The sequence below is a fragment of the Natrix helvetica genome, assembly GCF_964273705.1.
Source record: "Natrix helvetica genome assembly, chromosome: 1".
NCBI classification, from domain to species: domain Eukaryota; kingdom Metazoa; phylum Chordata; class Lepidosauria; order Squamata; family Natricidae; genus Natrix; species Natrix helvetica.
This window is the reverse complement of record NC_138548.1, coordinates 137249916-137538273: the sequence shown is the minus strand read 5'-3', so window position 1 is coordinate 137538273 and position 288358 is coordinate 137249916. Positions and strand designations below refer to the sequence as shown.

Below are 288358 nucleotides of genomic sequence, written 5' to 3'. Positions count from 1 at the left end.
TTCGTGTGACCAGACCCCATGCCCCATAGGACTTTATAAGTAAGAAGCAATACCTTGAATTGTACCTAGAAGCAAACAGCAGCCAGCATAGATCACAAAGCAGAGATATCATGTGGGCATAACTGCATTCTGGTCAGTGGTGGGTTTCAATTTATTTTACTACCGGTTCGCTCGTGCGTGCACACGACACTTCTGCACATGCGCAGAAGCATCCGGGCGGGTGGGCAGAGACTTCCACCACCGCCACTACCAGTTCGCCTGATCCGGGGCCAACCAGCAGAAACCTGATTCTGGTCCAGTTGAAGCTTCCGGGGGTTTTCCCCATGTAATTGCATACATATACCCACTGAAGAACTCTTCCAAACTGGGTTCCTGATCGTTCAGAGAATTGCAAGTGCTGCACCTTTTATATATTTCACTTCAATCCAGCTCAACTTTAGTAGCAATTCTATCGTAAAAATAGCCTATTATGGACAAAGACCCTCTAGGTTTTTGTTGTTGCTGCTGTTGTTCAAATTCAAGAAAAAGGTTAACCTGACTGAATCTTTCCTTCAGAAGTTTTTCTTAGTCTGCTGATTGTAAATATGCTACCATTTTCTACCCATAAGAAATTTAGTGCCATGCTCTCGGCATGGAGCATATCCATATGTTCGCATCTACTTGCTCCCAGACAAAAGATGGATAACCCGAAGAAGAACTACTGTGAAAAAAAGGACACTGAATCCTCGGTACGATGAGAAGTAAGTAAACGCTGTAATGACATTGCTTCCTGCTGAGGCCTAGATGTTGCACCTGATGTCTCCATAATGCTAGTCAAAAACATGCAATACTCATTAGGTGATGTAATTAGAGCTCAATTTAAGTGTTACTTTATTGTTAGGGTCACGGCTTTTCTCTGCTGCGGTTTTCAAAACATCCAGTCCTAGGTGCAACTTGAAGCAATCTGAGTTTTTTTTTTCATATCGCCCGTGATTCTTAGATGCCAAAAAGGATTTGGAGTGACCTACTGCCTTTCTGCTTGAGAAAGAAAGGTCACTATCTAGAGATTGTGCAGTAATTAAGTAAATGAAAATATGACCTGTGTAATTCTACCTTCTATAACAGTGATGGCGAACCTTTTTTGGCTCGCGTGCCACAAGTGGGGGGAGCGCAGGGGGGTCGAGTGCGGGCGTGCCGCACCCATAATGCAATGCGTGACCCCCACAGTGCGCATGCGTGCACAACGCGCGACCTCCCCCCATTTTTACATTTTTTTTGCCCTTCCCAGGCTCCAGGGGCTTTATAGGAGCCTGGGGAGGGCGAAAAGAGCCTCCCCCGACCCCCGGGAGGCCCTCCGGAGGCTTCAGGGACTGTCCGGAGGCTTCCCTGAAGCCTTCGGAGCACTTAAAACCACCCTCCGAGCAAACCGGAAGTGATTTCCGGGTTGCTCGGAGGGTCGTTTTAAGCGCTCCGAAGGCATCAGGGAAGCCTCAGACGGTCCCTGAAGCCTCCGGGGGGGCGGGGGAGGCTCTTTTCGCCCTCCCCAGGCTCCTATAAAGTCTCTGGAGCCTGGGGAAGGCGAAAAATAGCTTTTAAAAAGGTGAACTCAGCTGGGCAGCGCGAGCATGTGCGCTGGCCAGCTGACAGGGCAGCGCCTCGCGTGCCCTGACAAATGGCTCCGCGTGCCACTTGTGGCACGCGTGCCATAGGTTCACCATCACGGTTCTATAATCTCAAATTTTGAATCTGAGAAATCATAAAAGCCAGCTAGGTGACTTTGGGCCAGTTAGTCTGTCTCAGTCCAACACACACCACAGGGCTGTTGTGGGGGGGAAATAGGAGGAGGTGGGAGTATTATATTTGTTCACCGCCTTGAATTATGTATAAAAATAAAGGTAGAATATAAATAAACAGAAATATATTGTATAAAAAACCAGAACTTTTAAGAGCAAGCAGCAAGCAGGTGTGCATGGGCACGCAAAGCTCTATTTGTATGCACTTGCCATTCAGATGGAACCACCCCCTCTCCATCCTTCCAGCCCCCCAAGCCAGAAAGCTTGGGGAATGGCTGCATTAGAGGATTGCTATTTATATAGTATGTTTCCCCCCATACATTTAGATTTGAATTTAATGACACCTTGGAAGACATTAAGAAACGAGCTTTAGATGTTGCTGTGAAAAACAGAAAGTCACTTATTTCACATGAAAGGAAAGAACTTGGAAAGGTAAGATCCTCTTTAAAAGATGCAATTCACATCTTCCTGTGGATTTTCTTACACCACCCTTATACACTTGAAGAAAGAACTTGCTATACAAATTATTTGGACAATAGCTATGGATTGCTCTATAACTTCAAAATGTTGCTACTCTCTAGAGCAGGGGTCCTCAAACTTTTTAAACAGGGGGCCAATTCACGGTCCCTCAGACTGTTGGGGGGCCGGACCAGCTGGATGGGCATGGCTAGGTGGTCATGTGACTGGATGAACGTGGTCAATTTAGCAGTCCAAACAATACACACAAATTAAACTTTGTTTTGCGCTCTGGAGGCAAAAATCAGACCCGTTTTGGCCTCCCGAGGACTCCAAACATCCCATTTTTGCCCTTCCTCACCTCCCGTACCTCTGTGCTGTCCAAAAATGGGCCCATTGTTTGGCTTCCAGAGACCTCTGCATGTCCTGTTTTTGGTCTCCCCGGCCTCCAGAAGGCAGGTAGATTAATGGCTTCGGCAGGCCTTATCAAGCCCATGGGCTATAGTTTGATGAACCCTGCTCTAGACGAAATATTTAAAAAAAATACAAAGAGGCATACAGTAAATAGCAGTACTGTGTTATGAACTGGCTGGGCAGTTTATATGTGGAAATATACTTATTTATTTTTTAAAACCCTGTACTTGTAACTCTAATATTTAATTAAGCAGCTTAACAGTTCTGACTTTTATTTTTAAAGGTGCTGATTGACTTATCAAAGGAAGATTTAGTCAAGGGATTCTCCCAATGGTATGTTTGGATGGTCAGCATATAAAAAGGTAGCAATGCAACCTATCAAGTTGGGCTAGATGCAATGAAAGGATTAACTGTTAGAGCTGGATAGTGCAGAATGGACCAAGCAGAAGAAATAATAATTGCTTGTTTCAAATATGAGTTCCTCTCCTTCCTAAAAGAGGCAGTGGAAAATCTACAGAGGATTTCACTTCATATGTTTAGGCTGTGCTTTACAATATTCCACCCCTTTGCTTTCTGTAGAATTCAACTATCACTCAAATTGCAATCTTGCTATCTGTTTAATTTTGCTATTGAGAGGAATGTTAAGATCTCTGTGATAACTGGCCAGTGAGTATTCGTCCAAACAAGTTTTAATACCAACACATGAGAAATTGGGTAGCTGTGTGGTTTAGTAATGGTCTTCTGGATAAACCAAGAAATGATGGCTTGAGTACTAGTTAAATATGGACTTGGTCCCGCAGCTACGCTGCTATCACCATGGTCAGTTTTAAAAACTTTATTTCATAAAATAGGGAGGAAACAAAGTAACACCGAAAAATATGAAAAGGCCAGATATTTTTTCAGTCACTCCAAATGTTTTGCTTTCAAACAGCCTAAGAATGGTGATGCAACATTTTGAATATCTTAGGTTAAGTGATTCTAGCAGAAGGTCCTGGAACTACCGTGTTTCCCCAAAAATAAGACAGGGTCTTATTTTCTTTTGACCCTTCAAAATATGGCTTGGGCCTTATTATCAGGGGAGGGTTTATTGTTTTGGGGTTGCTGGGCGGCTGCTCCCTTGCAAGCGGGCTCCCGAAGAGCCGGGCACAGCCTCAGGGGTGAAGCAGCCATGAGGTGACCACGCTCATGAGCAGCCGCCTGGCAAACCCCCTCTCCAGCTGGGCAGAGCACCATTCACTGACCTAGGCGGTATCCCTAAGACGCCAAGCCACGTGGCGCTCTGCCTGCCTCCCCAGCTCGCGGTTTGGCACATTCGGGATACCCCCTAGGTCAGTGCATGGAGCTCTGCCCGGCTGGAGAGGGTGGTTGCGCGAGCGCCTGTTCTGCCCCCAGCTCGCATGCCTCACAGCCTCACCATGCCCTGGCCCAGCTCTCCCTGCAGGGCCAGGGCACCGCCGCTGCTTTCGTTGCCGCCACCGCGCTTTGAGCATAACTTCTTCTCCAGCTTCCAAACTCCGGAACTCGGCTTCCGATTCTTCCAGCAACGGACGCTCTAGGAGTGCCCTCTATGTTTGTGGGCCCTATGACAGCCGGCCCACAACCTTAAAGCTTGAGAGGGGGTTTGCCGGGCGGCTGCTCGTGAGTGTGGTCACCTCATGACTGCTTCACCCCTGAGGGTGTGCCCGGCTCTTCGGGAGCCCGCTCGCAAGGGAGCAGCTGCCCGGCAATTCCCCCTTCTGGCCAGGCACAATGCCACTCCCCAACCTAGTGGTATCCCGAAGGCAGCAAGCAACGTGAGCGCCTTTCTCCCGCCCCCGCGGCTTGTCGCCTTGGGGATACCGCTAGGTTGGTGAGCAATGATCTGCCTAGCTGGAGGGGGGGTTGTCCAGGGGGCTTATTTTCAGGGGGGGCTTATATTTTTGCCCACACGAAAAATGTGGCAAGGCTTAATTTCAGGACAGGTTGTATTTTCGGGGAAACACAGTAGGAAGGGGTATCTAGAAGGCTGTTTTTAAGATAACTAGACCAATTTAATTGTGCTTTATTCAGCTGATAATTTCACTCTCACACTGCCAGATAATGCAATCACATCCAGGGCAGACAAGATGAATTCCATTGGGATAGCTAGCTAGTTAGTGGAGGAGTATCTGTCTTAACTCATCATACCACTTTTTTTTTAATAGGTATCAGTTGACAGTAAATGGACAGCCCCAGAGTTGATTCCATCACATCTGATCAACAGCACTTCATGTACATTTGGAACTTTGAAGGCCGCTATAAGCTTTTGTAAATGTTTATACTTCAATAATGCTTAATTTATTTAACACGTTACTATCAATTTTTTAAAATCCTGACTTTTTCAAGGGATGAATTTGGCATCATCCTGCATTTAACTTTTAACAGCAAAGTTTGTAATAGTAAATGCGTACTTGAGGAGTTCTCCAATTGATTGACCAAAGATAGGTGGCATCCTGAGGCAGACGGTTCCACTTTCCATATTCTCAGGCTTTACTCTTCGTTGCTGCCTAGGTTTTCCTCCCAGCTCTATCCCATCACACAAAGTGCCACAAGTAAACGAGGGTCCACATCATTTTGAAATCACATTGACGGGTATGCTAGTTTTGCTTACAGAACATACTTTTCTTTTAGCCTGGATTGAACCCTCTTTTTTAAGGAGGTGAGGAGACCAAAAAAAATCCTTCATCCCTGCAACTAGAGTCCTTCAAGCAACATTTCCTCACATTTCATTGAATCCTGTTCTAAGGGATGTTCTGATTCTTTTTGAATGATCCAAAGGGTTAAGGAAAGGGGATGGCTGACAAAGAGGCCAATGCTCTAGTATCTAATCATTGCCTTAAATTTTGTACATAAAACAGACCATGTTTTGCATTATTTATGCCAAAGAATCTACGTAATTCAGAAGCTGTTTGTCTAAATTACAGATGTAATATGCTTTTAAAGAATAAACTAAGTTATGATATAGTAGCTGCTTATGAATTATTAACTACCAATACTCTATTCATTAATACTCCACATTAATCAGCTTTGAAAACTTGGCTCCTATGATACTGAAAGCAAATAACAAATGTTTGATTCCGTTCAGACATTTTTAATAAAAAATATTCAAAAATACATAAGAGGTAGTCAATATGTTAAAAGATTTACATTTAGTTTACATTATTGGACCATCCATTTCAGCTTCTGTACAGCAGGTAATATTTCTGCGAGACTTCTGACTTCTGAAACAAAAGCAATTTTGCAAACATTATTTTGCCTTTTCAATTCAATAGTCACCTATTTTTAGAAATCTAATGGAGTACTTAAAAGTTATGGCTCTATATTTATACTTTCTTTGCAAAATATGTAAAATTTCCATTACATTTCAGAAGTAAACTATAAACAAACCAGGCTATAATCAATTAGTTAGTTAATCAAAACTCCAGTGTGCATAAAAGAAAACCCTACACTCAAAATGACCAGGGTTGAATATACATTCTAAGGATTTCTTAAATTACGTTTATCAGCTTCTGAAACAGGAAGTTTCTTTGGTTGCAATATTGGTACAATTCATAAAAACATGTCGACATAAAGGTTGAACATGGCTATTTCAGGGTTTTTTCCAAGGTCATCTCGCCTACATTCACAGTGGACTCCTCCAATGAAAATGGCAGTAAAAACAAGGAATCCTCAGTGGCAATCGAAAGGGAAGTGCTTTGGGGTCCTGGGAAGACCTTCAAATGCTTTCAAAGCAAATGCACCGAGCCTCTCAAAAGATGCAGTCACAGCATACCAGTCGCAGCAACATCATGACTGAATTGTCCTGCTGAATGGTTGGCAACAGTGGTTTGGACTGGTTCGGCCGAACCAGTAGTAGCTTGGGGGCCTGGGTCACTGGAACCGGCAGCACCCTCGAACCAGTTTTCTTGTTTTTTGCTGGTGCGTGCGCGGTGTGTCCCTGAGAAAACCGGCCGTAGTCTCTGCCAGAACCCACCCCTCGTTGGCAATCCCCAATAAAATAAGCAGCCAATATAAAACAGCATGTGTACAATCTTTATATAATTACCATGAATTTTGCTGAATGATCCTAAGATCACTTTCTACTTGATTCTGACAGAGTATATAGCAGTGATGGTGAACCTATGGCACGCGTGCCACAGGCAGCACACGGAGCCATTTGTCAGGGCACGCAAGGCGCTACCCTGTCAGCTGGCCAGCGCGCGCATGTGCGCTGGCCAGCTGAGTTCACCCTTTTTTAAAGCCATTTTTTGCCCTCCCCAGGCTCCAGAGGCTTTGTAGGAGCCTGGGGACGGCGAAAACAGCCTCCCCCGCCCCCCCCGGAGGCCCTCCGGAGGCTTCATGAGCTTCCCTGACGCCTTTGGAGGACTCAAAATGACCCTCCGAGCAAACTTTCCAGTTTGCTCAGAGGACCATTTTGAGTGCTCCGAAGGCTTCAGGGACTGTCTGGAGGCCTCCCTGACGCCTCCGGAGGGCGTCGGGAGGGGCAGGGGAGGCTGTTTTCGCCATCCCCAGGCTTCTATAAAGCCTCTGGAGCCTGGGGAGGGTGAAAAAAGCATGTAAAAATGGGGGGGTCACACCTGTAGTGCGTGCATGCGCACTGGGGGTCGCGCATTGCATTATGGACACGCCCACACACGCCCCCCCTGCACTCCTCCCGCTTATGGCACGCGAGCCGAAAAAGGTTCACCATTGCTGGTATATAGCATGTAGATATATATTCCAAAAAACAAAAGGATACAAAGAGGGAAAAACTATTTTACCATTTTAATTTATTTATAATACTACTTTCTAGATATGTATTAAAATTACAATTGAGCAATAACTTTGGGTAGCCTTTGATCATATTTTTTTGACGTGGGATATACAACATTGATTTACCAGGACAATCCCACATGGTTATACATTTCTTTTGAAATATGGTTCAAAAGTTAAATGTTGCCCTTAAATTCTGGTGAAAACAAAATCCATTTGGAATAATGTACTGACAGCCTTGGCCACTCTTATTATCATTAATTTACAGAAAGTGCTTACCTAGAACACGAAGCAAGTTGTTAATAAGATCATGAAATGCTGGGAAAAAGTCATCATGTTCTTCTAACTTATAGATAATGCTGAAAAATATCAATTTGACAAACATTCATTCTCTCATTTTGTCATTTAAACAACATTCCCTAATCTTATCACGGTGATCAACTGATCATAGTTGACTGCAAATTGAGTATAGAATAGAATAGAATTCTTTATTGGCCAAGTGTGATTGGACACACAAAGAATTTATCTTTGATGCATATGCTCTCAGTGTACATAAAAAGTCAAGATACATTCATCAAGAATCATAAGGTACAACATTTAATGATAGTCATAGGGTAAAAATAAGCAATCAGGAAACAATATCAATGTAAATTGTAATGACACAAGCAACAAAGTTACAGTCCTGCAGTCATTAGTGGGAGGAGATGGATGATAGTATGAGATAGCAGTGCAATGTGGCTGCAAAAAAGACAAATGTAATTTTAAACTCTCAGCAAAAATTACAGGTAATTTTCATTCAGCTATCACTCATTCAGTGACCGTTTGAAGTTATGATGGCTTTGAATGAGGGGATTTGTAGTTGCAGGATTGAGGATGAGGGGATTTGTCACAGGATCCATACATTCACATGACTGTGATTCGGGCACTCAGCAACTGGCTGGTAATTAAGAGGATCACAATATTCACAGTCATGTCATCACCATTTGTGACCTTCATGGCCAGTTTCCAACAGGCAAAATCAATGGAGAAACCAGTAGGAAGTTGCAAATGGTGGCCACATGATCGCAGGACATTGTGTGGCATTCACCTACTAATGGCAACTGGAACTGCTTCAACTGCAATCATAAATTAGTGTGGCCATGTGACGTCATGCTTTATGACAGTGGTTCTCAACCTTCCTAATGCCGCCACCCTTTAATACAGTTCCTCATGTTGTGGTGACCTCCAACCATAAAAACATTTTTCGTTGCTACTCTTTAACTGTACTTTTGCTACTGTTATGAATCGTAATCTAGATACTGATATTGGAAGACTGCTATCCTATCACCCTTAAGTCCTTCTTTTCATTCAACCAGACATACCCAGTTCCTGCAACTGTTCTTCATATGTTTGAGCTTCCAGTCCCCTAATCCTCTTGGTTGCTCTTCTCTGCACTCTTTCTAGACTAGAGTCTCCACATCTTTTTATAGAGGCAGCCAACATCTTGTCTGCTCCTAAATTTTGGGTCTGAAAAGAATCACAGCCTGGAGGCTGGACAACTTCGGCTGGTACACAATCATACACACACATACACAGAGACACACAGTTGCTTTATTCCCACAGCCTCCTTAATGGGGTCGCGACCCACAGGTTGGGAACCGCTGCTTTATGACCTTATCTTTAGGGACAGAGTTGCCCTTCCCAATTAGTATCAAGTGAAGACTAACTGTGATTTCACAGGAATACTTAAGCACAAGAATGAAGCATTCCCTTCTCTTCTCCTATGATCAGACATAGCTTAAAGTGTCCATGTTGACCTTTGGACGCCCTACTTTTAAGAAGCACTGTGAGAAAATGGAACATGTTCAGAGAAAGGCAAAGAGGATCAGGCCACTAGAAATTAAGCCCAATAAAAACTGGAAAAGCTTTCTAAGATTTGCCTTGAATAAAATGACTGTGATGGCCGTGACAGTGTTCTTCAAATACCTCACACCATTCTCCATTGTGCACTTAGAATGTAGGGCTAAAGGTGTCCTTGTAAAGCTACTATTAGTTAACTATGAAGAGCTGCATACCTTTCGATGTCTTGTGTGCCCAGCAGTTGTTCCACCTGCCAGGCCACATTCTCATTAAACAAATTGCATAGCCTTCCAACAGTGTTCACCAGGACACTAGGTGGTGCTGAGCAATCTATGAAGAAACATCATATCAGTTTCTGTGCAACATTTCACAACAGATAAAAGTGGGAGCAAATGAAACAGCAAACTCCTTGAAATGGTTGCCAACTCAAACATCCAAACTAAGCCACACGAGAAAAGGTTGTGCAAGACAGGCACGCCACAGTTTTTAATGGGAAGGTGAAACCAATAACCCATTAAAACGATTGTGGTGCTGATCGTGGAAGGATAACACCGACAGGATTAACAGAGCAATCCTGTCATTTTGGAGGCCCTAATATTTCACAAGGCTGGCTTGGTTCATGCCAACAGGATGGGATGGTAGAAGGTTCCTTCCTGTCATTTCTTTACAGGAAGAAAACCTTCTTTTATAGGCAATGAGGAAAAAATGCATTTAGAACAGCTCTAGGATTATCAGAAACAGAATTTAGGACTGTGTGTGGAGATTGGATGGATTTACTCGAGTAATTTATTGATTGATTAAACTTGTATGGCACTCATCTTGTCTAGAGGTGATTCTGGGTGCCTTACAAAAATTAAAAGCCAGTAAATAATAAAACTGTAAATAATAATAATATATAATTAAAAGAAGGGAAGGAACCCAACAAGATGCACATGAGGAATATATGACAATTTTAACCTGCTTCCCATTTATCCTTCCACATCTCAAAAGATGATGGGCTTTTCTGTAGGGATATAGCAAAGGAGATATAAGATCTCTTCCAATATATATTTCCAGTCTTTCTTGTGCCCATGTAATAGAGTCCTGGGAGCTGCAGAATTATTGCTTTGCATGGGTTTTAAAAATCCATAAATCCCAAAGAGTCCATGGTAAATCCGGCACTGCATTTAATGGTCTTTTGCAACATGCTTTTGTTGGGCTTGCGTGTGACCAAACTTTGAATTTTAAAATGAAACCAAACGAAATATGTAGAATTCAATATGACTTGATGCTGTGTTCTGTATTTTATTATTCCATTCTCAACTTTTATTTCAATTCAAGTACATTTGCAATTAAGTTTAAGATGCAGGAAAAGCATTTCTCCAAGCTAAAAATTTTATGGCAGCCGTTTTCTTCCTGCAAAACCTATGGTAAATTATCATGTCCTTTCAATATACAGACACACACACACACCAGAGGTGGGTTCCTACCAGTTTGGACTGGTTCAGCCGAGTAGGTAGTAACTCGGCCTCCCATACCCCCGAACCGGTTCTCTCCATGGCGCCATAGGCAACACATTCTTGTTTTTTGCTTCTGCGCATGCGCAGAAGCATGTTTTTTTTACTACTGTGCATGCGCATGTGCGGCGCGTCCCTGATCAAACTGGAAGTAGCAGCAGCCAGAGCCCACCCCTGACACACACACACCCTCAAAGAACACTGCTGAGTTTTTCCTTATCCCCACATTACCACGGTCTGACTCTGAGCAAGCTAGATAAGGGGCAACAGATTCTTACCTAGTTCTAAGAGGTCACAGAGGTTCCTCATAGCATTGATCATTTCACCAAGTTTTGTATACACCTCATTCATTCGAGGGTAAACACCATTTAGAGTCTTCACATCAAACAGTTTTTGAAAATGACAGACAATGGCATACAAGGTTTGTTGTGAAGGGATCAGACTTTTCTGTAGGATATGAATAAAAGCAAAAGGAGCCCAATGATCATTTCAATCCTGGTTAAACATAATAGAAGCCTGGGGATGCATTCTATCTAAAATCTAGGATTCTCCCAGATATAATAACTGGAAAAGAACTAGGGTGTTGTTTTCTAAATAGATAGGCAAATTAAAATCATTATAAATCTGCATTACATACATACGAATGCATATGCACTTAAAGGACCAAAATGACATGCTATTATTATCAAATTCCCACATAGGTAAGGAAACACATTAGACTGAGAACGAACAATCAGAATTTTTGAATTACCTTTTCTTCATTGCCTACTTCTTCAGAGATTTCCTCCACTATTTGCTGAAGATCCTCAACTCTAATATATTCATTAGTGTCCTGCATAGCTTTGGAATCCCCAGGGACTAACCGCAGAAATAGCTTTTTCAGGGAGTAGTGCAAGATCTTGAAAGAACAAAAGAAAGATGTTGATGTGTTACTCTTATTCTTTTGGGCTTTCAATGTAAGAATTTAAAACGATACTATGGGAAGACCAGGTTCCCTGCATCCTTGTTTAAAATCAAATCATTTCAAATCAGGTGAGAGAAAGACTTCTCAGGATAAAGTGTAAAAAATTATTTGCTGCGAAATACATTTGCTTATTATTTAATTACTTGCATGTTGAAATTACAATTACATTACATTGAAAATGGGTACAAAGATATGTGGAAAACACAAAGGATGTACATTGGAAGAACCAGGGACAAGGGTAGGTCCCTAGGCCGAAGAGAGCAGTCAAAGATTACCAGTACCTTCAGGGCCATTAGCTGGTCTGCCCAGGTTTCAATCACAGCCGGGAGATGCTCAAATCCACTTTCCCCCTCAGCCCAGCTTCTCCCAAGGCCCTTTTTTTGCATAAGTGTTATTAGAGGAGCTCTTCTTGGGCTTCTGATGATCGAGTCGATGCTGGATAATACCTTTAAGAGTTAAAATATTAGAAAGAATCATTATTATTATTCACTAATCTTTATATAATGTTCCAGAGAGCCACTTGGCTGGAGTAACATTGATTATATCTGAGGAATGCTGAGCATAATCCAGTCCTAGTTAAAATTCCAGGTTTAAATGGACAGCTAGGAAAACGTTCAACTCTTTCATTGAAATAATAAGCTCTCAGAGAGTTACACTTCTGTTGGGTTTTGATTCAACAGAGATTAGGATGGACTTTCTATTGCGAAGTATCTGATAATCAGGCTTCTTCCTATTCACCAACTCCCAAACGTATTAATCTTTCACTATGTCCCTGTGTTTCTATATTTAGCAAAGAAACTACATTTTTAACACAGAATATATTATTTAACTAAACATGCATGGTACTATTCAATGAAGTTGGCTTTCTAGTTATATTATATTTATTAAGTACAGTGTTTTGACCAATATAGTTGGTCAGTTCAGGCACAACAGCAAACCATAATTTAGCACTGCATGAACAAGCCTGCTCCATTTTTTCCTTATATGCTTTCAGTTTGTCTGGGAAGTAACATTAAATTATTGTTTAGTTTGCAAGCTTCTTTTGGAGGTAATTTCTAAGCAAATTCTAGTTTGCACAAATAATAAAAATGGGTTAAAACTGTAAGACAGACTGGTAGTCATGGAAGTCGCAATGAAAAAAGCCACAAGCATGATTTCATTTACACCTGACTAGAGTTGATGTGTGGCAGTTTTCTTCTCCCTGAAATGCAAATGATAAGAAAATAGGTATTCCATACTGCATATGTAACATTTACTAAGCAGCAACATAAAGTACATTACACTGTAAGAAATACAGCATTCCCAGATAGAAGCTATGGTCTTAGCAGTTATCAGAGCGGTACGATTCTGCAATCTGAAAATAGATGCTGTCAGTTGGTAACCCAGTGGGATTATTCTCAATACAATCAAGAAGCATGATGGATGATCCAGGAAAGGCTTCGGTTCTATTGTTGCCAGATGGCATTTTTAGAGAAAAAGGGAGTTAAGTGAACAGAAGCTTTTAATAAAGGCATATTTTTACATACTTAACTGGGAAAAAATGGCTTCCTGCCATAGGATGCATCTCATTGCCTTTTCCTTCTCTTTCTCGTTTAAATAAGATGTCGCATCAATTCAAGGAATTATAATTTGTCAAAATTCAAGTTAAGGAACAAATCAGGAGCTGGAGCGCTGATTTGCTCCTAAGTTTTTCTTTTCCCGAAAATCCAAAACAAACCACAGTTCCCTGCGTTAAGTAGGGTAGGTTAAATTGAAAGCATCAGACTTCTCATAACTAATCACAATATCCTTGTAGCCATAAAATAGGAGAATAGTAACCAACAGTAAACCTGAGAAAACTTTTCTTCATTTTATATTGGGGGGGGGGGGGGGAGGGTTGCAGAATTTCTGCAACAGAAATCCACTCACCCGTAAATATCTTCTGCAAACCTCCTGCAGCTGACTCCCTCCCAAATCTTTTTTAAGTTCTTTGTTTTCTTTCAAGTTTTCTTCTTCGCTGCTCTCGAGTGATCTAACAAGCAACCCAAGAAAGGAAAAGAAGACACACTTTAAAAAATTGCTCTGAAATCCATGCCTTATAGACCAAACACAGAATCACAAAATCCAAAGTAAACTATATGGTCAGCATCTACATAAATAAGAAAAAAAATAATTAGAATCCAATCTTTCACAAGTTTTATACAAATCATAGCTTTCAAAACACAGAAAAAACTACAAATTATAATAACCACAAATGGGTTCACTGGCTCAGGTTATACTCCTTGTTTTTTCCTTTGGCTTCCTCTCTTTTAAAGTGTCTAACCCCAGATTTCAGATCAATAATCACTACACCGTCCCTATTTTTATCCCTCTGCAAAACAGGTTAATGATTAAGGCTTATTCAAAATGCATTACTTGATGTTCTTCAATATTTTCTCCAGCTTCTTCACTTGGTGTTTATACAATTTTAATTCTTGCACAGTTGGCCTGAAGGGAAGAAAACAGTTGTGTCAAGTTTCACAATGAAAAGATTGTTCCTGTGGATTTATTGCTGTTTGTTGCTTTTACAAGGCCGGTAACACCCCTGCCAAACATTAACCAGAACATGCTTCTGTTGCTCTCAGTAAGTTTATTAAATGGTCCTCTGTTATTATGACAGCATGAATTAGATATTTGAAAAATGGCTTGTAGAGATTGTTCGATGTTCAGTAGGGAATGTTTTCACACAGAATTTAAGATCCAGGATTTAAATCAAATCCATGCATGCATGCTGTGCTGAAATTGTTTTGCCCACTCACCTAATTTCCATCTCTTTCTTGAGATTAATATTTTCATGCACAAGTTGTTCATTTCGAGCTTTTGTTTCAATTATCTGTGTCTGGAAAGACTTGGAAATATTTATTACAAATATTACACTCATCCATATGCATGCAAACAAAGCATCTTCTCATTTGTCTTAAACAATTAAGTAGATAATTAATGAACAGGATATACACTAATAAATGCTGATAAATAATGGCTTACTTAAAGTTTGACTGAAGAAATCCACAGTTTATAGGGTTTCTTTAAATTAAAAACTCCTTCCAATGATTTAAATCCATGTATTTAACTACTTGGAAATATCTGAAGATATAAAAGATAGCCTGCAATGCTTTATCTTTCAAATTGAATTGGTAAATGATAGCAGGGAGATGAATTTCTGTTCATCAGAATGTTTATTTAAAAAACGGGGAAATGGAGGGAAAAATTAGGAAGATTCCAATGGAAAGATAGCAGACTGTATGAGGTATGCTGCAAAAAAATGAATACTTGCTGAAAAAAGCAAAATGGGTTTTTGATATACATAGGATTCACAAACTATGATGATAGAGGGTATAGGGTTATGGGCTTGTTTTTCAATTGTAGACATTAGCAGGATACCTTTGAAGATTATCAACCAATGACTTCAGCATAAACCTAAAGTGAATTACACTATAATTTACCAACTGGGAAAGTTATAATTTTACACCTAGAGGTTGTTCAAATTCCAGATGTACCTCTAGGACAGTGATGGCTAACTTTTTTGTTGTTGTGTGCCAAAAGCGCGTGTGCGCCCCCGCACCCATAATACAATACGTGTGACACACACATGCGCGCATGCATGTGCGACTCCGTGTGCACCCCACCTCCATGTATGCACATGTGATGTCCGCACCCATAATGCAATACGTGTGACACACACACACACATGCATGTGCGACTCCCAGTGTGCGCCCCACCTCCATGCATGCACATGTGATGTCCACATGACCCCCACACATACTCCCCCATCCCCTGCGCATGCGCTCCCCCATCCCCTGTGTATGCGCTTCCCTCCCCATCCATTTTTGGCTTCCAGATTGGTGCAGGAGGCCTTCCAGGCCCAAAACAGGGCATGGGAGACACCCAAAGACCAGCTGGCCGGCGGGAGGCATGCGCACATACACGGTGGAGCTGGGCTGAGGTGACAGCTGGCGTGCCCACAGAGGATGTTCTGCATGCCTTCTGTGACATGTGTGCCATAGGTTAGCTATCACGGCTCTAGTATTATACAGTACTTCCTTACCATAAGCAGAGCTTTGTAATTAGCAGTAGCATCTATATTCTTCAAGAATTCGTCCTCATTTTTTCCTTCGTCCTGTAAATGATTGATCTCTTTCTTATATTTCCTATGAAATACAAAACAAATGTTTACATTTAACAGCATGAATTTGTTCAGCTGAAAAGATGCTTTTTCTTCCATCTTCCTTTCCTTCCCCCATTGCAGGTTTGCTCCAAAGAGTTTGAACACATGCAAAAGCAGCGAAGTATATTCAGAAAATGTTGGATGTGATGTAAGGTTGTTATGTCAGCTGGTTGATCCTATGACTTTTAAATAAAACTTTATATATATATATATATATATATATATATATATATATGTATGTATGTATGTATGTATGTATGTATGTATGTATGTATGTATGCATGTATGTGTATATATATATATATATATGTATGTATGTATGTATGTATATATATATGTATGTATGTATGTATGTGTATATATATATATATATTTGGACATACCAGGGGTTGTAACACAAATACATACACACACACACACACACATATTATATATATATATATATATATATATATATATATATATATATATATATATATATATATATATATATATATATATATATATATATATATATATATATATATATATATATATATATATATATATATATAATGTTGTATTTGTGCTGATAAATAAATAAAGGGAGACTAGTATAGATCTATTTCAAGCTATTTAGCTCTCATCAGCTAGCCATACCCTTACTGGGATTTGAACCTGATGAGAGCTAAATAGCTTGAAATAGATCTATACTAGTCTCCCTTTATTTATTTATCAGCACAAATACAACACAAATATAAAAAGGCAACATTAAAAATAAAAATATGGTTTTCTGCCTGGATGGTCTTCTGTAATGAGCCGAAGGACAGAAAGGGGGAGTAGTGAGCTCCCTCCCATATTTGGGCATACCAAGGGTTGTAACATAAATACATATATACACTTTTGTCATCTAAAGTATACCTTGCAGCTGTAAGATAAGTCCACAAATTGTATAAGACCAACCATTTTACCCACCTTAGTTCTTTTCTGACATGGCTGATCTGAGATTCATAATAATCAATTAGACAACAGATCCTGAAAAAGAAGAATACACCAATTTAGCCAATATATATCAGCAAACGTTAAACATGGGTATCTCACTCTGGCCTAAGAATAACTTTGATAAGAAAAAATGTGAACTAGTAGACAAAGTTTAGTTCACTGTAGCATCTTTCCTTAATAGTTTATTGTGTTTTTCTACTAGAAGCTCAACTATCAAGATAGCCATTACATACAAAGGTAACAATTTGCGAGTTATACAGTATTTTTCGGAGAATAAGACGCACCTTTTTTCCTCAAAGAAGAGGCTGAAAATCTGGGTGTGTCTTATACACCGAATACAGCATTTTTTGCCTCCCAAAGCCCCGCCCCTTCACCAAAAAGGCTGTGCATAACCTTCTGGAGGCTTTCAGGGAGCTCCTGGGGGATGGGGAGGGCAGGAATGAGCAAAAAATGGGCCATTTTCTGCCCCCCCCCAGCCCTCAGCAGCACTCTATAAGCTTCCATAAGGCTATGCATGCAATTCTTTTGACAAAAAATGGGCCCGTTTTCGTGAAAAACGGGCTGTTTTTGCTTGTTTTTGCCCCCACCCCACCCCCAGGAGCACTTTGCAAGAACCCCCAAAGGCTATTCATGCCTTTTTTTGAAGAAAAAAAAAGGGCCCGTTTTCGTGAAAAACGGGCGGTTTTGGGGAGGTTTGCAGAGTGCAAAAACTTTTTTTTCCCTTTTGGGAAGCTCTTTAATTGATTGATGAGAATTACATTGATCAAGTGCTGTGTCAGCAGAAACACTTACCTATCTACTGTATTTCTCTCCCTCTCTATTTCTCTCTCTATATATATACCTTTATCTACCTATCTACCTACTCTCTCTCTCCCTATCTATCTACTGTATTTCTCTATCTTTATTTCTCTCTCTCTATCCCTCTACCTACCAACCTATCTACTCGCTCTCCCTCCCTCCCTATCTACTGTATTTCTCTCTATCTCTTTCTATTTCTCTCTCACTATCCCTCTACCTACAACAACACTCTCTCTCTATTTCTCTCACTCTCTATCCCTTTATCTACTTACCTAACTACTCTCTCTCTCCCTACCTATTATATTTCTCTCTCTTTCTCTCCCTGTCTATCCCTCTATCTACCTATCTACTTTTTTTTTAATTTGCCTCTTCAAAAGCTTGGTGCATCTTATACTCCGGTGGGTCTTATACTCTGAAAAATACGGTATGTATGCCATTGAGAAAGATTAGGTTTTGCCGAAAGTATTATATTATGATATATCATTAAAAATATTCACATTCATAAATCCATTGAGTCAAGAAAATAATAATATTGAATGAGCACAACATAAATTAAAAGAGCAAATAAAATAATTACAATAATTCTCAATTAAAAAATTAAAATAAAAACGTTTTTTTCCCTAATATCTACACCTAAGCAGTACATACATAAGGAACTTAAGCTTCCCTAGGAGGGGTTCACTTTTTTGTGGAAATTAAATTAAATCGAAACAATTGCTGGATGAATATGGGAAGCTAGAGACTCTGTAAATTTCATCCTGTTATTGCTGCTTGTGGCTGATGAGCATTATGGGCCAAAACATCTGGAAGAGAAAGTAGAGCCTGGTTTTTAAAATATGAAATCTAAAATGGTATTTTCAAAATGGAGTCACCCATCGTATTTCATACTTTACTGATTAACAATCCTATTTGAATTTTGGAATTCCGCACAATACTTTTCCATCAATGTGTTATGTAAATAACATAAATAAACCCAAGCCATATGGATGCAAGTTTTATATTTCCCTAAAGAAAGGAAGTACAATTTAAAATGGTAGCAAGCACGTTGCAGATTTGTAATTAGGCTCAGGTGCATTAGCATTATCTAAAACCATATAAATGTTGATGTATATAGATATGTGCTTTGGATGATTTTAAGTCTACAATACTTTTTTAAGAAACAAAGCGTATGATTGAGACAGATATTAGTTGTTGCTAGAATTCTGGAATTAAAAAATTGGAATGATCCATATCAATAAATCAAAGGTTAAGATTTTTAAAACACAGATATAAATCTCTTTCTGGTTATGTTTTGTATGATCGTAGAATTAAACTAATACAACAAAGGACTACATTTCAAACTGACAACTGATAAATGTTAAAAAAAAAACTGGTGTGAACCTTGTTACCTGGAAGTGTGAAATGGGTGAAGGGACATTTCGATGATATAGATGTGTCCCACTATCACCTAGTGCTGATTTCATATTCATAAATTTGTCAATAAGGTATTAAAAGAGCAGCAATGGTTTAGTATGAATTTATTAGAACTATATATCAAACGTTTGGAGGTTGTTATCTCTTTGAGGGAGATAGGTGATTTAGAAATATGAAATATAAGTAAATAATACAAGTACAGTTCAGCAAAAAAAGTTCTTAAGATATTTATTTGAAAGATAATGTCAGACCCGAAGGATTCAATCTAGGCTCACTTACATATATTCACTTTTAATCTCTAAAGTAGTTTGCCAAGGCTGATCAATATTTCTCCGTGAATGGTAATGTGAAGGGTAAAATGATGAATTGGGCTAAGTGACTTTTTCCTTTATGTATATTTTACCGGGGTTGTAGGAGGCTTGCACTGTTTGATTTTTACTTTTTTTTCTTTATTTGCACATCAAAGCATAAGCTTAAATATTTTTTTTAAAAAAAATTATGCATAAGCATCAGTAATGGTTTCCTCTTATCTTCGCTACCGGTTCAGAACCTAGAGCGCACATGTGCACAGGTGTGTTTCGCTCACGCAGGCGCTTCTGCATGAGCAGAGCGTCCGTGGTGACGTCTGGGCGGGTGGGTGGAGCGTCCCGCCGCCGCTACTGCTTCACCCAAACTGGGGCAAACGGGCAGAATGCCACCTCTGATAAACATAAATATTTTTAAAAAGAAAAAGTACAGTGTGTAATGCAGAGAAGACCTACATAACATGAATTCCTATGTAAAATCACATTTAATATGTGACACACACACACACTTAGTTTAAAAAGCATGCAGAGTTTCTTACTGCCGATCTACGTGAGTTCTTGGAGCCTGCTTACAAAACTGACGGAATACTTTATTCTGAGTGGCGATACGCTGCTGTTCTTCCAGACCCAACTTGGAAAGCTCCTTTTGTAAATGGCCAATCGTCCCTTCTTGCTCCTCCAACTGCTTCGCTTGGTGCCGGTATACTTCCTGGATTGAGAAAACCAGAAAATTGCAAAAGACCCCCCCCCCCAAAAAAAATTACTAGCTGGCCTACTATCAATTTTCAAGAAAACATCTGCGTTCTATAGCCAGAGATAACACTTTTCACCTTTTTTTCTTGCATAATCATTTAAAGCAGGAGCTTCCAACCTTGGCAACTTAAGACAGCATGGCTCACTGGGGAATTTTAAAGTTGCCAAGGTTGGACACCTATGGATTAAAGTATAGTAACAACCTGCTGCTCCTGACATAATGCAATTTAGAATCAGTTCTGTAGCTGCTGTAATACTTAAAAAGCCTCTTGTCTATAATAAACAAACTGAACCGGGAATTTCAAACTCCGAACAGTATTGAAGTACCTGTGAAATTTCATGATCTTTTTGAAGATCTCTGATTTGGTTATGTTGCTGAGAAGCATTGGTTATTGACTCGTCTTCTAGTTGACGTATTTTATGTTTGACATTTTCCACAATAACGTCCAAATCATTCGCTCGTTGTTCCTGTCGGGAAGCCCGACTTCTCTCCAAGCGTAATTCATCTCTAATTAAAAAACAAACCAAACAAAAATAAACTCTAGTGAAACAATAGGCTATCCTCAAATATAGGTAGTCCTCAACTTGCAACCACAATTGAGCTCAAAATTTATGTTGTTTAGTGACAATTGGTTACGTGGGTTTTGCCTCATTTTACGACATTTCTTGCCACAGTTGTTAAGTGAATCACTGCAGTTGATAAATTAGTAACCTGGTTGTTAAATGAATCTGTTTTCCCAATTGACATTGTTTGTCAGAAGGTTGCAAAAAGCAATCACATGACCCCAGGACGCTGCAATGGTCATAAGTATGAACCAGTTGCCAAGCATCTGAATTCTGACCACATGACCATGGGGATGCTGCAAAGGTTGTAACTGGGAAAAAGGGTCATAAGTCACTTTTTTCAATGCTGTTGTAACTTTGAATGGTCACTAAATGAATGTTCACTAAATGTTGTAAGTCTAGGACTACCTATAACCGGGATGGCGAAGCTATGGCACATGTACCACAGGTGGCACGTGGAGCCATTTGTCAGGGCACGTGAGGCATTGCCCTGTCAGTTGGCCAGCGTGCATACGCGCGCTGGCCAGCTGACTTTAGCCTTTTTTTTGAGGCCATTTTTCACCCTCTACAGGTTCCAGAGGCTTTATAGGAGCCTGGAGAGGGCGAAAACAGCCTCCCCCACCCACCCCCGGAGGCCCTCCGGAGGCTTCAGAAGTTTCCCTGAAGCCTCCAGAGCACAAAAAACTGGCCCTAAGGGCAAACTGAAGGTTTGGGAACAGACTTCCAGTTTGCTCGTAGGACCGGTTTAAGCCCTCTGGAACCTTCAGGGGCCTTCCGGAGGCTTCCCTGAAGGCTCCGGAGGACTAAAAATAACCCAACAGACAAACGGGGACTTCCAGTTTGCTCATAGGGTCGTTTTTCATCCTCCAGAGCCTTCAGGGAAGCCTCCTGAAGCTCCTGAAGCCTCTAGAGAGCCTCCGGGGGGGAGAGGCTCTTTCCTCCCTCCCCAGGCTCCTATAAAGCCTCTGGAGCCTGGGGAGGACAAAAAAAGCATGTAAAAAAAATGGGGGGAGCACCTGTCATGCGTGCATGCATGCTGGAGGTCGCGCATTGCATTATAGGTGTGGCATGCCCGTGCACGACCCCCCTGCGCTCCCCCCGCTTTTGGCACGCAAGTGATAAAAGGTTCGTCATTGCTGACCTAGAAGTTCAAATCAAAAGTAACATAAGAGTGTTCATCTAAAAGACTGTATCACACAATTTGCTAATTCACATTTGTTTAATAATGGTTTTTGAACAAGCTATAATGATTTGGTTCAGAGGTTATAAGGCATGGATTACAAAGGAAAAAGGCTGGATTTATTTATGGGGTGGGAGTAGGGATAATTTGTGGCCCACGCTTGTTATTTAATTCTATAATAGCCAGTATAGTTTAACAAAATCGGAGATTCATAGGTGGATCAACCCTGCAATAACCCAAGCTAAAGAAACCACCTTAGAGCTTGGTTCATAGTATTACATGGTATTATCCTGGGTAATACATTAAAACCTAAATAACCAAAGATCATGGGTACCCAATCTTTTGGCTTGCCTGGGCTGCACTGAGTGAAGATGAATTGTCTTGGTATGTGTATAAAATATATAATATAGTGAATGTATATAAATTATGTAATAATGTTAAACGTTTATGAACTTGTGGAGCCACATTACTAGCTGTCCAGGGTTGCATGTAATCCATGGGCCATAGATTGGCCTATGGATTACACTCCTGGTCTAAGTCATAGATTGGCCCATGGATAGACACTCCTGGTCTAAGTCATAGATTGGCCCATGGATTACACTCCTGGTCTAAGTCATAGATTGGCCCATGGATTACACTCCTGGTCTAAGTCATAGATTGGCCCATGGATAGACACTCCTGGTCTAAGTCATAGATTGGCCCATGGATTACACTCCTGGTCTAAGTCATAGATTGGCCCATGGATAGACACTCCTGGTCTAAGTCATAGATTGGCCCATGGATTACACTCCTGGTCTAAGTCATAGATTGGCCCATGGATAGACACTCCTGGTCTAAGTCATAGATTGGCCCATGGATTACACTCCTGGTCTAAGTCATAGATTGGCCCATGGATAGACACTCCTGGTCTAAGTCATGCCTGCTGAAATGCACAACCCAAAAGAAAGCATCAACCTGGACTTTCTGTAATAAAGGAAGCCCGTTATGCTGCAAAGTAGCTGCATTGTCATTCCTTGCCCAGTAAGAACTCAAGGAAACAAATCTACACTAAAAGCATGGAATTCTGACTGAATGTTAGCTTTTCACAGACTCTCTATTAAATGGAAAATTTTGAAATGATGAGGAAAGCACGCAGGGAGTTTCCAAAATGCCACAGCAGAATGGAAAAGCCAGGAAACCTTTAAACCAAACAGAGCGACCAGAAGACAGGGCTAAGTGAAAATTGGGAAGTGAGACAACAAGTGGATGGATCAATGGATGAATGAGAGAGAGAGAGAGAGCAAGAGAACTCTTGTGTATTTCATCTAGAGAATGACATCCAATTGAATTCTAAGAAAATATCTTACCTAAGCTGGTGATTGTCTTCTATCAAGCCACGAATAATTTTCCGTTGACGCTCTGTCTCTTCCAGTAATGTTTTCAGTGCATGCTGTATTGCTTCGGAAGACTGTTTGTCCATAACAATTTTCTCTGCGTCTGGTATTTTAAAAAATAAATGCCTTTTAAACACATTATTTTAAAGCATCTCCCAAATCAACTAGAATGCTAAAAGTGTAAAACTATCTAAATTCAATATAATTAAAGTTCTTCATAGACTGAAAGAATTCAGATTTTAAGGATACTAAGAAAACAGTAACTCTTTAATTCCTAACTGCCTGGTTCCTTATCATCATAATTCCTTATCATTGGAGCTTCTTAGAGTTAACATTAAATGGCATATATGTTTTAATAAATAACCAATAAAGAATCACAAATGGACCCCATTTGCACCAAATGTTAGACACCTCCTCAAAGGCTGAATATAGAACAGTATTAATAAGAGCTGAAGTCCAAGATTAGGGATAGATCCTCAAGGAGACAATTTATCTACGTGGTCGCTAAGAGTTAACAGATTGATGGCATGTCAATCACCATTATTACCTGGCTTATTAATAGTAACATACTTCAGTGTATAAAACAAAGATGATTAAGAGCTGGCAGCCCAATCCCAACCTGACATATGAACTACACCATACTCATCAAAATAAATGCTCCAACCTCAACAATTTGCATACATCAACTTTTTAACGTTTTCAGCAATGGCTAAGCTATCTGGGGAATTCTTGGAGTTTTGCATGTTGAATCTAACTGATAGTACTTGTATTGGCAAAGGGGAAGCCATTTAATTGTTGGAGACCTGGAGGGAGCACTGTTTGGGCCTTGTGGAGGATTCTTAATTAGGGAGAAAGAAGTTTGGATGTGGTGTTCTTAAGGCCTCAACAATGTACAGTGTTATCGTTCCTTGCTTGAAGGAAAACTGTAAGCATAATTCAATTTCAATTCAATTCAGTATTCACAACTTAGTACTTGTATCTTTTTCAAGCTATAACTATATTTTGTTTTCATGTAATTATATCCTAGCCATTTCATATTGAGGAATGCCCTGCATAGTTCTATATGCTAAGGGATCACATTGCATCCTATGGGATAGGACCATTTGAGGTTGCCCTTACCTAGTGAAAAATCACTTTACACCTGTCCTAAATGTCTTTCTTACATTGATGGGTTACCAATGTTTCTCTTGTACCACATACAGCTCAGAACTATTTGGAGTGGATATGCATAGAAATGTCAGTAATAAATAATATTTTATAAATGTATGAGTACTTAAGTATCTAAATCTTCAAACAGTAACAGAAGTGCAAGATTCTACTGATAGTGAGTTTAATTTATTTAGTAAAGAGTAGGATTACCTGGCACATTTTCGAAGGTTCCAGGCATATCAAGGCACACAGGTCTTAAGCCATGTTGTCTTAATAACTTGTTTAAGTTTTCCCATTCTTGCTCTTGCTACAGTGGAAAAAAATAGAACATTTCTCATATTACAATTACAAAGCATTGCCAGATCGTTCTCTAATGCAACCCTCTGAAATTCCTCCTAACTGGTCACCTAATATTGTTACTTTATGGTAAAATTCTGAATAGACACGGTAGCAAACATACCAGGGGAAAGAGAGAGCTACATATCACAAGCCGCCTCATGTTTAAGTCCTTTGCTTTTTTCATCCTAACAGTGAAAGAAGAGCCTTACTACTTCCTCAGTTTTACATATGACATAAACGTTGAGAGCTCATAAACAAATTTTATATAGTTTCTATTTTACTGATTTTAATATAGACCTATGAGCCAGTAACATCATTTATCTTATTTTTCCAGTTTGTTCCACAAGCTCCGTTTTTCTAACATCCTGCTTTTGAACTTTCATTGCAATATTGTATCTCCAATTAAACACGTCAGCTCTATCTATGGGATAGATATGCATTTAACTACCCTCAGATCCATTCAAAATGACGTACACAGAAGAAAAAGAAAATAAACCAAAAGAAAAGTGGGAGAGACAGAAAAAGGGGAAACCAAAATCATTAGATGGTTTCCACAATTCTCTCCAATGTTTTCCCCCCCTACACTTTCAACCCACTCTTTCAAGTATTTAAAAACAGTATAATACAAAGTCTTTATTATTGTAGCATATCATTCCAGCTAAGGGATATTTTGGGTATTAAATTTCACCATCACAGGGCCTCTATTGTCCTCTTTGGGCAGTCTGTAACTTTAGATACTTTGAAAAGCATGTCCACAAAATTATTTATCACTAAGGCTTCATTTGTAACCAATGAACTACAGATAAGAATTTCATCTCAATAAAGACTCATTAAGTCACGCCCATAAACCGAAGGAAGGCTTACAAATTTAACAACTATCCCTTTCCTCACAGCTCTTTTTGCACTTTGTTCCAAAGGACTGAAACTCTGAAACACTAATGAAGATTTTAGAGAGGAAATTAATGCAGATTGCCTCCTTTCCTTTTCATAGGATTCTCTATGACTGATTCTCTGTATCAGTCTATGGACAGAATCAAGAAGCAGAATCCCCATTTGAAAATCTAGGATTCATACTATGTTCAAAGCACAATCCAGGATTCATACTATTATATGACAATTCTTCTCATCCGATTAAGCAATGAAATCCTACTGAGTTTATTTCTAGGAAACCAGGCTTAGAACTGTAGTCTTACATTTCACATAATACATGAACAACGTTATACAGAAGCAGATTTTACCTAACAGCTGCAAAGCGTATACTGAGATATGATAATTCATAATAGAAATTGATAAGGTGCTTTTAGGGTCTTAATCTTTATTAAAATTCTGGGATGGCTTAATACACAATTGACAAGTATTACTGATCTCAGACTGTCATCAGACCTTAATACTGGCATACTGGCTACAGAAGTAAGAGTTTGAACCTAACATTACACACTGAGTTGTAGACATTCTATTTACAGGTACCTATTGCTCTTTAATAATTTATTATTTCTACTATAATATTATTCTAATATAAAAACAATGCAGCAAAACATTTTGAACAATATAATTAAAATTTGAACTATGTAAAATATGAAATAACACATTTTGAACAATTGAACTTTTGCTGAAGGTAATTCAATTCTATGTGACCTTAACATATGCTATTATTTATGCATGGTTCAACAAAGACATACCTCTGTCATTGTAATTTTGAACTCTTGACTTTATTTGACCTGTGGATAGGATACCAATTTTTTTCTGAAATCTGCAAATGGAAGATGACATAGGAAAAGTAAAAAAATAGAATAGCATTGCAGCATGAGAAAATTAATCAAAGTTATGCTATGCACTTGTTTTATGGCTTAAATGGCTCAAATATACAGTACAAATATTAAAAAGCACAAAACAATTAATCTGCCAGAAGAAGCCTTCAAAGACAAATCAATCCCTCCCAGATTTTGAAATGAGATTCACTTAATATAAGACCCTTCACACTACTGAGTTGAAGCTAACTGTATTCCCATGAAAACTGTGTTGTCCCCATTGTCCAGCTCTACTGTATCTCTATTTTTACCTACAGCAGCTCCCTGATTTCACCCCATAATAATGGGTGATATAGCTATGCAGCATTTATATTCAGTCTTCAAAATATCCTTTGAAACATGTGGGAACCTTTGGTAGCGACTGCATATTTCTGGGAAGAATTAAGAGCTGCTTCAAGGTGTTCCAAGCAGGTGCCATGCTTACACATTGACGCAACCTCTGGGAGAGCCGACCCAAAGTACTGCACAGTCCTAACAAGTTTCAAAGCCTAATTCAGTACCCACCTCAGGATGCCCTTGGATGGTGTCACTTGGATGGGGGAATACTTTTTTAATACTAAGACAGCAAGCTTTCTTGCTGTCTTACTCCTGGCTGACAGATAAAGACATAACATGGGGATATAGCAAAAAAAAGGACATTGACAGGATATGCTTTCATTGTTGTTCAAGAAAAATATGAAATAATACTTAGCATCTCCAAAACTAAACTAGGACTGCTCATTTTTCTTTATAAAAAGAAACAAAACTGTTACGTGTGTCTTTCTAAGAGCATATTCAACAGCCTCCAGTGGCTATTATTGGTCTACAAGTTAAATAATCAATCAGGATTGTCCCCAAGATATCAAACAATTTCCAAGCTGGTGAGAAAACCTCATTCAAGCAAGAAAATCATTTACAGGTAGTCCTCGGCTTACAACCACAATTGAGTCCAACATTTATGTTACTAAGCGAAACATTTGTTAAGTGAATTTTGCCCCATTTTTCAACCTTTCCTGCTGCAGTCGTTAAGTGAATCACTACAACTCATTAAGTTAGTAATATGGATGTTAAGTGCATCTGGCTCCCCCATTGACTTTGCTTCTCAGAAGGTTGCAAAAGGTGACCATAGGACCCCGGGAACTGGTTGCCAACCGCCTGAATGTAGATCACATGACCATGAGGATTGCTGTACCAGTCGTAAATGTGAAAAACGGTCCTAAGTCACTTTTTCATTGCCATTGTAACTTTGAATGATCACGAGATGAATGGTCGTAAGTCAAGGACTACCTGTACTGTACATTCGTTTTCTACTGGATGACCTGAGATACCAGAATAGGGATAGGTTGCCATGGAAAAACTCTATGTGGTTGCTAGGAGTAAATAACGCAACCTGATGGATCATAATCAATCAATCTGTACTTGCTGACTCCAACTAAGTACACTCTTAGGTGTTCCCTTCCACTGGATCACATGCATCCCAAATATTTTGAGATGTGAAACTCAAATCCATTCTTAGGATGATAATCAAAGTACAGCCAATCTTGGATCACATCCTCACTGTCAGCTCTGAAAGTGAGGCTTACTAACAAGCAGCTACCTCTACATCTGGTGAAAATATTGGACATCTCTCCCCTTAATTAGCTCTGCCTAATACATGACTGGGACGCGTTACGTTAAGGATGCAAACTGGATCGGGTAACGCTGGCGAGGCAGGCATCTAATGAAGTTGTCACCCAAAATAGGAAGTTGTCTGGGACTCTCAACAGAGAGCAGAAAAAGCTGAGTTTATACAATCTTGATTATTCTTACGGTTCGGTTTGCAAGTCTGCTTACGTTCGATCGTAACGTTATAAAATCCGTAGTCCCGATCTAATCTGTTATTAAACCAAAACAAACCGATGCTCCGTTCTCTACAACGAGCAAAAAAGAAACAAAAGCTTTACTAGCGACGCCAAGAGGCCTCTCTCATCAAGACTTCAACCCATAAGAAGCTTAAGGTTCACCGAAGAGGCTGCTTTAAATGGACTCGAGGGCTCCCCGTCTTAGCCCACCAGGCCTTCGGGCTCCAGACTGGTCGAGGCTTCTCTCACGCCGTCTCCTCCGCTCCGCTTGCCCGCAAGAAGATCGCAGAGGCAAGCGCCTTGTCTCCCGCTGCCTCTTTCTGCTCGGCGAAAAGGCAAAGGCGAGGGAGCTTCCGCGGCCGTTAAAGGCGGGCTCACCAGCTGAAGTAGAGCCGCCCCTGGGCTTGGCTTCCAGTCTCCACCTCTTGGCTCTTCTCAAGCGGCTGGGATGGAGGGGGGGGAGAGAGAGAAACACTCGCTTGCAAGCGTCCGTACACAAACCAACCGATTTCGCTAGGTTACACGCAAAGCTCAGCTGAAGCCCTTAGCTGATCCTCCGGGTAAATTTCAGAGCCCTAGAAGTACGTGCATGTTAGGCACGTTTCAGATTCAGTCTCTGGCAGCAGCGATGTTACTTTTTTTTGGCTGCTGAGGTTCTTAGGTTTTAATCAACGAGGCTGCCTCCAACCTCTCGTCTGGTCCAAAGAGAGGACTTGCCTGTGGAGTTATCTAGCAGGAAAATTTATTCGAAGGAAAATAAGGGATGCTGTCTGCAACGATTGCCTTCCTACTTAAAAGAAATCAAAGCTCTGGAGAGGGAGCTCCAGAAAAAAGAGATCTCACCTCTTAGTATCAATATCTTCTGTAGTTGTTCACCGATCAGTAGGAAAGGGGGAAGCTTATTTCCATTTTAACACTCCGTACCTTCTTGTGGTATCAATAAAATAAAATCAATAAAATGCCACAAAAGAGGTTATCAGGATGGGGGGGGGACACAATTTTGAATTGAAAACGGGACATAGGCAATCTTTTCTTAGAAGAGCACCTCCAAACCAGAGTGCTATTTTTAAAGGGGGGTTGCTCCAGTGAGCAACCCTTGTACTTCATCTGTTGGAGACATACAGAGGTCCACATTAATTTCATTAGATTTTTTTTTAATCCAGCTTTCATTAACAAGTTTATAACCGTTGATCCAAAAGGCTAAGTTTAAAATATGTCTGGCTAGTTTGCTTCTCAACATGATAAAGGCAGTCAGCTAGCTTATACTTTGATATTTTGTGCAAAGTCGCTAAATTAGTTGGACTGAGTGCTAATTACAGATTAGCATGTTAGAACCATAGAATGTAAAGAGGTCTAAAGAGTAAAGATCATTCTAGTCCAACTCCATTTGGTGTAAGAACCCGTTACTGCAGCATTCTTAAAAGATACCCATTCAGACTGTTTAACAACAGTTTAACAGACTGTTTAAGAATCCATCCAACACCTCTCAAAGTAATCTGTTTTGTTTTTTAATTGGCTCTCAAAGTGAAGATTATTTTTTCCTGATGTCCAACAGAATCTATTTCCTTGCAATTTAAACCAAGGAATCGTCGCTTGTTCTACCTACATAGAAGCGAAGCCGAAAGAGATCCTTGCGAGGCTCTGCAGGCTTCCTCGGAGTAAGGAAGGCAACAGCTCCCCTCACCCCCCAGAAAGCAGCGGGATGAAAAAGGCAGCCCTGATGCCGAGGAGAACCTTGCAAGGAGGCGGAAAGGAAAAGCCCGAAAAGGCACCCAAAGAAGCGGGGGGAAGCTTCTCCCGCCTGGTGGGCAGCCATCGAGGCGTTTTCAAAGGCGGCGCCTGGGAGAGATGAGGCGGCGCTCCGGCGGGCGGCGGAGGCGGCTCCGGGACGCGTCTTTCAGCCGGGCCCCGCGCGTGTGCGCGCCTGTTGCCAGGGTAGGAGAGATGCGCCGACTGCGCTTTCCAAGCCACGCTTTCCCGGGTTTCTTCTCCTGGGCCGCACCGCCATATTGAGACTCTCGTAGGCTCTCCGGGAGGCGCAGCGGTTTGCTGGGGGAAAGGGGCGAAGCCGCTCCCCTCGGCTTGCCCCCGGCCCTTTCTCTTCCTCGGGCTGACAGACGCGCTATCCTCGCCCGAAGCCGGCGGGGCCCACTTCCCACACTCGGACGACGCCTCGCTTTCGACCCGCGGCCCGGAGCCTCTGTTCCCTGAGGCAGGTAGAGCCGGTCCTTTTAAACTCCGTCGCTCTTATTTCGGACTCCGGGACCGAAGTCGCCTCGCGTTGTTAAAACCGGATTCAGAACGGCCTTAAAATGGGTCTTGGTTAATGATTGGTGATGGGGGAAGTGGGCTGAATGGTCGTTTCCTTCAAAGATGCATAATTTTGTATTTATTTATTTATTTTGTCATGTTTATGTAGTGTATATTGGAGGTGCGTGACCCATTGAGCGCTGTAGGCAACAAAAATTCATTTTCATGTATTCCAATAGTGTACATTCAAAGTGACAGTTAGTCTAAGTCTAAAAAACGACATGGAAGGGTTTCCCCCCCCCCCAATCCAGAAAGACTTAATCTGAGTATTTGTTGATGTCCCCCTAGAAACAGGAGTACAGGTAATCCTCAATTTACAACAGTTTGCTTAGTGACCATTCAAAGTTACAACAGGCACTGTAAAAAGTGACTTAGGGCTGTTTTTCATCACAGTTGCAGCATCCCCATAGTGATGTGATCACAATTCATACACCAGGCAACTGACTCGTATTTATGATGGTTGCACAGTGTTCTGGGGACTTGTGATCGCCATTTGGGACCTTCTGACAAGCAAAATCAAGGGGGAAGCCAGATTCACTTAACAACGGTGTTACTAACTCAATGACTACAATGATTCCTTTAACAGATGTGGCGAGAGAGATTATAAATTGGGACAAAGTTAACTTAACAAATGTCTCGCGTATTGACATAAATTTTTGGCTCAATTGTGGTGGTAAGTTGAGGACTATCTGTATATAAACCTCAAATCCTACTCCTGCATAGAAATTATTAGAAAGGGAAATAAGGTGGAGTGGTATGATTCCTTTAGCCGGCTGTAATTTTTCTCTACACGGAAATATCTTTTTCCGTATGGAACAGTGGTGGGTTCCTACCGTTTCGGACTGTTTCGGCCAAACTGGTAGTGGATGGTGGCCTGGGTCGCTGGAACCTGCAGTAACCCAGGCCTGCCACACCCCCGAACCGGTTCCCCAGTCTCTTCTGCCATTGCCGGCATGTTTCTGCGCAGGCGCAAAATAGTTTTCAGTCAACTGCGTATGCGTAGCAACATGCGGCAGGCGCACGTGTGAGTGAAAATGCCCTCTCAATGAACTGGTAGTAAACTGGTTAGGAACCCACCACTGGTATGGTAGCATGATTGTACTCACAAAAGTATTTGTGGCCAGCCTCATTATTTCAGATGAATCAGGAATAAAAAAGAATCACTTTGAAAAATTACCTGTACTTGATCTTCCCTTACCTAAGTCACCCAAAGCACATCTAAATAGGGAGACCTAATAACCCCTTTTCTGTTTTTGTTTTTTTTTTAGAATTCAGAAATGTGGGTTGAATGAAATTAAAATTGACATACTTACAGTAGCTGGTTCATACAACACTGCAAGCATTAATATTTTTTCAAAAAACACGCCTATTGTGTGAAGTTAGTTTTTGTGACTTTCTTTCTTGAATTCTTGCAAATTCAACTGATTATGGTTTATTGAATAGATCTTAGCATATGGGAAAACTAGGTGAAATCTGTGATATAATCACACTTCTGTTTCTTTTTTAATTCAGAGTTGATGCCTAGAATTGAATTGAATTTGTTGCTGTAGTTTTCATCAAATGAAACTTGGAGAACTCAGCAAAGAATACTGTTTAAATTTAAGCATTATATCAACACAAAGAAATCTAGTAACCTGCATAGCACAGAACTGGTTCTTGTTTTAGTTCATAGTAGAGAAGTATTTATACAGATTACTCTTGTCAGATATGTAAAAAGTGCCAAAGTCAGAAAAAAGCAGGTTAAAGTAGCTGCTGTGGAAAATGTTTTCCATCATGAAACATCATTAATAAGTCATCTCCACTTTCACTAATTTGTCATTCTGTATTACCCATTTGTCTTTTTTATGTAGTTTGGATCTTCCAAATACTGGAAGTATCGGATCTTCCAAATATTGGAATTCTGCCATCCCACCTTTTATTTTTTAGGGATGCCTATGGAATCCTTCTTCCACTTTAATGAAAAACATGGAATACATATAATAACTGGGCTTAATTGTGGATTTTTTTATTGCATGCCTGTTTTCTGCTTATTTGTTTATAATAAAAGTCAGGGAGGAAAATATGTGGGTGCTGCTGTAACATCTGCTTTTTTGAATCTTATATCTTTTTTTTAATGTACTGCTTTGTGTTCCAAAAGTGTCAAGAATGAAAAAGTTAAAGTAGAAATCAGAAGGAAGAAATTGCTGACCATTAACATTAGCTTTGATATATTGGAGCAAGCAGCTTAGAAATTTCTTATTTTTGTTAAATAACTGAGTGATTGTAACATCTTGTTGCATTCCTTAACAAGATCTTTTGAGCTAGGTCCAAAGGCCGTAAATGCTACTGGGACACTTGCAAATATTTGAGGAACAAGTTCAACCTGCTTTTTAGTGAATGATTATAAGTAATCATAAGTGAACTGCATGGATAACATTTGTGTATCCAAATTAATTTCAAGTCACTGACAAATTGGCAAAATCAAGAAGAAAAATTAGAATGCTTTTTTCCTGTTATCGTAGAGACAGCAGCCAGACTGGGTATGCTCCGTCCATTAACCAATCAGACTGAATCTACACTTATGATGTCATTGGGCCCTTGTGGCTCCTCCCCAGTTTCAGACTCATCCAACCTGGACTGGCTGTGAGAATTGATCTCTCCTCCAAATTATTTAATTATATCTTTAATTGGTGAATTTTTCCAAAAAAATTTGTTGTTCCTTTAAATTGGTTCCTTAAATAATCCTTTATTCTACAAATTGGAGGGAAATTCGAAACTGATCTCTGGCTGCCTCTCCTCAGCCGTCTGATTGCCTGCGGCCACGAGTTCGCTCAAGAAGCCTGCCTTGCAATCAGATCGGCCAGCTCACGAGATACGGCTCCACAGCTATTTCCCCGCGGCGCTCCTTGATTCTGGGCACTCAGACGGACACGCAACCGGCCGTTTCGCCCGCAGCAGCTCCAGGCGAGTCCGGTGGCCATTCTGCAGATTGCCTGGCCACACTTAGTATCGGCAGCCATTTTGTGGGTCGGAAAAGCCCGCGAAGATAGCGGTGGCCATTTTGAGGCTCGGAAAAGCCTCAGAGAAAAAAAATCAGCCATTTTGGATGCTTTAAAAAAGGCGTGAACTCTACAACAGCCATTTGGAGTGCCCAGCAACGCAGGATCACCCCAGATGGACCGGATCAGTAGCGCCTGGCCAGCAAACGGGTGAGACCGTGGCCTAACTTATTGGGGTGTTGATTTATGTTTGGGGAAATGGCTGATCCAGCTATGGATACGAATGCAGGATTAGAGGAGGCAGGGCCATCAGGGGCAAAGAGTAGCAGAAAGAGGCAAGCCAAAGAGGCCCCTTCCTCAGGAGTAAACCCCGAGGTCTCTAAAGCGACTACCAGGACAGAAGCGCACAGGCAGAAGGCCCTTGAGAAATAATTTCAGAGGAAAACAACAACATATTCTAACTGCTCAGCCCTCCCTCCCTCCCTCCGGAGATCACCAAGTGGCATACCCAGCTCCACCTGTCTTGCCTCCAATGGGCCCCGACCCCCCCCCCATCTATTCAGAAGGGGAAATGTCTTTTTCAGAGTCCTCGTCTTCGATGGAACCTGACAACAGAGGCAATTTCTTTGATGTCCCTCTCAATAGGGAACACACCTTTGAACAGGCTTCCCTCCCAGTTACACATGGCCCTGGGGGCCCCCACACCATGTACACCTCTCCTGCTGATATGGCAACCACCATTGCTGAAACCATCAAACAGGTCATGGCTGCTGGCCTACAACAGCAACCCCAATCTGCTCCATCACATGGCTATAAGCATAAATCTTCTGCTGTAGCTCAACAACCTGATTCCTCTGCCTCTACTTCTCAGGCCTCAATTGGTGGGGAGCAAGATAACCTGTGGGACTCAGACCTATCTGATGACGAGGTAGTCACCCCAGATACCCCTGCCTTTACCAGATTATTCAAAACTGATCATTTCAAGTCCCTTCTACTTAAGGCCATTAAAGCTGCTAACTTACCATCTTCTGCTTCAGCTTCTACTTCATAGGATAAACCGACAGAACCGGCTTCAACTGAGGGTCCCAGTACCCCATTCACTGAACCCACAGTGGAAAAAGAGGTGATCCCTGTTCCCAAGATATTCCTGAACGTCATCCAGAACAGTGGAAGTCTCCAGGCACGGGCCCACAACCGACCAACCTTGACAAACGTCTCTACAACATTGCACCAGACCTCACCAAGTTCTTCGAGACTCCCCCAGTTGACGCACCAGTTGCAACTCTGTCTTCACCTACTGTGGTCTCTGGAGTCCCTGAGGAGGTTCTCAAGCCTGAGGAGAAAAGGTCATATCAAACCTTAATCAAAAACTATCAGGCTGGGGCCTGGGCTGTTAGGGCCTCTACGGCCACTTCCTTTTTCTCCAGGGCGGCCTTGGTTTGGATTGAACAGCTTCAGGAGCGCAACACTCATACTGACACTAGATCACATAGAGATCTCAATAACATCAGGGCAGCAGTTGAATTTGTGGCTGATTCTTCCCTTAATGCTGCTAGATTCACTTCTAAAGCCATGGCCTCTTCGGTCATGGCCAGGCGTCTGCTTTGGCTCAAGCCATGGCAGGCGGATGTCCGTACCAAGTGGCACCTAGCAGCCTCCCCATTCAGTGGCACCCAATTATTTGGTAAACTCTTAGATCTGTACCTCATGGAATCTAAAGACAAGCGCAAGGTCCTTTCATCATACAAGAAACAGGACAGTCAGCCCATTCCCTTCTATAGGAGGTCGCCCTTTCGACCGGCGGATGGGGGACCTTCCTTCCCCCGTCCACAACACCAATCCTACACTCCCAGACAGGGATCTCACCAGGACAGGTCCAGTAGAAACACACATTTCCCCTCCAAGAAATCTTACCGTGGGGGAGGCAACCGCCATTTTTCACATAGGAAATGACTATCTGGACTCTCTTCCAATCGGAGGCCGCCTGGCGTTCTTTGCTCACCGCTGGGAGGAGACCACAACAGACAATTGGGTACTCAAAACTGTCAAATTTGGTCCCATGCTAGAATTCCTCTCCATCCCCCAGGAACACTTCGTGCCATACCCGGTCTCTTGGTGTCCTTGCAAGAGGGCACTGATGTAACAGGCCATTCAGCACCTGTTGGAGATCCGGGCCATCCAACAGTTCCTCCCCATCAGGAAGGGCAGGGTTTTTATTCCCGCCTGTTTGTGGTACTGAAGAATTCCGGGGGATGGAGAGCAATTTTAGATCTAAAAACATTGAACCGCCACATTGTCCATCAGCGGTTCAAAATGCATTCTCTGCACATCATCCTCCAGGCGGTCAGGAAAGGCGACTTCCTCACATCGGTAGACTTGACCGAAGCTTACCTTCATATCCCCATCTTCATAGACCACCGAAAATATCTCCACTTCTCCTATGGGAGAGGCACTTCCGTTTGGTCTATCCTCTGCCTCTGGGATATTCACAAAGGTACTGGCAGCACTAGCCACCCACATCAGGTCATCCCCAGTTCGGATTCTCTGTTACCTGGATGACATCCTCTTGTTGTCCAAGTCTCCGGTTCAGGCAGAAAGAGATCTCGCCCTCACCATTCACACCTTGTGGAATCACGGGTTCGGGGTGAATCTCAAAAAGAGTCACCTCATTCCCAGCATTCACCTTCTCCACCTCAGGGTCTTCATAGACACCATGGCGGAGAGGGTGTTCCTATCCAACAACCGCATTCTCAGTCTGAGGGAACTTGTCAGGAAGGTGCTACATCTACGCAGGGCATCCCTCCTTCTTCTCTCCCACGTCCTGGGCAAGATGGTATCCTGCTTCAGGATTGTCCCGTTGGCCAGGTTTCACAGCAGGAGCCTTCAATGGTTCATGCTTCCACATCAAAAGGCCAACAGGAGCAGCTCTCCTCTCAGGGTCCCCCTTCCCAGACAGGTATTATAGTCTCTCAAATGGTGACAGTCCCCGGCGATTTTGCAAGGGACCTTGTTCAAAGAGCCATGCCATCTCACACTTACGATGGACGCAAGTCAGTGGGCAGAATCTCACCTGTCATCTCTCAGGGCAGAACACATCTCAGGGGTCTCCAACGTCCAAGCAGACTGGCTGAGCCGGATAACAATAGATCAGGCGGAGTGGACCATCCATCCGAGCCTCTTCCATCGACTGACACTATGGTTCAGCCTTCCAGTCCTAGACCTGTCATGACGGCAGACAACAACCAGGTACCCAGGTATTACTCGAGGTTCATGGACCCCATGGCAGAAGGAGTAGACGCTCTCAGATGCCAGTGGCCCAGGGGTCTCCTGTACGCATTTCCTCCCCTTCCCCTCATTCAGAGGGTAATTCAAAAAATGCTGGAGCAGGAGGCAGAACTGTTGCTGCTAGCGCCGAATTGGCCACGCCAGCCTTGGTATGCCGACCTAGTGACTGTCAATCTCCACCCCACAGCACATCCCACAGTCTCTCCTGTCTCTACACCAAGGGTCAGTTTGTCATCCCGACCCCCAGTGGCTGCAGTTAACCACATGGCGATTGAGCGGCAAGACTTAACAGCCAATAACATCTCCCTCGACATCATTGCTACCATTCAGGCATTACACAGAAGCTCTACTAACAGCATTTATGATGCCATGTGGTGGACTTTTGCTCTGTGGCGTTCCAACCAGACTGTTGACCCACTTAGGCATCCATTCCACAGATATTGGACTTCCTGCAGAGGGGCTTGATCAGGGACTTACCCCTAACACGCTACGCCAACAGGTGGCCGCTCTGGCCTCTGTTCTGGATGGCCTGGCATCCGAGCATCTGTCTTCTCACCCCTTGATCCGGAGATTTCTCCATGGAGCATCCAACCTGCGTCCCCCTGCTGTACATAGATATCCGACTTGGGACTTACCTCGTGTCCTAGAGGCTTTGACTTCCGCGCCCTTTGAACCTATGAGATCCGCTTCTTTGAAACTGTTGTCCTTTAAAACACTGTTTTTGGTGGATGTAACCTCAGCCAGACGTATTTCTGATTTGGCTGCAAAGACAGTCAGGCATGACTTGTGCGTGTTCCATCCAGACCAAGTTGTCTTAAGACTGGACCCGACATTCATACCGAAGGTCAATAGCTGTTTCCACCGAGGTCAGGAGTTGACCTTACCTGATTTTTGTCTGTCTCCACATCACAAGAGGGAGCGCAAGTGGCACACTCTTGACGTACGTCGTGCCCTCAAGATCTACATCGACCGCACCGCCTCGTTCCGCTACTCGGAAGCTCTCTTCATCGCCTTTCGTCAGCCTCCTTGAGTACCAAGGCTTCATCGTCTAGTCTGGGGCGCTGGATAAGAGCCTGTATTAAACTGTCTTATGAACTTCAATCCATACAGGTCCCTGCAAACATTACAGCTCACTCTACACGCAGCGCTGCGACATCTGCGGCTTGGTCCACTCAAGCTACCTTAGAAGAAGTCTGCCGGGCGGCCACCTGGGCATCTTCCACAGTCTTCATACGTCATTACAAGTTGGACAAGTATGTGTCGGCTGACGCTGCTTTTGGGTGCAGGGTGCTACAAGTGCTTGTGCCCTAACGTACCTTTCTTTACAATTTCCCACCCTAGTGGACAGCCCAGTCTTTGGTACGTCCCAGTCTGGCTGCTATCTCTACGATAACAGGAAAATGGGCGTTGGTTCTTACCTGATATGCTCATTTTCTGGTAGAGTAGAGACAGCAGCCAACCCCGTCCTGGTATGGGTCACGCGAGGGAATTCCTTGTGCGGAGGAGAGAGATACAGTGACTATGGACTTTCACTTTTTGCTCTCAATTCTCACTTCAGTCTATAGTTTTCCTTCATCTGAAACTGGGGAGGGGCCACAAGGGCCCGATGACATCATAAGTGTAGACTCAGTCCGATTGGTTAATGGACGGAGCATACCCAGTCTGGCTGCTGTCTCTACTCTACCAGAAAATGAGCGTATCAGGTAAGAACCAACGCCCATTCTCAGCATTTTCCCCCAGTTCAGGCCAAAAGATTTGAAATAGCAGTGATTTGTCATGAACACAATTATTCTAAACATCTGTAATTTAGTTTTTACTTTTTGCTGCTACTTCTTTCTGCTTTGTTTCTTTTTTTTTCTTTTTTTGCTGCTAATTGGATTAAAAGCCATTTTGTATGCTATGGCAACTTGGATGGAGACTGATAACAATGAAGATGTAAGGTAAAATATACCCCATAGGGTAAGATATATAGAAAGTTATTTTTGAAACAAATCTTAGCCAAATATGAATTTATATACTGCTATAGTCAACAGAGGTTCCCAATGGTGAATATCAATAAACACACCAAATAAAATTCAATAAATGCAGTGCTCATATATGTGGTTCTTTAATTTCTCTGCTAGATTTAATACAATTTTCTTATCAAGGTATTCTATGGTGCTTATCAGAGATTACTTTTATCTGTTACTGACAGCATTTGGATTTAACTGGCTAGGATTGAACACATTGTTAACCAGTGGTATATTAAGTTAAATAATTATTTTGTAAATTTTACGTTTGGCAAATTATCAGGTTACTCAATCAAATAATATATTTTCTTTAGAGTTTAAATGAAATTTGTAAAAATTGGAGTTTTATTTGTTTAAATTATTTTAAATACTGATATTTGGGAATAAATAGTCCATGGAATCTTTCAGGCTTGGAACAATTAAATATGTTCACTTTGTGTCTATTAACTGATTTTGTATCAGTACAATGAAATGACTGTATGATCGGGATTTAACAAGGTGTTTAAAAATAAAAATAGGGCTGAGTAATTTTTGCTATATATAATGTAATACCTCGCTTTTTTCTTATTAGGTGTAATAAAAATATAAGTATGTATACAGATAATATGCATATGCCTGAGTGACCAAAACGTTTAGTAAAAACTAAGCTCATAATTTAAACAGCTGCATAGCTGTAAATATAATTAAGTTTCCAAAAAGAGAGCCTGGCTAAGTTAGATCCACTTTAGAAGTGTATTTTACTTTTGAATAATGCTGCTTGAAATAGATCAAGTGTACATATTTACTTGTTTTGTTCTTCTATGTCTCATTACAGTTACATAGACAGAATGGCAGACCTGGTGGCTGTCTGGGAAGTAGGCCTGAGTGATGGTGTTCACAAAATTGAATTTGAACATGGGACCACATCAGGAAAGCGTGTTGTGTATGTAGATGGAAAGGTAGGACACTTGCATAAAATGCACTCAGTTCTTTGGAAAACAACAAGTTAACAATTTGTGTATGTAAAACATGGTTCACTGAAAGAATGCTTCCCAAGAAAGCTTTTCTAATTGGTGTTGAGCAGGGCTGGGCAGTTAATTTTCCCAAGGGGCCACATGAGAAACAGGGACTGTTGTGGAGGACCACTGACATTGCCTCAATGCTATTGATGCTACGGGCAGGACTGGGACCACCTGCCAGCCAGATGCAGCCTACAGGCTATAAAATGCCCATAGGCTTTTCTGGCCACGCTTCCAGTTTATTTTCTTATTTCTTTATTGTTGACAATTTCCCTTAAATCTTTTCCTTTCTATTCTTTTCCCTCCTGTCGATCTCCTGTTGAACCATGGAGTCAATCCTGTTTTCATTACCATAAATAGACTTCAGTGTGTGAGAAATGTGGCCCGTAACATCAAAAAGTCCCTCAGTTGTCTTCTCCTGTACCAGACAATTGCTTTTGAGTAGAATAACCTTTTACTCTGAGAGAGTTTTGAGGCCAAAAGTGAGAGCTGTTTTATGAGACTTTTCATTCCTCCAGATCCTTACTGTCATTATTACAATGAGAAAGAGGTTGGTTGCACCATTATTTGATAGATTCAGGTTCAAGCATTTTAACCCATCGATTTCAGGGATAAGTATGAAGGGTCCTTGATTAGTATAAGGGATAGGTATTGATAAATTTAAGGTTCCCTTAAATAACTATCACTTGAAATACTATCTTTATATACACTGCCTTTTACACATGCTGAAATGAGACTTTTCAATAGTTTTTAGTTACCCAAATTTTATTTGGAATCAAAATTATAGAAGGAGGTTTAGGCTAAGTAAGTATTTCATTCTTTTTGAAATTATATTTTAAGAGAAACAGTATACAAATATATTGAATAAATAATAATGTTGAAGTAAAGTTTTGAACATTTGCTATTAAAGATAGTGCATTTTTATGAAATATTTTTCTTCTGAACAGATATTGAGTTCAGCTTTTGGCTATTAGAAGAATATTTATTCACAACTTTAAACTGATAAATTAGTTTTCTTTGCTAATATAGGCAAAAATATACAATAACCAATTTGGAATTTCAGTATTTTCTTGAAAACACACATCACTTGAATGCATAGTGCAAAGAATGAATGCCTCATGGTACTAGAATCTTGTTGTCAGTCTTGCTGCAGATGTTATATAGAAAATTATTATTTAAGATATACACATGTATATTAGGAAATTGAGAAATATTGCAGTCATAATAGATATGAATGAGCAACTGGTTAATTGGAAGGATGGCTTAATTATTAGATTGCTTTTTAGGCATAATTTTTCCTTACCTAATTCCTTTCATTCCATTTTTTATCATTCCCCACTATACTATCTTTTTTTTTCCAAGTAGAAGGATAAAGAAAGGGGCATGCTGACAGTATGATGAAATTATATTTCTGGCTTTTGGGAACTGAACTCCAGCTCCTGCCAGTGTATTTGAATGATCCCAATAATCCTGGGTAGGTTTTCTTTCTCTATGAAAGCAAAAAAGCAGATGAGGTAGAAGATGGAAGAGGAGAGTAGATCTATTTCATCCAAATGACCAACACAGTATGCAAATGCTTCTATCCCAAATTGAGGGAATAAGTATGTGAGTAGAATCTGAGTAGGTAGCACATCTTCTTCCAGCTTCCTATCACATTTGTCCAAATAAAAAGTCAGGGTCAGCTACATTGTTTCCTTTGGTGAGTGCATATTGTTGTCGCATATACTTTTTAAAATATGATTTGAAGTGGCTGCAGGCCTGACAAGCAGTTTCTAGAATCTTGGCATATAGCCTGAATCTTATTCTTGTAGCTTTAATTCATACAGCCCTGTTAGGTGATAGTTATTTGTATGACAATCCCTGAGATATTTGAAGTCTGCCATCATGTCTCCCCTCAGTTATCTAAACCTATTTACAGGTCATTTATCTTTCCAGATAGAGTTTACTTTCTGGACCCTGCTTGTGTGGGGAAATGCTAGGAATTTTAAAAATAATTATACTACTAATAATACTGTGAGAGTATTTTAACACCATCAAACAACACCTATTCATCCTATATCCTTAGAAGGACTCGATAGGTAGATAAAATGCCAAATCCAGTCTAAACATATCACTGACTACAACAAACCATTATAATTCACCATGTTAGTAAACATCCTCTGAACTTGCTTTTCAGTTTGTTTTTCTTTTTGAAGTGTAAAGTGTCTCAGAAATGGGATACAATCAGCGTAGAATAACATTTAATAATTACTTCCTGTGATTTGGATTCTATGTTCTTGTTAAGGAAATATTACCATACAATAGGATGACAGGATAATAGATCTTTTGATTACATCTGATTTGATCATTTTTTGTAATAATAAAACAAAAAAGTTGATTTGTATTATGGCAATCAAGTTTTCAGAACTGAAGCAAAAATATGTTTGTATTAAATGTCTTTTTTCATCCTTAGGAAATAATAAGAAAAGAATGGATGTTTAAATTAGTGGGAAAAGAGACATTTACAGTTGGAGCAGCTAACACAAAGGCTACTATTAATATTGATGCAGTCAGTGGATTTGCATATGAATATACTCTGGAAATAGATGGAAAAAGTCTCAAGAAATATCTGGAGAATCGGTCAAAAACAACAAACACTTGGGTATTACACCTAGATGGTACAGATTTTAGAGTTGTTTTAGGTATGTTGTCCCTTGTTCATGTACTATTTTAGTTATACTTTGGTACTTTCCAATATAAATGCTACAACCCATTTATTTGAAATAAAGACTAAGGGAATCTTTATAGAAAATCAATATGTGTGGTGGCTTAGAGTTGACAATGCCTTCATGGCACATAATCAGGTTAGTTATATACATTTATCTTGGAGATATTCTGTGATTACTACAAGATCTCTTGGATCCGAAAAGGATTTGTTAAATTAGTGTTAAGTTTTAATAACTAAGTAGTGTGTAATTTACTAGCATCGGTTTACATTTAGTGTTGAATTTTAACTCTGTATTGTTGACAATGTGATTATTGTATAACAAAATAGAAAATAGCATTACTATAAATCCAGAAAACATCATGTTGGACATATACGTGGCTATGGGCATAACTATGAGAATTAAGGATACTAGCTAACACGCTGGTTTTAAGATAATAGCAGCATTTTGTAAATAAATCTGTGTCTACTGTCAACCTGTATCTGCTACCATAATAACCTATTTTTTTAAAAAAAGTCACATGCAGCATTCTCTAACCCTTTGCAAATGGTAGAAGCCTTTCTAATTTCAGAAAGGCTACCAGAATCAAAGTCCTTCTGTCAAACTGGCATCAGCTATAGATTTGATAACAATGTACACACCCAATTTCAGTAGCCACCCCAATTTTCAAAAGGTCAAACCTTTTAGGCAGTTTTGAGTTTTTCAGAAATACAATTTTTAAAGTATTTTTTTAAATTGACTAGTTACAAATTGACAAGCTACATTCAAAAGGCATCTTTTACATAGGATTGTCCTTTTTCAGATTGAATCTATTTTCTATTAAATTGATATACATTTAACATTCTTGCAGTTATAGAATAAGCAGGACTTGTCGTTGTTACAGTTTAGTGCATTTCTCTTAAGGATACCATTCATTCTATTCTTCATTCCATTGGATTCTTTTCCATCAGCATTCTGTGGCCGCTTGACATTCTATAGGTTTGCTGTTAACTTTTTATTTTCTGAAAAAGCACTATATTGTAACTATATGAACAACTATCATGCATATAATGAGATTTCATCTGGACCAGAATGCAATTAGAAATGCATTTATAGCATTTTGTAGAACTAAATCAAAATAAAACCATGTAAACTGCAAAAGAGCTTTGGTTTGGGTAAAACTTTTATACATAAGATGTTGAAATTGTATATAATAATTTATGTAGCAATTCTTTTGTGATTTTTTTCTAGAAAAAGATACAATGGATGTATGGTGTAATGGTAAAAAAGTGGAGACAGCGGTATGTAACATCAAAAACATAATTTAAGTAGGTTATTTTAGTTGAAAATAATTAAGTCATAAATTAGAGAGGCTATTTCATAGCATCTTTCTCTCTCCCACAAGAAATTGACAATTAAGACAAAATAATTGAGATAGCTGAATAGCTTAACAAGCAATCATGAGCTATAGAGGGTTAGGAAACCTGTGGCCTTCCAAATGCTGCTGAAAATCTACTCTTTCAACAACTCTGCCAATTGTCCTACTGGCTGCGGATGGTGGAAGTTATAGTTCTGCAGCATTACCAATATAAAATAAGACATAAATTAACAATCATGATGGTGTCACAGGTTCATTTTTAGATGATAACAGACACAACAGAGAAGGTAAGCAGAGTTGTATTTTTTCATGCAGGAGTTAATGCTGTTCAGCAAATAGAAAAGTGCAACTTTATCTTTATGAGGCTTCTTTTTTTGTTTCCATATCTCAGCTTTCAGTCTGGGAACAAAATAAGCTATGATTCAAGCTGTTGCTCCAAATTGATAACTATCACTTAAGTGATGCTGAGTTCACCTCAGCCACTATGAAATTTCACTTTCATTTCCCTTTCTCTTGCCAACCCTTTGTCATCTGGTTACTGCTTTCCTTGTAGTGTAGTTTGAACAATACATCTCTGTTGAATGAGTTGAGTCATTTGGAAGCGACCCTTGGCTCTTCCAAATGGTTGTATCTCTCTTTGTTTCACTGCGGTATGGTAAATAAATAAATCTTTGTTTCACTATTGAAAGCAAGATTGACTTATTCATTAGGCATAATGGGCAAAGGGCTCACAAAAATATTTTAATGTGGTTTTTTTTTAAATCAGAAAAAAGTGAAGTAGAGCTTACTTATTTTGGTGCCTTTTTTAAAAAAAATATTTCACCACCTTTTAATAAAAACAAGCAAGACACTCACAAAATGTGAACAACAAATCTTGTTTGTAGCTATGTGTGACAGACATAACTAACTGGCCACAACTTATTATTATTACAGAACAATATTTATTATTTACTCCCTGTTTCTTTGTAAACAAGCAAACAAACCAGAAAATATTGAAATTCCTATGGAATGTAATTTTTAATATTATTGTTTTTATGGAAGAAGGGGGCCTCACCAAAACAAAAATGTATGGGGCTTACAAAAGTCCTCATGCTGCCCTGCCCTGAAAACTGTTTTTCCTTTAACTAGGCTCCTACTCCTCCTTCTCTTCCTCTTAGTCTTTCAAAACTCCAACTCATCTTTGCTGACTCACAACAAGGCACTTTTTCAAGAGGCAACTGAACTTTCTCGTTTTTCTTTGAAGACCTTTAGCTTCTCATCCAAGAAACTTCTTCAGAGCTGAGCGAAATGTCTTCGAAGAAAAAACAGAAAGTCCAGTTGCCTCTTGAAAAAGCCCCTTTGGGACAACCATGACCTGGATAACTGAGAACCGCCATGACATGTCTCACAAGTTCTTTCCCTAAGTTGAGTTTTCTTCATTCCTTCAGCAGAAAATCAAAATCATACGTTAGTATTGAAAAGCTCCCACTACCTTTGCTGCTGCCGGAGCTCCTTTTATCACTTAGTTTAATAGCTGGGAGGTGGAAAAAATACAAAAATCCATGCATGTTCTAGAATGCTTATGCCTCTTACAAAAAGGAAAGAACTACCCTTTTCCAAAAGCTTGGCATCGGCTTCCAGATCAAAACAACTCACAAGAGCAATAGGTGGTTTGCTCTTTCCCAACCTTTTGCACAGCTAAACTCTACTACAAGACAAATGGAACATTTCTTTGATAAATTTCATACAGTACATAAAAAGATAAAATATTTGCATGCTTTCAGTTCAAATGGCATTGGCATCTTTTCTGAAATTCCTGAAGTCACGGAAAAGTTAAAGGCAGAGCTTGCTGTCCTATTTGTATGCTGTAATGTTTCATGCTTTGTTGAAAGTAAAATAATTTGATAGCTAGTAAAAGTCTGAAACATTTGTGAATCATTAAATGGCTTTTTTATTTTTTTTGCCAGGGTGAATTTGTAGAAGATGGGACAGAAACACATTTCAGTATTGGAAAGCACAACTGTTATATCAAAGCTATCAGCAGTGGAAAGAGAAGGGAAGGAATTCTTCACATGCTCATTGTGGATGATGGAGAAATTCCAGAGGTTTTGGAATAGCTTTCAGAGACTAATGCAGATAAAAATATCAGGGATTTTCAATTACTGCGGTACAATTGACAACTTTAATGTGTACTTGTTCATTGAGTCTGTGATGGATTTTTTAAGTTAAGAGCATAGAAAATTCACTAGAGGGCCAAATAAATATGTAAAGTTATGTATAATCTATTATTTTGTTATATAGGGACACTGAAGGGGAAATCAACTAATGTAGAAATTGTTTACATGGGACATTTTAATAAAATAGTGCAGAATAAAAGAGTCCGTTTGTTCATTTACATATCGGAATGTTTTTTAATCCCTTTAAATTAAGCTTATTTTTTTTAAAAAAAAACTTGGTGTGTACTGCACTGAAAGACTAAACATATCTTGTTTAGATTTATGATCAGTGAAACTGATACTGGACATCTGCATGCCTATGAAGTCAACTTTCAGCTCTATATACTAGGATTGATATAAGAGCCCCATAATCTTCCCTATGTAACCCTTTCATTCTATGGGCCTAAGCAGAACTATCTAATGAGTTTCCAATGGTTTTCTTATATGCAGTTATCAGGAAGGTTTAAAGTGGATAAAATGTCTTTGAATAATGTAGGACTGAGTTTGAAATAGAATTATGCACAAATGATGTGCATGTAATTGCCAAAATGTATACACTTTTGTGGAAATATGAGTTAGAAGAACAAGAAAGAATGTAAGATAAAATGGGCTAAGACTTTTCATCTCAACATACAAATGGATTGATCGGAAAATAGATGGTTGAAAGGACTACATTATATAGTATTTACAGGGGTGGGCTGCTGCCTGGTTGGACCGGCTTGCCCATATTAGTAATTATGACCACCGGCTGGGCCTACCCACCTGCCCCGGTGCTATCCCATCCTATATATCTCACACTCTGGCTTGCTCACCCCGCCCACACAGCCCAGCTGATTTCCACACCTCACCCGCCGTGCGCATGAAATCGCTATGTTTGAAGCCGCGCGCAAGCACATTTTCGGTTCTGCACTAGGTGAACCAGTTGTTAAATATTGTGAAGCCCACCTCTGAGTATTTACATTATATTTTAGCCTTAAAGAGAATTTCAAATATTTATTGGAAATGTGAACAACATAAAGGGATAGTTTATTATATATGGTGGATATGTAAAGACACAAAATTTTGGATACAAATAAATATATTAATTCAGAAGATAAATATGAATTTATAATTGAAACCAGAAACTTATCTTTTGGGATTAATGGGCAAAGAAACAAGGGAAAAAGCCATAGAACTTCGTTTTTACATATGATTACTGCAGAGAAATTATATGTTCAAAAGTGGAAACATTCAGTGCTACCCACAACAGAGGAATGGTTGGTAAAGATGATGGAACTTGCAGAGATGATTGATTTCCTTCCTTGATTAGAGAAAAGGCAGTATCTAGATATGGCTGGCTGCAAAACCCTTATACCAGTATACTTTTTGCATGAAACAGAAAAGAAAATGCACTTAAGATTTGGGAACCTTTGATGATTAGGAAAAAAATAGATAATAGAAAAAAAGTGAGCTTTTTGTAATTACAGAGTAAACAATAATTTCGTAATCATTTATATTTACTGCAAAGGAAATTGGAAGCCTTTTTGCTTTTGTTTTCTTTATCCTGATGAGGTTTTTTTAGTTTTTAATGTTCCCCTTAAAACTTTTTGTAAAGTTTATTTTTAATAAAAGAATGTAAACAAAACTATAATAATGACTGTACCAGAAACTATTATTATCATTAATATAGAAATCTAAAGGAATAAGACAATGTTTATGTTTAGTGTTACAGAATGGTCTATATATATATATATATAAATATTGATGTAAACAAATATAACACATGAATTTAACAGCCTTGTGGAGTTCTAACTCATTGTTGGACTGTGAGTAGCATTTAAAATTAACTCTTCTTGATATTTGGTTTGTACCTTCACAGACTCTTTAAAAAAAACAATACTGGTTTAAGAAATACTAAGCTAAATAGCATTTTTTAAAAAAAAAACTTTATAGCATTGCAGTTGGAAGCTGTTCTTATAGTCTGTTTCAAATTTCAAATCTTGTTTCTGAATGTTCAATATCTTATTGAGCAATCGAACTCCACATATACTATGTAATATATTAGTTCTTAAGTATTTATATTTTATATGCTGTGGCACCTCAGTTCTCATTGTTAATTGGTTCCAGGTGGCATGATAAGTACCAAACAATTTTTCCCATAAGGAACAATAATAGTGAGTCACAAGGCACTGACATTGACAAGTTCTAGCTTGTACCAAACAAACGATGACTACTGGGACAGTTTTTCCCCTCAAAATGTGTTGCGTACAAAATTCAATGAGTTTCAAAGAGTTGAATACCAAGGTAACACTGTATAAAATACTCAATTCATATTTCTTGTTAGCTAGTTTCTAAATATTTTTGATAACTTGCGATATCCAATAGTAGATCTGTTTTAAAAGTAAACATGAAATAATTCAATTTTAAGAAATATTGAAAGAAAAAAACTTTCTTATATATCACAATCTCTGAAAATAAAGCAAAATAATGGCATTTTTTATTGTACCAAAAACATCACAATTTACTTTTCAATATTGTTTAATGTGATTAGATAAGCCATATGATACATATAATTCACTGTATTTCTACACTGTTCTAATCACGTGCAACAGAATTGGAATTTGGAAAAAAAAAGATACTGTAAGTTAATATCTAAAAACTTGGCTCTCAAATAGTTGTACTCTTGGATAAAAAATAGAGGCAGTTTTGAGGAAAAAACCTTGTGTATTTTAATTATGCTGCAATCTTAAATATTTGTGCTATATACATATATGTAAGTGTAATTGGAGGTGCAAAATGTATGCTGCACACTTATCCTATATGAATTGAATGGATGAATGAATGATCTAGTTCTATGATGGCAAACTTAGGGCACGTGTGCCAGAGGTGGCAGGGAGAGCCTTCTCTGCTGGCATGTGCGCCATCACCCCAGATAATATCTCCGTGGCATTTCTTTCATCAGCTTCTGTTTCCCTGTAAACAACAGAACAAGCTCACAGAAGAAAAATATCTCACCTTTTGCAGTGTTGCTGGAGTTGGGATGCCCCACCTCCCACCGGCCATCTGGTCTTCAGGTCTCTGCTGTGCATGCATGCTTGTGCACATTTGTGCACACACTTCTTTTAGTTTGGGCGTGCACAGTTTGGCCGCTCTGTCTAAAAGGTTCGCCATCACTGATCTAGTTTATAATGTTAAGCTCCCTAGGCGTTGTAAAATGTAACCTCCATTTATTGGCATTTAATGCAATAAGCTACCTAAAAAACACAGAGTTGAGTCCTTTTTATTCCTAACTGACTAGCATTCATTAACTGAATGTTTCACTCTTCTCCACAAATATGCTCTAAAAAGTTAAAACCTCCCGAAAACATGGGAATGCTGAGAAGCCGCCAAGCTTAGCCTCAAAGAGTTTAGTGTCTCACGGGGGCTGGGCTGGAATGACGAAAGAGACTAGAATATGGCAAGCTGTATTTCTGTACTGGTTGGAACTGACACGTTTTTCTATGGATTTAGTTTTACTGACATTAGAAGACATATCTCAAAGTGGGCGGAAGCAAGCAGTTTATAACACTTTATCTTAGGATTTCCCCTTACTATCTTTGGACTATGAGCAAGCAAGGGTCAAACTTAAATAACATCTGCTTAATATAGATTGTCAAAAGGAGGCTTGTAATATCACTCAGCTTCCTAAGAAAGCAGGAGATGAACTCTTGACACCAGCTTCTTAACACTGTGAGGGAAATCAGTTTTTAAATGAGTACAATTGTTTAATAGACAAGTTGAGACATCAGGCATGTGGCCTTGCAACTTAGTATATGCCAAGTTTTATCCGAACAGTCCAAAACAACCCCTGAATCTTAAGATGCAAATGTTTCTTCTAAGACCACTGTCCTCTGTAGATAACAAAAGAGTAGAAAGTAACCTGAGATGATCTAGGTACCGTATTTTTTGGGAGTATAAAACGCACATTTTCCCCCCCAAAAAGAGGGTGAAAATCTGAGTGCGTCTTATACACTGAATACAGCATTTTTGGCCTCCCGAAACCCTGCCGCCTTTGCAAAAATGGCTGTGCGTAGCCTTTAGGAGGCTTCCAGAGTACTCCTGGGGGCTGGGGAGGGCAAAAATGAGTGAAAGATAGACCGTTTTTTGCTCGTTTTTGCCCCCCACCCCCCGCCCTCAGGAGCACTCTACAAGCCTCCTAAAGGCTATGCATGCTCTTTTTTGACAAACAACAGGCCCATTTTCACGAAAAACCCCTCCCTCCCCCCCTGTTCAGATGGCTTAAAATTAATACTTTAATACAAGGACTTGTGGCTGCAGCAGTTCTGCTTTAAATAAAACCAAGGCATGGTTTTAACTACCTTTTGTTGAAATAACATTAAAGAATAAGGAGACTTCAAGAATGTAATGTTGCAGGGATTTCTTTTTTCATTGCATTACAGAACTGCCATATGTTTATTACCTAATCTAACACAGAACTACAATAGTGTCTGTGTTTTAATTAACATTAAGGCTTCAGATATTCTAGGATGATGGTTCCAAATTTGCCTTCTGATCAGGGCTCCAAAGCAGAGAACAAGTCAATAAGTACAGTGGTAGAGCTTGTTCCTTATTAAAAATGACAAAAATTTCAGGGTTATGAATATCATCAACCACACTATCGTAGAGTTTCATACTGCTTGCGTTAATTAATGGTGGAGCTACATAACTCCGATTGCCCCTTGTGTACGACCCTGTTACAACTTCTGCTTCAAACACACAGATCAAATGGTCCATTTCACATTTTTCTCTGGTATCTGCTATAAGTTTCCGGGGGTTCTTTTTAAAATATATGCCAGTTCCATATTTCTGATCTGAAAAACAATACAAAATGCAGGCTGTTTTACTATATTTTTTTATTATTCTAGCAATATAAACGAGTAGCTGACTGCAGTATCTTTCGTCTTTCAACCATATACTAGGTAGAATCATAACGACTAATTTGACTGCAGTAAACAACTTATGAACCATGCTGAAAATAACCACTAAAATAATCATACACAACAATTACAAATAGAGTAATTAAAGCTGCAAGGGGACGCAGTGGCTCAGTGGCTAAGGTGCTGAGCTTGTCAGTCAGAAAGGTCAGCAGTTCAGTGGTTCGAATCCCTAGTGCCGCGTAACGGAGTGAGCTCCCGTTACTTGTCCCAGCTTCTGCCAATCTAGCAGTTCGAAAGCATGTAAAAATACAAGTAGAAAAATAGGAACCACCTTTGGTAACAGAATTTTGTGCACCTTCGGCATTTAGTCATGCCGGCCACATGACCATGGAGCCTTCGGACAGCGCTGGCTCTTCGGCTTTGAAACGGAGATGAGCACCGTCCCCTAGAGTTGAGAGTGACTACCACATATGTTTGAGGGGAACCTTTACCTTTACCATAATTAAAGCTGAGGTTGGAGAGGTGGGCCCCATTAATTCTCAGGCTAGGAGGGGAGGTATTATGTAATTTTATTTTGGTTTACCACAGCCAACAAAGCTAATCTGTTAATTCAAATGGGCAAGAGGTAGAAGCCTAGAGTTTATATACTCTGGAAGATAGATATGGGGTCTGCAGTGGGGAATCAGCTACTATGTTTGAGGCTGATTTCTTGGTTCCCCTCTAGTTTCTAATCTTTCTGGGAACCTTCTACACTAGAATTCCTGAGAAGTGTATTAGTTTGGGTTCCTTACACTTAAGAATTAAAAACCCAGTCTTGTTTCCCACCAGTATAGAAATTAAAATTTAAATACCAGTTGTAAAATACTAACTTTTAAGACTTGTTGTTTCAAAGATATTCAATTTGTACATGAATAGGGCATTTAACATGTTGAAAAATATTCTAGGTTTCCTACAGCATTACTGTAACGTATGTGGTTTACCTTGTGATGAGGAGTAAGTTTTCTGAAATCCAGTTTTGCATACAAGGCTACAATACTGAGCTGGGACATGATGGTACAATCTATGACATACAGGCATTCCAGTATTTCTTCCTTCTATTTTCCTTTTTACCCTTTGGAAAGCAGATTCTAAAAGAGGGTTATGTATTTTCTCTATCTGTAATAAACAGTAAGGATGTGCCCTGTTTATTACCAGTAGCATAATTACTATGAGTGTAATTCACCTGCCAACCAGCAGAAACTGCCTATTCCAGCAAAACTTTCCTCCCACATACTGCCTGGTATGTGTCTCCAGGATTCTGGAGTAAATCCAGGTATTTGAATCAAAGAAACATCTCATTCTGTTTTCTGTACAAATGAATCAATGTTCAATCAACATTTTGTTCTAGAATATGGATTTGTTTTGTGTAAAATGTTAAGCCTATCTATTTTCCATTCACAATAGGAATTAGGTCATTGTTTGTTAGTTGTTATCCCTTTCCAGGTTTGTCATAACTATTAGGTTTATTTAGATGCATATTTTGGAATTCTGTAGCCTCTTCTGAAAACTAGCTTGAGCTCATAATTTATAGGAGATTGACATCATCTTATGATTTGCTCTGAGTGATACATTTTCTATTTCTCCCAAGACTGGTGTTTGATTAAACACAAACACACACACACTACAGTTGTATCAGGTTTACAATTAGTTTCCACGTTTCCATGAGCAGGGAATCCTCGGTTTATAGGATGCTCCTGATAATGAAAGGGGGGGGGGGGGAAAGCAAGTTATGCTAACTCCTACAGACCAATATGAGTCCATAAAAGCTCTGGGATCCCTCCAGAGCTGTATGGAAGATCAGGTTTGGAGCTGCAAGATGGGAAATCAATAAGCCAGATGAATTACATAACTTTAAATTCCTCGGATGGATTAAATAATCTTTTTTTTTTCCTTCGTGGAAGGCTAACCCGAGATCCAAAGCTGACATTGTTAGCATTGAACAGTCAGCTGCTTCAAAGAAAGGGAGAAGTGGCAACCAGTTGATGTCCAGTTTAACTTGCAGTTTGGGTTATCCAGAGAATTTGTATCTATGAAACCCTGTCAATCATTAGATTGATTTCAATCTTGTTTATGTTGGTTAATTTGATACATCTATAATGCAACACAATCTTCTCCTAGCATCAGAGGTGGTATTCAGCAGGTTCTGACCAGTTCTGGAGTATCAGTAGTGGAAATTTTGAGTAGTTCGGAGAACCGGTAAATACCACCTCTGACTAGACACCCCCCCCCCCCAATCTATTCTCTGCCTCCTGAGTCCCAGCTGATTGGGAGGAAATGGGGATTTTGCAGTAACCTTCCCCTGGAGTGGGGAGGGAATGGAGATTTTACAGTATCCTTCCCCTGCCATGCCCACCAAGCCACGCCACACCCACAAGCCACACCCACAGAACCGGTAGTAAAAAAAATTGAATCCCACCATTGCCTAGCATTATTTTGTCATTCACCTTTAGAACCTGGAGGCCGGCTTTTTCAAGCTGTTTTTCTTTGTCCTTAAATTCTTGAAGGTAAGACTCTATTGGAATGATTTGATATAAGCATCTGTTTGCCATCTCCAGATCTCCTTCCTGATGAAGATGGCTCTCCAAAGATCCTGAATGCAAATAATACACTGCTTAATAAAAATGTAACCAAGATTTAAACCAAAATAAAAATTTAACCGAGATTTAAACCAGACTGAAAATAAACTGAAAACTTAAAAGGAATGGGATGATTAATTCCATTTGTTCTATAAAAGGGGAAAAATTAGAATAATACTCTGCTATAATGTGCTCTAATTTTTTTGTGCTAACATAAAAAGATAATAAAAATACATTTTAAAAAAATAAATAAACCAAACCTAACACCAACAGCAACTGTAGGAATTAAGAAAATAAAAATTGAGAGTATATGTACATCCCCGACCCCATATGCACATTCAAACAAGAAAAACATTCTAAACACTTCTATTTGGCATTTCTGACTAGGGATATTTCTAAGATGAAATAAGGAAAAAACAGTTAATTTAGCCAACACATGACTAAAATATTTTTTTTTGTTTACTATATGTTGTTTCAAAGCTCCCCTGTGAATTCCAGTGATAGAATAGAAGATGTATCAATTTCATTAGAATTGCAATATGAAACCTGGTAGCTGACAACAAAGTTTAAATAATATTTTAACACTGCACTGGTTTATATGATTTAACAAAATAGGAACAGGAAGCCATCCTCTGGCTTTCTGAAAAAGATGGTTGGGTGATTTTCCCAGAGCAGAACATGTTCAGACTATCATTGTAGAATGCTGCTATTTTAATTTATCTGACATGGATTTCTATTACTTTCTACATTATAAGAATAAAGTCATGATATACATATTTAAAGCTGCAACTTATGTCTGCCAAATTTTGTCCACTGTTTGCTCTTTTTAGCAAGCATTAGGCAATTCAGAGTGAGATGCTAAAACAAAACTCCTTTTAAGTTCAATGAATAGTACATACATTTCTAAAACTGCTGTTTCTAAAGACTGGAAGCCTGCCTTTAAAAAGTTAATGAAACCAAGATTTTCAATGAATTATTCAATCAATTGTTAAAGGTTAGATTAATATTGGTTATCAATGGAGTATTCTTATACAACTCTACGTACCGTCCATCTTAAGAGGTTCTTGCTTGGCTGTAGACTGCAGCATGAATTCAATTGCAAAGACTGCATCAATCACAGCTCGGGGAGACCCTTCAATTTCTAAGGCTGTCCCTGCTCCACTTACACTCTCCAGGATGGTAATGCCAAAATGCTGCTGGAGATGAGACAGTTCAAGAGGCTGGACACTGCTCAGGTTTAAAATGTTATGGTTTCTTATAACAATCCGTCCAGTTTCCTCAACCAATATGATATCTCTGAGCCACTGTCCTGCTTTCTCCAAAATATCATGGCTGCGTCCTATCAGTTCCACAAAAGGCCCATTTCTTTCAAAACCTGAATTGGCTTGGACATCAGTTTGCAGCTCTGCTTAAAAGAAAGAAAGAAAGATTTGCACTGCTGAATGATTGTATCCAAATGGATGCAATCCAGGGGGGAAATTATGCTGGTAGGTGACATGAAAGGATGGTTAGGAATAAGACTAGAGTGTCCCAAAAAAGTGATGACCATTCTAGAGGATCAAAAAGGAATCAGAATGATCAGAACATTGAGATAATTTGGTCATAAAGAGAGAATGATTAAGGATCAGATGTAGGGAGGAAAAAAGAGGAAAATGAAACTTTAGAATAGATAAAATAGATGAAATTCTCAAAAACAAGTAAAAGGTTTAAAGAACAGGCAGTGTATGAAGTGGTGTGTCATTATAATTTTGAGATGTTTAATATGGTTCTGGAGAACTGGTAGCAGACATTTTGAGTAGTTCAGAAAACCGATAAATACCACCTCTGACTGGTCCCTATCTATTCTCTGCCTCCCAAGTCCCAGCTGATCAGGAGAGAAAAGAGATTTTACAGTATCCTTCCCATGCCATGCCCACCAAGCCACGCCCACAGAATCAGTAGTTAAAAAAAAAATTATCCCACCACTGGTTTATACAAATATTGTACAATTTCTGCAATTTTTAAAGACACAATTACCCAGGAGCTTTTTCTGAAAAAAAATCTTGCTTTTAGACAAGATTATGAAAGATTAAGAATTGAGAGTTTTTAAGGTTTTCCAGCTTTTAAAATCTAGAGGAAATCCCCCCTCTCTGAAATGCTTCCTCCACCTATCTTGACTAATTTCCCCTGGCCCTACTTTTATCTCACGCACCTTTCAGTTTATCCTTCTATTGCTGGGTTCTCACAGCACACCAATCCACAACTTAAAACCATATTAAACCAAAACCCAGTGTTTACAAATACAGGATCACCACCATAGTCCAAAACAATGACATTGATGATGAGTAAATGGGATATACTAAACCATGAATCACTGTCAATAAAATTGTTCAGTTCAAAGTTTTTGGGCTCCCCGCTTTTAATGTTTCAATCATTGGACAGGGTCTTGACAAAGAATCTATTTCAGGTCATTGAACTTAATTAAACCAAGAATTCCCATAAATTTTAAGCCTCCAATTTATTTTTACCCATTCTGTCAATATTGCTGCAATCCATCTTTTCTTCTAGTTTGTTCTTCACTGACATAAGCTTGGCACAGAAAGCCTTTAAAAAGGGGGAAATAATGATTAATAAGCATAATATGATTACTAGTTTGGATTTCTTTTTCTTTCTTTCTTTTTTGCTCATATAACATTATGGACATTACAGCAAATGGCAATTAGAATAATAATCAGTTTAAGTAGGATGTTTCTCCCCAATATCGAATGCTTGGAATAGATTGGAAATTCAGTTGCTGAAGTCATCTTTACGGACATAAACATAAAGAATAAGAAGATACAACAGATGTTAACTGTTTAGCTGATATTTAGAATAGAAGACTGATTTAAGGTCCCAGAAGGTATGTGATATGTCATTCATACTAACTAGTAAATGAAATAGTTATTCCCAGCAGACTTTTACCACTGTTTCCTTGTCTGAGATTTTTGGATAACCCAACAATTCAACTAGTAGGGAAAGGTCTAGAACTCATGACAAATTCAAAGGATTATGGCAGACTGTGTGGTCCCAACAAGATATATTGCAAGATGATTCTCAGACGATTGTGGATTCTGTTAAAGTGTTAAGGAAATATGGAAACAGTATAAAGAATAAAATAAATTTTGATATAGAACTTCTCAAAAAGTCTATACTTTTTAGTGCTTTCTTCATATTTGAGCTACAAATTTATGACCTTTGAAGAGAAAGAAAACAAAGATCCTCCATTCAAAATCAGAAAATAGTTATTACACCATAACCTAATTATCTTTTCTTTAAGCTTCAAGGTTTCCTCATAGATTTGACCTCTGAAACATTAATCTTCTTTATTAACCTACCTTAATATAGTTAATCTTTTCCTAATCTGTCTGAAAATGGTGCATATGGCTAAAGAGTAGAGACAGGATAATCAGTTGGGTTGCTAGACAAGCATAAATTTCAAGGCTTCCAGACAAACATTGGGCTGCCCTTTGTCTGGGATTATATGAGGATTCCTATCCTGACTAGGGAGCTGGACATCCAAGGTATTTTCCAAGCTTCTATGATATTCATAGGATTTAAGTGTCTTTTAAAAAATTCCTACAAAGGACAAGATATTAGCAGATATCAATATTTGCACCACCTCAGCTCTTTGATATATATCAAAGAACCAAGGTGGCAAAGTGTTTAGAGTGCAGTGCTGCAGGCTACTTCAGCTGATTGCTAGCTGCAGTTCGGCAGTTCAAATCTCACCAGCTCAAGGTTGACTCAGCCTGCCTTCTTCTGAGATGGGTAAAAAGAGGACCCAGATTGTTGGGGGCAATATGCTGACTCTGTACCACTTAGAGAGGGCTGTAAAAGCACTATGAAGCGGTATATAAGTCTAAGTGCTATTGCTATTGCTATTTTCAAAGGCTATGCAAATAGCAGTAGCGCTTAGACATATATTCAGAGTGCTTTACAGACTCTCTAAGCAATTTACAGAGTCAGCCTATTGGCGCCAACAATCTGGGTCCTCAATTTACCAACCCAAGAAGGATGGAAGGCTGAGTCAAACTGACGGTGTGAATCGAACTGCCAGCAGCCGGCAGTCAGTAGAAGTAGTCTGCAGTACTGCATTCTAACCACTACGCCACCATGACTCATTAAATAATCATCAAATAATGCCAATAACTACATTTTCTAGAGCATTGAAAAGCAACTCTCCATCTCATAATAGTTTCACTCATAATAGTGCAAGGAGAGTAACTTGAGTCTCACGGGTAATACTGACTGCATAATACCATATGCTTTCCTTAGGCCCCTGTAATCTACTTGCAAGGAATATTCAATAGCTTACTTCATAAACATCACTGTTGTCCAATGATATCACAATGTAGACATCCAGCTTCTTCCCAGTTTGTTCCACTGCAAAGTGCATGATTTCTTCCACCATAATTTTGGCCACCTCATTACTTGGTAAATGTAAATCTTTAATTCCAAGAGGAGGAAAAGCAATGGATGACAACTGCTGTTCCTCAGTCTTGGAAAGCCCTTTAGAAATGGCTGTTTTTAATACCTGCCAGGAAGAAATTCAATTATATATAAGCTGATTTTCTCCAAAATTCATACGAACGAAACACTGTAAAGCGAATAGGAAATAACATCACCTCTTGCCTGCTGCCTTCAATGCAAGATGGCCAGACCACATGGAGCACATGTTCACAATCGAGATTGAATCCTTTCGTGTATATGAAATTGGGTCCCTCCGATGGAAGTTTCTGTAACTCAGAGAGAAATTGTTCCTGCATAGCTGGACCTGCCTTTTCCAAAATTGCACTTGAAACCAGTCCTTGAAAAAGACCATCTTGCACAGTCACAGAATTAATAATTATAGCAGCCTGGAAGAGAGCAATGTAAAATGTGAAACTTTTCATATCATGTTTATGCAGACAAGAAATTCTATACCAGCGATGGCGAACCTTTTTTGGCTCGCGTACCATAAATGGGGGGAGCACAGGGGGGTCATGTGCGGGCGTGCCACACCCATAATGCAATGCGTGACCCCCAGTGCACATGCGTGCACTACAGGCGCTTCCCCCATTTTTACATCCTTTTTTCGCGCTCCCCAGGCTCCAGAGATTTTATAGGAGCCTGGGGGTGTGGTGTGTGAAAACAGCCTCCCCCGCCCTCCCGGATGCCCTCCGGAGGCATCAGGGAAGCCTCCGGACAGTCCCTGAAGCCTTCGGAGTGCTTAAAATGACCCTCCAAGTCACTTCTGGTTTGCTCGGAGGGTCGTTTTAAGCGTTCTGAAGGCTTCAGGGAAGCCTCCGGACGGTCCCTGAAGCCTTTGGAGCACTCAAAACGACCCTCCGAGCACTTCCGGTTTACTTGGAGGGTCGTTTTGAGCGCTCCGAAGGCTTCAGGGACTGTCCGGAGGCTTCCCTGATGCTTCCGGAGGGCATCCGGGGGGGCAGGGGAGGCTGTTTCGCCCTCCCCAGGCTCCTATAAAGCCTCTGGAGCCTGGGGAGAGCGAAAAATGGCTTTTAAAAAGGGTGAACTCAGCTGGCCAGCGTGCCTCGCGTGCCCTGACAAATGGCTCCACGTGCCACAGGTTCGCCATCACTGTTCTATACTATTCCATTAGCGGCAAGGAATCTTAATAATCTCCCTGTTTTCATAAGGACAGGACGTATATGTACAAGAAAGGTTCTGAAAGGTTCAGGGACATCTAGCAATAATTTGAGGCATGCACAGAGGGAATCTCAGGATATATTTGTTAGGGATGTAACCCTAGGCTTGGTTTGGCAATGTATATAAGCTATGATTACTTTACTGTTACTTTAAATGCTTATGAGATGTAATTGGTTTGTTACCTCAAGCAGCCATAAGAGGGAGCCAGAATGACTGTTAGCTCTCTATTTGTTAGACGCTGGTCAGTGTATTGTGAGGTACTGTGGTTTGTTACTGTTAGCTATATTTTGTGTGCTAGACTGACTATTTTGATAACTGAATTACTGAACCGTGTATGACTTGGACTGTTAACTGGACTCTGAATACTTCTATATTTCTACATAGTAAACTACTATATTTTTATACTATTCAGTGTCTCTGTATGCTGGTTTGTGCATGTTATTCCATATCACTCTCATTACGCTTCTCTGCATACTCGCTCTCCTAACGGGGAGTTTAATTACTTAACAATATTCAAACAGAATATGCTGTTGAATAAATAGCAACAAATTTAACATTGGATGTGGCCCACGTATCTTCCACGTCATATAATTTTCATAGAGTTACAACATATCAAGTAGTTTTCTGCATTGGAATTAAAAAAAGATTCTTGGCATCCTAGTACATCTACTAGAAACATTATAATGCACAATATTTACTTGCTGTGCTTCTATATCCCCTTTTTTGATCTGCAGGCAGAGTTCATTGACTGTGATAGAATTGGTAATATTCGACTGAGGCACAATATCATTAATCCCGATCAGATCTTCGCAAGCCTTTTTCATGACATCAGCTGTGGTCTCATCAATGTTTACAAGGTGGATTTCTTGCAAGTAGCCAAATAATGGAGCAAGTTGAACAAAGTTCCTGATTGTCTGTACGATCACTTGAGCGCACCAATCCTGAGGAAAATTGAAGATCCCTGAACTCAGGGCAGGAATGGCCACAGACTTGATATTGTTTTCTGGAGCATTCACATATTTCAGGACATTTATTATGGCAGCTTCTAACTTAAGGCAACATTCCTCCTTCTGATCTTCTGACCACCTTGGACCCACCGCATGGATAACCTGCTTACAGGGCAGTCTTCCTCCGCTGGTGACCACAATCTGGCCAGCGCTGAGTGGACCATTCTTTTCAATAAAAAGTTTGCACTGCTCTTCAATTTCTGGCCCACCGGCTTTCAGGAGAGCAAATGCCAGACCTCCAAAATGGTGCAGGTATTCATTGGCTGCATTCACCAAAGCATCGGCCTCGTGTCTGGTGAGATCATCTACCCAAACGGAAACCTCCACTCCTTCCTTCAGGCTTTTCCTATATACTTCCATGGGATTCCTTATGCTCTTAAGGACACAGATACAGCCAAACTTCTTCTGAAGCAGGCTGCACAAGTAATTTTCCCTCCTCTTGAGAACTGCATAAATGCTGTTGCTGATGGGAATCGATATCATTTCCTCATCCATCGGGATCCTAATTTCTAGGGAGATAAATGGAAATTAAGCTTTGGCGGGTTGTGCAAATATGTACATAAGATTCCCACTGTTCATTTTTGAAGAGTTTCCTCCCTTCTGGGCCCAGGAAAGAAAACTACTTGCCAGTATATCATTTCTGCAGAATGCAATCTTTCCCTAACATAAATTACGTAATGATCTTGTGACATTAAGCATTCCCATTTGTTTACTATTGATACAAAGGAAGTCAGCTGAATGCCAGCAATGGAATTCGCACCTAGAATGAGAAGGGATGTTTGCAATGCCAAAAGCAGATGGATACTCTGTTCATATCTCATAAAGAGGGGGCTGCTTATCCCTCAAGTCAATAGAGAGTCAAAAAGAGGATCAAAAATATCAAGGAGAATCAACTTTAATGTACTTGCCGATAAAATGGGGAGCCAGGTACAGATATTTTGGATTGCAAATATTCTATAACCTATTCCCTTTTTCCTCACAACACTATTGTTGTGCCTATTGACATTTTCTGACATCCTAGCTTTCTTGATTACAGAGATTGAGACACCCTAACAAAATGGTACAAAACTGCTTAACAGCTATATTAGCCTTACATCACATGTAAATTAGAAATCTAGAAGAAAAGCAATTATGGATACATTTGGGGCTCTGCTTATATTTGGCAGTACATGCATGATGTTGTACATACAACTTGATGATGCAGGACGGACATTTTTAGTATGAGAATCTTTAGTACATAAACCCTGAGAGAAATGATAGGGAACCTGAGTGGAAATTTATGACTAAAGGAAACAAAGACTACTATGTTTACCTGCATTGGCTTTTTTAGTAGTCTCAGAACTGGAAGTCTGTGAAAATAATAGCAGAGCAATCAGAATAGACTTTCCTAATGTCTAAACTACAGCCATTGACATTAATGTTTATGAATGTGATCCTTATTTGCAAATCCTCAGTTTAATAATTTCTGTTCTGAAACAATACACTAAAAGGAGACAAAGATTTTAATCCATTATGCTGTACAAACCATAAGCTACATTAACATATTTATTTATAAGTAACCCTGACTGAAATTAATGATTTATTTTCTTAATGTACACAGGGTGATTATCTCTCTCTCTCTTCTTTCTTCTTTCTTTCTTTCTTTCTCTCTTTCTTTTTCTTTCTTTCTTTCCCACCTAGGGTTACTTTGTTGAGATGGATGACCACATAAGCTTGATAAAGTAAGTTAACAATGTATTTTATATCTATCTATCTATCATCTTCATTTCTATCATATACCAGTATAAAATACAATCAGAAAAAAATTACACTCATTTCAATAAGGTGGGAGAGAGGGAGAGAGAGACAGAGAATGAGAATATCTTTTGAAAGAGGATTACATGTTTCTTTAAGCAATTTGTCAACACTGTGAAAAGCATCCTCCATCTTTGCTCCCAGTGGCTATAGTCCTGAAGAGGTAATTGAGCCTGAAGAGGTTATTACAACTCAGTCATGGAGAAGCAATACGAAGAAGAAAATTCTTCAAATTGCTTCTCTATGACTGAGTTTTCATAACCTCTTCAGGACTTAGAAACTCCTCCATCCATCCACATGTATCAGCTTATAGTTTTACCACCAGATCTTTCAGAGATAACACTAATATTTATGCTAGTTACTATAGGTAGCTGGATATGCCAGTGATCACAAATGCCAATAAACCTCCATTTTTCTGGTTGGCTATTTAATTCTAATGTGAATGTATAATTGGGCCTTCTTAGTGGGGAAAAATTATTTTGCAACACCTTAACACGGTTTGGTCCTTTCACACCAATTTTGCTTAAGCTTCCCCTGCCTTTTCCCAAGTCTACTGTATGTCCACTGGCTCTTCTTCCATCATGGGCTGGGAAAGCTCTGTTCTTTCTATTCACTTACTAGTAATTTCATCATGTTCCCCATTTTGATCCTGTTCTTCCTGGTGGCCTCTTAGTTGTCCTTATTTTCTTCTTCCATTTCCCCAAGTTGAGAGCTAGGAACTGCCTTCAACTCACCAGCCACCTCCCTTAGAATCTTTCGGCCCAGTTACCATGGAGATCCCTGCCGGAAACTCCATGCCATTGTCAAGTTGCTTCTTAGCACTAATTCAGGGGTGAAGAAATGCTGGGCCAGTGTCCACCAGGTCATTGGTCAAAGATAAGAGAGATTGCAATCCAACAAATTCTGGACAATTGAAGATCTCCAATCTGGCAGAAAAAATATTAGGAATATTAGTCTGTCAGTTCTCTTAATCTCTATATACAGGCAGTCCTTAACTTACAAGAGTTCATTTAGTGACCGTTCGGAGTTACAATGACACGGAAAATAACGACATGACCATTTTTCACACTTATGACCGTTGCAGCATCCCCATGTTTATGTGATTTGAATTCAGATGCTTCGCAACTGGTTCACAGTTATGAAAGTTGCAGTGTCCCCGGGTTATGTGATCAAATTTTGCCATCTTCTGACAAGCAAGGTCAATGGGGAAGTCCGATTCACAGAACAACTGTATGAGTAATTTAACAACTGCAGTGATTCACTTAACAAATGTGGCAAGAAAAGTCGTAAAATGGGGCAAAACTCACTAAACAAATTTCTCACTTAGCAACATATATTCTTGCCTCAATTGTGGTCATAAGTTGAGGACTACCTGTATTTTAATTAATACATTCTAGCCTTGCCTTAACTATGAAAGCCAGCTCAGTGACCTTGGACAATTCATTGCAAGAGAACTCCTCAGCAAGTCCCAGTTTCTAACCTGATGCTTTAACCACTACACTAAAGTGGCTGTAAGGCCAAGATTATTGCACCCTCATATTGTGTTTTGCTCATCTGATGCAAAAGAACAGGTAGTCCTCAACTTACACAATTGAGCCCCAAATTTGTTGCTAAGTGAGAAATCTGTTAAGTGAGCTTTGCTCCATTTTATGATTTTTCTTGCCACGTTTGTTAAGTGAATCACTGCAGTTGTTAAATTACCACAAAGTTGTTCTGTGAATCTGGTTTCCCCATTGACTTTGCTCATCAGAAGGTTGCAAAAGGTGATCACATGACCCTGGGACACTGCAACCGGTCATAAATGTGAATCAGTTGTCAAACATCCAAATGTAAATCGCATAACCAGGGTGATGCTGCAATGGACCTAAGTGTGAAAAACAGTCATAAGTCATTTTTTTCAGTGCTGTTGTATCTTTGAACAGTCACTAAGCGAACTGTTGCAAGTTAAGGACTACCTGTATAGTAGTATCTATCCAAAATGGGCAAGATGAGAAGTATAGGATTAACCAGGGGTGGGATTCTACCGATTGGGGACGGATCGGGTGAACTGGTTGCTCTGAAGATCAGCTGTGAGCAAACCTGTTTGCTCCAACCTTCAGGTGGGCCCACCCGCCTGCCCCCAGGCCAGTGGTGGGTTCCGGATCCTATTGCAACTGGTACGGTGCAACAGGGCCCAGCGTCCACCACATGAACGCACACAGCGCGTGCATACACATGCGCAGCCTGTGCATGTGCCCTACCTCTTGAGACGCCTCTGTGAGCCTCTGACGCTCCAGCTGCTCAGCGGAGTGTTGCGCAGATGCCGTGCGCTCCATTCGCATGCGTGGAAGCACCGAAAAGCTCAAATACAGGTAAGGAACTCGGGTGGGCAGGTGGGCCCTCCGGAGCACCATACCGGAACGGTACCTGGTGCTCCGGGCAGGCACCGGTACGACCATGGTCGTACCGCCTGCAACCCATCACTGTCCCGAGGCTATACTCACCTATATTTCCTTGTTTTTTAGCCTAACTGGTAATTGCCGCAGAGTGGATTGCTGTGCCTCAGCTGTTATCCTGTGGACTGTGCACGCACGCACTCAGCGAAACAGTTGTTAAACCAGTAGGATCCCACCCTTGGAAGTAATCATCCTTAGATAGGACACCCCACTTAAAAAGCCACAGAGTGTTGGAAAGAAAATCCATCTAGTTCAATTCCAAGCTGGGAGAAAGATGCTGGAAATAGCATGGAGACTGGTTGGAAAGAATGATTCTGTTTATTGATGAACCGAACCCACAACAGGCAGTTCTGGGACAGCTGACCAAATGGTTGAATGAGTGGATCGATCTTTATCTTAAGTTTGAACTGTTCTGGGGATTGTGCAATGAAGGGGCATCTTTTGCTAAATGGTGGTGGGTTAACCCTATTATATCCTAAAAGGTCATGATTCATCTCCTGTCCTTCTTAACTCCCATCACCCTGGAGCTGAAGATGTTTTGCTGGTTGACAGATTGGGCGGGATTTCTTAATGGGCCCCAAATCTCCATTTCTTAAAGATTTCTGCTGGAAGCTATTTCAGTATGCAAGAAACTGGGGTTGGAGGATGTTTCTTCATTTCTCCTTTGGGGAAATATAATATTCCGCCTCAAAATATTTCATTCTTCGGGGGGGGGGAGGCTTTTTTAGGCACAGAGAGCTTAAAAAAAAAGGAGCGCGTGTCACTCTTCGTGGAGGAGCGGAGCGATCTGAAAGAGAACTGAAGCGAAGGAGCAAAGTTCGCTCGCTCCCGGCTTCTTTGCAGCCCTCTTTTGAGAAACCTTCCGCGGAAAAACCCCAATTGGAAGCAGCGCTCTTTTGCCCCAGCTGCCTGCTGCTCTCTTGCTCTGACAGGCAGCGGGCGGCGCAGAAGGCCGGAGCCGCAGCCCGACGCTGGATTACGTCGCGCCGTGCAAAGGAGGGAGGAGTTCTGGCTTTCTGTCGCTCTCTGCCTCGGATCGCTTGCGAAAGAAACGAAAGCGAAAGCTTCCTTTAAGCGGGTGGGGAGGGGGGGAGATGGCCGTGGCGAGCTCCGTAACTGCGCTGTTTGTCCAGGTTTTCCCTCCCAACATCTTCGCAGACAAACTGGAGGCCAAGTTGGAGATTTATTTCCAGTCCTCGAGGAAATCGGGCGGCGGCGAATGCAACGTGAAAGTGCGAGACCTCGAACGGGGCATCTATTCGGTGCGGTTCTGGTCGGAAGAAGGTATCCTGCGGAGCGAGAAAGGAGCGACCCGGAGGGATTCATGGGGTTCAGTGGGGGGGGGGGGATTTTTGACCTATTGTAGCTATGGCGATAAATTTCACGGTAGTTTGGGAAGGATAAGCTCCATTAGGACTTAATTACAATAATTATAATATAATAATAGTTTAATTATAATATAATAAATAACAAACCAATAATGACGATACTCCGGGAAAAGCTGGTTTTCCCTATGCACACATGATCGTCAGAAGTCTAATAAATAACTTTGCTGCTGGGATATTAGATCACATTCCTTGCTAGATTGTTTCGAGTCTGTTAAAAAGCCCTGGAATGTTTTCAACTTTTCGGGAAGGATATGGGCAAAGAGTTGAGTTTACCCCGAAAACTAACTTTCCTTCTTTCTTTCTTTCTTTCTTTCTTTCTTTCTTTCTTTCTTTCTTTCTTTCTTTCTTTCTTTCTTTCTTTCTTTCTTTCTTTCTTTCTTTCTTTTTCTTTCTTAAGAGTAGTTTTTATTTTCCTTTAATGTGAATCGGCAACCAGCTGTGTGGGAAATGGGCTGGGGGAGAGAGGGAGGGACATTTTTTTCATATTGGAAACTGATCGCCGGGTACAAATTATGCCCGTTTTTTGAAATTCGATAGAGAGGCTTCGCAGACTCCCAGCTCTGGATTTTATAATGAAGCATTTTAGGGGAACGACATTTTCTCCCTACCCTGGGAGGAAGGGGGGGGGGGAGAAAGACAGCTGATACAAGTCACTGATATTTGCCCGGTATTGATTGTGGTGACACACCTTAATTTGTGATTGAAATAATCCACCCTACCGGCTAGCCAGAACATACTGAGATATAAGTTTCTAGTTAAATCATGATGTAGAAGTGTGCTGCGCATTCAGAGCCGAAATATCAAAAGCATTCGAACGCATAGAAAGAGCAAGCCAGGTTTTAAATCGTGTGATTGTCTCCAGTACAAAACAGAGCCAGGATACTTGGCTTACATTGGAGTTGGGGTTAGGGCAGGGGTGAAATTCAGCAGGTTCTGTAGAACCTGTAGTGGAAATTTTGAGTAGTTCAGAGAACCTGCAAATACCACCTCTGGCTGGCCCCAGAGAGGGGTGGGAATGCAGATTTTGCAATATTCTTCCTCTGGGGTGGGAAGGGAATGGAGATTTTGCAGTATCCTCCCCCTGCCATGCTCACAGAACCGGTAGTAAAAAAATTGAATTTCACCATTGGGTTAGGATTAGAGATTGCAGCTCCCCGAATTCCCATGAAAAAAACTTTGTCAAGGAGGTAGTGATTTGCTTTTTGTATTAAAAGGGGAGATGGATGATTTTAATCAGCTGCTTTCTGATACGGTAAGACTATCATTTGAGAAAGTGTTTTTACACTTTACAAAGTGTTTTTTTGGGAGAGAAACATTCCTTGGAGCTTTAACACAGTGACATCCTCTGAAATAGAACACAGCTGCTTCAAAGACTTTCTCCAGGAATTTGTACAGGTGTATTCATGCATTGTGTCTCACTTAATGGCAGCCCCAGCTGAAACGTGCTCCTGAATACCTAGATGCAGACAGCATGGATGACCTTCAAAGCAAATGCATTAACTTTGAAAGTGCTAGGAGGAGGAATTAGTTGCGTGAGCCAGTGTGTTTTGCAAAGTCACACTTTCATATGTTTTCCAGAGGTTACAGACTTAAGGAACTTCTTTCTTAGAAGAAATTGCTGAATAAGAAATCACTGAACTAGCCATATTTCTCAACTGTGGCAACTTCCAAAGATTTGGATGTCAACTCCCATACTTCTCAAAACTGGCCCTGCTGCCTGAGGAACTTTGGGCAGCGACTCTGGAAGCTGCTAAATTGAGCTAGGTCCCAAACAAATTTAAAAAAAAAACATTTGAAGGAGATTGTAGAAGCTGATCACCAATCAAGCTTAAACTATCTTATTTTTCCCTCCCCCCAATAATGCAAATGGAAACAAATTCCATTATTATAATTACATAATTATATTGTGTATAATTATAATTGTATTAAGAATTTCTAAGATTCTTGGGTTAGATTGAGACTTACAACATGGTAGGAATCACAAAAACTTTTATGTGATGTTGCCTTATGATTGCTGCAAATTTCAACATACATTTATTCAGGGAGAAAGTTGCTTGCATTTTCATGCTAGTCATGGAGAATGAGAAAACTATGGAAAGCAACTAATTTCCCAATGACTAGTATTAAGCCCCATCATCCAAGTTCATTTATGGTGGAGAAGTTGGAATAATCAGCCAAGCTCCTCTCCAAATGCATGGACTTCTCAAATTCAGCCAGGATGGTTACTGCTGAAAATTCTGGGTCTTGAAGTGGAGAATCATCAGCTCAGGGACGGTTGTAGTGGACTATTTATCTTCTGCCTCCATAACCATTTCCTGTAGTGTCATAGAGGCCAGGACTTATTCCATGGGGGCCCTGAAATCAAGAAGTGCATCAGGAAGGAGACAACAATCTTCTCCGCTTTTATTGCAAAATTTCAAAAATGGGTGCTTGGCCAAATTGTTATATACATGATTCCATTACCAAGATAAGTTGAGTTTCACCTTATATAGGTTTCTAAACCTATCCACAATATGAATCATGTAGGTAGGACATCATTTCAGCATTTCTGGAGCCTGAGGAGCAGTATGCTTTAGACGTGCAAGTTAGATTTCTATAATTTCTATATTTCTATAACATTTCTATAAATTGTATCTCTGTGATTGAGTTGATACAATATGCTAATACCAAGGGAACATTTTATTATTGTTTGTTTAGATTTCTAAGCTGCCCATCTCCCTCAAAGAGGGGCTTTGGGTGATGTGTGCATCCTATTAGGGTGTAATAACTAAACATATAAGCAAGACAAATATGTATTTTAATCATTCTATTTATTTTTCTTAAAGTGAAGAAGCGTGTGAAGGCCCAGCGTCGACATACTTTAGAAGTTGGGGGAAAAACTTTGGAGATAAGAATTTTGTCCGATTCGGAGTTGCCGATTGTTGATGCTACAGAAACAATGTTTACAAAAAATGCAATGGGCTCACTTTCAACTTCACTTTCTTCAAACTTTTTGCCCCTTCAGAATGATTTTAAAAACAAGCATGAGGGAAGCTATGCGGCTGGTCATGAAAGTGGTAGAAAAAAGGTAAGTTTCTACTTAGAATCCTTATGCTAGCTCCCAACTGTCTCCACATTGCATGTGACCATAGAAAATTCTGGATCTTCAATGTTGTGAGACCATTTTATGTTCTATAAATTAATTTTACATAATAATGACACTTCCATCCTACCAATTAGCAAAATCAAGCTCCAGAGTTGTTATTTGTTAGATATTATTATTTGGTACAAGTGTGTGCATACATGTGCACATCTATATGTTTATACATGTTCATAGAAGATCATACAGATGAACAAAAAGGTTTTAAGAAATTCAAAATACCAAAAAAGTTTTTAAGCTTTTTAAAAAATAGTTTTAATAAAAACTGTTACGTTTCTGGCTTCCTCCTTTTTTATATATCTGCTAATTTGCAATATTTACAAACATCTAGGCCTCCTTAAAAGCCAAACTGTAAGAGAGTATATTTGCCATGCTTGAAAACCTTGTTTATTAGAAGGAATAGACTGATACCAGAAAATGAGTAACGTAGAAAGGCGCTATCTCATTGTGAAATTCTTCACTGTAGAAAATGAACCATTATGTTAAATCTGGTGTATCACTTTTATTGTACTGCTCACATTTCTTGTGTACTCTTCCTCTATTTTTAGATATTTCTTGAGGTTTCTGCCACTTTGAATACTGACTTGCTCACTAAAGAGCAGAGAAATCAGGTGATCACTATATATCCCACCTTAAACATAGACAGAATGTCAAGTCGTCTTGGTATTGAAAAGGTGGTGGGATCCTATGAGGATATTGAAAAGTTACACTGTCATTTTGAGAATCTCCTTAGAGATCATCGTGACAGCGAATTTTTGCAACCTAAAAAGCAGGAGAACTGTGTTGAAGGAAAGGAAGATCACAACAGAAGATACAGGAGTGATTTGGAAGATCTGGCCAAGATGGAAGTTCCTTCAGCTACCTTTGAATATTTTAGAGAAGCCTACAAGGAAGAAATTAAAAAAACTGAGGAGGTGTTCAATGTAAAATTAGTCACAGGCAACACTGAGAATGGAATTACTTCTGTCTGGTTTTCTTCAATGGGGGTACCAAACTTTACTAAGAAAGCTCAGGACGAGTTTATCCTGCTTTTCCAGAAAGTAGCAGGAGATCTAAAACAGGAAACAGTGCCTTTCATTGAGAGCCATGCATGTGAGATGATAAAAAGCAAATGCAAACACGTCATTATAAAATTCAAGGACAAAGCTGTTCTTCAAGGCCCCACAAAGGAAGTTTCAGATGCAAAGGCATTGTTGGACGAAATGACAGCAAAGAACCAGAATAAAAAAAAGGATCCCCACGTACAGCCACCTGGCTTTGAAGTTGATGCTGCTGTATTTGCATTTCTCAGACCAACCTTAAATCAGAAAATTGAATTAATAAACAACCAGTATTGTACTAAAATGGAGGAGAATCATTGCGACAATGATCACTTAACACGCATCATTTTTATGCCCCAGACGTACGCACCTTTTGATCAATCTTCACAAGCTTCTGAGGCTTTTCAGTATGAGTACCTGATGTATTTAGAAAGTCCACAAATCAAAGAAATCCCTTTGAAGCCTCTCGAAGATTGGAAAAGAAAACGCAAGGAATTATTTATGTATTTCCAACAGAAACATCCCAAAGTAGACCTATTTCTAAAGGAAAACTACCTGTACATTCACGGTCTTCCCGAACACATATTGGTTGCTGAGAAGGACATCATGGAGTCTCTGAATAGTGAAGAATTTGTAAATAGTGAAGCAACGGCCATTCCTGATTCCAGTGTTGGGGCTGTCACAGGAGCCTCCTTTGGGCCACCAAGACATCACAAAATGCAGCAGGTTCCTTCTCAGGAGCAGCCAGCAGGGAAGGCGACGGAAGTCCAACAAGATGAATCATGTCCCATATGCCTGCAAACAATCCACCAGAAAGAAGTGCTACCCAAATGCAAGCATTCATTTTGTGCAACATGCATACAAAAGGCAATGACTTACAGAAGGGTCTGCCCTTTGTGCAATGTTGTCTATGGGAATATAAAAGGAAATCATCCCACAGAGGAAACACAGGTGGTCATGAAGTCCCTGAATAGTAAGGAATTTGTAGCTGCAAATAGTAAAGCAGCAGCAATTCCTGATTCCAGTCTTGGGGCTGCCACAGGCACCACCTTTAAGTCACAGAGACCTCACAAAATGCAGCAGGTTCCTTCTCAGGAGCAGCCAGCAGGGAAGGCAACGGAAGTCCAGCCAGAGGAGTGCTGTCCCATCTGCCTGAATACAATCCACCAGAAAGAAGTGCTACCCAAATGCAAGCATGCGTTCTGTGCAGCCTGCTTGGGAACAGCAATGAATTACAAACCGGTCTGCCCTGTGTGCAATGTTGTCTATGGGAATATAAAAGGAAATCAGCCCCCAGGGAAAATAGATATCTTTAAAAGTAGAAGTTTCCTGCCTGGTCATGAGGATTCCGGAACCATCGTTATTACTTACCAAATATTTGACGGCGTTCAGACAGTAAGTTGGAAGAACAGTATGATGTTTCTGTGCCATAATTAGTCGCCCTCTTGTGTTTCAGTTTTTTTTTAAAAGATACTTAATTCCAAGGAAATAATGTAATACCAATTCAGTTGGGACTGTAAAAGCAAGAGATCTAGAAATCTGTTAGGAATCTTCTAAACATCCACGCAGAGGCTAGAATGGAGTGCATACAGACCTGCCATTATGTCCCCTCAAGAGTTGAAGATGCACCAGTAGTGATGGTGCATCCGTGGCCAAATATTCTGAACCATGATTCTCATAGGAAAGTGGTAAATGGTGCGAATGGTGGGTGGGGCTTAATTTCTCTTCCTGTGTTCGTTTCCCAATTCAGATTGCCCACCTCTTCCCCTTATCCATTCACCCCACTTCTCCTAATAGCCTGCCTTTTGTACCAAAGATCTTTCTTTTTTTATGGGAAGGATGTCTTCAGACTTGGATAGGAGTGAAAGACTGGTTGCAACCACGCCCCATATTTGCTTAAAATGGCAAAGTCTATGTGGGGCCCAGGTACTTTATCGGGTTCTGCTAGAGCAGGGGTGTCCAAACTTGGGAACTTTAAGACTTGTGGACTTCAACTCCCAGAATTCCCCAGCCAGTTCTGCTGGCTGGGGAATTCTGGGAGTTGAAGTCCACAAGTCTTAAAGTTCCCAAGTTTGGACACCCCTGTGCTAGAGGCTGGGTTTTCTATTTTTTGGCAGGTGAGCTTCTTTCTTATTTTGAATTAAAATAAATGTTACAGAAGGAAAGCCAGGAGCCTGGTGAGAATATTAAGCGATACTTTGCTGGCACTAGTGTCCTGGGTGCCCTGTTGGGGACACAGGTTTATTTGTAGAAAACGTCAGTGCATGGTGGCGCAGTGGTTAGAATGCAATTTTGCTCGTTAACTTTACCCACAGCCTGGAGTTAGATCCTGACCGGCTCAAGGTTGACTCAGCCTTCCATCATTCCAAATTCGGTAAAATGAGCCAGATTGATGGAGGCAATATGCTGACATTTGTAAACCGCCCAAAGAGTGCTGTAAAGCACTGTGGGCAGTATATAAGTCTAAGTGCTATTGCTGTTTTCATAAGAAATCTTTGGAAGATTTGTAGAAATCTTCAGTGAATTAGAACCCAGATCTTTTTCTATGTCATGTTGAGAAGTTATCTTTGTGGGTCTCCAGGGATGGTCACAAGAGCTGCTATAGAAATTGGTAAATAAAACAAAGAGCTTAACGTAGGTGGGATTGAATAGACAGTAAGTTGGAAGAACAGTATGATGTTTCTGTTCTTTATGTTCTTTTTTTCATATCATCAATTCCTCAATGGAAGGTTCCTGACCATCCAGAAAGTTCTTAGCATGATCAGTTGGTACAAAAAGAAAACAGACCGGGCCCCCGGGGGGGGGCGGGGTAGAAATGGAATACCTACAATGGAATGAAAGGAAGGAAGTGGATTTTTACCTCTGCAGTAGAAGGAGAATCTGCTTGAGATTGAAGCTAAGAAAGAGTGATCTGTCAGTTTATGTCATAAATGAGGGACCTTCCCAGAAACACGTAGCTGGCCATTGTTGGGCGTTGGATGCTGAATAAGTGGACTATAGCTGAGAATGCCCTGTTTTGTAATTTGGCAAGTATGGTTGTATAGCTGGATCTGAAACAGAGAAGATGCTTTGGAAGGGTTGTGGTGGTAGCATGTTGCACATCTTCCTTGAGGCAGCTGTCTTTTCCTAAACCAATGATGTGAACTATTTGAGCTCAGAGTGTCAAAACTTTGGAAAATGCCAAACTTGATTCTGTTGGTATGACACCTCCTCCCCTCCTCCCCCCTCCCCGGAACAAAAGAGGGTAGTCTAAATGGTCACTGAACAGCAGCACATGGGAAAAGCACTGAGGGTGTGTCTGAAAAGAGGCCTGGACTTCAACTTCAGTCCTAGTGACACCTAGTGTCAAAAAATTCACTTCACACTGTTCTCTAAAGTCTTGGGGAATGATGCAGTTCCCCTGTGGTCTCCAGGATCTGCCATGCACTATTCAGGCAATTTTCTGTTGAGAGAACCCTATGAACTACCTGAGGCTGCTCTGGGTCACACAACACCCTTAAAGTGGCTTCAGAGAATGCTCTTCCATGGCCTCTACAACTCAGTGGAAGCTTGGTTTCTTCTCGTGTAATTTTGGGAGGCTCTGAGGCCACACAACAGCATGGCCCTCATGCTTGACTTCTGCAAGTGCTGAGAACACACCCCTTTCTCACACGGCCTGCATAGCCTTCAAGAATCACATGAGAACAAGGCACGACTTTGAGAATTAACTATGAGTACCAAGGTACAGTGGTACAATACTCCGTTAATTGGTTCCAGAAGGCACAATGAGTATCAAAAATGATGGGTACCAAACGGATTTTTCCCATAAGGAATAATGTAGTGAGTCACAAGACAGGTGACATTGATAAGTTCGAGCTTGTGCATTGAGTACCAAACAAATGAGTACCAGGATGAAATTTTCACATCAAAACGCGTTGAGTGCCAAATTTGATGAGTTTCAAAGCAGTTGAGTAGCAAGGTACCACTACCTTGTCAGGAGCTAGTGAATGTTGACATGTTCCCCCGAGACGTCATGGCATGTTACCTTTGACATGCATTTCATAGATTCAATATTACTGTCCTAGGTTCACCAAAAGCTTTCAGCTCTACTAAGATATGTGTTCAATTCAAGAAGAGGATGACGGCATGCACCAAGATTATGGTGCCTTGCTGCTGCCTCCTTACTTACTATTTATGTAACTCAAGCACAGGGGTTCCCAGGGTTGCAGTTCTACCCTTTCATTGGCAGGGAGAGCTATTGCTTTTTTAAGAGTGTGGTAACAGTGCAACAGATATACCCCTGTCCCTTCTGCTGCAGCTTTTCAACTTCAGATCAGAATAGCCTCTTGCAATGAAACCTGAAGCAAGCTGAGTATGTTAATATTTCTGACTCTTTCCAAACCAGGAAAGGCATCCTCACCCAGGGAAACGTTTTCATGGAACGGTGCGCACAGCATACTTACCTGACAACAAAGAAGGAAGAGAAATTCTGAAATTGCTGCAACGGGCCTTTGACCAAGGTTTGATTTTCACAGTGGGCCAGTCGCGAACAACTGGTGCGGATGACGTGGTTACTTGGAATGACATTCATCACAAAACTAGTACTCACGGAGGCGAAAAATAGTAAGTTCAATTTTTTTTTTCAGATAAAGAATAATAGATTTTCCCTGATACAATTTTGCATGCAATTTTGATTATTCTGGAACTCGTCAAGTGTTGATAAAATCCATGTCACCACCAAGCCGAGTGAAGCAAACGTACCTTGGTTTTCATCACAAAAGAGATATTTTCCTGTCAGCGAAATAATATAAAACGATAGTTTCCAATTGGGTGCCTTTTAGGTATATGGGATTACAATGCCCATGTTCTGGAAACATAAGATTTTCAATCCAGCGTATGCTAGGAATGGTTCAGTGGTGGGATTCAAACTTTTTTACTACCGGCTCTGTGGGCATGGCTGAGTGGGTGTGGCGTGGCTGGGTGGGCGTGGCAGGGGAAGGATACTGTAAAACCTCCATTCCCTCCCCACTCCAGGGGAAGGTTACTGCAAAATCCCCATTTCCTTCCAATCAGCTGTGACACGGGAGGCAGAGAATAGATGGGGACGGGGACAGTCAGAGGTGGTATTTACCGGTTCTCTGAACTACTCAAAATTTCTACTACCGGTTCTCCAGAACTGATCAGAACCTGCTGAATACCACCTCTGGAATGGTTGATCTAAAACAGGGGTCTCCAAATTTGGCGACTTTGTAAGACTTGTGGGCTTCAACTCCCAGAATTTCTCAGCCTGTCCTAAGGAGACTGATCTAATAACTTGTGGCAATCAGTCTTCCCATTCAGTCTTAGCAGGAATATCCTTTAATTACTCATTGGTTTTCTCCCCTCTCCCTTTAAAATATTCCAAATATGTTTTGAATGGACTGGGGTAGGTTTTGATGAAGAGCAGGGAATTCTCTTCCTCAGAACAAATCCTCTTTTCATATCCCACATTGTCTGAAGGGCAGTGGGGGGAATCTGGGAATGAGAAGTGCATGTAGGCAAAAGGCCTGGAAGAAGATGGGGGTACTTTCCTTCCATGGATTTTCTTAACCTTCCTTAAAATCCAAGCTCCCTATGGGTGCTTCAGCCAATATTGGGCTGGGCTAGAGGAAGAAAATATGCTGCATTGAAAATGTGATATCGCAGAGGGTAGGAGTCCTGGATTTTACAAAAGAGGATCCCAGAATCCAAGCTTCTCTCTTGAAAGCTACCTTCATTGGGATGGAATCTGTTTTAAATTATAGATTAAAAACAATCTTAAAGCAATAATTGAAGTCCACCAGGTACACTTTATAAGGTGAGTTTCTTAAGGAGTTATAATGGTAAATTATTTTCAGTAGAAACTGAATATCACGAAGATATTTGTGTTGTCGGGCCCTTGATGCTCTCTGAACTTGGTTGTTTTCTTGCAAACAGCTGCAAGAAAACAACTAAACATCTGCAAGAAAATAACTAAACTCAGCATCAAGAACCCCACAATTCAACCCTGAGCTACCAATTTTCTCTTCTATTAGATCTTTGCATCAGCATTATTACGTAAATTCCTTACTCCTACATCAGTGAGATTATTTTTTTCTCAAGTATAATTTAAACTCTTAAATTAGTTTATGTATTTGCAAACCAGTTTTAAAATAGTTCAATTCTGCAATGGATAATATTATTAAACATTTGTATTTAGTGCTTCCTTGATTTAAACAAATCTCTTTCTTATCTCCTTTCTAGTTTTGGTTACCCTGATCCTAATTATCTGAAACGTGTTAGAGAAGAGCTGAAGGCAAAAGGAATTGAATGAGTATTTTAGTTTCCGTGAGCAGTCCAGAATTTCTAGCTTGTCTACATATATATCATTTTAATTTAGTAGAGGAGGATTAGTTTAAAAAAAATAGTTTTGGCAGTATTTTTGCCTTCTAGAATTTCAGAACAATTGCTAAATTAATGGTGTTGTATTTAGAATTATAGCTGTAAGTTGAAAGAATTGTTGCTTTTGATCAAAACTGCAATCCAAAAATATTACATAGAAACAAACTCCATTAATGCCTTCATTGCAATTGTGTTAATGTCAAGCCTAGATATGACTATATGCGTGAATTAGCCTCTATGATTACATTTGATATCATTTTGAATTTCAGCTTGTAATTTCCTTTTCTAAGTCTGCTGTCAGGTCTCTTACCATGTTGTGAATCTTCAAAATTAAGAGAGCTGTTGTGTAGTCTTACATTTTAGCAGACTGGATTACGATAGAGTACCTATAATATGGTAAAATATTAAAACAGGATGGTGGCTGAAGAGCTTGGCATTATTAGTGCCCTGCCTCTTCTCCCCCCCCCCCCCCCCACTTAAGGAAGAGTACAGTCAGGGCAGGTGAAAATCTTGCTCAATGCCTTGCTTCCCTACTTTGTCAATTTAAACTGCAGCTGCAACCAATTTTGGAGATCCCTCTCCTCCCTCCCTCCCTCCCTCCCTCCCTCCCTCTCTCTCTCTCTCTCTCTCACACACACACACACACACACACACACACACACACGAGAGAGAAAATAAATATTTGAATCAGAAATCATTAAAATCAATTTCATGCAAAATTACTACAGTATTTTCTAAAACTGTATTTACTCAACGTTCTCACACATGAGCCCTTTTTTAGAGACATTAATTAATTCAATTTCCCCCCCCCCTCATTTAAAGCTCTCTATTTGGAAGAAAATACTATTACTACTTTTTGGGGGGGGGGGGGGTTATGTTAGGCAGGCTTTTCTTTTCAGCAAATAATTACTCGAAAGCATAATCGTTGATTTCCAATTTTCAGGCAATGATGTGGTATATGGCTCAATTGGTTTCAACCAGTATGTAGGTTTCATGGCCTATTGTGAAATATAACCAAGGAACAATAAAAATCTTAATTCTGGTTGTGTGTGGACTGATTTGTTCTAGTTCAAGAGAGACTGTTAGGTACAAATCGGAATCGCAACCCTTCTTTTCTCCGTGAGCAAAATATGACTTTTATTCTTACAACCATCACCCTGTGGAGAGGCTTGGATTAAGGGATATCCAGCATCTTCGTTTTCCACTCCTGAGCTTCAGAGATAAGAGCTTCATTTGAATTTTGCGCCTGGCAGACGATAGGCTAGCAGCTTGTGCCACAGGCTATCCCAGCGGTTCTCAAATAGTGGGGCTCCGTAAAGGGGGGCGCGAAGGCTCCCTTTCCATCTGGGTGCAACGGCGGCGGCGTGGGCGAGGCATAATATATCCCGGCTTGAAGTGGAAGCGCTGGGGACTGCTCAGAGACTCATCAGAGCCGCGGGCTGGATCTGTGCAAGAAGCCTGCTCGGGCGGGGGTGGGAGGGAGGGAAGCATGGCTGTCCCAGGCTTCCCTCCCTCCCCCCCCCCCAGCCCAAGCAGACTTTTTGCACAGCTCCAGCCCGCGGCTCTGATGAGTCTCTGAGCAGTCCCCAGCGCTGCCACTTCAAGCCGGGATATATTCTGCCATGCCCTCGGCGGCGTCTTTATGCAGGTAGCTCGCCTCCCCGCCAGCAGCTCCACCGCCAACATTCCGTCTGGAAGCGGAAGCGCAACAGCCGCTGTTGGGGAAGGGACAAAGGGGCGGCGGTCGCCCGATCTTGCCACCCCCACCCCTTCGCCCCTGGTAACGGCGACTGTTGTGCTGCTGCTTCCAGCTGGGATGCTGGAGGAGCTGCTGGCAGGGAGGGAGGGAAGAAAGGGAGGAGGGAGTAAGGATAGACAAGCAAGAGGGAAAGAGGAAAGAAGGCAAGCAGGCAGGAAGGAGGCAGAAGGAAGGAGGGAAGAATGGAACTGGAAGGGAGGCAGGGAAGGAGGGAGGGAGAAAGGAAGGATAGGAGGATAGGGAAAGAGGAAAGAAGGCAGGCAGGCAGGGGGAAAGAGGAAGGAGGGAACTGGAAGGGAGGCAGGAAGGAAGGGAAGGAGGAAGGGAGGGTGGAAGGAAGGATAGACAAGCAAGAGGGAAAGAGGAAAGAAGGCAAGCAGGCAGGAAGGAGGCAGAAGGAAGGAGGGAAGAATGGAACTGGAAGGGAGGCAGGGAAGGAGGGAGGGAGAAAGGAAGGATAGGAGGATAGGGAAAGAGGAAAGAAGGCAGGCAGGCAGGGGGAAAGAGGAAGGAGGGAACTGGAAGGGAGGCAGGAAGGAAGGGAAGGAGGAAGGGAGGGTGGAAGGAAGGATAGACAAGCAAGAGGGAAAGAGGAAAGAAGGCAAGCAGGCAGGAAGGAGGCAGAAGGAAGGAGGGAAGAATGGAACTGGAAGGGAGGCAGGGAAGGAGGGAGGGAGAAAGGAAGGATAGGAGGATAGGGAAAGAGGAAAGAAGGCAGGCAGGCAGGGGGAAAGAGGAAGGAGGGAACTGGAAGGGAGGCAGGAAGGAAGGGAAGGAGGAAGGGAGGGTGGAAGGAAGGATAGACAAGTAAGAGGGAAAGAGGAAAGAAAGCATGTGACTACGGTGGGAGTCGAGGAAAGACCGGTGTGCTATGTTATGCAGAGGTGTACTTATAACAATTTTATAGACAAATTAGACTATTTACAGTCGCGCGGGGGGGGGCGCGAAATGTTTTCTTCTTCCTAGGGGGGGCATGACAGAAAATAATTGAGAAGCACTGGGCTATCCTGAGCCAAGAAAATTGCTGACCTCTTAGACGGAGAGGGGATCCTTCCGTCCAGCCAAGGTAGACAAAGGGGTCGGTGGACAGGAGTGGTGGAAGGTGAGCTAGCTGACTGAGGAGTTTGGCAACAGGCGTGGAAGGCACTGTAACCTTTGCGATTAGCTCCGTGGCTTTGCGAGGTGGGCTATGGTGGATCCTGGGCCTTCCACCAGCCGGCGGAAAAGGGCAGGAGAAGGGAGTGGGCTCCAGGCTGTCTCCCAAGGACTGGGACAGAGAACTCATAGCCAGAGGGCAGTAGCAAGAGGAGCCGCTGAGAAAAGCCACAGGAAGAAGGCTTCTAGCAATAGGGAGTCCAGGGCAGCTCAGAAGGATGCTGAAAGGCACCAACAAGCCTTGGGAAAAAAGCTAGGAAGAGCCACGAGGGCTGGAAGTGCCCAGACCCCGGGAGAGATTCCTGTGGGAGGGGCAGAAGCCTCCAATCCACCTGTTAATCAACTTGGTTCTCCATTGTATCCCTGCATCTCTCAGCCTGGTTGCAGTTCTTGGTCACCAGATAGCTCCAGAGAGAGACTTTCCACTATACAAGTGGAGCCTAGGGATGTTTTTCTGCAAATCTAATGGATACAGCCCCTGGGAGCCAGTCCCTCTCCCCCAGGCCAGTTCCAGAAGCTACCATTACCCCAACTGCAGCTGGAGTACGCCCTGTGAATGAGGTGGATACTTCACAGTTACCAGACCATCTTCAGTCCCTGGTTGCTAGAGTCATTTCAAGGGAGTAGCTTCTGGTCTTCAACAGTTGGGTTTTTCTGCCAGGGATCTTCCCCCTTTGCGAGGTCAGGATACATGGCTAGACACACACACACACCCAGGTTGCCTGAGCAGGCTGTATCTGTGAGGAGTGAGACCTCCATGGAGAGAGGGAATTCACAGCACTCTCAAGAGGATATCTCCTCTGACCCTTCTTCATTTACTGGACTGTTTCAGCCTGACTCTTTCAGATCACTATTACATAAGGCCAAGGGGGTGACTGAGCTGGGTCGTCCCCCCCCCCCAGTTCTTGACACAACTCAGGGCGCAGATGGTTCAGGTCATGGCCTATTTTCAGAGCTGGCCATCCTTAATGAGGCTGTTCCAGCACCCAAGCTCTTCCTGGATGTGGTGCAGAGGCAATGGTCCAAGCCTGGGGTGGACCCCATCTAGTGTTGAGGAAAGGTTCTATAACTTGGATTCAGATCTTCAGAGATTCTAGAAATAGCTTCTGTAGATGTTCCGGGGGCAGCCTTGACTTCAGCATCCATCCTTCCTGTGGATGCCATAGATGGCCTTAAGACTGACGACAAGAGGGCAGAGCTGGCTTTCCGCAAGGCCCACCAAGTGACGGCATGGGCGGTGAAGGCAGCCACCTCAGCTTCCTTTTTTACCAGGGTCTCCCTGCTCTGGCTTCATCAGCTGAAGGCTAGGATTCCATCAGAAGGGGTCAGGTTGCACCAAGATCCTAGCAAATTGGTGATGGTGGGGGAATATTCTGCTGGTGCCTCTCTGAATGCTGCCAAGTTTTCCTCTAGGTCTATGACCTCTTTGGTGACTCCCCGCCGTCTACTGTGGCTTTGCCATTGGCAGGCAGATAACAAGAACAAGTGGAGGTTGGTGTCAGCGCTGTTCAAAGGCAAGAAGCTGTTTGGGGAGGCTTTGGACCCTATCCTGGTGGACACCAAAGGTAGGGGCAAGATCATGCCTGCCTTGTTTAGGCTCAGGGATAGACGACCATCTCCTTATTTTCACAGTCAGCCATTTCAGATGCCAGACTCGGGCATCGACTACTAGCAGGCCCATTGACCATTCTCAGGCAGGCAGGACAGACAGCCTGACAGATTGGACTTCAGGAGTTGTCAGCAATTTTAGGGCAAGCACCCCTTTCGAGGGAAGGAAGTCAGCCCTTTCATTGCTCAAAGTGACTGCAGAGCTGCCCCTCCCATCGGAGGACAGCTCAGCCTCTATTTCCACCAATGGGAAGCTACAACATCGGACAGGTGGGTCCTCAATATGGTAGAATTTGATCTAACATTTCGCTCCAAGCCTCTAGAGTTCTTTCTCAGCTGCCCTGTCTCCAAGGACACAAAAAAGAAAGGCCTGATTGACATGGCTATCCCACATCTGCTGGAGATCCATGCCATTCAACCGGTCCTTCGGGATCAACGTGGGCTGGGGTTTTACTCCATCCTTTTCGTAATCCCAAAGAACTCAGGATGGTGGGGGTGGAGAGCAATTCTGGATCTAAGATGTCTCAACGAACGCATCATTTAAAAGTGATTCAAAATGCAGTCACTTCACACTATTCTAGAGAGCATTTGGCAGGGCGACTTCCTCACCTCAATAGACCTCCCAGAGGCCTATTTATATATCCCAATCCTCCCAGCTCACAGTCAGTACCTTCGGTTTGCCTGCATGGACAATCACTACCAATATAGGGTCCTTCCATTTGGGCTGTCATCAGCTCCATGGGCATTCACAAAACTGTTGGCAGCAATAGTGGCCCACCTGCAGTCCTTCCCTGTCAGACTTCAATGTTACTTAGACAACATCCTGATCCAGTCATCATCGCAGGCGCAGGCAGAGGTGGACCTTGGGACTATTCAGGTTCTCAAGGATCATGGCTTTTCCATCAACACCAAGAAAAGTCATTTCACTTCACACTTCACAGGAGAGTAGGCATAGCCTGCTGTCATTGATCCAACGCATTCAGACGGACGTCACAGTGACACTGACACTCTTGTCTAGGCTCCTGGGCAAGATGGTTTCATGCATCTCCATAGTTCCTTGGGTGCATCTCCATGCCAGGGTCCTGTAATTGTTTCTCCTGCCCTATCAGAGGACAGGCAGGAGCAACTCGCCGGTCAAAGTTAGCATCCCTCAGAGAGTTCTGCAGTCCTTTCGGTGGTGAATATCTCAGGCCCTGCTCAAGGGGAGCCTATTCAGGGAGCCCAGCAGACTTACCTTAATGACAGATGCCAGTCTCTTTGATTAGGGAGCCCATCTGCAGTCTCTGATGGCCCAGGGACAGTGGGAGCAGCATCAACAGGCTGGAATTCAGAGCGGTACACCTGATGCTCAAGAGCTTCAAGGAACATGTAGCGGGGAGTCATGTTCTGGTTTTAACAGACAACGTAACTACAAAGGCCCACACAAACCAGCAAGGGGGGGTGCATTCTCGGTCCCTCATTGAAGAGGCAGGACTTCTAGATCTTGGGCAGAGAGGAACCTTTTGTCCCTCAGGGCAGAGCACATAGCAGGGGTGCAGAATGTACAAACAGATTTCCTCAGCAGGTCAGCAGTAGATCAGTCAGAATGGCGTCTTCACCCCTCCATATTCCAGGAACTGTCAGAGTGTTTTGGCACTCCAGTCCTGGACCTGTTTGCATCTCCAGGCAATGCGCAACTGCCAAGGTTCTTCGGCAGGTTTGCATCCATGGGAGCAGAGGGGATAAATGCCCTTCGCACCCTGTGGCCCAGGGGTCTTCTGTACGTCTTTCCTCCTCTACTGCTCTTACCAGTGGTAGTCAGGAAGGTGATACGGGAATGGGCAGAGATTCTGTTAGTGGTCCAGTATTGGCCCAGGAGGCCATAGTTTGTAAATCTGATGGATCTGTTGGTGGTCCGCCTGTGGAGAACACCTCAGGGATAAATATCCCTCTGTCAGGGGACCCTGGTCCACCCAGAGCCTCAGTGACTCCAGTTGGCCATGTGGCGTTTGAAAGGAGGGCCATGATCCAGGGTAACCTCTCTGCTAGTCATCAGGACCATTCAGTCTTCCAAGAGGCAGTCCATGGTTCGGTTGTATGACCACACCTAGGTGACCTTTTGTGACTGGTGCGCCAGGTCACAGATTAATCCATCCTTGGCATCAGTGGCACAGATCTTAGATTTTCTCCAAGGGGGTTTAGACAAAGGGCTGGTCCCCAATACTATATGGAGGCAGGTGGCAGCTTTGTATTCCATCCTAGGGAGTAGGGAATCCCTTACTACACATCCCATGGTGCGTAGATTTCTCAGGGGTGCCACTAACCTACAGCTGTGTGATACACAGGTACCCTATTTGGAACCTGTCTAAGGTGTTACAGGCCCTGATGGAGAGCCCATTTGAGCCCTTGAGGACAGCGAGTCTGCAAGTCCTCACACTGAAGGTGGCCTTTTTAGTGGTCATTACCTCAGCCAGAAGGATTTCTGAGCTGGCAGTCCTTTCAGTAAGGAGAGATCTGTGTTTCATGCAGAGTAGTTCTGAGGTTAGACACTTCATTCATTCCAAAAGTTAATTCCAGATTTCATAGGGTTCAGGAACTGGTCCTTCCTGACTTCTGTCCAGGGCCTCACAGGGCCTTCTGTCCAGGCCTGGAGCAGAAATGGCATTTTTTGGACGTATGGAGAGCTCTCCATATCTACAACAGGACCTCTTCTTTTAGGAAGTCAGAATCCCTATGTCTCCTTTCTGGTTGCATGGTGACCCCATCTACTGTGGGAGATTGGTCAGGGCCTGTATAGCTAGGGCTTACGAATCTAGGTCACTCCTGGTACCCTGGGGCATCATGGCACATTCCACTCGGAGTGTGGCCACAACGGCGGCGTGGTCCACACAGGACTCAATTGAGGTGTACAGGGCAGCTACCTGGTCCTGTCACCCTTCATCAGGCATTATAAATTGGATGCTTACGCTTCAGTCGAAGTGACCTTTGGTAGGTGGGTCCTCCAAAGAGTCCATGTTGATAAGAATTAAGCCCAGACTGTTCTGACCCATTGAGACGGGCATGCTTTGGTATGTCCCACTCCTGGCTTCTCTCTCCCCAGTTTGAGGGAGAATGAATGTTGGTCCTACCTGAACGCTGTTTCTCCTCAAATGGAGAGAGAAGCTAGTCCCTCCCTGCCAGTCTGGTCAGCAGTAGTGTAGGGTCCTTATTTCCACAGGTTACCAGTCATGTCATTGATACGCCTTCGCAGAACTATGAAGGAGGTCACAGGGCAGAGGAGGTGTGACCAAAAAGATGACATGCTCAGTCTCCGACTGGAACATAGAAGCAACCACCTACTCCTGGCTTCTCTCTCCCCATTTGAGGAGAAACAGCATTCAGGTAGGACCATCACTCATTTTTCGTAAGCTTTCCCAACCCTTAGATGGTTCTCCAATGAATTCCAACACTCCTCAACATGGCAAATTGAGGAACTGAAAGGTCTGGAAGGCCATCTGAACTGGTCTGGTTTAAACCATAAATCTCCCTTAAAGCTGACATTCGCCCAAGAATAATCATAAGACAAAGCATTTTTTTCAGAAAAGGTTTATTGGACTAAATGAGGTAACTCTTAGAAAGATTATAAATGCAGGCACTTCAGTATGTAGGCCAAGACAATCCTAGTTAATAAAAATGTGGCAGGATGAGAGAGCTGACATCACTGTTATATTTCTAAAGGATGAGTAAAATCAACAAGAAGTGGTAGATTCTCTCTGGAGTTGGGAAACTGACTTTTCTAGCTATTTTTGGCTACTACTTTCTGACTTGGGAAGTTCCTCAGGTAGATTTGGCTCTTTCTGGCAATGTCTGAAAACAACTAAAGTTCTATGGCTACTTTGTGAGTTCCAAGTCCTTTCAAAAAAAAAAAAAAAACCACCAGCTTTCTATAATGGAAATAACCAGTTTATGGCTGTAGGGTGAATCCACTGTTTTTCAGTGTGATACAATGTCACAAAGTTCAACTGGCTTTTATTTTAACACCATTTTGATAGTAAAATTTCTTACAAGCTGTTCTTTTCTGCATACCATAAGTAATTTAGATTAAGGACAAGATGGAAACTATTACACGTTTCTCCGTTTTAGTTGAATGTTGATTTCTTACTACCTTGTCAAGCAACAGTAAGGATATTTGATTGGTGTTGCTAACCATTTTTCTAGAAATAATTTTAAAAATTCACGCTCATAACTTGCTTATAATCAGATGGAAATGCAGTTTTTGAGCATGGAGAAATAGGTGCCGAATGCTTCTAGCAAATACAGATAAATCAGTGGAGGGCAGGGAAAGTGACACGAAGCAAAGTGCAGAATTCAGAGTAGACAGAGCCACCAGGAAAAAAAATTAAGAGGAAAACAATGATTTGGCAGTTTCAAGCATCAGTGTCTCCCCTTTGTTTTCTTTCATTTGGTGTGCAAAATGACTTTCATTGAAACTGAAAGGGACAGTTTGAACATCCGATTACTGTGAGTTAAGCAGACTTCAAACTATTCCTTAAGTCACTGTATATATAGCTACATTGTATTTACAAGACTGGAATGCTTAGTTCTACCATTTCCTTCAAGTAGATTCTATTTCCAGAAAGTCTTCATGTTCTACCCTCTTCTCTCTTGAACATCACTTTCTGATCTCACTGGATTTTATTCTTATTTTAGTCTTTGCCGCTCTAGAGAGGAACTAAATAATGAATTGAGATTCAAGAGACGAGTATTTTTAAAAGGTGCATTCAAATTACTTGCTTTTAGTGTGAGAGGAAAGGGAAATACATCTTCTTTTGCCTGTTAACTTATCTTCTAAAAGTAATTAGATATTCTGGGTAAGCCTGAGCATCGTGAAAGATAACAAACATGGATGGTTGATTCATGTTGTCAGTTACACTGTCATATAAGTCAAATCCACCATTATTTTTGGATGGCGGTGTAATCTGTCCTGATCTGCCAATGCAATAATCTCCAGTCAGAACACGCGCAACGTACATATATTTTCTGCCATTTTGGTCCGGAATGGCGTACGTGTCCTGTGCAGAATAGTTTGACTGGACAGCAAAGTAGGTCCCATTACCAATTATTGCAGCTGAAACCAAGAAAAAAAAAAGGATTTAAAACATTAAACAGATATTGAAAGCAAAACAAAACAAAACAAAGAAAATCACCACTATTGGTACTTCAGCTTTGAGTGATGAATTATAAGGTTATCTAGCCAGTTGTATTTCTAAAAAAGCCACCAATTGTGTTGCTTATTCAGTCACACTACTTTGATCTGAAACCTCATTTTAGGAAGTGCAAACAGAACGTTGTAAGGAGGCAGTTATAAAATTGAATTGTCACCACTACCATTTTCGTGAAAAATAAAGACCCGGCTTTTCCATTCTCCTCAAAACTGAAAAAGGGCATTGGGGCCTTTCGTTCCCACAATCCATCCACTAAGCAGAATGAGATGCCGAGCACTCAGCAGTCACAATCCTATTGACTCAGAGGATAGAAACGGAATACTATTTTTCCTCCCAGCTGTCAACCTGATGGACTTAAAATTCACCTGAGAGAAAATAAAACAGCATATGAACTCTTCTTACCAGATTGGCCAGTGTGGAAATGCAGCTGGTTATGTGAGTCTCTCTATGTGTCGAGTCTGCACAGCTCCCAGAAGGGGCTATGCAACCAACCCAGTGTGTTTAATAAGATGTTTGTAGCAATTTTGTCTTATGACAGTTTTAATACTTTCATGAAGTATCTATTTTATCATTGTATCAGCCACTTTTGATTCTAAATGCTGTCTTATAATAAGTTTTTGTTGAAGAAGGATGTGACGGTATAAAGCTCTTAAGACTTAATCTCTGCTTTCTTTTTGACAGTATATTCCTTTCAGTAAGTTTTTTTTCTATAGGATTAAAAAAAAAACAAGCCACATTTTTCACTAAACCACGCAAACTTGGGAAGTGAAGGGAAAGGGGGAAGAGGGAAGGGCACGACAGGGGATGCTGTTAGGCTGCTTTTTAAAGATGTTTATACACTTTTGAAACAGTGTGCTTTATGTCATATTTCCTTACATCTGCTTGGAAGGACCTTACCATTCTTTCCAGCATAACTGCGGTTAAAGCCAGTCTGATAAATTTGCACCAGTGTGGAATGGGGAGTCCCATGGAAAAGGACCTTTTCATTGTTTTCATGGCCATTTTGTGTGTCTATTTGCTTTTTCTTGACTTGATAGGCTTGCCAGAGGTAAGGATTCTGTACCCTTTCAATCTACAAAGATTGCAAATGTAAAACGTTATTATTCATTTACCAGTATCATTCCCCACCATACAATATCTACATTCATCTCCCGTGAGTTTTGTCATTCTTCCTTTTGTGACTATGCTGAGATTAGAAATAAACCGTCTTGAGAAGAAAGGTCGCGATGGAGACTTGGCAGGGAGAGTCTCTTACGTGTTACTACTTGCCAAAAAGATCCTGTTGTCCCCTGCATTGTCTTTATTCAAGAAGTGTCAGAACATGTTTATTTTTATTATTTATTTATTAAATTAACTGCCCATATCACTACTGTTTTTGTTAAAATTAAAAATGCTTGTGCAAAAAGCAATGTATCTATAAATGTCATTAAGATATGCACAAGCTGTATGCCTAATATCCTCAGTAGTTCACTGCAGGCAAAATACAGGTAGTCCTCGACTTACAGCAGTTCATTTAGTGACCATTCAAAGTTCACTGCACTGAAAAAAGTGACTTACGACAGTTTTTCACACTTACGACGATTTCAGCATCCCCATGATTACAAGATCAAAATTCAGATGCTTGACAACTGATTCATGTTTATAACGGATCCAGTATCCCAAGGTTATGTGATCAGCTTTTGTGACCTCATAAGCAAAGTGAATGGGGAAGCCAGATTCACTTAACAACCGTGTTACTAATTTAACAACTGCAGGGATTCACTTAACAACTGTGGCAAGAACATGGGGCAAAGCTCACTTAACTAATGTTTCTCTTAGCAACATAAATTTTGGGCTCAATTGTTATTGTAAGTTGAGGACTAGCGGTAAATGCAATTTCTTTGATGGCTTATTTTTGGCCAGTGACATCACTGCTATCGTATCCGCTTAAGAACTTCAGAAAGTGCTCCTCATAAATATCAGAGCAGCAAGATTCAGAAAATTATATTCCCTTTAGAATACTTTTACTATTGCTAAACTCAAAATGGGTCAAATGTGTGCAAAAGCAACCACTGTTCAACTAGGTTTATTACACCCACCATTTGGAAATACAGAAATTACTAAGACAGCAGCACCAGTATCAATGGTCAATATTGGTGTACTTTATGATCAGAAGACATTTGATGGTGGAGAAAGGATGTGTGAGCAAGGGCTGTTAAGCATTATGTCCCAGTTCATAAGTAAGATGTAGCAGACCAAGAACCATGGGGGGCATGGAGAGGAGTTCAACAGTCTAATGCAACACAGACTCCAAACTAAGGCGGCCTGGTGGCAGCAGTGGTTAAAGTGCAATAATGCAGGCTAACTCTGCCCACAGCCTGCAGTTCGATTCTGATAAGATTGACGCAGCCTTCCATTCTTCCGAGGTTGGTAAAATGAGGACCCAGATTATTGGGGGCAATATGTGACATTTTAACTGCTCAAAGAGTGCTGTAAAGCACTATGGAGTGGTATATGCATGTTATTCTTACTACCTGACCTCCAGATAAAAGCCTTTTAAGATTAAATCTATTTTTTAGATTGTAAAATTGAGGAGGAGTATGGACATTGACTTCAACTCAGTGACATATTTCCTAGCTATTCTAACTCTTTTCTGCCTTTCTTTTACACTCCAGTGATATAGATACAGGGTATATCTGAATATTCTCACTTTCAGGATATTGCACATTATACTCAGTGTTGAGTGCCTAGCCAGTTAGCTGAGCTCTTGCTTTGCAGAATTGAATGAAAATTGGTCCAAAAAAAGGGAAAACAGCTGAGGGGCAGCAATTCAAACTTCCGCCCTGGATCAGCTGGGCTTCAGAAGCTTGAATAAAGGTAAGCATAACCTAGGGGTGGGTGGGCGGACGGGCCCTCTTTTAACAAAAACAGAGAATCGGTTCGCTCTCTGTTTGAAGGCAGAACTACCGGTTCGGGAGAACCAAACCAGTAGGAACCCATCTCTGATTATTCTACTTAATTCTTTTCCCATTTGAAGGTATTACCAACTCTTGAGCCAATCTTGCAGCCAGTCACTGATACTCAACATCACTGAATAACTCAAAACAGGAACCCACTGGTGTTCTACAGGATATAAAGTTGTGGAAAATGCAAAAGTGGCCCTTTTCTGCTGGCTGACGTTGGGCCAGTCACTCTCTCTCAGCCAAAACCCATCTCATAGGATTCTTGCTTTGGGGAAAATAGGAGAAGGAAAGTGTGTTGGGTTTATTTGCTTCCTTAAGCTCAGATCAAATGTCACCTGTTCAATTCTGAATGTAGGGCAGCCAATCCGGAATATTTTTTCAACGTCCTTATATTCTCCTGCTGTAGGCTGTAGTGGAACCAATTTGGCATGGCTTCCTTTCATATCTTCCCAATGTTCAGGAAGGCGTTCTAATAGTTTCTCTGCAAAATAAACATTTTGTTAAAGTAGTGACATAACCCACCAGAAAATAGAACTATGAATAAGTTTGAAATCAAGGGAATTCACAATTATCTCCTCTTGTGCTAAACATTACATTTAGTGTTAAAATCTTCACAGTGGCTTGGCATCTCTGCATAGGATAACTTTCTTTCATTCTGTCCTCTCAGCACTCACAAACTAAGTAGCATGAGTTCTAAGTGTTATTTCCAAACAACTATTTCTCTATTTTCATTTTGTTCACTCCTAAATCACATTTCTTTTGACTCTTTTCCTCCAATAACTGACCACTTTCCCTTTCTTTCTACTTTGCTTCCAAAAAAGGAAACTATTGGTAAACTTGGAAATTTGTGTTCTGCTCAAATGGTTTTAGAGTACTTCTTGTTTCAAGAGCAATTTCTAGGGTAAGGAATTGTTTTTTGTCACTTAAAAAATACGGATCAATTAAGATAATTTATATTTTTGCAAACGTTACAGATTTCCCCCCCAGAAACTGGTAAATGTAGTGGACTTTCAATTTCAAGACATACTCAACAACCATCTACTCAGAGATGCTCTCAGCCACTGCTTCCTGTCCCGATTTTTAAATACTACAAATATACCTAAAGTGCTTACAATAAAATACTTTCTCAGAAATAAAGATGATTCCAAAGTCTGGAAGACAAGTCATCTTCCTATATGAGTCAAGAAATATGTTTCTAGACATTATATCAACTTATTCCTTGCTTCCTTCACTTTGGGGAAAAGATTCCTGTACTGTCAATTTCTACCAAAAAGTGGAAATAAGCCTAAAGTTCTTGCTGGGAAATGAATAGATAGAAAACCTGCTCTACACATGACCAAGTCTTGCAGATGTAGTATGGAACTGACTGTCATATTTTGATGCCAATCATACAAGTGGTCTGTTCACTTTTTTTTAAGTTCCTAGTGATACACACACATTCACCTGTTTTGTACTATTGCCCTACCCCATTTACACACTTTTTAAATCCCGAGGAAGATATTTTTGAGAGGCGACCAAAACAGTAATCTAGCCACTAATCCAACCCCAATTATTTAAGATGTTCCTTACCTTCATCCTTTCCAATACGTTTAATTTTCATGCTTTTTCCTTGGCTATCTACAACACACATTTTGTTCAGGTCAGCTGTGTAGTTCTGACCCTGAATCTGGACCTGAATTTGTTTCTTTTTACTGATTTTAGCATCTTCTAAATCAAGGTTACTAAATGTATCAAAAGCTACAAAGACATTTCCGTTTGCACAATACTGCCACTCAACCAAAACTTGAGCAAGTTCTGCCTTGGATTTCTTTTCCTGGTCAGCTTTAAGTGTTTTTAAGAGGTTCTGAATTTCTGTGAAAGCAGTGAGGACATCCCGGGGGATACCAGATAACAAAATAAAAGGAGGAGACTCCATGCTGTTCAGATGAATGACAATATGCAATCTTTTCTGGAGATCATTCAGTCTCTTGATTTCAGCATCAGTAAACATGTCTATCAAGTCATCAACAATGCGATTTTCTATCTGTTCCTTGGAAACCAATTTCCTTAGCCAGGCTTCAGCCTCTTCCACTTTTTTCCTGTTTTCGCCACATAACTCAAATGTTGACATCTCAATCTTCTTTTCCAATGCAATAAAACTTTTCTTTTTAGCAGGTGACTTCTTACCAGTTATAAATGCTATAAGCAAAAGGGAAATTCTGTAAGTGCACACTCAACGGGAAAAAATGGAAAAGCATTCACAGTAAATGAACCCCACACTTTAAACTTGCCTTTAAACCTAGAAAACATAGATTCGGAAGTAGGCAATGGCTGTCCTTTTTTATTTTCCAAAATGGCGGAAAAGGATTTTTGCATATGTGGCTGAAAGACAACAACTTTAACAAGTTTCAAGTATCCAGGCAAGTCTTTTCCTGCAAAATCAGCCACTGCATCGATAATTTCTTCAGCTACTTCATCAGGACTCCTTCTTCCCTGACCTGTATCAGATGCAACAGACAAAACCCAACAAAATATACTTAGTACAACGAAGGACTCAAAGGATAGACAACCTATGGCCCTTCAGATATCAAACTACAATTTTCATCATCCCTGTTGTTATTCAAGCTATGATTCAAGGATACACAAGAATCTTACATCTGGAAGGCAATTGGTTCTCTACTTGTGAGTTGCTAACTTTTGCTATACAGCTTTACCCTTATATATTCCAAAAAATCAACATGTTCATTTTTAAAACAGGCAATCAGTCAAGCCGAATGTTGCCTATCTCCCTTATAAAATAGGCATGTACCGTGTATCTAATTTACTTCTTGCCTTTCTTCCATCAATGGGGTTAAGCTTAGCCTTTAGAGCAGGGGTTTCCAACTTGGCTATTTTGAGACCTGTAGACTTCAATTCCCAGAATTCCTTAGCGACCATTTCCCGATGAAATGCCCAAAGAACCAGCTCTCTATTCTCACACTTTGCTTTTGGAGAAGTTGATAAGGATCAGTCATTGGCAGTACCCTCAAAAAAAGCCCCCATCCAATGATGTACAGGAGTGGGCAGATCTTTTGTAGTCAGGACCTCAGTTTTTATGGTTTTCAGGATGAGAGGCCAAGGACCTCGATGCAACATACAATCATGCAGAGTGTTTAGGATTCAAAATAAGTGGGGGCAATGGGTGTCTACTTGGGGGAAATGTTGAAATCTAGATTTCAATCCCCAATCCATCTCTTCTATAAGTTCACTGTGACATTGCACAAAAATATGCAAGCAGTGGAGAACAAATTGCAACATCTTGGCACAGATTTTTTTGTGTTATTCTAACAAAAATCTCAAAATTCAACAGACAACTTTATAAACTCCTCATGAAAAATCTGTGGGACTTTTTTCTTCTCCAAGGACTTCTCTGTTTGGGCATTTGTTTACCATGTTAGTTTTAGTCCCCTAATGTTTCTTAAATGTGTTACGGACTTCACGGACACATTCATGAAGTTTTCTAAAGAGCAATAGATGAAGAGTTTACCATTGCTTTCTTCCAGGATGTTATTTCAACTTCTAAGTATAGCCTACAGCTCTGTTATTCCCTAAGAGCCTTTGATCAAAGTCTTAAACACACCAGGGTTGCTGTCCGCAAATGAACAGAAGTCACAAAGGAGATATTAAGAAACAGAAGGTCAGAGGTGGAGCCTACTTCCTTTTTAAGGATGGAATACAAAGGAATTTCATCTCCTCTGTCATGTTCATACATAGCAGAACACTGGAACTTGTCCATATGATGCTAGCTTAGTATGGCAAATCCATTGCAACAGTTCACATTTTCTAACAATGAGCTAATTTAGGAAACTGTCACTAGGATTCAGGACGTAGGTTCCCCATTAATGAAAACTTTATTCTGGAAAAGCACAAATGATTATCGGGGGGGGGGGGGATACAAACCTGTTCCAATTACAGGGAAGGCTACAGAGGCATACTGTTTTGCTTCACATTCCCGAAGCACTTTGGAGATCTGAGTTTTGATGCTGGGGCAAGGAGCCAGGTGGATAATTTTTTTACAGGGCAGTTTTCCATTCTGTGTGGTTACAAATCCATTGTGAGGCTGCGAGGCTGGAAAAATAAAAATGATAACTTCTCCATGAACTGTCTTTGTAATACAGTATATTACATTCATTAGAGGTACAGTATCTATAAATACATGTCTTATGGAAGAGCCCCAACTATAAATTCTGTCTGACAACAGCTCGCCCTTTGTGGCCTACTGCAAAGGTATATTTTGCACAGTGCAGGAAAAATGGGGTGTTCTTTTTAAAGTCAAATTGTAGAAATATAACCCTCTCGTGAGCTCTTTGGCACATGCAGAGAAAATAAGGAAAACCCTTGATGTTTTCCTCTGCATTTTTTACTGATGGTCAAAGACTGTGATACATCAGAAGTGCTAGCTAGATAAGCAGTTTCTGACGCTTTCCAAAATCTGCTCCTAAGTCTTCATAAATATTCTGGCATTGTGGTGGGAAGTGACCCTCAGAAGCTAGGGGAAGGTTTTGGAAATGTTGCCATCAGAATGCTTATTCTGACATCAACATTCCCTTCCTTGTCATCTAATTCCAAGGAACGACCGTTGACTTACCTGAACGGTCCTTCTATGTGCGCTGCGAGGGGAATCCAAGCATGGGTTAACTTTGTCCATTAGCCTAGAGACTGAGTTATGCAAATTAGATGACCACGCCTCCTCTGCCTGGAATATTCAGTTTTGCACGAAGGACAGCCGTTGGAGAGGTAAGTCAAGTCAGTCACGACGGCAGTCGAAAGGTATCATAAGTCACGTCCAATATAAGTCACGTCCAGAATACGAAGGTCAAAAGTCAAAAGTCACGAGAAGACGACCCGGACCAGCCCAATCATCGGGCGGGATTGGATTCCCCTCGCAGCGCACATAGAAGGACCGTTCAGGTAAGTCAACGGTCGTTCTCCTGTGCGCTGCTTGGGGAATCCAAGCATGGGACATGCCAGAGCAGTTGACCTAAGGGCGGGAAGTAGGCTGGTCAGGACCCGCAGAGGAGGCGAGAACCTGTTGTAGCACACGCCGCCCAAAGGATGCTTCAGCCGAAGCGTAAGAGTTCACTTTGTAGTGCCGAATGAATGGGGACGGCAACGCCCAAGTGGCTGCTCTGCAAATATCCTCAACCGAAGCCTGAGTGGACCAGGCCGCTGTTGTCGCCGCGCTCCTGGTGGAGTGAGGAGTAATGCGTCTGGGAACCGGCCGGGATTGAGAGTCATAAGCTAGTGCGATGCAGGCTTTCAACCAACGTCCGATGGTATTGGGGGAAACTTTCTGCCCCATGGAAGAAGGCTGGAATGAGACGAAGAGTGCCTCTGTCCTGCGGAATGCAGCCGTGCGCTTCACATAGCGACGAAGGGTCCTCCGAACGTCCAGATGATGCCACTGTCGCTCCTGCGGATGAGAAGGATGCGGGCAAAAGTCTGGGAGGACAAGCTCCTGCGCCCTGTGAAACAAGGTATTGACTTTGGGCAGGAAAGATGGATCCAAACGGAGAACCACTCTGTTGGAATGGAAGATGCAAAGATCAGACCGAACTGAGAGAGCGGCCAGTTCCGAAACTCTCCGGGCAGAAGTAATGGCCACCAGGAATGCTGTTTTGAGCGTAAGTAGTCGCAAGCTGATGGAGCGGATGGGCTCAAAAGGCGAAGATGTAAGCGCCCTGAGTACCAACGGAAGATCCCAGGTAGGATAACGGTGGACAGTTGGAGGCCGGATGTTGGAGGCACCCTTCAGAAAAGCCTTGACCCGCGCGTGTTGAGTTAGCGACCGGGCCCGACCGCCACTAAGGACTGTGGACAGAGCGGCGACCTGACGGCGTAGAGTGTTCGGTGCCAATCCCTTCTCTAGGCCCGATTGTAGAAAATCGAGGACCTGGGGAACTGATGCTCTGGTCGGAACGATGGTATTGCGACGGCACCACCTGCAGAAAGCCTGCCACGTGGCTTCGTAAATACGAGTAGTGGAAGGCCTGCGGGCCGCCTGAATGGTGTCGATGACAGCGCTGGAGAAATGAAGACTGGTCAGCTTAGCCCGCTCACGTGCCACACAGCTAACTGCAAGAGCTGAGGATTCGGATGAATGAGAGCCCCCTGGTTGAGCTGGATCTGGTTGTCCGGGATGCGCCAAGGGCGGCTGATGGACAGGTGGACGAGGTCAGCGTACCAGGGACGTCGAGGCCACATTGGCGCCACTAGGAGAACCTCCGCCTGTTCCGAAAGTATTTTCTGGATGACCAGAGGGAGAATCGGCAGTGGCGGAAAAGCGTACAGTAGGCCGGGCGGCCAGGGGCTGCGTAGAGCATCCGTGCCCTCCACCCCCTGAGTTCGGAACCGGGTGTAATATCTGGCTGTCTGAGCATTGCAAGACTGGGCAAAAAGATCCACCTGCGGTGTGCCGAACCGGTGAGTTAGCTCCCGAAAGAGGGAGGGATGGAGCTGCCATTCCGCTTGGTCGACCGTCGCTCGGCTCAACCAATCCGCCTGCGTGTTGGAGTCGCCTGAAATGTGCTCCGCCTTCAATGACAGCAGTCTGGCTTCCGCCCAGTGATGTAACTTCTCCGCCTCCAGCATCAGGGCCTTGGAACGGGTGCCCCCTTGACGATTCACGTGGGCCTTGGAGGCTACATTGTCCGTCAGAACTAGAATGTGGTTGTGTGACACAATGTCCCTGAACTCCAGAAGGGCCAACCGGATGGCTCGGAGTTCCAGCCAGTTGATGCTGCTGTTGATTTCCTGGCTGGACCATCGGCCCTGTGCTACCCGATCCAGTACATGGGCTCCCCACCCATACAGACTGGCATCTGTTGTCACCTGGATGCGATCCGGCTCCTTGAACGGGCTCCCCCTGAGGAGTTTGGAAGAAGCCCACCACCGGAGGGATCGGAGTGGCTTGGGTGGTAGACGCACCTTGATCTGGGTGTGGCTTGTGTGAGCTCTCTGGAAGGGTAGCAGGAACCACTGGAGAGGGCGAGAGTGGAATCGGGCCCAAGGAACCACATCGATGCACGATATCATCTTTCCGAATAACTGGGAAAGAGTGGCCAAGGGAATGAGTCTTTGAGATGATATCCGACTCACCAGCGCGCAGATGCTCTGCCATCTGTCCTGGGACAGGAACACTTCGCACGTCCCGGAGTTGATGATCGTGCCCAGGTGGAGCAACGACGTGGTTGGTCGTAAGTGGCTCTTGGTGAGGTTCAGGACGAAACCGTGGCGGCGCAGGGTGTCCATTGTGACTTCCAAGTCCCTTACCGCCTGGGCCCGCGTTGAGGACAGGAGCAGGATGTCGTCCAGGTAACAGTTGACCCGGATGGGCACTGTGCGAAGCGAAGCTGCCACAACTGCGAGGAGCTTGGTAAACGTGCAAGGGGCCGATGATAGGCCAAAAGGCAGGGCCCGATATTGGAAATGACGGCCTACATAGTGGAAGCGGAGAAACCTCCTGTGGGCCTGATGTATCGGAACATGGAGGTATGCTTCCTTTATGTCGACTGATGTCATCAGGTCGCCGCGGCGTATGGATGCTAAGATGCTTCTGAGAGACTGCATCTTGAATTTTTGATATTGTATGAAGAGATTGAGCCGCTTTAAATCCAGGATGGCCCGCCATCCTCCTGAGCTTTTGGGAACTAGGAATAATATTGAATAAAAACCTAGCCCCTCCTGCCCTTTTGGAACCTGCTCTATAGCCTCGATGGACAGGAGGTGTTGAATCTCTTCGTTCATTAGGCGCCTTTTTTCTTGGCACCTGGGTACCGGACAACGGATGAAGCGTCTTGGTGGGAGGGACAGAAACTCCAGAGTGAGGCCCTGCCTCACTACTTGAAGGGCCCAGGCGTCGGATGTGGTCTCCGCCCATTGATGAGCGTAGGCCAGAAGCCGAGCGCCTATGGCCCCCTCCCCCTGGGAGTCACCGGTACCTGCGAAAGGACCGGTTACCGCCCCCTCGAAAGGGCCGCCTAGACTGAGCCTGTGGTTGGGACTGCTGGCGACTCCTATCCCTAGAACCGAAGCGGTCCTGGCCCCTATCCTGAGCTTGATTGCCTCGGTTATATTGGGGAACGTAAGGAGTGGTGGTGAATCCCGAGTCCCCAGCCCTGAAGTTCTGGCGTCTATTATATGGTTGCTGTCTCCTATCATTGCGTCTGGTGGCAGAAGGAAGGACTTTACGTTTGTCCCTAGTCTCGATAAGAATAGGATCAAGAACGGAACCAAACAGGGCCTCACCCTTGAAGGGCGTGGAAGCTAAACACCATTTAGAACGAACGTCTGCCTGCCAATGGCGAAGCCACAACAGGCGACGAGAGGCTACATTAGAAACTACGGCTCGGGAAGCGAACTTGGCCGCGTTAAGAGTGGCATCCGCAAAATATTCCAGAGCCGCCATCAATTTTGTGACATCCTGGTGAAGTCTCATGTCATCAGGGGCAAGCCTAGCTTGTAGTTGCCTGAGCCAGACCAAAGATGTACGATTAAAGAAGGACGCCGCAGAGGCGGCACGTAAGGCCCAGGCCGCTGCTTGATGTGTCTTACGTATGACCATTTCGGCCTTGCGGTCCTCAGCCTTCAATCCCTCAGAAATCTCCGAAGGAATGAGTGCGGTGGAGGCCAGGGCCGCAATGGGAGCATCCACAGAAGGAAATTGGAGAATCTTTTCCAATTCCGGAGTGGAGATGTATAATTCTTTGTCCCCATTGCTAGGAGGGGCCACAGCAGTGGGCTGCGCCCACTGTTTCTGAATAACGTCGCTAAAGAGCTTGGGAAAAGGAATAGCTTCCTGTTCTGAAACCTGCTCTGCAAACAGGCGCTCCGTGGCATCCAATCCCACAGCGGTGCTATCCTGGGTGGTGGAACCGCCCATGTTAGTAGTAGCCTTGGCCTTATATAATAAAGACTTAAATAAGGTTGGGCGAAATAACCCTGAGGAGGGTTGGTCCACTGGAATGCCCTCATCATCGGATAATTCAATATCTAACACCTCCCCTTCCTCCATCAAGGCCGATTCCTCACTATATTCAGAGGGAAAAGGTGAGGAGGGCTGGGCCTGGGAAGTGGAAGCCTCCCTAGGCACTAACGAGGTCCTGGGGGAGTTGGATCTACGCTGTAACTCTGCATCCACCCCCCTCGAAATGGCATCAGATATCATTTGATAAAATTCTGGGTGAAGGCCCATTTCCTGTCCCTCCGGAGGCCTGAGGCCTGCAGCCGTGGGAGTGAAGGTTGCAGAAGGCCCAGCCCTGGGCTGGGCCGAAGCCACGCCCTGTGCTGGCAAAACCGGGAAAGACTGGCCCTCTAAGCCTCCTTCCTTGGCAGATGGGGCCTGTGGTAAGGCGAGGTCTGGAGACCAGCCTCGATTGCCAGGAGAAGCAGGGGGGGAATGCGGTGTGGAGCCCTGAGGAGTCAGCACCGGAGGCGAGGGATTGGCCACCCTGGGGGCTCTAGATGGTGCCCTGGTTCTGTCCCTGCGCCTTTGGACCCTGTCCGGGGCTGCAGAGGAGGCCCGGGAAGCATGGGTGGAGGCCCTGGTTGCGGCCCTACCCACCCTGGGGGGAACATCAGCCTCGGATTCAGAGTGGGCCACATTGGTGGTGTTTACAATACCTCCAGAATTAGTGGATTCTGCCATACTAAATGCGAATGAAAGCGAAAAAGCTCAATCTCCTCACAAAACACCTTTAACGAAGGCAAGCAGTAACACTGAGAAGCAGCTGCAACGAACTATCTCTAGCCGAGAGAACCAGGCAAGTGAGAAACGTGGGAGAGAGCCGTTGACGCAGCGCCGCTAATTAGGAGGAAAAGAAGGCCCCGCCTTCCTTCCCCCATGCAAAAGCGCGCGAAGAAATCAATCCAAAATGGCGCCCGCCATTCAGGCGGGACTTTTAAAATGCAGCTTGACTGCAGCGCTGTGCAAACAGCAGCGGAGAGCAGCGAAATTAGGCAGAAACCGATTGCATCGGACTGGGAGAAAGATCGCACTTCGCAAAGTGAATCGCTCCCTTAAAAGCGCGGAACGGAGCGGCGAACCAGCCCCTGAGCGCAGCAAAGCGGCTAAAAAAGGCGGCGAACCAGCCTCTGTTACAGCCGAAGGAGTAAACAGCAACCTCCTGCTGTGCAAGCTTTGCCGGAGATCAGCGTCTCGGCTGAGCTGCTAAATGAGCTCCTCTATTCATTTCCAAGGTTGTAGTAAATCCAGGCTTAGAGGAATCCAAATCTTTTAACTTACTTTGTCGATTAGTCTAGAGAAGATTAGAATTGCGTCTCTTCAGGCTGGACTGAGTTAAAAAACTGAATATTCCAGGCAGAGGAGGCGTGGTCATCTAATTTGCATAACTCAGTCTCTAGGCTAATGGACAAAGTTAACCCATGCTTGGATTCCCCAAGCAGCGCACAGGAGAACCATAGGATGCTCTTAAACTTTACCTATGTCCAATAATGGGCTGATTGGAAAGAAAGAGCTGAAAATAAATCCCAACCAGAGATATTGCTAGAAAACTAGTCTTTGGTGTTGAGGCTTAGCCTGTTTGAGATGAAGCTGCAACCCTTAAAAGAGTTAGTTTGCAATCTATTAGTTATTTCTTGAGTGTTCCTCAGCTGTCTCTAGATTTACTGACAGTAAGCAAGGCCAAGCTAGTACATTATGTGCCACCTTTCCTAAACTAGTCAGATTTAGAAATAATTATCCACAGCTTCATTATATCCTGTCTTTCTTCACTCAACAACACTCTACTACAACAACAAGAGCCCATTTACAGAATAGTACTGACAAATGTATTCAGAACTATGATTAAATGATCTAAGAAATACCATGCAAACTATATTTGGCAATTGAAATTCCCCAAATCCCCCATTACCTAACCAAAAAGGACCTCTTGTTGCACCTTACCAAGTCTTGCACATTCTGCTTCAATTTCAGGTCCAGCAGTTTCCAAAATTGCTTTGGAGACACCTGTAAAGAAATGAAAAAATGGGGGAGGAGTATGCATGAATGTAAAAAGTGAACTTAAAACACAACCTTTGCTTGCTTGCAAAAATTTCATAGCAAGAAAATTCCTTAGAAATTGTGAGGTGGGGATTGAGTTAGATATTGCATTAATATATCCAAAAGAATCGAGCCACAATACTCTGAAATACTGTCTCTGCTTACAAGAAAATAGTTTTAAATCAATGAATCTTCATTTCTCCCTCTCATTCATTCACATACATGCAAACAAACTTTTGCATATCCAAATAGCTTTTTGTCTCGCCAAGAATGAGCACTTCGCTTATTAGAATGTTCAGAAGATGTTCATTTGAAATTCAGTACCTGCTTTGGATGAAAAGTTTTCATTGGTCACATTCACAATGACATCTGTCTTTTCCATGACAATATCTCCAGTCACTGACTGGAAGGTAATGGATCCAAACTGCATTTCATTACTCCCTAAAGCTGAGGTAGAAAGGGATCCGTAGGAACCTGTGACTGAGAAAAGAAACACTATGATTGAGTTATAGCACTTATATCCCTGGATTGAGCACTATCCTCCTATTCTTTGTAAAAGATATATATACCTATTTCAATATTCAGTTTAAAAAAAACATTTTTTTGGTATCCAATAAGGTCTTGCCATCGGTAGGGGAGACATCCGAGGTAGCTCGGGAGTTCATGGCTTCCATGACAGCCATGGACCTGACCCAGGTAATTCAGAGCCCCACACATGAGGGAGGTCACACACTGGATCTTATCTTTGTCTCTGGCCAGTGGAGGAGTGATCTGGGAGTAGGGGATTTAGTTATTACACCCCTGTCATGGTCAGACCACTCACTTCTCCGGCTCGACTTCCCAGCCGCTACTCCCCATCGCGGGGAGGCGGAACCGGAATGTCCAAGATGGTTCCGCCCCAGACACCTGATGGAACCTGATAGGTTCCAGACGGAGCTTGGGCCATTTCCTGTAGCCCTGACCCGCACCCGGATGGAGGACCTAGTGGCTGCATGGAATAGTGCAGCCACCGGGGCCTTGGACCGGGTTGCACCTTTGTGGCCTCTCTTGCGGCAGCGAACCACCCAGGCCCCTTGGTTTACCGAGGAGCTGAGGGTGATGAAGTGCCGCAAGAGACGCCTAGAGAGCAGATGGAGATTGTCAGGCTCTGAATCTGACCGATCACAGGTGAGAGCCCATTTACGGACTTACCTTGTGGCGTTAAGAGTGGCCAAGTGTCAGTATTGTGCCACCCTTATTGCGTCCGCAGGGAACCGCCCTGCCGCCCTGTTTGGGGTAACCCGCTCCCTCCTTCAACAGAGGCCGCGGGAAGCCCCTTTGCAGGGTAGAGCAGAGGAATTTGGGGAGTATCTGCAGGACAAAATCGCTCAGATTCGAAGCAAGTTGGTCTCTACTAGTGGGCTAGAGGGGACGTCAGAGGTGGGTCTTGAGGCTCCACTCTGGGAGGAGTTTGACTCTGTTACTTCTGACGATATGGACAGGCTGCGTAGGCGACTGCGAGCCACCACATATATATTGGACCCGTGTCCCTCCTGGCTTGTACTGGCATCCTGGAAGGTCACACGAGGCTGGCTCCAGGAGTTAGTTAACGCTTCTTTGAGTGAGGGGTTCTTGCCGGCTGCCCTGAAAGAGGCGGTGGTGAGGCCCCTACTCAAGAAGCCTTCCCTGGACCCAGCTGTGTTAGCCAACTACCGTCCCGTCTCCAACCTTTGCTTTCTGGCGAAGGTTGTAGAGAGTGTGGTGGCACAACAGTTTCCATGCCACCTGGAGGAAACTGATTATCTGGACCCGCGCCAGTCCGGTTTCCGGCCCGGCCACAGCACAGAGACGACATTGGTCGCGTTGGTGGATGATCTCTGGAGGGCCAGAGATGGGGGTTGCTCCTCCATCCTGGTCCTACTAGACCTCTCGGCGGCTTTTGATACCATCGACCACGGTATCCTATTGCATCGACTGGAGGGGCTGGGGGTGAGGGGCACCATTCTGCGGTGGTTCTCCTACCTCTCTGGCCGAGTGCAATTTGTATTGGCAGGGGGGCAGAGGTCGACCTCGAGGCCGCTCACTTGTGGGGTGCCACAGGGGTCGGTCCTCTCGCCTCTCCTGTTCAATGCATATATGAAGCCGCTGGGCGAGATCATTCGTGGGTTCGGGGTAGATTACTATCTGTACGCGGATGATACCCAGCTGTACATCTCTACCCCGAACCACCCCAACGATGCCGTCAAAGTGATGTCCCGGTGTCTGGAAGCCGTACGGATCTGGATGGGAAGTAACAGACTCAAGCTCAACCTGTCCAAGACGGAGTGGCTGTGGCTACCGGCACCCCGGTTCAACCAGCTGATTCCATCACTGGCCATTGGGGGCGAACATCTGGCCCCCGTGGATCAGGTACACAATTTGGGCGTCCTCCTAGATGCCCAGCTGTCAATGGACGACCATGTGACAGCCGTGGCAAGGGGGGCGTTTCACCAGGTTCGCCTGGTGCGCCAATTGCGTCCCCTGTTGGACCGGAACGCTCTACGCACAGTCACCCACGTGCTTGTGACATCCCGGCTGGACTACTGTAACACTCTCTACATGGGGCTCCCCTTGAGATGCACCCGAAGACTGCAGTTGGTTCAGAATGCAGCCGCGCGGGCAGTCTCGGGAGTTGCTAGATACTCCCACGTAACACCTCTCCTGCGCGGGCTGCACTGGCTACCTGTAGCTTTTCGGGTGCGTTTCAAGGTGCTGATTATCAACTTCAAAGCGCTCCATGGCACAGGGCCTAGTTATTTGCGGGATCGTATCCTGCCCCATACATCCCTTCGGCCGATTCGCTCACACAGAGAGGGACTCCTCCGGGTGCCGTCCACTAGGCTGTGCCAGCGGGCGACGCCCAGGGGAAGGGCCTTCTCTGTGATGGGCCCGACCCTCTGGAATGACCTTCCCCCTGATATTAGAATGACCATTGTCTTACCTGAAGGGTCCTTTTCAGGGCGCTGCAACGGAGAGTCCAAAGAAGGGGTTAAACACAGCCAATCTGCCCAGAACTGAATTGAAAACTTTAAGCCAGGCCTCTGGTGCTGACTCCCCTCAGATTTATTCAATGAAGACGTGGAACAGTTGCGCGCTGAAACTTCAACTGGAAGTCTAATATGGAACAAGTCAAAAATAGTCCAACAACAATAACAGAAACAACAAACAACACTGTGACTTCACAAACACCAGCGGAGAATAGACCCCAGGGCGGGGTGGACTCTCCGTTGCAGCGCCCTGAAAAGGACCCTTCAGGTAAGACAATGGTCATTTTCCAGGGCGCTGCTCTGGAGAGTCCAAAGAAGGGACATGCCCAAGCTAACTGTCACTAGGGCGGGAAGGCTCAGCCATCAGGGTCGCTCCGCTGGTATGGATGCCCTGAAGAACACGCCTCCCAAAGGCCCCTTCCGCCGATGCAAAACTGTCCAGTTTGTAATTTCGGACAAATGGAGACAGAGAAGTCCAGGTGGCCGCCTTGCAGATCTCTTCAATCGGTGCCTGTGTAGACCAGGCAGCTGTGGTGGCGGCGCTTCTAGTCGAATGTGCTGTGATATTGCGAGGCACAGGAACGGACTGTAAAACGTGGGCAAGCGCAATGCAGGCTCGCAGCCATCCCCCGATGGTAGATGAAGAGACCTTCTTGCCTTGAGAAGCTGGTTGAAAGGAGACGAATAGAGATTCGGATTTCCGAAAACTGGCCGTGCGCTTGATGTATCTGCGAATAGTCCTGTGCACATCCAGCATGTGCCAGCGCTTTTCCCTCGGGTGCCGAGGATGCGGACAAAAATCCGGAAGGACCACCTCCTGCGCCCGATGAAACCAGGAATTGACCTTCGGAATGAAGGAAGGGTCCAGCCTCAGGATTACTCTGTCGTTACGAATGAGACACAAGTCCTCTCTGACTGACAAGGCAGCCAGTTCCGATATGCGACGAGCAGACGTGATAGCGACCAGAAAAACCGTCTTGAATGTGAGGTGTCTGAGACTGGCCGTCTTTAATGGGCTCAAACGGGGGCCCGATGAGGGACCGCAACACTACATTGAGATCCCAAGATGGGTATCTGTGGACCACTGGGGGTCTCAGGTTGGTCGCTCCCCTGAGGAAACTGCGGATGGTCGGATTCCGGCCAAGAGATCCGTAGCTCTCAACTGAGAGGATGGTTGACAGGGCTGCCGCCTGGCGCCTCAGGATGTTAGGTGCCAGGCCCTTGTCCAAACCTTCCTGCAGGAAGTCCAGGATGACAGGAACCGAAGCAAGGGGCGCAGACGTACCATGAGCCGTGCACCAGCTGGCGAAGGATTTCCAAGTGGCGTCGTAGATGCGCGTCGTGGACTGCCGTCGTGACGCTTGGATGGTGCCAATCACCTTGTCTGACAACTTGCCTCTGCTTAGGAGATCCCTCTCAAGTGCCAGACGGCCAGCTGCAGCCACTGGGGTTCTGGATGTTGAAGGGCCCCCTGGCTGAGAGAGATGTCCTGTGGAGGAATCCGCCACGGTGGTGTGATCGAAAGATTCACCAAGTCTGCAAACCAGGTTCTCCTGGGCCAGTACGGTGCTACCAGCAGCACCTCCGCCTCCTCTGCTAGGATCCTCCTGATGACTCTGGGAAGAAGAGGTAGCGGGGGGAAAGCGTAAAGCAGACCTTTCGGCCACGGGCCGTGCAGCACGTTGACTCCTTCCGCCCTCGGGTCGTGGAACCTTGTGAAGAACCGCGGAAGATGCGCGTTGGCCGCGGTGGCGAACAGGTCCACCAGCGGGAGGCCGAACCTCTGGGACAGTTGCTGGAACAGCAGCGGATGTAGACGCCACTCCGAGTGGTCGACTGTGGATCTGCTCAGCCAGTCCGCCTGGGTGTTGCTCGTGCCCGAGATGTGCTCCGCCTGAAGAGAAAGGAGATACCTCTCCGCCCATCGACCCATGAGCTCCGCCTCCTTCATCAGGGATCTGGAGCGCGTTCCCCCCTGTCGATTGATGTGCGCCTTGGTGGCGACATTGTCTGTCATGATGCGCACGTGGTGGCCCTGAACGGTGCTCTGGAAGCGCTTGAGCGCAAGCCTGACTGCCCTCAGCTCCAGCCAGTTGATGCTGTGAGCGGCTTCGGAAGGGGACCACCTGCCCTGTGCGAGCTGGTTGTGGCAGTGGGCCCCCCAACCGAACAGGCTGGCATCCGTTGTGATGGTGAGCCTGACTGGCTCCTTGAATGGCGACCCCATTAACAGGGCCGGAGACAACCACCACTTTAGAGAGCGACATACCTCTGCTGGAACTGGAATCAGTCTTGTTGAGCTGCTTTCGTTTGTTCTTTGATATGGAAGCAGGAGCCACTGAAGGGGACGGGAGTGAAGTCTCGCCCAAGGCACGATTGACAGGCACGAGATCATCTTGCCGAGGAGCTGTGAGAGCTGAACCACCTTGACTAGACGTGACTGCTGCACCTGAACGACCATCTCCCGAAGGCTGGCCACCCTTTCCGGGGACAGGGATACCGTGCACGAGGTGGTGTCGATGACGGCCCCTAGATGCTTCAGTCTGGTCGTGGGGACGAGATGACTTTTTTCCAGGTTGATGGTGAACCCGTGGTCCTGGAGCGCCTGCATGGTGTGTTCTAGGTCGCTGACAGCTTGTTGATGCGATGATGACAGAATGAGAACATCGTCTAGGTAACAGTGGAGTCTGACCGGACGTGACCGTAGAAAAGCCGCCACGGCTGCGAGAACCTTTGTGAATGTCCTGGGCGCTGATGACAGGCCGAATGGCATTGCCCGGTACTGGTAATGGAGGCCCGCGTAAGAGAACCTCAGGAACTTGCGGTGGGCTTTGCGGATAGGGATGTGGAGGTAGGCCTCTTTGAGGTCTATGGACGTTAGTATATCGCCTGGCATGATGCACCCCAAGATGGACTGGAGGGACTGCATCTTGAACCTGCGATATGTCACGTGGTGATTGAACCTCTTTAGATCTAATATCCCCCTCCACCCTCCTGAGTTTTTGGGGACCAGAAACAGGATGGAGTAAAACCCTCTTCCTTCCTGGCCTGCTGGGACAGGTTCTATGGCCCTGATCTCCTTGAGGTGCCTTATCTCCTGTTCCATGAGGGATCTTTTGACTAACCCTGAGGGAACTGGACACCGGATGAAGTGGCGGGGAGGGGGGGACCAGAATTCTAAAGTGAGACCCATGCGGACCGTTTGAAGAACCCACTGGTCCGACGTGGTCTGCTCCCATTTGGCGTGAAACAACTGCAACCGCCCTCCTATGGGAGCTGACCTGTGATGGTCATTTATACCTCCTAAAGGGTCGGGAGCCGGAGCCCCACCGAAATGGCCGCTTGGAGAAGGGCTGCTGGCGACCTCTGTCTCGAAGGGACTGATGGTCCTGAGACCGCTCACCCTGCTGGGGATACGCCCGATGATAGGGGGCGGAGCTGGTGGAGGGCTCATTGTTCCGAAAGGCCTGCCTCCTGTAAGAGCCAGGACCTTTACGATCAGGCTTTTTGGTGACTGATGCCATCACTTTCTTTTTGTCCTTGTTTTCTACAAGGACTGGATCAAGGACCTCACCAAACAGCTTGTCCCCTTTAAAGGGGGCAGTAACAAGCTTCCATTTGGAGCGCATATCCACATTCCAGTGCCTAAGCCACAGGAGGCGTCTGGAAGTAACATTAGACGCTAGAGCACGCGAGGCAAACTTAGCAGCATTCAGAGTGGCATCAGCAGTGTACTCTGTGGCTGCCATGATTTTATTGATATCCTGCCTGACTTTAACGTCCTTGGCAGGTATCTTCCTCAACAACTGCCTCAGCCACAGGAGAGCCGCCCTGGAGAAAAAGGAGGCTGAAGCGGAGGACTTAATGGCCCATGCAGCTGCCTGATGGGTCTTGTGACAAGCAGTTTCGGTTCTCTTGTCCTCAGCCTTGAGCCCCTCCAACAGGTCAGGAGGGAGCACAGAAGAGGAGGTAAGAGCCGCTACAGGGGGATCGATAGGAGGGAGCTTGAGCAGCTCCTCCAGGCTGGCATCCACCGTATATAGCTTCTTGTCATGGCTGCTGGGGGTAGCCATGGTAGCTGGCTGCGCCCACTGTCTTTGAACTAAATTGAGGAACATCTTGGGTACAGGAACTATTTCCTGGACCGAAATGAGTTCCTCAAAGAGATCCCCAGATAGATCATCAGGGTCTACAACCACCTGAGCTGGGGGGGTGGACCCCATGTGAGTTGAGATCTTAGCCTTATCTAAAATGGTTTTGAAATTATCCAAATTAAATAAGCCTGAAAAGGCCGGCTTTTTGGCGGGGCTTGCCTCATCCCCAGAGAATTCAGCTTCCTGCCTAGGAAGAAATTCCTCTTCTTCCTCCCAGTCTGACTCATCGGAGGCCACTGAAGAATGCAGGGACGGAGGAGGAAGGCTAGGAGTCATCTCTCTGGAATCCTCCTAGGGTTGCAAATGGTGGGTCTTGCGAGTGCGCTTGCCACCTTTTCGCATCCCTGCCTCAATGCCCTGGGAAATGGCCCTGTTAATTATTTCCTGCATTTCAGTGGATAGGTTAGGCCCTTGGTCCTCAATGGGGCGAACCCCTTGAGTGGGCCCGGGGATCGGCTGTTGAGGGGCTAAGGGTCCCATTGGAGCTGGTCCCTCCTCCATATCAGAGGGACAGGCAAAGAGATCAGCCTGATCAGCCATGGAATGGCCTGGAGAAGTTGCCATGGCCAGGGAATCCCCTTCCTCTTCACTATCAGAAATGGGGCCTCCCTGGGCTGGAGGAATTTCCCTGGAGGGCTCCCCAGGAGACACCGAAAGGGAAGATTGGGCCTGCTGTTGGTCTTTGGAAAACTGTTTTTCTAAGGCCTTCTGTCGCCTTAATGCATCTTTGTCTAGGCCTGAGCCCTGCTTGGGGCCATGCCTGGAGTAAGGCTTACTCCCTCTAATGGCCTCCCTGGCTGCTTTCCCGGCCTGTCTTACAGGGGCTCTGGAAGAGGCACCCTCAGAAGTCTCAGGGGCCTGATCTGCCATGGTAACAATCACTGGTTGGGACAGTAGGGGGATGGGAAAACCACCACTCACCACCTCCAGAAAGCCCACCGCAGCACGATGCTCCTGAGGAGACAGAGAAACTGCAAGGCCTGAAGTAGCTTGGAATTTCTTAGGCGCGAGCAGAATTCGCTCCCAGCGCCTGCAGGAGAGTAAAGGAGGCGACCCAGCAGGCCACGATCCCACGCCGCTATCACTTGCTTGGATTGGGGCCCAGGTCGCCGGTCACACCAGGCAAGTCTGACTCCATGCGGCTCCTGCAAAGAGCCAGGCACCAGGCAGCTGCGGCAAAAAACTTTTAAAAGTAAAGCTGGAAGATTGCGCAATCCAAAATGGCGGCCGGAACTCACCGGGGCTTTGCGCGCCAAATTTAAAGAGGGAAGAAGCCAAAATGGCTGCCCTGGAAGCCCACGCAGCAATTTGACTTGCTAGAAGCACAAATTGCAACGGAGGGCTTCCAGCGGGAATCGGCCCCCAGTAGGGGTGCCCCAACAGCGCTGGCGTCGGCACTTCGACCCACGCGCTTCCCCCAACAGCTGCCTGCGGCTTCCAGGAGCCAGAGCAAAGCCCCGGACTCCAGGAGAGCCGAAAGGGTGAGAAAAACCCAATTAAAAAGGGAAAAAAACAAACTTAAATTTAAACTCACCAGCCTGCTCTAAAAATCCTTAAATATACTGTTTTAAAAAATTATTCTTCCTCTGGAGAGTCCAAGGAATCAATCTTAGAACTGGAGAAATTCTTAAAGCGCGTCCACTGGGCTAGCTGAATTGAAAAAATCTGAGGGGAGTCAGCACCAGAGGCGTGGCTTAAAGTTTTCAATTCAGTTCTGGGCAGATTGGCTGTGTTTAACCCCTTCTTTGGACTCTCCAGAGCAGCGCCCTGGAAAACAACTACGGACCTCCGCTCCTTCCGCAAGAAGGTCAAAACCCACCTGTTTATTCTAGCCGGCTTGGCCTAATTCCAGCTCTCCCACCCCAGCCTGTATTTTTCAATTTTGGTCTTAGGTTTAGTTTTTAATTTTTATAAATTTGTACAGGGGTTTAAGTTTAATTCGTTTTTAACTATATGTATGATTATTTGTAAGGCTTTTTAATTCGCTACCTGTACATCGCCCCGAGTCCCTTCGGGGAGAGGGGGCGGTCTAGAAATCAAATAAAATTCAAATTCAAGTCTGCACATTCTCTATACAAGGGAAATAAGGTCTGCACATCTGGGAAATGCTACTCTTAAAAGTGGCACCTTGAACAACTTAAGATGCTACTGAACTCTGCTGATTTTTTCCATGACTACCAAAGGGTGAAATTAGAAGACCTATGATCAAGCTTTAGTAAATGTCCCCAAAATTTTAATAGAGGTGCCGCCAAAAGGGCTACTGAAACTGCATATGCCACACTGGAACAGTTCTTTGCCCAGTGAGGAAGAGGACATTTCCAAAAGGAAAAAAAATGTGGCTCATTCATATGCTGAAATAACTCAGATAAACATTATAATCATCAAGGATTTGCTGAACAAGTCATTCTACTCCAGTTTGTGCATCATAAGTTTGGTCTAGTGGTTAAGGCACCAGACTACAAAGTGGTAGACTGTGAGTTTGAGTTCCAACTTAGGCATGAAAGCCAGCTGGGTGATTTTGGGTCAGTCACTCAAAAAAAGAAGAAGAGGAGTTCGCCTCCTTGCGTTATTTGTAAAAATAATAAAGACAGGATACAAACAAACAAATAAATCCTACTAAGCTACGATTCACAAACAACAATAGCTGTATTTGTACACTGCATTAACTACCAAGAGCAGACATATCATGCTATGGCTTCGCATATGTGGTGATAGGCATTCTGAAAGAAAGTCTAAAACAGAGATTTTCCGGCTTTGGTGACTGGCAGAAGGAGGGAAGAGAGAGGGAATGATTGCATGTGAGTGGTGGGCAAGCACACACACTGTCCAAGACCCAGTAGTGGATCATGGGCTGGGAGTTGAAGACCCCCAGTATAAAACATCTTCTGTAAATGTAGTCCCTCCATCTTCTAATAGCTATTATTGACATTATTTAAAGGAAGGATTGTCAACATATCTCTCATGTTACATGCCAGTTGGACCCAATACAGTTCTGGAACTCATGATAAGAAAAAGTTGGAGAAAGAAGTCTGCCCAACCGAGCCCACTCATTACCTGCCATTTCTTCATTGCCCGGTGGTACAGCCTTGAGAATATCATCAATCCCAGATCGAAAAACCTTTGTAAATGCCTAGGGGGGAAAGTTATCCACATGTTTCCAAAACTATGCAAAGAAGGAACAATAACACCATGGAACAATTCTTGTAACATTTCAATAATGGCACGGAGGGTAGTGAGCTTGCAAATTTGGGGATCCTGAGGGACCGTGTCAATGAATGGCGTACAATGAGGGTTTCTACTAAAAATAGGTGGATCCAATATCTTCAGTAAAATATAACCACTGTCAGAATAGGCGGAAGCCAGGAAGCTGTTTAGTGCTTTTACAACAATTTACTAACATTATGGCAAAATTGCTACTCACCCCCCCCCCCAAAAAAAATCCATGAGGCTCTGGATAAAACTATTTGCTTTGACTGTCCTGAAAGACATCACTGATGCTCATCTTTGAGAAGAAGAGATGATTGAGTGGAAGATACTGCCAAATACAATGAGATATGTGCATTATTCCACAGAATATTTAAACGTGGTTAATAGGCATCTGGCTGGATTTGAACATACTATGTCACACATCCTAACAAAACAAAGCATTACGTTTGGTAAGAGAGTCAGTTTGGTGTAATGGCTAGGAGCCAGGAGACCTTGAGTTCAAGTCCCATCTTAGCCGTGAAATTTTGGACCAGCTGCTCTCTCTCAACCCAACCAACCTCACAGGGTTGGGGAAGATAGGATGAGGAAGGTGTGTTGGTTATTCGCCGCCTTAAGTTATTTGTAAAAATAGTAAAGGTGGGATAAAAACAAACGAACTAATGTATTAATGAATTTAGTCAAAATCTAGCAAATCACATTGTAGCTTCAAAAGACACGTGGGCCACCTTTGAATGTATCTGGGGAAATAGATGCCCATCCAACAGTCCAGCTTTGCTGCTGCTGTTTTTGTAATAATTAGTTGGAAACTTACAACTATTTTTGCAAATTATAGATTGAGGGTTCTTAAAAACAAAGGGCAGTTTCTTATTTGGAAGAAAAGTAACATTACCTTTATATTAACTTCATCTTTTGGATGTAAGAGAACATGAACATTCTGAAGGGACTTGATATTCTTCTTTCTACTGAATGTAAGTATTTCTTGAAACATACATTTAGCCACCTCATCATTTGGAAAATTAAAACCTCCAGTCCCAATGGCTGGGAAAGAGATAGACTTTAATGACAACATTTCGGCCCTCTCCAGACAATTTCTGATAATACTTTTAAGTATCTGTAGAATATAAAGCAATATTTCACAATTACGCTTTAAAAGAACCAATATTAACACAAGACTTAATTTAGCAGCCAGAACAGACAAGAGGTGTGCACAGATCAACCTCATTCACACATAAAGAGAGGGATATATATATAAAAAGGAGAGTTATATCCATTTACATCAACTCAGCATATTCAATTGCATCAAAACTATAGCTCTGGTATTGAAGAATGGATTACAAAGAAATGCCTCCATTTTTTACATATAGTAAGAAGATATAATGTATATTATATCAGCCCATCAATGGATAAGCCAACCCTCAAACATTTTTTTAAAGTATGATGAAAAATACGCCACACACATAGATAAACTGTTCCAAATTTGTCATGATATTTTAGTTAAAAATTTGAGGGTTGGCTCATATACAGATGGGCTTAATTCACAAGTATATACAGGTAATTTAAAAACTATGATTTTATATCCTTGTAGATAAACTAACTTCAAGAGGCAACTGGACTTTCTGTTTTTTCTTTGAAGATGTTTCACTTCTTATCTGAGAAGCTTCTTCAGCTTCAGCGTCAAGTTGCCTGTTGAAAAAACACCTTTGGGACTAAAATTCTTAGCTTATCTTCAAGTATATAAAGTATTCAGGAATAAGATGGACAATTTTGCATACATGCTTTGTAACTTCAGTACAAACTGACACACAAAGATTGATGTTAAAACAAACTATGTAGAAGAGCCATTGAGAATGCTTAGGAAAGAATTGGCAAAGCTCAAGAAACTGCCTTGACTACACATAAGCATTGTAAAAGGAATCATTTGTTCCCATTATTCTTTAACCTGAATTGTTAATCTCATGTAGAGACATAAGATTATAAAGGTCATAAACAATCCTTTTTTTTGACTTGTGAACATTATATTCCAACACAATTAGAGCAAAATGAACCAGTACCTTGGTTGCATTCCCTTTTCCTTCATCCCACGGTGAAACTATGACATGGAACAAGAAACCGCAGGCAAGGTTATGCCCATGGGTTTGAATTACACAGTTGCCTTGGGCTCGTTGATCTTGAACCACTTGATGGAACTCATCTTGAAGCCCAACTCCAGCCTTCTGTAGCACGGCTTTGGAAAGTGGGCCTACGCCAAGCTTTAGATCTTCACCAATAGTGCTTACGATAACATCCGTCTGGAATCAAAGCCACATTAAAATTACTTCCGAGATTTTATGCATTACAATATTAAGGTAACACATGGAAATAATAGTCCTTAAACAAATGAGTTATCTTTGATTCACAGGGAGCTCCAGCAGTGAATGGGAATGGTTTGGGAGAAAGGTTGCTAATTCCTTGCAACTCCCATCTCTGTGACTCATATCCTAATGAATTGGTTCTGATTATTAATTCAAGAGGTTGGACGAGTGGCAGATAAATCATTAGCACTTCCTTCCATTTGTCAAGGTTTAAACGTGCCTTTTCCATTAACAGAACCCATTAAACAGAGAATGGAAAGTCAGTCCATATCCTTTGCCTAGATGTGAAAAGTAAAATTTCCTGTTACTCATGTATCACATCCCTGGTTCAGACTTTTCTCTTCAAAAGCAACAGCCTTTAAAATTAGTCAAGAATAACAGAATAATAGAGTTGGAAGGGACCTTGGAGGTCTTCTAGTCCAACCCTCTGCTTAAGCAGGAAACCCTACAGCACTTCAGGCAAATGGTTATCCAATATCTTCTTAAAAACTTCCAGTGTTGGAGCATTCACAACTTCTGGAGTCAAGTTGTTCCACTGATTAATAGTTCCAACTGTCAGACTAAAAGACTATTCCACTCTTCTTTAAGATATGCATCCAATTCTAATCTAACCCAACAAATCTAACTGGGCGTTGGAGAAGATGGTGTTCAGATGCCAATTTTGTTTTAGACTTCTCCTTCAATGTGAAATATCAGCATTTTAGAAGCATAATAATAAATAGTCCGAAATAAATATGTTCTATTTGCATTGAGGATAATTCAAATTCCTCTGCTAATTGAAATGCTTACCGTAGCATCTTCGATGCCTTTTTCTTCTATGATAAGTTTCAGACCTTCATCAGAAGTCATTACAAGATCTTCTTCATGCTCCAAAAGTTGACTGACTGATGGAGGAGGCAGTGGTGTGGGCTGGGGTGGTGCACTTTTAAACACTTTGTGTAAAGCATCAGAAAAAGCCTGAACTGTTTGAGGAGTCATATCTACCAGGCAAATCTGTTTCAGGCTGCCATTCTCAGAAAATTCTTCTAAGGTTTCCTTAATGGCTGTTAAAATGGAATGAGTGCACTCTTTTATTGGGAATCCAAAAACCCCAGAGCTTATGGCAGGGATAGCTATGGAGCGATGCCTGCATTTTTCTGCCAGTTTTAAGCTTTCCCTTACAGCTTTCTTTAAGAGTTGTGTACAGTTTTCTTTGTTGGCACTGGTCCACCTTGGCCCAACAGCATGAATCACCTGTTTGCACGGCAAGTTCCCAGCTCCTGTGATTACTGCGCAGCCAGGCTTCAGATCTCCACATTTCTGTATAATAACATCACATTCATCTTGTAATTTTCGGCCAGCCGCTTTTAGCAAAGCATTGGCAAGGCCACCAATGTGCTTCAGTGTTTCATTTGATGCATTGACCACAACATCAGCTTGATAAGTGGTCAGGTCTCCCATGAAGACCTCTATCACCACACCATTTTTAAAGTTTACCTTAGTTTGAAGGTGTTCTACATTTCCCCCAGAACCTCCATTTTTCTCATCATCGCTTTGCAATCTGATCAAAGAGCTGAATTCCATTTTTACTAGCTTAACATAGTGATGTTCTTGGTTTTTGAAAAAGTCTTTCACTCCAGGTTTATCAAACACTACATTTACGGAGTAGAGTGAAGACAGCATTTGTTCCACCACCACTGTTGCTTTTGTCACTACTTCCTTGGGTCCACTCAAGACAATGTTCCTCTGTTTTGGCAGGAGTCCAAAATTAATTCTCAGGCCCTTCTTATTCAAATCACACCAAACCTTCTGCTTTTCCTCCTCTATAAACTGCACAATAGCCACTGACTTGACAGGAATTACTGCGTGTATGTGTTTTTTTTTTTCAACAAAATCAAAAAGTTGCTGGTAGACATCTGCTACAACTTTTGTATAACCAGCTACAATAATTTCAGCATCCCAATCCAAATCAACCCTGTCGTCAATTATTACACTTTTTTCAACAGAATTGTTTAGCTTCTGCAGATGCTTAATTAATTTTTTCCATTGTTTTCTGTGGATGAGTTCTGGGTCCTTCAATATAATGTGTTCATGAGTCAAGCTTTTCTTTATTTGTTCCTCTGCTTTTAAGAGGTCTTCAGGACAATATCCTACCAATGCTATAGAATCATTTGTAAGTTCATAGGCTGCATTAATTTTATTTTCCCTAAACAGGCTCCCTGACACCGTGTCAGGGTCTGCACTTTGTAGGAATTGAAAAATAGAAGGATGAATGTTGACATTTTTCTCTCCTATCCTGATCATTTTCTCTAGTAAATCACTTTTCATTTTGTAAACCTCTGCAGCTATTCCATTCAGTTGCAACTGCTTTGCTGAAGCATCGTAACGCCATTTTTGTCCAGTGTTTTCTTCACTGATATTCTCTTCTAGCAAGATCTGCTGCAAAACTTTATACTTCCCTGGGGAAATTGACAACGTTTGCTGTAATGTTTGCCTGGCTATTTCAGCATCCTTGGTCAAATGTTCCACATATTCCCTCAACTCTTTCTCCACACTATCCACAGTGAATGCAAAACCAGCTAGAGTAACACAATTTTTGGAGTCATCCGGCAGAGCCAACACATTTTTTAACAAATTGTTTTCAATGGTCTCCCATTTTTCTGGAATGATTTTGCATTTAACTGTCTTGAATTTTGACAGGATGCATGCAAACTCCACAGAAACTTTATCTTTCCAAGACCTAATCAATTCTTTTATGGATGTTCCTTGTTTAGCTAAAATAACTGAGGGAGACAGTACGACTTCTGGTTGCTCACAAGTTGCCTGGGGCCATATTAGTTCACAGAAAGAATTGGCCATTTCTTTCTCTACTTCTTGAATTAATGTAGACTTTCCTTGTATAAACTGCCATATATAAGGATCTAAAGGGACACTGATAGATTCTGGCATCTTGATTTGTGGCTTCTCCTTTCCATACAAAACTGTACCCAATGAACAGTAGAATGGATAAACCAGGACTGACTGGCCATTTAATGAGTGCTGCTTTTTCAATGCTGTCAGAGCAGCTATAAACAAAGAAACACAAATAGAATATACTGAGAATTTGTATCAGAAGTTGCAATAGAAACAGATACAATTCAGATTCCATGCAGTGAATAATCAAGCCATGTACACTATTTACAAAACAAACACAGATTTTTGAATTTCCTGGAAAATTTCTTACCAACTTTTTTTTAAAACCAATCTTATTCATTTCCTCATTGCTGATATACCATATTTCTCATAATAAACTATATATTTCTACCAGCATTTATATGTTTTATACATACAGTATCTCCATACATTTTCTCTCTATGCACAATCATCTGCTTGTTCTAGTTTCGGCCATTTGTGCATAGCTTGCATCATTCAGTCCATTTTCCCTTCCAACACAACTACTTAATATATCTTTGATAGATTAATTAAGTTACAAGTAATCCTCGTATTTCATTCACATCATACATGTTTGATTTATTCTCTGATCAAAACTATTTATATTTATTAATTAGATGCATTATGGCTGCCTACTCCAGGCAATTTACAAAATCCAAATACAGAATTAAAAAAGTTAAAAACATAAAACAAAACTTGACAGTCCAGACTTAAAAACCACCACAATAAAACATGATGGGGATCCACAAAAATAGTAACCTAGATCTCTGAATATTTATGCTTATTTCCATATTTTATCGCTCAAACTCACTTTACCTTCACCACATACTACTCTTGCATCTTTCAACAATTTTCAATTCCATCTCTGCAATCAATGTTCCATAAGTCAACACCATTTCTTTACATTGCAAACCACATTCATGGAGTAAAGCAGAGGCCAACAAAATGCACATTGCCTGTCTCACCAGCTCCAATTTTTGTCCTGTGATTTAATAATTAGTTTTTGGCTGCAGCTGCTGTGTCTTTTCTGCCAATTCTGCCATTTGAAATTCTACTGATATGCACATACCAAGCCCAATGCTGTTATGTGCCCAAACTTCCCACATCAGGTTTTTTATTTCTAGCCAAGCAGTAGCAAGCTCTTTTTGTGTAAAAATAGAAAATTACCTTGAGAGTCACCAAATGTAACCAGAGCTGAATCTTCTGTGGGTAAGATCTGAATATCAGATACTTGTCCTCCTCCATGTTTTGGACTTTCAAAATAGAGAGTTAGGAATTCACTGGATGTTGCAGCTGGGATGTTCTCCACTCTGATTTTATGAGTCAATTCGAGAGGTCTGGCTGTAAGTCTATACTGCTGGAATCTGTAGTTTGTGGAACATTGCTTGAGAAAATTTGCAGCTGCTAAAAATAGAAATCAATGGGTTTACTTAATAACCACAGCATTTGCTTAACAAGTGCAGCAATCACTTGCCAAATCATGATGGTTCTCTTAATACCCATAAAAATGGATTGTAAAATTGGGTCAGTCATGACTTATAACCATTATGGGCAGGCTTTATAATGGTTGTATGTTAAGGACTATCTATACTGTCTGCTAATTTATTCAATTAATCTTTCCACCCTTTTTCTCAAAAGAGCATTCAGTTGCATACAAAAGCTCTTGATCTAAGTATGCAAGATGCTTTTAATGTGCTATGAAAATTCCTGGTGAAACAGACATGTTTAGGCTGTTGGTTTGAAAGTGTCTTCTCAGATTGTCAGTTGGTCTTACTTGAACTGCATGTCTAGAAGCGGTCGTGGGAGGAGTCACAAGTGGGTATTAACACGGCCCATTTGCCTGGAGACTGAGGTAAATTTGAAGCCACTCCCTCTGCTTCCTTCTCGTGACTCCCCAGATTAACCGATGGTCCAGTCCAAGAGCCTGGGAGGGAAGGGAACAAGAACAAGGGACAACAACTCCCTCCCCTCAGGCCTGACTGACCAACTGCTAAGCCCCCTCAGGCCCCCCATGCACAGGTGCGCACAGTACGGGCGGGAAGTGACTCCTCCCATGACCGCTTCTAGACATGCAGTTCAGTTAAGACCACCTGACAGTCTCCGAAGTGAGGTGTGGGAGGAGTCACATGTGGGACATACCAAAGCTATATGTCCATGGGAGGGAATCATTGGGCCTGAGCCCCCCGAGTGTCCAACCTGGAGAACCCTCCTACCAAAAGACACCTCCGCAGGGCAGAGGCATCCACCCGGTAATGCCTAATGAAGGGAGAAGGCGAAGCCCAAGCGGCCGCCCTGCATATATCCTCAATGGGCGCCTGGGTAGCCCAGGCCACAGAGGTAGCTGCACTCCTTGTAGAGTACGCCGTGATGCCCTCAGGGACCGGAATCCCCCATGCCTCATAGGCCTTAGTGATAGCTAATCTGATCCATCGGGTGATACCTTCGCCCCCCTGGAAGAAGGCTGGAAGGATATGAAAAGCGCCTCCGGGTTGTGCAACGAACGTCGTGGGCAGGCTTTTTCTGAGCTTGTCGAATCAATAGACTGTAGAGGTGTTTTTTTTAAGATCATAAACGCCTTGGACACTCCGGAATCCTTAGGAATTTTGGAGAGAGATACAGCTGTTGGGTAGAGCAACTTGTGTAGCCCCCCAGAAGGATTTATAGCCTCTGGGGTGTGGGCAAGGAGAGCCCCCCTTTGCAGCTGTTTTACGCTCCGGTCTACTGATATCCTCCGCTAATGATTTAGTGGAGCAAGACGTCGTGAACAGCCTTTAACTCCGAGCAACCCAAGAAGGAAACATTTGCAAGTATCTTAAGTTTTAAGTTTGAAAAATTTTATTAAAGAATGCTACTGTTGAACTTGAAAGGCGTGGGCTTAGAACAAAGGATTCAAAATGGCGTTAATTTATAGCTGAAAACCTAAAGAAAACAAAAGTTAACTGTTTGCTGACAGCTGGGGGCGGAAAAGGAGTAAAGGTGGAACGGCTGAAATAATTATTAACAACTCTAAAGTTAGTTTATATAACCTGATCTACTTGGAAGAGCATTTTGTTATCTTTGCTTGGAAGGATTTCAGCAATTAAAATGAACATTCTACCTAGATTCATCTTTTTATTCCAGATGATACCGGTGCTTAAATCAGATAAAATATTGCTAGAATGGCAAGCAACATTAAATAAATTTGTTTGGAAGGAGAAAAAACCGAGAGTAAAGATGAAGATTATGCAAGATACTCGTGAAAGAGGTGGCCTTAGACTCCCAAACCTCCGATTGTATTATGAAGCTGCGGTATTGACGCATGTAGCAGATTGGTTTGGGAAAACAAAAACGGAACTGTGGAATATAGAAGGTCATGATCTTGTTCTGGGATGGCATGCATATCTTTTTTATGAAGATAGGGTGGATAAAGTGTTTAACAATCATGTTCTCCGAAGTGCCTTGATGAGAATATGGAAGAAGCACCGGCCCAATTGGGATTATAAAATACCACTTTGGTTGGATCTTGCAGACACCATGTGGATTACGAATACTAAGTCACTCGGGGGGTGTTTATATAAAGACGTGCTTATTGCTGATGGGGACGAATGGCAGTTGAAAACTTTGGAACAACTGTTGGAAGAAGGAATTACTTTAAATTGCTTACATTATATACAGTTACAGAAGAGATGGAAAGAAGATTGTAGGGTCGGTTTTATGGATAAAGAAGTGGAACTGATCAAGCAGATAAAAGAGACTGGCCCAAAACAGGTTAAAAGAATATATAATGTACTGTTAGAAAGAGACTCAGAAAGTGAATTGGTTAAGGATTGTATGATTAAATGGGCTCAGAATTTTGATGAATCGGTTATGTTGGACACGTGGGAAAAAATATGGGTTCAGAATGTTAAATTTACAGTCACAGAATCTAAGGGAGAACTTTTATAAAATGTTTTACAGATGGTATTTAGATCCTAAAAAATTATCATGCATGTACCCAAATGTTCAACCAAAATGTTGGAGATGCGGGTGCCTAGATGCTACCTTTTTTCATGTATGGTGGACTTGCAATAAGGTTAAAGCTTTTTGGATAAAAATATGGTGGGTTATGCAAAATGTATTTAAGAAAAGAATACAATTCACTCTGCAAATGTTTTTACTGGGTATAACTAAGGATTTTACTAAAGGGGAAACAAAACTGGTTTTGTATATGGTTATAGCAGCTAGGTTGTTGATTGCGCAACATTGGAAAAAAGATTTTTTACCGACAATTGATCAATGGATTCAGAAAGTGGCGGGGTTCGCCGAAATGGCAAAAATTTCAGCTTTCTTAAAAGGTCAGAAGCAGGAGAATTATACACAGGAATGGGTAAAATGGATTGATTATATACAGAATAAATATCAGACTAGGAAGTACTATGTAGCCTTTAGGTAAGAATGTTTAGATTGGGTTCTTGACAGATGATCAGAGTAAATAATATATGGGTTGCTTGGAATTGTTAGAGTGGTGTATAGCGGAAGTCAGGGGGTGGGTTTAAATGGGAGGTGGGGGAGGGTTAGGGTGGAGGGTGGGGAAATATATATGCATAATAAATTTAGAAGATGGGATTAATGAGATATTGCTATTTTAAGAGAAACCTATATTATGACTTATATATGTTTAATTAATTTAGATGATGGGGTTATTGGGCTATTGTTACTTTAAAAGAAACTTATACTATGATTGTTGGGAGGCGAGGGGGCACAATATTTGAATGAGAAATCTATTTTAAGACAGGGGGAGGGGAGGGGGTACAGTATTTGTATGTGATTTACATTATATGGCGGGGGGGTAAAAAGGGGGGAAATTTGTTTGTGTAAAACTTTTTCAATTAAAAAAAGAAAAGAAAAGCGCCTCCAACTTCCTGAAGGCAGCCGTGCACCTGAGGTAGATGCGCAGGGCCCTACTGACGTCCAGGCGGTGCCAGGACCTCTCCCTTTCTCTGGAAGGTGCCAGACAGAAGTCCGGAAGCACCTCCTGAGCCCTATGGAAAGGCGTGTTGACCTTGGGCAGGAAAGCAGAGTCCAGCCTGAGAACCACCCTGTTGTCATGGAAGGTGCACAAATCTGCCCTGGTACATAAGGCATTGATTTCAGATACCCACCTAGCCGAGGTGATGGCTACTAGGAAAACCACCTTGAGAGTCAGCAGCTGGAAGGATACCTCCCTCCAAGGCTCAAAGGGCACCTCCATAAGAGCCTGGAGCACCGTGGGCAAATCCTAGGTGGGAAACCTGTTGTGGCCCAGCAGGATCGGTTGGAGCTGCAACCAGACTCCGACAGCGAGGGGCCCTATGAGTTGGCTCTGGAAGATGCGGAGGACCTTGGACAGGGTTCCGACTCCGAGCAGGGATCAGAGAGGCTGGTTGGCCACCAGGAGGCGCCTGAGGCATGGAGCAGCGGTGAAAGCCAAAGGGAGTGTGCTCCTGACATCATGCCTTGGAGCAGTGGGGAGGAGACAAGGGAGTTGGTCCTGGACGCCCAGCAATGGAGGGCTGATAGACGTAGAGAACAACTACGCAGATACAGAAGATAATTGGACCCAAGTGGTTGTAATTAGGCTCCTCTCAAGATAGTATTTAAGGAGGGACTTCCCTGGAGGCTGGTTGCAGAGTTCAACTTATTTACCAACGCTGGACAAGCTCTCGTGTCTGTGTCTTATCTTGGAAGCCTGGATTGCTGCCAAGGTCTAGTCAGTGTGTTAATTTACTGTGAATAAATTGTCTAGTAGTATTTTTGTCTTGGAGTGCTTTGGTGTACGAAAAGGGAGTCAGAACAGAAACCTATAGATGACCAGAGGCCGAAGGTTAGCAGTGCCTCTGTGGAATCTCTTTATGACCGGAAGTTGGGATAGGGATCTAGATCCCACCCCCCAATGACTGTGGCCAAGGCTGATACCTGTCTCCTGAGGGTACTGGGAGCCAGACCTTTCTCCTACCCATCCTGGAGGAACTCCAGTACCTGCGGTGCTGAAGCCGAGGCCAGCTCCACCTGGGCTGACCTACACCAGATTACGAAGAAATTCCAGGTCACATCATAAATTTGCATGGTCAACTCCTGTCTGGAAGCCTCAATGGTCCTGATTACCCTGGCTGAGAATTGGGCCTCCCTCAGTTGCTTCCGCTCAAGCGCCAAGCAGTTAGCTGGACCCACTCCCGATCCGGGTGCCCTAGACTCCCCTGGTAAAGAGCTACCACCTCCCTGGGGAATCCTCCAATGAGGCAGAACCGACAGACTCACAAGGTCCGCGAACCAGGGCTGTCGGGGCCAATGGGGCGCTACCAGAATCACTTCTGCCCTCTCTAGCACTAGCTTCCTCAGAACCTCGGGAAGGAGAGGAAGGGGAGGGAAGGTGTAAAGGAGTCTGGACAGCCATCTGCAGAGAAGGGCGTCGAAGTCCACTGCTCCCTAAACTGGGAACTGCGAGATGAACCTCGGAACCTGAGTATTCAGGTATTCTGAGTATATGAGATCCACTGTCGGCTGGCCAAACCTCTGACAAATCCACTCGAAGATGCTGGAATGTAACTGCCACTCCCCGTGGTTCACCGTCTCCCTGCTGAGCCAATCTGCCTGTCAGTTGTCCACCCCGGAGATGTGCTCCGCCCGAATCGATGAGATTCCGTTCCGCCCAGTTGCCCAGCCAGGCTGCTTCATTGCGTAGTGCCAAGGAGTGTGTGCCCCCCTGCTTGTTCACATAGGCTTGGCTGCCACGTTGTCCATCAGGACCAGGATATGCTGACCGACCACCGCTTCTTTGAAGTATCGAAGCACCAGGTGAATCGTCCTGAGCTCCAGCCAGTTGATGTTCATCCGCAGTTCCGTGGGCGTCCACCTGCCCTGCACTATCTGGGACTGCAGTTGTGCCCCACAGCCGAACAGGCTCGCATCTGTAGTCAGGACCAACCTGTCCGGCTCCCTGAAGAGGGAACCCTTGGCCAGGGCTGGGGACATCCACCAATGGAAGGAGAGAAACACCTGGAGTGGGACCAGAACCTTGAAGATGGCGTCACACGTCCCGTCTCTCTGGTGCGGCAGCAGGAACCACTGCAGCTCTCTGGCATGAAGGCGAGCCCAAGACACTATCCCGATTCAGGAGATGAACTTGCCCAGGAGCCTGGAGAGAAGGACTACGGGAACAGAACGTGTCTTGCAGATCTCCCGGATCAACTCCAAAATACTGTCCCTACACTCCTGTGACAAAAACACCTCACATGCCACCGAGTCAATGATGGTCCCTAAATGCTGGAGCCTAGTGGTAGGGGCTAGATGGCTCTTATCGAGATTAATCGAGAACCCCAGGGACTGCAGGGTGGCAATTGTGAGATTCAAATCCCTCTTAGCTCGGTCTGCTGTCTTGGCCAGCACAAGAATGTCATCAAGGTAACAATGTAACCGGACAGGGAAGGACCTAAGATGGCCTGCAGTTACAGCTAACACCTTGGTGAAGGTTCTAGGGGCAGATGCCAACCCAAAGGGAAGGGCCCTGTATTGGTAGTGCACTGCACCATAGGCGAATCTGAGGAATTGATGATGTTCCGGAGCGATAATATGAAGATAGGCTTCTGTGAGATCGATGGAGGCTAAGAAGTCACCCTGTCTGATGCCCTCCAAAATGGACTTGAGAGAAGCCATCTTAAACTTTCAGTAAACCAGTCTAGAATTTAACAATTTTAAATATAGGATGGCTCTCCACCCCCCTGAACTCTTAGGAACCACAAACAGGTTGGAATAAAACACTAAGGCAGTGATGGTGAACATGTGGCACGCGGAGCCATTTCTCCGTGAAGCCTCCGGAGCGCAAAAAAAACGGCCCTATGGGCAAACCGGAAGTTCAGGAACGGACTTCCGGTTTGTTCGGAGGGTCGTTTTGACTGAAGCCTTCGGAATGCTTAAAATGATCCTCCGAGCAAACCGGAAATCACTTCCGGTTTGCTCGGAGGGTCGTTTTGACTGCTCCGAAGGCATCAGGGAAGCCTCCTGAAGGCATCCGGGAGGGGCGGGGGAGGCTGTTTTCGCCCTCCCCAGGCTCCTATAAAGCCTCTGGAGCCTGGGGAGGGCGAAAAAAACATGTAAAAATGGGGGGGGGGAGTGCCTGTAGTGTGTGCATGCGCACTCGGGGGCACACGCATCGCATTATGGGTGCAGCATGCCTGCACACGACCCCCTGCGCTCCCCCCACTTATGGCACGCGAGCCAAAAAAGGTTTGCCATTGCTGCCCTAAGCCCTTCTCCCTCTTCCGGAACTAATTCCACTGACCTGATGTCAAGCAAATGCCAAATGGCCTTGCGCATAAGGGAACGTTTCACCAGATTTTTGGAGGAAGGGAAAAGACGGAACCTATTCGGGGGATGGGAACGAAACTCTAACTGTAAACCAAACTCAACTGTGTGAAAAACCCATGCATCAGTAGTCTTGTGCTTCCAGCGATCTGCAAACAAGGTAAGGCAGCCGCCGATCGGGTGATCTGACCCCAAATCACTTATTTCTGCGGAATGGATGGCCACCCCCTCCTCGAAAGGGACACCTACTGGGCTGTTGGTACCTGTATCTGTCTCTAGAACAATTCCTATCCCCTGTCTTAGATATCCGGGTGCAGAATACCTCGGCTGTTGGAAGTCCTGTTCAGGGGGTCAGTATGAGGACCTCCTGGGGTAGGGCGCAGGGCGTTGGTCAGAGTGCTTAGTCTTGGAGGGGAAGACCTTGCGCTAATTCTTATCCTTGATCAGGATAGGGTCAAGGAATGCTCCAAACAGCTTGTCTCCTGTGTACTCTGCCCCTGCCAAACGCCACTTTGCCCGAGACTCTGCTTGCCAATTGCGCAGCCAGAGGAGGCGCCTGGAAGCCACTGAAGAGGATAGAGCCTTGGAAGAATACTTGACCGCATCCCAGCATGGCATCAGCTGAAAACTGAGTGGCCGCCATCAGTTTCTTGATGTCCTGCAGTAGATGCACGTCGGAAGCAAGGGTTCTATCGCGAAGCTGCTCCAGCCAAAGCAGAGTGGATCTGTTAAAAAAAGAAGCAGCCGCCGCCGCTCTGATCGCCCACGTTACGGCCTGAAAGGTCTTGCGCAGGACCATTTCCGCCTTCTTACCTTCTGCCTTGAGACAGTTAGAAATATCACCGGTAACCACCGCAGAAGCGGAGGCCAGGCCAGCCACTGGGACATCTATGGATGGAACCTGCAGTGCTTGAGCAAAAGCTGCGTTAAGATTATAAAACCTGCAATCATTACTGCGTGGAGTGGGAAACATGCCAGGCTTTGCCCACTGAGATTTGAGCACTTCCATAAATAGTGGGGTCCCATAAGATGATTTTCTTCTAGAGGCTTGAAACTGATGCTGCATGCCCGATGAGATGTCTTGGTAGGGGTAATGACCGAAGAGAACGTGACCTGGATGGGGAAGGACTGACCTCCACCCTAAGCCTTCTGCCTGTCGCTCTGGTAATGCAGGGCTCTTTGCTAGGAGCTCTCTTCCTAGCAGATTTAGAAGTGGCCTTCTTATATGTAGGCCTCCCCCTTGATACCGGGGTTGGCCCCCGGCCGGTCTCCTCTCCTGGATCCGAATCCCCTGGTGATCTAGGGGCAGCCGCCTTCCCACTCCTCTCAGCCTCCACCATTGCTTCTACTTACAGACGTTGCCTTCTCACCTCCTCTGTATTCCAACCAGCTTGGCTCCTGCGCGTGGTCCGGAGCTCCTTCAGACTGGCGCAATCCGCTGCCTCGCCGCCGATCCGCGGCCTGAGTAAGCTGGCCCACTGCTGATCGAAGGGCCCTCCCCAGATTACCGGAGGAGCACAGGCCTGAAGAGAGGCTTTTTCCTTCCTGGCGGTGCTTGTGGACGCCTGCGGTGGCTGGAAACAAACACACCGATCCCTGCACCCCTCCACGTGCATCCCAAGATGGCCGCCATCCAAATGGTGACTGCCGACCACGCGGTCCGATGCTGAGCCAGCTCCGACCGAGCTATTCATTCAGTAGCCTCTGGAGCTGTTCCGCAGCCCCTACCGATGGAACTAGGGGTCGCGCTGTACTGCGCTCTCCAGCACGCGGCCTGGAGCCTCCCTTTAACCGCCCAGCGGTTCAGGGGGCTCCCCTGTGTGCAACAAGTCCGGCTTGTGCGAGGTCAAAACAGAAATTTAAACAGCACAGAGATGCAAGGAGAAAGGTGGGAGAATCACAAATGGAAAGGAACAAGACAAGATACAAGGACAAAAAAACCTCTAAAACCAAGTAGAGAGTCAAAAAGTTACTCCTTCTGGGTCGAAGCCTGAGGTTAATCTGGGGAGCCATGAGGAGGAAGCAGAGGGAGTGGCTTCAAATTTACCTCAGTCTCCGGGCAAATGGGCTGTGCTAATATCCACATGTGACTCCTCCCACGCCTCGCTTCAGAAACATTGTAAAATGCTGGGAGCCACCTGCAAACTCAACTCTTGGTGACCACAAGGATATTTTAATGTACTATTCTTGACAACCGTATGGAAGTGGTTGGTGTTTACTTTTTTACAGGATGTTTTTCTGTTCTCCGTTTAACTTTCAACGTGAGGTATTCCCTGGAAGTATCCTATCCAAATAACAACCTGATATTTGCTTAACTTTTGGGGATTGGACAGAGTTTACAAAAACATACAGACAACATTGATCTATTGCTTCGTACAGTAGTCCTTGACTTCAACAGTTCATTTGGTGATGTTCAAAGTTACAATGGTACTGCAAAATTACTTATGACTGGTTTTCACACTTACGACCATTGCATAAGTGGTCTTGTGATCACACTTATGACCATTTCATCCCCTAGTGATCAAAATTGAGATGTTTGGCTACTGACTCATATTTATGATGGTTGCAGTGTTCCAGAAGGTGGCAATCATCTTTTGCAACTTTCTGAAAAGCAACCTGAATGGGGAAGCCAGATTCACTTAGCAACCATGTTACCAACAACTGCAGTAATTCTCTTAATAACTGTGGCAAGAAAGATTGTAACATGGGGCAAAATTCACATCACAACTGTCTCACTTAGCAACAGCATTTTTGTTGTGTTTAAGTTGAGGACTACCCATAATTGAAACTTTAAACACTCCGTGTTCACATTCGTGCACAGAAATGGGGAGCACATATTTAAGAACGTTTGTTCACTATGAAGCATTTTTGCAGAAAACTGAAAAATAAAGGCTGCTTTTCAGCAAAAATCTCATAGATCGCAGTCAAGTCCCCATGGGACACTGCAATGCGGGCCAGTTGCCCAAAATACAGTCATGTAACTACAGGGGGCCCCTGGCTGTCAGAATTTTGACACCAGGTCATAGACTGAGGACTATCTATATAGTGGAACTGGAAAACAGTAGTGATGAATAGTATCTATTTATGCCTGTCTTTTAAAAGCAGGATGAAGAACATCTGCCATCAATTCTTCTCCTTTAGAATTAGAATGCTGAAACGGCTAGGTCAGGGGTGTCGAACTCGATTTCATTGAGAACCTCACCAGGGTTGTGTTTGACCTTGGGGGGGCAGGATGGGCATGGCAGTTCAAGGTCACTCGTGTCGAGGGTGCCTGTGGTGGCCAGAGTTCTCTGCCAGAAAAAACAGGCTCTCGAGCTCCATTTTGGCTGCGCCAATCTCCTGCAACCCTCTGCCAGAGAAAACGGAGTTGGGAGTGCTGCCCGCGGCCCTTGCAAGCTTCACTTTCAGCTGTGATGGCTCCATTTTCGGTGGCAGAGGCACTGCATACCGGTCTTTTGCTGTTTCTTGGGCTTCCCCATTGGCCAGATCTAGATACCCCATGGGCCAGATCCAACCTCCGGCCCTTGTGTTTGACATCCCTAGCCTGGGTAGTTTTCTAGTATTAAAAGGCAGCTCATAGCTTCTTATCTACCTATGAGAAACACATCTACTAAGTAGATAGCCAAATAATCTCATGGCAGCAAGTTACCTTTAACACTTTCCTTTAGCCATCACTCAAGATGGCTTAGCAATGTAAAAAGAATCCAGAACAAGGCCCTCTCCTCCCCCATGTAAAGTATGAAAAAACCACTGTGCAGGGCTACTGGCTGCTGGTACATGAATGAAAGAAGAAAATGTTTTGAAGTGACATTTTGAAATGAGAAAGAATGGATTAAGTAGCATTTCAGAATCTGCAGGTACCAGAGCAAAAGAGCTCACATTTTACGAAGTTTCTAGAAACAACTGAGACATGAACAAATCCTCAGATAATATTGAAATGTTCTTCAGCTTCAGTGCCTCCAGAAGATGTTCTGGACTCTTAATTTTCATTGGTACTTGCCAGGGTAGAAAATGGTTAGCAATGGTGGGCGTTAAAGAAAAAAAGGTAAGGGACAGAGAGCTGAGAAAAATAAAGACAAAACAGTTAAAGGACACAGATCTAAGGGCTATGGGCGTCCTGTTAAGTAGGAGCACTAGATCTGGTCCAACACAGACAAATGGGCAGAGTCCAACTCTCTCTGAGTCACGTTTATTCAGATCTGGACAAAGATGGGTCCTCCCATAAGGTTGGAAAGACCCTGAACAACTTCTTCAGCATGCTTTTATACTTTACTTGGTCCCTTAAGCAGGAAACAACTAAAGTACCAAAATATCCATGGCCATATTCTTATAGCAATAAGCATTTTTAGCAGATTTGATTTAAGATCTTTCGTGGCTTCCCTATCAACCTTCCCCACACTCAGGATACATGTCCTTTATTTCAGCCATTTCAATATAGGAATCAGAATCCCGATCAACACTCTCATAAATTCGTGGGGTTCAAACTCTTGTGACCCACAAGTGACTATGGGTGACAGGGACTGCAGTCCAACGTATCAGAAGCACACTAGAGTAGAAAAGAGTATACTACACCATAGGATTCTCCAAATATTAAACATCTGAGCAATGAGCTTAGAGATCTTACCAGTGCTTTGCTGAAAGGTTACTACTGCAGCCTTCTTCTCATTTATCTGTTCAATATGGAAGGTACTATCTCCCGAAAGAGCACTGATGTTATCTACCAATAGCGTTAATGTGTCCAGGTGAATATTTTCTTCAACATTTTCAAGAACTACTTGTGAAAATGTTTGAGGATAGTCAAGAATATCCTTCTCAGAATGTGGAGCATCCACAGTTGGCCCACTTGTTAGGGTAACATTCTTTGTTTGGCAGTCTTGTTTCACTTCTAATTTCAAAAAGGAAAAAATAAAAAGATTCAGCTGCACAGGATTGGTTTATATTTTTAAGTTACAGGGAGCCAGTTTAGTATAGTGGCTAAGTGGTTGGCCCAGAAGTCAATAAAGACTGAGTTCTAGCTCTCCCTTAGGCATGAAGGCTGACTGGGTGACTTTGGGCCAATCCCTAGTTTTCAGTCCAACCCACCACACCAGGATTGCTGTTCTGTGGAAAAAAATAGAGGGCAGGAGAATTAAGTACTGTATTTTTTGGAATATAAGACACACCTTTTTCCGTCAAAAAAAGACACTGAAAATCTGGGTGCATCTTATACACTGAAAACAGCATTTTTTGCCTCCTGAAATCCCACCCCTTCACCAAAATGGCCGTGCACAGTTTGTAGGAGGCTTTCAGAAAGCTCCTGGGGGCTGGGGAGGGCAGAAATGAGCAAAAAAATTGCCATTTTTTGCTCAATTTTGCCCCCCCCCCCAACCCTCAGGAGTACTTTATAAGCTTCCTAAAGGCTATCCATGCCCTTTTAAAAAAGGTCGGGGGCGTTTTTACAGAGTGCAAAAACTTTTCTTTTAAATTTGCCTCTTGAAAACCTTGGTGCGTCTTATACTCCGAAAAATATGGTATATTTTTGTAGTCCTGAATTATATCTAAAAAGGCAACATAAAAAAACACTACTTTAATAACATTACTTTAAAATTTGATTCACTTTACTGGTTATATTTATTTTTTATTTTAAAATGCCAGAGTATTCTTTTTCAAACATTCTAGCTTAATTATCATTCTCTTGGTTTAAGATAATTCAGATACAGTATTGATGTAGGAGACATTAACTCAATTCGACCCATGCTTACTGGCAACTAAAAAGCTACATCTACACACAATCCAAAGTGAATCATCAAAGTAAATGCTGAATTTGTTGAGTCTCCTTTAAAGCAACCCAAGCCAGTGGCTGCATATTCATTTTGAAGTAGAAAAATTCTATAGGTTGGCTATGCATTGTTTGTAAAAGGACCTTCCTTTTCTCTTAACATCTTTCACTATTATCAGGAAATTATGTACAGGTAGTTCGTTTAGTGATCAAAGTTACAATGGAACTGAAAAAAGCGACTTATTGCCATTGCCCACACTTAGGACCATTGTGGCATCCCCATGGTCACATAATGAAAATAAGATACTTGGCAACTGGCTTAGACTTTTGACAGTTGCAGTCCCGGGATCATATGATCACCTTTTGCGACTTTCTGACAAGCAAAGTCAATGAGGAATCCAGATTCACAGAACAACTGTATTACTAACTTGACAACTGCAGTGAGTCACTTAACAACAGTGGCAAGAAAGTTTGCAAAATGGGGCAAAAATCAGTTAACAAATGTTTCACTTAGCAATAGAAACGTTGGGCTCAATTGTGGTTGTAAATCAAGGACTATCTGTATGCTAATATTCTGGATGGACCGTTTCTCTCTGTAGTCACTTTACATATACTGCATACTGGTACTATGAATTTCAATCCTGCCCCTTTTTTATGCCAACAAGCTCCAAACAGCGAAATTCAGAAGAATTTGAACCTCTGATTTGTTATTTTCTATACTTTCAAAGTCCAGAACACTGCAAAAAATCTGCCTGGTGAATCATGTGCTCCTTGGCCTGTTAAAAACCAAAAAGCTGCTGTCATCAGCAACTGCTTCCATCTCCAAAATTCCCCTTGGTGCCAAAGTAAAATTGCCTCAATGTTTAAAAGTTGGATTTACCCATCTCTCTTGCTTGGCTTTCTTCTCTCAGAACCTAAAAATAAAAAGCAGAGGAGAACATTAGCATGCAAATAGACTGCCTGGAACTTCAGTATGGTATGAAATCCATGAGGTTAATGTTACCTTTTTAGAAATTATTTCCTTCTTAGGTACATTATCTTTTTTTAATAGTTTCATTGCATTTTTTCTTTTCCCCCCCATCATACATACTTTATGGACAGAGTGTTGACTGGGCCACATTTTATACATTTCTTTTATAATCATAATTTCAGTATATTCCGTATCTCCCCACTTTCATCTCTTTTATATTTTCCCATTAATCCATTTAAGCTTACATATCATGACTAATCTTTACAAATTAATCATTTTTAACCCTAGTTTTACTATACCAACTTCAATCATAGGTATGAAATCTATGAGGTTAATGTTACCTCGTTAGAAATTATTTCCTTCTTAGGTGCATTATCTTTAGCTGGGTCTGTTGTTTCATCCAGGGAGACCTCCAGCTTTAGTGTTCCTTTTCCAGCCAAGTCAAGCTCATGGATCTTCTGGGAGAGAACTCTTTGCCTCACTGTGTCACAAAAATAAATACATTACAGGGATCTTTAGAACATTTCTACTTCCAAAAACAAAGAGACAGAAAATGCAACCTTTGTGCCATCATGCTTAATACAGGTTAGTTCAGCAATCCTTTCTCTCCCTAGCTTTCTTGCATCAGTACAAGAAGTGAATTTTTAATTTAAGGTTAGCATTTTGTTTAATTGCTTTAAACAATTTTCCAAATCTTAAATGATAAATAAAGTTAAATATTAGGCTTGATGAGGATGGTACTTCCAGATCTGGAGTTATAAACTGTTTATTCAATGCCAAAGGGTAGTCATCTTTATCAGCGTCCCACAATTTTCCAAATCTTAAATGATCAGTTAAATATTAGACTTGATGAGGATGGTACTTATAGAGCTAGACTTAAAAAATATTTATACAATGCCAAAAAAAGTAGTTATCTTTAGATCTCTTTTATTAGCATTCCAAAATTTGCAGGTCTGAAAATAAAAGTTTTTAAACTGCTTTGGAAAGATTGGAATTGTGGAAGGGGCAAACGCGGTGGAAAAGACAGCGAGGAGGGGAAATAAGTGACTTTTCCTCCACCAAAAACTTAATTTCTCCTACAACTTTTCCAGCAATTCTCTAGGTAGTGTTGGATGAAAAATTCAAGTCCAGTTCCAAGCAGGGAATAAAATGGAGGCTGACTGGAAAAAAAGATTCTGTTTATTGGTGAACAGAACCAACACACACAAAGCTTGTGCAATTCTGGGACATCTGACCAAATGGAATTGAGAGTTGGGTGAGTTTTTTTATACCTTTTTGATTTCTATGTGGTCATGGCTGGATCTACAGGCAAAGGGGGAAATGCAAATCCGAGGTCTGTGATGGCGAACCTGTGGCATGCTGAGCCCTTTCTGCGGGCAAGCAAACTGTCATCCCAGCTCAGCTCCATCGTGCATGTGTGTGCACCTCCCACCACCTAGCTAATTTTCGGGTCTCTGCCGTGCATGTGCAGGGAGGGAGGGGGCATGTGGGAGCACATGCATGGGGGGGGAGTGTAGTGTGTGTGTGGCGCCTCCCCACACCCTGTTTTTGATCCCAGGCTTCAGGGAGGCTTGCTAGGCCAAAAACGGGCCACAAGGGGGGCATCCTATCGTGCTCCGTTTGGGGTCCAAAGAGGCTTCAGGAAGGTCTGCTAGGCCCAAAACAGGCTGTTGGCTGCATGGTGGTCCCCCCAGTCCATTTTTGGTCGCAGGAGGCTGCAGGGAGGCCTCCTAGGCCCAAAATGGGCCATAGGGAGTGTCACATGTGCAGGGGGCGGGGCACACGGGAGGGGGGTGTCACACGTGCATTGCATTATGGGTGCTTTCGGCAGGTGACAACAAAAGGGTTAGTCATCACTGTCCTAGGTGTTTGTCTGAGCTAATTTGTCACCTTTTGTTTGTTGCTTATCTGAGCTTCTGTCTTGACCCAGTCTTTCTGAATGGATAATCAAATTTGCATTTCTAAAAGCTGTCCTCTTCAGATTCTGCTTGGGGCAGAGAGACACCAGGGCTGGTTTCTGCTTCCCTTAAGATGTTTTTTTCCTCCAATTTCTCCTTTAGAGGAAATATTCTATCCTTCCTTTTTTAATATTCCCCCCAATATTTCATTCTCCAGGAGAGTGGATGGGTAGCTGGCTTCCTACAGTAGTCAGAAGAACTGTGTTTTAACTCAGCAAAACCGGCACTGTGATCCTGAAAACTAGCACTCCAGCTTCCTCTTCCTGCTCAGGGCATCTTTAAAACCATCGCTCCTACAGCAAAGCAGAAATGGGGGGACAGGCAGAGGTGGGAGGGGGAGTTGAAAATTCTCAAGGAATCGCATCGGGAGAGACAGAGAGGCGGGGGGGGGGAAGCCGCTTACCTTCCTCCTGGGCAAAGCAAACAAAGATCTGCCCCCCTTGCTTTTGGATCTCGCATTCTCCGCCTCCCGACTTTTTCCGGCTTTGGAAGTAGCGGAGAATTTTGTTTCTCACAATTTTGGGGGGATCGGGGCTCCCCCAGGTTCCCCGCAGCAGCACAGGAAAAGAGCACGTCTTCGCTCCCTCGGCCATTTTGCGGGATAGGGGCGAAGCCCTGCCAGTCTGGCTGACTGTCCAGCATTTTCACTTTCGTTTCCCACGATGAACGCGATTCCCAGAGTTTCTTATTTGTCACGTGTCCTCTGCGTGATAGACGGAAGTGACAAGGCGGCCACTCGGTATTTGGCTTCCCTTCACCAGCCACCATCGCCGGGTCGTTGGATCGTATTATTTTTCCAGTCAGTTCGAGCGCGATCCGCCACCTTTTGTTCCGAAACAGGTTCTGCAAACCTGTGATAATTCCCCTGCCTTTGACATTACGGAGCCGTGAAAAAAAGCCTTTAAAAAAATAAAATCGCGTAGGCGCATCGATTAAAAGAAAACCGCTATTTTATCTTTCACTTATCTCTCCGTTGCTTGCTTCCAATCCTCCTCCCCCCTTCCCTTTTCCCCACTCTCCTGGTTAATGCCTCGCTCAGAAACTGTTCGGTTGAATTCTTTCGAGTTTTGTTCTCCACTCAATCCCAAAATGAAGCAGCGGAAGAAATTGTTCCGTTTGGCACCGATGCGGGGCCCCGGATGATCTGTCCCGACATCAGGGTCAACTGGTGGATTCCCGGGACTACAGTATTATTGCCCTCCTCTCCAAGGCATGCAAACAAAAGCATCAGTCAGGTTTCTTCCTATGGCCAGGTCTTTCGAGGAATTGAGGTTTCCATGTATAGACTCTTCCCCAAAGTCCTCTTCGGTTGACTTCTGAAGTGCTTCAAACTTTAGAACTTGGCTCTCCTGCCTGATCTTTCCCAAGCAGGAGTAGGAGACCTCTTATCAATGTTGGACTGGTCCAAAGTTGTCTTCTGGTTTTCCATGTAGATGGCTGATTTTGAACAACTGTTTAAGGTCTTAACAATTCTCTCTCTGGAATCTACAGTGGTCTCTGAACTTGGTTGTTTGCTTTCAGAGGTTTCCTTACCTAACTAGGTAAGACCATCAGTGCTAGTGAGTATGGTGTGAGATTGCAATTTTTAAAAATGATACAGTTCCTCTTCTCCCTTTGATTAGAAATAGAAACTGGCAGAAACTAGGTCAGTTTTAACCCATCTCTCCAAACTCTCAAATTGGTGAATTCTGGGTGTTAACACTGGCAGGCAGCCATCACAGTGCCCAGAGGCATCCCTTAGACCAGGGGTCGGCAACCTTAAACACTCAAAAGAGCCATTTGGACCCGTGTCCCACAGAAAAGAAAACACCGGGAGCCACAAAACCTTTTTTACCTCTAAAATGAAGATAGCATTGCATATATTATTTTTCCCCCTTTATGCTATGTATAAAAACTATAGTGTGCTGCATTTATGGAATCAATGAACTGCTATAGAGAAAACAAAATTTTATTTCTGCGTGCAAAAACAAAAACATTTTGAGCTCCAAAAAAAAAAAGATGGGTCAAAAACTTCAATAAATTGTGTGCCAGCGGGTATTGCACATTAGCAGTTGTCCCGCATATTTTGAGTGACAGGGAGCCGCAGCAGAGGGATGAAAGAGCCACATGTGGCTCTAGAGCCGCAGGTTGCAGACCCCTGCCTTAGACTCATGGCAAAATAACACTACCAAAGTACTTTGTGTAGAACATTTCGGTAAACCCATTGTTTTATTGGGCTACTGGTTATAAGTATTTTTTAAAAGGTTCAGGAATACATCAGACAAGGATGAGGGGAAATTTAGTGGTTCGGGTGCACATGTGCCTTTCAAAGATGTGCTCATCTGATAGAGAAGGAAATCGCCTTAATTGTGCCCAAAACCTGCCTGACAAAACCCAGTGTGGGTCCGGCATTACATAGGCATGTTTGTCTCCATGTCTCCTAAAAATGGCTAAAAATGATCACCAGGGCTGCAACTGGTGATCAGAAGGGGAGATGTCGGCAGCTCTATAGAATCCAGATGTTGTCTAGATGGAAGGAAAATTCAACAGAGAAGCTGCACTGCTGAGCATGTGGTGGGATAACTTGAAAAGTGCTACTTTTGCAAAGGAGCAAAGAAGCCTGCTTGCAAATTCACTCCACGCTGGCGTAGTTGAGAACTCAGAGTGACATATCAGTTCAATGCAACTGAGAAAGCATTGTCTGTCTTCAAGTCCCACTCAATTTACATTTCTGATCTTCCCATCCTTTCCACAAGGAATTCAGGGAGATGTCCATGGTCCTTCACCTTCAAAGCCCACCCACACAACTTGTCTTTTCTGGAGGACTGACTTAGAATTTCTTAATCCAAAAGAACATTTTATTTTAACTGGCAGGCAAATGCTTTAATATGAAGAGTGCCTCTAAGCCCATTTTCTTCTGCCCTGATCACCACTTCTAGAATGGCCCCACCAATCCTTCTGTGGGTGCTCACTGCACTGATTCCCAGGGTTTCTGGCCACTTCGTTGGGTGGTGCATCTCTCATGCAGGCACCCTGTCTCCAGCAATAGCCAATTACAGTCTCCAAAGAGTCCTAAATAACCAGCAATTTCCAAACATCTTTATTTCCATTTAGCCACTATAGATAAAAGTTTCCTTCAAAACAAGTTTGACTATGGTCATGGTTTCTCCATCCACTTCCCCAGGCATTCCGCCTCTGCTATCAGGAACTTGGAGTGAGTGCCCCCCTGGCAGTTGACATGTGCCTTGGTGGCCACATTGTCTGTCAGCAGCATCACGTGTTGGCCCTGGATGGTCGGTTGAAAGTGAAGGAGAGCTAGCCTTGCCGCTTTTAATTCCAGCCAATTTATGCTGTGTTTGAGATCACCTTCGGACCACCTGCCCTGGGCGACCTGAGTGTCCAGATGTGCCCCCCATCCGAATAGGCTGGTGTCCGTAGTGATGGTTAGGCGATGTGGTTTGCGGAAGAGACTGCCCTTGGCCAGCGCAGGAGAGTCCCACCACCGATGTTGGACTTTGAAGGGAATTGGGATCGGAGATGGGGAGTTGCTCTTCTTGGTCCTTTGGTGGGGTAGAAGGCACCATTGCAACTGTTGTGAGTGCAGTCTCACCCACGGTACTATCGAGAGGCAAGAGATCATCTTGCCTAGGAGTTTCGACAGCAGGACTATGGGCATGGTCCAGTGGTGGGTTCCTCCCGGATCGCACCGGATCGCGCGTGCTCCCTTTCAGCGCTCCACCTGGCTTGCGCGCTCCCTTTCAGCGCTCCACCTGGCTTGCGCGCTCCCTTTCAGCGCTCCACCTGGCTTGCGCGCTCCCTTTCAGCGCTCCACCTGGCTCTCGCGCTCCCTTCCGGCGCTGAAACCGGAAGTACAGTTTTGCCCGGCCCTGGCGAAGCAACGACGCCTGTCTGCGCTCCACCAGCTCGGCTGGGAACGGAGATGTTTCCTCAGCGGAGCGGAGCGCCTGAAAAGTCTTTTCAGGCGCTCCGCTCCGCTGAGGAAACATCTCCGTTCCCAGCCGAGCTGGTGGAGCGCAGGCAGGCGTCGTTGCTTCGCCAGGGGCGGGGCAAGACTGTACTTCCGGTTTCAGCGCCGGAAGGGAGCGCGAGAGCCAGGTGGAGCGCTGAAAGGGAGCGCGCAAGCCAGGTGGAGCGCTGAAAGGGAGCGCGCGCGATCCGGTGCGATCCAGCAGGAACCCACCACTGGCATGGTCCATAAGGCTTTCACCTGAAAAATCAGTTGCCTGAGGCTGGAGATTCGCTCCTGCGATAGAAAGACTTGGCAACTTACAATGTCTATGATGGCACCGAGATGCAACAACCTGGTGGTGGGGGTGAGGTGGCTTTTGTCCGTGTTGATTGAGAACCTGTGGACTTGAAGGGCTCTCATGGTTATCTGGAGGTCTCTGACTGCTTGCTGGCAGGACTGTGATTGTATGATGATGCCGTCCAGGTATGCTGGAAGCCTCACTGGACGCGACCTCAGGGACTCTACCACAGCTGCCAGGATCTTTGTAAATGTTCTGGGAGCTGATGATAGGCCGAACGACAGGGCCCTGTATTGATAGTGCGTTCCTGCATAGTAGAATCTCAGGAACCTGTGATGGGCCTTGCGGAAGGGATGTGAAGATACGCTTCTCTGAAATCTATTGATGTTAGTAGGTCCCCTGGCCTGATGCAGCTCAAGATTGACTGGAGAGACTGCATTTTGAAGTGTTTGTACGCTAGGCGGTAGTTCAATCTTTTTAGATCCAATATCCCCCTCCACCCTCCTGAGTTTTTTGGAACTAGGAACAGGATTGAGTAAAAACCTGACCCTTCTTGACCTGGTGATACTATTGCCCTTATCTCCCGAAGGTGCTGGATCTCTTGCTCCATTAGGGACCTCTTGGCTGGGGAGGAAGGAGTGGAGCAGCGGATGAAGTGGCGATGGGGAGGGGAAATGAAGTCTAGGGTCAGACCCAGACGGATTGTCTGAAGAACCCACTGGTCTGACGTTGATTGCTCCCATCAGGCCTGAAATAGTTGCAGGCACCCTCCGATGGGACTGTCAACTGGCTGTCACTTATAGTGACGGAAAGGCTCAGAGCCTGATCTGCCACGAAAGGGCCGCTTGGAGACGGGTTGTTGTCTGGCCCTGTCCTGAAAAGGCTGACGGTCCTGTGACCAGTTCTGTCCCTGATTGTATGGACGATGGTACTGACCGGTGCTAGTGGACGGTTCTGAGGAATGAAAGGGTTGCTTCCTTATATAGAAATTCTCTGGTTGGAAAATCCAAGTTAAGGTTAAATTTCTGTTAATAAGCTGGAACTACTGAAAATGTGTCCACTGGTCTAGAACTGAATTGAAAAATCTGAGGAGCCAGAAGAGGAGGCATGGCTAAAGATCTTTCAATTCAGTCCAGGGCAGTCAGACAGAATTTAACCCATGCTTGGACTCTCCAAGCAGCGCACAGGAAAAAAATTCAGGTTTTCTATAGGGTTACAAGCTTTCCCAAACCCACTGATGGTCCTCCAATGAATTCCAGTTCTCATCAGCACTGCCAATTAAGGAACTGAAACATCTGAAAGACTATCCAAACTGAACTCCTGTTTAAACCCCAAATCTCTCCTAAAGCTATCATTTACATAGCCCAAGAATAACCTGTGAAGACCAAACACATTTTTTCCAGAAAAAGTTTATTAGACTAAATGACAAGAGGTAATTCTTAGAAAGATTATAAATGCAGGCACTTCAGTATGTAAGGGAAGATCATCCTAGTTAATAAAGATGTGGCATCATCTGGCAGGATAAGATAGCTGACATCACTTTGTTATATTTCTAAATCGTGAGGAAAGCCAATGAGAAGTGGTAGCTCTGGAGTTGGGAAACTGACTTTTCTGGCTCTTTTTGGCTACTACTTTCTGACTTGTGAAGTTCCTCAGGTAGATGTGGCTCTTAATGGCAATGTCTGAAAACAACTGGATTTTATTCTTACTTTTGTCTTTGCTGCTCTAGAGAGGAACTAAATAATGAATTGAGATTCAAGTGACAAGTATTTTTAAAAGGTTCATTCAAATTACTTGCTTTTAGTGTGAGAGGAAAGGGAAATACATCTTCTTTTGCCTGTTAACTTATCTTCTAAAAGTAATTAGATATTCTGGGTAAGCCTGAGCATCGTGAAAGATAACAAACATGGATGGTTGTTTCATGTTGTCAGTTACACTGTCATATAAGTCAAATCCACCATTATTTTTGGATGGCGGTGTAATCTGTCCTGATCTGCCAATGCAATAATCTCCAGTCAGAACACGCGCAACGTACATATATTTTCTGCCATTTTGGTCTGGAATGGAGTACCTGTCCTGTGCAGAATAGTTTGACTTGACAGCAAAGTAGGTCCCATTACCAATCATTGCAGCTGAAACCAAGAAAAAAAGGATTTAAAACATTAAACAGATATTGGGGCAAAAAAACACCAGTGGAAAGTTTGGTATTTCAGCTTTGAGTGATGAATCATAAGGTTATCTAGCCAATTGCATTTCTTTTAAAAAGCCACTGATTGTGTTGTTCATTCAGTCACAGCAAACTGATGGAAAGGAAGCTGAAACCTCATTTTAGGAAGAGCGAACAGAACATTGTAAGCAAGGAGTTATAAAACTGAGTTGTTACAACTACCACTTTTGTGAAAAACAAAAACAGCCTAGTTTTTACATTCTCCTCAACTCAACTGAACTGAAAAAAGATGTTGGCACCTTTTGTTCCCTCAATCCATCCACTAAGCAAAATGAGATGCTGAGCATTCAGGAGCCACAATCCTACTGAACCAGAGAACAGAAAAATAATATTATTTTTCCCCTGAGCTGTCAACCTGATGGATACAAGATTGCCTTGAGGGGAAATAAAACTCTGTGTAGGAACTCTTCTGACCACATTGGCTGGTGTGGAAATGCAGCTGGTCATATCCCTCTCTCTGTGTGTTGAGTTTGCACAGCTCCCAGAAAGGGGTTAGTTAAACCAACCCAGTGTGCCTAAGATTTTGCAGATGTTTGTAGTGTTTTTCTCTTATGACAGTTTTAATACTTTCATGAAGTCTTTATTTTATCATTGTATCAGCCACTTTGATTCTAAATGCTATTTTATAAGTTTTTGTTGCCTTTTAAAGAAGGATGTAACAGTATAAAGCTCTTCTCTTAGGACTTAATCTCTATTTTTCTTGACAATGTATTCCTTTCAGCAAGTTTTTTTTCAATAGGATTTTTTAAACAAAAACAACAACAACCCAGATTCTTCACTAAACCTTGCAAGCTATCACTGGAAGGGGAGGGGACGCTGTTAGGCTGCTTTTTAAAAATCTTTATACACCTTTGAAACATAGTGCTCTAGAGTGGTGCAGTGGTTAGAGTGCAGTACTGCAGGCTACGTCTGCTGACAGCTGGCTGACTGCAATTTGGCTGTTCAAATCTCACCAGGCTCAAAATTGACTCAGCCTTCCATCCTTCCAAGGTGGGTAAAATGAGGATCCAGATTGTTGTGGGCAATATGCTGACACTGTAAACTGCTTAGAGAATGCTGTAAAGCACTATGAAGCGGTATATAAGTCTAAGTTCTATTGCTATTGCTGTCATATTCCCTTACATCTGCTTGGAAGGACCTTACCATTCTTTCCAGCATAACTGCGGTTAAAGCCAGTCTGATAAATTTGCACCAGTGTGGAATGGGGAGTCCCATGGAAAAGGACCTTCTCATTGTTTTCATGGCCATTTTGTGTGTCTATTTCCTTTTTCTTGACTTGATAGGCTTGCCAGAGGTAAGGATTCTGTACCCTTTCAATCTACAAAGATTGCAAATGTAAAACGTTATTATTCGTTTACCAGTATCATTCCCCACCATAGAATATCTACATTCATCTCTCGTGAGTTTTGTCATTCTTCCTTTTGTGACTATGCTGAAATTAGAAATAAACCATCTGAGAAGAAAGGTCGCGATGGAGACTTGGCAGGGAGAGTCTCTAACGTGTTACTACTTGCCAAAAAGATCCTGTGGTCCTCTGCATTGCCTTTATTCAAGAAGTGTCAGAACATGTTTATTTTTATTATTTATTTATTAAATTAACTGCCCGTATCACTACTGTACAGGTAGTCCCCGATTTACAAATGTAATGGAGCATGCCCATTCTATTCATATCTTGAGGATTCGTGGGAGTGAATTTCGTACCTTGAACAAAATCACTCCATTCTTTCACCCACGCATTCGCTAATTTAATGTGTGGGCAAATGCACGGTTCATTAAGTCCACATGAGGTATCTCAGAGTGGGGAAGGCCATTGGGGGGGTTGAACTAGTGATGGAACAGGCCCCAAAGGTCTCCACAACCTACTAAGATACCTCATGCTTCCTACTCCCTAATGTGCCAGACTCACTTACCTTGCAAAGATCTCTCTCTCCTTTGCTACTATTTTTTCCGCTTTGAGGGAGAGAAGAGTCGATGGAAGCACCTCGGCACAAAAAGTGTTTCCAGCACCTGTCTCCTGCTCCTCCCCGCTCCCCTCAACTTCTTTCCTCCTCCATTGGGACACTTTTCGCCCAGATGGAGACCTGACGGACAATGAAAGCTTCATCTGCGTGCAAATCCCTCTGTCTTCAAAGGCCTCATAACAGAGATGGGATTCATCCGGTTGTAGCCTATTCGCTAGAACCGGTAGTTAATTTTCTAAGCAGTTTGGAAAACCGGTTGTTAGAAGAAATCTCCTTTTGTTTTTTCCCTCTTTACAAGGTTAATCCTGTATGGAAGGCAGGAAAGAAACATTCTGGGGTTGTTTCTAGCCTAATCTTTATTGCCCTGCTTACAGAAACTGTGTCTCCATTAATTCTTATTACGTTCTTGGCAGTACACGTAGACTTACTGACTCCGGATGGTTGTTTCCCCCCCTTTGCTGGTACTTTGCTGGGGCTTGACTTTCTTAAAGGGGAAGGGTTGTTTTAAACTTTTTACACTTTTATTTATTAGACTTGTTAGCCGCTCCCTCTCCACGAAGGGACTCAGGGCGGCGTCTGGGAGGAAATGCTCCCCAATTGGAGTTCTTCCAGCCGGGATCAGGGGTGGGCTTCTGCCAGTTTTACTATTGGTTCACAACCCGCCTGCTTGCCAGACATGTGCTATGTGTGCTGTTCAATATAAATTGTTCTTCACGCACGCGCAGAACAATTTACAGTGAACTGCGCATGCGCAGTCACTAAAAACTAAAATGGTGACGGCCCAGCGGCGGCGAGGAAACCAGTTCAGGCCTAGATCACTGCAACCCAGTGATCTGCAACCCAGGCCTGAATTCCACTACTGGTTCGGCCAACCCGGGAGCAACCCACTTTGAGGAAATAATTGAATAATGAAGTAAAGCTGCTGGAAAGAAGCTTTTAATGACAAGGAACCAAGATAAGTGACATTCAGCAAGGCTTCTTGGCTAGTTTCAAACATAACTTTACATATCCTTTTTGAGTTTTGGTCTAAAACTGGCTTTGTTGAAGTTTAATACTGTGTTTATTGATGGGATAATTTTCCCTATTCAGCTTTGTTTGGAAGGAAAAATGTTAATCTCTGTTCCTGAAAAGCAGCTTCAGAAATCTGGCTAGTTCCTGTGTCTATTCGTTCTGGTAATTGGTTTAACAGGCAACAGTTACTATGTTTGCTCCTTTGCTTCATTCTAGCATTAATTGCTTTCTTTGTAGTTAATCTTATCTCAAGTGTTTACGCTTGAGCTTACCTGGGGTGTGAGCTCAGGAGATGATCTTGTGTTTTAGTTTTAAAAGGATTTAAACTTGTGATTTAATTATTTGTAATGTTTTTGAATTTTTTCCTGCCTCATGGTTTCTTTTTCTATCTGGGGAGGGAGGTCTTCCTTCACTGCTTGTGGTTCTTGGCACTGCTCCTTTGGAGTGTACTTCCAAGAGGCAGGATGCAAGCTTGACACTGATTTTTTTTTACTGCCTTTCTGGGGTGCATGCGATTTTTCCCTAAATCTAGATGATTTCCTTAGGACAGTGATGGCGAACTTTTTTCCTAAAAAATTGCATGTTTGCATGCTATCGCGTGCATACCCACTCAATCTCCCCATCCACCTGTGAAAACGGCCTCCCTCAGCCACCCGGAGGCCCTCTGAAAGCCGGAAATGGATCATTTCCAAACTTCCAGTTGGCCCATTAGGGCCATTTTTCTCCCTCCCCAGGCTTCAGGAAAGCCTCCGGAGCCTGGGGCAAAAAATGATCCATTTCCGGCTTCCATAGGGCCTCCAGGAGGCTGGGAGAGGCTGTTTTTACCCTCCCCAGGCTTCAGGAAGTTTGAGAACGAACTTCTGGTTGGCTCGTTGGGGCCATTTTTCGCCCTCCCCATCCTCCAGAGGCTTTCCTGAAGCCTGAGGAGGGCGAAAACGGCCTCCCCTGGTCCTCCAGAAGGGCAAAAAAATCAGTGGAGCTGACGGCTGGCGTGCCACCAAATATGGTTCCCCATCACAGCCTTAGGATATCTTGAGGTGAGTGAGACCAGCTGGTATCTTTAAGTGGTGCAGCTCTGTCTAAGGATTGCTTCTCCTGGGTGTGCTCTTTCTGCAGAGCTGAAATGAGCTCTATGCTAAAGGATGTTATTTTATGAGCAAGTACTGGCTGTTGATAGTTATCATTGCATTTTAATTATTTTAATTCCTCAAGGTGCTCTGGCATCCTGCCTGATTTGTAACTCCGGCTTGCAGGTATTTCTAATCTAATGATTGGTATTTAGGGCAGCTTTTTGCAAGCAAAGCTTTTTATATTTTTGTACAGGTAGTCCTTGGCTTACAACAGTTCATTTAGTGACCATTCAAAGTTACAATGGCACTGAAAAAAATGACTTATGACTGTTTTTCAAACTTACGACCATTGCAGCATCCCCATGATTATGAGAGGCCAAGCTAGGAGAAGTGCCCCTCGACATGAGTGACATCAAGTTGGTCACACCCACCCAGTCACATGACCACCCACACACACTTACCAAGCCCCGCCCACAGAACCGGTAGTAAAAAAAAACTGAATCCCACCACTGATTCATAGATGCTTATGGGACATTTCAAAACCGAGCGAATCCCTCCATTTTCAAAGGCCTCATAGGTGGCTATGGGGCATTTCAAAATCAAGCGAACCCATTTTCAAAGGTCTCATAGGTGCCAATGGCTTTCAAAACTGAGTAAATCCCTCCATTTTCAATGGCCTCATAGGCATCTATGGGGCATTTCAAAACCGAGCAAATCCTGCTGTTTTCAAATACCTCATAAGTGCCTATGGGGAATTTCAAAATGGAACAAATCCCTCCATTTTCAAATACCTCATAAGTGCCTATGCGGGATTTCAAAATGGAGCAAATCCCTATGTTTTCAAAGTCCTCTTAGAAGCCTATGGAGCATTTCAAAACCAAGCTGAACCCTCCATTTTCAAAGCCCTCATAGGCATCTATGGGGTATTTTAAAATGGAGCAAATTTTCCCTCGGTTTCCAAAGGCCTCATGCCTTTGGGGCATTTCAAAACAGAGTGAATCTTTCCATTTTCAAGGGGCCCATTTGCACGTAGATGAAGCTTCCAGTCTCCATCAAGGCTCCATCTGGGTGAAAGATGTCTGGTGGTGGTGAAAGGAGTTGGGGGGACGGGGGGAACAGGAGACAGGCACCACAAATACCTTTTGCGCCAAGAATGAAATTTGCTGGGGGTCTATGATCTTTGCAAAAGAGGATGGGTGCCTGAACTCATGCGATATTACAGCACCCAGGAGATTCCATCAACTCTCCTCTCCCTCAAAAGCAAAGAAACCGCGGCTGAAGGGAATCAGATCTTGTAAGGTAAGTGAGTCCAGCACCGTATAATGGGAGGGGGAAGCAATTGTGGGGAGCGGGGGGGGGGGATAAGGTAAATGTTGCAGACCTCTGCAGTCGTTTCTAAGGGCAAACAACTGCTGTGGTAATTTGTAATTTTGGGACTTGCTCTTAAAAACTAGGGGGCGCTTATCTCGTCGCTTTGAACAAGCGCTAAATGAAGACTCATAACCCAGGGATTAGCTGTACTCTGTTAAAATTTTAAAAAGCTTATACAAAAACAATATAACTATACAAATCATTATTCAAATATGCACAAGCTGTATATCTAATATCCTTGGCAGTTCACTGCAGGCAAAATACAGATAGTCCTCAATTTACAACAATTCATTTAGTGAACATTCAAAGTTACGACTGCAGTAAAAAAAGCGATTTATGACCATTTTTCACATGAACATTTCAGCATCCCCATCATCACAAGATCAAAATTCAGATGCTTGGCAACTGATTCATATTTATGACGGTTCCAGTGTCCTGGGGTCATATGATTAACCTTTGCAATCTTATAAGCAAAGTGAATGGGGAAACCAGATTAACTTAATAACCATTTACTAATTTAACAATTGCAGTGATTCATTTAGCAACTGTGGCAGGAAAGGTCATAACATGGGGCGAAGCTCACTTAACAAATGTTTTGCTTAGCAACATAAATTTTGGGCTCAATTGTTGTCATAAATTGAGGAGTAGCTGTAAATGCAATTTCTATAATGCCTTATTTTGGATTATGGAAAGGCAGTGACATCATTGCTACCTTATCTGAATATTCTCACTTTCAGGATATTACACATTATTCTACTTAATTCTTTTCCCATTTGAAGGTATTACCAACTCTTGAGCCAATGTTGCAGCCAGTCACTGATACTCAACATCACTGAATAACTCAAAACAGAAACCCACTGGTGTTCTACAGGATATAAAGTTGTGGAAAATGCAAAAGTGGCCCTTTTCAGCTGGCTAACGTTGGGCCAGTCACTCTCTCTCAGCCAAAACCCATCTCACAGGATTGTTGCTATGGGGAAAATAGGAGAAGGAAAGTGTGTTGGGTTTATTTGCTTCCTTAAGCTCAGATCAAATGTCACCTGTTCAATTCTGAATGTAGGGCAGCCAATCCAGAATATTTTTTCAACGTCCTTATATTCTCCTGCTGTAGGCTGTAGTGGAACCAATTTGGCATGGCTTCCTTTCATATCTTCCCAATGTTCAGGAAGGCATTCTAATAGTTTCCCTGCAAAATAAACATTTTGTTGTTATGTTTGTTTGTACATAACCCACCAGAAAACAGAACTGTGAATAAATGTGAAATCAATGGAATTCGCAATTATCTCCCCTTGTGCTAAACATTACATTTATTGTTAAAATCTTCACTGTAGCTTGGCATCTCTGCATAAGATAACTTTCTTTCATCATAAATGTCCCGTCAGCAATCACAAACTAAGTAGAATGAGTCTTAAGTGTTATTTCCAAACAACTATTTCTATATTTTCATTTTGTTCACTCATAAACCACATTTCTTTTGACTCTTTTCCTCCAATAACTGACCACTTTTCCTTTCTTTCTACTTATTAATAAACATGCAAGTTTCTGTTCTGCTTAATAGAGCAACTTACAAATTGCAAATGTTTTTAGAGTACTTCTTGGGCATCATGTTTCAAGAGCAATTTCTAGAGTAAGAAATTGTTTTTGGTCTCTTAAAAATTACTGATCAATTAAGACACTTTTGCAAACAATACCAATTTTTCCCCAGAAACTGGCTATCTTAGTGGACATATTCAATTTTAAAAGATACTCAACAACCATCTATTCAGCGATGCTCTCAGCCACTGCTTCCTGTCTTTATTTTTAAATACTACAAATATAGCTAAAGTGCTTACAATAAAATCCAAATACTTTCTCAGGAATAAAGATGATTAGAGTCTGGAAGACAAATCATCTTCCTGAGCTGTGGTGGCACAGTGGCTACAATGCAGTATTGCAAGCTATTTCTGCTGATTGCTGGCTGCCAGCAATTTGGCAGTTCGAATCTCACACAGGCTCAAGACTGACTCAGCCTTCCATCCTTCCGAGGTGGGTAAAATGAGGACCCAGATAGTTGTGGGCAATATGCTGATTCTTTAAACCATTTAGAGAGGCCTGTAAATCCCTGTGAAATGGTACAGAAGCCTCATTGCTATTTATTCTTATTTTTTTTAAGAAAAAAGTTAAAAACCCTCAAATTCAGATGGAGAAGGAAGCATGATATGAGCCAAGAAATATGTTTCTTGACCCAATGGAAGTCACATGCATTGTATCAACTTATTCATTGCTTCCTTCACTTTGGGGAAAAGATTCCTGTACTGTCAATTTCTACCAAAAAGTGGAAACAAGCCTAAAATACTTGCTAGGAAATGAATAGATAGAAAACCTGCTCTACACATGATCAAGTCTTGCAGATGTAGTATGGAATTGACTGCAAGTGGTCTGTTCACTTTGATTTATTATTTTTTTAAAAAGTTTCTAGTGATACACACACATTCACCTGTTTTGTACTATTGCCCTACCCCATTTGCACACTTTTTAAATCCCGAGGAAAATATTTTTGAGAGATGATCAAAACAGTAATCTAGCCACTAATCCAACCCCAATTATTTAAGATGTTCCTTACCTTCATCCTTTCCAATACGTTTAATTTTCATGCTTTTTCCTTGGCTATCTACAACACACATTTTGTTCAGGTCAGCTGTGTAGTTCTGACCCTGAATCTGGACCTGAATTTGTTTCTTTTTGCTGATTTTAGCATCTTCTAAATCAAGGTTACTAAATGTATCAAAAGCTACAAAGACATTTCCGTTTGCACAATACTGCCACTCAACCAAAACTTGAGCAAGTTCTGCCTTGGATTTCTTTTCCTGGTCAGCTTTAAGTGTTTTTAAGAGGTTCTGAATTTCTGTGAAAGCAGTGAGGACATCCCGGGGGATACCAGATAACAAAATAAAAGGAGGAGACTCCGTCCTGTTCAGATGAATGACAATATGCAATCTTTTCTGGAGATCATTCAGTCTCTTGATTTCAGCATCAGCAAACATATCTATCAAGTCATCAACAATACAATTTTCTGTCTGTTCCTTGAAAACCAATTTCCTTAGCCAGGCTTCAGCCTCTTCCACTTTTTTCCTGTTTTCGCCACATAACTCAAATGTTGACATCTCAATCTTCTTCTCCAACACTGTCAAACTTTTCTTTCTAGCAGGTGACTTCTTACCAGTCAGAAACCCTACAAGCAAAAGGGAAATTCTGTAAGGGCACCCTTAACAGGAAATAATGGAAAAGCATTCACAGTAAATGAACCCCACACTTTAAACTTGCCTTTAAACTTAGAAAACATAGATTCAGAAGTGGGCAATGCCTGTCCTTTTTTATTTTCCAAAATGGCAGAAAAGGATTTTTGCATATATGGCTGAAAGACAACAACTTTAACAAGTTTCAAGTATCCAGGCAAGTCTTTTCCTGCAAAATCAGCCACTGCATCGATAATTTCTTCAGCTGCTTCATCAGGACTCCTTCTTTCCTGACCTGTATGAGATGCAACAGAGAAAACCCAACAAAATATACTTATTGTTAGTATTTATTACAATGAGGGAATCATAGCAAGGATGGACAGCTCATGGCCCTTCAGATATCAGACTACAATTCTCCTCATCCTTAACTGTTGTCATTCAAGCTTGATTCAAGGATATGGAAGAATCTTACATCTGGGAGGCAAATGGTTCTTTACTTGTGAGTTGCTAACATTTGCTATACAGCTTTACCCTCATATATTCCAAAAAAATCATGATGTGCATTTTTAAAACAGGCAATCAGTCTTGCGGAATGATGTGCATTTTTAAAACAGGCAATCAGTCTTGCGGAATGTTGCCTATCTCCTTATAAAATAGGCATATACAGTGAATCTAATTTACTTCTTGCCTGTCTTCCATCAATGGGGTTAAGCTAAACTTGACTATTTTGAGACTTGTTAAGTTGAAGTTATTTCAACTTCTAAGTATAGCCTACAACTCTGTTATTCCCTAAGAGCCTTTGATCAAAGTCCTAAACACAACAGGGGTTGCTGTCCGCAAATGAACAGAAGTCACAAAGGAGATATTAAGAAACAGAAGGTCAGAGGTGGATCCTACTTCCTTTTTAAGGATGGAATACAAAGGAATTTCATCTCCTTTGTCATGTTCATACATAGCAGAATACTGGAACTTGTCCATATGATGCTAGCTTAGCATGGCAAATCCATTGCAACAGTTCACATTTTCTAACAATGAGCTAATTTAGGAAACTGTCACTAGGATTCAGGACATAGGTTCCCCATTAATGAAAACTTTTTTCTGGAAAAGCACAAATGATTATCTGGGGGGGGGGGGAATACAAACCTGTTCCAATTACAGGGAAGGCTACAGAGGCATACTGTTTTGCTTCACATTCCCGAAGCACTTTGGAGATCTGAGTTTTGATGCTGGGGCAAGGAGCCAGGTGGATAATTTTTTTACAGGGTAGTTTTCCATTCTGTGTGGTTATAAATCCATTGTGAGGTTGTAAGGCTGGAAAAATAAATAATAACTTCTCCATGAACTGTCTTTGTTATACAGTATACTACATTCATTGGAGGTATAGTATCTATAAATACATTTCTTATGGGAGAGCCCCAACTATAAATTCTGTCTGACAACAGCTCGCCCTTTGTGGCCTACTGCAAAGATATATTTGGCACAGTGCAGGAAAAATGGGGTTTCTGATGCTTTCTAAAATTTGCTCCTCTGTCTTCATAAATATTCTGGCATTCTGGTGGGAAGTGACCCTAAGAAGCTAGGGGAAGGTTTTGGAAATGTTGCCGTCAGAATGCTTATTCTGACATCAACATTCCCTGCCTTGTCATCTAATTCCAAGGAACCATAGGATGCTCTTAAACTTTACCTATGTCCAATAATGGGCTGATTGAAAAGAAAGAGCTGAAAGTAATTCCCAACCAGAGATATTGCTAGAAAACTATACTTTGGGGTTGAGGCTTAGATTGTTTGAGATGAAGCTGCAACCCTTAAAAGAGTTAGTTTGGAATAGTTCCTTCCTGTTTCTGTGGACGACGGACATGCTGTCCGCCGTTCGCCGTCCCGGTGGGCCCCCCCTGATCTACGGGGGGGCACAGGATGCCTTATAGGGGCGTCCTGCCGAGGGGGCGGCTTGCTGGAGCCCCCTGGAGCAGCGGCGGCTGCAGGGGGGCTGCCAGCTTTGCCCTAGGCACTGGGAGGCTTTTGGGGGGGCGCGCCTGCCACGCCGCTTTTGTCCGGAGGAGATCGGAAGAAAATGCTCCACTTGAAGGCAACAGCAGAAATGCGGTGAGGGGGGAACCCCCCCCCCTGTGTCTTTCTTTTTACTTTTTTTGAACAACCAAGTAAATGAGGATTAGCAGTATCCTTAAGACTCTTTGATCTTTGTGAAGTGTTAAGATTGGAGAGAGGGGGTTGTTCTCCCCCCCTCTCGGAAAAACGGCTCTACACGATCTTTCTCTCTCTCGGAGGAGAGAGGGAGAATTGGGGGGAAAAAAACCTTTGATATTCACTTCTTTCAAGCAATGGGGTAACGACCCTTTTTAACAATTGTGGAAGAAAGAAAGTGAGCTGACCTAAAAAGCTATGAATGGAAACTTTCTAAATGACTGTTCTCCGAACCCTGGGGAAGGCTGAGCCAAAATGGCGTTTCTTCCCCCATTTCTGTTGTCGTTACAAATGAACTGTCATCTCTGAAAAACTTTTTGGGCTGGAATTATAAAACCCGGGTGAACCCTAGAGGAATCTCCTTGTACAACTCTTCCTTGGATTGGGAAAAATTGAACTTAACCAGAGGGGAGCTGTATTGAAGATCGATATCCCACACTGGACTTTGCCTGTCTCTTGCCCCCCCCTGACAGCGCGCTCCTACAGACGCCATCTTTTCTGCTTAGACCTATAACTTTTTCTGAACTTTGAAATGCCTGCAAAAAAGCCTCCACCCAAACTAGCCTCGGGTCCATCTTCTGCTGTCTCAAGCCCGGTTCCCCCGCAAACGCAATTAGCTTCTTTTTTGCAACCAAAAGCTCCCGAGGGGGAACAACAGTCTCAAGAAACGTTCCACCAAATGTTTCAGACACTCTTAAAGGGACAGGATGAAATAAAAAGCAGCTGCCGGACTTAAAGGAAGAACTCAGACAGAATCAACAACAGAGAGGAGACAGCAATGAAACTTAGGTCACAGAAATGAATTAAAAACATATCGCAATTGCTAATATAATGAAATGTAGAAGTGATATAAAGTATAGTTGAAGATGTCAAAGAATTGAGTAAAATAACTGCTAATATGAATGAAACAATGATATTTTGATATATATAAAATATGAAAGAGATGCAAGATTCCGGGGAAGTACCACCTTCCGTATGATGTAACTGTCAAAAAATTTTTCCCACATTTATGTACCCTTTTCCCCAAAATATTTGGAAAAAACCAATAAAACTTTTGTTAAAAAAAAGAGTTAGTTTGCAATCTAGTAGTTATTTCTCGAGTGTTCCTCAGCTGTCTATAGAATTACTGACAACAGCAAGGCCACATTTGTAACCTTCAAGCTAGCCACCTTTCCTAAGCTAGTCAGATTTAAAAATAATTACCCACAGCTTGATTATATCCTGTCTTTCTTGACTCAAAAACACTCTCCATGAAGGGCAACTCTTGAAAAGTCTTTGGAAATTACAAATGGTGCCAAACGTAGCATTCATACTGGTAATTGGTACAAAGCGCAGGAATCATAAGTTTGATTATAGGTGAAAAGATCAATTTCAGTAACTGGATGTTTGCCTGTCGGAAAGGAATACTAAACATCTTTAACATTCTTTGCTATTTATGATTGATTTCCAGGACTGTTGTTCCCTTAAATGAGCCCATCTAGTTGTTAGGATATCCTTTGGAAGATGTCCTTGCTGTCACACCCTGGTCCTTCTGGCACACAGGAGATTATTACCCAGGCTATAGAATGCAATTACTCATATGTTACAAATGTCTCAATTCCCTCTACACATAGAAAATCTATAAAGATGCACTTCTTTTGCCAGGCTGTTAACAGTTAATTAACATTAGTATCAATCTTTATGGAGTGCTTTCTGTATAGAAATGTAGACCAAGGAAGAAAATCTTACAAAGCCGTTTAAATAATAATAATAATAATAATAATAATAATAAATATTTATTTCTTAGCCGCACCCTCTCCCGAAGGACTCGGGGCGGCGTACAATGAAACATATGAAATAAATATGTGGACAAAACAAACATATAACAGAGACATATACCGAGACACACACAAGGAGGAGGTCGGCTGATAAATAAAAACAATTAAAATACAGTATTTAAAAACCCCTAGATAATTAAATATAATTAAAATACCCAGTTAAAAACCCGTCAGGAGCGATATGGTTAGATCAAAGTTGAGCCAGGCCAGCTGCTTGGAATAGGTGGGTCTTAAGCTTAATACGAAAGGAGCGGAGGTCAGAGGTATTCCTAATATCCGGAGGGAGGTCATTCCACAGGGCTGGGCCCGCCACAGAGAAGGCTCTACTCCTAGGCGCCGAAATGACAGTTCATTATATGTAGCAGAAGCATCTTTTAGCATTTTATCACAATATCATAAGGTAGCCTCCTCCTTGTCAGGGAAAAAAAATGCCCTGGGAAATCAGAGATCAATGGACCGTGGCTGATTCCCTTCCGCATATCTTTTGAGATATTGAGAAAAATAAAAGTCTTTAAGTATTCTAATTAATAAACAAACTTTAATAATAAAATAATAAAAGTAAATGAAACAGAAATAACTAATTGGTTACATTTTGATAATGAAAGCTACGTTTGCCAAAGTTGTCTGCCGAACAAAGAAGAGAGGAATTTTGGAATGTGTAACGCGTGCGCAATAAATCACTTTCAGATAACATTTTGTTTTATGACCTGCGCAATAAAGCTTTCTTAGTTTAACTCTTGAATGTCAGTTTAGGCAGTTCAGGCCTAGCAAACTTTTTAACATCGTGACACTCCTGATTTGTAGATTTTTCTTTATAACAAACAACAACAGCCAATTTACAGAATAGTACAGGTAATCCCCCAGATACGAGGTTTCCTTCAGGGAATTTTCACCAGAACGAATTTATTTAGAAAGGGTACTTACATTAGAAATTCGAAACTGTGATCAAAAGCAGGCCTCTGTAGCCATGTGACTTGGATTCAGTCACTGCTGCAGCGCCACCATTTTTAACTCTGTGTCTTGTTCTGCCTGTGGGGTTATGATGCAATTTCTGGAAGACGGCAGGGTGATTTTTGCAGCCAGCCCAGCCCCAAGTTTGGTTTTGATTTTTGAGTGCTGCATGGAGGATCTGCTGCTGTCTGGGCTTGAGAACTAGAGTGCTAGAATTGCTCCTGTAAGTAGTTTAAAATATTCTTTTTTGTTACTCTGTAGTGCAGTACAGTACTGTTTTTTCTTAAGCACTTTGGGAACTGCTCTGCTTCTTTTTAAGTACTGTACTACAGTATACTTTGCAGGCGACAGTATTGTGTTCATAAGTATCATGTAATCCCCAGGTTACAGCGTCTCCTAGTGTTTAAGAACAAGTCCCGGAACTACAAATCTTGCAGCACCACGACAGTTGTTCAACCCTGCCGGGCAAGGCCTGCGCATGCCAAAATGGAGCTGCAGAGGGGCGGTCGCGGCTGAGAGGAGATAGCCTGCTAGATCTTTACACAGTAAGTGACCTGGTGAAACAGGTTGGGTGGGGTGAAAGCACTTGTGGGGAGCATGAGGTTTTTCGGTGGGTCGGTGAGGCCTTGGGTGGTCTTAAGCAGGTGCCCTGTTTCACCACTAGGCCTTCCCAACCTGAAATACTTCATGTGCATTTAACGAACCGTGCATTCGATTAGCGAGAGGGAGTAATCCCGTTCAAGGTGTGAGATTCACTCCCAAGAATGGAATGGGTAGGCTCCATTTCATTCGTAACTCGAGGACCAACTGTACAGTTTTTTGCAAAGATAAAGTTTGTTTTCATTTGCTTTGAAACTGTTTGTAGAAATGCTAGCTAGCATCTACACAAGGAATTCTATAATATTGTGTGCTGTATCTCTTCTCTAAACAGCTGTTTTTCAAATTTGCAAGCTATTTATATGAGTTTTTGGATTTTGCCTGGAAAGGCTTGTGTTGATCAGGACCGTGTTTTTTAAAAAAGAGGTTTTAAATCTAAATTGAAAATTTAGATTTAAATCTAAATCTAAATTGCAAGTCTAAATGGCTTCCAGATATTGTAGATTCCCCATCACTGGAGGCTTTTAAGAAGAGACTGGATAAGCATTTATCAGAAATACTCTTGTGAGAACAGTGGATTAGATTAGATGACCACAAGGTTCCTTCCATCTCTCTTATTATTGCAAGGCAAGACTTCTGTAAATCCCCCTCTCCCATCTCCCTCGGTGCCTGGCTGGAGAAGCTTAAGCTACAGGTAAATTAGTTGCAGGTGGTTTTTTTTAAAAACAACAACTGCAATTGGAGTTCTGTAAATTATTACCCCACACCCCTCTGGGCAGCTGTCTGAAGACACTTGAGCTGATCAGCAATGGGGTTTTTTAAAACTGCCAACGAAGAGCTCTGTGAGCCTGCTTGGAGGCAATTTAGTTCCTTCCTTGGCTGTACCACAAACAGCTGATTGGCGGAGGCGGAAACAGCTGATCAGCAGCCAGGCGGAGAAGTAAGTCAGATCTTCATTCATTTAATGAGCCATTTGATCCAATTAATGAATTTGATTTTAAATTTTTGTAAAATTAAGTCTGATTCATTTGATGATTTTTTTTACTTACGACTCCTTATGGAAGGCTTATTTTATTTATTTATTTATTTTATTTTTCAGGATTTATAGACCGCCCCCTCTCCCCGAAGGGACTCGGGGCGGTGTACAGGTGTCTCATTAAAACAAATACAAAAGATAAATATCCTATACCCTTAAAAACGAATTAAACCTAATACAGCTGTACAGAAAAGTAAAAATTAAAAGCAACTAAAAGCATACCCCTAAAAAACTTAAAAATGCAGGCTTGAGGGACTAAAATTGGGAATTAGGCCAGGCCGGCTAAATTGAACAGGTGGGTTTTTAGCTTATTACCGAAGGAGCGGAGGTCGGTGGTAGTCCTGATATCCGAGGGAAGGTCATTCCAGAGGGTCGGGCCCATCACAGAGAAGGCCCTACTCCTGGGCGTCGCCCGCTGGCATTGCCTAGTGGACGGCACCCGGATGAGTCCCTCCCTGTGAGAGCGAATCGGCCGAAGGGATGTATGGGGCAGGATACGATCCCGCAGATAACTAGGTCCTGTGCCATGGAGCGCTTTAAAGATGATAACCAACACCTTGAAACGCACCCGGAAAGCCACAGGTAGCCAGTGCAGCCCGCGCAGCAAAGGTGTTACGTGGGAGTATCTAGTGGCTCCCACAATTGTCTGCGCAGCCGCATTCTGAACCAGCTGCAGCCTTCGGGTGCATCTCAAGGGGAGCCCCATGTAGAGAGCATTACAGTAGTCCAGTCGAGACGTCACAAGCGCATGAGTGACTGTGCAGAGGGCGTTCCGGTCCAATAGGGGACGCAATTGGTGCACCAGGCAAACCTGGTGAAACGCCCCCCTTGCCACAGCTGTCACATGGTCATCCATTGACAGCCGGGCATCCAGGAGGACACCCAAATTGCGTGCCCGATCCACGGGGGCCAGCTGTTCGCCCCCAATGGCCAGTGATGGACATAACTGGTTGAACCGGGGTGCCGGTAGCCACAGCCACTCCGTCTTGGACGGGTTGAGTTTGAGTCTGTTACCTCCCATTAGATTCGTACCTCAAGGACTACCTGTACTGACAAATGTATTCAGAACTATGATTGAACAATTAAGAAAATAGCATACAAACTATATTTGGCAATTGAAATTCCCCAAATCCTCTATTACCTAATCCAATGAAACCTCTTGTTGCACCTTACCAAGTCTTGCACATTCTGCTTTAATTTCAGGTCCAGCAGCTTCCAAAATTGCTTTGGAGACACCTGTACAGAAATGACAAGGGGGGGGGGGGGAGGAGTATGTATGAATGTAAAAAGTGAACTTAAAACACAACCTTTGCTTGCTTGCAAACATTTCATAGTAAGAAAATTCCTAAGAATTTGTGAGGTGGGGATTGAGTTAGATATTGCATTAATATATCCAAAAGAATCGAGCCACAATACTCTGAAATACTGTCTCTGCTTACAAGAAAATAGTTTTAAAACAATGAATCTTCATTTCTCCCTCTCATTCATTCACATACATGCAAACAAACTTTTGCATATCCAAATAGCTTTTTGTCTCACCAAGAATGAGCACTTCGCTTATTAGAATGTTCAGAAGATGTTCTTTTGAAATTCAGTACCTGTTTTGGATGAAAAGGTTTCACTGGTCACATTCACAATGACATCTGTCTTTTCCATGACAATATCTCCAGTCACTGACTGGAAGGTAATAGATCCAAACTGCATTTCATTACTCCCTAAAGCTGAGGTAGAAAGGGATCCGAAGGCACCTGTGACTGAGAAAAGAAACACTATGATTCAGTTAAAGCACTGATATCCTTGGACTGAGCACTGTCCTCCTATTCTTTGTAAAAGATATAAATACTTATTTCAAGATCCAGTTTAAAAACTTCAGTTTTTGTATTCTGTATCCAAGGGAAATAAGGTCTGCACATCTGGGAAATGCTACTTTTAAAAGTGGCACCTTGAACATCTAAGATGCTACTGAACTCTGCTGACTTTTTCCATGACTACCAAAGGGTGAAATTAGAAGACCTATGATCAAGATCTAGCAAATGTTTCCAAAATTTTAATAGAGGTGCCCCCAAAAGGGCCACTGAAACTGCATATGCCACACTGGAACAGTTCTTTGCCCAGTGAGGAAGAGGATATTTCCAAAAGGAAAAAAAATGTGGCTCATTCATATGCTGAAATAACATTAACAGGTAATCATTATAATCAAGGATTTGCTGAACAAGTCATTCTACTCTACTTTGTGCATCATAAGTTTGGTCTAGTGGTTAAGGCACCAAACTACAAAGTGGTTGACTATGAGTTCGAGTTCCAACTTAGGCATGAAAGCCAGCTGGGTGATTTTGGGCCAGTCACTCAAGAAAAAAAGAAGAGGAGTTCGCCTCCTTGCCTTATTTGTAAAAATAATAAAGGCAGGATACAAACAAATAAACCATACTAAGCTACAATTCACAACAGTAGCTGTATTTGTACACTGCATTAACTACCATATCATGCTATGGCTTCGCATTTGTGTTTATGGACAGATTCCCCCAACTTTTCCGGCTTTGGCGACTGGCAAAAGTGGGGAGGGAGAGAGAATGATTACATGTGAGTGGCGGGCAAGCGCACCTGCTCACCTGCCACTTCTACAGCCCTCTTCCAAATGGGTCTGCCCAACTGAGCCCACTCATTACCTGCCATTTCTTCATTGCCCGGTGGCACTGTAAATGTAGTCCCTCCATCTTCTAATAGCTATTATTGACATTATTTAAAGGAAGGATTGTCAACATATCTCTCATGTTACATGCCAGTTGGACCCAATACAGTTCTGGAACTCATGATAAGAAAAAGTTGGAGAAAGAAGTCTGCCCAACCGAGCCCACTCATTACCTGCCATTTCTTCATTGCCCAGTGGTACAGCCTTGAAAATATCATCAATCCCAGATCGAAAAACCTTTGTAAATGCCTAGGGGGGAAAGTTATCCACATGTTTCCAAAACTATGCAAAGAAGGAACAATAACACCATGGAACAATTCTTGTAACATTTCAATAATGGCACGGAGGGTAGTGAGCTTGCAAATTTGGGGATCCTGAGGGACAGTGTCAGTGAATGGCGTACAATGAGGGTTTCTACTAAAAATAGGTGGATCCAATATCTTCAATAAAATATAACGACTGTCAGAATAGGTGGAAGCCAGGAAGCTGTTAAGTGCTTTTACTACAATTTACTAACATTATGGCAAAATTGCTACTCACCCCCCCCCCCAAAAAAAAATCCATTAGGCTCTGGATAAAACTATTTGCTTTGACTGTCCTGAAAGACATCACTGATGTCATCTTTGAGAAGAAGAGATGATTGACTGGAAGATACTGCCAAATTCAATGAGAGTCATATGTGCATTATTCCACAGAATATTTAAACATGGTGAATAGGCATCTGGCTGGATTTGAACATACTATGTCACACATCCTAACAAAACAAAGCATTACGTTTGGTAAGAGAGTCAGTTTGGTGTAATGGCTAGAAACCAGGAGACCTTGAGTTTAAGTCCCATCTTAGCCATGAAATTTTGGACTAGCTGCTCTCTCTCAACCCAACCAACCTCACAGGGTTGGGGAAGATAGGATGAGGAAGGTGTGTTGGTTATTCGCCGCCTTAAGTTATTTGTAAAAATAGTAAAGGTGGGATAAAAACAAACGAAGAAATGAATTAATTAATTTAGTCAAAATCAAGCAAATCACATTGTAGCTTTGAAAGATACATGGACCACCTTTGAATGTATCTGGGGAAATAGATGCCCATCCAATAGTCCAGCTTTGCTGCTGCTGTTTTTGTAATAATTAACTGGAACTTACAATTATTTTTGCAAATTGAAGTTTGAGGTTTCGTAAAAACAAAGGGCAGTTTCTTATTTGGAAGAAAAGTAACATTACCTTTATATTTTTTTTATCTTTTGGATGTAAGAGAACATGAACATTCTGAAGGGACTTGATATTCTTCTTTCTACTGAATGTAAGTATTTCTTGAAACATACATTTAGCCACTTCATAATTTGGAAAATTAAAACCTCCAGTCCCAATGGCTGGGAATGAGATAGACTTTAATGACAACATTTCGGCCCTCTCCAGACAATTTCTCATAATACTTTTAAGTATCTGTAAAATATAAAGCAATATTTCACAATTACGCTTTAAAAGAACCAATATTAACATAAGACTTTATTTAGGAGCCAGAACAGACAAGAGGTGTGCACAGATCAACCTCATTCACACATAAAGACAGGGATATGAAAAACATGGAGAGTTATATCCAACTACATCAATTCAACATATTCAATTGCATCAAAACTATAGCTCTGGTATTGAAGAATGGCTTACAAAGAAACGTCTCCTTTTTTAAATTAAAAGACACAATGTATATTATATCAGTCCATCAACAGATAAGCCAACCCTCAAAATTTCTAAATAAAGTATGATGGAAAATATGCCAATGGATAAGCTGTTCCCAATTTGTCATAATATTTTAAAATTCAAGAGTCAGCTTATATATGGGCTTAATTCACAGGTATATACACAAGTATATACAGGTAATTTAAAAACTATGATCTTATATCCTTATAGAATAAATAAACCCATCTGCAGATAAGCCAAACGTTTAGGTGCATTTTAACAGCTGAGATTCTTAGCTTCACTTATATAAAGTACTTAGGGATAAGATGGACAATTTAGCATACATACTTTGTAACTTTAGTATAAACTAACACACAAAAACTGATGTTAAAACCAAAACTGTACAGCAGAGCCATTGAGAATACCCAGGAAAGTATTGGCAAAGCTCAAGAAACTGCCTTGAGTATGCATAAAGAGCATAGAAGGAAATATCAGTTCCCGTTATTCTTTAACCTGAATTGTTAATCTCATAAGATTATAAACAAAGGTCATAAATAATCCTTCTTTTTGACTCCTGAACATTACATTCCATGACAATTACAGCAAAAAAGGAAGCAAAATAAACCAGTACCTTGGTTGCATTCCCTTTTCCTGCATCCCACTGGGGAACTATAACGTGGAACAAGAAAAGGCAGGCAAGATTATGCCCGTGGGTTGGAATTAGACAATTGCCTTGGGCTCCTTGATCTTGGACCATTTGTTGAAACTCAAGTTGAAGCTCAACTCCAGCCTTCTGAAGCAAAGCTTTTGAAAGTGGGCCTATGCCAAGCTTTAGGTCTTCACCAATAGTGCTTACGATAATATCCGTCTGGAATCAAAGAGACGTTAAAATTATTTCCAAGATGATTTTATGTATTACAAGATTAACTGCCTAAGAGCTAGGAATGTATATTACAGAGTATTATTTGACCTATTATATTATTATTAAAGTAACACAGGGAGAAAACAGTCCCTTAACAAATGAGACATCTTTGATCCACTGGAGACTTCAGCAGGGAATGGGAACAGTATGGGAGAAGGGTTGCTAATTCCTTGCAACTCCCATCTCTGTGACTCATATCCTAATGAATTGGTTCTGATTATTCATTCAAGAGGTTGGACGAGTGGCAAGAAAATCACTAGTGCTTCCTTCCATTATCAAGGTTTAAGCATGCCTTTTCCATTAACAGCACTATGGAAATTCAGTCCATATCCTTTTCCTGGATGTGAAAAGTAGAATTTCCTATTACTCATGCAGCACATCCCTGGTTCAGAGTCTTCTCTCCAAAGGCAACAGCCATTAAAATTAGTCAAGTCTAAAAGATTATTCTAGTTTTTTCTAAGATGCGCATCCAATTCTAATCTAACTCAACAAATCCAACTGGGTGTTGGAGAAGACGGTGTTCAGATGCAAATTTTGTTGTAGAGTTCTCCTTCAATGTGAAATATCAGCATTTTAGAAGCATAATAATAAATAGTCTGAAATAAATATGTTCTATTTGCATTGAGGATAATTCAAATTCCTCTGCTAATTGAAATGCTTACCGTAGCATCTTCGAGGCCTTTTTCTTCTACGATAAGTTTCAGACCTTCATCAGAAGTCACTACAAGATCTTTACTCTTCAAAGGTTGACCGTCTGATGGAGGAGGCAGAGGTGTGGGTTGGGGTGGTCCGCTTTTAAACACTTTGTGTAAAGCATCAGAAAAAGCCTGAACTGTTTGAGGAGTCATATCTACCAGGCAAATCTGTTTCAGGCTGCCATTCTCAGAAAATTCTTCTAAGGTTTCCTTAATGGCTGTTAAAATGGAATGAGTGCACTCTTTTATTGGGAATCCAAAAATCCCAGAGCTTATGGCAGGGATAGCTATGGAGCGATGCCTGCATTTTTCTGCCAGTTTTAAGCTTTCCCTTACAGCTTTCTTTAAGAGTTGTATACAGTTTTCTTTGTTGGCACTGGTCCACCTTGGCCCAACAGCATGAATCACCTGTTTGCACGGCAAGTTCCCAGCTCCTGTGATTACTGCGCAGCCGGGCTTCAGATCTCCACATTTCTGTATAATAACATCACATTCATCTTGTAATTTTCGGCCAGCCGCTTTTAGCAAAGCATTGGCAAGGCCACCAATGTGCTTCAGTGTTTCATTTGATGCATTGACCACAACATCAGCTTGATAAGTGGTCAGGTCTCCCATGAAGACCTCTATCACCACACCATTTTTAAAGTTTACTTTGGTTTGAAGGTGTTCTACATTTTCCCCAGAACCTCCATTTTTCTCATCATCTCTTTGCAATCTGATCAAAGAGCTGAATTCCATTTTTACTAGCTTAACATAGTGATGTTCTTGGTTTTTGAAAAAGTCTTTCACTCCAGGTTTATCAAACACTACATTTACGGAGTAGAGCGAAGAGAGCACTTGTTCCACCACCACTGTTGCTTTTGTCACTACTTCCTTGGGTCCACTCAAGACAATGTTCCTCTGTTTTGGCAGAAGTCCAAAATTAATTCTCAGGCCCTTCTTATTCAAATCACACCAAACCTTCTGCTTTTCCTCCTCTATAAACTGCACAATAGCCACTGACTTGACAGGAATTACTGTCTGCATGTGTGTGTTTTTATCAACAAAATCAGAAAGTTGCTGGTAGACATCTGCTACAACTTTTGTATAACCAGCTACAATAATTTTAGCGTCTCCATCCATATCAACCCAGTCCTCAATTATTACACTTTCTTCAACAGAATTGTTTAGCTTCTGCAGATGCTTAATTAATTCTTTCCATTGCTTTCTGTGGATGAGTTCTGGGTCCTTCAATATAATGTGTTTATGAGACAAGCATTTCTTTATTTGTTCCTCTGCTTTTAAGAGGCCTTCAGGACAATATCCTACCAATGCTATAGAATCATTTGTAAGTTCATAGGCTGCATTAATTTTATTTGCCCTAAACAGGCTCCTTGATACCTTGTCAGAATCTACAAATTGTAGGAATTGAAAAATAGAAGGATGAATGTTGATGTTTTTCTCCCCTATCCTGACCATCTTCTCTAGTAAGTCACTTTTCATTTTGTAAACCTCTGCAGCTATTCCATTCAGTTGCAACTGCTTTGCTGAAGCATCATAACACCATTTTTGTCCAGTGTTTTCTTCACTGATATTCTCTTCTAGCAAGATCTGCTGCAAAATTTTATACTTCACTGGGGAAATTGACAACGTTTGCTGTAATGTTTGCCTGGCTATTTCAGCTTCTTTGGTCAAATGTTCTACGTATTCACTCAACTCTTTCTCCACACTATCCACAGTGAATGCAAAACCAGCTAGAGTAACACAATTTTTGGAGTCATCCGGGAGAGCCAACACATTTTTTAACAAATTGTTTTCAATGGTCTCCCATTTTTCTGGAATGATTTTGCATTTAACTGTCTTGAATTTTGACAGGATGCATGCAAACTCCACAGAAACTTTATCTTTCCAAGATCTAACCAATTCTTTTATGGATGTTCCTTGTTTAGCTAAAATAGTTGAGGGAGACAGTACGACTTCTGGTTGCTCACAAGTTGCCTGGGGCCATATTAGTTCACAGAAACAATTGGCCATTTCTTTCTCTACTTCTTGAATTAATGTACACTTTCCTTGTATAAACTGCCATATATAAGGATCTAAAGGGACACTGATAGATTCCGGCATCTTGATTTGTGGCTTCTCCTTTCCATACAAAACTGTACCCAATGAACTGTAGAATGGATAAACCAGGACTGACTGGCCATTTAATGAGTGCTGCTTTTTCAATGCTGTCAGAGCAGCTAAAAACAAAGAAACACAAATAGAATATACTGAGAATTTGTATCAGAAGTTGCAATAGAAGCAGATAGATACAATTCAGCTTCCATGCAAAAGAACAGTTAATTCATGCACACTGTTTACAAAACAAACACAATTTTTGAATTTCTTGGAACACAGGCGGCTTGGAGAATGGGGAGGGGGGAAAGAGGGGATAATTTTGTGGAAGGGGCAAGTGCAAGTGCGAATGGGGCTGTGAGCTCTCACAATAAGGCGATTGTTAGGCTGCGGGTGCCCGCAACGAGGATAGCATGAGTGGGGCCGGGGAGGCTGTGATGAGGATAGTGTGAGTGGGGCTACAGGCCTCTGTGATGAGAATAATGCAAGTAGTGCTGCGGGCAGTCACAATGAGGCTCGCACGAGTAGGAGTGTAGGCAGCCACCCAGGCCAAGGATTGTGCAAGTGGAGCTCTGCGCACACCAGCCGGCCACTCACGTGGCCTGGTGGCGATTACCTGGTTGGCCGGTAGTGGGCTGCAGCCCACAGCTTGCGGACCTCTGAATTAAATCACAAGTATTCCTCATATTTTATTCACATCATACATGTTTGATTTATTCTATGATCAAAACAGAACCATTTATTATTATTAATTAAGTGTATTATGGCTGCCTACTCTGGGTAATTTACAAAATCCAAATATAGAATTTAAAAAGTTAAAAACATAAAACAAAACTTGACAATCCAGACTTACAAATAACCATCACAATAAAGCATGATAGGGCTCCATAAAGATACTAATCTAGGTCTGTGAATACTTATACTTATTTCCATCATGTATCACTGAAACTCACTAATTTCACATAATATTCTTATATCTTTCAGCAAACAACTTTCAATTCCATCTCTGTAGTCAATGTTCCATAATTCAAGCCCATTTCTTTACTCTGCAAACCACATTCATGGAGTAAAGTAGAGACCAACAAAATGCACATTGCCTGTCTCACAAACACCAATCTTTGTCCCATGGTGTAATATAAGTAATCCTCGAGTTACGAATGTAATAGAATGTAATAGAACCTGCCAAGATCCCTTCCAACTGTTATTTCATTTTGTATTTTGTTACCTAAATAATTGAGCTAGGGTTCCCTCACACACTTTAATAAGCATATTGCTTTAAAATGTCTGATATGGAATTATTTGTTTTTAGTTATTTTACTATGCAATTTTCAAATAAATTATAATTATATGGGCCACTAAATGATATATTACATTTACCCTTATATTGTACATGTAATCCTCAAGTTACAAATGTAATAGAGCCTGTCAATTACATTCGTAACTCGAGGATTCATTTGATTGAATTATGTTAAATGAATATGATCACTCCCTGCTTTCCCCAATGCATTTGGTTAATCGAGGTCATGCAGGTCATTAAATGCACATGAGGTATCTCAGAGTGGGGAACAGCATGCAGGGCCTAGTGCTGGAGCAGGTCATCCAAGGTCTCCCCCAATCTACTGAGATACCTCATGCTCCCCTGGGGCTCCCACAATTGCTCCCACCCCATCCTGCCCCGCTGGGTCTCCACAAATTGGGTGTGCTTTGCTAGCATCCCGGATTCCACTTACTCCTCCCCACCCCATTTCCCATGGATTACTTTTTTTTTTTAAGATTTCCAGAGCTCCAGAAGAGGCTAACCCACTGGCAGAGAAGCCAAAGTGTTTTATTCAGATGGTGGCGAAGCTGTAAGAACATGAAATCTAAGGAAAACATTTTCGCCAACTTCTGAGTAAAAGACTTTGGCTTGGGGCCATGTGGCCAGCAGGCCTCTGCTAGTAGAAAAGGCCTGCACGGGGCCACAGAACCCTCCTGCTTCAGGATCAATGAGGAGAATGCTTACTTTGTCTCATCAGGCTGAATTGTAATCCCCTTGTTGATCGGCTGCTGCACCCCAATCCCTGAAGCTGCTCATTCGAACTAGCCAGCAGCAGGCAGGAGGCTGCTGGACACTGGCCAGACTGGGCCCAAAGCCTGCAGGGTGTCATGGCAGAGAAGTTGGTCTTTTATTCAGATGGGGAAAGTTTTTTTCCTTACATCTCTCATTCTTACAGCTTCACAGGCTTCTGAATAGAAGATTGTGGCTTCTCTGCCACATGGGTCAGCCTCTTCTGGAGCTCTTTGAAAAGTTAGTACATTAAGCTTCCCCCCCCCCCCCCGCCCCCGGCAGAGAGCCAAATAGACCCTCCGAGGGCTGGATTCATCCCCGGAGGCTCCCTTTCAGCCTGTAATGGGCCAGGGGAGGCCTTTGGATGTCCGAATGGGGCTTCTGAGGGACACATCCACCTCTCAGAAGCTTCATTTCAGCCTTCAATGGGCCAGGTGAGGCCTGCGCAGGCCTGATAGGAGGGGCAGATCCGCCACTCAGAAGCTCCATCTTAGCTGGTAATGTTCAGGATGAACGTTGCAGACCCTCTGCGGTTGTTTGTAAGGGCAAACAACTGTCATGGTACTGCAAGTTTCATAGTTTTGGGCCTTGTTCGGAAACACTAGGGGGCACTGATCACATAACTTTGAACATTTGCTAAGGGAATGTTTGTAACACCTGTAATCAGTTTTGGGCTGCTGCTGATATGTCTTCTCTGCTAATTCTGCCATTCAAAATTCTACTGATAGGCACACACCAAGCCCAATGCTGTTATGTGTCCAAACTTCCCACATCATTGTTTTATTTCTAGCCAAGCAGTAGCAAGCTCTTTTTGTGTAAAAATAGAAAATTACCTTGAGAGTCACCAAATGTAACCAGAGCTGAATTTTCTGTGGGTAACATCTGAATATCAGACACCTGTCCTCCATGTTTTGGACTTTCAAAATAGAGAGTTAGGAATTCACTGGATGTTGCATCTGGGATGTTCTCCACTCTGATTACATGAGTTAATTCGAGAAGTCTGGCTGTAAGTCTATACTGCTGGAATCTGCAGTTCGTAGAACACTGCCTGAGAAAATTTGCAGCTGCTAAAAATAGAAATCAGATGCTCTTAAATATGTGCCTCCCATTTCTGTGCACGTATGTGAAGACAGAGTGTTTAAAGTTTCAATTACAGGTACCGTATTTTTCGGAGTATAAGACACACCGGAGTATAAGACGCACCAAGGTTTTGAAGACACAAATTTTAAAAAAAGTTTTTGCACTTTGCAGACCTCCCAAAAAAGGCCTGTTTTTCGCAAAAACGGGCCCATTTCCACCCCCAAAAGGCATGAATAGCCTTTAGGGGGCTTGCAGAGTGCTCCTGGAGGAGTGGGGGAGCCAAAAACGAGCAAAAAATGACCTGTTTTTTGTTTTAAAAAGGGCATGGATAGCCTTTAGGAAACCTATAGAGTGCTGTTGGGGGCTGGGGAGGGGGAAATTGAGCAAAAAAACAGCCCGCAGCCCCCAGGAGCTCTCTAAAAGCTTCCTAGAGGCTATTCCTGGCCATTTTGGTGAATGGGGCTGGGTTTCAGAAGGCAAAGAAATGCTGTATTCAGTGTATAAGACAAACCCAGATTTTCAGCCTTTTTTTTTGAGGGAAAAGGGTACGTCTTATACTCCGAAAAATACGGTACTCAACTTTCAGCTATTTTAATGTAGGAATCAAAATCCCGATCAACACTCTCATAGATTCGTGGGGTTCAAACTCTTGTGACCCACAAGTGACTATGGGTGACAGGGACTGCAGTCCAACGTATCAGAAGCACACTTGAGTGGGAAAGCGTATAGTACACCATAGGATTCTCCAAATATTAAACATCTGAGCAATGAGCTTAGAGATCTTACCAGTGCTTTGCTGAAAGGTTACTACTGCAGCCTTCTTCTCATTTATCTGTTCAATATGGAAGGTACTATCTCCCGAAAGAGCACTGATGTTATCTACCAATAGCGTTAATGTGTCCAGGTGAATATTTTCTTCAACATTTTCAAGAACTACTTGTGAAGATTTTTGAGGGTAGTCACGAATATCCTTCTCAGAACGTGGAGCATCCACAGCTGGCCCACCTGTTAGGGTAACATTATTTATTTGGCAGTCTTGTTTCACTTTTAATTTCAAAAAGGAAAAAGTAAAAAGATTCCGCTACACTGGGGGGGGGGGGGTTATATTTTTAAGTTACTTAAATATATCAGGGAGCCGATTGAGCTTGTAAGTTCTAGCTATCTCTTAGGCATAAAAGCTGATTGGGTGACTTTGGACTTTTCCAAGCCCAATCCACCACACAGAATTGCTGTTCTAGGAGAAAAAAATAAGGGTCATAAGAATTAGGTATGTTTGCTATCTTGAATTATATCTAAAAAGGCAGCATTACAATTAATAATATCACACTACTTTAAAATTGTATTCACTTTACTGAAGTTACCTTTATTTTTTATTTTAAAATGCCAGGGTATTCTTTTTCAAACATCCCAGCTTAATTCTCCTGGTTTCTCTTTAAGATAATTCAGATATAGTACTGATGTAGGAGACATGAACTCAATTCTACCCATGTTTACTGGCAACTAAAAAGCTATATCTATAGAGATCCACAAAGTAAATGCTGAATTTGTTGAATCTCCTTTAAAGCAACCGAAGCCAGTGGCTGTACACACACCTTTTGAGCTAGAAAAAGTCTATAGGTTGGCTATGCATTGTTTGGGAAAGGACCTTCCTTTTTTCTTACTATCATAGTATTATGAATCTTCAACCTTGCCCCAGTTTTCTTGCTTTCTTCTTTATGCCAACCAGCTCCAAACAACAAAACTAAGAATTTGAACTTCTGATTTGCTCTTTTCTATATTTTTCAAACACCAGAACACTGTAAAACACCTGCCCTGGTAGATCATCTGCTCCTTATACAGTCATGGAGCTGGCCTGTAAATACCAAGAACTGACGTAAATATCATGATGTAAATATCATCAGCAACTGCTCCCATTTCCAAAATTCCTCTTGGTAAAGGCCAAAGTAAAATTGACTCAATGTTTAAAACTTGGATTTACCCATCTCACTTGCTTGGCCTTCTTCTCCCAGAGCCTAAAAATAAAAAAAGGGAGGGGAACATTAGCATGCAAATAGACTGCCTGGAACTTCAGTTGATCTCTTTTTCAAGGTATGAAATGAGGTTAATGTTACCTTTTTAGAAATTATTTCCTTTTTAGGTGCATTATCTTTAGCTGGGTCTGTTGCTTCATACAGGGAGACCTCCAGCTTTAGTGTTCCTTTTCCTGCCAAGTCAAGCTCATGGATCTTCTGGGAGAGAACTCTTTGCCTCACTGTGTCCCAAAAATAAATACATTACAGGGATCTTTAGAACATTTCTACTTCCAAAAACAAAGAGGCAGCAAATGCAACCTTTGTGTTATCATGCTTAATATAGCTTAGTTCAGCAATTCTTTAACTCCCTAGTTTTCCTACATCACTACAAGAGGTGCATTTTTAATCTAAGGTTAGCATTTTGTTTAATTGCTTTAAACCATTTTCCAAATCTTAAATGATAAATAAAGTTAACTATTAGGCTTGATGAGGATGGTAGTTCCAGATCTGGAGTTAAAAACTGTTTATTGAATGCCAAAGGGTAGTCATCTTTATCAGAGTCCCAAAATTTGTGGGTCTGAAGATAACATTTTCAAACTGCTTTGGAGATTGGAAGAGTGGAAGGGACAGACAAGTGGAAAGTGAAGAGGGGAAATAGCGACCTTTTTCCACTACAAATTTAATTTGCAGAAATCCGATAGTAGTAGGAAGAACAATTGTGTTTATCTCAGCAAAACCGATACTGTGATCCTGAAAACTAGCATTCCAGCCTCCTCTTCCTTTTCACAGAGTTATTTAAAGTGTTTGTCGCTCCTACAGCAAACAAGCAAGGAAGAGAGGTAAAAATTCCCAATGAAGCCCACCGAAGAAGAGTAAGACACCTTCTTTACCTTCCTCCTGGGCAAAGCAAATCAAGATCTGCTCCCCTTGCTTCTGGATTTCGCATTCTCCACCTCCCGACTTTTTGCGGCTTTGGAAGTAGCAGAGCATTTTGTTTCTCAATTTTTTGGGGGGCTCGGGGCTCCCCCAGGCTCCCTGCACCAGCAAAGGAAAGGGACACATCGTTCCTTCCTCCGCCATCGTGGGATAGCGGCAAAACTCTTCGAGTTAGGCTGACCGTGTACCATTTTCACTTTCGTTCTCCCACTATAAACTCGATTCCCAGATTTTATTTTATTTTGTTATCACTTGTTCTTCGTGATGAACGGAAGTGACAAGGCGGCAGCTGGGTATTTGGCTCCCCCCGCGCCCCCGCCGCTGGATCGTATTTCTTTCGAGTTAGTTCGAGCACGGTCATCGCCCCCTTTCTCCTTCCGAAAAAGGTTTTGCAAGCCTGTGGTAATTCCCCTGCCTTTAACATTTAGGGAGGTGTGAAAAAAAGCATTTGTTTTTTAAAAGATGGCGTAGGATTAAAAGAAAACTGCTAGGTTTTATCATTCATTTCTCCATCCGTTGCTTCCTTCCAATCCTCTTCCTCTTTGCTTTGCTTTGCTTTGCTCAGAAACTGTTTGGCTGAATTCTTCTGAGTTTTGTTCTCCACTCCATCCCGAAAGGCAGCAGCAGGAGAAACCGTTCCGTTTGGCACCAATGGTCAGTTCTTTTGAAGTTTTCACGTATACAGACCCCTTGCCCAAAGTCCTCTTCGGTTGACTTCTGAAGTGCTTGAACGTTTTAGAATTTGACTCTCCTGCCTTGATCTTTCGCAAGCAAGAGAATCTGCTTATTCACACACCAAGCGTTTCATCGGTTGGAGGAGACCTCTATCAATGTTGGACTGGTCCAAAGTTGTCTTCTGGTTTTCCATGTAGATGGCTGCTTTTGAACAACTGTTTAAGGTCTTAACAATTCTCCCTCTGGAGTCTGTGGTGCTCTCTGAGCTTGGTTGTTTGCTTTCAGAGGTTTCCTTACCTAACTAGGTAAGACCATCAGTGCTAATGAGTATGGTGTGAGATTGCAATTTTTAAAAATGATACAGTTACTCTTCTCCCTTTGATTAGAAATAGAAACTGGCAGAAACTAGGTCAGTTTTAACCCATCTCTCAAAACTCTCAAATTGGTGAATTCTGGGTGTTAACACTGGCAGGCAGTCATCGCAGTGCCCAGAGTTTTCTGCTGTCTTCTGTTGTTTCCCCAAACCTACTCCTTTTCCCAATCCATGTCTCTGAAATTTCCTGCTCATCTCCCATCCAAGTCCTGGCTTTGTTTTTGAAGATCGGTCAAAGTCACTGAATTGGGGACAGCAAATTACAGACAACAATTCTGCCTGGATCTGACACTATATTTAAGACAAATGATGGGGCTACAGCAGTTTGTGAGAGAGATGATGATGGTGTTCCAGGCTTATTTCTGCTTTGTCTAAGCAACTGCTGTCCAAACTAAAATTAATTGCCAGCATGATTAGCCTGTTTAAAGGAGATGGCAGTTTCATTGTTACTCCAAGTAAATCTGATTGTGATGCAATGTAATTTTTCCCCTTCTGCAAAAGTGACTATGTATTGTAAATATTTCAACAAATGGAAATGGGGTGTCTTTTAAGGTAATCTGAATTTTTATCAAACCATTTATGCCACTCTAGGTAAAAAATGGTAAGATTCCCAGCGGATTTTAATCCTCTACCTGTTGTGGACTTTAGGAGGCAGTGTTCATCTCTGTTTCAAGAGCCAATGAGCCAGTGCTGACTGAAGACATTTGGCCAGCATGAGTAATGGAGCACTGTTATCTTCCCACCAAAGTGGTACCTATTTATCTACCTTCATTTGCCTATTTTTGAACTGCTAGGTTGGCAGGAGCTGGGAAAAGAATGGGACCTCACCCTGTCGTGCCACGCTCAGGTCTTGAACTTGGGCTGTTGGCTTTCCAGCTGACAAGTCCAGCATTTTAAACCACTGATCCATCACACCATCTATGCTATGTTAGAATCCGATCTAATTGACCAGGTAAAAGGTAAAGATGCCTTTGACTCAAACTCAACTCTGCACTCAAGTTTTCTCTGTGTTTCAGAAATCATTTGCCATTGCTTTTTTCCAGAATGGTTTTTCAACTTCGCTCTCTAGCCAAAGCTCTGGAATCCCCAGGTGGTTTGTTGCCCAACTACTAATAAGCCCAAGCTTTTTAACTTTCAGGATTGACTCGGCGCTACCTAACAGGATTTGAAAAAGCTGCAGGTGAACAGATCAATAGTATAAATTTCATGTGGAAACATCCCATGGACATGATGCTATTACCAGATCTCTGGTTCTCAAAGTTGTTAACCATGAAAGTCCAAAAATCTGTCCCCTCCTCAGATCTGCTGGTTGTTAGTTTAACCAGATCAGTCCCCATTATAGTGGTGGTGGTGGTGGGAGAAACCAGCCAAGATTATAGGAAGCTTATTTCCTCACTTCCTGTTACTCAAGATACTGATTCTAAGCATTATGTGATTAGAGCTCAAAGCATTGTTAGAGACCCCATACATCCACCTTACGGTCTGTTTCTGTTGCTCCCCTCTGGGAGGAGGTTTCTAAGTATTTCCACCAGATTCTGTAACAGCTTTGTTCCCTATGCCATCTGATAAACTCGTAAGATTTGTTTTTCTCACCATGTACGTGTATACATCTGAACTAGATTGTTGTTTTTGTCTCATGTATGTGGAGCATATGCATATTTACCATATTTTTCAGAGTATAAGACGCACCTTCTCCCCCGCCTAAAAGGGTGAAAATTTGGGTGCGTCGTATACACTGAATGTAGCCCCGCCCACTCACCGCCCCCACCCTTTGGCCTCTGCTTCCCAGCAATTTACCTCCTTGCAGCAAATAGGAAAATGGGGCTTGTGGAGGGGGCAATAGGCTATGGCAAGCCCTGCAGCCTGAAACAGCTGATCACCGGGAGGTGCTGAAACTGAAAGTGAAACAGGCTGTTTGCTGCAAGGAGGCAAATTGCTGGGAGAGAGAAGCAGACCCCAACATTTGAATGAATTCATTTTTGACAAAGAAGCAAGGAAAAGTATTTCTCAAGGCATTTGGTTTAATTTTCATTAATTTCTTATTATTGACATCCCGTCTTTTCTCCATGTGTCTGAGGGTAAGTATCTCCATGAATTTTACCCACACAACAGCACTGTGAGGTAGGCAGCGTTGAACGACAATGGCAGAGTGAATCTGAATGTGAAGTTTTCCATCTAATTCAGCATCTTCATCATTGCTACCTTACTGGCCCACCTGTCTGTGATCCATTTACAGGCTCCCCCCTCCCCTTGCTGTTGTTACAGATCTAAAAATGATTGATGCCATATAAAAGTTACTGACCTTAACATTTGCATGATAGTGTTCTTGATTATTCATTAGCATGCTGGAATGGTTATTGTTAACCTTCCTAACGTCTTGCATTTATTTTGTCTTGAGTTTATCAATAATATTTTGCACATCCTGAAGAAACTGTAACTTCTGAACTTTCATTTTTAACATAAAGAACGTTTCCTATCTTCTGAATAGCGCATTATTTTATTCATTCAGACACATGCTTTTTTAACAAAAGCACATGGATATATAATTGCTTTTTTTTTTTTGCATTATCAGTTTAACTAACCAAGTTATGGAAACTTGATTAGTTAAATTTTAAATGTAATGAGATACTCTGGATATGCTTGGATGTCGTTGAAAATTACAAAAAGGGTAGGTTTTTTCAGGTTATCAGTTACACTATCGTATAGATCGGTTGCATCAGTCACACTTTTTTGATATGGGACGACTAATCCTTTTGACCCAACACAATATTCTCCCACAAGCACTCTGGCAAGGTACATGTATTTTGTCCCAGATGCATCTGGTTGCGAATAGGTATCGTGAGCAGAGTAAGAGGCGTTTACGGCAAAGTAAGTCCCATTTCCAAAATAGGCAGCTACAAGAGGAAGAAAAGGTGTAAAGAGTCAGCAACAACCAGCGTTCTATCTTTTCACTCTTTAAGGCACTTTGCTCAATAATACATTGGTCATATCAAAGTCAACCCTCAATAAAAACAAGTTTTCCAAGTACGGGTAGTCCTCGGATTACAATGGCAACTGAGACTAGGATGGCTGTGGAGATGTGATAGTAAAGAATGACATTGCATGACTGCATCAATTAGTGATAGTAACCCCTGCGGGAAGAAGCAGGAGTCTAAGGAAAGGAAGGAGGGTACATAGGTTTGTGGGGGGGAGCAGAAGTCTAAAGACTGTGGACAAGTTGGCAAAGGCCACTGGCATACGGGCAAGCTTGTGCAGGTATGTCTACAAAAGCACAGGCAGGTGAGGGTGCATCGTAAGTTCCTTAGGAGAAAAGACACTGGGAACAGTTTGGTGTGATACCTTGCAACCTTGCCTGCTAGGTTCCCACTGCTTGTGGGAAGCCAGCAGAGAAGACTGCAAATAGTGATTATGTGACGCAGCTTGCTACAATCCTCATAATCCCAATCCGGGCACCCAAGTGCCTGGTCTGTGCTCATGTGACCACAGGGACACTGCAATGGATGGGATGGTTGAGGACTGGTCAGCGCCACCATAACAATGAATGATCGCTGAGCAAATGGACATAAACCAAGATTATCTGCAATAAATGGACCCCATCATGTCATCTTGAGCATTACCACAGGGGGAATGCAGTGGTTAGAATGCAGTATTGCGGGGCTAATTCTGCTGACTGCTGACTGCCAACAATTCAGCAGTTCGAATCTCAATGGCTCAAGGCTGACTCAGCCTTCCATCCTTCCGAGGTCGGTAAAAGGAGGACCCAGAATGTTGGGGGCAATAGGCTCTGTAAATAAACCGCTTAGAGAGGGCTGTAAAGCACTGTAAAGCGGTATATAAATCTGTGCTATTACCCTCCATTAGCTCCTCCCTTTAAATTTTATCTCAGCACCTGATTTTTCCATGGATAATTGTACAGGTAGTCTTCAGCTTACAACCATTTGTTTAACAACCATTCAAAGTTACAACTGCACTAAAAAAAAGTGACTTATGACCAGTTTTTTCCCTTTGGTTTTTTTGCAGCATCCTTATGGTCAAGTCATTAAAATTCAGGTGCTTGGCAACTGGCATTTATTTATGAAAGTTGCATTGTCCTGGGGAACCGTGCAATCACCCATTTGTCATCTTCCCAGCCAGCTTCTGAGAAGCAAAGCCAATGGGGGAAGCCAGATTTGCTTAACAAGTGCACGATTCACTTAGCAACCAAAGTGATTCATTTAACAACTGAGAAACAAGGTTGTAACTCACTTAACCACTCTTTTGCTTAGCAATGAAAAATTTGGGCTCAATTGTGGTCGTTAGGTTGAGGACTACCTGTAATTACAACGTTAGGAGTCCTGGGCTCAGATACAAAGATGTTTTCCTGCATGTGGAAAGCACCTTCTACTCATTCCACCTGCCTGGACTACATCTAGCATCATTCTGGAGATCACCAACCCCTCAAGTCATATGATCAATCCTTTTCCATGGGAATTCCTCTCTTAGTGTCCAAACATTTGACTCACCACTGACCAAGTCACTAGGTAATCTACTGGACTCCTGCCAGCAAAGGCTTCAGGAGAAAAAAATGTTATTCTCCCCGCACCACCCCCGGAGGTATACATATTATGCTGTGATGTAATGTGGCTTGATTAGCTTTGGCTTAGCATGTTGTGCTACTCTGCTGCAATGGTCCATAAATCATGGTTACAGCTTAGCATACAACCCCAGATGACTGAAGCTGAGTAAACCTGTTAAACCAAACAGGGCTTAGGACAACTTGTGAAACAGCTGCTACCAAGAACCAGCCTTCAAGCACAATTTACCATGCAATCCAGCGTAACTCCTGTTAAAGCCAGTGCTGTTTATGTGGGTTAATGATGTACTGGCTGTTCCGTGAAAAAGGAGCCTCTCGTTATTTATGCTGCCGTTCTTAGCATCCATCTCCTGCTTTTTTATTTGGTATGCCTGCCAATAGAAAAGGTTTTGTATCCTCTCAATCTGCCAATGAAAAGAGAGCAAAAGTTAGTAATAAGCCATGTCCTTTTAAAAAAAAGAGAGAGAGAATCAATTTGGATCTTTGGAGAATAACACTTCAAGCAAAGGTACTTTTCTTTACTAAAATAAACAAAAAGTTGAAACCAACCAATACAGGGTTTTTTCATCATAGTCGCTATTAAAGGGCAACAGCTGTAGCCATCACCCATTCCTCTAATCCAGGTCTGTGAAACTCCCGGCCTGCAGACCGGATGTGTCACACGCTGGCCACTCCCGGTTTTGCGAAGGGGGAAAAAAAGTCCTGATACGTCACGTGATGCTACCGTGACGTGAGTTGACACCCTTGCTCTAGTTCTATCTTGATCACTGTCGTTCCTGCGTAAACTGTGGTGTCAGAAATGCCCTAATTCATGAGTCTGACCATCAACTAATTCTTGAGGCAGCCCCTTCTGGATCATTCAGAAATACACTACTACTAAATATCAGAAAGACTCTCGCAGAGGAGACAGACTGATTTTCTCAGATGGCGAAAGAAAGCTGATTTCAACGAAGCATTCAAAATACTTCCTAATGTCAATCTGTTTGCCAGAGAATGGGTGTGTGCTTCAATGATGGAGTTTCTTTTGCAGAAGCAACGTAGGCCAAGGGTGCATGTCTACCTAACAAGAATGATAACTACATTTAGTCATTCCTTCAACTAAGGACAGTAGGGAAAATATATTTTCTGAGATCTTTTCTAAATCTGTGCAACAACCTGTATTTGAAGAGCATAAGACATCTGGAATGCATGTGAATATGCCATGCATACCTTTTGCCCATCAAATCCAATTCGCTGCACAGCCTTTCTCTCTTCTAGTACAGATAGTCCTTGACTTAGGACAACTGAGCCCCAAATTTCTGTTCCTAGGTGAGACATTTGTTAAGCTAGTTTTACTCCCTTTTACAAGTTTTCTTGCCACTGGAGTTAAACGAATCACCACCGTTGTTCAGTTAGCACGGTTGTTAAGTGAATCTGGCTTTGCTTGTCAGAAGATCACAAAAGGGGATCACATGACCCCAGAACACTGCAACCGTTATAAATATGAGTCAATTGTCTGAATTCATGGGGATGCTGCAATAGTTGTGAGAAAAATGATTAAGTCACTTTTCCAAGGACCATTGTACCTTTGAGTAGTCACTAAACAAAGTATTGTAAGTCGAGGACTACCTGTAATTATCTTAGACTGCCCTATTCTAAGATCACAGCGTAATAAAAAGAACTGACTTCGGATACTCGGTCAATTTAATAGGACATATGTTCCCTTCTGAGTGCCATACGAGTATTTGCACTTCTGTAAAAGGGACAGTAGAAATCCAGTTCTCCTAAACATCTAATGTTAGTGTCTATGGAGATTCTCAATCATCCAGGTCACAGTTCATTAAAAACTAACATTAAATATCCCAAAGGTGCTTTTTCAAGAGGCAATTGGACTTCCTGGTTTTTCTTTGAAGACGTTTTGCTTCTCATCCAAGAAGCTTCTTCAGCTCTCAGCTTTTGGATGAGAAGTGAAATATCTTCAAAGAAAAACCAGAAAGTCCAATTGCCTCTTGAAAAAGCATCTTTGGGACATTTAATGTTAGTGTTTAATGAATGGATGGCACCAACCTTTTTGGGAGGGAAGAGGGGATAAGGCTTTACTTGCCGTTCAAAGAAGCAGAATAAAAGATTTGGGGTATTTGTTGTTGCTGTTATTGCTTTACCTTTTGAATGGTGTAGTCCTTGCATGTTAGGTTAAACATATCCTGGACTTTTTTATATTCCGTCATTTCTGGTTTCAGCTCCACCACTTTAATACGCATCGTTTCCTCCATGGCATCCCACTCTTCAGGAATTGCGGTTGCCGGATTATCTTTGTAAATGAATAGGAGACAATTCCGTAAGCCTTTACAAATTGCCACTTTCCAATTCTGATTTTTTTAAGTACAAAAATTAGGCCAAATGTAAAAAACGGCATTAACAACACTTACAACTTGGATTACAACATGACATCCAGTTTGAGGGGGCGGGATGGAAAACAAGAGCAAATTATCTTTTGAGTCTGGGCGAAAAGGATTTGGCCTAATTCAATAGTGATGCTGATGACCGACTGCCCTCTGCCTAATAGTGGCAACCTTACTCTCAAACGCAGCATACAGAAGTTGAAGACACCTACCGTATTTTTTGGAGTATAAGACGCATAAGACGCACCTTTTTCCCTCAAAAAAGAGGCTGAAAATCTGGATGTGTCTTATACACTGAATACAGGATTCTTGGCCTCCCGAAACCCCACCCCTTCACCAAAATGGCTGTGCACAGCCTTTAGGAGGCTTATAGAGTGCTCTTGGGGCCTGGGGAAGGCAAAAATGAGCAAACAACTGGCCATTCCCCCCCCCAGCCCGCAGGAGCATTCTATAAGCCTCCTAAAGGCTATGCATGCCCTCCCCTTTTTTTTAAAAAAAAGGCCCATTTTTGCAAAAAAACAGGCTGTTTTGCGGAGGTCTGCAGAGTGCAAAAACCTTTTTTAAAAAATTTGCCTCTTCAAAATCTTGGTGCGTCTTATATTACGATGCGTCTTATACTCAGAAAAATACGGTAATCCTTATGAAGTTCTACAAGCCATGTCTGAATGGGATACCAAGAGCTATGTCTGGTTGCATGCATCAATGCTGTCTGACACTTGCCTGTTCACAGATGGGGGGAGGGGGAATGGATCAAGTAAAAACACTGTATTACCTGCATTATACTTGGCAATAAAATACAGCAAAGGGTAGCTACTTCAATCTGAAGCAAGAGAAAGAAAGAGAAAGAAACAAAGAGGGCAGTGATCTTTAAAGGGTGCCTACTGAAAGCCACCTTATCCCAGAACGAAAATATATCATTTAAGGAAGAAGCACCATCAGTTTCCTGCCCTCAAAACTGAAATAGGTAGGTCTATCAAACGAGTAGGCATGTCTCAAACACCAGAGTAGATTATGCCAATATAAGCTATGAGAATGAGCAGTTTTATTTTAAAATATGCAGGACTTTTGGCTGCTTTTAGGTAGGTATTTTAATACTATATACTTTGTCCCTTTTTTTGTCTTCAAACTGTTTATCAGCCTTCCCTAACACATTGGTCTTAAATATCCCTCAACATGCAATAGAGAGGGAGAATCCCAAACACAACCAGGATGGCAACCTTTGATGCTAGTAGGCTGCAGAATGATGCACTGTAAGAATAGCCATTTTAGACATGTGGTGAGGTCAAGGTTTTATATTTTTAGGGGATGAGGTTTGGATTTGTACCCACCACTGTTACAAAACACATTACATGTTTCCATCTCCAGAAGGGAGAAAGAAAGTGTTGACGTTTAGCCGTAGTGTTCAGGGGTGTTCCAATGCCACTATAAGATATTCACCTGGAGCCTTTGACTACCTCTGCAGTACAGTGGCAGAATTTGGATGCTAGCAGGCAGCCAATTTGATCTCATGGAGAGGAACGAAATTCAAGGGCTATGTAAATTAGGGGGCATGTAATTGGAAGGTGAGGGGGGGGGGGGAAGAAAGAAAGAAAGAAAGAAAGAAAGAAAGAGAGAAAGAGAGAGAGAAAGAGAGAGAGAAAGATGAAGAAGATTCTTGGATGAGAAGTGAAACGTTTTCAAAGAAAAAACCAAGAAAGTTCAATTGCTTTTTGGAAAAGCATCTTTGGAACAACCATGACCTGAATGATTGAGAATCTCCATGGATGGATGGATGGATGGATGGATGGGTGGGTGGGTGGAAAGAAGGAAAAATACAGAATAAAGTCATAAATGTTGGCCAAGGTATAGAACACACCTTCTACTTTTGCAACACGCCGAAGGGCAATGCATGTTCCCTGGTCATCAACAGCCTGCATTTTACTTAGGTCCACTTTGTAACACTTGTTGTTTATGGTCAGCTCATGCAGCCTCTGATGTTGTGCTGCAGCTTCTATCTGCATATTGGTCAGACTGTCAAATGACCTATATTGCCCATTGTCTTCATACCGCCACAGTACAAGATTTGTCAGAAGATCTGCCTTGGATTTTTTTTCCCTGTCCTCTCGGATCCTTCTGATCATTGCCTGTATTTCTGTACTGGCGTGCAAGACATCTTTAGTTATCCCACAAATACAAAGCGAGGGAGGAGAAGCTTCATTGTCTAGTTTCATGGCAATGCGCAACTTTTTCTGGAGTTTCTCCAGGTTTTTATATTCGCTTTCTCCAAAGTTTGAGATCCATTCATCCGAGATAATATATTCATTCTGGGACTCTAAAATCAGGCCCTTAATCCACGCAGCTGCGTTTTCGACGTTTTTCTGGTGGTCACCGCAAATCTGCAAAATGGCTGGCTCATCCGTTCTCTCCCAAAATAAGGCAGGTTTTAATTCCACAGCAGGTATTTTGGTGGTGAAGAATTCTGTAACAAATCAACAGATTCAAGGATTCAGTGCTTCTAACTAATGTGTCTGCTAGCCAAATATTTAAGACCCAGGTGGAAGACATTTTCTTACCTGCTACTTTTGAGAAAAAGGATTTTGGGGTACACACACCTCCACCAGATTTACCAGCTGTGGCTCCTTTTCTCTGCATGCTTGCACAAAATACATCTAGTAGATGCGGCTGGAAAATGATTATTTTAATCTCTCTCACCCCAGGGGTTGATGTTGTACTTGCATAGTCCACTACGGCATCGATCATGCTATCAGCTGCCCTAACCGGATCCCGTTTTGCAATTCCTGTGGGGTTAATAAAAAGTGTGTGTTTCAAACCAACTCTTTCATTTCATTGGTCCAGTACTAAACCCCACCTTTCTTTGGGAAGAGAAAATTCTTCTAATATTGTGCAATATATTTACAACAGAAATTTCAGCTAAAAGTTCTCTATTGCTTTCATTTTTGGGAGGGAGCAGAATCTTTGACACTCCACATATTGGATTCCAATCCTTAAGAGTTTTAGGAAACATGGCTAATTGTCGGAGGTTTGGGAGAATTGCAAGCCAAAAATGTCTAACTAAGGAAACAAAGAGATTCCTCCATGTGATCGCAAGTCTTGAAAAGGTATTGTTACTCTTCCTTGGCAAGATCTTGGCTTTAACCCAACATACCCAACCCATTTCCGTAACATTGTTATGGTTTTAACTATTTAGTCGTGTCCGACTCTTGGTGATTTCAAAATCAAGCATTCTCTAAGCTACCCTGTCAAGCACAGCTTCTTTCAGTCATTGGTCAACGTTGTATCAGATTTGATGTTATCAAGCCAGTGTGTTCTCTGCTTGCCTCTTTTTCTTCTTCCACTACCCATTCCTAGCATTGCTGCCTTCTCCAATGAATTTGCATGCACGACATAGCCAAAGTAAATCAAAAGTAGTCTTATAAAAGCTTCTAGTGATGTGTCTGGTTTTATACGACTTAACATCTCTCTGTTAGTTACTCTGACTATCTATAACAGCGATGGCGAACCTTTTTTGGCTCGCGTGCCACAAGTGGGGGGAGCGCAGGGGGGTCGTGTGCGGGCGTGCCGCACCCATAATGCAACGCACGACCCCCCAGTGCACATGCGCGCACAACGCATGACCCCCCATTTTTACATGCTTTTTTCGCCCTCCCCAGGCTCCAGAGGCTTTATAGGAACCTGGGGAGGGCGAAAAGAGCCTCCCCCGCCCCCCCCGGAGGCCCTCCGGAGGCTTCAGGGACCGTCCGGAGGCTTCCCTGAAGCCTTCGGAACGCTTAAAACCACCCTCTGAGCAAACCGGAAGTGACTTCCGGGTTGCTCAGAGGGTCATTTTAAGCGTTCCGAAGGCTTCAGGGACCGTCCGGAGGCTTCCCTGAAGCCTTCGGAGCACTTAAAACCACCCTCCGAGCTCGGAGGGTCGTTTGAAGCATTCCGAAGGCTTCAGGGAAGCCTCCGGACGGTCCCTGAAGCCTCCGGGGGGTCGGGAGGCTCTTTTCGCCCTCCCCAGGTTCCTATAAAGCCTCTGGAGCCTGGGGAAGGCGAAAAACAGCTTTTAAAAAGGGCGCCTCGTGTGCCCTGACAAATGGCTCCGCGTGCCACTTGTGGCACGCGTGCCATAGGTTCGCCATCACTTATCTATAACATATGCTTCCCTTGATATAACCATAAACTAAAGATAAAGGTTCCCCTCGCACATATGTGCTAGTCATTCCTGACTCTAGGGGTGGTGCTTATCTCAGAGCTAGCGCTGTCCGAAGATGTCTCCGTGGTCATGTGGCCGACATGACTCAATGCCAAAGGCATATGGAACGCTATTACCTTCCCATCAAAGGTGGTTCCTATTTTTCTACTTGCATTTTTACATGCTTTCGAAGCAAAAGCTGGGACAAGTAACAGGAGCTCATTCCATTACGCAACGCTAAGGATTCGAACCACCAACCTTTCTGATTGACAAGCTCAGCGTCTTAGCCACTGAGCCATTGCGTCCCAACCACCATCTACTGGCTTGCAACTCAGTTTTGAGTCCTGCTCAATTTTCTAAATAGACTGCTCAAATTTAAATTAATCTTCAGCGGTCAAGAGCCAAGCTCACATATAAACTTAATATCCTCAGTGATGCTATTTAGGATTATGATGCAATATGAGGTGAGTCTACAACGCTATTATTACTAGAACTTTCATTACGGCTCTTTCTATTGATACAATTTTTCACAAGGCAATACAGACCTGTCCCGATTGCTGGAAATGCAACAGATGTAAATTGCCTCTGCTCACATTCCATGAGTGTTTGAGAGACTTGCTTTTTGATATCATCACCATGCACAAGATGGATTATATTTTTACAAGGCAGATTTCCTCCTTGAGTGCATATGAGGTTATTGTGCGGCTGGGAAGCTGAATGAAAACAAGTCAGGTAGGGGGCAAACAAGCAAATCAATAGGAACACACATTTCCATATTCGAAAACAGATGGATTATATATTGCAATAGATATACGAGTTACTTTGGTTTTGGCTGAAAACAAAGAGTAAACCCCAAAACTATGGGTTTATGGTTAGCAAGTATCAGCCAGACCACTATGACTACTTCAACAAGTGGCAATTCAAACCAAGCGTGGTTTAGTCAATAGATAGATCAGCTAAATGCCTTCCTTTGTTACCTGCATAATCCGTATCTGCAATTTTATTTCATTTTATTTACTGCAAATACACATTTTAAAGTTAATACATTTTAGGCAAATGTGATTGATATGAAACATTGTTTTTTTAAAAAAAAATCTTGATTTTAAAAGTTTTACAAGGAAAAAGGGGTTAAGAGGTTATGGAACATTTTGACAGCTACATCGTGCGGGGGGGGGAGAAGCCCCCCCGGGTCTCGCAACTTTTACAAAATGGAAAAATAAAAAACTATGAAGATTTACATAGATATTAGCAGTTTTAGGTTTAACACAAAATTGTCAGTATATTTCAATCATTTTACTTTTGTCACTTCCTTGAGAGTACATTGTAACAACATTTGGAATAGTGTTTCAATTCACTTTTGTGACCTGAGTCTTCTTGTTGTCGTATCCTCCCCCCCCCCATCCACTGGCAGAGCCTCAGCCCCTCCCTGCTTTGTTTCTTGTGTAACATCCCCCATGTCACCTAAGAGAGCAGTGTGTTTTTTCATGAAAGCCTCTGCTTCCGCAACCATGTTGATTCTGATTCTACTGCTCTCCCAAAAAATCAACATACCTTCTGGTAACAACCACCTAAACCAAACCCCGTTATTATATAATTTTTTTGCTAAGAAGGAATAGTTCCTTCTCTTATCTCTTACTTTCTTTGGGATCTGCTTAAGAATGGTTATTTCTTTATCCTTATATTTTAATGGTCCTCCCCTTTGAGTTCCTAGAACCTCATCTCTTGTGGTTTTTCTAAGAAATTTGACATGAACTTCCCTTGGAACATTATGTGTTCTTGCATAGGCTGAATTAATCCTGTAAATCAGGTCAATATCCCACCCAAGCTGTTGTTTATCTCTGTTAATATATTCTGCTAACATTGTGGTCATAATCTCTTTAAGATCTTCATTTTTAAACTTCTGGTAAATTTTGAAATCTAAGAAAAAAGACCTCCTTTTAAATTCCCTTTTTATCACATGATTCTCAAATTCTACTATCCCCCTTTGGATTGCCTCCAGGTCGTTCCTCATCCCAGCCGCACCCTCCTCTAGCACACCTTTCCGCTGCTCATTCTGTGTGGTTTTTTGTTGTGTCTCTCTGAGCTGGTCATTTAAGTCCTGTAGTAGTTTTTTCATTTCGTCCTGTCCCTTTAAGAGGGCCTGAAGCATCTGCTGAGTAGACAAATCCTTTAAACTCTCTTCAGGGGCTTCAGGTTGTAAAAAAGAGAGAACAATGTACAAACAATTCCAATGTATTTGATTTTCCACAACTTAGAAGTATCCTGAAATTGATTAACAACCAATTAAGCCATAAAAATCCTATTAAAAACATTGTTCCTTACCCAGATCATCACATTCTTTCATCACCTCTGGACCAGCACTTTCCATAATTGCTTTGGAAACACCTTTTAAACAAATAAGTCAGTTTGGGCAGGTGAGATAATATGCTTGGTTATATTTAAAGCTTACACTGGATAGAACAATCATTTCAACATGAGAACTGGATAGAACAATCATTTCAACATGTGAACCTCTGACTTCATCCTTTTTCTCGAGGGCATGAACCACCTTTTTCAGTTCAGAGGCCACAAAGACCCAGAAATTAACTCCCTTTATAGGGTTGGGAAGAAAGAGCCCTCTTGATGATGATCATATAGAAAAAGGGGAGAGAGTTGAATGAGGCCCGAACCAATTTCAAAACCCACAGGATTCAGAATGGAGGCTTTATGGTGAATTGCTCCTGAAGACCTCCTTGTTGGCATAGAGGAAACCCTCCACTTCAGAGAAAATAAAGGAACATACGGATTCTTTGTCCATTGCTAATTATTTTGTTCCTTTCTATACTCAAGAGTTTGCTCCTTTCTTTGTGCAGAGAGATAAGGAGGACTCTGGCTCTCAGGAATGGGGGAGAGATCTTCACCCAGGCCTCAGAAAACAGGGTGCAAATGGGCATCCTACAAGCTTTTCTCTATGAGAAGCCAGTTCCTGAAATAGCAAGATTGCATGTAGACAAAAGAAAACAGTTCTTCACACGCTGCCTAATTCACCTGTGGACTTTATTACTCCCTGAGGTAATGATGGCTACTAATCTAGATAGATGTTAACAAAAAATGGTTACACTACGGGGGAACGGCTTTATCTGGGCTATTAATCTTGCAATTCAATTATACCTCCTCTTTGCCTCCAAATATTACTACAGGAACTACAGTGGGAGGGGTTACGTGTAAATATTGGGCCTGAAAACGAGCCTTGACATAATTCAGCATGGCCGTTCCTATAAATCAGAGCTGTCAAACTCCAGGGCCAGATGTTTCACGTCTAGCTTGTGGTCATGTGATCGCAGAAGTACTGCGATGGTCGGAACTCCGTGGATTGGTCCTAAGTACAACTCACTCAGTGGCTCACTTCAAATGGTTGTTGAACGAGTGGTCATTAAACAAGGACTACCTGTACAACCATAGGAAGTCCTCTGATGTGATGAGCGACTCTTTTCAGCAGATTATTACTTTTTAAAAATAATGTTACCCTCCTGTACCCCACCCACCAAAACTGGACCACCGAGCACACTTCTTAACTACAACAAACAAAAGGAAATAAGCTAGAGAACAAGTCAAATTTTAGGACACAATTTGAGGGAGGACACCGATAGTGTTGAAAACATACCATTTCTGAGATTAAACGTTTGATTGGTTATGTTTACGATGGCATCTGTTTTCTGTTCAGTAAGATCGCCCTCTTCCAGTTGCAGTTCAACTGAGCCAATTTGCATTTTAAGAATTCCATATTTTAGAGTTGAACTCGGCTCAAAAAAACCTGTAAGAAGGTAAAAAGCGAGATTGAGACAGACAAATCCATTTATTCTGCATTAGGCATTTTTGCCTCCCAACATCTGTGGCTGCATAGTTTTTATCCTACGCTTCTCTATTTCTCTATATATATCAAGTTCATTAATTCAATATAGTTTCAGCTGATAGTTCAGAACGCTAAGATAGAGGACAACATTCCAGATTTAATTAAAAATTTTAATAAATGTTTGTCCAATTTAGACATCACTTAATTTAGGGCATGAGTATTATAATGTTTTCTTGGCTCTGAAGTGCCCTGACAGGTGTCCTATCCTAAAAACAGTAGAATAAGAACACTAATTAAGCTGCCCTCCATTTGCACTTAGTTGCTCTTGAAATGGAATAAAATTAACTGAATTTCACTATGGTTAGACGTTTAATCATTTTCTTCTGTGTGTGGATAATATTTGGATAATCTCTGGCAATCTCTCCCCAGGGTTCGGGACCCTTTTTAAGATTAGGATCAGCTTTTTTCTTTTTTTTCTTTGAGTTGGTCAATAACTCACCCGGTCAACATTCTGTTCCAACACCCTCCAACACAATAAACTGAGTCCAGAGTCCCAGCTTTGTAGCGGTATTTCAGTCATGGCCCCCGCCCCCGCTGCGAGTTTGAAGGGTTTTTCTCCGACCTCCTGAGGAATTGTATCTCTGGCAATCTCTGAGATGAAACCTCCTAGGTGTTCAAGGCCACATATGGCTCAAAGGCCTTACATTGTGGCCATGGTGTTTGGCGTACAATAAACCAGCAAGAACAAACTTCAAGGCTGTGTGACCTTGCCTCCCTTTCATCCTCTTTATCTATTATTGCTGAAGCCACAACTATTGGAAACACCTGCTTTCTGTTTTTAAACTCCAAGCTGCATCTACTAGCTGATGTCTAAAATCGGCCCCTATCTCAGAAGTTAAACAAACAGGTCATTGGAAGGGCAAGAATCTGAGAGGTTTCTAAAGATACGAGGAGGCAGCTGCACAAACTTCCAAAGAGCTGCTTTGATTTGGTGACTCATCCCATCTCCCCCCAGACTACTGCATACACCCTTACACACACACACACACACACACAGAGTCATCTTTAAGAGGGAAGAGAAGCAACTGCTCTGCAGCCCCATCTAGCATCCTGAAGAATGGAAGGGGTTTCTGTGCCTCTGCAGCCCCTGTACCAAAGCCTCTTCCAGGAGCTGCACATGCTTCTGTGACGTGAAAATGTCTGACCTCTCGTATTCTCCAGAGCACCCAGTGACACTGGAATACAGATAGTCCTCGATTTACAACCATCATTGAGCCCACAACATCGGTCATAAGCTGTGACAACCCTAAAATGGGTTCATCATGTGACTGCCCCCAATTTTTATGATTTTTTTTTCTTTTTGGCAGCAGTCATTGTTGTTAAGCAAACTCATTATTTGCCGTGGAGGGATTTCTGCTAGAAACCAGAAGTAAATGTCAGTTAAATGCGAATAAATCACGGTTGTGTGCTGCAAATGGCCATAAATGTGGGCTTGTTGCCAAGCACGCAAAATGTGGCCACATGGGGCTCAAATCTAGGCTGTAGGTAGCTTTTTGGAAATCACTGTAACTTCAAATGGTCATTAAGCAATGAGTCTACCATGTAGGTATGACTAACTCTGGCAAAGGACAGGCAGGGGACATGTTTCAAGATGATCTAAAGCAGCTGCCCCCAACCTTTTTGGGCACCAGGGACCAATCCCGTGGAGAGAGCTTTTTCTGCAGACCGGAAGGGCGTTATTTCATACGCTGCCTGCATCCTGCGATTGGGGCTTTGCTTATTTCTGGGGCCCAGTTTTTGGCATGCCGCAGTCTGGTGCCAGTCCATGGACCAGGAATTGGGAGGCCCTGAGCTAAAATATTCCCAAGATGTAAAACTGGATATATCTTTTCTGCCATATGGACAATCACCCCCACCCCACCCCGCCTCTATAGCACAGAGAGCTCTCTGTCAAGGGAAAGCTAACTTTTCGCACAGAACAGAAGACAATAAAATATCCTTTCTTTCCTTGGACCTTATTAGTCATTTTTGTTTTACTCAAGTTAAGGCTTTACAATGTTCTGGTACACTATATTTATTCTTTTCTCATTTTTTTTACAAAAGATTTCAATTTCTTAATTACACATGCACCGATGTTACCTAGCTTGGTAATGAATCATCAAAAAAACCAAAAATCCCCACCAAGCTCAGAGACCTCCAAAGACCCACAATTAAGTTTTACCTTGACTTCTCTGCTGAAAATTCTCAGATGAAACTTTGGGCACTGAAGAGCCTGTTTGGCTTACGTTCAACCTACTGTTTAATTCATCCATGAATGCCTAATGAGAAAAGGGGGAAACACAATTAACAGACTAGAAAGCAAGTGCAAATTGGAGATCGAGCTTCACAACAACTTGGGCAGAAATGAAAAGGGGGGCTGTACGTGCATACAACTGCAGATAGCCAGGACCAGCTTTTGAAACAGCTAGAGCAGGGGTGTCAAACTCAAGGCCCGTGGGCCGGATCTGGCCCATGGGGTACTTAGATCTGGCCCATGAGGCCGGTCTGGAAACAGCAAAGGACCAACCCATAGTGCCTCTGCCAGCGAAAATGGAGGTTGGGGGTGGGCATATGTGAGAGAACGAAGAGGGAAGGAAAAAGAAGAGAAGGAAGGAGATTATAATGAGACTGAGAGAGGGTCTCAGGGAACCTTCCCACTTGGCCTTGACATGAGTGGTGTCAAGCTGGCCACACCCATCATGGCCACGCTCCTCCCAGCCCTCTGATATCAAACACAACCCTGATGCAGCCCTCAATGAAATCGACTTTGACACCCCTGCGCTAGAGAATCCGTGAAGAGGATGCAGTTATTTTAATAACCTGAAAAGAGGTACACTGTTTGCATTCCCGCAAAGCCACTTATTTGAATGCTTTGTACAGCTCTGGGACCATTAGGTATTTTTCTTAGAATTGTGACCAGGTGGTGAAAAGAAACAGCACGATTCTAATAGGAGGGGTAAGGAAAAGCAATATAGGGCAGGTTGCAGAAAAGAGATGAAAGTTGAAGAGGAATTGCTTTCTACTCAAAACACAACTTTATTAAAGCAGACTCTTGATTCTCCAAGGTCAACGTCTACAGTGTTGCCATGACACTAAATGTTTAGGGCGCAACACATTTCAAAGAAACTGCAGCGAAATAAAAAAAAATACCTGTATGGTGGTGGCATCACTGGAATGAAGCACAAAATGAACTTCTTTAAGGGATTTTGGATTTTCAGCTTGACTGAATTTGAAAACTTCATCAAAAAATAGTTTAGCCACATATTGCTTGGGATATCCGAGATTTCCAGTTCCAATAGCTGGGAAGGTGATGGAACTCAGAGAGAGTTGTTCGGTGACTTTCAAACATTCCTCAATTATGTTCCCTAAGTGCTGGGGGATCGCAAAACAAAATTGTCTTAGAATATTTTAAAATGATTAGTCTACAATTAAACATGCATGGCTTGGTGTTAATTAAATTAATGTTTTGGAGAAAAAACATTGGAACATGGATACAGCTGTGCTAATCGGGAAAAAGGATGTATCCATCAGTTAACTTGCCAGCACATTGTGTTATCATGCTGGACTACCCCAAACCAGTAGACGATACAGACATCCAACGCCAAATGGATGAAAGTACTGTAGGTACAGGTAGTTCTTATCCTTATGACCACCACAACTAACATTTATGTGGCTAATTGAGAAGTTTGTTAAGTGAGTTTTGTTTTGTTTTACAACTTTTCTTGGCCAAAGATGTTAAGTGAATCGCTGCAGTTGTTAAATTGGCAACACGGTTGTTATGTGAATCTGGCTTCCCCGTTGACTTTGCTTGTCAGAAGATCGCAAAAGGGGATCACATGACCCTGGGACCAGTGGTGGGTTGCTCTCACCTTTGCTACCGGTCTGCTGCTCGTGGTCCATTTGTGCACGTGCCAGACGTGCGCTGTGCATGCATGCGCACTCCACCGCCCCTGCGTTGCCCAGCTGCTCATCAGTTGCGCAGGTGCCGCACGCTGTGCGTGCGTGCACAATTGGCCCAGCTGCCTTAAAAACAGGTAAGGCGGGTGGGCCAAATGAGCCACCGTACCAGTACGGTGGCCGCACTTCCTGACTACTAACGGTACGGCCGTACCTGCCAGAACCCACCACTCCCAGGACACTGCAACCGCTATAAAAATGAGACCGTTGCCAAACATCCAAATGTAAATCACGTGACCACGGGGATGCTGCAATGGTCAAAAGTGTGAAAAATGGTGGTAAGTAGCTTTTTTCAGTGTTGTAACTTCAAATGGTCACTAAGCAAACTTGTCAGTCGAGTACTACCTATATGTGAGCTAGATTGAGGAAAAGTTATCTACAATTTTCTTAGTCACTTGACATTTCTTTCCTTCTTCGTTGCCACTAAAGTTAAAGAGGCAGTTACTGATTCATATTAAATTATGAAACCTGAGTAGTGAAAGGTAGCATATAAAGAACTATGAATAAAGGACATTAAGGCTTTGCTTAAAAGCCTACTCACTTATGAAGCTCATCCACTGTCGTATACAGGAAGTCCTTGCTTACTAAATGTCCTGTTTAGAGACTGTTTCAAAATATGGCAGTGTGGAAAGAAGTAACCTTATGATCATTCCTCAAACTTACAACTATTGCCATGCCCCCACGGTTATATGACTGATGGGCACTGATAGCACTTAGCAATAGTGCTTACACTTATATATCACTTATATATAGTGATTTACAGACCTCTCTAAGGCAGGGTTCTCCAGCCTTCCTGGCTTTGCAAACAGGCGAGGAGGGGGAGAGGAGATGGTGCCATGCAAGCAGCAGGCATCTGTGCTCATGTGCGCAGCTCCATTTGCACAAGCGGTAGGTGAGCATTCACACCAGTCAAACAAATGAAGCTGTGAGTGCGACTGCTCGGGCAAATGCAAGCAAATGCATGCACCCGCCACAAGTGCAAACGAAGCTGCGCTCGCCCGCCACTTGCAGGGTCCAGTTCCAAACACACTGCAGCCTGGGGTTTGGGGACCTCTGTTCTAAACAGTTTACAGAGTCAGCCTATTACCCCCCAACAATCTAGGCCCACATTTTACCAACCTTGGAAGGATGGAAGGCTGAGTCCACCTTGATCCAGTCAGAATCAAACTCCTAGCAGCAAGCAGTGAGTTATTAGCCTGCAATACTGAATTCTAACCATTACAGCCCCATGGCTGTTTATGACTGTCATGGCATCCAACAGTGATACAATCGCCTTTACGAACCTCCCAGATGGCTTTCAAAGCAGAATCAATGGAGAATCCAGCAGTAAAATTGAAAATTGCATTCACATGATGTCTCGGTTATTGACCCTGGGCGATTTGTTTAACGACCATGGTGGAAGTAAGATAGTAAGTCCATCACAGTCATGTGATGTTTTGCATAAAAACCATGTTGCATAGAGACAGAGTTTCCAGACCTAACTGTGGTTGTTAAGCAGTCTGTTTTGTCCAGAATTGTTTAGCCCAGGGTGATATATATAGAATCTGCATGCATCTCTGTGTGTGTGTGTGTGTGTCTGTATGCATGTGAACACACATACAGTATATACGTGTGCATATACGGTACACATACAGCACACTGTGTGTTTATAGGTAGTTCTCAATTTATGACCACAATTGAGCCTAAAATTTATGTTTCTAAGTGAAATATTTATTAACTGAGTTTTGCTCCATTTTACAACCTTTCTTGCCACAGTTGTTAAGTGAATTATTGCAGCTGTTAAGTTAATCACACAGTTGTTCAGTGAATCTGGCTTCCCCATTGACTTTGCTTGTCAGAAGGTCACAAAAGCTGATCGCATGAACCCCGGACACAGCAACCGTCGTAAATATGAGTCATATTGCAAGCTTCTGGATTTTGACCACGTGACCAAGGGGATCGTAAGTGTGAAAAAAATCCAAAGTTACTTTTTTCAGTGCTGTTATAACAGTGCTGTTGAAGAGTACATGTACACAAATACATTCTCACTGCAGCAGCATCACTGAACAGCTATGCAAAAATGCATCAAAGGCCATCCAAATTTCTAGTGAAGGTAATGATCAGTACACCAAGTTATGTATCCAGGGTATCAAAAAGATCTTTACCTTGCTTTCTGATTTCTTTATTCGATTCCAAGCAGGTAAAATAGCATGAAGAACATGAAGGCAGCCCAGAGCATAACCACTGGTTTTGAGCACACAGCCTTCCTTGATGTCTTTCCCTTGACCTTCTTGGGTTAATTCCACTTGGAGTTCTGCTCCTGCTTTGGCCAGAAGGGCCTTGGAAAGTGGTCCTTTGTCCAGCTGCAAATCTTTGGCAATACTATTGACAATCACATCAGTCTAAAAATGACACGTTAGAATAGATGATTAAAACTGAAAGGACTCAAACCTGAACCAACCTGACAAAACACTGGCATGTGCAAATATTATGAATAACTAAAAATACCTAATCATAATTGAGATATTCAACAGGCATCTCTGAACCTTTGTATATCAACATGGAGAATATTGTCCAAAGATACATACATACAATAATACTACCAGTGGTGGGATTCAATTTTTTTTACTACCGGTTCTGTCTGTGTGGCTTGGTGAACGTGGCAGGGGAAGGATAGAGCAAAATCTCCATTCCCACCCCACTCCAGGGAAGGTTACTGCAAAATCCCCATTCCCTCCCGATCAGCTGGGACTCAGGAAGCAGAGAATAGATAGGGGCGGGGTCAGTCAGAGGTGGTATTTACCGGTTCTCTGAACTACTCAAAATGTCCGCTACCGGTTCTCCAGAACTTGTCAGATCCTGCTGAATACCACCTCTGCTACCTACCTATGTTTGCTGTATAATATTCAGACCTAGTTACCTGCGGGATCGCGTCCTGCCCCATACATCCCTACGACCAATTCGCTCGCACAGAGAGGGACTTCTCCAGGTGCCGTCCACCAAACAGTGTCGGGGGGCGGCGCCTAGGAGCAGAGCCTTCTCTGTGGCGGGCCCAGCCCTGTGGAATGACCTCCCCCCTGATATCAGGATTACCTCTGATCTCCGCTCCTTCCGTGTAAAGCTCAAGACCCACCTCTTCCAATTAGCTGGCCTGGCTCAACCATAGTTTTATCCTATTGCTCCTGACGGGTTTTTTAAATTTTGTAATTTAACTGAGGGTGTTTTAAATAGCTATTTTAATTGTATTTTTATATATATTTTATGAGTGTTACCTCCTCCAGGTATATGTATGTGTATGTGTTTATTTGTATTTGTATATGTATTTTATATGTATATTGTATGTGTTTTATTGTACGCCGCCCCGAGTCCGCTTGGAGAGGGTGCGGCTAACAAATTAAATTTCATTCATTCATTCATTCATTCATTCATTCATTCATTCATTCATTCATTCATTCATCCATTCCTGTTTTTTCTCCCACTACAGATTCAACTATACAATTCTAACTAACATTTTTTTACCAGCTTATGTCCAAAGATCTTTTTAGTATATAGGTGAATATTGTTGGAATTAAAAGAGTAAGTAAAGAGAGTGACAACTTGTGTTGTGCAGCCTTAGCCATCAAGGATGATACAAAGAAAGAGGTCTCTTGGGCATGTACAGCAGAAGAACTTGCTGAGATTTTAATTGTCTTCATCTGTACTACTGTATCATTCTGAATACATTTTGTAAACAAAATGCAGGGTACCTGCGAGACCACCTACTGTCACCAGTAGCCTCCCACCATCCAGTGCGATCCCACAGAGTTGGCCTCCTCAGGGTGCCATTGGCCAGACAGTGCCGGCTAGCGATCCCCAGGGGGAGAGCCTTCTCTGTGGGAGCGCCTTCCCTCTGGAATGAGCTGCCCCCGGAGCTTCGCATAATTGCCGACCTCCGGTCTTTCCCACGCGCCCTAAAAAGTTGGCTGGCCTGGCCTGAACAAAATAAAATAAACGATTGATGTAATTGTTAATTTTAATCTAATTTTTAAAATGTTATTGTTCATATTAATTGGGTTTGTTTTTGGATACTCTATCTAATTTCTTTTTTAACTTTTGTAATATGTGTTTTTTTTAATGTTGTACACCACCCTGAGTCCTTTGGGAGAAGAGCGGCGTATAAATCCAATAAAACAAACAAACAAACAAACAAGTGTTTGCACAGCAGTTTGTTATGAGTTCTCCATCTTCCTTCATGCTTTCTCATATTTCTGGAACATTAGTGCCTGCTTAACTATAAGCTACCACATTTTTCGGACCTTTCGGACCAAAAAAAGAGGGTGAAAACCTGGGTGTGTCTTATACATGAATACAGCATTTTGGCCTCCCGAAACCCCGCTCCTTTCACAAAAATGGATGTCCAGAAGATTTAGGAGGTCTGGGAGGTGAGGAAGGCAAAAATAAGCTAAAAACGTGCCATATTTTTGTTCATTTTTACCCCCCTCAGCCCCCGAGCACTCTACAAGCCTGCTAAAGGCTATCCATTACAATTTTTTGAAAAAAACAGGTCCATTTTCAGGAAAAACAGGCTGTTTTTTGCTTGTTTCTCCCCCCCGCTCCAGCCCACAGGCCTTCAAACTCTTTGTGAAAAACCCTGTTTTTCACAAAAAATGAGGTTTGCAGGTGGTTTGGGAGGTCTGCAGAGTGCAAAAACTTTTTTTTTTAATTTACCTCTTCAAAATCTTGGTGTGTCTTATACTCCGAAAAATATGGTAACTATTAATCCTGGCTTGTTACATTTAAAAAAAAACATGTGGATATACATGGCTGCATTTATCACATATCTCCTCAATTCTTTATTAAAATAACAATAGTCTACTTACTGTTGCCTCTTCAATTCCTTTCTTCAGAAGCAGTATTTTTAAGCCTTCAGCTGTCACCAACGTTTGAGGTTCTGGTTGGATTTTTGCAGCAGAATGTTTAGTTTTGGGAAGCGGGCAGGTTGTAGAAAGTGAGGGCCCAAATACTTCATTCAGGGTTTCAGAGAAAGCTTGAATAGTATCATCTCTGATATCCATAAGGTAAATCTGTTTCAGGCAGCTGTTGTCAGAAAAATCTTCTAAGCTTTCTTTGATGGCTGTTACAATGGAATGGGTACACTCTTTTAATGGAAACCCAAAAATTCCAGAACTTATGGCAGGGATAGCTATGGAGCGATGCTGGCAGCTGTCTGCTAGCTTTAAACTTTCCCTCACAGACTTTTTTAACAGCTCTATACATTTTTCTTTTTCGGCACTTTGCCACCTTGGCCCAACAGCATGAATCACCTGTTTACATGGCAGCTTCCAAGCATCTGTGATGATTGCACAACCAGGCTTCAAAGGTCCATGTTGCCTCACTTGGTCCTTACACGCTTTTTGTAGCTCTGGACCTGCTGCTTCCAGCAGCTTACCTGCGAGGCCACCAATATGCATCAATTCTGCGTTCGATGCGTTGACTACAACATCAGCCGAACACTTGGTCAAGTCGGCTTTCAGAAGAACTACCAGAATACCATTTCCTAGCTTCACTTTATAGCACGACTGCTGCTCCTCTCCATAGCCTTTCCCACCTTCTCCAGTTTCTTCAACCTCTTCTGTGCCTTCCTGAATCCTGATCAAACAGTTAAACCCTTGTCTTGCACCAGTAATGTACAACTCTTCTCGCTCTTTGAAGAATGACTTGGCCCCTGGTTTATCAATGACTATGCTAATAGTATGGAGAGAAGACAGGATGTTATGAAAAAGCTCGACTCCCTTCAGAACTGCAACTCTGGGTCCTTCAAGGGAAATCATTTTGCAACTTTTCAGGGTGCCAAAATGTATTTTTACACCTTGCCCATTTAAATTGTTCCAGCTTGGGCTCTTTTCTTGTTGTATATACATTACAACAGCAGCAGATTTAGTTTGGATATTTCTCTGAATGTATGTATGGTTGTCAACGAAATCAGAGAGCTTCTGATGGGCAGTGGCCACTTCTTTGAAATAACCCGCAATGACTATTTTATCTTCCTGTTCTTGAATTATGATGGTTTCACCTGAACAATTGTATGCCTTGTACAACTGTTCCGTTAGTTCCAGCCATTCATTCTTTTTTGTAACTGTGCAATCCTCCAGTGCAATACTTTGGTAAGTCAGATCCTTCTTGAGTTCCTCTTCAGCTCTGTGAAGGTCCTGAAGAATTCCTCCAAACAGTAATACAGACTTTTCACTGAGTTCATAGTAGGCATTTATCTTTTTGGTCCAGAATAAGAGCTGAGACAGAGACTCGTTATCAACGTGTTGCAGAAAAACAAGAATATTAGAATGAATATCAACTGGCTTCTGAACCATGCTGGACATTCTTTCCAGGGTGTCACTTTTTATTTTAAAAACTTCAGCAGGTAAGCCACGCAGAGTTATAAGTTCTTTGGAAGCATCGTAAATCATCTTTAGCTCTGGATATGCTGAGAAAATATTCTCCTGTAGTCCACAATTGCATAAAATGGCATATTTGCAAGCAGGAATCGATATGGTTTCCTCTATTGTCAATCTCTCTCTTTCCATCTTTCTAACAACATTTTCTATGAGCACCTTCATTTCCTCCTCTGCTTCCTTTACACTGCCTGCTGCCCCCACCAAAACCACTTCTCTCTTTGAAGCATCTGTTATGATCAAAATGTCATCTTTTACTAGACTGTTTCTTATGGCTTCCCACAATTCAAAGTTTATTTCATGCTTGGCAACTTTCTGCCGTGACAGGATCTGTGTAAGAACAGTGAAAGCATCTTCTTTCCAGATCTTAACCAAGGATCGTTTTCTCTTTGACAAGTCATGAGAAGGATGTACCATGATCTCTGGATTTCCACAGAGTTCAGAAGGCCATTTGATCTCACAACAATGGCCTGCCATTTCGCGTGTTATTTCCTGAAGTAAACAGTAGTTCTGCTGTAGAAACCTCCAGTGATAGGGGTCAATAGACACAGGGAATGGATCTGGCATCTTCAATTGTAGTCTTTCTTTCCCATACACGGCCGATCCCAAAGATTCGTAGTATGGATAAACAGAAACAGGAACATTCATAAGCGAATGCTTTTGCTCCAAGATGGTAACTACAACTTTTTTTAAAAAAGGAGAGGAAAACAGAGTTAGAAAAAAAGCTTCACAGAATCCATCCTGCAACTTTTACTTAAAATACATTTGAATTCATTGTAAGGCACTGAGCAATTGTAACAGTTAAGTTTTGCATAGTTCTAAACCCTCCATCCACTTTCAGAAAGAGGACATTGGTATGGATTTAGTGAGAAAGAGTTAAAAGTATCATTGTTTGTCCCCACACAAGTAAATTATTGGCTAACTGGCAACTGCCCCAAAGCCCTGGGGAAAACTGGAATTAGGAGGTTAAAGTTGGCAAAGGAAACAGAAGCATCAGAGGTGTCTTGATTTCCCTCCCATGTTTCTTTGCCCAGATGGGGAAACTCATCCTCTCTGCTTTCGTAATTTATAGCTTGCTTGCTTGTTTGTTTGGCTTATCTGTTTACAAGCTAAACCTAAGCTCCCTGCTATCTTATTTAACTGTCTTCTTTCTGAAGTACTGAGCTTGCTGTAGCTAATGAAATAAACATTATGTCAAGTCATAAAGCATTGGCTTTATAAGCATTATTTATTCCTTGTTGCTCCATTGTCAGATGTATACCAGGCACTCCCAAAATCACTTGGACCTGATAAGTCTAATTAAAAGAGAAACCCGAAGCCATTTATTTCAAACTTTTGTTCTGTCCCATTCAGATTCCAACTCATGGAGAAACATTCCCATTGAAGAACAGGCAGCAGCAATTTAGCTACTTTTCTCAAATGAAACTTTTTAATTTGAGGGGGAGGAGAACCAGTTATACTCAAATCCAGGTAGTCCTCAACTTACAATATAATTTGTTTAGTGACCCTTCAGAGTTGCAACAGCACTGACAAAGGTAAATTATGACCATTTTTCACACTTACGACCGTTGCAGCATCCCCATGGTCAGTAATCAAAACTCAGACACCTGGAAACCAGCTCATATTTATGATGGTTGCAATGTTCCAGGGCCACGTGATCACCTTTTGTGACCTTCTGACAAGCAGTCAGTGGGGAAGGCAGATTCACATAACACCCATATTACTAACAACTGTAACTAACAGTTACTAACACTTAACAACTGTGGCGAGGAAAGTCATAAAATGGGGCAAAATTCACTTAGCAACTGTCTTGCTTCACCACAGAAATTTGGGGCTCAATTGTGGCCGTAGGTCAAAGACTACCTGTAGCCCAGAACTCAGCTAGAGAGATGGAGGGTACAGAGCAGGAATGGGATCAGCAGGCTTCTACATAGTGTAGCCTTTCAGATAAAGTGATTATGAATCAAGATGTGGGTTTTGCAAAGAATTGGGAAACTTTCCCAGACTTATGATTTCAATTATGACATTTACCATATTTTTCAGAGTGTAAGATGCACCTTTTTCCCTCAAAAAAGAGGCTGAAAATCTGGGTGCGTCTTATACACTGAATACAGCATTTTTGGCATCCCACTCCACCACCCCCTTTGCAAAAATGGCCGTCCATAGCCTTTAGGAGGCTTCCAGAGTGCTCCTGGGAGATGGGCAAGACAAAAATGAGCAAAAAACAGGCCGTTTTTTGCTTGTTTTTGCCTCTCTCAGCACCCAGGAGCATTCTATAAGCCTCCTAAGGGCTATGCATGCTCTGGTTTTTTTTTTGTTTTTTTTTTTACATAAATGGGCCTGTTTTCGCAAAAAACGGGCGGTTTTGGGGAGGTCTACAGAGTGCAAAAACCTTTTTTTAATTTGCCTCTTCAAAATCTTGGTGCCTCTTATACTCTGAAAAATATGGTATTTCACTGCATGTCTTTCTTATTTCCTTGCTGATGCTTCCCTCTCTCTCCTCTTATCCAATTACTGGAAGTAGTCAAGGACAGCCAATATCTCCCTGCTCTTCCATTTTCACAACTGCTTGTAAAGTAACTACCATAAAACTTTGCAGCTGTCAAACCTCCCTGAATTGGAAAGTACTGACCTTGGAAAAAATTCTGCCCCAGAAATCACTGATTATGAACAACCAAAAACAAAATCCACCTGTGCTGGATTCAACTAAAGGCTTACTCTGTTTTTCTATTTCCACAAGGATCCATAAACAAAAGATAATATTATGCCTTCCTCCAGTTATTACCTAGCAAATGTCTTTAGAGAGAGACCAACTGTTTCTGAAACAGGAAGTGATATATTCCATAAACGGGCCCTCTACCTCTTTGTTCCCTCACTACACATTTAAACATACATCAGGCCCAAGAATAATTGGATTTGCACTGACCAAATGAAATTATATTTAGCTAGTGTCCAACCTTTGCTCTCCTGAAATGTAATTATGGCAGAATTGTCTTCAGGAGTGTAATTGATATCCAGCACCAGACCACCACCGTGCTTCTTGCTTTCAAAATAGATAATAATATAGTCTTCAGGAATTTCAGGGGAAATATTTTCAACCAAGATGCTTTTAGGCATTTCCAAAGACCGAGCTGAAATCTTTTGTTGCTTAACCCTATGGTACTGGTTGAATGCTTTGATAAATTTGTCTGTTTCTGAAAACAAAATCGAAACAAAAACAAGAAAAAAGTTAGATGTCACTGATTACTTAACCCTGTTCATTCTATTTTTTTAATGTAAAAGTTGCTGTTCTAAACAGGCAAGTATGCTCAACTGCAGTCTACAAAAAGTCCTCGACTTAAGACTGATTACTTAAGAACCAGTGACGTGCGGTGAGGTTTATGGCTGGTGAGGCTGGTGGAAACTTTCAAAACTGCAGAGTCTTAATGGTCCAATGTAAATGCCTAGTTTCCTTCTGTGTTGCCTTAAAACTTTTATCTGTGTGAGAAGTGATGATTTTAATGATTAAATCAGTCATGTCTTCCTAAAGTCCCAAAGCTCCTTCTTTTTTTTTCCACATCTTGCTCAATGAAAAGCTCTAAAGAATTTGAAAGTGCTATGGCTGTAAACAAGGTATGCAAGGCATGTTTATTATTATTTTTTTATTCCTGATGCTTTCTTACCAATGGGCATGATAAAAGCAATGACAGCAGCATTGCATTCAGGCACCATTTCCACATCAAAATCCTTGTCTTCTTCTGAGAGGCCACTCACAGTCTCTATCAACAGAATGAGCATGCACTCAATTGTAGTCTTCGGCACATTCTCAAGAACCACTAGAGAAGATGATAGCTCTTGACTCAATTCCTGCTGGTATTTTTTGACATGAAATGCAATGTTACTGATTTGATGACGATCTCTTTGCAAAACCTCTTGAGCATCTAGTTGAAGAGAAAGGTACTTTTAAAAAAACTAACATTCCACAAACTGTACAAAAACACCTAACCAAAGTCTTCCATTCTCACAAAAGTGTGTGTGTGTGTAGGCAAAGAGAGCTCAGATTTCTGTATGTGTATTCTGTATGTGTGCATATGCAGTAAACACACAGACACAAATACATATACATACAGTATGTACATACATACATACACACACCTTTCCCCAAATTTCATTGTATTGTCTTCATTGTTCATTTGGGGGTTCACTTTGGTGATCAGATTTTTAGGGGCGGTGGGTACATTAAGACTACAGTACACTAAAGGAAGGTATGAAGACAAAAACTTAAAAAACCCTGATGTAGACAGCAATGTTTGCAGAATGCTAAAATGTAAACAGCCTTCACCTTGGAAGATGACCAAATCTTGTGAGAACTCAACGTTTTCTTATGAACTTGCATGTAATAGGGGAAGTGAAATTTTGACTATTTTTTTAAGGACCCACACTTTGTTCAAGACCAGAAAATGCACCTCCCCAAATACTTGTGACATGATCTTCATAGCAAGAGTAAGAAAAGTAGAAATAGCCCATCTTTTAAAAATATGTCAGGTAAAAGCTGTTATAGAAATTACCTGCTTCATTTTCAAAGGTGACGATGAATTGTTGTCCATCTTTAATGCAGGATTTCACGGGCCCTCCGCCAGAATGCCTCTTATTCTCAAAGTATAGCTCCAATATGTCAATCTGAATTTCCCGGCCTGCATCTGCTGTTACCACAACTCTGAATCCCTCCTGGATGGCCAATTTTCCTGCCTCCTTTTCTGTGTAATCTGAAACATTGTATGAATTGTAGTTTACAAAAAGAACGTTCACCTACTTTATGTAAAACGTAAACAAAAACATTGTTTGAATTAGAAAGAACTTTCAGCAATGGTCACTTGAAGAAAAAGTTGCTCCATTAGTGATGATTGTAGATCTGACATTTGTTAAAATCAGTGACTTAACACCGTAGCTGTCTTTTATTTAAGAGTTAATGACCATGAAGAAATATACTATACTATACCAAACCAGCATTTCCCCAGCAAGTGAAACAATAATTCAGTAATGTAACTTACCAAGTTGATGGGTTTCTTTAGCTATGGCAGGCCTCTAAAAGTAAGGCAACAAGTAACCATTAGAAAGATGATATTGCTTACTTTTTCAATTGATTTTAACTCAGACCAATTAACCTGTCAATCCATATTACAAAAAAACCCCTCTACTGCTAATTAATCTCCCCAAAAGAGGTGAAAGATTACACCCATGAAATTCATCAGCTAATAACTGAATAACCAGCAGGGGAAGTAAGCAAAATTATTTGTAGGGCTCCCAAAATGGGAGCATATACAATTCACTTTTAAAACTGTAAGATGCCCAAGTCAGACCTCTACTTCAGAAACAAAACTATTCTAGAACAGTTCCCTGAACTTGCCAACTGGAAGGACAATTCATATTGGATAATATAGGTTCCTCCTTTGCAAAACTTATTCATTGGGTATTTTCACTTAAACTCTCTGGTAAATTTTCAAGGAATGCTATATCTAGGTTTTGATTATGAGCCATGGTGGTGCAGTGGTTAGAATGAAGTATTGCAGGCTAATTCTGCCGACTGCCAGAAGTTCGATTCTCCCTGGCCCAAGGTTGACTCAGCCTTCCAACATTCCAAGGTCAGTAAAATGAGTACCCAGATTATTGGAGGCAATACGCTGACTCTAAACCACTTAGGGAGGGCTGTAAATCACTCTGAAGCAGTATAAGTCTAAGTGTTATTGGTATAAAAGTTATGGACCATACATCTCACCTTCCCAGCAATCATTTTTGCATTTCCAGTAGAATGTTTCAACACTTGCCACTTCAACATTTGATGTACACATCATGCTAAAGCATAATATATTTGTATTTTAGTGTCTAAATGAGGCCACAATACCTTCTTGAAGAAAGCATGATTCTTAACAGTGTAACCAGGATATTCAAAGTAATGGCCATGGGCTTCAAAATGACAGGCAATGTCACATGTCCTTCACACATTTAAAAAAACAGGACTTTGTATGCTGTCATTTTGTTGAAATGGCCTTATTTGTACTCAATGCACAAATAAAAATATACTGTCCTCCATGTCACATAGACTATTGCTGTGGACACCCCTGGCAATGAAGTCCTGACTTAGAATTTCTTCTTCTTCTTCCATGTCTAGATCAATCTTTAGACTGCCAGAATGAAGCACCTTTTTGGCTTTGTCCTTGACCAAAAATAAATCATTATCAGAACATGTTTCTGATAAAAGCCAACAAACCAGCAGATGGGCTGGCCTTTTGTCTCTCCATATTCACACAGCATATTGTTAACTGCTAAGAGCCTCTAACTGAAATATTAGTTATATCCTTAGGCATTCCAATCCTCAACTTATTCATGGTCTTCCAAGTTGTACAAGGGAGATTGGATCCTTCCTCCATATCCTCTTTTAATGTTCTTCCTTGCTCAACGGTCTCCTTCCTCTATCTTTTGATTCAATTTTGTTATTGCTTACCTTCAAGTATGTTTGTTCTTGCCATAAAGCTTTTCCTAGATTTGAGTCAGCATGTTTGGGGTATATGTCCATTCAGAGGATGTTGAGGATCATTCTTTTGCTTAGTTCTCTGGGTGTCTACTGCTACTTAGGTGGAACAATGCCAACGAGAGGATATATTTTCTTGACAACCTGACACTAAGCATACTGTTTCACTGATATCAACTTTTTTTTGCATATGCAGATGTGTCCCATACTGGGACGGCATATTCTGCTACAGAGATGCTCAAGGCCAAAGCTGATGTGCGCAACGTAGATGTATCAATTTCCTGAGGATATTGTTCCTCGAGCTAACTTCATCCTTAGCACTAAAGTTAGTAAGTGGCCTAAGAACATGCTTTTAAAGGCTTGGCAATCATATTGCTATACTGAAACATAATGCAGCTTGTTTGATTTAAATTCAGTAAGGGGTGTGGAACGAAATATTTTTATAAACCAGGGGTGTCAAACTAGCAGACTGCGGGCTGAATGCGTCACACACAGGCCACACCCAACCCAGCTCTACAAAGGCAAAAAACAATGTGATATTTCATGATACGTCATGTGACCCGATCTAGTTTGGCACCCATGTTGTAAACCAATGTAAGGCTTAGTGTTGTTATTAATTTTTTTTACCTTTCCAAGGGTTTTAATAATTTAATATTTTTTTAAATTTTAATTATTTTGTATTATCTCTTATCATTTTGTAAGCTGCCCAAAGTCGCTTCAACAGTGAGACGGGTGACATATAAATAATAATAAAATAAAATTTTATCTTTCCAAGGGTTGGACTGAAAGAGAGGGACTGACCTAAAGTCACCCAGCTGGCTTTCATATGTAAGGTAGGGGTGGGATGGGGATTAGAGCTCAGTCTCTCCTGGTTTCTAGGATCTGAACCGCTACACCAAATTGGTTTTCTGTTATGTGCATAAAGCTACTACAGTTAGTTCCACAAACCATCATTAATGGTATATGTGAACTAGCACAGCCATAGTCTCCAAAACAAATGTGTACAGAGCATACAAAGTACAGATGTTATCTATGTAATTGGACTATAGTAGTATAGTGCACATACTTACCTGGCTTGGATCTTGCTCTTCCAGAGGCACATTGTTATTAGGTGCTACTTCTACTGAAGGCAGTGAGACAGTTAGCTTTATTGTCTTCATGTCTGGCAGACTGAGTTCATGGCTGTTAATATTAAGAACGCTCTCTCTCACTGTAGAAATGTAGAAAAGGATAGCTGTCATTTGACCTAGTTAATCTTATATCAAAAATGAGCTATTGAGGTATTGGTTGGAATTCAGGAACTGAAAGCAAGCTGGTTTACGTAACAATACAATTGGTTAGGAAATCCCCTGAGATTGGGTTTACACCAGGCTGAATACAGCTACTTTCTATTTCCAATCTGTGGAAGCCGATAAGACTACATTCTGAAAGACATTTGGTTGTTTAAACATTTTCTAATTAGAAGGAATGAAAGATATTCAGAACTACATCAACTCTCAAACCAATTCAAAATTCAGTAACACTTCAGGATTACAGTTAACAACAGAATGTTCTAGTAATAGTATGTTTTCAAGATATTGGGTCACTTAAGCAGGTAAATCCCTATTTGAGATTACGTTAGATATGCTGGAATAGCAACAAATGTAAACTTTAGTAGACTAAGTACAATTCCTGGAATTCGGTTTCAATGTATTGGCAGCAAATACAAGGAAATAAAGAAAGGGTCTGAAGAAATATATAAACATCTTCAGCATTCAAGTTTACTATATTTTTAGGATGATTTTGAGCCACTACATTTTTACTTTTATATTTATTTCCCTTTATTATATTTTTAAATAACTCAAGGAGCAAACATAGCCAACACACCTTCCTATTTTCCCAACAACAACAACCTTGTGAAGGGAGTTAAAGAGGGAGTAACTGGTCCAAAGTTCCCCAAGCTGGCTTTCATGGCTAAATCAGGACTTGAATTCAGTCTCTCACTTTTTAGTCTGTTGCCTCAACTACAAGATGAAATGAAACAAGCATGCTCTTCTGAGGACTGTAATATCCCCGATTAAGGGATATCGTAAGGGATATTGATTAAGGGGGTGGTTGTAACAAATCTTAATGTAAAAAAGTAAAAACGAAGTGTGCTTGGCCAAGTTTAGAATCCGGTTTGGTGTCATCTACCTTACTGTTTGTCTATGGAGGTTCTCCAGTCATCCTGGTCATGGTTGACCTAAAGGTCTTCCCCCACCCTCCCAAGAGGCAACTGGACTTTCTTACTTTTGTTTGAAGAGATTTCGCTTCTCATCCAAGAACCTGAGCTGAAGAAGCTTCTATAGGTTGAGAAGCGAAAGGTCTTCAAAGAAAAACAAGAAAAGACCAGTTGTCTCTTGGGGATGGGGGGAGCACCTTTGGGACTACCTTTCACTGTTTGCTTCTCATTCTAATTGGCGTCTCTCCTGGGCGTCTCTCATCCGAACACAATGAGTTTGTTTATTGAACTTCCCGATATTCTTCCGAAAAGGGCCGCATCGCATCTCTTCTCCTTCCCCGCGAGAAACGAAACCCGACCCCTATCACACCTACCTTCTTCCTGAGCGAAATACACGGTGATCTGCTCTTCTTTGCCGGGATCCACTTGGATCTTGCATTCCCCTCCTCCCGATCTCTTCGGGCTTTGGAAGTAACAGAGGAGCTTGTTCTTCAGGGTTTTGCTGAGGCTGCAACCCCAGTTCCCCTCGACCAGAAGCGGAAAGCGGTAAGCCACTTCGCCCGCGGCCATCACCCTCTCGCTCCGAAGTCGAGACAGACTCTCAAGTTCCACTTTCGATTTCCCTTATCCGCTCCAACTTGGCCCCGCCTCGCGAGAGCTTTAGGCGTCGGCTTTCTCCAACCGAGCGCCCTCTGGATATGTTGAACTCTCCAACGCCCATCCCTTCTCCAGCCAATGCCGCCGATGGGAGTTGTATTCCTGCTCATGCGAGTGAGGGCTATTGGTTGCCTATTCTTGGGGTTCAACCGTGGGAACTGAGTCCTGTTTAATCCCACTATTCAGTATTCCAATATTGTGGAGGGACTGCCATAGAGGGGGGGGGGGCTTTCAATCTATTTTCCAAAGCACCCGAAGGCCAGACAAGGAATTATGGATGGAAAGTGAACAAGGAGAGATTCAACATAGAAATAAGGATGAATTTTCTGACACTGAAAACAATCAACCATGGAACAGAAGTTGCCTTCGGACCTTGTGGGAGCTTCATCACTGTAGGCTTTCAAGAAGAGACTGGACTGCCATCTGTCAGAAATGGTGTAGGGTCTCCTACATGGGTGGGTGGGTGGAAGTGGGACTAGATGACCTATATGGTCCTTGTCACTGCGTTAAATTGTTTGCTAGCTGAGCTGAAAGAGTTACTGCGCAGGTCATAGGCCTTTATCATGATTTATTGCGCATGCTTAACATGTTTATAATACATCACACATTCCAGAGACTTCTTCCCTTTTGATCTTTGTTCGTCTTCAAGAAGGCGGACAACATTTGTTCTTGCCAAAATGTAACAATTAGATAGATTTGTTTTATTTCTATTTTGTTATTTTTGTATTAAAGCTTGTTTTTAATTAGAACATGTTCTCGGGTTTTGTTTTATTTTTCGCTTCTTGAGGATATGCTGTTTGGAAAAGTCGTCGATTCCAGACCTCATTAGTTCAGGGTGAAATCTTCCCCTGACAGTCCTTTCCAACTATGTTATTCTGTTAATTAGGTTGGGGGTGATTTCTTAGCAGTCAAGACTGGGACTTTAGATACCTTTTTATTCCACAGCTAAGCCCTTCAAAAGAGGTACTGTATTACAAAGTAGTCCTCGACTTACAACAGTTCATTCAATAACCATTCAATGATCTTATGATCTTTTTTCCACACTTACAACCATTGCAGCATCCCTGTAGTCACATGATCGAAATTTGGATGCCAGGCAACTGGTTCATATTTATGATGGTTGCATGTGATCATGTGATCACCTTTTGTGACCTCCTGACAAGCAAAGTCAATGGGGAAACTAGATTCACTTAACAACTGTTTTGCTAACTTAACAACCTGCAGTGATTCACTTCACAACCATGACGAGAAAGGTTGTAAAACAGGGCAAAATTCATTTAACAACTGTTTCACTTAGCAATGGAAGTTTTGGGCTCAATTGCGATCATAAGTTGGGGACCTGTACTGTGATCAAATTTAGAACGAGCATCTGAACATGAACCAACATTATATCGACTCGTCTGGTTTTTCAAATTGGGCAGTATTTCACTCACCTGCTCTAATATTTCACTCTCATTTATTTATTAAATTTATAGGACCACCCAACTTGCACAAAGGTGACTCTAAGTGGCCTACAGAATTAAAAATCACAACATAAACATAAACCCGTAAAAAAAAACTCCAACCACCAATGGCAGCAGCAGAGGTGGTATTCTTCCAGTTCACCCTGGTTCAGGTGAACCGGTAGTGGCGGTGGGAGGCTTCGCCCACCCGCCCAGACATCATCACAGACGCTCTCTGCATGTGCTCTCAGTTCTGAACCGGAAGCGAAGTTAAGAGGATTTCATGCCTGGGCAGCAGCAATATAATCAAATTGACCATTTGATCAGTTCCATGATTTATCAGATCTGCTGATAAATCCATGTATCGGAAAAGCAAGAGGCTGGGGGCCAAGCATAACTTGGGAAGGGGATTGCTGAGCCATAGAAAGGGGGCCACCACGAAGAAGGCCCTTAAATATGAAGCCAGCTTCATATTTCTTAACCAATGAAGTTTGAGAAACAGTTTGGTACAGACTAAAAAAGCTGGGAGATTGTCCTAGTGTTTTTAGGTGCAATGCTGGCTGGCTGACTCTTGGGCCAGCTGCTTTCTCTCAGCCCCAGGAAGGAAGTAAAGGAAGCCAGAAAAGTGGCTTGGTACGGGAATCCAAAGGGAAGAAACCCATTTTCATACAGAATCAAGGACGGTCTTACATCATATTGATGTAAACATTTAATAATACAATACGATGTTGGCTATGTAATAGTATACATGTGATTATGTTATGAAAATGAAAAAAAAATAAAAAACTATATATATTAAAAAAAGGAAAGACAAAACACAAACTCTTTTATTTCTATACAGAAGTAGAAGAGGACGCCTCCGGGTTTCCCATCCAAGGAGTGCACCAGAAATCAGACTCAGTTTCTGCAGTTGGAATTTGATCTCTATTTAATTTTTTAATTTTTTAAAATTATTTTGTATTATCTCTTTTATCATTTTGCAAGCTTCCCAGTCGCTTCAACAGTGAGATGGGTGGCATATAAATAATAATAAAATAAAATAAAAACTATTTAATTAAATCTCCTTCCTCACTCAGGAGCTTCCTTGTCATTTTGTATAGAATCAGAACTATTTTATTTTTCTTGGACTGCTTATTGTCATTGCATGATAGCCAATATAAAGCAACATTCCTTCTCTCCCTATTAGTTTTCTTTCCACCACTTAAGCCCACTTTTTCTAGCTCTCCTTTATTCTTATTACCTATTTTCCAGGGGTGCCAAGTCTTCTTTGCTCAAGGTAATTTAAAATAAAAGTTCCCCTCGCACATGTGTGCTAGTCGTTCCCGACTCTAGAGAGCAGTGCTCATCTCCGATTCAAAACTGAAGAGCCAGCGCTGTCCAAAGATGTCTCCGTGGTCATGTGGCCAGAATGACTAAATGCCGAAGGTGCACAGAACGCTTTTACCTTCCCACCAAAGATGGTCCTTGTTTTTCTACTTGCATTTTTACATGCTTTCGAACTGCTAGGTTGGCAGAAGCTGGAACTAGTAATAGGAACTCACTCCGTTATGCGGTGCTAGGAATTCGAACCACCAAACTGCTGACCTTTCTGATCAACAAGCTCAGCGTCTTAGCCACTGAGCCACCACGTCCCTTTCTCTGTTCAAAAGAAACAATTTATGCAGTCTGAAGAAAAACTGGAGATTCATCGCAGGAATTGGGAAAAGCTCTTTGTCTTCTTCCTAAAGATTTCAACATGCATGACTTTAAACAAAGTAGAACACTTGTAGTAGGGATTGCTTAGAAAAATAATGAAACAAATAATTTTTAGTTTTGAATTCTGTAATTCTTTATTTTTCCTGGGCCAATTCTAAACTTAAAGAGAGAATTAAAATAAGTCAATGCAAGGGGGAGGAGGGAAGAACAGAAAGAAAAAGCACAGTCTGCCCTTAAAAGAGATATCAGGGAAGTTATGGAGCTGATCTTCCTCACTGAACTTCATGTTACAATAATCAAATACCTGGCTTTGGAGCTATTGATAAATATCTCCAGGCATGGAAATGTCAATCAGAAAGAACAGAATGATATGCAAAATAAGTTTTCCCTAGAAAATGTAATACTATGTGATTAAGACAGTCACAACAGAATGGACTACTGCAATACACTTTCGATGGGGCTGCTTTGAAGGCCATTCAGAAGCTGGAACTGGTGCAGAAGGCAGTTCTGTATGCTGTTAGGTGAGAGCTGCTATGGATGTACAATATCAATGGAGTAACTTGCTTCCAGAAGTTGTGAATGCTCCAACACTGGACGTTTTAAAGATGATGTTGGATATCCATTTGTCTGAAGTGGTGTAGGGTTTCCTGCCTGAGCAGGGGGGTGGACTTGAAGACTTTTAAGATCCCTTCCAACTCTCTTATTCTATATCAGTGTTGTGGGCCATTCACTCATTCCCAACAGGCTTGTGAGTATAGTTTTACTTTCTGTAATCTTCATTTAATCACACTAATTTGTACAGGAAAGTCTGTTGTGAGAAACTACATCACTGCCCTGCATAGCAACAGCAGTTCTACTAGGAGAGGACCTCACATAACTGTGATTTGCAACTTCCTACCAACTTCCCATTACTTTGCTTGTCAGAAAGTGGTAGCAAAGATTACAGATCTTAATCATTGTAACTGCATGGAATGTTGTAATGGCCATAATATGAGGACTGATTATAACTACCACTTGTTCAGGAGTGGTTATTAAATGAGGGTCCACCTGTACCTTTTAACTTCTCTAGGTGGAAGTGACCTGTCCAGTGTACTCATATTCCAGGTATGGCAATCTAGACTGCTCCAGTTATGAGCTAAAGGAGTGGTGCCCCCCACCTTGGCATTTTTAAAAAAAGGTTTTGATGATAGCATAAGAAGGGCAAACTTAGGATCAATTAATAAATACCACTTCAAACATCTGTTGTTTGAATCAGAACATGAAGAGGAAGCTTTCTTTAAAAAAAAAAACTTTCCTATTTTCGATTGCAGAAAATACGGCTTCAGCAACAGTGGTCAATGCCTGGAATGCATTTCCTGACTCTGTTGTTACATCCTCAAACCCCCATAACGTCAACCTTAAACTATCTACTATTGACCTCAGCCCATTCCTAAGAGGTCTGTAAGGAACGTGCATAACCGTACCAGCATGCCTACCATCCCTGTCCTACTGTCCCCATTTATTTGTACCCATTTCCTGTGTTTTTATTTATGTCTATTCTTAGTCCTGTTATCTTGTACATGAATGACAAACTAAATAAATAAACAAACAAAATAGAGCTGTTTCTGGATGGGTTGCGAAAATACAAGGAGATACCATCTCATTAAAACTGATATAATGCTCTGCAAAACTTGGTTAGGAAAGCATCTAAAAGAAGTCCATAATACGAAAGTGTAAAGGTAGCGCTTGGCGTTAGATTCCAAAAAGTTCCTTCGGAGGAGTATCCCGTCTGCAAGACGGAAGCCTTTTTTCTTTAACATTCAGCAGGCGCAGAATCGAATTTATTGGAAGGTTAGAAAATCCAAAAGTACCGCAAGGATCCTAAACAATGAGCGATAGTGTCCTATCGGTATTAAATAAGTCTCCTGTGCCGGATTTGCTACTACGGGATCTCTGCCTGTCCCATTCAGCGCCCTTCAATCGAACCGCCAGCAGTTTGCAGTCAGCAGGACTGCGCGTGACGAGGCTCTTAACCTTGGTCTTTCTTCGCGCACCCTAGAGGCCCGGGCTCCCTTCTATCTCCGCCCCTCTGTGCCGAGATGTGACCAATGGCATTCATTCTACCATGATTCCGTGATTTCCTATTGGCTGTCAGGAGCGGCACGCTTTCGCTCCGAGTCCGACACCTTGGTGATACGTAGACTCGGGAAGAAGGAGGCGAAGATGGCGGCCGCTTCGGCGGCTCGGGAAGTTTTCTATTTTTCCAGCCCGTTCTCGGCTTTCCTTTTTTTGGCTGAGCTGCTTTTGCTGGCTCAAGCCCCGGCCTTTAACATCGCTTCTCCTTTCTGTCACCACCACATCCCCAGTGTCAGGGAGGTGAGGATCCTGGGGGAATTAGGGGGAGGCAAGATATTCCAAACAAGGGAAAAGATGGACTGAACTGCGGAGCTTAAGCCATACATTCCATTTCTATGTGGGTTTTTTTCGCTTGCTCGTTTAAGTGTTCAGAGTTGCTCTCATCGTATCTGTGACTTAGTTAACTAAACAGATTATTGAGCCAAATCGGGTGTGTGTGTGTGTGTGTGGAAGGTCACTAATAGAAGTACAGCCACATTTCAAAACGGCGTTTCCGGGTTGGTGATACATATGGGCTGCGAAAGAAAAGGCTAAAACGGTATTTTTAAACGGTTTATTTTAAAACCAACGCGGTCCTTGGATCAATTGCTTATTGAAATAATAATCCCAAGGTGGTTTACCTCCTAGAAGTTAGCCCTCTTTACATCTTACCTAAGTAGTTTTCATTGTTGGAGTCATCAGTATGCTTTATTGGTCAGGCTATTTTTCTGCAGATTTTGCAGGCTTTTCAGAGGAAAAATATTTTGAAAATGCAAGGATGCGTTTTAGAAACTTGGCAAGTAATTTGAAAATTGTAAAAGTGAAAATCACTTGAAATTAGTTCATGGATCTATTTCAGAAAGTATTTGTGGTGAATAATAGAAATAATAGAAAATAGAAATAATAGAAGGCTGTGCAACCAAATAATAAAATATAAAAAAACCACACAATCTATCAATAAATATGCTTACCTTCCTTTCTATATTCCTGAAATGTTATTGAGGAATAAGGGTCATTGAGGTTATTAGGAACTGAACATAAAACAGTTGTATGTATGCTTCAGTTCAGATGTAAATATGATTTTATTAAATGCACCTCTTCTCCAAACAGGTTATTTATAAAGTTTATCTTAAAGAAAGTCGAGTTATGAAAAGAAACATTAATGAACACCTAAGAATTAAGACTATATATGACAGAAGTGTTGAAGAGTAAGTATAATAATTCCAAAATTATTATTGTTAACAGGAATAGCTTTCAATTTCCCTATCTGAACAAGTAGCTAAAACAAATGGTAACTTGTAGCCAAGGGAATGCAACTCAGCTGGTTTTATAAGAAGTGAAGTAATTTGTAATTTGTGTAGTAACAGTGCTTTAATTTGTGTAGTAACAGTGCTTTATGAAGATTAAAAAATGTCTACTAACTGCTCTCCCTGTTCATAGATTGCTCCCTGAAAAAAGACACCTTATAAAGGTAAATTACTTATTTTTGGATTCTATTTTCTTTCATGAAATACTGGTTTAATTATTTTAGGCTGAAGATCTGTGTGATGTATACTTTCAAGGTTGCATTCTAAGTTGCCTAACATCTATAATTGTTCTAGGAAATTATGGCAGATATAATTCACCCATAATGCTAAACCATAATGTTTCTTTGCTTTTGATATAAAACACTGCATGGATTAGGTCACACTAATAAAGCATACATATAATATTTCTGTAATCATGATTAACATGTCAACACTAAGGTACAGGCTCACATTTTCTCATTTCCTTTCTTTACACCTCCTTTATGCAAATTCCATTTTGTTTAAGTCCAGATTTAGCAAAAGTCACAATATGTTAGGATTAATTTGTTTCTATCCCAGAGATAACAAGTTACCTGCCAGATTAAAGAAGTGAATCCCCACCTCATCAGTTTCAGCCCTTACATATTTGCAGCATGCAGCTAGTTCGACTGATGAACAAAAGTAGGTAGGCAGCTATTCATTCTTCAAAACTTTTATTTCAACACCAGAATGTGTACCTCAACCATCCATTGGTAGATTAAGCATAAAAAACATACATCAGTTAAGGGTTAATCTTTTCAGAAGTGCCAGTATCCTAAATTATATAGTATGCTTTTCTGAATTATTGTTTCTTTTTAAAATTCCTTCTCATTTTCTGATGTTACTATTTTACTTTATTATAGGTTTGACACAATATCTTTCAGGTATTGTATCAGGTGGAATTGTTTCCCCTCCCTAAGATCTTAAGTTTACTAACCACAAATTATCCAGCTATGATAGTTTTCAAGAATGGAACTCGCAATTGGCAAGGGATTACTATATCTTTTTAAATAAGGCTAACATTACATTGAGTTCATGGCTGTGAAAATATGATTACAAGGTCATTAGAGTTTTGACTTAAATCTTTAGAAGGAATTTTTTAAAGTGTCAAATCCTTTTTTATTGTTTTATTTTTCTTTTGTTTAGAACAAGCTTTTCCCACAAGCTATTTCTTATTTAGAGAAGACATTTCAAGTTCGGAAACCTATGGCTACTGTCCTGTTAAGTAGGTATGTATATTTTTCAGCATTTTTAATTGGGAGAATCAGTGAGATATATTTTTACAATGCATTCCGTATGTCAGCATATTATTTTTCATCTCAAAGCTCAATTTTAATAAGCATCTTAACATTTTTACAATGCTTAATAGATTTTATAATTAGGATATTGTTTTGTGTGGGACTGTTATGTGCATTCATCTCACTCACAAATATGTGATTATGATTTAATTGAAGACAGTGTGTAACAAACCAGTATTTAAGGAAGAAGGATAATCCTCACAGATATTGTCGAGAAGCCTGTGCAGAACATACCAAGTGTGGGCCAGTTATAGTCCCTGAAGAACACCTGCAGGTAATTCAGACTTATTTTATGATTTGTAGCTCAGATCATACAGGAATAGTTATACCAACAAAACATGCAAATATAGTAGCCACCACATTTCCTTCTAATTGGCAAAACTTGCTTAAAAAATGCTAAAGCACATATATCAATTTAATTTGCCTAATGTAAGACAGATGTGCATCTGACAATTTTTAATTTTCAGAAACCTAGGAAAAAAGATGATAAATCTATATTTGAATATTACATCCCTTCTTTTTCAAATTTCTTTATGAACTTTGGGTCTTTTCAAGTTCTTTTTCTTTGCCACAAGCAGTAGTATAAAACTTTAAAAATAATTAGAATAGAATCTTAATTCAAATGTTTCTTCAGCCTAAGAAAGAAAAGTAGGGAATATATACATTTTATAGTTAAAAGAGAGAAACCAGGTTGATCTAATGGTGAAAGCAGGTTAGAAGCCAGCTATCCAAATGTTCTACTCTTACCTTAGGCATGAAACCCTGCTGGGTAACTTTGGACCAGTCAATCTCGCCCTCATCCCAACCCACCTCACAGGGTGATTGTTGTGAGGAAAATAGAAACAGGAAGGAGAATTAAGTATGTTCCTCGCCTTATAAATGTGGGATATAATTTAAATAAATAAATATTTGAAGACTATTTGACACTGATTTCTTGAAATGTAATGTCTTAGCAATGTAGGGTATGTAATACGAATGGACGAAATTGTCAAACTGTTGGCGAAGCAGACAAGGAAGGCATTCGAGATGCTGATTTTATACTGTATGTTAGTGCTCTGACTACTGAAAGATGTGGCCAAGAAAACATCATCGCATATGCAGCGTATTGTCAGCTAGAAGCAGATATGGACAGGTAATCTCCAGGCTAACTTTAAATTGACGAACAATCAGCTGAAATTTTCTGAAAAGACTTATTTACCATCTGGTAGGACAAGGATAGTGAATGATCTGTCAGTAGATGTCACAACTGGTTATTTCCCCCAAAGTCATTGTTTCCCAATCTCAGAAAGTATGGTTCAGGAGGTGGACTGCGGGGAACTACAGACCTCAAGTCTTTCCAGTGAAGATTTATCTGCATGCATTCTGTTTTGAGCAGTGAGAGAGACAAGGCTGGATGATGTAGCCAAGGAATCAGAAAGATAGAAATATCCTTCTCCACTCACTTCTTCCCTGCTGATCTTCAGTTGATAATGCATTGATCCCCAGCTGATGGTGCAGGAGGGTCCAGGAGTGGGTTGTTCAATCCTTATTTGCCTAAGAGACTGAGTCAGAATTTAAGCCACACCTCCAGCTTCCCCTGCTGATACCCGATTCTGACTCATTCTTGCCCGAAAAGAGATGTAAAAACGTTTGCTGTTAGTGATAATTGGTTTTCTTTCCTAGAATAGTTTAATTTTTTCTTCTTCATTTCTTTCTATTAATTTGATGTCGCTATTGGATGGAAGGTGTTTGAACTTGGCTCACAGGTTCTTTCTTTCCACCTACTTGTGTTAAGAGTAGCAAATTCTATGGGCTAGATCCTGCTGGAGGTCCCAGGTTCCTCGCAGGCAAGCTACCGGCTGGGCCGGCCATCGGAGTCCATTGCGGCTCCGTTTAACTTCCTTCTGATTACTGGCTCGTGAGCGGACCAGGGAGGTTGCCCTGCATTGCCGGTGGCTCTCAGGGGCTACAGCGGTGGAAATCGAAGCTGCGGATGTGAGGAGCGCGTGTGCGACACGTCGGTGTTCCCACGTAGCTGCAAACAGTCCGGAACAATAGGAGAGCACGATCGGCGCTGACTAAGACTTGAGGAGGTCTGCACGGCCGACTGGATGCTCTCGGGGCTATTTGCTCACCCGCACCATTGGTTTTTGTCTGGAGGTCCTGAGAGGCTAGTTTCTCCTCACGGGTGATACGAACCATCGTGGCGTCCAGATGCCCGACCACGACCAGGATTTATAACGCCACGTAGTCCACTTTTTGTACTTGGTGCCATAAGGCACATGTGGACCCCAAACGTCCCTCGCTCACGAATATTCTGGATTTCCTTCAGGATGGGCTTGATAGAGGGTTAGCCCATAACACACTTCGGAGACAAGTCTCGGCCCTGTTGACTGTCCTGGTTTTGGACGGTCGGGAGAGCCTGGGCCGTCATCCGGTGGTGAAGGGGTTTCTACGGGGGGTGGCAAATCTTCGGCCCCTGGTAGTTCACAGGTTCCCATCTTTAGATTTCTCCACGGTACTCCTGGCCCTAGTGGATCCTCCTTTTGAACCGCTGAGGACTGTGTCCTTACAGCTCCTCACATTAAAGGTGGTTTTCCTAGTCACCATCACGTCGGCTAGGAGGATTTCAGAGTTAGGTGCCCTCTCTGTCAGGGAAGACCTTTGTATTTTCTAGCCTAACACAGTGGTTCTGAGGCTTGATCCCGCTTTTATCCCCAAGATAAACTCCTACTTTCATAGGGCTCGGAGTTAATTCTGCTGGACTTCTCTCCTAACCCCTCTCATAGACAGGAGAAACCCTGGCACAAGCTGGATGTGCGGAAGGCCCTCCATATTTACATAAAGAGAATGGTGCCCTACAAAAAAAGGAGGTGTTTGTCTCTTTCCAGCCTTCTGCCATGGGTTCACGGGTGTCCTCTTCTACTATTGGCTGCTGGTTGCAAGCTTGTATTGCCAGGGCTTATGAGGCGAGGGGCAAGTCGGTGCCGCAGGGGATAACTAGGAGTGCGGCCACCACGGCCGCATGGAACACTCAGGCTCCGATCTGAGATGTTTGTAGAGCTGTGACATGGGTTTCCCCCTCACCTTTCATTAAGCACTATAGATTGGATGCGTTCACATCTGCAGAGGCATCATTTGGGCATAGGGTGCTGCAAGGAGTACATGCGCCCTTGGATACCACGAACCAGTGAGTTCCCGACCTATGGACTGCCGCTTTGGTATGTCCCACTCCTGGACCCTCCTGCGCCATCAGCTGGAGAAGGAACGCTGGTCCTACCTGAACATTCTTCTCAGCGTGGCTGAGGACGGTCCAGGTCCCATCCTAGTTATTGTTTTTTGGTTAGGTCCGGGTCCCCGGGGGCTACTAATGCTGCAGGCAGGGCCTTATTTCGTTTCTCTAGTTGGAGCTGCGCCTCGTTGGAATTGGATATCAGCAGGGGAAGCTGGAGGCGTGGCTTAAATTCTGACACAATCTCTTGGGCAAATAATGATTGAACAACCCATTCCTGGACCGTCCTGCGCCACGCTGAGAAGAACGTTCAGATAGGACCAACGTTCCTTCTGTGATTACACTGCAGGAAAGGTCACACAGAACCTTCAGTGAAGAGAGCAGCAGGGAACAGGATTCCAAGTGAGTCCTGCTGGCTGAGTTTTCCCCCATGTGAGAATAATAGGAGAATGATATCCCTGAAGGTTTTCATAGGAAGCCACATTTTATGCCACAGTGATTCCCCTTGTGGTTCCCCGGGGGGGGGGGGGGGGAAGGGAGGCAGTTGGCCTGTAGAATCTCCCATGGTATCTTGAATGCTTCCCATCCCACTTGGGAGTTTGTTTGTTTTTATATTTTTTTAAAAAACGGTAGACTAACAGAATCTGCTGGCCCTCAGAGGGATACTGTATACATAATAGTTGTCTGCAAATAGGCTTTGTTTATAAATATGCTCATCTGTCTAGAAAAGGACACATTGAGTTGCTATGAGGAAAATAAATAAAAAACAAGTGTGTGAAAACAAAGCTGCTTGAGGAAAGATATGATATTAACACATTAATTATTAAAGATCTGTAGTCTGAAGCAAGAAATGTTTTACATAAGGGTCATCAACTCAGGATTGTAGGCTGTATCCATGGCTGAGAAAACCCCAAATACGGAAATCACTTACTTCTCTATGACCTGTGTTGCTAGTTATATGATCAGTACCGAGTTTTTTCTCAGGACTTAAAAAAGTGAGTATCTCAAGTGAGCTTAAGGGGGAAAAATGATACTTGATAGGAAACTCCATAGATGAAACCTGTACAGGTACTATAGTTGTCCATGCATAAGTACCACTAATTGAGAGAAAACATTTTTTCTGAGTTTATATTCCACAGATTTAATGTTTCCATGAGAAAAGGTTACTCCAGGGACATTTTTGTATATAAGATGTTTGTAGGCTATGATAATATGAAGTATTTACATGTAATAATGTTTAACATTTTTAAGTTCTTCATTTTGTATAATGTGTCACCATTTTTCCAGACCAATTGCAGGATATGCTAATCTGTGTCCAAATATGATTTCAACCCAACCACAGGAGTTTATTGGCATGTTGTCTACAGTAAAACATGAAATCATTCATGCTTTGGTAAGAGCTGGTGTTCGATGCTATGTTTTTTTAAAAAAAATCATTAAAAAAAAGGTTTCTTAAAAATTTATAAAAATGTGTACTGGGGTTCAAAAATCCTATAAAACATACAAGATCATAATCTCTACATCTTTATAGCAGGCACAATATTAAAAGGCGAGGAGGGAGAAAAGATGGTAGTAGTTCACCAGAGGAAAAAGAGGAAAAATCAAGACAGTTTATAAACATTTAAGCATCAATATATTTAGCATTTTTGATCCTGGCCAATTCCCCAACTTCTCTTTATATCTTTTCTCATTCACCACTTTTTTCAAAAGTCTTATCTTTGAGATTGGCTAAATGAGGCATTGCCCTAATATTTGGTTTAGAATTTAACATATTAGTCATTTTTTTCCATGCTATACTATGCTAGAATTTTTGGTTGTGTTTTTGTGAATATTTCATACGTAGGTAATCCTTGTTTAATGACTGCCCTGTTTAATGATTATTCAAAGTTACAACAATGCTGAAAATGCAAATTTTTGACCAATCCTCATACTTATGACTGCCACTGTGTCCCACAGTCATGTGGTTGCCATTTGTGTGCTTCAGAGCCAGCTTCTGGCAAGTAGAGTCAATAAAGAAGCTGTCAGTAAAGTTGCATATTATGGTCACCTGTGGTCCTTGCTTAATCCTTGCTTAAAGTTGCATATTGTGGTCACCTGTGGTCCTTGCTGTTAAGTCATTTAATGACAGTGCCAAAAGTGAGGTTTTAAGTCTGGTGCAGTCGTGTGATATCTTGTATATTAGTCATGTCATTAGTGATGCAGTTACAGGTCACAATTATGGTCATTAATTGAGGACTACCTTGGTGTGAGTTTGTGTCTTTCTTCCTCTCTTCCTAGCGAATTTCTGTCAGTTGTTTGGTTTAAACGTAACGTAAAATACTTTTGGGTTCTATTTAAGGGTTTCTCTGCTGGACTTTTTGCATTTTATCATGATGACAATGGAAATCCTTTGACTGCTAGATACGCAAATGGATTGCCACTATTTAATGAAAGGTACATACTGACTTTTGCAATTTTTACAAAACTGATTTCACTGAACAGTACTTGTGGGTATGATTAAAAATAATTATTATGCAAATAGCGTAACTGCTTCCTAGTTTTTAGTGGCAGTTGCATTGGAAGTCAGTTGTCTTGAAGATACATTTGCTACTTTACTCATATATTCAATAGTTGAGACAGCTTATTGATCATATTAAGAACTGATCCTGCTTCCCAGTTGTAACAACTGAATTGTCTTCCTTTCAGCCTTGGTGTATATCAGTGGAGTGATAAAGTTATACGTAAAGCAGTAAGATTATGGGATGTGCGGGATAATAACATTTTGCCTCATAATGTATTCCTTTTGGTAACTCCTAAGGTAGTTGTAAGTATTATTTTTATTTCCTTTCACAAAAATCTGAGCTGGTTGTCTAGACCCATAGTGGCAATTAGTGATGGAAGCCATGTTCAACATGTTAAGATTCAGCCCTGCTACTCAGTCTCTGACAGAAATGTTTCCTCATATTGTCAATTTCAACTTTCGAAATCAGTTTACCTTGGACATCAGTTCCTGAGGGGGTCTCTGAATGACAAGATTAACCAGGAAATGTACTGTACCTACAGATGCTTATTCTCCAAACCCCCCAAAGTCCTTCAAACGCTGCCACAGAATCTGGAAGAATTATAATGCCTCTATCCTCTGCCCCCCTCAATTCTCTATAGCAGAACAAGCAAATTCGTCAATCTTTTAGATGTTCATTTAGTTTGGCCAGCAACCCTTATTGCACTCTGCTTCCTAGGGCTCCTGGGAGTTAAATTGATGAACATCCAAATTATCACACACTGTGATGTGTGAAAAAAAGGTTGTGGGGAAATTATTCCACTCCCAATGCTGGGTATCACACTATTGCTGCTGCTTCCACTTTATGGGGAATTCTTGAAGGATCCAATTGTGTTTAAATTATTAAAATATTTATATTTATGGTTTTTTCCCTGCGCTCTGTAATTTGTAATAATTTAAAGAATTGAGTCATTGGTAAATGTTCCATAATAATGTGCTGCAGGGGTTGAGGTAGTGTGATCTGTCACAGAAAATTTAAAATGAATTTTTTTGAGTTCAAGAAAGTATGAAAGCATCTTAGGGTTATCTCATTAAAAATATTTGTTAGATAAATATAATGTAAACTTTGTGTACAAAATGAAGCAGTTGTTATTTTGAAATAAATAATGTTGAGATTTATCTTAATACCTTTCTGAAGGAGGAGGCAAGAAAACATTTTGACTGTCCAAATTTAGAAGGAATGGAACTGGAAAATCAAGGTGGCATAGGCACAGAGCTTAATCATTGGGAGAAACGGTTATTAGAGGTTAGTATAGTCAATTAATATATAGATGTACATAGGGTTGTTCCAGTATGAAATTTGGCCTGTGAAATCTCAACCGGTTTGTCCCTAGTAAGTAGTAATAGAGCAACTCAAGGATATTTAGAATGATTTTTTTATTGATCAGTACAGCCAGAATAAATACAGGTATATATCATTAACTAAAAACTAAAAGCCACCTATTATACTCTTTTCCTACATATCTGGACTTACTTAATTCCTTTATTTTGAAGGTTGCAGAGAAGAATGCTATATTAGTCTGTAGATAATACAAAATTGGCTGTTTAGTATATGAAGAATAGATGCAGGTATCTTTTCAAGATACCAGGCCAGGAATGAAAGTTCATTTATATTTTATAATTTAGAAACATTCATGGTAACAGTTACAGTAAATTTAGATTCTCCATTCTTCCATTTAGCTACCCTATTGCTCTATTTCTTATTATAAGAAAATAATCCTGGATGTAATTTATAGATAGCTCCCTGACATCCCAAGAGCAACTCCTAATTTATCTGATTATTAATGTAATGAAATATGCTTCCCTATTGGCAAAAATATTATTTTTCTCTCCTACTTGTTTGCTTCCCACAAAATGCCGGGCTGTTTCTCTGTTTGGTTGCTTTACTGCCGCTAACTATTATTGATGTTGGTTAATTCCAGAATGAAGCAATGACTGGATCACAAACACAGAACAGGGTCTTCTCCCGGATTACTCTGGCATTAATGGAAGACACTGGGTAATAAAAGATACATTGCAGTTATATATTACTACTTAAACAACAGTGTAGTGTTTCTAAATTACTTCCAAAGTGTTGCAAAGCTCTTATAAGTGGACAGTAGAAGATACTTCCTAAACAGGCCATAATTGTCATAGATTTCCCTGCACTGTTGGAAATGCATAAAAAGACATGGAAGAGAATAGCAGCAAGCTGGTGGATAGGTGCCTAGTCAGATAGAGTTGAACGGTGTTTATGGTGGATTTCGTGCTATCTGTTGCAACACATTCCCAATGCTTTATAGCAGCAAACTTTCCAGCTCAGTGGGCCTATGGAAGTGGCAGCAACAGGATTGGGGTTGACAGGGGATGGTTTCTGTGTAAGCGCACTGCTTTCACAAATGCAGCTTCACTCGCACATATACTCACCCACCACCTCCATGGCTGGTTCTGAACGGGCTGCAGCCCAGTATTGGGCCACGGACCAGGGGTTGGGGACTCTTGGTTTATAGCCCCCAAAACCAGACAAATCATATTTGTCATTTGCTTATTAGAGTATATCTTAATGAATAAGTTTAAGTATTGGGAAGGAAGACCAGGAATCTTGGGAAACATAACAGAGATGTCTTCTTTACAACCTAATAATCCCTAAGATTATTAATACGTTGATTCTTTGTTGTTAATGGTTCAGAAAGTTGGACTCTAAAGAATCATTTCCATTTCCACTTGTTATTTTTGCAGCTGGTATAAAGTGAATTATAGCATGGCAGAAAAATTAGAATGGGGCCGAGGAAAAGGATGCGACTTCGTGATGAAAAGCTGCAAGTTTTGGATCAATCAGCAACAGAGAAAGTAAGAATAATATATATGAACTTTTTGTTTATTGATGGCCCTGAAATTGTCCTTACGCTAACTATTGTGAATAATGAGTAGTGTGTTTATTAATACACTGAAGCATATATATAACATGTTAACTGCTGTTCTGTTTTTAATCTTAAGAAAAGAACCAGTAGCCCCCTATTGTGACACTCTGAGAAGTAATCCATTACAATTAACATGCAGGCAGGACCAAAGAGCGGTAGCAGTGTGCAATTTACAGAAGTTCCCTCAACCGTTGCCTCAGGAGTATCAGGTATGTTGTATAACACATGAAACAGAAGTATGTCTCATTCTTCTGAATTGATAACCTTATTCAGAAGCAATGTTAAACCAAAGGCAAATTCATGCAATGCACTATGCCAGGGTTTATGTATTAGGTCAGTGGTTCTCAATCTGTGGGTCGGGACCCCTTTGGGGGTCGAACGACCCTTTCACAGGGGTCGCCTAAGTCCATCGGAAAACACATATTTTCGATGGTCTTAGGAACCGAGACACCAATTTTATGATTGGGGGTCACCACAACATGAGGAACTGTATTAAAGGGTCGCGGCATTGGGAAGGTTGAAAACCACTGTATTAGGTGATAACTACTTTGGTTTTATCATTGCAAGGGCTTAAAGCATCCCTAGTACCCTTCTGTATACTTATAGTCAGAAGTGGTATTCTACTGCTTCGGATCAGTTCACCCAAACCGGTAGTGGAAATTGCGGGTGGCCCCACCCACCCACCCCAACTCTATAGCATCCCATTTAGGCCCTTTTTTCTCCAAAAGCGCATGTGCAGAAAGCTGTGCACATGCGCGGAAGAGGCAGTTGTGCTCACATTTGCGAAGCGGTAGAGAAGGTAATTGAATACGATCCCTGCTTATAGTTGCACTGATTCTGTCTAATGGAGAAGGGTTTAAGAGGCAGGATAGATGCTTTAAGGTTCTGCAAGGCTTAGACTACTCGTTTTGCCTCTTAAAACTACCTACATCCCCAAATTAGGAACTAAAACTTCCCAGAGAGATACCTTGCTGCTTCAAAGAGCAGGAAGGCAAAATGTAATAGTAAGTCATAACGAGCACCTTCTCCTGTTACAAACTGTAATTGATTAGGTTTAAACGTTGTGAAAAGCCATGCATCCTCATTCACCATGTATGTATGAATCCAGGTTTAATATTACAAGGGTGTCTTTTGTCTTCTAATAATTATGAAAGCATCCTTTGTCTTCATGCCTCTTGGCTGCTCTTCCAGAAAAAAGGGTTTAGATTAGTGTTTTTAATGAATCCAACTTCTTTTGAACTTAAAAGGAATTGAAATATGTATAATTTTACTTGAAGGAAAGTTTACATGCATCTTAATATTGGGTTAACAATTTCAATGTTACATTTTTCTATTCAATCGCATCCAATTCTAAGAGTCTGCCTAAATAAGTCCCTGCAGTTTTCTTGGCCAGGATTTTCAGAAGGGTTTGCCATTGCCTCTTCTTACACCTGAGAGAGAGGAGCTGGCCCACGTTTACCCAGCTGGCTGTGTGCCTAAGGCAAGATTAGAAGTCATCATCTCCCAGTTTCTAGCCTGATTGCTTAACCATTGCACCAGACGTATTTCATTAATTAGCTTTTAATCTTATTAAAGCTAAACTGCATTTAAATAGAAGTTAATCTTATCTAAAGAACAGCCAGCTATGGAAGCATCATTGTAGCTCCAGCAGTAATAGAGAGAGAAGGTAGGAGCTATCAAGCATGATTAGAATTATATTTGAACACATGTGGTTTGTCAGGTTTCGCTTATCCTGTGATAGGAATTCACTTGTTCATTCTTATTCAACAAACCGTAACTAAACAATACACACTTTAATGTAATATATGACCGTGAGATCAGGGATGGGTAGCTCAGCCTCTCGAACTTTTGGAGGGCTCTGGCAGATCATTGGGTGACACAATAATATTACTGGAAGAGGTAGAACTCCCCTATTTATGATGTTGTTATAAATCTTAGTACATTGTGTTGTTTCAATACACTGTTGTTTGTATAATGTGTTTAAAGTTAATCTATTATTTAGATAGCTTTTAATATTGAGAAAAGAAAGAATTTTTTAAATCAGTATTACCATTTAGATTTCAATATTACATCTTGATTTGAGGCAATTTTAAGGGATTTAAAGTAAAAAATGGAATAGGGAAACTTTTATTTCGACCCTTATTCCACTTTAGTTGTAGGAAACACTTTAAATTTGGACAAGTGAGATGAAGACATTTTGAATTTCAGTAGTCAAGTCTCAGTGCTTTGGGGCTATGTTTAATCCATAAGCCTCAGGCTGCACATCATTGCCAGAGGTAAAACATAGGTGTAATAGCCTTGCTAAAATAATTATTGCTGAAAGTAGCATAGTGATAGATGTATTTCACAATAAGCAGGCATATAGTTACAAACTGGGCAAATTGAGCTGGAGCACTGTATGATATTGTAAAAATATTCTCACTGTACGACTGTATATAGATTTAATGTTATACTTTTGATATTTTTCTTGACAATGTTTTAATTGGATGACACTAAACAAATTGTCGCTTGCAGCACAAGCTTATACGTCACAACACATAATTCTAAAAAGATCATTTTACCTACTAATCATAATATGACACAATATATTCCCCTTTAGCAAAGATTACATACTATTCTATAAGAGTAAATATTTTTTATATGTAATTTGGTATATTGTTAAATACATTTATCAATTCTCTATATTACTTTTTGGGGAATTTGTTTGTCTGACTCTGGTTTTTTCCCCTGTTTTGGTAGTATAACAATGTATTTCTTGGGTGTATGTTACATTTTAAAATGTTTTTGTTCTTTTTTGTATTTTGAATTGCATTTTTAAATACAATGTATTTGTCAACAGCGGTTACTGTTTAACTGCATTTTTAAATACAATGTATTTGCCAACAGCTGTTCCTATCAAAAAGTATATCCTGAGACAGATTTAATTCTAGTAACAATTGCAGCTATATTATCTCGTTTCCTTTCATTTGAAGCTGCTGCAATGGAATATAATTTCTCCATTAGTAATATAGATGTAGTTATCACCAAAAGCTGTTACTGTAATTTAACTTTTCCTTGCTCTGACAACCATATCTGCAACTTTTTTCTTTACAGTATTTTGATAGTCTGTATGGCGTGTTGCCAAAAGATTTGCCTCACTATGGTGGGTCCGTTGAAATTGCTGACTACTGCCCTTTTAGTCAAGAATTTAGTTGGCACTTAAGTGGCGAATTTCAGCGCAGTTCAGATTGTCGGATACTGGAAAATCAGCCAGGTCAGTTGGCTTTGTACTTAATTCCACCTTTGCTTATATCGAGTAGTGTAAGCTTGACTCAAATTTAACATGATATGCTATGTGATCCCAGGTCACTCCGAAGGAAGCCTTAGAACTACGAGACAGCCAGAACATCAACTATATGCTCGTTGAATTGTAATAATCTTGGTTTATGGTCAATGAATGGTGGCTGCATAGATCTTTAGGGGGCCTGCAATTTTAGTACTTTTCCCTTCCCTGAAAATTGTAGTTGAGGTTTCTTTTACCAGCACTGTGTTTGAAATGTTTAGGATTTGGCAAAGGTGTTCTTTTATCCCACACTGCTTGGCCCACACCTTCTCACCATGTCCTAACCATCCCATAACCTGGGAGGTGCCAATTGTCCACACATGCGCTGTTGTGTGGGACAGAATATCTGGATTTGGGTGATGTGAACCTGAACCAGAAGAGGGAATCAGGTATTCTGCTCTGTGCACAGAACTGAATGAGGCTATTTTTTTAAAATGGGAAACAGCTATGCTGAAATTTTATGGTGGCTAAAAGGACAGCTGGTCCCAAACAGTACAGAATATGTTATGCTTTGTTATGGATTTTCCCTATTTTGTATATACCCCAATTCATATATGTATGCTGATTAAACAGCTATTCTGTCATCAGGTCTGAGGTTATCTCACAATCTGTCATCATAGCTAAGCTTCCGTCAAACCCTTTTAGCACCACTGATGGGATAACTTGAAAACAGTATTTGTCTGATATCAATTTGTGTTATTTAAAATTATTTTTGTATACAGGTGTGGCAGAAAACAATATGTCTTCTTGGTGTCTTCTGATCAGAAATTGAATAAATGCATTTATATCTTGGATGCTTACACATTGCTTGCTCATTTACAAAAATTTGATTTATCAATTAGTGCTAGCAATACAGAGAACATGATGACAATGACTGTTGATCATCATTACATAGAAATGCCTGCCCATGCTGAACATATGTCTCGCCATGGGAATTTATTTGGTTTAATAACTGTAGAATGCTATTGATTTTAAATTTGCTACATCCAGTCATAAATCATGTACACATCCTTCAAAATGTCACATTTTTTCTGAGTTGCTGGCCTAGTGGACGTATACACTGAATAAATGCTAAAGTTGGTGAACAAGTTAGAAAAATAATTTACTGCCAGCTCTGCTTATGTAAATATCCTAACAATATCGGATAATTTTGTTGTCTCTATAATCTGATAGATTTTAGCAGAAAACTGCAAATTGTTTTGTAGATCCTTTCAGAAACTATGGTGCAGAAAAATATGGGCCAAATTCCATTTGCCTCATTCAAAAGTCAGCTTTCATTATGGAACAGTGCAGAAAGAAACTGAGTTATCCTGATTGGGGTAGTGGCTGTTATCAGGTAAGTGCAATACATTTTAATTTAATTTTGCATTTTGTACACTCTGTTACATTGAGATTATTAATTTAATTATTGGTTGCATGTTTTCTATACTGAGACAAGTGTTATATGACTAGACTTTTCTAAGAATGCTGAAGGAAAAATACTACACAATTATAAATTTACAGATTAAGTAATTTATAAAAGATTTTCTTCTCACATAGATGTATGGGGTCATTGAACCTTCATAAACCTTGCACCAAATGCATGTGGAAGTTAATGTGAAAAAATAGAGCAGGTTCATCATTGATTTTAGGAATAATTATTTGGAAAGTGCCAATACATTTTGCATTTTTCTTTATATAATGAGATTGGAAACAAAATGCATCATGAAAGGTTCAGAAGCAGCTGCTGTAATGAAATAGTTTATGCAATCTACCATATTTTTTGGACTATAAGACACACTTTCCTCACCCCAAAAAAGTGGGTGGAAATGCCTATGCGTCTTATAGACCGAATACGTCCCTGTTTTTGACCTCCTGAAACCCTCCTCCATGCATTCGCTTTTTGCCCAAAACGTGCTTGTTTTTGCCAAAAATGGGACACGCAGAGGGTTTGGGAGACCTGCAGAGTGCTCCTGGGGGCTGGGGAGGGCAAAAAAACGGGATGTGTGGTGAGTTCAGGAGGCTGAAAATGGGTCCGTTATTTGCAAAAATGGGACACCCAGAGGGTTTGGGAGGCCTGCAGAGTGCTTTTGGCAGCCGGGGAGGGCAAAAACCGGACATGTGGAGGCCAAAAACTATTTTTTTCTTGTTTTCCTCCTCGAAATCTAGGTGTGTCTTATACTCTGATGCGTTTTATAGTTAAAAAATGCAGTACTTTGTAAAAGTATCATATTCGGTTTTATTCCAAAGGTTTCTTGCTCTCCCCATGGACTGTCCGTTTGGATCAAGGATGTGGCATATTTGTGCAGTCACTCAGGTCAAATTCTCACCGTGACTATTCAGATGAATGGATGGCTATATATGGGGAATCTAATTTGCCCAGCCTGCTTGGATTTCTGCGATTTCTGTCCACCTGAACAAGATCCCCCTCCAGTTGCTAATTTAACAAGAATTGCATCTATTGGTAAGTAAAATCAGAATAAAACTTTTAGAATTGCTCCATGTAATTATATTTATGTCTGATTTTTAATAGAAATAATGACATACTCTTCAATCACTTAGGCAGAGGATAAGAACTATTGTAGCTATTCTTCGTTGCTCTAAATATTTGACACATTCACACAAACAGTCTATTATGATTTTTTCCAGTCTTTCATTTGATAAATTAATTCCTAAATACCTGAAGCATCTCAAATTCTAACACTTTTTGAGGGGCAGGAGATCATATTTTAAATGCTCTTAAAAGTACATGAAAAGCATCTCTACAATTACTATTTTTCTCATCTTTGCACTATTTTCTTCTATTCTAGATCTGTGTTCTTGTTCTCCCAGCCTGGTAATAACTCTATGGCTACTGATGGTAAACTTGTTTCCACTACTAGCTGGATTTCTTCTATGTGCATGGAGTTAAAAATGTGCATATTTTTTGTCAAAGGTCCCCTACAGCTGATCGCATTTTGAAGGCAGCTATCCAGAAGGGCAGTCACATCGTCTACATTTTGGAAAGAGTCTAGCTAGGAAAGACTGACTAAAATTTCTAAAGAGAGAGAACATTTTGAAAGTTATATCAATGAAGAGCTAGTGTTGACCGAAATATGTAATGTTCACATTGCTAGCAAATTTGGAGGAACAAATTTGTCAGTGTGTTTGCCTTTGGGTGCCACTATTCAGGATGAACTTTTTATTATGTGCAATTCTCTACGATATAATTTGGTAGTTGGGTTTTTGTTTTAGCATCTTTTGACAGAGATATACCTCAGTTTCCTTTAGTCAAAAGCCATAAAATCAGTTGCCATTACTGTTAAGAACAACTCAGCATTAAGTGTAGATTTTTTTAAAAGAGTGTCTTGGCTTTGGTGTTAAGATGCTTCCAGAGTTACTCTGTAGACTCTGATGATTCCAGGTTATTTCTTCTGTGAAGCTTTTGCTGCTCAAAATATGAAAGAGATTTTCAACAGCTGCACAATATGCACTTTTAGAATATTCGAATGAAAATATTTATATCTTCATTTTAACAGTAAGCAAAATTATTATTTAATGGCTTTTTTCTTCAAAGGCTAGAAACAAAATATGCCTGCTGGGATGGAAGCTCTCTTGAACTCAGTTGAATCTATAGTACAGTATTTCTGGGGAACTGAATTTGATTGAGCTACATACTTTGTTTCTTACCAAGTAATTTGAGGAATTAATTACTTTCATAGATATTTCCCTTGTGTTATGAAACATGTAAAGGTTGTAATCTACACCCTACCCCCCCCCACCCCATTCCAGTTGACTTAAAGAGATTGAAATGATGACACATTTCACCTTAGATTGCATAATGCTTAGCGAAAAGGTGATAGCAATTGGAAAACGTTACAGATAACAGATTCTTTTGTAGCAAAAATACAGTTTTATTATCAAGGGAGCCAATTTGGCTATTGGATGAAATAACAGTTAACTTTAAATTTACGTTAGGGAATACAGGGTTTAAATATATCATGGAGTCCTTGGTGCTCTCTAAGCTTGGTTGTTTGCTCGCAGACATTTCATTATCTGATTAGATAACATCATCAGTGCTAGCGAGTAGGGGGTTTGCTCCCTGTTAATAAGCACTTCCTTGCCCTACAAGGTTTGTGGGGGTGTGGTTTCTCTCGTTAATTCCTTGATTGGGGTATTGTTTTCTGCTTTACTTTTGTCTAGTATTAATTCCTGCTTATGTGAGTGTTGGTTATCGGATGGGATGTGTTCTTGGAGGGGGGGGGGGTATTTCCTTTTTAGCTTTTTTATTGTCTCTTGAATGTGTATAAATGTGGCTTATCTTTATGTGTTTGTTGATGGATGTCTGCTGTGTCTAAATGCCAAGCATCCAGGAATTCTCCAGTCTTTAGGGTTTTAGATTAGTCTAGGATGCTCAGAGTTTCCCATTGAAACCATGGTTGAGTTTGTCCGTGTTTTGTGAGATTGAGGAGTTTTCATCATGTCTTCTGCCTGCTAGTCGATACCCATGGATGTGCTCTGCTACCTGTCTGCCCTACATAGTAACTGTTACTATTCTTACCCATAAATTGTGTATAAACAAGGAGCAAACCCCACCCTCACTAGCACAGATGATGGTACCTAATCAGCTAATGTAACAACTGCAAAGAAACAACCAAGCACAGAGAGAACCAAGGACTCCACCATCCAACCCTGATTACCTATATCCTCTTCTATTGGAACTTATATATACACTGTTTACAGGACACAGATTAATTACTGTGTCACAGAAAACTGCACATTATATAAAAATGTAGTGAATAATTTTTATAAATCCAGTTTCTTGGAGTCTGAAAAATGTTCAAGGGCCAAGTTGTGGTGTTCTCTTTTAATTGGTTGATGCTGTTTTCAGATTGGGAAGCAAATGTCTTAATGGTGATTCATATTCACTGAAAGCTGTGACAAATAGCGAGGGTGACTACGAATGCTCCTAAAGCTTCTTGTGAAATGTTCCAGGAGAAGCAGGCTAGACCATGAGACTAGATAAGAATCCTAGGTAGGATCCATCCTAAGAATTCTTCTCTCAAACCAGAGCATAGTTGCTCCTAAAGGAAAAATCTATAATAGTGCCTGTTGGATAACATTTTTTCTACAGTAGTCCTTATTTTTAGAAAGAAAATGGTGGATATTAAGTGGCTTCTCTCCAGAACAGGGGTTCCCCTGAATCCCCAGATTCAGAACCAGGTCGCATAAGCAGTGGCCAAGTGTGCGCACATGTGTAGCTCCACTTGCACAAGCAGCAGGCGCCCACGGGCAAAGCTCCATTTGCGGGAGCAGCAGGCACATGTGTTCACTGCTTGCACAAATGAAGCTGCTTGCGTGCTCCTACTGCTCACACAAACCCTTTCCTCCCCCCCCCCCCACTCCAGCCATGCTTCCAAGCCAGAAAGGTTGGGGACCGCTGCTCCACAACATGCAAAGGCTGATTGAAGAATGTGACAGAATCTGCTTATATTACACACCCTGCATTAGCCTTAAATAAAGGAAAAGGAGGGTGGGATGGAAGTCATGAGAATAGCAATAAAATATTAGGTTTGAGAAATGTGTACACTTTGAGGAATAGGAGTTCATTTTCTAAACAGCTCAAATATTAGTGTGAAACAGATCTATAAAAATAAGGAAGACAAACTATTTTTATATGCGCAATGTAAAACTTAAATGGCATCTTGTAAGGATGTTTTAAATACTTGAACCTTTTTCCCTGTCTTGAAGTAAAAAAATAATTGCACTGCAGTAGGGTTTTTGTTTTGTTTTGTAAGTATTTATATCGATGTTGATGTAATGTTGTTATGAAAATAATGCCATGGCATTCTTGATTGAGAAATGATTAATTTGTTGCTGGATTCTTGTTAATCCTTTGAGAAATGGCTAGGAAGAAGAAAGTATGGTGTGACAGCACACAACGTTTAAAGAGATTTTGACTGTTTTACTCTTGTATGTAAACATGGGTATATCAATACATTGTATGATACAGACGTGTGATCTGAGATTCTTTGTATGAGCGAGAACATGATAGCAGTTAATGAGCCAGTTGCAAAGTTAAATCACTTTCCAGTGTTAGTAGGAAATAATCCAGCAAACCAATGAGCCTTCATACAGTCTTTAATCAGCGCAGAAAATAAATGTTGACACTATCTCAGTTAACAGTCCTGCTTTTAAACAGTTTTCTTTAAATACAAGGGTTTTCAAACATTTTCAGCTACAGAATCTGTTACAGGTAGTCCTCAATTTATAATCACAATTGGAACTGGAATTTCCATTGTAAGTCGTGGCGGTCATAAATTGAATCACGCGACTGGATCCAAATTTATGAACATTTTTACCATAGGCATTAAACAAATCATCCTTCAGGGAATCTGGCTTTTCCAGTGGATGCTTTTTAAGAATTGCAGTCATGTGACCACAAGATACCGCAGTCTTAAATGTGAGCTGGTTTTCAAGCAATTCAATGGATGACATTGAATGGTCATTAGGGCAAATTTACAAGTTATAAAGAACTTTTTCCCTGGCCGATATAAGTTTGAACTATCTTTAATGAACAGTTTTAAGTCAAAGATTACCTGTAGTTTTTTTTTTTAAAAAAACTGTAAACTTCTGATCAAAAAGTAAAAGTGAATTCCCCCCCCCCTTCTTGGTTTCTCATGGAACCCCTTCAGGTTGGTCACAGAATGCTTGAATGTCATGAAACACAATTTTCAAAGCCCTGCAATAGTGTGTCACCAGGTATGAGATCATTTGGAAACCAGTGTTGTGTCTAAGGCATAAGAGATGGCTTCTTTTCTTTTCTTTTTTGGGAAAAAAATGAAGGAATTAGTTTATATAAGTTGAATATCTTTTTAATAATGCCCACTTCGGCTTCAAGCACATCAAGTATTTCAGGCTGATTAGGATTTTAAAACTAATAATTACACTGAATATTTGATTATTTGAGGTTCTTAGCAGTTAAAGACACTGAGCTTGTCAGCTGGAAATCTGGCGGCCCGGATTCCAGACCCGAGCCCCACGTGATAGGGTGTATTCCCATTACTTACCCCAGCTCCTGCCTACTTAGTATTTCAAAAGCATGCAAATGCTAGTAGATAAATAGGTACCACTTCGATGAGAAGGACTCAATTGAACAAACTTAAATTTAACCTTAATCCAGTATTTCATGCTATTGTAATTATATGTTTGGGAAAACAAAGAAGTGATTCACCAATTTAGAAATTTTGTTTTTTTTTGATGAAACCCATGTTTATAAAATATAACATTATTGATGTTCTTTAATTTCCCTGAATTTCGGGGGGGGGGGGAATGTGTCAAATCACTTTGTACGTGTGTGTAGTTTGATGCTCTGAAATATAAATGTTAATTTTTACATGTGTAATTTTCATTTCTCAAACTGAATTTGTTTCAGATTATTAAAATCAATATTTGCTACAAGATGTAAATACAGAATTATTTTCTATTTATTTGTGAGTTAATTTAAAATCTGGTTAATTGTTTGATGTTCAGAATATTTCCATTGCATATGCTACATTTGTGGAAGGTTCTTTTAGCATACTGTTCATCATGGGAGCATCATTGTATCCATTAAAGAAATTTATTTCTAAAAAGTGTGAATGTTTTCTCTTATTTATGCGTTTATCAACAGATAAATATAGAAGATGCTCACAGCTGCTTTCAAAAAATACTGTAGAATGATAAATGACATTATTTTTTAAAAAAAATACTGCTATCAAAATGGTATGATCCAGAATAATATTTTAAATAACCTTATTGAAATGTAGCCAAATTAAAAATGTTGTGAACCTTGTTGCCTCTTAGTATGATGTACCATTTTCCTTTGGAGATTTATATTTTCAGCAGAATTTGGAAGAGTCTTTGGGGGTTATATTAATGTAGAAAAGTTAAACAATGTGTATGAAAGAAAAAAAAATGAGGTAAGAAGTGGACAAAGAGAAAATTGAAAAAAAAAAGGCATGATATAAACCAGGGGTGTCAAACTCAAGGGCTGGATCCACCCCGCAGGGTACTTAGATCTGGCCCACAGGGCCGCCCTGTGAACAGGAAAGGACCGGTCAGCAGTGCCTCTGCCAGTGAAAATGGAGCTCGGGAGGGCCGTGGTTATTCCTCCCAAGCTCTGTTTTCCCTGGCAGAGGGTTGCAGGAAGTCGTCAAAGCCAAAAACGGAGGTCAGGAGCCCATTTTCACTGGCAAGAGCGCTCAGGCTGCCACAGGTGGCCCTGACACAAATGACGTCGAGCTGGCCACGGCCATCCTGGCCCCCTGAGGTCAAACCCTGATGCGGCTGTCAATGAAATTCAGTTTGACACACCTGATATAAATACTGAAAGTTTAAGATGGGCAGAGGAAAGATGAGTCTTAATAAGGCTGGAGCCAAAAAGAGCAGAACAAGCTAGTTAGTAGGTTTAAATTTTGGAATATAAAGAAAAATGAATAGAAATAGAGCACCTTGTCTTGTCAGCTTTGCACCCCTCTTATCACTAAGTCCAGATGAAATTACCCGGAGATCTCTGAATTACTGCTCCCTAAGACACACACAGAAATGAAATTTATGAATTGAGATGAGAATTGAGATGACTACAGTGGTATCAAAGAGATTGATATGTTGTGTAGCAAGCTGAAGTCATATATTATGAGCAGTTATTTGCTTAAACATACTTTGTCAAGGAAGACACAGCTGGTTTCAAAGAGTATAAGCTAGCAGCCAACAAACTCTATTATGGCACTGTGAGTTTAGCCATCAACATCACATATGCAGTTTAACCAACTACAGATAGTCCTCAGTTAACAAAAGAAATTGGGACTGGAATTTCCCAAGCAATGCAGTCCTAAAGCACAATGTCACATGAGTGCATCACTTAGCAACAGCAATCCCAACAGTCCTGTTGCTCTCATTAAACGAGAATTGTAAGGACCCCCTTGTGACTTACTATCAGCAAAATCAAGAACTTACAAGTGGCTGGCAGATAAGTAACTGCTGCAGCACAAGTATCGCAAACAGGTAGAGGATGGTTGCTACCAGTTGTGAAGGCAGCTGATATGACACAACACAAACACTCTGTGAAATAGCAAATCCTTGAGGGCGAAAAAGTGGAATGACTTGCCAGAGCAACTTGTGACCTTCCCTTCCAGCTTCCCCATTGACTTTGCTTATAGGAAGCCAGCAGGGCAGGACACAGATTGTGAATACATGACCATGGGATGCTGCAACCAAGCACCCAACGCAAGTGCAAGCCAGTTGCCAAGCACCCAGATTGCATTCATGTGATCACGGGTTTGCTGGGATGGCCAGAACTTCAAGGTCTGGTTATATAAGTACCACCGACAAAATTTTGAGTGGTTGTTGAATAAGTGATCGTAACCGAGGGCTACCTGTAGTTGTTTCGTTGGCCACAAACATAGTTTAAATTCTACTTCACTCAAACTAAATTAAGAAGTGTGCCTCTTGATATAGGTTATGCAATTATCGGGTGTTCAGCACAAAAGTTTGAACAATTCTCACAAGAGCTATACTTAGATGGTTGGTTTTCTGCAATTTCAGCTTTGTAAGGAACGTGAGTGATGAAAATGACATTCCCACTTCAGCGTCTTGTATAATTGGTTCCTGAAGTCAATGCCAAAATGCGTAATACCGTTTGTCTTCACACTTGGTGCAGATGGTTACTCAAAAGGAATACAGAGTAATTTCCCTTAAGACCACAATGAAGTTAATACCGGGGCTTTTTTTGTTTGTTTGCATGTTGCGTGCTTGCTTTAATTCTCCATTGTCAAGTTGACAGACACCTTGCTTACTGGCTTTATTCTCCATGTCAGGCAGACAAATCTTGAGTCGAGACAGACTACACTGGTGGGTTACAGGATTGGATCTTACATATGTTCCGGATGCTTTTGCAGGCAAGTGATGAACTCTTTGATTGACTTTCCTTCATAGCAGATTAGGTAGATATTTACGAATAGTGGAAACCTAGGAGAAATGCAGTTGAAGGTAAAATCTTCAGTCAGTATGTTGTTTCATGTCCTGTATAATCATTGATGTGTACACAAGAATCGGTATCAGTAAGGTAATTTTTAACTTATTACTGTACAATAATAAATTTTTAATTTATTATTGTACAGTGCATATCCTACCTCCTCTGTTTATCTATGTATCTATGTATATCTATATTTTTGTATTCACACTGTTTTTAATATGACTGTACACCGCCCCGAGTCCTGTTTAGGAAAGGGTGCGGTCTATAAATTAAAGTATTATTATTATTATTATTATTATTATTATTATTATTATTATTATTATTATTATTATTATTATTATTATTATTATTATTAACAACTACCAATCTTCTTTTAACTAGCATTTTGTTACACTTATTTTTGTAGAACAGCATTCTCCAACTTCGCGGTGTCTAGATACTCTGACCTACGTATAACCGTCATAATCCAACATATCTGGAGGCCATCAGGCACCTAGATCATTTATCTGTGTCCCATACACTCTTGAATAAGCGTAGCATAAGTACAGTAAATTTCCTGCATGCTTAACACATAAATCTGCTTGATGATGGCCTTTGAACATCAACAACAACAAAAAAAGATAAAATTGCTTTTTTGCAAAGCAACAGGAACACAAAGAAGCATTATGAGAAAAACAGTAGGTTATCTTTGCTAGCCTAAATGTACAAGACCACGGTCAACTGCTCAGATTAGCTTTGATGCCCTTAGCTTTCAGATTTTTCAATACTCTGGAAGTGGCTGTAATAAACATTATTTTCTCATGTCACAGTCTTGATCTTAGAACTGATAATGGAACTTGTTTCATGATAAAACACTAAAGAATATTTAGATTAGGACAGCTACATAATTGAAGCCTTATTAAAGAGAGTCACATTTACTATCACCAAATAGCGAAGCCAGACAATTTTACTCTTAGTCTGCTATAATAGAATACAGCAGGTTTAACTATTGGATTTCTGTTATTTCATAGCTCTTAAGTATGCAGAATCGTTGCCATAGATTGCACCTAGGAGGTCCCCCCATTAGACATAATGAAGCTATCACTTCATTCATAATGAATGAGAACCAAAACCCCATCGTTGTCTTGTGATTTGTAGCAGCTGCTTAATTACCCCTAAAACAGTGTTTCTCAAACTTAGCAACTTTAAGATGTTTGGACTTTTGATTCCCAGAATTCTCCCGCCAGAATTCTAGGAATAGAAGTCCAGACATCTTAAAGTTGTTACAGTTGAGAAAGACTGCCCTAAAGTGTATAGTGTCACCAAACTGTCTAAGAGGAAATCCTTAGAATAAAAACATTGGGAGCTGCCATAGATGGTTGGATAGGTAATTGGTTGCAAGCATGAAAAAATCTTTAGGAGGAAGCAGTCAATCTGTGTTTCCCAAGTTATCTACCGTATCTATCTAACAATCTAGTTTGGAATCTCAAGATCAAATTTCCCAAGTTAGCTATCTAACAATCTAGTTTGTACTAGATTGTTAGATAACTTGAGAAATTTGAACTTGAGATTCGTATATTTGATTTTTCATGGATAGTGAATAGCAGTTTGGTTGGAAATGAAGGGCGCAAATTGTATAAATCAGAAACTTTTTTGTTTACAAATTGCTATAATCAGTTTAAAATATCAATTAGCTGTCCTTCACAATGAATGGTCATCTAAGAAGATTGACAACCTAAATTCCTTTCTGTGGACAAATTTGAATTATCAATGTACCCGCAGTAGATCATGATGTAATCACATGGAAATGGAAACCAAATTAAAACATTAAACATAAACATATGTTCCATCTTTTGAAAGTAATTGTTTTATACTACAAGTATGGAATTAAATATCTGCATATAATTTCTCACTACTTAAAAAAAGAATGAAAAATAAGCATGGTGAGAAAAAGTCCTCTTTGTGAGTAGCTTTGGATTTTTTGTTTACATAGATGTACAAATATGATTGCTGAGTGTATAATACTTGGACGTGCTACAACTAAATAGCTATACTAATAAGGGTAACAGGAAAAATTGAGTTGAATTAGCTTGAGTTGTAGTCTCAATTCACTGGAAATTTTAGATTTAGATTAGTGAATTTTAGAACAAAAAACAGGATTATAGTTAAAATGTTCTGAATGACCCATGGCTGCTCACAGGTGTATTTAGTATCTAAAAAAAAACTACCGTATTTTTCGCCCTATAAGACGCACTTTTTTACTCCCCAAAAGAGGGTGAAAATCTGAGTGCGTCTTATAAGCCGAATGTAGCCACCTGGGTCCACTGTTCCCTCTAAGGTGCGCGGCAACAAAACACCGTGCGGCAGTTTCCAACTGCCGCACGGTGTTTTGTACTGTCACAGGCGCCGGAGGCTGGGGAGGTCCTTTGCAGACGGCTAGAACTGGCCGCCCACAAAGGACCTCCCCGGACTTGTTTTGGTGAGCGCGGGGTGACTGACTCAAGTTCAGCAAAGCAAGCCCGGGGAGGTCCTTTGTGGGCGGCCAATCCTAGCTGCTTGCGCCCGGCGCTGCGGCTAAAATAAACTTTCAAAGCCCCTGCCGCTACTGTAATATCTGCTGCCGCCTCCTCCTCCTCTAACAGCACCACATTTGCTGCCCGACGCTGCGGCAGATTTCCTGACAGTGAGAAGTGAAGCCGCCAAAGCTCCCGCCAAAGCTCCCACCGCTGCCGAGCCCCTGCCAGAATAACAGCTGCCGCCTCCTCCTCCTCCACCACCACATTTGGAGTGAAGCCGCCAAAGCTCCTGCTGGTGCCCCGGCCCATGGCAGCGGCGGCGGCGCGTCCCCCTCCATTCGGAGCATCTGAGCTGGGCACCGCATTACCCTGCTGCCCCCTCCTCCTCCGCCGTGCTTTTGAGAAGCCATGAGGCTTTTTTCCCCCTGCTGCCCTCCACCGCCTTTCCGCCCGTGGCAGTGGCAGCAGCGCCTCCCCCTCTGTTCGGAGCATCTGAGCTGAGCCCCGTTACCCCTGCCCCCTCCTCCTCCGCTGTGCTTTTGAGAAGCCATGAGGCTTTTTTCCCCCTGCTGCCCTCCACCGCCTTCTCGTCCGTGGCAGCAGCAGCAGCGGCTTCCCCTCTGTTCGGACCATCTGAGCTGAGCCTCGTTACCCCTGCCCCCTCCTCCTCTGCTGTGCTTTTGAGAAGCCATGAGGCTTTTTCCCCCCTGCTGCCCTCCACCGCCTTCCCGCCCGTGGCAGCGGCAGCAGCGCCTCCCCCTCTGTTCGGAGCACCTGAGCTGAGCCCCGTTACCCCTGCCCCCTCCTCCTCCGCTGTGCTTTTGAGAAGCCATGAGGCTTTTTTCCCCCTGCTGCCCTCCACCGCCTTCCCGCCCGTGGCAGCGGCAGCAGCGCCTCCCCCTCTGTTCGGAGCATCTGAGCTGAGCCCCGTTACCCGTGCCCCCTCCTCCTCTGCTGTGCTTTTGAGAAGCCATGAGGCTTTTTTCCCCCTGCTGCCCTCCACCGCCTTCCCACCCGTGGCAGCTGCAGCAGCGCCTCCCCCTCTGTTCGGAGCATCTGAGCTGAGCACCGTTACCCCTCTCCCCTCCTCCTCTGCTGTGCTTTTGAGAAGCCATGAGGCTTTTTTCCCCCTGCTGCCCTCCACCGCCTTCCCGCCCGTGGCAGCGGCAGCAGCGCCTCCCCCTCTGTTCGGAGCATCTGAGCAGAGCCCCGTTACCCCTGCCCCCTCCTCCTCTGCTGTGCTTTTGAGGAGCCATGAGCCGCGGGAGCCAGTAGGAAGGCGGCGGAGGGCAGCAGGGGGAAAAAAAGCCTCATGGCTTCTCAAAAGCACGGCGGATGAGGAGGGGGCAGCTGTCAGGTTTGAAGACCCTGGGGTTTTTTTTAAGGGTTAAGGGTGCAAGGGTCTTGCAACTTGACAGCTTTAAGACTTGCATGCTTCAATGCCAGAGTTCCTGAGCCAACATGACTGGAGTAGGAACTCTGGGAGTTGAAGTCCACAAGTCTTCAAGCTGTCAGGTTTGAAGACCCTGGGTTGTTGTTTTTTTTCTAAAGGGTTAAGGGTGCAAGGGTCTTGTAACTTGACAGCTTTAAGACTTGCATGCTTCAATGCCAGAGTTCCTGAGCCAACATGACTGGAGGAGGAATTCTGGGAGTTGAAGTCCACAAGTCTTAAAGCTGTCAGGTTTGAAGACCCCTGGGGTTTTTTTTCTAAAGGGTTAGGGGTGCAAGGGTCTTGCAACTTGACAGCTTTAAGACTTGCATGCTTCAATGCCAGAGTTCCTGACCCAACATTTTGGTTACTAAGCAGGAGCGTTGTTAAGTGATACTATATAACACTTTTAATTAAGGGGGTACCTTGAATAAACATAACTTTGAGTTTCAAATAATACTGATTTTGTTGTTGTCTTAGGTGACACCTGTGAAAAAAATTCAGGTGCTGCTCAGGCATAAAAATGTGCCGCTCAAATACTATACTTTTCTGCTCACACTGAAAAAAAATTAGAGGGAACATTGCCTGGGTCATCTAAAAATGGGGGACATAAAATTGTTCTTAAACTGCTGTTAACTTTATACAGTTGATATAAAATATTTTACTACAGTATTTGGTTCAGAATCTTTTTTTTCTAGATTTTCCTCCTTTAAAATTGGGTGCGTCTTATATTCTGGAGCGTCTTATAGGGCGAAAAATACGGTACTTACTTGTCAAGCATATTCTTCTGTTTCAGGATCTTATAGACTTCAGCTGATGTTTGAGGTCCTTGTAGCTTCTGTCCATTCAACATTTCTTTTTCCAACTGTTCAATTGTCTAAAATAGGCAAAGTATGAATTGCTTGTTTTAGAATGAAGGGAAATGGCATTAAATTCTATATAAGCTGATGAACAAGTCTTAAAGCTCTAGCAATGAAATGGCACCCTTTATCCTGCTTTTGTATTTTCCAATACAACTAAATAAGCAGGATTTTGGAGCAATTTCTAAACTTACTTGAGCTTAATAGTTTTAAAATTATGAAATGTATTATAATGTTATAATTTAGAGTTAAGCTACATGAGGCACTAAACTTGCATTCACACTTTAACCATTGAATGAACTAGTTGGCTGGGTTCACAAAATTGGTTTACTCTCAGGGACCTGCTGTGTCTTTTAACAGTATTCAATCTTCATTGAAAACAACATAAAGCCCATCTTCATTTTTGAAATATGAATTCAGTGATAATTGGATGACTCTAGGATGCGCTGTAAAGTGAATAATGGGGAATCTGCTTAAGCGGCGATGCACTCTCCCCGTTTTGCAATGTGGGAAAGCAGTCTCAATCCAAACGTAAAGATGAGGGTTTATTTTTTTTTAATTATAAGGGCTGACTTTCAAGAAAACACAGGACTATGGAGGTTCCCTGCACTTGAAAACTTCTTAATTTAAAATTCATATCCCCCTTAAAAATTCAGGGAGATATTCACAAATATATCTGCCTTGAAAGTAGCTCATGTTTATTATTTTTATTAGGTCATAAAATGCTTTATGATCATCTTAGGTCATTAAATGGTTTATAAAATTTGCCAAATGTCAATTCCCTGGAAGTCATGGATCCCAGATTTTGGATGCTTTCTGTAAGTTAGCCAGCCCACTTGAGGTACCTTGGTTGAAAATATTTTGCTCCATGATGTACTATTTTGTCCAGTTAAAGGTTACAGACATGAGAGTTGCAGTAATATATGCAGGATATTATCAGACATGTCAAATCAATTTCAAAAGCATGTTGACCCTCCCCCTCTCAACTAGCAGCATCTCTGGCCACTTCCCATAAATTGTGCTCTATTAAGCTATTTAGATTTATCTTCAAAGTGCAGTCAACTTCTCTTCCTCATGCAGGGAGTATAGCAAAAGATGCCCTTACTTTTCCACCACGTGCAAATGCTTCGGCCACCTTCCTGTTACGTCCCCCGTAGCATGTGGTAATCAAATCTGCAACTCCACAGCTTTCCAGAAATGTATGTATCGAGACTGTGCCCTTGCAGAAGATTTTAGCAAAGGCAATCATTTCCATCAGGCCCAGGCGAATCACAGCTGCCTTGGTGTTGTCCCCAAAGCCCAGCCCATCACAGAAACCAGCTCCAACAGCCACAATGTTCTAACATCCAATGGAAAAATGAGAAAGAAGAAGGAAAAAAAGAAGTCATCAGTTTAAAACATCAGATAATCTTGGGTTCTAATAAGAGCAAACCCCACTCCTTACCAGCATTGATGATATTACCTAGTTAGGTAATGAAACATCTGCAAGAAAATAAGCAAGCTCAGAGAGCACCAAGGATCCTTAAAATCTTGGGTTCTCCTACACAAGACCCATAACTACCATTTTGATAGCATCTACCAGGCTGCCTGGCTAATCCAGATTTTAATTATATTTTATAAATTAATACATAACAAACCCAGCTAGCAAAAACTGAAACTGTGGCTGAACAAACTACAGCTTAAACTGTTCTACTTAGTGACTGTAATTAGTGCTAAAAATATATGGCTCTTATGTAGTAATAATTCTGTTTCAGACATACATAAAACATAAAAATAAGGGATTTTTTTGAAAAATAATAAAAATATTCTAAAATAAACAAATGCTTTTGACATTAAATTTGTGGTCAGCAAAATAAATCAGATTATTTATATACCGTATTGTCGTCCCCCCCCAAAAAAAGTGGTTGGAAATATCTGTGAGTGAGCCTTATACAGCAAATGTTGCAGAAGTCCTGCCCACCCGCCAGCCCCCATCCTTCGGCCTCTGCCTCCAAGCAATTTGCCTCCTTGCAGCAAACAACAGACAGCCTGGTCAGCTTCAGCACAGCCTGATCTAGCACGAGCAGCTAATTAGCAGTAGGATCTGTCTCCTGGAATACCACCTATCAGCTGTTCCTGGCTGCAGGGATCACCGCCACATATCGCTGCAGTCAATCATGGTCACTGTCTCCATCTGCCCCATTTTTGGCCTCCATGCATCCCATTTTTTTGCCCGTTTCAGGCCGCGGGCATTGCTACCACTGCCACTTATTTGGGAGGCAGATCCAACCGCCAATCAGCTGCTCGTGCTAAATCAGGCTGTGCTGAAGCTGACCAGGCTGTTTGCTGTTTGCTGCAAGGGAGCAAATTGCTTCGTTACAACAGCACTGAAAAAAGTGACATGACATAACTTTTCACACTTATGACCGCTGCAGCAGCATCATGGTCACGTAATCAAAATCCAGCCACTTGGGAACTGGCATGTTTTTATGATGGTTATACTGTCCCGGGATCATGTGATCATCTTTTGTGACCTTCTGACAAGCAAAATCAGTGGGGAAGCCAGATTCACTTAACAACTGTGTTATGTTACTAACTTAACAACTTTGCTTAGATCTGGCCTGTGGGGTTGCCCTGGAAACAGCGGACAGGTCTTCTGTGCCTCTGCCAGGGAAAATGGAGCTCCTGAGAGTCACATGGGGCTCTCCTGAGTCTGTTTTCACTGGCAGAGGGTTGCAGGAGGCAGTCGCAGCTAAAAATGCCAGAATCTCAAGCCACCAGAGGCGCTCCTGACACAAGTGATGTTGAGCTGGCCACGCCCACCCTGGCCATTCCCAACCCGGCCTACTGAGGTCAAACGCAACCCTGATGTGGCTCTCAGTGAAATCAAGTTTGACACCCCTGGTATATCATATGAACACAACTACTTCCTTGCAATAACAAACCTTTAAAGCCCCACAGAGTTCCACAGTGTCACAGTCATCCACCACAGTAATTCTGAAATTTGATGTTTGCATTAATTCTTTTAAGATCTTCCCATTTTTAGCATTTTTAGAACCTAAGAAAAGAAGCACAGGCGTTAGAATTTTAACTGACAATAGAAGAAAGCATTGGACTGGATAGAATTATTTCCTCTATGATTTTTCTTTTAAATGTCTGTATCTTTGTGTCAAAAACATTCAGAAAATGTTTAAAATAGACAATTTTCCTGTGAAAATTAGCTATCAAGTGAAATATTCCAAGTTGGTCAAAAGACAGTGAAATAAATATGAAATAGAAATAGACTTTCTGAGAAAAAAACAAGATTATATTATATTCTTAACAGTAAAATGGCAGTCAATTGAACTGTGGTAAAATATTAATATAAAACCTATGCAAGGGACACGTGTGCACATGCATGGCGGGGGTGGGTGCATGGGTGGGTGGGTGGGCGCTGTCATTGCATTTTGGGGCCGCTCAAACACCCCCCCAGTGCCCCAGTTTGGGCTTGGAAAGCCTCATGCACCAACCTGAAAGCAAAAAATACGTGGGGCGGGGCATATGCGCAGTGGCAGGGCATACACGGAGGTGTGTGTGTCACGTGTGCATACGTGTGTGGGTGTGTGAGTGGGGGGGTTGCACGCATTGCATTATGGGTGTGGGTGTGTGGGTGCGCCCACAAGTGCGCACTTTTGGCACGCAATGACAAAAAGGTCATCACTGTCCTAGAAGAAAATAAAAGAGATTGGCTGGTTTTTAAAGTACTTGCTATACGGTGGGAGAGTAGATTAAAACAATTTAGTGTGCCATTGCAAACAAAGGGGCCATGAGGAAAATCTGACTGCAGTATGGACTAGCTGCATGCCTACAATACACCGACTGGCTTCATAAACAAGCTATTCACTTTGTGATTCTGTGCCTCCCGTTCGTCAAAAATGGGTTGAATAAACTAAGGTTTAAGCAAACAACAGTCTATTTACGAGATATTGCTTGGAACCATTCAGCCATGAATTTTACCTAGTATCTAGGTCAAGCCCACTATCTTGGGCTTTCTGAGCAAAAAACCAGGATGCAAATTTAAAAGATGAACAAGGAGTGTGTGAGAAACGCTGCAATAGCATACAAAGAACAAGAAAACACGAAGCCTCGGCTGGTAAAAATCTACGACTATTATCCAAGATATGAACGTTTATAAAAAGAAGCTGGCTGGCTCCATCTGTTAGTTGTGGATTTATTTCCCTGCCGTGAAAGACCAATAATTTATGAGTCAATTACCGATGGTAGTTTCACAGAACATTTCATTTGCCACTTCATTGGCAATGTTGGCACCCATGAGCACACTCATATCTATCTTCAGTTTCTCTCGGATGATGTCGCTGATGAGTTTCAGGCCTTCAGGGCCTTCGTCTATACCCTACTTAACAGAAAAAAGAGGGGTCAAAGCAAATCCAAGTTGAACTGCGCTGCAATAGATTACAGTAGTTTATGGAACAGGTTGTTTTCTCTGAAAATTGGGCCAAGGAAGACATACGGATGACCTTTTTACCCACGAATCAGTGCAGCAACAAACAGGTTTTTTTCCTTTCTTCCTCCATGGGAGCTGACATTTCAGTTTCATTTAAAATGAGAAGCTAAGTTCTTAAGGTAAATCATGAGAGATGACCAGTCCATTCAAGCTGTTGTATCTGTGTTTCCAGGGTTCGAGGCCATAGTTTGTAGTAGCAATGCAGCACTTGTTTGCATTGGATTATATAGTGTTAGGTAAGCCCAAACTCGGTAAAATCCAATCGAGTCCTATCTTTATTTGCTTATACCCAAAGACAGAATCTTGCCAAACTAAAGCCATAACCTTCAACCCTAATAGATATATCCTGAGAGATTACAGAGTGTGGCTCCCATGAACCTCTTCCTCCCTCCTCATTCAGTTTGGGTCTGCACCCTCCCTTAATTTGGGCTTTTGGGTGGAATGGTGGTGCAGTGGTCAAAGTGCAGTATAATAGGCAAACTCTGTCCACAGCCTGGAGTTTGATCCTGACAGGGCTTAAGGTTGACTTAGTCTTCCATCCTTCCAAGGTCGGTAAAAGGAGGAGCCAGATTGTTTGGGGCAATATGCAAAAAAAAAAAAAATGCTTACATTGTAAACTGCTCAGAGAGTGCTGTAAAGTGATATGGGGCGGTGTATAGGTTTAAATGCTTTTGCTATTGCTATATATTGACTCCTGGGTAGGAAAGCTCTGTGCTGCCAAGACTCCCCTCCACTGCTTCTCCAGGTACTGGAGATGGGTTCCTACCAGTTTGGACCAGTTCGGTTGAACCGCTAGTGGTATGGCAGCCTGGGTTGCTGGAACCGGCAGCGACCCAGGCCTGCCATGCCCCCGAACCGGTTCCCTGGTCCTTTCTGCAGTCGCCAGCATGTTTCTGTGCATGCGCATAACAGTTTTCAGTCAACTGCACATGCGGAGCAATGCACGATGCACGGACGCACGAGTGAAGCAAGCAGTGCGCCCGAAAACGCCCTCTCAGTGAACTGGTAGTAAACCAGTAAGGAACCCACCACTGTACACACTTCATCACAGATAGAAAGGGTAGCCTAAATGAGTACCATATAGGCAAACCTCATATTAGGAAGGTCAGATGAGCATCACTGACATAATACAATACAATAGCAGAGTTGGAAGGGACCTTGGAGGTCTTCTAGTCCAACCCCCTGCCTAGGCAGGAAACCCTATACCATTTCAGACAAATGGCTACCCAACATCTTGTTAAAGACTTCCAGTGTTGGGGCATTCACAACTTCTGGAGGCAAGCTGTTCCACTGATTAATTGTTCTAACTGTTAGGAAGTTTCTCCTCAGTTCTAGGTTGCTTCTCTCCTTGATTAGTTTCCACCCATTGCTTCTTGTTCTACCCTCAGGTGCCTTGTTGAATAGTTTGACTCCCTCTTCTTTGTGGCAACCCCTGAGATATTGGAACACTGCTATCATGTCTCCCCTAGTCCTTCTTTCTCTTAAGCTAAACATACCCAGTTCCTGCAACCGTTCTTCATATGTTTTAGTCTCCAGTCCCCTAATCATCTTTGTTGTTCTTCTCTGCACTCTTTCTAGAGTCACATGGTGGTACTTTGTATTTTCTGATTCGGTTCAGTTGCTATGTTCTGATTTTCTAACGTTCATTTATTTAATTCATTCAATTTCTACAGACACCCACCTCAGTCAATGACTCCGGGCGACTTACAATTCCAAAAGTATAATATCACGATAAAAACAATAAAAACATTTTTACAAACTCAAAAAAAAAGTTGCTTTTTAAAACAGATTTTTAAAAGGAGTGCAGGTAGTTCTTGACTTATGACCACAACTGCGTCCAACATTTCCATTGCTAAGCAGGGCAGTTTTTAAGTGAGTTTTGCCCCATTTCATGAGCTTTATTGCCATATTTGTTAAATGAATCACTGCAATTATTAAGTGAAATCATGCAGTCATTAAGCGAATCTGGCTTCCCCCATTGACTTTGCCTGCTGGAAGCCGGCGGGGAAGGTTACAAAGGGTGATCACATGACTTCAGGACAATGCAACTGTCATAAATATATGCCAGTTGCCAAGCAACTGATTTTGATCATGTGATCATGGGGAGGCTGAAATTGTTTTAAGCATGGAAAAACAGTTAGAAGTCACTTTTTTCAGTGCCATGGTAACCTCACAAGGTCACTAAATGAATGGTTATAAGTTGAGGGCTACCGGTATAACATAAGATATACACAAACATACAAATGCAAAATAATGGTTCTGACTGATAGAGGATATATTTTTCATATCAAAGCTGTCATTGGCTGGTGGGCAGCACCAGGCTGATTTTGGATGATCTGGGAAGCAAAGCAAGGCCGAACCTGATTGGTTCTTGGAGGGGAAACCACATGGGAATTCCAGGCTGTTGGCTGCACTGAGAAGCTTAAAACTATCTTGGAAGAAGATAATGGCAAATTCCTCTCTTTACACTCAATAGGAGAGCTTCTTTAACATTTGTTTCAGCAGAGCCATCAATTTTGAGCCTAGTGGAATATTCCATTTAGCAGCTAATTAGTCCGATCTCATTTGTCAAGCGATACCTCCATGGAAACGTATCATCCTTTGTGGACGTTGCTAATTTAATCATATTTGCATCGTTATGTTTTCTAGAAGTAGGTGAAAGGTCTTTCACAAAAACAGAAATGGTATATGTAAGAGTGTAAGAGAGGACTGAAAGCCAGAGAAAGGAGAAGTGACCTTTGGCCAAGATCTGTGTGTGATCTGCTGACTGACTCACCACTCTGAGTTTTTTTTTTAAAAAAAAAATCTTAATGTTTAAACCAGCCTGGAAAAGTCCTTTGGAGCCAATTGTTACTTCAGTTTTGAAATACATACAAACCTCTGAACTATAATTCAATATTCAGGAAACAAGCTGCTCGTCTATGCATTTATGCCACAGTTGAGTTTTAAAACGAATAAAGGAGAATAAGCGTAGTTTTTAGGATGCCTATTGCAAAGTACACTATCTTCCTTTCTTAAAAGTATTCCTCTATAATAATGCTTTTTTTTTAAAAAAAAAAGTTGTACAGAATGCCAAATCCCTTTACTTAAAAACATGGATTAATTTCACACATGGAGTTAAAGCACAATGTGGTTTAGATAGCTAGCACCCAGCCTTCTCCTAGAAAAATGAAAAATTTTGAGGAAATATTTAAAAAGGCAGGATAAAATATCTCCCCTAAAAGAGAAATAAAAAACTTAAGGGAGAGGGAAACTCAGAGCCTCGGCTCTCTATCCCCAAGCAGATACTAAGCTAAGGCCAGCTTTAGAAATGCAGATTTGGTAATCCATTACTCCCTGTAGCAAAGTCTGAACAAAGGTAGGGTTAGCCCTCAGCCACAATAGGAATTGCCCAACAAGCCCCTTCATTGCATCAGCCAAAATCCAACCAAGTTTAGCTCAGACAAACTTCTAGGATTTGTACATGACACCATGAGAGTCTGACAACAGCCAATAGAATACATGTTCTTCAGTGGTGGGTTTCGATTTATTTTACTACTGGTTTGCTCATACGCGCTCGCGGGAAGCGTTGGAGCAGGTGGGTGGAGCCTCCCACTGCTGCCACTACTGATTTGCCGGATCTGGGGCGAACCGGCAGAAACTCACCTCTGATGTTCTTGCACAGGAATAGAAGGTTCAATCACAAAGCTGAAGAGAAGCTATAACACCTCCCCCACACACACTCAACTCCATGTTGTCAGCTGCCCAGAATCACATGTGCTTGGTGGTTCTGCTTCATCAATAAATGGACCCTCTTTCCAATCTGCTTCTAGCCTCCATTTTGTCACCAGTGCTGTTGTCCTGGCTTGGAGCTGAGCCAGATGGATATTCCTCCCAACAGTAGTTTTTATAGTTTCTAGATTGTATGAACTTAGCCATTGTGATTTTTTTAAACTGTGATTTATACTTTGGAGCTCAGGTAAATGTGATTTGTTCCATAAACCATGGTTATAGAAACTATGGCTTAATGCAATGGTGTAAACTGAGCAATACTTCATGCATTTATATCAATTATTTTTAAAATAGGTATGTGTAAGTATTTATCTAACTGTTTTAATTGCTGTATACTCCAGCTTTCTCCCAGAAGTAGCATTTAAGAGGGTTTATGTTAGATTGGGTAATGGATAGGCACACACAGGCTTAACGGTAACAACAGCTCTTTATTAAGTACAACAAGTGAGAACAATCCAGCGAAGGTTGAGTCTGACAGCAGCCCTTTTATAGGGAGCCGTCAGACCCTTCGACCAATAGGATTAAACCTCTGTTCCCGCTGGAACAGAGAACCTTGGTGGAAACCACTGTAGTTAGAGCAAGTATCTAACACCCCTCCCCTCTTGGATGGAACAATCCTACTAGTTACGTGGTCACGCAGGTAGGTGGGCTTTTGGGTAGCTCTGCCTGACACAGTAGGAGGGGTTTCCTTGGACAGATTGGACAGACCAGTTTGCTCCACAGCTCCGCTTGGTGGAAGCTCCTGGAACCTTTCAGAGCCCGCCACTATAGCTTCTAGAGCCGGTTCGTTTGGAGCTCACTGCGAGCCTGCAACAAAACCAGAAAAGTTTCCCGGTGCCCTTGGGCTTGAGCTGGCTGTGGAAGGAGTGAGTGTTTGCTCCATTTGGGTAGGGCTTTGGCTAACTCGTGCAGGAGTTACCTCTGGTTGTCTAAGAGTGGAGTTGGAGAGGGGGCAATGGAGTTGGTCAATATGCCTTCTCCAATTCCTACCATTGTCGAGCTCTAGGAGGTAAGAGCGAGGGCCAGTGATGTCTATCACCGTGGCAGGAATCCACAGAGTTCCCCCAGCGTAGTTGTGGGCATATACCGAATCCCCTATGCTAAATGTCCAAATCTTGCTTGTGGAGTCTGGAGGCGATGAGGCAGAATAATTGGGGTGTAGCCGGTCTAAGTGAGCTGGCAACCCATGAGAAGCTCGGAGGGGCTTCTCCCTGTAGTGGCACTGGGTGTGATGTGCTGAATTAGCAAATAGTGGTCAATCCATGTTTGCTAATCTCCTGGGCCCATCCTAGAGAGGGCCTCCTTTGCAGATCTCACCATTCTCTCTGCCTGGCCATTGGAGGCTGGATGGAATGGCGCGACCAGGACATGCCTGATTCCCTGAGCTGCTAGGAAGGTCTCAAATTGCATGGCCATGAATTGGGGCCCGTTGTCAGAGACCAAGATGTTGGGCAGGTCGTGCGTGGAGAAAAGTCTCCGTAGCACCTTGATGACCGCCTCTGCCATAGTGGAGGTCATCAGGACTACCTCTAACCATTTTGAGTAGGCGTCCACAACTACGAAAAATGTCTGGCCATGAACTGGGCCAGCAAAGTCAATGTGCACCCTAGACCATGGTGCTTGAGTTTGCTCCCACTCCTTAGCGGGCACCTCTGGGAGAGCTGGTCTGGACTCTTGGCACATTCTTCGATCTCCCTGTCCATGTTAGGCCACCACATGTAACTCCTAGCCAAAGACTTCATCCTGACAATTCCAGGATGCCCTACGTGTAAAGCCTCTAATACTTCAATGCGCAGTTTGGGTGGAAAAACAACCTGGTCCCCCACAGTAGACAGCCATTTACAACCGATAACTCATGGCATTTGGCAAAATACATTTTGAAATCAGCCTCAACAGGCACCTTGGGCCACCTCTCCACCCCCATTTCAAAATTTGCTTGATGGTAGAGTCCTTTGCAGAATGACGGGCAACCTCACTGGACGAGATAGGCCCAGTTTCCAGACAGTCAATGAGGAGGACTGGCATCTCGGGGGTAGGGTCAACGAGAAGTTCAGGCAGCAGGCAGCGGCTGAGAGCGTCAGCGTGCCCCAAAGTGGAGCCTGGTCGGTGCATGAGACGGTAGTAGTAGCAGCTAGGAAGATGGTCCATCTGGTAATTGGGGTGATAATGACACTGGTGTAGGTCGGTCCCCAGCCAGTAAGCCCAACAACAGGTTGTGGTCCATAACCAGTTCAAAGTCCTGGCCATATAGGTACTCATGGAACCTCTTTACTCCGGCTACTGCAACCAAAGCCTCACAGTCCAGCTGGCTGTAGTTCCGCTCTGCGGCTGACAAGGTCCTGGAGTAAAATGCAATAGGGACTTCGTTTCTGTTGGGCATGCGGTGGCTGAGGACGGCACCGACGCCAAACGGGGAAGTGTCACAGGTCAGCACCAATGGCTGTACTGTACCAGGAAGGAATCCGCTGACAGGAGTCATTTTACCACGGCAAATGCAGCAGCCTCAGCTCTGCCCCAGGACCACTTCGCGTTCTTAGCCAGGAGACGGTGTAAGGGCTCAGCAACGGTGGCTTGTTTAAGAAAGAAGCTGTAGAAATTAAGGAGCCTGAGGAATGCCTGCAGCTCGATTTGATTGTGAGGTGTGTGGGGGTCCTGAATTGCTTTGATTTTTTGTGTGTTCGGGTGAATCCCAGAGCCATCGATTAGGTACCCTAAGAATTCAACCCTTGGCACGTTAATTTGGCATTTCTCTTTTTTGAGATGGAAGCCTTTGTCTCTAATTTGAGCTAAAACTGTTCGTACACATTTTAAAAGTTGTGCCTTGTTTGCAGCCGATACCAAGATGTCGTCGAAATAGGGGACGACTCCTGGAATCCCCTGCAAAAGCTGTTCCATAACGCTTTGGAACAGTCCAGGGGCGATACTAACGTCAAATTGCAGGCGATGACATTTGAATGCACCCCTGTGCGTCACAATTGTTTGGGCCTCCGCCATAGCGCCATCTACAGGCAATTGTTGGTATGCCTGCGCCATGTGCAATTTAGCGAAAATTTTTCCGGGGGCCTAATGAATGAAGGAGGTGCTGTACAATGGGTACAGGGTAGGCGTTTTGTTGTAGCGCTTTATTTATTGTGCACTTGTAGTCCACGCAGATTTGACAGGTGTCACTATAGAGGTCTCCCAGCATGCATGATCGACCGGCTCTAGGATTCCCTGGCCTACAAGCTTGTCAATATCCCTGTCAATTTTGGGGTGGAGAGCAAAAGGTACTCTCCTGGGTTTTAGCCTTATTGGGGCTATGTTGGGGTCCAAACTAAAGGAAATTGGAGTCCCCACATACTTACACAGACCGGTGCTGAAGATGTCCTCAAACTCCTTAAAGATGGCTTCAATGCCATTGTCTTTCAAGGCGTTGATACCGGTCACCTCTAGGCCCAGGGCTTGGAATCAATCTAACCCTAGGAGGCTCTGTAGGTTTCCGCTGACCACTGTCACTGGGAGTTTCCCGCTGAACTGCTTGAACTTCACCTGGAAGGTGCCTTGGCCCACGATGGGGACCTGGTTTCCCTGGTAATCGCATAGGCGGATGTCAGGGGTGCGAAGATGCTGCTTCTTTAGGCTAAGGATACCCTGCTTTAGACCACGGTATGATGGTCAGTGATGACCCGGTGTCGATCTCCATCTCACATGGAGAGTCCTTGATGAGGACTGTGACCTTCAGCTTTTGGGGCTGCCTGGTGCAGACCTGGCCGATTGACGTGTGGTAGGTGACTCTATTGTCACCCTCTGAGCGCCGTGGTGGCTTCTGCCAGGCCCCTTGGCTGAGCCTCTGTTGGCGGTTTGGTGCGCTTTTGGCTGCCAGGCAGTGGCAGGAAATTTGTTCCGGCACACCTTGGCGATGTGCCCCTTTTGCTCACAGTGTTGGCAGGTTTCGTTGCGGAAACGGCAAGCCGATCTGGCATGGTCTCCTCCACAGCTAGTGCAAGGCGGGAGATGAGGTTTGAATTTGTCCGCCAGCAGCTGTCATCTTCTTCACCTTCTGAGCTCTCAGGCTTTGCAGCCTCGCGATGTACGCGTGTACTCTTTCATGTGTCTTGTGGAGCCCTTTTGCACTACAGAGTCTCAGTAGATTTGACATTTGGACACTCTGGCTTCATCCAAGGCGATCTGTAGAGTGAGGTTAGATTTAGCGAGTAACCTCCTCTGTAGGTTAATGTCCTGTATGCCGCAAATTATGCAGTCCAGAATCAGCTCGTCCAGGTCTCGGAATTCGCAGTACCCTGTGGCCTTGCAGAGCACCGCAACGTACTTGTTAATTGACTTGCCCTCCTTTTGGTTTCTGATGTTAAATTCATGCCGGCGAATGTGTTTGGACGGCTTGGGTGCATAGTGGGTCCTTAGCATCTGCTAAAGCACAGACCAGGCGACTGATTGTAGTGGTGTCGGCTCAGAGAGATCTTTCGCCATCTCGAACACTTCCCGGCCACAGTACTTGAGGAACATGTTCTTCTTGCGGCCTTCAGGAATGCCCATGAGGTCGTTTGCCTCGAGGAAGCAGTCAAATTGTAGCATGTACGAGTCCCAGTGCTCGGTGACTGGGTCATACGGAGTCGGTGGGGCGTGCATGGCCATTTTGTGTTCAGAGGACATTTTGAGTTTGCCACTCAAAAATGGCTGCTCGAAGCTGCACTGAGCTCCGGGCTGGATGTACTTGCTGGATTGCTATCGTCTTTTCGGTTTGCCTAGTTGCCTTCCAATCCCACCTTCGTCACCAGTGTTAGATTGGGTAATGGATAGGCACACACAGGCTTAATGGTAACAACAGCTCTTTATTAAGTACAACAAGTGAGAACAATCTAGGAAAGGTTGAGTCTGACAGCAGCCCTTTTATAGGGAGCTGTCAGATCCTTCGACCAATAGGATTAAACCTCTGTTCCCACCGGAACAGAGGACCTTGGTGGAAACCACTGTAGTTAGAGCAAGTATCTAACACCCCTCCCCTCTTGGATGGAACAATCCTACTAATAACAAAATGTATACTGATATTTTAAAACACATGTCAAATAAGGACCATTATTAACATAGTTCCCCAGCAGGCAGCTCCCACAGCTTCTCCCTGCCCGAATAGTAGCTCTGGGCCTCTGGACTCACTGGAGCTGACACCTTTCCCAAGAAAATGCTGTTCCTTACCTTGATCAGTGAAATCCCAATTGCTCCTGCTTTTACATGACCAGTAAGTTGCTCGCAAATTTTGGGAATAAACTGATGAGGTACAACAAATATTAAAATATCAGCTTCCTCTGCTGCTTCTACTACCTCTGGTACAGCAACCTGAGAAGAAAAAAGATTACAACATTCTCCTACCAAATACTGAAAGAGGAAAACACCGTGGGAGACATTTACCACAACAAAATCAAGCACAGAGAACACAGAACAAGCCATAAATATTTGTTTGCTCAACAGTTTGTCAAAAGTAAAAAATGCAGAGAGCTGGAACATATGCTAGGCTACAATCTAAATATCACACGTACTTATCTTTATTGAGATGTTTGCACACAGGTGTTTCAAAGCATGCAGTTTGTACACAAACGGGCCCAATAGGTCCGTTTTTGCCCTCCCTAGGCTCCAGAGCCTTTCCTGGAGTCTGGGGAGGGAGAAAATGGCCTCCCCTGCCCCCTGGAGGCCCTTCGGAGGCTGGAAACAGCCCAACGGACCCAACGGAAGCTCAGAAACGAACTTCTGGGGGGGCAGGAGAGGGTGTTTTTTCCCTCCCCAGGCTGACCCTCAGATATGGTTCCACATGCCACATGTGCCATAGGCTTGCCATCACAGTGGTAGTTTATTTGAGAACATCCCATACAGAATTCTGCCGCAAAGAAGGAAGGGCTTCTCTTGCAGTTAATTCAGAAAGAAAAACTACACAGCTTTATATTGACAATACAGCTAGTCCTCAACTTACTACACTTCATTTAGTGACTGCTTGAAGTTACAGCGGCACTGAAAAAAAGTTACTTAGGACTGCTTTTCACAGTTACGACCATTGTAGCATCCCCTGGTCACGCGGTCAAAATTTGGATGCTTGGCAACTGGTTCAAATTTATGACACTTGCAGTGCCCTGGTACCACGTGATCTCCTTTTGCAACCTTCTGACTAGCAAAGTCAGTGGAAAGCCAGATTCAATTAACAGCTGTGTTACGAACTGCAGTGATTCCCTTAAGGACTGTCACACTGAGCAACATAAATGTTGGGCTCAATTGTGGTCAAGGTCTACCTCTGCAGAATTCTTTAGGGACAGGCAGATTTAAATTTCACCAATGAAAATGGCCTGAGACACTTTGGTCCAGTGTTCTCTTAATGTGCAGTGGGATCTCCAACAAAATGGGAGAAAGGAAGGAAAGCTTTGCCCCAGAGTGGCATCACTGCACCTGTGCCTATGTGCCTATGTTCTGGTGGGACATCATGTGCACTGTATATATGTTATGGCTCTTTATCTTGGTTCTTTCTTGTCAGCAGAAAACAGGCCTGTTTTTTGGGCTAGTCATTGCCAATTCTTGCATTTTGGGGGCCAGGTTAAGTGAGTCTGGTTATGTCTTTCATTCCACTTTTGGAATTAAAAATGAAGAGTTTTTTTTAATCTCACACTTATATCATTTCTTTTTGGAATGTTATTTTTTTAATAGGTCCAGGTAGTCCTTGACTTATGACCACAATTGCACCAGTATTTCCATTGTTAAGCAAGGGAATTGCTAAGTGAGTTGCACCTAATTTTATGACTTTTGCCACGGTTGTTAAGCGAATCACTGCAATTGTTATGCACGTCACACAGTCGTTCAGCAAATCCAGCTTCCCCCATCGACATTGCTTGTTGGAAGCCAGCTGGAAAGGTCACAAATGGCAATTGTGTGATTCTGGGACACGTCAACCATTGCAAATATATGCCAATTGCCAAGCTCCCGATTTTTCATCCTGTGACTGTGGGAATACTCAAAGGATCAGAGGTGAGCTCCTATTGGTTCAGCCCCGTTTGGCTGAACCAATAGTAACTTGGCAGCTTGGGTCGCTGGAACTGGCAACAACCCAGGCCTGCCACGCCCCCGAACCAGTTCTCCTAATGGGGCTGCCATGTTGTTTTTCATTTCTGCGCATGCGCAGAACAATTTTCAGTGTAAAAATTAATTTTTTTTCATTTGTAAAGTTTTGTGCATCCGCAGACCTTTTTATTTGCAAATGTACACGTACAGAGCGTGCGTCTGGTGTGCGCATGAGCGAAGCGTGCACAAAATTTTTGAGGCACCGAACCGGCAGTAGTAGCAACCCACCCATCAAGGATTGTAGGCGCAAGAACCAATCATAGGTCACTTTTTTTCAATGCTGCTGTAATTTAAATGGCTACTAGACAGGTGGCTGTAAGCGGAGAAAACACGGTGGTGTTTTTTATTTTAATAGGCACTGCTTAGAGCCACTGTTGTGAAATGGGTAGCTATATACTGTAAATTGTTTAAAATAATGAAATAAAATAACATGCTGAGAAGAGATCAGATGCAGGGTGCTGCAGCTGAACGTACATTATGACAACAATGAATAATTAAAGTGCTAGTTTATTTTATATGGCACACTCTGTTTGGAATTTAAAAAAAAATTCTGGCAATCAAGTTAAGTCAATTGGCCCGCTGGCCACATCTCATCTATGTCCTTTACGTTTCAATGTCACATTATGAATTTGGGAGCTGCAATTTGTTCTCGCTGAAGTTACTTATTTGTTCTACTTTCTTTGAACTTAACTGGAATATAATTTAAAACTGAAACCATTCTGATATGTTTTACTGTCACTTACCACGTTTGGAGGTAGTTTATGCCCTGGGAGATATTTCACATTTTCATGTTCTTGGTTAATGATCTCGGTGAGTTTTCGACCATTGATTAGTTCTTCAAATACCCACATCTTGACAATTGGGTCAAACTGGTTGGAGCTTTTGGTATTTTGGCCTATGATTTTTGCAATGGCAGATCCCCTTTAAAAAAAAGAGAGAGAAATGTGAAATTGCAATTATTTATATGTTTCATAGAAAGACCATGCTTTCTTACCAGTTAATTGATTGTATTAAGTAAAAGAAAAAGAATATACATGCAACTCCAACAATATAATGTACTTTAAAAAATAGAAAAGAAGGAAGGAAGGAAGTAGTGTTTTCCAACTTTTTTTAGCGCAATAGAGTACACAAAAGTTACAACCTCAACATTTTGCTTTACATTTTTAAATATTTCAAGAATCTCAGAAGGAAGGAAGGAAGGAAGGAAGGAAGGAAGGAAGGAAGGAAGGAAGGAAGGAAGGAAGGAAGGAAGGAAGGAAGGAAGGCTTAGAAATTATCCTTGGAATCTTTGAATTTCAATTTTGCATTGGGCAGGTTTTGCATTCTATGACCTTAATTGCTCCCTCTAGCTTTAGGATTCCAGGATTGTTGGGTATTGTTACCCAATTCTTATGAATGTAAAGTCACTTTGCATAATGAGATGAGTAGCATAGCAATTTAATAATTAAATGAATAAAGTATTATGCAAGAGATCCAAGCTTCTATTTATTAACTTTTTCTATAAAGCCAATAGCATGCCAGTAATCAGTCTGTGCAAATAAACGAAACGCCATCTGCGCAATGCAGGCAGCACACAAAAGTATACCACCACCACCCGGTCCATGGAAAAACCAGTCCCTGATTCTCAAAAAATTGGGGGTCGCTGCTATAGACTGTATCAACTCTGTTTGTCCAGTTGGATGACTAGCATTAAGGTGGACTCGGTTACAGTGGTGATGTGTTCACTATAAAAGATCAGGTTAGGGACAGATCATCACAGAGAAATGAAATGATGGTCCAGAATTAATCAATTAATTGGCCAGATGATTTGCCCCTCATTTTCCATTGGTCATGTCTGTTGTACTATAGTAGATCATACCTAGGATCACTTTGAGCCAAGCTCAATTGGAAGGAGATTTTTACATGATTTATTCAATAACTTTCAGGTGAACTAATATTCACATGCTTTACAGGTGCATATGTTAAAGAAGGAAAAGAAACAATAGCAAATGATGGAATTCCTATAACTTGGGTAATAACTTTCTCTTTTTGCTATACAAAGCTTAACAAATTAAAGCATTTACCAAAAAAACTATCGCAAAAAGCGGAGAAGAATAATTGCTGTTGCGGAAAACTAATACTGTACATATTTCACATGTCTTTAAAGCTGGTTTTTTTGTGTGACTCATACAAGTTTGTTTAAAAAAATATGTAGATAATGGTGTATGATTAATACTTTAAGGGGCAAAGCAGATAGGAAGAATTCAGGACATATACTGCAAAGCTCAGCTAAGAAAAGGCAAATTTATCAAAATTAGATCTCTTTCTTCATAGCTCGTTCTTTTGTGTCTTTGCCAGATTGAGCAATGTAACCAGAGTTTGCTTCATAAATGAAGAGGACTTTGTAATATATATGATAACTTGCTCTAGTGATTAAAAAAAGGCGGACAACTCAACTGAGCTGAGGGACCAAATCCAAGGTCATGCCTCACCTTCTGATCTAGAAATATCGAGGAGGAGGACTTATGGAATGAATGATCTCACTCCTTACTTTGTAATAGAAGAAATGTTCTAAACAACTGGATAGGCCCATATATTGTTTTCAAGAGGGAAAAAAGATGAAATGAACAAAATACCATGAGGAATAGTTGGTACCTGGTTAGTAGTTGGTAATAGTTGGTATCTGTGCCTTTAAGGGGAAGAGATTGAGGGGAGGCACTCCAGCTGCAGCAGTGTTGAATATAAGCCTTCAAAAGTGGCTACTTTAAGACTTGTGGACTTCAATTCCCAGAATTTCCCTAAGGAATTGAAATCCACAAGTCTTAAAGTGGTCAAGTTTCAAGTGCCCTTGAAAAAGGACAAGAATTTTGTGGGATGGAGACAACCTGTCTTGTAAACCCTGATCCCAAATAGTTCAACAATAAGACAGATAGATTAGACTGAAAGATTAGGGGCCCCATCCTCAATATTAAATCTTTATAATGGAATTCAGATTCTACAAGGTTTATATTATAGAAGTGGTTTATTTATAAGCTTAGCTTACACATGATTCCCCGGTAGGATTTAGGAGATTACAGGTCCTTATATTTGAAGACAATGTACAGGGAATAGCCATAAATTCAAGACATACATTAAAGTTATACAAAGACAGCTAAAACATAACATATTTCTAATGAATAGCTAGAGTAATAAATTAGTCAGGCATGTGCAAAACAAAAAACTTCAAAAAAATGTAGCAAACTAACTATATTGACAAAATATATCTCCTGGATGCCTCTCTTGATATCTCTAAGCTCCCTGCCACACTGTCAGGGACCTTAGAGCTGTGTCTGGAGAAGGCCTGAGCAAATTTTTAAGGGGGAACTGGCAGAAGGCTGGCGAAAGAGGAGAGCATGAGAGGAAAACTAAAGAGAACCCCATCTTGATTGGTCTCTTGATAGGACAGAAAAATGTGGGCAGGCTTTCAAGAATCTGTTATTACAGGACTTCCGGTTCCGGCGGCTATGGCGACGGGCAAGTTCCTTGCCCGCTCCCGCTCCCCGGTGGGCTTCCCCGTCGCTGGGGGGGCACAGGACGCCCTGGAGAGGCGTCCTGCCGAAGGAGCGGCTCGCGGAGGATCCTGGCATCGGCGGCGGCTGGTGGGGGCTTCTCCGCTTTGCTCCAGGCATCGAGGAGCAGTCTCGGAGGGCGCGCGCGCGTCTCGCTCCAGGCTGATCGGACGATGCAAAATTGAACGAAGCAGCGGCGGCGTGGTGAGATGCTTCCTCTCTTCATTCCCTTTCTTTTGATTTGATGGACCTTTCAGCAATTTTAAAGCTAAACTTTCGGATTTCCTTGGAGGTGCGGCTGGAGGGAGGGGGATTCCCCCCCCTGGACAGGCGGCTTGAGAAAATTTTGCTTTTGCCCCCAGGGGAAGGAGGAGGGGGGAGAGCCAACCAATGATGCCTCACCCCTGTAAAAGTGATTTTCACTGGATTTAGCTCCAGGACTTATTGATGACCTGAGAACTTTGTGAACTTTTTAAAACTTTACTATGCCTCTGAGCCCAAAGCTGGCAGGGCAAGATGGCACACTTCCGTTGTCTTCATGAACTGTGAAACCTGACTCCATCTTTAAAATTCAGGCTTCCGGTCTTTGTCTCTGTGTCACCCAAAAGACTCTCTTGTGGATTGTCATTTTTTGAACTTCCTGGGGGGAAAATTCCTCTCTATTGCTAGACTGACTAAAGGAACTCCCATCTGCTTGGATCTTCTGCCTCCTGGACTCATCTGTCTGCTCTACTTCTCCAGCTGTCCATTCTCTACACTGACTGATTTCTCTACTTTATAAACTATGTCCCCCAAAAGACCACCCCCTGGAAAACCTGGCTTTGCCACTTCTGCACCGACATCTGCAACATCCAGTCCTGCCACACAATCAAAGATTACAGAACTGATGCAACCTAAGAGTACAGAGATGGATTTGCAACAAATGCTCCAGCAACTTATACAGGGCCAGGAAGAAATTAAGAAACAATTAAAGGAAATGAAGGAAGAAATTAAAGAGAATCAAGTCCAAATTTATAAGAATTCACACAGACTGGACCTTGTGGAGGGTGGGGTGGCAGAGGCGAGGGGGGGGGGTAGAAGCATTGCAGAAGGGAAACAAAGAACTTGATATCCAACAAATGAAAACAGAGTTTGAGAGAATGTCCTTTTATCTTAGATTTCAAAATGTTATAGAAGCGGATGGGGAAAATATAAGGGACATTATGACTAATATTTTAGCTGAATACATACATAAAGATAAACAACAGATGGAATGGGAGATAGATCTGGTCTATAGAGTGAATTCAGCATATGCCAGAACACACAATGTACCCAGGGAGGTCCATATTAAATTCCTTAGGAAAAGCACAAGAGACAAAATTCTGGGTGTACAAAGGGGGCAAGCATTGACATATCACGACAGGGAGATAACCATCTTGAAGCAGATCCCCAAAAAAATCAGGGAGAAAAGGAAAAATTATTCGCAATTGGCGAATAAATTATACCAGAAGGGGGTGTGGTTTAGATGGTTGATGCCTGAAGGTATGCTGATATTCTGGGAGGAGACAAGAATTAGAATCAATACACCCATAGAGGCACAGGCCTTTATGGAAAAAAACAAAGCGAACCTAGAAAAAACAGAAGACTCTACAACGGTTATACAGGACACGGGAGGGGCCGGAGCTCTGCCAGCGGGGGGAGAAGGGGCAATACCAAGAAAGCTCAGATCACAAAAATGAATAAGAAAAACACATTGTTATAAACAGACCGAAAGTAATAATGAAATTATATGCAGACTTTATATTATAATATATAAATTGATTGAAAATGTTTCTAGAATTAATATGCTGATTTTATATGATCATGTATTAATGTTTCATACTTAGATGTACTTAATGAGTTTGGAGGGAGGGGGCGTCTTCCACACTTGCAACTGCCAAAATTTGTACACCATTCCACCTACCCTTTTCCCTATAAATGTTTAAAAAAACCAATAAAATTTTTTGGAAAAAAAAAGAAAAAAAAGAAAAAAAGAATCTGTTATTACAGGTAGTCCTCAACTAACAACCATTCACTTAGTGACTGAAGCTGCAACAGTGCTGAAAAAAGTGACATGATCATTTTTCACACTTACCACTGTTGCAACATCCCCATGGTCACATAATCAAATTTTGACACTTGGCAATTAGCCGAGTATTTATGACAGATGCAGTCTTCTGGGGTCATGTGATCACCTTTTGCAACCTTCTGACAAGCTAAGTCTTGACAACCATGTTACTAATTTAACAACTGCAGTAATTTCCTTAACAAATCTGGCAAGAAAGTTCATAAAATGGGGCAAAATTCAATTTGCAGCTGTCTTACTTAACAATATAAATTTTCGACTCTCCCCCCCTCTTTCTCCCCCTCCCTCCCTCCCCCCCTCTCTCTCCCATGGGCTCAATTGCCCAGGACATCAAACCATGTGGTCCTGTCCACCATTAAACCATCTTTCCAAACAGCCTCCGTGTTTCCAGTGTCTTTCTCCCCACTTGGAACTGAATCCAGATGGACATTTCTTCCAATACTACCTATGTACCTTTCAATACAATTATATTCCTGGAATCCTTGCTATGCCTCTTTCTTGACCTGATCTGCCTCAAAAGGTTGACCCACTGTTTTTTTTAACATTTTAAAAAAAACCACCAAAAGTCCCAGCCAAAATGCCAAATGTACCCATCAATTTTAAAAAAAGGGTTGAGGGCTTCTGTTTTAAGTCTTTCCCTGGCCTCGGAAACCAGCCTGAATTTTAGGTTGCCTGATGAATTTGAATTTTTTGGCTGACTTTGCAGCAGACATAAAAGAAACATAAAATTTGTTGTCCTCAACCAATCAATAGCTATTAGTCATAGAACTCTCCACATTCAAAAAGTAACAAAGCATCTTCAATTAATTGGATTTTGGAAGAAAACCCATGATTTGTGCTTATTAGCATTATAATCTGGTGATAAAATTTTCAGGCCATTGACACCTTAGGGGATAAGAACCCCTAAGTTCATTTCTTGGATTGCCTTAACTGAGCCATGGAAGGAAACACCAAGTAACAGTTACACCAGGGGTATCCAAACTTGGGAACTTTAAGACTTGTGGACTTCAACTCCCAGAATTCCCCAGCCAGCCATGCTGGCTGGGGAATTCTGGGAGTTGAAGTCCACAAGTCTTAAAGTTCCCAAGTTTGGACACCCCTGAGTTACACAAATACTTGGTTGGTGCGTTATGTTATCAGATGCATGTACCAAAGAGGTAAAGTTTGTATGACAATAAGGCAACCCCAACTTTGTCACTTTGATTACAGGTTCCAATCTGCGAATGCTGTTGCCAAGCAAATTACAGCAGAAGAAATGCCAGGTAAGCTACTTTTTTCTCCTGGAGAAAATATGAGCCATACCTATAATAAATAACAGCCTGAGATAGAAATGGGGAAAGTTTTTCAACTTTGGGATTTTAAACATATCCTTTGGGTTGGTTTTTTTTAATAAGACATCCAAAGTGTATCTCCTTTTTTTTTAATGCAGTTTTAGAATCAAACTTCTATCTGGACTAAGATTTAATAGAGGTAACTTCTTTAAATATTTTTTATTTATACCACTTTTGATGCAAAAACTTTAATATTTATTTGTTTGTTAGTTAATTAGTAGCACGCAGGCAGAACTGTTTGAAAAGGTATGGGGGATAAATCAAGAAGTAGAGGAAGCTACCACAACAGAAATCTTCTTTTGATTTCATTAAGTGTATTTAAATACATTGAATTAATTATAGTTAATATCATTGTTTTTAAATATATTTAATAAGCACCTCTGACTTCATTGCACATCCTTGATTTAGGGATAATTCCTGAAGGGATCCTGTGCAGTGGTGGGCTCTGGATCCTGTTGCAACAGGTACGGTTGCAACGGGCCCTGGCGTCCACTACATGAACGTGCGCAGTGTGCGCATGCATCCTTATCTCTTGCGACGCCTCCGTGAGCCTCCATGAGCCTCTGTGATGCTCCAGCTGCTCGGTGGAGCATCGCGCAGGTGCCGTGCACTCTGTGCGCGTAAGCACTGAACAGCTCAAATACAGGTAAGGAGCTTGGGTGGGCGGGTGGGTCCTCTGTAGCATCGTACTGGAACGGTACCCGGTGCTCCGGCAGGCACCAGTACGCCTGTACTGGGGCGTACCGCCTGCAACCCACCACTGATCCTGTGGCATCTCAGCCAAGACTAGCCAGGATGACAATCCAGAAAGTTTCTGTCATTAAAATTATGTGACTCTAAGAGCCACTGTCCCCCTTTTTCCCCAGGCTTCTGTGAAAAGGGAAATGGGTTGCTTTAATTAATATAAGGAGTGCTAAGTTTGCAGAACATCTGAAGAACTTCCTTGGAATTATTCTCAATGTATTCAAAGGTCAGGAATCTAACTCTTCTGTCATCTAAATGTTCTGTGTACATTCTGTTTCTCATCAGCACATCTCGTAACTAGTCACTGATGCCAACAGAAACTTGGCAATTCTCTCTCTCCTTCATTTTTTCCCTTTTTCAAATTGACACCAATCACTGCTCTACATATATGTGACTTTGGATACTCAGTGCTGATTTAAATGGGTAGATCTAATCCCATTACGTTTTATTTTGTCCTCCTGTGAGATGAAACATCTATTCATATGACAATAATGAAAAGGAAATTCAGGAATTGGGAATTCTGGAGTATAGTAATTGGGGATGATGATGAAAAACCAATGAAGGGGGAAAAACATCTTATAGATGAATGCTTTTCAGTGTTAGGCTGAATTTCTCCAGCTTGCACAATTATAACAGAGGAGGAATTAATGAAGTAAGAAATGGATCTCTCAAAAAATTGGCAATTTTCTTCTTTATGTTTTAACTCATTGTTTGCACCCCATGGAAAAATGACCCTGAATTTCAGGCAACCAGCTCCGATGATTATCAAAGACAACAACAAAAAATCTCCCTTGATTATTGTATTCCTCGCTCTTCTCAGACAACTCTCCTATTTAAAAGTAAAACATTTGTGGAACAAACTAGTTTTTCCTTCAGTTAAATTTAGTATATTTCTTGAGTAAGAGGTATCCTGCCATCGGTGTCCACAGAGTATTGTCAAAAAAAATCAAGATGGCAGTCACAATATCTTGGTGGAATTCTAGGCAATGTGCCAGTGGTGGGTTTCAAATTTTTTTGGAACCTATTCCGTAGGTGTGGCCTATTTTGTGGGCGTGGCTTAGCAGTCATGTGACCGGGTGGGAGTGACCAACTTGTAAATGTGGTGAAACTCATTTAACAATGCTCTTGCTTAGGAACCAAAATTTTGGGCTCAATTGTGATCATAAGTTCTCTTCCTTTTTCTTTCTTTCTTTTTCTTTCTTCCTTCCTTCTTCCTTTCTTTCTTGTGTCTCTCTCTCCCTCTTTCTTTCTTTCTTCCTTCTTCTTTCTTTCTTGTGTCTCTCTCCCCCACTTACTTTCTTTCTTCATTCCTTCTTGTGCCTCCCTTTCCCTCTTTCTTTCTTTCCTTTCTCTTCCTCTGTCTTCCTTCCTTCTTTCTTTCTTTCTTTCTTGTCTCTCTCCCCCACTTATTTCCTCCCTCCTCCCTCCCTTCCCTCCATCCTTCTTGTGTCTCTCTCTCCAACGTTCTTTCTTTCTCTTTCCTTCTTTCTCTTTCTTTCTCTTTCTCTTTCTATCTTTGTCTCACTCTCTCTTTCTCTCTCTCTCCCTTCCTTCCTTTCTCTCTTACTCTTTCTTTCTCACTTTCCCCCCCCTCTCACACACACATACCTTCCAGTTGGTCTTGGTCAAAAGGGCACCTTTTCGGTCCCAGCTGGGCATCTGAAAGAGAGTGGCCGAAGTGGCTTCTCTCTCCTCCTCCTGCAGCCGAAGGAAAAGCCCCAGGGAGACGGGCTCCACGCGCTGCAGCCCGGCAGAGCAGCGCGCAAAGCTCGTCTCCCCGGGGCTTTTCCTTCGGCTGGTAGGAGGAGGAGAGAGACGGACTCCGTGCGCTGCTCTGCAAGGCTGTCGCAGCCGATCCTCCGCTGACGCCTAAAGAAGAAGCGGTGGTGGATCCTCTTCTTTAGGGGTCAGCGGAGGATCGGCTGTGACAGCCTTGCAGAGCAGCGCGTGGAGCCCGTCTTCCTGGGGCTTTTCCTTCGGCTGGTAGGAGGAGGAGAGAGACGGACTCCGCACGCTGCTCTGCAAGGCTGTCGCAGCCGATCCTCCGCTGACCCCTAAAGAAGAGGATCCACCACCGCTTCTTCTTTAGGCGTCAGCGGAGGATCGGCTGCGACAGCCTTGCAGAGCAGCGCGTGGAGCCCGTCTTCCCGGGGCTTTTCCTTCGGCTGGTAGGAGGAGGAGAGAGACGGACTCCGCACGCTGCTCTGCAAGGCTGTCACAGCCGATCCTCCGCTGACCCCTAAAGAAGAGGATCCACCACCGCTTCTTCTTTAGGCGTCAGCGGAGGATCGGCTGCGACAGCCTTGCAGAGCAGCGCGCGGAGTCCGTCTCTCTCCTCCTCCTACCAGCCGAAGGAAAAGCCCCGGGGAGACGGGCTCCACACGCTGCTCTGCAAGGCTGTCGCAGCCGATCCTCCGCTGACCCCTAAAGAAGAGGATCCAAGCAGGGGTGGTGGTAGCTCCGAGCCTTCTCGCCTTCAGACAGAGCTGATTCTGCACCTTCTACGTTGTCCTGGGCATGCGCCCACCAGCTTGCCTGTCTTGTCTTACACAAGTTGGCCAGCTGAAGCCTCCCGCCTTTCCTGAGCAACTGGCAGCTGCAAGAGGCGCGAAGGGGAGGCAGGTGGGGTTTGCAACCCGAAGGCTGGCATTTCGTCTCTGCAGCGTGAACCAGCTTGGGTGCGACTGGAGAAGCTTCCTTAGTGGAGCTCCTGAAAGGGACGCAGGCTGCCACCGCTCCACTGAAGACATTTCTGAGAAGAGAAACTTCTCCGGTCGTGCCCGAGCTGGTGGAGCGCAGGCAAGCGCCGTCCCGTGAAAGGGGCGGGACAGGAAACTTACTTCCGGGTTCATTGGCCAACCGGATCGCGCGATCCGGTGCGATCCGGCAGAAACCCACCACTGCAATGCGCATAAAAACAGGTTAAGATTAGATTGCACTGTTATGGCTGCCATCTTGACTTTTCTGACATATAGGAGACCTCTGTACCCTGTTGTTCATAATATAACCCAGGAATACATTCCTAACTTTTGGCTTTCAAATATAGTTCTTTCCAATAGCAATAACTGTTTCTCAACAAAGGCTGTGATGAAACAAAACTGGGCAATAGGGTAGCCAGATTCCAATATTTCTTACACAAGCATATTTGTAGTATCACATCAAAACTCTATTACTTGCAATGTGTAAAATTTGTAACCGGTTCTTCGGGAAATTGAAGATTTTTGAGGGGGAAGAGATGGCTTTCAACTGAAGCAACATAATTTTCATTGTTACAATTCAGGTAGTCCTCCACCTACAACAGTTCGTTTAGTGACTGTGCGAAGTTACCAGATCACTGGAAAAAGTGACTTATGACCATTTTTCTCATATACAACCATTGCAGCATCCCGATGGTAACATGATCAGAATTTGGATGCTTGACAACTGGTTCATATTTATGGCGGTTGCAGTGTCCCCTGGTCATGTGATCCCCTCGGAGACCTTCTGACAAGCAAAGTCAGTGGGGAAGCCAGATTCACTTAACAACCATGTCATTAATTTAACAATTGCAGTGTCACTTAATAAATGTGGCAAGAAAGGCTGTAAAACGGGACAACATTCACTTAACAAATTTCTCACATAGCGGCATAACTTTTAGGCTCAATTGTAGTTGTAAGTCAAGGACTAGCTCTAATCATTTGTTTATTATTATTTCTTTTGCCATCCAAAAACCAAAGTCAACTCTCTTATCCCTGGTTGATCAGGGTAACAAGGTTGATACATGTAACTTCAAACCACTTTCATACAAAAAGATTGTTGGTCAAAGTCTCCCAGAAATGAGGGGTGTGACCTTACAAAGCTATTCAATGCTGATAGAGTTCATGGGTTGAGTAGTGCGCTCCATGGGATTATGTCCTTCTGGGTAAGAGAGATAAGAAGGACACTAAATCTCGAACTGAGGAAGAGAAACTAAACTTCATGCGCCATGAATCAATTTATTATGTCTTGTTATCAGAGCCGTATTTCTTTAACCCACAAAATTGTTGTTAGAGTGCTTAGCTGAGTAATATTTGGGGGTGGGGGGTGGAAACATTTGCACAAAGACACCTGCCACGTGTTTCTCAATAGCAGTTACCTTGCAAAAGAGGTACAATATGCAGAGTTCATGATCTTTATACAAATTAGCTATTTTATATTCAGAAACAGCTGCCGGTTGGATCTAGTAATTCTGCCAATTATTTAACCCTCAAGCAAAGTACCAATATTAGCTATTAAACTCAAAATCAGATTCATTTTTTAACTAATTCATTACCACAGATGATAAATTATCTAGATACCAGTCAGGCCTGATGCAACTCACAAAACATCCACTTGCTGTATATTATTAATATCAGCCTGAGTTGTCCCACTGTAGGATCAACTGTAGGTTTTGGACTATGATCTACTACATTGCGCTGGTTCCATGGTCGGTTAATAGATTGATTGTAATGATTTCTCAGTTTAGACCAAGGAAAAGTGACCAGCCCAAAGTCATCAAGCTAGCTTCCATGCTTTTGTAAAACTAGGATCAGGTTGACACAACTTTATCACTGCACTATCTTGGTTCTTAAGCTCCTACATATTACTGGGAAATATGTAGGAGCTTAATATGTAGGAACATATTACTGTTCCCTAAAAACAAGATCATAAAGGCCACAGAGTTTCATATGCTAATTCAAGGCAAGCCACCATTTTGTGCCTGGAAATTGCAATTTGAAAAAAAACTTTTGCATTTTTTGAGGAGGGAGCTGATGGTGTGGGTGCAGGACAGTGATACTGAGCAGACAAAGGAGAATCTTTAGTACTTTGCTGAATTTGGAGGGTTTGGGACTTTTATTAAAATAGCTTAAGACTATTAGAAATCTAAGGCACTTGTTATGCATCTTCTTTTTAAAACAAACACAAAATTGTGTACCAAGATGATTTAATGGTTGTCGCTGAATGAAAAGGGCTAAAGGCTGTATGCGAATCTTTGGCCACAGACCACTCAATGCTGTGTTTAAATGCATAGACACATTTCTAGAAGTAAATTCCAGAATTTAGTTTTAGTAAGTGACGGCACCTAAATGGTGCTATATGGGCTTGGAAGCTACCGTATTTTTCGCCCTATAAGACGCTCTGGAATATAAGACGCACCCAATTTTAAAGGAGGAAAATCTAGAAAAAAAAGATTATGAACCAAATACTATAGTAAAATATTTTATATCAACTGTATAAAGTTAACAGCAGTTTAAGAACAATTTTATGTCAACCATGTAACATATTAAGAACTATCTTTACTCTCATTAACAGTCAGAGCAAGAAACAGCAAGAAATCCAGAAATGAAAGAACTGTCAATATTACCAATATGTTCTTCATTTCCCCTCCCCCCCTTATATTTCATCTGGTGCTCTCTTATCCAGCCATATTTCATCTAGTTGTCTCATAACCCCTCATATCTCATCTGGTGCTCTCTAACCCCCATATTTCATCTGGTGGTCTCGTAACCCCCTCATATGCATCTGGTTTGAGTGAATGCTGCTGGAAAGGAGATTGTAAAAACTCATGAATGAAACTCATTTAACAATGCTCTTCCTTAGCAACCAAAACTTTGGGCTCAATTGTGATCATAAGTTCTCTTCCTTTTTCTTTCTTTCTTTCTTTTTCTTTCTTCCTTCCTTCCTTCTTCCTTTCTTTCTTGTGTCTCTCTCTCCCTCTTTCTTTCCTTCCTTCCTTCCTTCCTTCCTTCCTTCCTTCCTTTCTTTCCTTCCTTCCTTTCTTGTGTCTCTCTCTCTCCAACGTTCTTTCTTTCTCTTTCTATCTTTGTCTCTCTCTCTCCCTTCCTTCCTTTCTCTCTTACTCTTTCTTTCTCACTCCCCCCCCTCACACACACATACGTACCTTCCAGTTGGCAAAAATTTCTGTTTTGCCAGTTGGGAGGCTGGCAAAGAAGCCTCGTTTTTCCTGCCGCCCGTGGCACTTGCTGCAACTCGGACAATGGGGAGGTGGGAGTAGCGCTGTCCGGGTTGCAGCAAGAAGAAGGATCGGCTGCGGGTGTCTGGCAGAGCAGCGTGCGGAGCCCCGCGGAGCCCCGGGGAGACGGGCTCCGCGCGCTGCTCTGCCGGACTCCCGCAGCCGATCCTTCTTCTTTAGGGGTCAGCGGAGGATCGGCAGCCCGGCAGAGCAGCGCGCAGAACCCGTCTCCCCGGGGCTCCGCGCGGCTCCGCACGCTGCTCTGCCGGATTCCCGCAGCCGATCCTTCTTCTTTAGGGGTCAGCGGAGGATCGGCAGCCCGGCAGAGCAGCGCGCGGAGCCCGTCTCGCCGGGGCTCTGCGCGGCTCCGCAAGCTGCTCTGCCGGACTCCCACAGCCGATCCTTCTTGCTGCAACCCGGACAGCGCTACTCCCACCTCCCCATTGTCCGAGTTGCAGCAAGTGAAGTGCCACGGGCGGCAGGGAAAACGAGGCTTCTTTGCCAGCCTCCCAGATGGCAAAACAGAAATTTTTGCCAACTGGAAGGTACGTATGTGTGTGTGAGGGGGGGGGGAGTGAGAAAGAAAGAGTAAGAGAGAAAGGAAGGAAGGGAGAGAGAGAGACAAAGATAGAAAGAGAAAGAAAGAACGTTGGAGAGAGAGAAAAGGTCTTTGCTCCCTCTCTCTTGCAGCAAGCCCCGATGCAAAAAAACGCCAAGGACTTGCGAGTGAGTGGCAGGGGCGGAGCTTCCGGGTTCATTGACCAACCGGCAGAAACCCACCACTGCCCAGGTGGCTACATTTGGCCTATAAGACGCACCCAGATTTTCACCCTCTTTTTTGGAGTAAAAAAGTGCGTCTTATAGGGCGAAAAATACGGTAATCAAAGCTAGGCCTGGCCAATGCTCAGAGATTGTAGGAAACTGCATCATTGTGTTAATGAAGTTGTTCAATTCAAATGAGAACTCACCTTTGCCTTTGTACAATTGAATTGCTTCTGCATTGTTGGTGATTGTGCAAAGATCATCAGTATCTCTCTTCATCATTACTGATGACCTCAATGATAAGCAGTGTGTTTCTATCATTCAGGAAACTTTAAAAAAATTTTGTAAAATGGGGTCTTTTGCTGTATTAAAGGATTATAAAAAAATAAAATTGGGGGTTTTATTTTAAATAAAAACCCCAATTTGGACTTTTTCTTTGTTTTGTTTTGCAGAGTGGGTGCCCTTATCTAGCACACCTTGTGCCTGATTGAAAATTTTTCTTCTGCGTGGATGACTGTATGGCCAATTTTGGAGGTTAGTTCTCTCACTGATGGCCTCTTCAGTTTGTACACTCACAAATCTGCTTCAAAGAGAAAAAACCCGAAGAAGGAAACTTTGCAGCTGGTATCAATATTGTCTGGAAGGAGGACTCCCAGCTGATGTCCCAGCAACATAAGATTGAGGAGCGGGTCTCCATGCCCCCATACTGATTTCTCCCTTTTGGAGGGCTCCGAAAGGAGCTAAAACCAACCTGTAGGGGTGATGAAGAAAAGAGGAGTGCCCTGCAAGTCACGGAGAGCATCAACTCTTCTGCTCGACTCAGGGCTTTTTCCCTTTCATTCACAACAAGGAGAATAGGCAGCCATAATGGCTGCCATGGAGCTGGGACAGCCGAGGCAACAAAGAAATGTTCAGGAGCGGTGTAGATGAACAATGATTGGAGCTGGGTGAGAAGATTCCTTTTTTACTTAGACCCTAACTTTAAAAGAAAAAAAGAAGAAAATCCAGGAAAAGAGATTCTTAGAACTATTTCTTAAAACGGCAAATAACCATAGAGAGAAAAACCCTAGAGCCAAAAGAAAGGAACTAAGGGGAGAAAAGCTAAAGACCTTTTAAATTATAGAAAATTGGATTTTTAAACTAAAAAAGATAATAATGACTGATGAAATAAACCAAGGGGAAAGTACCTTAAGAGATTTAAAAATGGAATCGGATAACCTGGAAGATACTTTTGAAAGGGAGATAGGGACGTGGATGGACACTCTGGAGACCTCGCAGCTTAGGAGGATAGAGATGGGAGAAATATTCAGACTGGTGACGATACAGATGCTGATGGAGACTAAGAGCCAAGAGAGGAGCATGTGAGGCAAGCTAAAAAAATGAATAAGAATTGAAGTATTAAAATGGCAAGAGATGATGGATAGAAAGGATTTTTTTCTAATATAATGATGGCCTGATTAAAAACTAGAATAGAGGTAGAAATAAGAATACACATCTTTATATAAAACAATAGTTAGATGGAAAAATTGGAGGTTGAAAGATAGCACTATTAGATATGTTTAAATAATAGGATTGCTACTAGAATGGCATTCTGAGACTTTGAATAACGAAATAATGAATGACTATGCTTTAATATAAACATGTGTATTAACACTAGGATTAGTAATGGTGGCCTGACTAGAAGTTAGAATAGACGTAGAAATAAGAAATAGGGGGAACACTAGAAGATATAATTTTTATATAATAGAATATAAGTAATAACTAGATGGAAAGATTAGAGGTTGAAAGATGATATTACTATGTACGCTTAATAATATCATTGACATTAAAATGGAACGATGAAATATTGAATAACTACTCTAAACAAACATGTATATTAATACTAGGATTATATAAATTTGATTAATGTAACAATTATTATTATTGCTAATTGTAGCAAAATGAATTATATTCAGAGGCTACACTGTTCATGTATTGATATTGATATATATTTAAAAACAAAAAAAGCAATACAACTTTTTAAAACATTGAGCCTGGAAGGATATGGAGCAACTAAACTGGAGGAAGCTGGAACACATTATCATCATATCAAGAAAGTCTGTCAGCTGCTGGGCAAAAGCCTTCAGGCACCTGTAATGCATACAGTTACATGTTTTTCTTCAAAATTGAATAATTATTGAAGCAAAACAACACTGCCTTCAGTATGCGGATTTCTGGGAGAATGGCCAAACTGCTTAACAAAGCTGTTCTGTTGTATAATAGAAATGTAAAGCTTTATGTAAACTGAAAGATGATTAACAGAGACTTCATGAAAAGAGCAGGGTGGGGTAAAATGAAGAGAAAAATGGATTTGATCAGTATAAACATTATTAGAAACTCAGCTTGTAAATCAGGTATTATCATCTGAAAATATGTAATAAGTGTTAACCCATGGGAGTTTGCTGGCTGGAACAAAAAAAAAAGTTTATAATCAAGTTATTTTGGGACCTGGAATTGAAAGAGCCAACAAGCAGATATTACAGAAAGTTGCCTCACTCTGTCTAGAACTTCTCTATTATTTTTCTGTTAAGATGCAAATTTCAAAAACGCACTGTAAGCTGACTTTCAGAATTCACCAATAAATACATGATATAAATTGTGGCTGCAATAATCCACTTAGCCCCTTCCAAAACAAATCAACCATATCCCTCCTAATCCCTTTTTGAAGTATAGGCACATTTCTGGATTCAGAAGCTAAGAAAGCTTGGTTAATATTTAGATAGGGGACTTACATAGGGGATACTAGTAAGCTCTATTATTTTCTTCCATCCCTGCCTGTCCTTTTTTTAAAAGATTGTAAATTAAATTGTAAATTTTCAGTTGCTTGGATTTTTTTCTCCATATCTAGATGAAACAAAACCAATGTCTCCCTGTCCTATATAAATCATCTGGAGTGGATCGACTTTTACAAGAGATGTTTTATCAAAATGTTGTCATAACAAGACAGTTAAGATTGCATTCCAGTTCCCTCTGGGGTTCTCTTCAAACTTTTTAAGATTATATTTGATATCTCATCTGGTACACAATTCCAATCCTTGTAAACACCTTCGGAGGAAACTTTAATAGCCATCTCTATATAGTGTCTTTATGTATCATTGTCATATATATCATTAAACTGAATTTCCAGTTCACTGTGATCTTGTGTCAAATACGGCTTCACTCAACTCACGTGATTATTGGGTTGATAAAATTATAAAGAAGTGAGGGAGGTTCTTGAAGTTTGAGCAAGAAAGGTACACAATATTATATATTTTAATGAAATATTCTGAAATGTTTTTTAAAAAACCCATGCTCACCACCAGGTTAGACAGAACACTTATTTCCCGAGTGCCTGGTATGTAGAATAGTAGATAACGGGTACCCAAAGAATAATGTAACAACCAGAAGTCTGGGAGTATCTTAAAACCAACACATGTGCAGCGGCACAAGGTTTCATGAATCACAGTGTGAGTGGGCAAGTATGTCTGTATCCCCCAAATAATTTTGTGAGTGGTTGCAATTTCTAAGTTAGCTAGCACCACACTCTGTACTTCCTACATTTCATTTCCCCATCTGTCCACTATTTCCTCCCCCACCTCTCCAAAGACAGATGTCATCCTGCCAAGGAAAGCATAGGCCTTAATAAATGTGTTAGTTCTTAAGCTGCCACAAAACGGGGATGATTTCACTGCAACAGACCCCAATTGGACCCCCGCAGGAGGCCGCCCAAACATTACTACGTGTAACTGGGATGCGGGGGGGGGGCATCGTGTGAAAGGTGTCGCTATTTTCTCAGGTGCGTAATAACCCTAGGGGGAGACCGGCGCTGCCTATGAAGAGTGAGCGATATGATCCAGAACTGGCCGCCTATAAAACTCGAGACTCCCTTTTTTTAAACAGAAGCAATCCTCGTTCGCTCTGATCACCTGACGGGAGGCTGGGATCAGTTCTCGCTCTTCATAAGAGAGACCAGAGGCGATCTTTCTCCTCCGTCCCCCACTCCCCCCCCACCCCGGAAAACCTCAAGATGAGCTCCCTGGAAGTGGCAGAAGCAGGGGGAAGGGGGGGGCTCTCAACAGGTCTGTTACACCATCCCTCCTCGCCCCCCCTCCCACCGGCGTCCGTGATCCTCACCAGTTGCCGGATCCGATGATGCAGACCTTCAAAGGAGGCATGGTGGCGGAGGTGGTGGCGGCGGCGGCTGATGGTCGGTGGTTGGGATCTCTCGGAGCGTCGCGGCTGCCCTCGGCTCACTCAGCGTCGAGTCGTGCGCTCCTCCGCTTGGAGCGCCTTTGACGGCGGGCTGTGACACCCGCCCACCTGGAAGCCGCGCCCGCCGCCTAGTCCCGTAGATCCTGCCCGCAGGGGAGGGAAGGCGGTCCTGCGGATCAACGAGAGAAGAGCCGGATCAGAGCGAGCCCGGGGACAGAGGCCGGGGAGAAAGGCGGGCTCGGTCCCCGTCGCTTGCCCGCTGGGGATGCGTGGCTGGAGCCAAGCGTCCCCCAAGGGTGGGATCCTGGAGGGGAAGAGCAGCAGCCGGGTGGGAAAGGAGCAAGAGCATAACGGAAAAAGGGCTGCTTGTGCTGCCTTTTGAGTGTTGTGCCTGCTGGGGAGGGGTGGCATGAAGGCATCAAGCCTGCGAGTCCAGGACGTGTCCAGGAGTCCAAGGGGTCTCTTCTTGTTAGGGATGTGGTGGTAATGGGGGAGAGGGCTCTCATTGCATTAAGAGAGCGGCAGAAGCGGTTCTTGGCTACTTAAGGCGCCGCTAGGTAGAATCCCCAAAACTTTAATCTTAAACTGCCTACTATTGACCTCACCCCATTCCTAAGAGATCTGTAAGGGGCGTGCATAAGTGCACCATCGTGCCTACCTATTATCTATTATTATCTATTATACCTATTATCTTGTAAACGATTGACAAATCAAACAAACAAACAAATAAAAAAAAATAAGGTAGAATGGCACCAACACACCAACTTGGACACACGCAGACATTGGCAAGAGCACACACCCTCCTCTTGGGGGCGAGTGCCAGCTGTGCTGCTGCTCCCTGCCGAGACTAGCGGAGCAGCCAATCAGTGGCGTAGCGTGGGTTGTCAGCACCCGGGGCAAGGCAAGTAATTTGCGCCCCCTAACCCATGGATTTTAGCACTCGAGTCTCTTCCACTAGATTAGTTAAAGAAACCCTTACCCCTAAGCACATGTATTGTTTGTTATGAAAATACTGATGTAATTACAGTAAAATGCATCTAAATACAAGTTTATTTTCAAACACTTTATTGAGTGCGAACATACATTACACATTCTCCACATTTTCAGCAGGTCTATGAATACAAATCTACAAATGTAGTAACCTAGCATGGGCCATGCTATTATATGTCGTCTCACAACCATCGTAAACAACAAAAAATATCAAGAACAAAAACTAAACATCAAAATGGAACCATACCCTGGAGATGATCCAAGACTGGGCTAGATGGAGCCAACTTCCTCAATCCTGTACCTCTAATTGTAATTCTTTAATAGAAGTGCAAGATATCAATCTGTATATACAGATTAATTTAAATTCGCCTGCTTTTAATTAGCGCAAATTTTTCAACAACGGAATTGAAATCTACATTAAAGTCTCTCTCAATGGACAGTATTGCTAGATTACTCAGTCTTTCTTGGCTCATTGTAGATCTCTGATATGTTTTAATTAGTTTAAGTTTTGAGAAACTTCTTTCACAACTCGCTGTAGAAACAGTGATAGTAAGAAAGATTCTTAATGTGACAACAAAGTTAGTTAAACTTTCTTGCAGCTTCCACTTATACACCCAGCGAAGCAAATCTAAAGCTGACCAGTTTGCAACCTGCTCATCAGGATTGACCTCCTTATACAAGATAATGTGGTGCCAAAGTCGAGTTATTTCGGTGAGCATAGATGCAGCATTCAATTCTGTGTACTGAATTTGTTTCTTAATAAAATCATCTTTTCCAGTATCCAACAATGTTTGGATTTGCAAAAAAGCAAATCGCTGGTGAAGCGTATTCATCTGCGTAGTACGTTTTTAAATTTCTGCCTGAAGCTGATCAATTGCTTCCAGTTGTTCTCTGCTTGTTTCCTGTATTCCCCTTTCAATGCGGAATGACCAGCGTGCCCCCTTTCAATACGGAATGACCAGCATGCCCCCTTTCAATGCAGAGAGACCAGCATGCCCCCTTTCAATGCAGAGAGACCAGCGTGCCCCCTTTCAATGCAGAATGACCAGCGTGCCCCCTTTCAATGCGGACGGCCCCCCCACGCTACGCCACTGCAGCCAATGGTGGCACACATTCCAACTTGGTCCAGTGTAACGATTGGCGTTTCCCACTCCTGCCCGTGGCTGCGGAAGGAGCGAGCAACAGGTGGAGGGTGTGGGAGGGCAGATTCTTCGCGCCTTTTGTGGTTTACTTAATGAGCTATCGATTCCACGAAGGTTGGACTTTGCTGCCAGGAGGAATCTCCGCGTCTAACTTGGGATGGTGCCCTTCTTTACATTCGGAGAACTGGGGTGGAGTTTACTCAGTGGCGGATTAAGGCTCACTTGTGCTCTCAGCACTCCAAGCACGAATCTTGGTGCCCCACTCCTCCTTTGTACATACTGTACAAACCTTCATTTATTCCCCCCCCCCTTCTCAACTTTGTGGTGCTTAGTCTGCTTAGTGGTTAATACAGCACTGAGTTCACTTTATCAAGACAATCCTTCTGCTGCGGAGGAATGAAGGTTTAACAATGTTTTTATTGCAGTTTGTATTTTTCAACCGCAAATGTTCCAAAGGATATTGGCTATTCTCCAGAAACACCAGGTACTTTCTTTGTTAAGATTTATATCCAGCCCTTTTTCCAAGAGTTCAAAATGAAATCTTCAAGTTATATAAGTACAACAAACCTCTGAGGAAGATTAGGTTGAGAGGAATTACCAGGAAAGGCACCCAATACATTTCCAAGCCTGAGGGATGATTTTTCCCAGTCCTAGTTCAACATCTCAACAACCACACTATACCGAATTATGGCACAGTAACATCCCAAACTGAAAAATGACAATTAGGTTGAATAATTAAATTTTTCTACTGTACAGCATTTCAAACCAGTCTTTCTAAGGGAAAGAGAAAGCCTCTTGTAGATCCTGATTTCAGCTTCAATATTCTGAAACTAGATGAAGTATTAGATTTGAAGGTAAACAACATACCACTTCTGAAAACTAAAAGGCAATGCAAATATAATCTCAATTATGTGTGCTAATCATTTGAATCTTCAAAGATACATCTTGTGTACACTGAACTTTGGTTCCCCAATCAGTTAAGATTGCATCTCTGTAGGAGATTGTCTCAGTGACAGGATGAGAAATAAATTTGCACAAGAATGATAAAATTAATCTCCTGGGTTCAGGGGCCACTGTTCAAAAAGTTCAAACAGAATGTCTCATTCCAAAGTAATTTTAAAAAAATGAGTATTTTCTATTTAAGTGAAACATTATACCATGGGTTTCATTTTTGGAAACTTTTGTCTATATATCAATTCTTAATTAAAGCAATTCAACATCAAACTCACTGTCCTATAACAATTACATTTTACTGTCATACTCTGGGCACAAAGAAAAGGCAGGGGTAATCTCTCATATGTCCTGTTACATGAACTTCCATGTTCATGTAAGGAAAAGGAAGAGAATCAACAAAGATCCTTTCATCTGAAACAGCAAAGCAGCTCTTACATTCTGAAGCTCTGAAATTTGTAAAGCAACAGTTTGTAATTATATCTTTTAATCTATGAACATTGAAAGACACCAGTGGGGTTTTTTTTCTCGTTCTTCCTAGTATTTCCCTCCAAGTGCAGGCCAACAACCCAGTGTTGATCCATTGGTTGCAACAGAAATTGATTGAATATAGTGTCTCCAGAGTCTGATGTAGGTTGAGAGTGTGTGATTGGCCCAAAGTCACCTACCCTGCTTTCATGCCTAAAGTGGGACTAGAACTCAAGAGTTTTGTGGTTTCTATCCTGTTCCTTAAAACCACTAAATTGTCTCTCTAGCACTGGAAGATCCCAGTTTCAGCCCACAGTATGTTAAGGCTGATCAATATCAACAAGGTCATTTTCTGCTGAAGCTACAACACATTGCCTATAGCATCTCCCCCCAGTCTAGATTCTAATTTGCAACCAACACAATGGAAATGTGGATGATTAGGGAAGAACTAAGGGTTGGGACTCAAACAGCCTTCCACTACTTGGTCTGGCCATATCTGCATGCCACCTGCCTGGAAAACTGATCCAGATCATCTGAAAGCAAAACTCTGCTTGTAAAGCATGTTACTAGAGGAAGGATGAGAGATATTTCTGTTTCTCTTGCCCTTTCTTTTAGATTCCTGGTCCTGGGGATTTGTTGTCTACTCTGACATTTTCAGAGAAGCATTTATCTGCACTATTCAATGGCATTTTCATGTCTCTGTTTTTGGATTCTATTACAAAGGAAGGCAGGTTGGCTGAATGAGTCATAGGGTGCTGTAACACCAACAGATAATTAGTTTGTGGTGGTGCAAAAGCTACCCTTTCTTTAATCCCACTTGTTAGGACAGGCTAGCTGTGATAAAGAACCTGTAAAAGGCATCGAGAATCAGGACAAAGGACCCAAAGCATTGGAAGAGAATTCACCAATTAGCATGAATGCCAACCACACTGACCTCATTTTTCTGTTTGGTATCATTTCATTCAAACACATTTGCCTGGTTAAAAAAAAAGCCTTTGAAACTTCTTTATAAACTTGATCAGGCATGGGAAAGGAAATGCCCTTATTGAGTGATCTAGAACCAGTCTGGTCTAGTGGTTAAGGCCGCAGGTAGAAAGGGGGAGACCATGAGTTCACGCTGTGTCTTACCCATGAAAATTAGCTGAGTGATTTTGGGCCAGTCAGTCACTCTCAGATCAACCTAACTCACAGAGTTGTTGTTGTGGGGAAAATATAAGGAGAAAGATGCATTATGTTTGCTATCTTGAGTTATTTGTAAAAAGAATAAAGGTGGGTTACAAATGGAATAAATGACATTGCGTTCTGTTGGGGTGCTTGTCTTGTCTTCACAGAACCCCCAATTATTAAGATGGACTGACCTCTTTAGTATCTAAATCCCAACTGGGGCATCCAGATACTCTCACTGGCTAAATCCATGTCTCTCTATATCAGATTAAAGTTGCCAGTTAAGGAATCCAAACTCTGTTTCTAACAGTGGCTAGAATTTTACATTCCAGAAGTGGTTAGAATATAAAATATATCACAATCTATCCCCTTGACATCCCAGCCAAACTCTTCCATTCAAAAAGTCTATTCTATTCATATTATATACTTACATTCAAGATTATAGTTTATTTCTATAGCTTTAACCAAAATCCTTTAACATTGCTTACTTACCCCTTGAGTAAGATTAATAAACATGAGTCAAAGTTTGGACACTTCCCCCCCACCTGTTTCAAATATTGATTTAGATCAGGGGGTCTCCAAATCTGACAACTTTAAGACTTGTGGACTCCAACTTGCAGAATTCCTCAGATGGCCAGTCTTAAAGTTGCCAAGTTCGGAGACCTTATTTTAGATAAATGGAAATTATAATCCACATTAATGTCTGCAAATATGAATACCAGACTGTAGTGTAGTTAATCCATGTTAATAAATCTGAAACAACCAGTTCAACTTTTATGTGAGGTTTCGGGGTAAGATTATGTATCTCTATACACAATAATTTGCTAAACCAAAATTGGAATTCAATAATATGCCAAATTACAGAATATACTTTACATACAATAATGGCTGGATAATTAACCAGAACAAAACAAGTAAAACTGATGAAACATTTGGCAATTCACCAGGCTGAGGTGGTCTCTGGGCTTCTGTGAAAAAGGCAAGATGGTACAAACTGTTTATGTTATGTCCCTTTTACCCTTTTATCATATTCATTTTTTAATTTTGTATTACATTTATATTCTTCCTTTACATGCTGCAGATCCAAGCAACCTATATGCCTAATAGAGCCATGGTTAGAATGCAGTATTACAGGCTAATTCTGCCAACTGCTAGTAGTTCGATTCTGACCGGCTTTCGGTTGACTTAGCCTTCCATTCTTCCAAGTTCAGTAAAATGAGAGTCCAGATTGTCAGGGGCAATAGGCTAATTCTGTAAACTGCTCAGAGAGGGCTGTAAAGCATCATCCCACTATAATCCTGTAAAGTGGGTTGGATTGAGAAAGAGTGACTGGCCCAAAGTCACTTTGCTGGTTTTTGTGAGTAAGGGAAAATGAGAAAGCACAGTCTTCCCATTTCTAGCCTAGCATGCCAACTGAACCACTTGATTGGTTCTTTATGCCTCTCATGTGTGCCACAAATTAAAGGGTAATGTTTGATTACACAGTAACATCCACCATCTTGATTTTAAAAAAAAAATCCCACTTGCAGATGGCCTGATGGGAAGCAAATTAATTATTATAATAGTTAAATATAAATTGGTATAAAGCAACTATGTAAGCTTGCCCACCTAGGAAGAAGCCCCCACTGAACTCTACAACAGGGTCATATAATAGGCCAACCCAACATGTGCATGCATATGGCCACCATGGTTTCAAAATTATGGGTTTTGGATTTGTGAAATGTATAGCCAAGTCAATTTTGGCTTATTCAATAAACCATGGCTTTGTCCAATATATGAACCAAATCCTACCAAAAACAATTCAGAAATGTTACAGGGAAAGTGGCTATTTATTGAAGGAGATGTGATGGTGGTGCAGTGGTTAGAATATAGTATTGTGTTGTGACCCAGCAGGAGCCGTTGGAGCTGCAACCAGACTCCGACAGTGAGGGGCTTTATGACTCGGCTCTGGAAGATGTGGAGGACCCTGGACAGGGTTCCAACTCCGAGCAGGAATCAGAGAGCAGCGCTGGTTGGTCACCAGGAGGCGCCTGAGGCATGGAGCAGTGGTGAAAGCCAAAGGGAGTGTACTCCTGAATTGAAGCAGTGGGGAAAAGACAAGGGAGGTGGTTCTGGATGCCTGGCAATGGAGAGCTAATAGACGTAAAGAACAGCTACGCAGTTACAGGAGATAATTGGACCCAGGTGGTTGCAATTAGGCTCCTCTCCATACTGTATAAAAAGAAATGACTTTGCGCAAACTGTTTGCAGGAATCAACTTATTTACCAGAGCTGGAAAAGCTATCAGGCCTTGTCTTATCTTGGCAGGCTGGATTGCTGCCAAGGTCTCGTCTGTGCTGAATTGCTGCCAAGGTCTAGTCTGTGTGTTAATAAATCATCGTGCAGTATTTTTGTCTCGGCGTGTTTGGTGTATGAATTGGGGGTGGATGGGTTCAGAACAGTATTGCATGCAAACACTGCCCACAGCCAGGAATTCAATCCTGGCTCAAGGTTGACTCAGCCTCCAATCCTTCTGAGGTCAGTCAAATGAGGACCGAGATTGTTGGGGGAAATATGCTGACATTTGAAACTGCTTAGAGAGGGCTGTAACGCACTATGGGCCAGTATATGTCTAAATGCTATTGCTATTGCTAAAATCATTCTTATCATCCACAGGCAGAAAAGGTGTCTAATTAGCACACAATCACTTTAAGACAAATTGATAGATGTTTTAAAGCTGACGCCAGTCACAGCGTAGAAAAACTCACACAAGTAGTGCAAGATCAGAAGTTGTGGAGAGAAAGACCTGGCCTATAGAATCGCCAAGAGTATAACACAACTGAATGGATAACATCATCAAACTCACAACTCTTTACACTATACAAGATATATTCTTCAAACTAGAAAATCAGTGATGCTCATGTAGCGTAAAGGAGTCTCATTCTGGTCGAAGAAGGCAAGAAACACAATTTTATTTTATTTATTTATTTATTTATTACATTTATAAACCGCTCCCTCTCCCCGAAGGGACTCGGGGCGGTGTACAAAACACAGCTAAAAACCACATACAAAATACAATATCGGATCCCCATAAAACAAAACAATATAAAACCGTTCTAAAACTGCTGTAGATTTCCACCCAGCAATAACGCCTAAGCCACATTACTATTCCTGCTCCCTCTCTCCTTACCCCCAGCGTACACAGCAATTCCTGGCTAGCCAGGCATAGCAGAGAGCCTTCCCAGCAGTTAATCTGCCAAATATCAGAACCACAATTGAGGCCTGGGAAATTAAGTTAGAGTGGGTGTCATATGGCAGATGTAGAGATTCAGTGTTGCCATAGGAACCGGTGTACAAAATAAAAATTACAAGTAGGAGTAGTAAGAGCAAATCTGTTTGGCAAGTACAAGAAGGAGATGAAACTCAATACATTTGATGTGGCTGATACAGTAATAGAAGTGACAAGGTTGGAATGAAAATTAATGCCTCCACCTCTATAACTGTAAATAGGAATATCTTGATAAATGAAAAGGAAAATAATCCTTGAAATGAGCTCTTTTGCCACCTGTTTTTATTTATCCATATCATCACTGTCACTCATTACATAATTCTGCCAACCATGGACAGGCTACTTAATGCCATCATAAAGGAACTCGATGCTTGGTCTCTTCATCCAAGTCCTCATGATCCTTTCTACCTCTTCATCTGAATCAAACGGATACCCACAAAGCTATTTCTTCAATTGTGGGAAAAGATAGAAGTTGCATGGCACCAAGCTGGGGCCGTATGGCAGATGGAGTAAAATAGGGAGATTCAACTTTGCAATTGGTACCTGGTGGATCATGAAGTTCAGCATTGTCACGTTACATCAAATTGTTCTGGTAATTTCTATACTTGGCTTAATTGTTGCTTCTTAGTTTTGAGTAATGCACCCTGCTTATAGTGCAATCAGGTTCAAGAAAATTCATCTATGTATCAAAAAACTATAACCATGAGTTTTCCCGAATGTCTATGGAGATTCTCAGTTCTCCAGGTCATGGTTGTCCCAAAGGTGCTTATTCAAGAGGCAACTGAACTTTCCTGAGGTTTGGGTTTTGAATTCTTTATTCAGAAGTAAAACTTTGTGACGAGATTCCATAGATAAAGCTTCATTTCCAGGCCATAATGGTGTATCAGCTTTGCGAGGCAGTCCGGACAAGAAGCAGGCCCAGATAAACCAATTCTACTTTATTGAAGGATTCATTAACAGAATCTTGCAAGCCTGAAAGTAAAGTACATTTCTCTCCCACTGCCTTTACAGTCCAAGAAACTAGGGAGGGTCCCTTCTGTTTGCCATAATCACATCCCTCTTGCTGGCCAAATTGTCTCTTATCCAACCATTCCCTTGGCTGTGGCTCTTCCCCCTGTCTCCCAAAATCATTCCTACATACTATTCAGAGGTGGGTTCCTACCGGTTCAGCCTGGTTCGGCCGAACCGGTAGTGGTATGTTGACCTGGGTCGCTGGAACCAGCAGCGACCCAGGCCTAACACGCCCCCAAAACCAGTTCTCTGGTTGCCACCGTCGCCATCTTGTTTTTGAGTTCTGCGCATGCATAGAACAATTTTAATTGAACTGCGCATGCACGCACAGGCGTGCGCACAAGCAAAATGGTAGTAAAGCCAGAACTCACCCCTGATACTATTACAAATTTCTGACATGGCTTCTAGTGTGACAATGGTAGCAATTTCTGCTAAAGCTTTCATTTCAATGTCAGCCTGCAAGGAACTTATTTTGCATATGAAACTCATTGGTTGCTGTCACAGATTGTGCACTTAATTCTTGACCAAACAAATCAGCTTTTCCCAGTTAACCATATTTATTTATTTTTTTGTAAAAAAAAATATTGGTTTTAAAACATTTATGTGAAAAGTGTAAAAGGGTACATAGAAAATTTGGTAGCTTCCATGTTAGTAGTAGAAATCCCCCCAAATCTCACACTTCTACAATTTTAAAAATAACATATAAAAGATAAGTATAAACAGAATTCTTACTTTATGTCAACTATGTGTTCATCTCTTTGTCACTTTCTAGTATATCAACCAGTTAACCATATTTACAGGTTTTTTTTTAGTCCAACGATGTACACTATTCATGCCAACACAGACACCATAAACAAATTGTATTCTGTGGTGAATTTTAATTGCAAAGACTTCTTTGGTAGTCAAAATATATTGGGCCATAACTATGGCTTATATTCAAAATAGATGGGTTCACACAGGTTACTAAGAAAAACACTGTGATAATTGTTTACTAATTTGATAAGATTCCCATTGAATCAAACTCAGATTTTGATTGCTACATGTCCACATCCATGTAATTTTCTTGGTACCAATATGGTAGTGATCTGCAATTGTGTTTGTTTTGTTAACTTCCTAGTTTTTCAGCTCTGCGTTTTTTCCAATGGTCTCAAATTAAAATACTAAGCAAGTCCATCTTTGCTTCGCAGTTTCAGGAATGGCAAAGATCAGCTACTGATGCCACCTGCTGGGCTTTATCCTATGGCAGCTATCACTACACTAAGTGGATAATTAAGTACAGGGAGCTGTACCTATGCAATGAGAGCCAGCATTTTCAGTTTTCCTTTCCTTTCCATTGGGATGCAAACTACTGTGAAATGCTCTGATGAATCATTTGATTAAAAAAAAACCCGCCAGTTTTGGTAAAGGTTAAGATTTGTAAAGGATTATAAATCTGTAGCGATCCAGGTTAAAGTCTACTAGCCCTGAAATCTCACTGACCATCTTTAGACCAGTCATTTCTTCTTAGCTCGATTTCCCCCACAAATCTTTTATTGGGAAAAACTGGAGCAGAAATGCTATACCAGTATATGCTGTTTTGAGCAGGAGTGGGTAAATAATTTCCCTAAGGGGCCACATGAGAAACCGGGGTCATTGTAAACGGTTGAACCAATAGGCTGAACTCAATGATGGGATTTTTTTTTTTACTACTGGTTCTGTGGGCGCGGCTTGGTGGGTGTGGCAGGGAAAGGATATTGTAAAATCTCCCCACTCCAGGGGGTTACTGCAAAATCCCCATTTTCTCCCAATCAGCTGGGACTCAGGAGGCAATAGAATAGATGAGGACGGGGCCAGTCAGAGGTGGTATTTACTGGTTCTCCAAACTACTCAAAATTTCTGCTGTCGGTTCTCCAGAACTGGTCAGAACCTGCTTAATACCACTTCTGGCTGAACTTAATTCTACTCAATATTAAAGTTATCACTTTATAAAAAGCAGTAAATTGTATGTTTTTGATTAGCTGCATTCATATCTACATTTGATTTCTAATTTCTGATTGGCTTCATACGGGCTGGACGGGGACAGCCAAAGGACTAGATGTGTCCTGGGGACTATAAAATGCCCAGGTTTAATCTTGATGTTAAGAAGTTAAATATCAAAATACTCAAGAGGTTTGTTCTTCTTTACTGGAGGCCACTGTTTCTTGACTGGATTTACACATTTTGTTAATCTGAAGAATATGTTCTCATAAACACATTTAGTCACCGAGCTTGATTAATGAGGACATAGGTCCTGCCATCTTAGCATCATCCTATACAACCTCCTAACTCACACTGTGTTTTAATTGAGATTCAATAGATGACTGGAATCTAGAATATTTTAATTATTCTATTATTTTAACTATTCTAATTATTTTACAAACAGATTGAAATCTGAAACCAAACTTAGTTATTTCAGCTTCTGGCGGGAATGCTGGCAGTGATGTTTGAACTCAGCCATTGTTGTTTCTTGAACTGTGTTCTGTTGAATGCCAGTATTTCCTAAATAACTTGAAGCTGCTCCATGTCCTAATTCTAAAATCCAACATAAATTTTCTGGTAGAGTTCAGTTTCAGTAGGCCAAGAAGTAGTCTATTTCTTCATAAATGAAAATGTGAAGATGGCAGAGTTCTTCTTAAATCCCACACTGTGATAATGGGAAACATCATCCCTATAACGTTGGAAAACATTCATATACAATGTGAGCTGTTAAATGCAAAGTTTTGAAGATCCCACTTCCTTTTTCTTCACCTTTATCTTTATGAAAGTCTATCATCAACACTCTTTGTGACCAAATATTAGAATAGGCTGAAGGCTGGAGCAACTTCCTTTAACAAATTAAGAAAGAAATATGCCATCTTAAGTAAGTGTATGAAATGATATAATTTGTAACTGATCTATTAAAGGTAAGGGGAAATCAACATTAATACAATATATCCCATTAAAAACAATATAGAGGTTGGTGTTTTAGTGCCTTGGAAAAAATTAACACCGACTCTCGTAAGTATATTATTCCCTGCTGAATATTTTGGAAACAAAAATGCTTTATCATTGTGTATTATAAATAATCATGTGATTTTGGACTTCACAAAGTATAATGGGATTTTAAATAAATCTTGTATCTTCCATCTCTATTACAACAGATGTTCAGGGAAAGAAGATATACTACTCTCAATTTCATTTCTTAATCCGGATCAACTCTAATGTAAGCATCCAGTTCATAAAATAAAAGTATCTATGAATTTGTATCTATAGCTCCTAGATGCACGGTGAGCGGAAGTACTCCTAAGCCCCTCAAATTAAGTGTAATAACATTTGAGGCTTCTTTAGGCCTCAAAGCTTCATGCAGTTCTTGAGAATCTTAATACGTGGTTAACAAAGTGTCCTCTGCTCCAAGGGCATTGGGGAGGGCGGCTTCTTTATAAGAAGGCAAAATATTAAAATCTCAAAAAGCTGCCTAAGTTTCTGTCTTTTTGCATCTTATACTAAACACGGTTATTTTGAGTTTCTTTGTTATGCGTTATTCTTCCCTAAGAGATCATCTTTTCTAGAAGCCATTCTAGAATGGGCAACTGTTAATTCTTCCCTTATCTCAAGATCAGCTAAATTCCTTTACTTGACATTATTAGTTTATTAAACGGTGGAAATTGCACCAGGCATGTCATGATGCAAATGACATAACATACATGATCCATGTGCTACCGTATGTGTGATTATACATAACAGGTGGGGTGTCACTGCTCCTACCTAGGACATTATGGCCATAGCAACTTCCAAATTTTGGACCATGCTTTCGGCTGCTTTGTGGCCAAAAGCACCTCCATATAAAGGCTTCCTGGTTATGCTTGCTTATTTTCACCAAGTGGCAGTAGCGATGAGCTACTCATTCTGAATTTATGGGCAGAATATTCAAGCTCAAATAAGAGAACATTTCCAGGAGAAAAAAACAGACTTGGGTAACTTCATCCTCTATGAGGCTACATTTTGTTCCTTGGTACCTACAAATGTCTACTGTAAACTCTCTAAAGACTAAAAACTTTGTCCACTCAGAGAGCATCACAGCAGAATAGGCCATACCCTTTGATCCATAGAGGCCAAAATAATTTTTAAAAATGCAAAATTATTAGCAAAACAAAACAAAAACCTTCCAAAGCCTTGTATATGCCTGGCTTAGGATGCTGTATGACCATCACCATAGTAACCTGGGATTCTTTTATTTATTATTATTTAGAATTTGTGTTGATTGCTGTCAACTGCCTTGACAAGTCTTGACAGTATTTCAGAAATAGTTTGTCATTGTCATCTTCTTAGAACTGGCAAATGGCTTCATGCCTAAGGTAGAAGGAGAACCCAAATCTCCGAGTCTGGTGTTTTAAGTACTATACTAAACTGGCTGCCTACCTAGGAATAAGGTTCATTAAATCAGTACTTCATCTTGTTTATAGGTGATCTTAAACATTTAGCTATTAATTAGAAATGCAAACAACCTTACCATGAGATGAAGAAAATTATCTCAGATATTTTTCTTGTTTACTTGCTTTAATAAAACTTATACTAAATGAACAAGACTGCAGTCTTTATATTTTATTTTAATCTATATAACTATAAATCTTATTTCAGGAAGTGCAAAAAAGATCTTGAAATTGATGAACTGCAACACTTCAAATCATTCACATTTGTGTATGAACATTCTCACAACCTCTTTATCTTGTCCTAAAAATGCTTAGCCACAGTAATTGGCTAATGATGCGACCTATAAATGAACAGCAGGCATAGCGTCTAGTTAGCACTACATGAATTTGGAATCAACAAGTGCCCTTAGTTTCAAATTTTGGTTAGTGTTGACTAATAACATTACTACATTACCGAACACTTCTCCAATTGTGGCGGTCCAACTCATTGGCAGTTGAAAGTCTTGAACTACATAGCTAACACTTACTAGCAGAATGAAATAGATTGAATTGCATGAGATAAGAATTTGATAATATTTACTTGACTTAGATGTAAAACAGGCTCAACAGAACTAGTAATAAGTCCTTATAACAGACCAGACAGGTTTGTCTCACTATAAAATGCCTTATTTTTCCTTCACTCCACCTAGCAAAGCTTGTTAATTTGAATCTGCATCCTAGTAGCTTCCTTATTATTAAATATGCTAGTATTTTAGTATGTCTATTACCATAATTATATAGTAAACCTTAATAGTAGATTAGAGTAGTAGATCATCAAATTATTAATGCAATTCCCTGTTATAGCTATCCCGTAGCTCCTATAGGAGCTATACTCCTATATCTACTCCAATAATATTTTTTATTCAGAAGAGGCCAATTATGGCTGACATAATTTAGCACTACTGTCGTCTAAGATAGTGACATCTGAACTACGGAAGCAATATAAAAGAATACACCAAGAAGACATATAAAAACAGTACTTACTTTAATATACTGTATATGCTTGCAAGTAAATGTCTATTAATGTTGTTTGATATAAATGTACATTAACACAATAAACCACAGTATAAGTCAACAAAGTAAGGCAGCATATAAAGCACTCTAAATAGGAAAGGCAGTATAAAAACCTAATAAGGAGGAATAGTGGGATAAAAATCAGTACTAGAAATTGTGGATACTAATGTTTTTAAAACTATACAGTACTCACAGTATTTATGTTGTGGTGAATCTATCTATCTATCCATCATCCATCCATCCATCCATCATCATCATTATCTATCTATCTATCCATCTATCCATCCATCCATCCATCCATCCATCCATCTATCATCTATCTATCTATCTATCTATCTATCTATCTATCTATCTATCTATCTATCATCATCTATCTATCATCATCTATCTATCTATCTATCTATCATCTATCTATCTATCTATCAATCATCTATCTATCTATCTATCATCTATCTATCATCTATCACCTATCTATCTTAAACTGATCATGAGATATAAGAAGAAAATTAGCTTGGCTGATAAATGCTGGCTGAGTTTATGCATTGCACGGAAAGTTGATTATCAGATTTTAGTAATCCTGAAATGCATTCAGGAGGATAAACTTAACTTCTTTCAATGAAGGTTGATATGGAGCCAATTCAGGGAGAATCGGCTCAGTATGGGGGAAAAACAACTCTGATAGCAGTGTAGAACCTCTCCTATTGATATTTCTATTGCCTGCATAAAGACATTTCCACTATTGTATTCTGCATCGGCAGGGTGTTTTCATTAGCAACAGGCCCATAACGAGGCACCTGCAATTGTGGGAA

General features: G+C 42.0%; 10 protein-coding genes and 1 long non-coding RNA gene across 23 annotated transcripts in view; 5 read left to right on the top strand and 6 right to left on the bottom strand.

The window, feature by feature from the left end:
- The window catches only part of ESYT3 (extended synaptotagmin 3), a 52444-nt gene extending 46784 nt beyond the window's left edge, over positions 1–5660 (top strand). Inside the window, exons 20-23 of the mRNA XM_081934050.1 lie at positions 609–740; positions 2099–2204; positions 2926–2975; positions 4826–5660. Coding sequence (XP_081790176.1) covers positions 609–740; positions 2099–2204; positions 2926–2975; positions 4826–4862 — 325 coding nt within the window. The 3' untranslated portion in view covers positions 4863–5660. The remainder of the gene's footprint in view (positions 1–608; positions 741–2098; positions 2205–2925; positions 2976–4825) is intronic.
- Positions 5661–5685: 25 nt separating this feature from the next.
- CEP70 (centrosomal protein 70) lies at positions 5686–28744 on the bottom strand. The gene is made up of 17 exons (XM_081934052.1): positions 28540–28744; positions 26429–26499; positions 24621–24717; positions 23235–23364; positions 20472–20652; positions 19931–20100; positions 16849–16908; positions 15775–15877; positions 14489–14577; positions 14106–14177; positions 13620–13722; positions 11993–12157; positions 11499–11645; positions 11026–11194; positions 9467–9581; positions 7692–7771; positions 5686–5881 (listed from the first exon to the last, which is right to left on the bottom strand). Exons 2-17 carry the CDS (start codon positions 26435–26437, stop codon positions 5820–5822), a joined length of 1752 nt encoding a protein of 583 aa, XP_081790178.1. The 5' UTR covers positions 26438–26499; positions 28540–28744; the 3' UTR covers positions 5686–5819.
- A 1448-nt stretch (positions 28745–30192) lies between these two features.
- On the top strand, positions 30193–46374 carry FAIM (Fas apoptotic inhibitory molecule). 7 transcript variants are annotated; one of them, XM_081940367.1, is made up of 6 exons: positions 30193–30589; positions 38836–38890; positions 39774–39897; positions 42410–42638; positions 43893–43942; positions 45966–46374. In XM_081940367.1, exons 2-6 carry the CDS (start codon positions 38850–38852, stop codon positions 46113–46115), a joined length of 594 nt encoding a protein of 197 aa, XP_081796493.1. In that variant the 5' UTR covers positions 30193–30589; positions 38836–38849; the 3' UTR covers positions 46116–46374. The 7 variants fall into 7 exon arrangements, with proteins under 7 accessions (XP_081796493.1, XP_081796492.1, XP_081796496.1 ...); XM_081940366.1 differs by having other exon boundaries at positions 30194–30593; XM_081940370.1 differs by lacking the exon at positions 38836–38890 and having other exon boundaries at positions 30194–30589.
- Positions 46375–50714: 4340 nt separating this feature from the next.
- On the bottom strand, positions 50715–62834 carry PARP9 (poly(ADP-ribose) polymerase family member 9; the record flags this gene model as incomplete). Its single annotated transcript, XM_081954845.1, has 10 exons — positions 50715–51043; positions 52090–52264; positions 53593–53738; positions 54770–55129; positions 56232–56307; positions 58058–58276; positions 58368–58598; positions 60090–60907; positions 61711–61747; positions 62811–62834. The coding sequence occupies 10 exons, from the start codon at positions 62832–62834 to the stop codon at positions 50715–50717; spliced, it is 2415 nt and encodes an 804-aa protein (XP_081810971.1).
- Positions 62835–65480: 2646 nt separating this feature from the next.
- Positions 65481–77614, top strand: DTX3L (deltex E3 ubiquitin ligase 3L). Its single transcript, XM_081938094.1, has 5 exons — positions 65481–65911; positions 68841–69082; positions 69703–71589; positions 74579–74796; positions 76435–77614. The coding sequence occupies exons 1-5, from the start codon at positions 65722–65724 to the stop codon at positions 76502–76504; spliced, it is 2607 nt and encodes an 868-aa protein (XP_081794220.1). The 5' UTR covers positions 65481–65721; the 3' UTR covers positions 76505–77614.
- Positions 77615–84650: 7036 nt separating this feature from the next.
- PARP14 (poly(ADP-ribose) polymerase family member 14) lies at positions 84651–133471 on the bottom strand. The gene is made up of 17 exons (XM_081934016.1): positions 133251–133471; positions 131231–131370; positions 130800–130833; positions 128786–129046; positions 117031–117267; positions 113743–115997; positions 112654–112890; positions 111492–111713; positions 110450–110525; positions 100561–100716; positions 100141–100203; positions 93138–93305; positions 91490–91696; positions 90789–91397; positions 89555–89700; positions 87175–87349; positions 84651–86180 (listed from the first exon to the last, which is right to left on the bottom strand). The coding sequence occupies exons 1-17, from the start codon at positions 133438–133440 to the stop codon at positions 85894–85896; spliced, it is 5463 nt and encodes a 1820-aa protein (XP_081790142.1). The 5' UTR covers positions 133441–133471; the 3' UTR covers positions 84651–85893.
- Positions 133472–138520: 5049 nt separating this feature from the next.
- LOC309382470 (protein mono-ADP-ribosyltransferase PARP14-like) lies at positions 138521–170987 on the bottom strand. 2 transcript variants are annotated; one of them, XM_081934014.1, is made up of 18 exons: positions 168656–170987; positions 167865–168004; positions 167732–167765; positions 166540–166758; positions 165507–165740; positions 160500–162751; positions 159547–159783; positions 158460–158681; positions 157415–157490; positions 157162–157218; positions 156151–156306; positions 155726–155788; positions 149093–149260; positions 148038–148244; positions 147337–147945; positions 145775–145920; positions 140465–140639; positions 138521–139226 (listed from the first exon to the last, which is right to left on the bottom strand). In XM_081934014.1, the coding sequence occupies exons 1-18, from the start codon at positions 168843–168845 to the stop codon at positions 138940–138942; spliced, it is 5472 nt and encodes a 1823-aa protein (XP_081790140.1). In that variant the 5' UTR covers positions 168846–170987; the 3' UTR covers positions 138521–138939. The 2 variants fall into 2 exon arrangements, with proteins under 2 accessions (XP_081790140.1, XP_081790141.1); XM_081934015.1 differs by lacking the exon at positions 157162–157218.
- LOC309382472 lies at positions 158483–163936 on the top strand. The gene is made up of 3 exons (XR_014173676.1): positions 158483–158538; positions 161901–161998; positions 163611–163936. It is a non-coding gene; the product is annotated as an uncharacterized lncRNA (long non-coding RNA).
- Positions 170988–171750: 763 nt separating the features above from the next.
- LOC309382469 (protein mono-ADP-ribosyltransferase PARP14-like) lies at positions 171751–204483 on the bottom strand. Its single transcript, XM_081934013.1, has 18 exons — positions 204195–204483; positions 202691–202830; positions 200143–200176; positions 199660–199857; positions 198775–199032; positions 198070–198306; positions 193544–195795; positions 190850–191086; positions 187899–188120; positions 186931–187027; positions 184521–184670; positions 183200–183262; positions 181423–181590; positions 179256–179480; positions 178559–179161; positions 176464–176612; positions 174552–174726; positions 171751–172643 (listed from the first exon to the last, which is right to left on the bottom strand). The coding sequence occupies exons 1-18, from the start codon at positions 204388–204390 to the stop codon at positions 172354–172356; spliced, it is 5694 nt and encodes a 1897-aa protein (XP_081790139.1). The 5' UTR covers positions 204391–204483; the 3' UTR covers positions 171751–172353.
- Positions 204484–209785: 5302 nt separating this feature from the next.
- LMLN (leishmanolysin like peptidase) lies at positions 209786–231998 on the top strand. 6 transcript variants are annotated; one of them, XR_014174058.1, is made up of 18 exons: positions 209786–209969; positions 210819–210916; positions 211149–211179; positions 212180–212262; positions 212488–212605; positions 213285–213463; positions 216830–216935; positions 217881–217975; positions 218228–218345; positions 219220–219327; positions 220004–220080; positions 220800–220910; positions 221058–221190; positions 224075–224234; positions 225509–225639; positions 226533–226746; positions 227093–230696; positions 230843–231998. XR_014174058.1 is itself a non-coding variant. In XM_081938000.1 (17 exons), the coding sequence occupies exons 1-17, from the start codon at positions 209817–209819 to the stop codon at positions 227191–227193; spliced, it is 2010 nt and encodes a 669-aa protein (XP_081794126.1). In that variant the 5' UTR covers positions 209786–209816; the 3' UTR covers positions 227194–231998. The 6 variants fall into 6 exon arrangements, 5 of the variants coding, with proteins under 5 accessions (XP_081794126.1, XP_081794127.1, XP_081794125.1 ...); XM_081938000.1 differs by having other exon boundaries at positions 218228–218339; positions 227093–231998; XM_081938001.1 differs by having other exon boundaries at positions 221121–221190; positions 227093–231998.
- Positions 230385–273171, bottom strand: LOC309384463 (glycerol-3-phosphate dehydrogenase 1-like protein). Its single transcript, XM_081938051.1, has 8 exons — positions 272998–273171; positions 255150–255327; positions 252505–252645; positions 243294–243432; positions 241985–242097; positions 240166–240399; positions 238971–239077; positions 230385–234269 (listed from the first exon to the last, which is right to left on the bottom strand). The coding sequence occupies exons 1-8, from the start codon at positions 273036–273038 to the stop codon at positions 234173–234175; spliced, it is 1050 nt and encodes a 349-aa protein (XP_081794177.1). The 5' UTR covers positions 273039–273171; the 3' UTR covers positions 230385–234172.
- Positions 273172–288358: the final 15187 nt, after the last annotated feature.

Bases quoted from the DNA above. Each gene is read 5' to 3' on its own strand.
- CEP70 (XM_081934052.1), bottom strand. The intron at 9,582-11,025 runs GTAAGAATCTGT...GTTTCTTCATAG, and splicing joins CTGTGACCTCTTAGAACTAG to ATTGCTCAGCACCACCTAGT. The intron at 7,772-9,466 runs GTATGCAGCTCT...GATATTTTTCAG, and splicing joins GGCACACAAGACATCGAAAG to CATTATCTATAAGTTAGAAG.
- FAIM (XM_081940365.1), top strand. From the start codon at position 38,727: ATGAACACAATTATTCTAAACATCTGTAATTTAGTTTTTACTTTTTGC. The intron at 39,898-42,409 runs GTAGGACACTTG...TTTCATCCTTAG, and splicing joins TTGTGTATGTAGATGGAAAG to GAAATAATAAGAAAAGAATG. The intron at 42,639-43,892 runs GTATGTTGTCCC...ATTTTTTTCTAG, and splicing joins AGATTTTAGAGTTGTTTTAG to AAAAAGATACAATGGATGTA.
- DTX3L (XM_081938094.1), top strand. From the start codon at position 65,722: ATGGCCGTGGCGAGCTCCGTAACTGCGCTGTTTGTCCAGGTTTTCCCT. The intron at 69,083-69,702 runs GTAAGTTTCTAC...CTCTATTTTTAG, and splicing joins ATGAAAGTGGTAGAAAAAAG to ATATTTCTTGAGGTTTCTGC. The intron at 71,590-74,578 runs GTAAGTTGGAAG...TTTCCAAACCAG, and splicing joins TATTTGACGGCGTTCAGACA to GAAAGGCATCCTCACCCAGG.
- PARP14 (XM_081934016.1), bottom strand. From the start codon at position 133,440: ATGGCCGAGGGAGCGAAGACGTGCTCTTTTCCTGTGCTGCTGCGGGGA. The intron at 130,834-131,230 runs GTAACATTAACC...TTTTATTTTTAG, and splicing joins AGGAAATAATTTCTAACGAG to GTTCTGAGAGAAGAAAGCCA. The intron at 93,306-100,140 runs GTAAGGTGCAAC...TTATTTTTCCAG, and splicing joins AGCAGAATGTGCAAGACTTG to CCTCGCAGCCTCACAATGGA.
- LOC309382470 (XM_081934014.1), bottom strand. From the start codon at position 168,845: ATGGCGGAGGAAGGAACGATGTGTCCCTTTCCTTTGCTGGTGCAGGGA. The intron at 166,759-167,731 runs GTAAATCCAAGT...TTACCCTAACAG, and splicing joins AGGCCAAGCAAGTGAGATGG to GTGGGCCAGCTGTGGATGCT. The intron at 148,245-149,092 runs GTTTGTATTCCC...CATCTCATACAG, and splicing joins CTTCCCTGTAATTGGAACAG to GTCAGGAAAGAAGGAGTCCT.
- LOC309382469 (XM_081934013.1), bottom strand. From the start codon at position 204,390: ATGGCCGCGGGCGAAGTGGCTTACCGCTTTCCGCTTCTGGTCGAGGGG. The intron at 200,177-202,690 runs GTAAGTATGTGC...CCTTACTTTTAG, and splicing joins AAGAGCAAGATCCAAGCCAG to AGGCCTGCCATAGCTAAAGA. The intron at 188,121-190,849 runs GTAAAGATCTTT...GCGATCCCCCAG, and splicing joins TAAAGAAATCAGAAAGCAAG to CACTTAGGGAACATAATTGA.
- LMLN (XM_081937999.1), top strand. From the start codon at position 209,817: ATGGCGGCCGCTTCGGCGGCTCGGGAAGTTTTCTATTTTTCCAGCCCG. The intron at 220,911-221,057 runs GTAAGAATAATA...TTTAATCTTAAG, and splicing joins ATCAATCAGCAACAGAGAAA to AAAAGAACCAGTAGCCCCCT. The intron at 224,235-225,508 runs GTCAGTTGGCTT...ATTGTTTTGTAG, and splicing joins GATACTGGAAAATCAGCCAG to ATCCTTTCAGAAACTATGGT.
- LOC309384463 (XM_081938051.1), bottom strand. From the start codon at position 273,038: ATGCCTCCTTTGAAGGTCTGCATCATCGGATCCGGCAACTG. The intron at 255,328-272,997 runs GTGAGGATCACG...TTTTTTTTAAAG, and splicing joins ATCATCGGATCCGGCAACTG to GGGATCTGCCATTGCAAAAA. The intron at 252,646-255,149 runs GTAAGTGACAGT...TTTTCTTCTCAG, and splicing joins ATAAACTACCTCCAAACGTG to GTTGCTGTACCAGAGGTAGT.